Below are 223,313 nucleotides of genomic sequence, written 5' to 3'. Positions count from 1 at the left end.
CATGGCCAAGACAATAGCCGGATTAGGTGCGCTATGGCCGGTCTTCAAAAACCTATTCATGCCGCTGCCAGAGTTGCCATTCCTCCACACCTAAACAGAGAGTCAAGACAACCAAAGCCCATCTCCCTCTTTTCTCTTCAACGTTTTTTCCATTTTTCCTCTTGAAGTCTAATGATGACCCCAAAGCCCCAGCCGTCTGAGGAAGGATTGTCTCCGTGACAGAAACAACGACGTTTCTCACGCTTGGTCAGTCTGCTCCAAACTGGTTCTCTTGCAGTGTCTTATTCTGATTCTTCCCTAGGCAAAAACAGAATCCGTTACTAGTCTGAGAAGACCGCAACGCTGCCCAGCAACAGGGTGGCGCGTGCGCGTCTCCTGGGAAGTCTTCAGGGTTCATGGGCACGCGCTGTTGTGGCATCCTAAAAACACCACACGCGCCCTGAATGCTTAACGACGCGTGAACTTGAGACACAGACAAGTAAACAAACATAGCTTGAACCGTTATTATCTAATTACATAGTAGGCTATTCAAGCGGGTCTAATTCGGACTTAAGTTGGTCCGATTTTCAGGAAAACTTACTTAAAGAACAAAGTGGATGCACCTGTGCAAGCAATACATATGCCTAATTAACACGGTCATACAAACACACAAATACACACACTTGCTCCTGGACATTGTCCAAACTCCATGTTGTTTTCTATGTGTTTGTGGGCACCGCCTCATGCTTGGTCTCTGCATGTGCTGATCCATGCTGGGATGCCCATCTGCCCTGTAGCCTTAGAGAGCAATGACCTGTCCAAATGCATCCCAGTCACACCATGAGTGTGTGTTTGTGTGTGTCTGTGTGTACACCAAATTTGTTTGTACACCAACTGGTGGTGGACTGTATATTCTTATAACCGTTGGCTCCCCTGCAATGAAAGAGAGGAAGGCTGGGACCAATCACAGCATCGTCAGGTGATCTCAGGTGACCTGCTAAGAGATATGTTACCATGGTGACAGGTTGTATGCGATCAGTTCACTGACAGTCCCTCTTTGTCAAGGTTCTGTATAATGATACAGACACATAGTGCACAGCCCAATGTTCAGGCCTGCTGGATGACTCACCGGAGAAAAAAAAAGTTGTTGAGAAAGTATAGGTGAGAAATAATTGTTCTCGTCCGGGCAATAATTAACAACTATCTTAGTGTAGAAGAGGAAGTAAAGAAAAAATAAAGACAAAAGTGAAAAAAGTGGTGGAAGAAAGAATGAAGGAGCACAGAGGACTGTCTGTCTCTCCAGCCTCTCACGCTCTCCTCCTTTCACCGCTGCACCCTCTTCACATCTCACCATGGCAACAGTGGCAAGAGTGTGTGTTTGGAGTCCATGTGAATGTATGTTTCTGTGTGTGTGTGTGTTTGATTTCAAAGACTCACATGCTTTCCTCAGGTCCTCAAGACTCTAAGCACGTTCAGATTGTTTAACATTGAATCCAGTCCAGACACTGAACGCACTGCTTGACTGATTTGTCAAGCCGAATGCAGAGCTGGATTGGTAAAGCATACCAACCAAACTATGTGGACATTGGCTGACTCACATTAATTTGCTGGATGCAGTTTCATCCCACTCCTCCCTTTTGCAGCTCTGTATCTCTCTCTCTCTCTCTCTCTCTCTCTCTCTCTCTCTCTCTCTCTCTCTCGCTCTCGCTCTCTCTCTCTCTCTCTCTCTCTCTCTCTCTCTCTCTCTCTCTCTCTCTCTCTCTCTCTCTCTCTCTCGCTCTCGCTCTCGCTCTCTCTCTCTCTCTCTCTCTCTCTCTCTCTCTCTCTTGCTCTCTCTCAACTTTTCTCTTTCCAACTCTCTACCTCCATTCCTCATTGCTACCTCCCCTTGTATCTTCCTCTCGCTATCTCTAGCTCACACATAAAGTGGTCACACCCCCCTTCCCCCAATCCCCCCTGTTCCCATCCCGGTTCCCCCATGTCCCCAGATTGCAGTGAGTCCTGTGTGAGCACAGGGCTAACCTATAGCTCTCTAAATCCTAATCTAATCCCAATCCAGCCTCAGTCAGTAGAGCACATTAGTCAATCACTGTTCCTAATCCCGAGCTGCTGCTGCTGCTGTCCATAGGAGGGAGTGGATCTGTCTCACTTCTGACTTCCTGTCCCTTGTCTATCATTAGAATGTTTACTGTCCCAATCATTCATCTATCATTAGAATGTTTACTGTCCCAATCATTTGTTTGTCCTCAGTATGTTTGCCCGTACTAATGGAGAAGGCTGGGATACAAACACTGCTGACTTTGTTGCTGTTTAACTGTTGTTGTTTAGGTCCTCTATTTATGAGAGACCTGGTTAGACCTTAGAACATGTTAGATTGTGATAGATTGGTTTAGATGTGGTTAGACCTTGTTAGACAATCACTTTGGATCTTTTCTTGATGTTCTTTTTACTCATGTTTCATTCACAGGTCACTCCTCTTTGGCTTCTGCAAGAAGACAGAATCACCATTTCAACCAATCATCTGTTGCTGTAGCGCGGGAAGGGCGTGGTGACAGGACAGTTCTCAGCGATGACTCAGCGGAGAGAGACCTCCTGATTGGAGCAGGAATTGGTTTAGGGGCTGGACTTCCTCTCAGCACTGTCAATCGTCACCCTTCTCATAAACATGCCCACCTTGATTTCCCGGAGGAGGAGACAATCACGGAGGAGCTCACAGCAGGCGGCGGAAGTCCTGACCAGCCAGCACACCTCTCCTCTGATGACATCATCACAGTGGAATTCCACAGCCCAGCCCCGGACACGTCCATGGCCTCTGACCTTTATCCTGATTGGATGAAACCTCCAAAGCCCCTGCAGCAGAAGTCAGGAGACCCCACTGCCTGGACACTGTCTGACTTCTACGAATACCTGTCCCCCGACGATGACCTCTCAGCCCTGGATACGACCCCCAACCCTGAGCCCTCCCCCTCACCTCCGCCCGACATGGAAGATGAGAACCCCCTCCTGGTTGGCTCTCCCGTTGTCCCTGACAACACAGAGCCCAACAGCAATGCCCAACCCACCCAACCCCCACCAGTGGTGCTCGTGGGTCAAGGGTCAGGGATGGAGGAGCGGGAGGGTCCAGACGGGTGTAGTTTGGGGTTTGTGAGGTCGGAAATGGGGACATGCGTGTCCCAGTGTGACAGCCAACCAAACTTCTGCAACAACGGTGGGGTGTGCACAGCTGTGGCGGGGATAGGAGCATTCTGCAGGTTAGACTGACACACACAAACACACACACACATCACATCTACCTTCAGTCTTTTTTTGTTGGCTTTTGTTTGACCATAGAGCAGAGTGTGTGAGTGAGAGACTTCTGACAGATGGAGGTCAGGGACCAGTGCTGTTTCTGACAGAGTTAAGATGGCTCTCACACTGATGCACTGTACAGACATTATTTAGGACAGACTGAAACCCTGCTGAGGTCAGCATATGACACACAAACGCACACACTCACTCACACACACACACACACACACACACGTACACACGCATACACACACGCATGCCCATGCACACAGCCTGTGATGAGGGTCCGCCGAGGTCTCAGCAGGGTCCTTAAAGGATTAGCAGTGTTCCTGGGGTGTGAAGAGCGTGTGTGTGTGTTTGGGGGCGGGAAGGGGGAGGGGTTGTATGTGTGTGTTGAGGGGAGGGGTGGGGCCTCCATATGCTCATACAGTCACCTCGCTGTCTCTCTATTCGGCCCTTTGCCATAGTGACACGTTATCGTTACAGACACACACACTCCCCACTAACACCTGTCACTTGTTGTCTTCTACCATCTCCATTTTACATCAAGCCCTGTCAAGCTTCCAACACAGCCCCCCTCCCTCCCCCTATAAACCTGGTTATATCAGGTCTATAGAATTGAGGCCAACCCTGACACACAACCATGTATAAACTATGCGGTTTTGACCATCTTGCCACTAGCAAGTTATCGTCTATCACTTAGCGGCTTGCTTGTTTTAATCAGTGTTTAGATATACTCATCCATCCATTAACACTGACCAAAGTTCACTTCCCTCCACGAGGCTACCCACAGAGAGAGAGAGATAGAGAGCATCAGTATTGCACTTAACCGTAGGATCTCACACTCACGCACACACACCCACACACCCACACACACACACACACACACCCACACACGCACCTGGTTCCATCTGTCCTGGCATGAAGCCTCAAGTTTGGAAGCTCCAAGGTTGACTGCTTCTTACCTTGTCATAGGTGCTGAGTAACGACACACACACACATACACGCACAGGCACACACACACACACACACGCGTAGGGCAGGTACAAAAAGACAAGCGCACAGACAAATGCACACACAAACATACACACTCTGATCCTCTGATCCCATTACTTACCAGCCTGAGGGCTGACTCTGACTCCTTGTCAACCCCAGTGGCCATATGTACTGACTGGGATGCACCATGATGTTCATAACACTGCAACACAGTCTCTGTCGATTTTGTACTGCAGGCAACTTAACCATGCTAAGTCTTTGACTGCATTTTGACCAAAACAGTCCATCATTGACCATGACGATAGTAGCTTAGTATTTTACTAAGCTTTTATCTGTTTGACTGTGACCACAACAACATATTCATGACCTTTATCAAGACTTCTGTAGGGTAATGACATCATTACAATTCTCCCCTCTCTTTCTCCCCCCACTCTATCTCCCCCCTACCTCTCTTCACCCTTCTAGGTGTAATGTGCAGGATTATATCTGGAATAAGGGCTTGCGCTGTGATTGGGTGATCACTGAGTTCCAGGTGCTGTGTGTTGTGGTGGGCGTGGCCTCTTTGATGCTCCTCCTCCTCCTCATGATCATCGTCTTCTTTGCCAAGAGGCTCCACCTCCTCAAGAAAGAGAACAAACGGCTACGCAAACGCAGGTAAGGAATCACACACACGTATGTGTGTGCATGTATGTTTGTGTAGGTGCGCACATGCCCGTATGTGTGTTTGAGTGTGAATGTGTAAAGTGTGTGTGTGTGTTTATGTCTCATTTACACCTTCACTTCCCATCCACCCAGTACCCACAGTGCCCTATCAGATGTGAGAAGAGACAATCAACAGGACAGAGAGACTGAGATAGAGGGTTAGAGAGGGAGACAGAGAAGAAGGAGGGACTGAGAGAGGGAGATAGAGCGGGTAAGGATAACATGGGAGTGAGAGTGAAAAAGAGAGAGGATGCTGACTGAAGTGGACAAGCAGAGCCTCTATTTCATCGGCTAAAACTAGGCCAGCCTGACAGTGCATCTGTGTGTGCTTGTGCAACAGAGAAAATGTGTTGGTCAATGCATGCAAATGTGTGTGTATGACCTACATATACAGTACTGCAGCCAGAAGGGTTTACCAGAATTCAAACTGTCAGAAATAAACAGAGAGAGAGAAAGATAGAAACAGATGGATAGAGAGAAAAAAGAAGCACATTTAACTGACAAATGTACAGCTACTGTTGTGACAAACAATGGCATTTGTAATAATAAAAACTGCCTTCTGTCTCTTTTCCATCTCTCCATCTCTCTCTCTATAACCCTCCATCCCAGTAGTAAGTACCGTCCCCACAGTGAGCCACAGACGGATGGTTTCTCTGTCTCTACGGTAACGGACGGCTCCCACCCAAACGTAAGGAAACTCTGTGACTCCCCCCCGCCCCCCCCCCCAAGCCCACGCTCACAACCTGGCTTACTATGACAACATTATATGTCAGGTAATCCACCTCTTCTTTCCTCTCGTTTGCTCTCCCTTCTTTCTTTCTCTCTCTCTCTCTCTCTCTCTCTCTCTCTCTCTCTCTCTCTCTCTCATTTCAGTCTCTCTCTCATTTCAGTCTCTCTCTTTCTCTCCTTCTTTCTTTTTAATTTTCCTCCCCCCCACCTCATTTTTCCTCCTTCACCTGCCTCTCATACGGTCCATCAGCACTATTTCCTTTTCACTCCCTTTGCTTTCCTTGTTCTCTCTTTTCACCTTTTCCTCATCTCCAGTCATCCCTCTCTTCCGACACATTTCATCCCCCCTGTTGTCTCTTGCTTTTCACTGCGGGCTTCAGTCTCTCTCTCTCTCTCTCTCTCTCTCTCTCTCTCTCTCTCTCTCTCTCTCTCTCTCTCTCTCTCTCTCTCTCCCTCTCTCTTTCTGTCTCTCTTTCTCACTCTCTCTCTTATTGTCTGCTCGTTTGTCTGTCTGTCTGTCTGTCTGTCTCTGTGCCAGCTGTCTAACCAACCCATGCTAAAATAAAACATAAGCAACATGCACACACACACACCTGCTCACCCCCCTCTCCCAGCTGACCCATTATAAGTGTTTCTTTATGATGTTCAGACAGATGTTGTACCCCTCTTTGCCCCCCTCCCTTCTACACTAATCACCCCCCCCAGAAGCCGGTGGGCAGACACACATGGGAATATAAGCCCAAGTACTCTTACTATAAGGTAAGCAGAGCCACAATGGCCCCTTGGCCATGATTAGTTTCTCCAGCTGGCTATGCTTTTAGCTTTACCCCCCTGTGCAACTGAGATGCCCTCTTGGATCTGCACGCGTGATGAACCCAAACCCAAATACCCTCCTGGTTCCTGAATGGTTACTCAGTTGCTGCCTCTTAAGAGGTTGAATGACCTTGACCCATGGTTGGTTTTTGTTCATACAGCTATGCAGCATTGCAGCTTGCTAAACCCTCACCAGTTCTTCCACATGTTGTTTCCTTTGCAAAACCCCTTCATCCATCCTGCTCCGCCACCTACAACTGCACTCATCACTAACCCCCTGCGACTGCCCCCCTCAAGCCTAATACAACTCTGGAGGCCATTTTGGTTTCTTCTTTGCTGAAGTATCAATTATCCCATTTTCTTACCCACGTTTTTGCAACACTTTGTATTGATGAACTTTGTGTGTGTTTGGGCCATAAATGGGGGAATTGGATTTTCAACACAGGGGGGCTGGAGTTTAACTTAATCAGTTATTGATTTGAATTTGAGTTTACAACTAACCCAGCACCTCTGGGACAGTTACTTTACCCTTTGTGGCTGTAGTGGATTGTTGGCCCATTATTTAACCTTGATTCAAAAGGTTGATAAGTTGTGCTGTTCACATACATTTACGTGAACAGCACTGGACTCATGAACTAGGCTATTGGCTATCATCCAGTATTGTTAACTCAGATGGATGGAATCCAAAAGTCCTGTGATTGATTGATGATGCCTGACCTACATTGTGACGGCATCCAACACTGTCCTCCATGACCTTCACGAGATCAATGGATGGCACACACACACACACACACCACACACTGGAACGCCTACTATAAACACACAGACACACTGTAAACACAAACTCTTTTTATTATTGACATTTGTAGAGCCTACTTCATTGACTCTACATTAGCAGGGTTTACAGCTGGACCAGTGCAGTAGTCTGCAGCTCTGATGACATTTGCAGGGTCGGAAGTGTCACTATTCGCTGGCTGCGGGTAATGTGCTGGATCCAGGATGCTATGAAATGTCAGTGTTAGAGGCTAGAACCCCCCCGCTGGTATTTGGTTTGACCCACATTCTAGTGAATGTCAAAGGGTTGATTGGTCACTCTGAGAACTTGCTGACATTCCATTAGTCCCTCAGGTAAAGGGCTTTGCAGTCGGTCTGAATGCTCCTCAGGTTATGTAATTGTGTCTTTAGATAAACAACTTTTACTGGTCTTCTCAGTCAATTCCATCAAACACACATTATGTACACATGCATACGCACCTAAACACAACCACTGTACTGGTCATAGAAACACAGACATACATCAATCTAGGAGACAATAAAAGAGAGAAAGAAAAAATTACAGTGTGCTTTCGTTGTTTAAAAAGTTTACCCAGTTTTTTAAGTTCACTTTAACTAGGTGCGACGTGGGCAGGTTGCAGATGAGTGTGTGTGTACAGGCACGTGTGTGTTGGTGTACACGCACGTGTGTGTGTGTAACGTGTACGTTACGCATTCCACAGGATGACCCTCAGAAGCTGGAGGACCCTGTGAAGTCCCCTCCCCCCGTAGAGGAAGAAAACCTGAACATCAGGAACTCTCATTCGCCAAAACATGAGAACAACCGGCCAACTTCTGTTGTCGACCACGGCCATGTCCCCACCCCTAACAACACTGATGAAGCGCCGGAGGTAAACTCTCACCAGAACAACATGGTATAAAACCACCAGCCCCCACACTGAGACTCTAGAACAGCAACATACCATCAGCCCCCACACTGAGACTATAGAGCAACCGTATACCTCAGTGTACAGATATAAGCACTGAGCTCAAATCACACCCTATTTCAGTAGAAAGTACCTATTAGTCTATACCACTGCTGCTGAATACTGTCCAATAAGGGTCCAACAATTCTGAATAAGTTTAAATGAAACAAGCCCTGGCCAAATACTTGGACTGTTCCATATATGTATCTCACAAGTATATCTATTATATACTTTTAGACTTTTGTCAAAAGTAGCGCAGTGTATGAGGATTAGGGTGTGACTTGAGACACACAACGCTAACTTCAAAACCATCTTTTACCACCAAGTGGCGCTAATGCTTCTCCTCTCTGCCTGTCTATGTCTTGCTACATCAACCGCTGGACTACATTCTCTCTGGCTGGAAACAAAACTAATACATTCCTCTGAGCCAATCCTTCTTTGAACCTGAATCTTCAACCTATGAACTCTGACCTTGCATTGTCTCCTGTCCCTATGGCTAACCCCCCCCCCCCTCCCCTTCTCTGTCCCGCCTTACTGTCCGCATGCGTTGGTGTTTTCAATAAAACTATCATGTAAAATGATAAAGTAAAAAATAAACCAAGACGTGAACACTGTATTTCAGAGAATTTAATGTTTGACATTGCTAATACTAAGTGACTATGTCTAGATTTCATGGGTTAAAGTATTGCTCGGATTGATATTTCAATATAACACGTTGTGTCTTGGTTTTCATTGATGTGATTTATAATACTTTCATGTACTTGAGGTTTTTTGTACATTTTGGGTATAAAGAATTTTAGCGTTCAAAGTTGTCTAATTAATAAACATTTGTAACTTTAAAGTGTTGGTCCCTTTGTAGTCCTCTGCTCAACCTGATCTTTTCCCTGCTCTCTCTCTCTCTCTCTCTCTCTCTCTCTCTCTTTATTTCTTTTTATTCCTCGCTTTACTGAATCCCCTTTCATATACCCCCACTTACCCATGCATGGCTTAGCAGTAAACGCTCAACTAACCAAAATTAGGTGCTACTTTACACACACACACTTATGCACACAGTCACACACACACACACACTTCTGCACACAGTCACACGCACACACAAACACAGTCATGTGATTTCAGGACCATGGACAGCTCCCTGAGCGCGTGGGTAAAAAGCAACACAATGCTACCCAACATCCAGTGTAATTGAGTGATGCTTTGTCCAACAGGAAACAGTACAGGTAAGATCACAGAGTTATAAATGACTGTATGTTTATCTGTCTATCTGTCTATCTGTCTATCTGTCTATCTGTCTATCTGTCTTTCTGTCTTTTTGTCTTTTTGTCTTTTTGTCTTTTTGTCTTTTTGTCATTTTGTCTGTGTCTAATTTATGCTTGTACGTCAGGACGGAGTCACTATTGGCCTGCAGTTGCTCCTTCCCAAAGACGCTAAGCTCCGCCCTGAGGCCAGCCCCCCGCTGCAGTACAATGTCTTCCTCTACAAGTTGCCAGGCAATGGGGACTCCACCCAGAATGGCAACTCCGCCTCCACACGGCCCTCCCCCACCAACTCCGCTTCCACACGCCCCTCCCCCACCAACTCCACCTCCACACGCCCCTCCCCCACCACCCACAACTCCAACTCCACACGCCCCTACCACATCACCAACAACCACTCTGGCCCGCATCCACACCACGCCTCTTCCAAATCCCATCGTCGCAATTCCTCCCCCAACCGCTATCCTTCCCCCAGCCGCCCTCCTTCATGTGGTCATCACCGCTCCCTTCATTGCCATGATCCCTTCTCCTCCCCACCCTCCTCCCCTCCACTGCGGAAGCTAAGGGGTCGCTCCAGCACGCCCTTTGCCAATAATACACCCCCCTCGCAGGCCTCCCTTCATCCCTCCCCCTCCTCCCCCCACCTCACCCAGCCCCCCTCACCCTCTAATGCCAAGTACAGCCCTGTGAGTACCCATTCACTACCCCCCCTTTCCTACGCTCTGTGACCCCCCCCCCCCCCACGATCATTCTGGCACTCACATACCTTAATGTAAATACATTAACCAAACCTCAGGTTTTAACAGGTGCTTCATGCCCAGGAGTCGGCAGACACACACACACACACTCTTTCTTTCTCTCTTGGCAAGATCCATCCATGTGTGTTCACTGATGGTTTGGTCAACCAGACTGACCCCTGTGGTCACATGACACATCACCTTACCTGTTCAGTGAGGTCAAACATTGTGTGAGCGTGGGACATCAGGCTGGTTCACCTGGCTACTCGGCTACTTGTGTTCATATTCAACTAACATTTTGTAAAGGTTCATAAAATTAACGTGGATCATACATTTATTGGTGTGTTCAAAAGATATACTAACGTTTTATCAAATGTATGCTATGAATTGATTTGTGTAATACAACATGTATTTATGTCTAGACAGTAATAACTGCGTATAATGTTTAACAACTCCTTTTTAATGAATAAAAAGAATGCAACCTTGGCTTGGCAGCTCTACAACACTGTCTAAATTCCTTTCAACCATATGGAGAAAGAGAGAGAGAGAGAGAGAGAGAGAGAGAGAGAGAGAGAGAGAGAGAGAGAGAGAGAGAGAGAGTGAGAGAGAGAGAGAGAGCGTTTCAGATACCAAAGAGAATGCTACAGGGAATCGGACTAGTAATCAGAAGGTTGCAGGTTCGATTCCCTGCCGTGTCAATTGACGTTGTGTCCTTGGGCAACGCACTTCACCCTACTTGCCTCGGGGGGAATGTCCCTGTACTTACTGTAAGTTGCTCTGGATAAGAGCGTCTGCTAAATGACTGATGTACAGACATGGAGCTGGCTGGATGAGACAACACACCTTTCACCAATAACTTTCTGAGCTGCTTAGATCGATGGGCTCCTCCTGCCTCTTAGTGGTCAGGGTAGGTAGTGAGATGGAGGCAAAGTTCTACAAGCAGACTGTAGCGTGTCCGACCCTTGTGATGCCGAAATGGGATGGACATTGACTCGTACCTCTGCCGCCAAGTGATCCAGTTGGTTTTAGGACGTGGCCGGAATATAATCCGAATAAAACGCCAACATGACGCTGCGTGTCGACTGAAGAACAAGGCGGACGCGGAAGCTGAGAAGAAGAAGAGATGTTTAATGTGATGTAAGTCATGTTAAGATTCATGTGTTGGCATTTTATATGTGGGAAGAATCTTATTTTTACAAACCATTTTCTCTCTAATTACTTAAGGAGCAGCGTAAGGAGTTCGAGCCATCAAGTTACTATAAAAGCCATTTTATGTGGCTCTTCTTAGTGTGTTGTTCTCTTTATGGACACTGGGCGGCAATAGTGTTCCACATTGTAAGAAGGTAACGGGTGGAGAGGAACTCTTTTCAAGATCCGCAACAGTGGGAATTTGCATTCACACTGTAGCTGTAATGCTGGAATCGTGTGATAGGTAGTTTGTAAATCTCATCATGAACTTTGATCATCTAAGACAAGTCAAGTGTGCAAAGCCTAGTGTAGTGGAGGAGACAGGTGTTTGAACAGCAATATCTGCAGCTCTGCATAGTAATAATTGCTGCATTGTGTGTGTTTTATCGATGTGTCTGTTAGTGTGTGTTGTTGGTGTGTGCGTGTGTGAGATTTTTCAATTCATGGTTCATTACTGCCTCTGTCAGCCACCCAGCTGAAGTTTTGCTGACCCACCACCTGTGTCTGTGAGCAGATGAAGGTTTCACACTCATCCTCTCTCATGCCCACACACACACAAACACACACATTCTCTATATAAGTGGTCTCCTGAGATGCTGTAGGAAGATGCTGTAAGAACAGATGGTTTGAGGTGTGGAGGTTTATAATTAGGTTTCCCATTCAATCAAAGCTGCAGAATATTCCCCACATCACACCTCATTTTTGCCGACAGTAGGGCTACATCTTCTCCCTCCCTTTAACCTCTATCTTTCTCTCTTCCCCCCTCTCTCTCTCTCTCTCTCTCTCTCTCTCTCTCTCTCTCTCTCTCTCTCTCTCTCTCTCTCTCTCTCTCTCTCCTCTCTCTCTCTCCCTCTCTCATTCCCTCATTCTCTCTCCCCCCCTCCTCTCTCTCTCTCTCTCTCTCTCTCTCTCTCTCTCTCTCTCTCTCTCTTTCCCTCATTCTCTCTCTCCCTCTCTCTCTCCATCACACACACAGACCTGGCAGAAAGTCCTTTGTGTTGTGGCTTTTGTGTCCGTCCCTCTCAGAGTCAGGCTAAATGGCTTTCTTTTCAGGCCTGAGAAATGTCACCACATTGTCTGTGCATGTATGGGTGAGTGTGTTATCCTATGTGTGTGTGTGTGGGGGGGTGGGGGAGTGTGTGAACACCGCATGGTGCACTAAGCATATGTCACACACCAGCCCAGTCTCCCTAGGGTGTCTAGGCTGCTGGGTCAGGAACTGAGGTGCTGACTGTTCCTCTCAAAATATCTCTCTCTCTCTCTCTCTCTCTCTCTCTCTCTCTCTCTCTCTCTCTCTCTCTCTCTCTCTCTCTCTCTCTCTCTCTCTCTCTTTCTGTTTCTCACTCTTTCTCTCTCTCCCTCTGCCTCACCTCCCTTTCTTTCACTTCTTACCACATAGTTATCCTCCATTCCTATGTTCTCCTTCGTTCATCCCTCCCTCAGAACCTAAGCCCTCTGGTGGGTATTGATTGGCTGGCATCCTGTGGTTGTGTTCTTGTGGTGAGCGTTTCCACGTCATGCTGAAAACCATTGACTTTTGCCCCCCCCCCTAAAACTTTAACACCACAGACACACATACTGTTTATATCATACAAGCATCACATCACTGTGAACACTTCACACTACGTACAAAACACTTCATATAAACTCTAGTGACCCACATAGTTCAACCTTGGAGCAAAGGACCTATGTATACACTCCTCCAAACATCCTCTCCCCACACACACACTCGGATCGCACACACACTCAGATCACACACACAGTCTCCGTCTTGCTCTGCTGCTCCCTCTCTCCACTTGTCCTTCATTTTTCCAGCACACACCGTGCCTGTCTCCTCACACACACACACACACACACACACTTACGGGTTTCTGACATTTTGATTGACAGCTGTGCATCTTTCTACACAAGTTCAGTAACCATGGAAACGGCAGTTCACCAGGTTGTGTTTCTACGACGGAGAAGTGAGGAGGGGAGGGGAGAGGAGAGGAAAAGAGAGCGAGTGATGGGAGATGAGAGGAAAGGAGAGAAGGGAACAAGGAGGGGAGAGAACAGAAGGGAAATGAATATTGGAGACTGACTACTTCCTTGAGTACATGGTGGGCTCCCCCAGTAAAGTAAACATTTATCCACACGCAAATATTAACACACATACACACACAGCCTGGCATTATCCTGGCAACAAAGGACTCTGTCCTCGTAAACCCTGCTTCCTGTTTGGTCTCCCAAGGGAGCAGAGACTAAACCCATCTACATGGGTGGGGGACAGGATTTAGGATTCACACACACACAGACGCAGGTGTGCCTAGGGGGGAGGGGCACCCTGTTAGCTCTCAGCAGGACCACCGGTAGTCGAACTGCAAGAGACATGTGGAGCTGGTGTGTGTGGCTTGTGTGTGCATGTGTGCAAGTGCTTGCGTGTGGGGGTCTTGAGAGAGTGGCCAACACAAAGAAAGAAGTCTGTGAGAGAGGAAGAGGGGTGTGAGTTTTGTCTTATAAACGAATACAAATTCTAAGAAACACAATTCAAATCAGGTCCAAGGACCCAAGAAAGCCTGGAAAACAAACCATCCGTGAAGGCGTTTGTCTCTTTGTGCCGTGAGTCCTCCCATTGAATCCCAAATCAGGCCCTGTTCTCCAGCCACCCAGCTCTGCGTGCTGGAGCACATCTGAGGGATCAGTCCAGTGGCCAGCTCCAGGCCTGTCCCAGAGGAGTGGACCTCCAGCCTGATGACGCTCTGACAAGACTCGGCTTCCAGACCAACATCCCTCAGCTGTCCTGATGACTGAGGGCGTTCATGTAGTGAAGCAGTCTGCCCTCAAATAACGCACTCAATTATTCATTATCACATGGAGCTGCTGTCTATGCACACAGGTGCGCACACACACACACACACACACACTCACCCACTCACACATCTACTTAGCTTCTGTGATGAACTGTTGGTTCGTACCTGCGTTTGTATGTTGTGTACGTCCGGAGAATCAGGCCAAGCAACATGAATAAACTCTTGTGAATGTGCTGTGTTGTCCAAACGTGGAGTGTGCTGAGTGGCCAATCAGTGACACTGAATGTGCGGTTCGCTGACAAAGTAAAGTGTGTTAGTGCGTCCACAGGTTCGCCTGTGTGTGTTTGTGTAATCGAAATGCGATAGTCAAAGTGTTGAGGCAGCAGAATGAGAGCAGGAGCTCCACCAGGCTGGGGTCAGAACCTGACCTATCAAAGACGTCCGCCCGGAGACCGCCTCACCTTCCTACCGGCTACAATTGAATTGTGCAGCGCTGATGTTCTGAACTTCAATGGACACGTCAAACTGTTTCACAAAAGTTTGAAAGTCATTTGCTGGGCTGCTTGCATCCACACACATATACTGTACACACACACAACCACACTGCAAAGCAATTAAAGAGAACGTCTGGGTGGATCAAACCAGCATTCATTTCCCCTACAGGACATGGAAAACCATGTTCTCTTCCTGCCTGCTAAGTCTCTTTAACGAGTTAGACACACACACACACACACACACACACACCTCCCACTCTCATACCAACAGAACAGATGTATGATGAGCAGGGTTTGACGTTGAGCGATTTCAACCGGCATGGTTTTCATATCAATGGCTGCTGTTGTTCCTACTGTGTAGGTTAGCAGGCTAGTGTACTGTCATAACACTGCGTGACAAACGGGCCCTCCCAGGTGTCTCTGCTTGGGGATGTGTGTGTGTGTGTGTTGTCATTGATGTAGCTGAATGTGTGATTTCTGCCACTGCTGCAGGTTGTGGGTGTGTGTGCGGAGCGGGCTAGCTTTGAATATCACAGCTGGGAAATATCAGTGCTGTCAGAAACTGAAAACCCATTTTCGAGATTAGAAGTTTAGTCCAATTATGTTCCTCTGATGAGCCACAAGACAGGAGAGAGACATGGGGGAAGGGGGCAGGGGACAGGGAGAGAGAGAGGGAGGAGAAAGGGGGAAACCACAAAGAGAGAGGATGTGTCCCTAGGGGTTGGCACACTCCCAGAATTACAATGGCAACACTTTATATGAACCCTTCTATTAGAAAGACAGATTTAAACCCAACAAAATGGTTTTCAAACATTCTCCCAAGTCTTCACTCACACACTGTTAAATCGCCCAGCAGTTCCTGCTGCAACATTCATGTTCTCATTTCTCCTCTTCCACACAAATGTCAGCCTGCATCCCACCCTTTCTTCATCATTCTCTCTCTCGCTCTCTCCATCCCATTTCCTCTCTCTACACTACTTCCTTTGTTCCTCTAGCATCAGTATCCATCCACTCTTTTTCTTTACCTCTATCTGCCTCTGTCCCCTTTTAAGCTTACTACCTCCGGTAGTAAGCTCTTTCTTTCCTGTTTTTGCTGTTTCGGTCCTACCGTCTAGGGGGCCTTCCTAGTGACATCACTCCTGTTGTTACCATGGTTTCAGGGAACAGGACCACCACGGCGTAGATAATGGAGACTCAGAGCTGACTGTCATCTCTCTCTCAAACGCACACACACACGCACAGTAAACAGCCAAGGACTGAAAAGCAATTGACAGATCTCTGGAAATGACAGTTTATTTAATGATAACAATCCAGATTGAATCTGAAGGGTACGTGTGTCACAAAGGGTGCGAGAGAGTTATGACAGCGTGACGGAGGGTTCCGTGTGGATGAACATGTCGTCGGCGTACAGGTCTTCAGGAAGCTCCTCGTCTCCGTCGCAGAAGAACGTGGGGAACGGAGGGTCAAGGTTAAACTTCATCCGAGGGGGCAGGACAGTGTCTCTCACCTGGAACACACGCACATGGAGACACACACACACACACACGGGATAGAAGATTCTGAGCAAGCTGAGCTGAGGTACCCATTTGTTTTCATTAGTGTTTATCTGTAGTCCGTTTTTACTTGTCACAAACGTAAACACACGCAGAGCTGATACAGCACTGTATCAATGAGGATGGATCAGGACATCTAGCAGTGTGTGTGTGTGTGCACGCGTGTGTGTGTGTGTGAGAGAAAGAGAGTGTGTTTGCACACGTGCAAGGTCACTCATCCTGCTAAGAACACTGCAGTTTGTAGTGTTCTAGTTTGTGTGCATGTATTCCTTTGTACGTGTCTTACCTTCACCAAGCAGTTCTTGTGGCCAGGAACCGAACCATGTACGTAGAGGACATTGTGTTTGGTGTTGATTCTCCATACCTGAGGAAAGGGAGAGATAAGGGTGGTGGTGGTGGAGGGGGGGTCGAGGTTAGGGGATAGGAGACAGGGAGGGAGTAAAGAGGGAAGGTGGGATCGTAACAGAGAGAAGATTTCAAATCAGCATGAGGACATTAATATTCATTAATGGTGTTAGCAGATCGGCAATCGTTTATAAAATCCATCTTCTGTGTGAGGGGGTGTGTGTGTACCAACCTTTAAACCAGTGGCTGTGTCATAAATATTTCCCATCATGCCAGGCATCTTCTTTCCTTTGAAGACTTTGGCTGGATCCTAGAAAGGGAGAGCGCAAGAGAGAGAGAGAGAGAGAGAGAGAAAGAGAGAGGGATGGAGAAAAAAAGAGAGAGAGAGAGTGGAGAGAGAATATTAGGTCATGGTGATTGATTGATTAAGTGTGTGTATGCGTGTTTGTGTGTGTGTCTCACCCCTCCAGGTCCTGATGCCCCAGGCCTTCGGTGAGTCTTGGTTTGCCCGTGAGACGCTGGCTGACCTTTGAACCCGTAACGTTTCATAACACCTTGGAAACCCTTGCCGATCCTACGCGTGCACAGACACACACATCTTGTAAAGGCACATTCTGTGAACTAATAACAACTGAGCCAACTTGAGACTTGGAGAGGAGAGACAGAACAAAGAGAAATGGAGGAAGACGACTTACGTTTTTGCAGTGACATCAACATACTGACCAGGGCGGAAGTGTGCTGCATGGAGAGGAGTGCCTGGACAATCACACACACACACACAGATTAGAGAGAGAGTGCATGAGCAAGGGTGAGACAGAGAGTAGAAGATATGAGGATAAAGTGAGTGTGCGCACCTGGTTTGATGATGGCGTTGTCAGAAACTTTAAACGTTGTCACTTTCTGTTTGGGAGGCACTCCTGCTATCCTAAACATCTCCATGTTCTCCTCCGTCTTCTACGAAAAGAAAGAGAGGAGTGGAGAAGGAGAGGAAGAAGAAAAAAACACAGATTTGTGGCATTTAAGATGAACCCTGCATCGTGCACACATGCCTCTCTCACCCTCTGTCTCACACACACAACCAGGCACGCACAGCCAGGCACGCACAGCCCTGCAGTCAGTGGTGACATTTCCATCCTCTCAGATCATCAACACTTCATCCCCTCCAGTCGCTGAAGTCTCTCTCTCTCTCTCTCTCTCTCTCTCTCTCTCTCACTCACTCACTCACTCACTCATCTCTGCGTCTCTCCCCACGCTATCCGTCTACCTATCCATCTCTTTGCACCTCCCTCCCCACTTCATCTTTTCTGAAAGTCACCCAGGAGATGATGCTGTCCTTGCCTGTGTGTATGTAACTGACACTAGTAGACAGTACTCCCCTGACGGCAGGAGCCCAGATACTTCCTTTTTGGGGCAAAAAACGTAAAAAGGAAAACTAAAAGTCTGCTTGCACTCAGTGCCTAAAATAATTTCCAATTGAAAAGAGGAAATTGAGCTAATTTTGCCGGGCATGGCTGACATTGAGCATGCTATATGTGTGAGACAACCCGCCTTTTTGACTTACGTAAAAAGGCGATGCATTTCGGCCTCCGACCACCAGGGCTGCAGTGTGGCCGTCGTACTCCTCTTTGGTCAGGTGCTTCAGCACATGGCAATCCTGCACCTACACACAGAAAGAGGTTAGACTAACAATGTGAAGAAAATAACTTTGTTCATTCACAGAGTACCACATCAGAAACCAAATTAATAAATGTATTTTTCACATGCACCGTTACAGAACCTTAAAGGTCCCATGACATGACAATTTCACTTTAGGAGGTTATTTAACATTAATGAGTTCCCCTAGCCTGCCTTTGGTCCCCTAGTGGCTAGAAATTTAGATAGATGTAAAGCAAGCCCTGGGTATTCTTCTCCGTCTTTGAGAAAATGAAAGCTCAAACGCTAGGTTTTGAAAATCCCCTATTGTGACATCCCAATAGGGAAGGTTACCTTCCCTCTCTCTGCTTTGCCCGCCCAGAGAATCTGGCCCGCCCATAAGAAACTGAGCTACAATCGTGCAAGTGTTTTTATCCTCGAGAGACATCATGGCTTGCAAACGAACGAAGCATTACATTTTCTCAGTTTGGATGTACAAAGGAAAACAAAAGTCTTTTTACAGTTCCTTCATCCGAGCCTCTGAAGACCCAGTGTCTTAATTTTATTTTCTCCGACACACCTTCCCAAATGTCTGCGCCAAACATTTCAGCCACGACTGTTTCCTCAACTTGAGCTAATACAAAGTTGGCCTTGCTGAAATTAAATTCTGGATCAGTACTAACTCTCCTTGGTCCAGCTACAAACCTCGGACAAGTAACAACTAACGCTATATCACTTTGTTGCTTTACTGTATATGGCTTGCTACCCTTAGAATGTGGCTGTAACATTAGCTCTGCAGCTAACAGCTGAGTTACTGTTGCTAATGTAAGGGTAGATAGCATCAAGTATGTGTGTGAATACACTGCTGTAATGCGAGTGTTGTACACTTCTTTGTTATTTGGATAACTGTTCTGCTGTTGGTGTTATGGCGCGAGCGATATCCGCCTTTCCCCTCATTGAAATGACTATGAGTGTGCACCTCTGCAAACCAGGGTGATCTGATGCGAATGGGCAAATTCGAGGCATCTTACAGGAACGGGGCTACGAGCCATTGCGATACATCCATTGTAAACATTAGCGCATGGTGCCGCCTCTCTCCTCCTCATTAGCATTTAAAGCTACAGACACAGAAACAGCGCGTCTTGAGGGAAGCTCATTGTGGGACTGCTCGTAGTGGCTGTAATTATGCACCAAGGCTGAATTTCGGGAAAGAGACTTCAGATACAGTATAAGGGGACCACTAAGGCCTATATAAAAGCATCCAAAAACAGCATGTTATGTGACCTTTAACCCTTCTTCTTGAGTTAGGGCTGTGTGTTACCTGCAGCATGGTCACCACGTGTCTCTCCCCTGACTTGGTCCACACAGGAGCCATCCCCAGCTTCACTGCTACCAAACCCACCCTTCTGCTCCCTGGACAAGGAAGGGAGAGAGGAGGAGGGAGAGAGATGGGGGGAGGGGCAGTCAGAAAGAAACACACATGGTTTTCATCCAGTCATCTACTGAGATAACTCAAGGTGCTCTGGGTAAACCCCTGTCCCCCCTGTCATCCCCCCCCCACACACATACACCTAGACAACATGACTCACCGTCAGTCCACTCTTGTCTTGGCCAGGGTTCATCCTTTAGGGGGTGGAGCTTGGCAGCTGTCTGTTTGTTAAACTCCTCCCCGAGGCTTTTCCTCATATATGACTGGTTGTCCTCTGTGAGGTGCTCATCCCACCAGGTAGTGGTCTTCACGGTCCGAATACAGCCAAGTGCCAGGAAGGAACTTGGGGGATGGACAGATCGAAGATGGATGGATGGGGCATGGGTGGAGGCATGGATGGACCGACAGATGGATAGATGGGAGTGAGGTCAGATAAGTTAGTATGTACCATCAATCTCGCAGTGCCTTCCAAGCAGTGAGTCATCAGAAAATATTGTCCTTAATGTCAAATGAGACAGCAACGCGTTAGTTTTAGACTTAATTAAAAGTCTGGATCTTCACTGTACAAAGCTCATAATTCATTACCCTAACTTGGTAGCTTGTTAGCTAGCAAGCTGCACTCCACGCATAATGAACAACGAGTAGCCTATTTAGCTAACCAGTTGTACATACTCAACGATGACTTAAGTAAAATTGGTGTCGCTGTCTCCTTTTGGGCAAGTTTATAAGCCCACCGGCAGTGAGCTGTAACATAGCAGGAAGGTTAGCCAGATTGCAATAGCCTCATCCTCTAAAACTGAACATACCTGTCGCCTGCTTTGCCCGGTCGCACCGCTAATGTTACAACACTTGCTCCTCTGTGAATCAGAAACCGACAAGTCCACGCCGCCATTCCGTTATTTACACACAAGCTTGACGAATTACTTATAAAAAAATTATATATCAAAGACTGACACAGCTGTTCACACTATGAGTGCTCCCATGCCTTAGTTTATGTCCCGTTGTGAAATGTCACCCTGAGGACTTCCGGTACGATTAGAAAATAGTTCCGCCGCACACGCTCTGAAAACTGTTACTGGCTTTACAATGGTTCCGATTTGAACAACGATTCCACCTAAAGGATAAAGTCTGCATGATCTCAGACAAATGGAAAGGAGGCATTTTATCGGAAAACGTGAACTTACAAAGGATGTTTAACAACTCCTTTAGCCACTAACTGTGTATTGTTACTGTGCAGGTGTGTGTGTGTTTGTGCGGGCGTGCGTGTGTATGTGTGCGAGAATTATAAAGTGCTTTGCATTTAGAAGTGTCTGATAATTTACATCACAGTACATCCACTCATGCATAAATGTGTGTGTGTGTGTGCTCTGTGTTGTGAGGTTTTATATGGAGATGAATTAGCAAAAACCTCCCTCCAACCAAGTATACATATTCATGAGGTACAGGGAGATAGTGTGGAATTAGGAGAGTGGAGAAAACCAAATTAAACTCTTAAAGACCTGACACTTCTTCAGTTCTCTTTCTTTTTCTTCACCTGCGTCACACTTCATTCCCCTTTCCATCCCTCCTGCCCTCTCTCTCTTTCTCTCTCTTTCTCTCTCTCTCTTTCTCTCTCTCTCTCTTTCTCTCTCTCTCTTTCTCTCTCTCTCTCTCTCTCTTTGTCTTTCTTTCTCTCTGCCTCAGACACACACACATAGACCAGTGGACAAGGGCATTTGGGAAATTGAAGTATGGGGGGAGGGAGCTGTGATATTATATTTAAAACAAGTGCCTCAAGCACAGGTATCCTATACACACACAGAGACAGCAGAGGTGCACAGAGGAGGAAAACGAGTGTCTTTATTATTGTCAACATGCAGAATACAGAAACAGCCTGATTCAGCACAGCTCTGTATCAAACACACACATACGCCTACTGTATTCCCCCACAAAACACTTTGAATTTTAAGAAGATTAAGAAATTATTACAATCATTATTAATTTCTGTTATTTAGCAAAATGTCAACAAACCTGTAGAAAAGAACCAGAAACCAACTCACCTTACTGGTGGCTATTTCACTCAAATGACAAAAATACTTTATTTTGTGGATAACTTGCAAGTTGCTACAAAATGTTGAGAAGATATCTTGAGTTGTGCATGCAGTTGAGAGTATATTAGCCAGAGGTGTTACCAATCCTCTTTATACATGTCTACACTCATGGGTGCTAACTCTAGGCCATACTTTGGGGTTGCTGGTTGAGGCTAAAGATCCTTATGTCTTGCTAGTTATCTAAATAATGTAAGAGTGTCATTTCATTGGTGAACTACTGTATGGTTGAAGTCTGCATGCTGGGTCAGTTCACTGTTCTGACATCTCTAAAGTCATACTGTATCTCTGACGTCAAACGTTCTAAAAGATGGAGCCACTGAGGCACATGCAATTATCCATAGTTAGAACCACCAGAACAAGCTATCTCTCTGAGCTAGACTACAGTATAGAAGAAGTATGGAGAAGTATTATTTGTGTGCGTGCGTGTGTGTGTTTGTGTGTGTGTGGAGGGGGCTCTATAAATGGAAATGTATGTGCATATACATTTGTGTATGTGTGCGGACATGTTGTCAGGGACTGAAAGATCTGGAAGACTCATAGTCAGACATGCATTTGGGTTTAATGCCTTTAGCGTTGTAGTAATCCACCACCTGGTTTGGAACCTCGGCTAACACGCTCTTAGCCAAAGCTGCTGGGGATGCCTAGGGACACACAGAGAGATGCTGGATGTGAAATCACACACACACAGACGCAAACACACATGCTGACACACGTGCCCAGGCAGACACACACACACACACACACACACACTGTGAACGCATAAATGCATGCAAAACACACACAGTAAAGGATTTCATCTCTACACATGCTTAAGAAAATACACACACACACCCTTCGAGTAAAATAATTCTCTGACATGATTTACCATGGAAGTTCACTCGCTTTCTCGCTCTCTTTCCCTCCTCTCATCCCATCCCTCGTTTCCTCTCCTATCTACCTGTTATCCTCCTCTCTGCCTGTCACAGAGAACCTTTGTCCCTCTAATCCTCTCTGAAAAGAAACGACAGAGCAGAAAATCACCTCTCTGCCCCTGTCACACACCCCCTCCTTCTGCTTTTGTCTTTACCATGTCCCTGTCTGTCTGTCTCTCCCTCCTCTATCTCTCCCCTTCCTTCTCTTCCACCTCTCCTTCTCCCCATCTGTGTATCTCCCATTCCAACTCTCTATCCTACTTCCTACTTTTCTTTTCATTCCATTTCTCTCTCTGTCCCTCTCTCCTTCTTCCTCTCTCCTACCTTTTTGTGTATTCCATTCCTTCCACCCCCCACCGACCAGTCTTTCTCCATTCTGCTATGATGTAATTGGCTGATTTCTCCGCATGTCAGAGTCCGAACACAGCGTGACAGACTAGACTAAACGCTGCCAGAGTCATGCTGACTCCCAGGCTAAATTAAACGCCTCCAGAAACCATCAGTGAAACACACCCACATAGACAAGCACATACGAACCCACACAAAACAGCTGCCACTATTAAATGAATGAAAAACAGGATGAATGCTTTTGACCAGCGGAGCGAACTTATGTCACACACATGCACATGCACCCACACAAACACACACACACACACACACACTTACATGCTTGAAGTCCTTGAAGGGGACGAACTGGACGATATCTCTCAGCACGGGCTCTCCCTTGGGCGAGCGCAGGATCCCGTCGTCCCCGTCCAGCATCTGCATGTCTGTGAAGTCGGCGTTGCCCACGCCAACGATGATGACGGACATGGGCAGGTGGGACGCGTGCACAATGGCCTCACGCGTGTCGGCCATGTCAGTGATTACACCGTCGGTCAAAATAAGGAGGATGAAGTACTCCTGGGAAGTGAGCAGGAGGGGTTGGGAGAGAGGGGAGGGGTGATTGTCAAGGGCGAAAGGGGAAAAGAGAGAGGGGAGCAAATGAAAGAGGGGACAGGGGAGTCCTAAAAGCATAAGCTTATGTCATATTTATATCAATCACTGTCACTTCATGTTCACCCCCTCTCTCTGTTTCCCCCCCATCTCTCCCATTCCCTCTCTCTCCCTTTCTCCCCCATTTCTCTCTCTCTCACTTTTCCTCTTCCTTCCTTCTCCACCTCTCCCTCTTTATTTTCCTTTGTCCTGTCCCTCCATCCATATGTCTTTCTCTCCCTCTCTCTTTCTCTCTCTCTCCCTCCCTCCATCTCTCTCTCTCTCTCTCTCTCTCTCTCTCTGACTCTCCCTTTTCTCTCCCCTTCTCCCGCTCTCTCTCTCTCTCTCACCATTGCCTCCTTGGTGTGCATCTCCTCCGAGGCTGAGGAAGCCACTTTCTGGATGATGGGAGCGATGTTGGTAGGACCATACAGCTGGATCTTAGGAAGACAGTTCTGGTAGGCCTCTACCACGCCCTGAATACCTGGACACACAGACAAGAACACACACACGTGAACACGCATACACTTTTTATTATTGTACACTTGCTCAGATGAGGAATGACCTTAGCCACTCTCAAGGACACATGAAATATTGTCTTTGTAGGTAAACAACAACAGTCCACTTTAAATATAAACTTACAGACACAATAAAAACACACACACACACACACACCTCCATGACAGGTGTGTGAAGAGGGGAGTCATTTCACACATACAGATTAGTGTTGTTATTTCTACTCTTTTATGGGCAGAGCTAAAAATACAAGCAGAGCTCTTTCTACAGCATGAGGATCCTGCCAGCTGTGCACACAGCCAGTGGGAATGTGTATAACAGTGTGTTCAGCTATGTGTGTGTGTGTCAACAGCTCACCTGCACACTCCGGGTTGTCCTCGTCAAAGTTCACTGCAAAGTCATGCGACACCTGTGAGAGTGTGGAGGGTTACTGCAGACACCGACACACACCAAGGTTCACACACACCAGACACAAAATGCACACACACACACCCGATACAACGTCCACACAGAGCTGAAGAGCGCGGGTGTGAAGGAACATCTACCTTGAAGTCAGGAGGTATCTGAGCACCAAACCCAAAGGCTGGAAACATCTTATCACTGAGATAGAGAGAGAGACAGAGAGAGAGAGAGAGAGAGAGAGAGAGAGAGAGGGGGGGGGGGGGAGAGGGGGAGAGAGAGGGAGGAAAAAGAAAGAAGGAGTGGTAGAGGTAGAGAAGGGGCGAGAGGAAATGAGCTTGTCTGATAGCATTAGTGTTTCCATCAAAGCCCAAGCAGCCTGTTAGTTAGTTAATGCTACCGTAGCAACCGTCTAGATACCCACAGCAACCACTTCTATAACTCAATCATAAACAATAGGACGGTCCTTGCCGATCTCCGTTTGGATTTGTTATTGATTAACAAGCTCTCGGATCATTGATTACAGATTGAATAAGTTCTCACAGCCCGTTGGAGAACTCTCTTCATCTCAGGCAGATCTCCATCATTGCAACCACAACCCTCTAGGACTCTAACCTGGGGTATAACACTTGTTCACGTAATTCATTGATTAGATGATTGGTGACTATTGATGAAGCTGAGTAGTATGGTATGATACCTGTCGTAGTCTTGGCAGATCTCTCCTACAGCGACCAGAGCCTTCAGATACTCGTTGGGCTGGTAGGGGTGAATGTAATGGAGCGAACAGCTGTTCTTGGGGTCACCGTTGGATGCTGTGAAGTCTATGGCGACCTGAGGAACACACATACACACGGTCACCGTCAGTCACTTTTGACACTTCAAGACTGCGAAATGTCCCATTTGTCTTCACACACACATGCGCACGCACTCACCGTGAACTGTATCTGACAGCCTCCCATGATGTAATCCAGGAAAGAGTACATCTTGATGATCTGTAATCAGAGGAAAAACCAGGACAGCTGCTGTGAGCCCCTCCATGGACTCCTTGGGTGCTGGTCTACCTCCAACACCTACTGTTCCAACACTCAGCTACTCTAACTAGACTTTTGACCTGGACTCCATTAGGAACAACATGGAGGGTCTCCTGTCCTTAGCCCCAGATAGGAGTGTAGATGGGGTGAGGAGGTGAGGAGATGAGGAGATGAGGAGATGAGTTGAGGAGATGAAGTGAGGAGAGGAGGTGAGGAGATGAGGTGAGGAGATGGGGTGAGGAGATGGGGTGAGGAAATGAGGTGAGGAGATGAGGTGAGAAGAGGAGATGAGGAGATGAGGTGAGGAGATGAGGAGAGGAGATGAGGTGTTTCCTTACCTTGCAGTGGTTGAGGAGGACGACCCCGGAGTTTCTGTAGTTCTTCTTCTTCACCTGGTATTTGGGATTTATACACTCCCATTGCATCTACATAGACACACACAAACATGCACACAAGTCACCAGGACACGGTTGTTTATATGTGTGTGTGTGTGTGTGTGTGTGTGTGTGTGTAGTAGTAGTAGTACTGTATATATATGTGGGATATGTGTTACCTGTTTTCCCTCACAGTCCGTACGTAACTCCTTAAAGGTGGTCTGAAACTCTCCAATGAAGTCGTGCTTCCCATTAGAGTCCCAGTCCCATACTGTGCACTAGCAAACACACACACACACAAACACACTTCCGGTAAGTATCACCGCGTTACATCACACACGTGTTGCACGCACACTCAGAGACGCACACACACACACACAGGGAAATGCCATGTTGAATGATTGATAAGCAGGTGTTGGTGGGGGGTCGATAAAGCAGTGAAATATTAATCTGAAGATGCTGAGAGGGACTCATCTGTAGAGACCCTAATATGTGTGTGTGAGTGTGTAAGAGTGAGAGTACGAGTGAGAGTAGTCTTTCTCTCATGGGTACAACTATAATAATGTTATCACTGCAGGTAAAACGCCATTGAGGAAAACTAACAACTAGCAACAGTTCAGGGCTTCATTCAAACATTTTAAAACATGTCAGATGGAAAAAACTGTGTCCCAGTTAAATTGAGGTGACAACGTAAAACTGTACGTCCCAAACAGGTCTCATTCACAAATACAGTTAATACTGTACGTATGTGACTTTTGAGACGTAGGGAGTATTGTGCAGAGGGAATGTGTCTTTCAAAAAGGTTAAAGAATATAGAATACATCGCACCCTCTTGAACGCAACCCATATCCCCCATGTCGAGAGGGTCCACTGAGTTAGTTACCAGCAGACTAAAACCAACGATCACTGATTAAGGTCAAGGAGAACAAGTCTAATCCCTTCATGTCCTGTCCACACTCGGAGTGCCACATAACCTTGCCCACTAAACCTCTGTAGTGTGTGTGTATGTGAGTGTTTACTTATGTTTGTGTGCATGCGCTTTTCCTTGTCCTTGTGTACGCTTGTGTACGCCTTTGTGAGTGTGTGATGTGTGTGTACGTGTGTGTGTATGTGATGGGTGTGTATGTGTGTGTGTGTGTATGTGTGTTTGATGTGTGTGTGTGTGTGTGTGCGTGTGTATGTATGTGTGTGCAGGCCTTGCTTGGTCCCACTTGAGGGCTGAGAGCTCCATTTGATAGAGTAATGATAAAGTGAAGAGGCTCTATTCACTATAGAGACAAAGAGAGAGAGAGAGACGAGAGAGAGAGACGAGAGAGAGAGACGAGAGAGAGAGAGACAGAGAGAGAGAGACGAGAGAGAGAGAGAGAGAGAGAGAGAGAGAGAGAGAGAGAGAGAGAGAGAGAGAGAGCGAGAGAGAGACGAGACGAGATAGAGAGAAAAATACAATTTTCATTTATAGAGACCCAGGTGAGGTACTGAATATGAAGCATTGTTCTGGATGGAGATCTGCTGTGATGTCACCCATTCTAATGCTATGGATCAGATGATTTCAGCAGTTAACACTCTTTTTCTGTCTGTGGGTATGTGTCCCTCTGTGTGTGTGTGTGTGTGTGTGTGTGCGTGCGCATGCATGAGCCCTTTCCCCCGCTGACAGAAGCCACACAGTGTTAAGACGGCTTTGAATATTTAATGAGCTTATGTTTATTCATGATGTGAATATCTGTTTGGAACCACTGTAAGGTCACCAAGTTTCCCCTGAAGCGCGCACACTCACACATACACAAACCTGACATTCACATCATATAAACAACAGGCTTACGGCACCCAGCTTCCCTCAAAGCTAGAAGACAACACGCAGACAGAACATGACAAACATCTGGTGCTGTCAAAGCTGGGGACGGTGACAGGTCAGGGTTAGGTCGTGGAGAGGCCATGCAGGGTCAGGGTTAGTTCGTGGAGAGGTCATGCAGGAGTCAGTGTGATGTTTGTGGTCGAACCTTCAGCTCTCGCTCATGGTCTCCACTGCAGAGGGTATTCAGAGACACCTTAAAGGACTTCCACATCGGACTCAGGTTGTTCATGACTGTCTGCACACACGCACACACACACATTTACACACAGAATAATAAATGCATTCATTGCACAATAATAATACATAAGAAAGGTGTCAGCTACGTGTGTGAGAGAATATATGTGTGACATACCTCAGTCCTGTGAACAAGTGACCCGGTGCCATCATCATTTATTCTGAAGATCTCGAGAAAGGGATCTGATTTGCTGAAGAAATCCTACAAAGACAAGAAGGAATTTGAAATCAGAGCTCCATTCCTTCCTCCCTACCTCTCTCCCTCTCTCTGTCATCTACCTCCCTCTCTCTGTCCTCTACCTCCCTCTCTTCCTCCTCTATCTGCCTATGTCCCCTTCTCTCTTTTTTATCCTCCCCCTTCCTATGTGATGAATGTTTACAGTGGAGTCTAAATTTGTTGTGGTGTTGTGTGTGGTGTCTGGTCTATGTGTTTGTTTGTGTGTGTGCTGTCTGTTGGGTGTATGTATACTCTACTAATGAAGGCTTGGTGATTAATGTGTGTGGGTTATTAGCCTACCATTCTCAGCATGACCTCTCTGATGATAGATCATGGTTTGACCGAGTGTGTGTGTGTCTATTTACTTCAGACTGTGAGTCGGCAGCATCCTCCACTCCACCGTCAGTTTATTCAAACACATAGACACACACACACACACACACAAATACACTCACCCGCACCCTCAACTCTTCCTGTCAGTGAACATACACTAACTCTTCTCTCTCTGTCAGACCTGTCCATGCATGTTATCTCCTCTCATTTCAAAATACATGTATTAGTAATTAAACCTCTCTGACACCACCCCACAGACACACACACACACAATATGCTGGTATCACCTTGTCGTCTAGTTTGCGAGCGCTGAAGCCCAGTTCCACATAATCATCATTTCCAGATATCTCCTCTGCTGTTACCTGGAGAGACACAAATGGAATAATGTGTGTGGAGCTGTGTGTGTCTGTGTGTTTGTGTGTTTAGGTGTGCAGATGTGCATATGTGTGTTTGTGTGAGATCTCATACCGTAATGGAAGATTTGCCTGAGGTATTTCCCTGCTTGAGTAGAGCTTTGGCCAATTTCCTCTGAGACACGATCTGGTGTAAACACATTAGATACACACATTTAGCTCTAAGACATACACAAATGCGTGAGGACAGATAGTGAAAAACAAAGAACACTCCACACTTCCACAATGCACTCCCCTGTCACAACGTGCACTCTCATACTCTCCTGACGTGATGTGCACTCTCATACTCTCCTGACGTGATGTGCACTCTCATACTCTCCTGACGTGATGTGCACTCTCATACTCTCCTGACGTGATGTGCACTCTCATACTCTCCTGAAATGATGTGCACTCTCATGACCCACAACCGTCTTTCCTGTGTTCTCCTAATGTGCCCCTACTTGTGCTAACGTGCATTCTCCCTAGCCGTGCATGCACTCAACGGTTCAAACGTGCACCATACCTGTCCTAATGTGCACTCCATGGCACCCAGGAAGTCTGTGTCGCGAAGGCCATTGTGGGCGGAGCTAATGTCGTGCAGTTCAAAGCGGAGGCGCTGCACTTCCTCAAAGTAGAAGTCCACGAGGAACACCTTGGAGAACACCGGGTTGATGCTGCTCCTGATGATCTCTGTACGGTCCACCTAGACGCACACACACACACGCACATACACACACACGCACAGACCCAGTGGAAAATCAACAGTCGTGCCATCTGTTGTAACCTTCTAAACACAATGACATGAGGTCACACTGGACCAAACACCAGTGTGGTATTTGCGCCCACAGTTAAAATTTCTACATTTTGATTGTAACACAGTGGTCATTCCACACTCCTAAACCACCCACAGCGAACCGTTCATCAAAGATATGTATCGTTCAGTAGCAAACACACACACACACACTCAAACTCATACATTACACACACTTGAGTATGAGGGTTTGTTTTGAAGCTTCTAGCTGCATGCTTTAGATAAACACATCAAAGAGCAAGCAACTATATAGGACTGCCAGTAAGTACACACAAACTCTCTCTCACTGCCATACTTCAATCGATATAAACTTGATAACATCTGTCTGCCAGTGCAAAGGCGCATATAGACACCTCCCACAAAAAACTCTCTCCCACAAAAACACACGCAGACACACACACAATCGGACACATACAGTCATGCAAACATATACCAAACACACAGCTGTATTGGCTCTTGTATCAGTAAGATGCTTTTTATAGAACCTCAGGGGAGAAAATCTGCTGCACTACTTTCTTAAAACATGGATTAACCTCTGGAGAGTGTGTATGTGTGTGTGGCTGTGAGATTCAAGAAAGATTTGTGTGTGTGTGTGTGTGTGTGTGTGGAGAAATAGAGAGACAAGGACAGAGAGAAATCGTGCATAATAGACTGACCGTGTGTGTGTGCATATGTCTGTGTGTGTGTGTGTGCATACATATTCAACAGAGCAAAGGCACTTAAGTCAGCATGTCTTTCTGTTCCAGCCAAGTCAGACATGCAGCTTTCTAATGGAGCCCTAAAGATACTAGATACATCTGATGCTATAGACAGACAGACAGACAGATAGATAGACAGAGACACAGAGAGACAGATAGACAGAGAGACAGAGAGACAGATAGATAGACAGATAGATAGTCAGTGGAAGGAAGTCAACACACAGACACACACACACGCAGGTTACCTCAAACCACTGTCCATGGGACTGCATTTTGAGGACCACACAGGGGTCAGGCTTGGAGAGGGCGTCCCTGTCAGAGATGCCCCTGCACGCCACCCGCAGCTCCACCTTGGTGAGGCAGGGAGAGCTGATGAAGCCCAGGGTGGCCTCAGCTGACTCGTAGATGTTACTCATCCTGGACACACACGCTGCAGGGGAAACACACACACACACAGCACAGTCGGTGTGGATGGTGGGGCAGAAGTGAAGTGAAACACATTTGTGGATGTACTGTATCCAAACACACACACACATCTATGGTTTTCCTCACATGTGCACAACCCCTTGCACACACACACACACACACACAGAGACAAATGAAAGTTCTCTCTCACACAAACGCTCATACTGCACTCACACACGGACACACACACACACTGTTAGTAAGACGACCACAAACATTCCACTTCATCTGAACCTTATTTGTATCAACATGTCCAGATATAGCTCTCCTGAGTAAGCAGTAAGCAAGTCTCAAGGTCAGGAGACACAGGGTAGGCAGAATACTGCACACACACAGCAAAACACACACTACACTAGCATACACACACACAGGCAGACACTACACACACAGGCACACACAAGCAGAAACATACACTAAACTAAGTGTCACTAACACATACACAGTGCTCAGGCGGAACAATGCACACATGCGCAGGCAAACACACACACGCAGACGACTACATAGCAAACGTTGACCAGATGTGCACAACACATTGAAAAGAAAATGTCCTCTAATACAAATGATCGACATTTTCTAAAACCAACCTTTCACCAAAGAAATTATGAATTACTTTGCAATAATGCTCACGCTATTTACACCATAAACTCAAAGGGAACCCAACTGTCAATCAAGTATGTTAGGGCCTGAGAGTGGAGTTAGAACAATGGTAGTGAATGAAGTAGAAGGATGTGGGCATGTTAGCAGTAGCACCACAGTAGGCTATCTGAACCCTGTGGGAGCAAGCCAGGGAGGAATTGTGTCTGAGTTTGACCCCAATGCTGCTATCTCTCTCTATCTCTCTCTCTCTCCTGCTGCTTCTTTGCTTGTATATTGCTCTCACTTCTTGACTCCCTGCTCTCTCTCTCTTCCTCTCTCCTTCTCCCCCCTCTCTCTCTCTTTTCCATAATTCATGTTCCATGTGTGTGCTGAACGATGATTATTTTTAGATAAGCAGGAGAGAGCGCAAACTGCTAGAACCACATAGCAGGTGTCTAATGTAGCAGATGTTGGGTGTGTAATTGTAGGGTGTGCGTGTGCATGCACTTCTGTATGTGTGCCCGTGCCCGTTTGTGTGTGTGCACGTGTGCTTGTGTGTGTGTGAAACAGATGCTGTCTGTTACGGCTGACAGCAGATGACATCGATAGTCATGGTGGCTGTATCCGGTGTGTGTCTGGTCAGTTTGTCTGTCTGTCAGCAGAACAAACATTGGGATATAGCCCTATGTACGTATCTTTGTAACAATATTTTCGAAAGAAACAGAAAATCTGCCAATGGGTTGCCATTGATGAGATAAGAAGCTGTATCCAGAGGAGTAGATGCGTTCAATGTTGCATCATCAATGTTGCGCTTCCTGGGGAGCGGATCTGGCCTGGCTTCCTTGCTGCATGTCTTCCTTTCTCTCTCTCTCCCTGACTTCCTGTCTACATTGAACGGTCTCTCCAAAAAAGCATGAAAACGCCCAAAAAACACTCTACCTGAATGCTAGCAAAGTGGGGTTTATAATGACATTTTGAGTGTTCTGCTCCAAGATCTTCATATTGCAAGTCTGTTAGTTTATCGATCTGCTGTCTCCCTCTCTCTACACTCAGCAACACAGACAATCCTTGCTCTACTCCCTTGACCTTTGACATCAGTGTGGTTTATGTGTGTGTAAAGTATGTGTGTGTTGAGAACAACCGTATTGCCTGTGTGTGAGTGTGTAATGAGAATTTCTGTGTGTGTGTGTGTGTGCTGCGTATGTTTATGTGTTCATGGCTGTGTATGTGTGTGTGTACTTGTGTGTGTGCACATGTGTGTGTGCATGCGTTTGTGTGTGGAAAGGAGGGATGGTGGGGGGGAAAAAACATGACATAAATGATTCACAGGGCAAGAAGGTTCATGACCCACCCTGGGTAAAAGCTTTGCAGAGTATTGATAATCAGACAGCTCATACTGTACATGGATGTAACTCTGTCAGAGCACCTGCCTTCCACAACCTGTGTGACAAAGCTAATGTGAACTGAACAATCTGACTTGTAAAACAACTGTCAACTCTTATGGTTTAGCCTCAGCCTCAGTTTTCTTTAGTGCTGGGCTTGGCTGCTACTTCCCTTTGGTTTCTTAGCGCTGGTATACTGTAAAAAAAAAAAAAAAGGCTTTTTACAGAGAACCGAGATTTACTACCACTTTTGTTTACAATGCATTAGATAAATACTGTCCCAGCATTATGGGATAGCTAGACTGTTGTCGCATTACTCACGTAAAGAAGTAGCCCGTGAAAAGGATGCGCACAGAGCTAACGTGTTTGGTTTCTTTCTACAAATAGCGTAGCCACCTATCGCGTCAAACAACACATCAATGCAAGTCAACCCAAATAGTAAAAAAAAACGAAACAGTAGAGTTTGCACCATAAAGGATAGTCTAATAAAAGTATAATAGTGGGGTTCCTCTCTTCCGCCACCCGCAGTCAGAAACTCACCTCAGCGGCCGGAGGAAACGATCCAAGCAGAGCAGCTAGGGGAACTTCGCTGCGTTGTAGCCTACTAAAGAATCAGGGATGCTTCACGGTCTCTGGACCCATCTCTCTCTCTCTCTCTCTCTCTCTACCTATTTATGTCACTCTCCCCTTCTCTCTCTACGTCTCCACCGCAGTGCTGAATAGCTTGACCGTTGACGGCAACAGGACCAAGCTGTTCGCTCCAGTAACAAGCGCAGAGTGTACGGTGCAGTCCGCGCGTCTGTCTGTCCTCCCGGTAAAAGATGGAGAGGAGGGGGACGGTGCGCCTGTTAACTAGAGTTTCTAATCTGCTCCATCGGGGGCCTCGGGGAGCGCACCTAGAGACCACTAAGGTGAGGTTAATGGTATAGTACTGACACCTAGTGGACGATGCAACGACTAGCAACGGTTGAGTGAAATGGTCACATCAATGGATGCTTCCCGTTATTACCCACTAATTAAATCTAAGAGAGGATGATTATTGCCTTTGATATTTCTAAATTATTGGAGTGTAGCCTAAAAAGTATTCATTGTCGAAGATTGTCTACAATCTACAACGCCTACAATCTTCGACAATGAATACTTTTTAGGCTACACTCCAATAATTTAGAAATATCAAAGGCAATAATCATCCTCTCTTAGATTTAATTAGTTACATTAAATCAGTAACAGATAGTGGAGAATACTGAAATACAACTGCCAAATTAGGAGCCTAAAATTATATAATTCATGAGTTTGTAATGGTTTATAGTATCAACTGTTACAACATCATCTAGCCTAAAGGGCCTTGCTCATTTATTATCCAATGTTATTTCCAAAAGTTGTACCCTTATACGTAAGGTGCCCATTTTATTGCACTGACATTGTCACTGTCTAAATCGAGCGTAATGTATACCGTGTATAGGTTATTGATAGTTTGCACAACAAAGGTTACTCTTAATCTGTTAATTAGCCTAATTTATAAATGTGTTTATCTGTCTTTCCCGTGTTTATCCGTGGCATCATCCACCCGCATTGTGCAGCCCAACCACGCCCCGTCGGGCTTTGCTGTGCGCTACATCCGGGCGCTTTATTGGTTTACAAGCCTGCGAAGATGGCGACTTCAGGGAGGAGTACATTATTATCCTCCAACTCAACTGGACATAACAGCACTCTGGAAAACCAAAACCCAGAAGACGAAGATGGACAGAATTTATGGTGGGCGTAATATGGACTTTTCAATTTAGTGTGGATGGGGTTGGGGCTCCTAGCGGGTGCTGTGCTAGAGCTGAGGATGGTTTGACAGCTAGCTAGCGGCTAGCAGCACTAACAGACAGGATAGTCGCTGTATGAATGGTGACAACAAAGCGATGCTAGCGTCTATGGCTGTCTGGGAAAAGCATCTGACTCTAGAGCTAGAGCTACCTAACGACACAGTGAAATAACGGTTTGTTCTGTTCACAGGTCGTCAATCCTGAGCGAGGTTTCGACGCACTCCCGATCTAAGCTACCGTCGGGAAAGAATGTCCTGGTCATGGGTGAGTAGCTATTTTTTTTGGACCATACTTGCTTACGTTAGCTATCTTATATCACCGTTACATTTACGGCGTTAGCATGTATAGCGAGCTTTCTAAAATAAATACACCGGCCAGTGTCTTGTGTATGGATGATGATGGTGCATTATTATAAAACGTGGTCTGGCAGAGAATGAAGACCGCTGTCATGTGTATTAAATGCGCGTGCTAACGGACCATTCTTCGTGAGCGTCTCCGCACCCTCACCTTGTCTCCTCCTATTAGAATGATGAACGCCCTACTGACTTCATCCTCTGCAAGTCATCATTGGTGTGTGTGTGTGGCCTCGAGAAAGGCCTCCGACTCGGAGATCTGTTTCTCAGTCGCTGTTTGCTAACCATTAGCAAACCGATTACGGTTGTGCTTGATCTATCGTCATTACACCGTGAGACAGCGGGGTGCCTCCCTGTCTCGGTCTGTACGCGTGCTTAGCTGTCCACGCTCATTTTATATCCGCCCGGTGTTGGAACGACACCGGGGATTATCCGCTGATACAGAAACTGATCAGTGTGCTGACTGCTCGTTGGTCTCACTGCAGTTTGAGCTTATCTGTTGTCAACGGTTGTTACTGAATTTGTGAGGATTCTTTGTTGTGCTAAACAAAATGATGCAGTGATTTTTTTCACTTGAATGGTGTGATCATAATATAATATTCTGCTTTGATGTACGGGACTAAAAATAAAGAATCATAACAAATAGTAAAATAGAATATTGGTGTGGCTTCACATAGCTAGCCAGCTAGTGATTTATCATGCTGCAGTTTGCGGACCTGTAGGCTGGTCTGGCAACACTGAGGTGGATGCTGTGAGGACAACTGTCTGAGCAATACTATTAGTATGTGTGTAAAGGGTCTGTGCTTAGGGCATAGGCCAGAGCCTAGTCTGGTAAAGACCCACAATGCTGGAGTAGCTATGGGCAGTGCTACTGCCTGTACTGCTGTTGATTCTCTGCTTGTGTGTGTGTGTGTACAGGTGAGGTGGGTTCAGGGAAGACCACCCTGGTTGCTAAGCTACAGGGGGTGGAGGAGTACATGAAAGGGCGTGGCCTGGAATACCTGTACTTCAGTGTCCATGACGACGACATTGACGGTAACCAATCACAGCTCTACCATACAGCTTTTGTCTGTGATGTATTTTCCAAACACATTTTCCAACCCTACATTACATTTTGGTCATTTATCTGAAGCTTTATCCAAAAATACTTACATTAATGATGTTAGTCTAGAGTAAGTGAACCAGCTGGGCAATCCTAGTCATCGTCAGTAGAGCCTTCTAGAAGATCCAGTAAGATAAACACTCCCAGTGCTAGATCATACACATATGCAGGCATGTTGTGATTAAATGAGTTGAATATGAGCCATAACTGTGTGTGTGTGATAATCGTGTGTGTGTTCCAGACCAGACCAGGTGTAACGCCTGGGTGTTGGACGGAGACCTCTACCACAAGGGTCTCCAGGGTGTGGCGGTGCCGGTGGAGGCTGTGGGAGACTCGTTGCTGCTCATCACGCTGGACATGTCCCGGCCGTGGAACGCTCTGGACTCGCTGCAGAAGTGGGCCGCCGTCGCCAGGGAACACATCGACAAGCTGCGGGTTACCCCGGAAACGCTGAGGGAGCTGGAGCACAGATGTGAGGCACTTGGAGCAGCTTGAAACGGCAGCATGGATACACAACCACACACACACACTTTCACACACACGCACTCTCACACACACACACACACATTTCTATGATTGGAATATAGGCTAAATCCATTATTTACAGTGTGTGTGTGTGTGTGTGTGTGTATAGTGGTGAAGCAGTTCCAGGAGTACGTGGAGCCAGGCAGTGAAGAGGGTGCCCCCCAGAGGAGAAGTGAGGAGGAGGAGAGTGTTCTGCTGCCACTGGGAGAAAACACACTCACACACAACCTGGGCATTCCTATGGTTGTAGTCTGCACTAAGGTACACACACACACCTCATACACACAAACCCTGCAGCTGTTTATGGTTTTAAGCTTTGAACACACGTGAGATTTGTGGTTGAATTCAGCACCAATGTTCTCACACATACACACTTGCACAAACAACATTCCTCTGGACAGTCTGCACTTAGACACACATGCATTCCCTATGGTCTTAAGATGTTGTTATGCGTCACATGAGCGTGTGTAAAAGAGTTAAATTGGTTAAACTCACTACTCTGTATAAGTGACTCTGACGAGCGATGTGACTACACCTGTTAAGCATGTAGACACGCACACGCACACACACACACACAGTGGATGTTGTGAAACAGCGTTCCCCTGTGCCTCCACAGTGTGACGCCATCAGCACCCTGGAGAAGGAACATGACTACAGAGACGAACACCTGGACTTCATCCAATCACACATCCGACGCTTCTGTCTGCAGTGTATCCTTGTCACTGTGACCTATGACCCCCCCCCCCTCACATCCCTGTCTCTGTGAGTCAGTATAGCTGGCTGCTCTCGCTCCCTCGTTGAGTCAGTGTAGCTACAGTAGGTGATATCTGCCTCATGGAGTCAGTAGCTAGGGGGTCTCTCTGCCTCCAGTGAGGCAGCGTAGCTGGGTGGTGGTCCTTGACTCCCTGTGGCAGATGGAGCCTCTCTGCTGTACACATCGGTGAAGGAGATGAAGAACCTGGATGTGCTCTACAAATACCTGGTCCATAGACTCTACAGCTTCCCCTTCCACTGCCCCGCACAGGTGGTGGAGAGAGACGCCGTCTTCATGTAAGCCTGACATGTATGTCATTGTTCCACTAAGTGTGTGTGTGTGTGGGTATGTATTGTTAATGTATCACTGTGTGTGTGTGTGTCACCTTCCAGACCGTCAGGGTGGGACAACGAAAAGAAGATCGCCATATTGCACGAGAACTTCCAGACGCTGAAAGCAGATGACAACTTTGAAGAAGTAATAGTGAAGCCCCCGGTCAGAAAGGTAAGACCTCCCCCAACCCTGAAACTCTATCTGTCCAGACCCTCTGTTAATGTCTAACACAATATAATGACTAGAATCTACATTTACATTACATTTAGTCATTTACACACCTCAGGCACCTCAGAGAATCTAATATAATTACACATTTCTCTCTCTCTCATCTCACCAGTTTGTTCATGAAAAGGAAATTCAAGCGGAAGACGACCAGGTGTTTCTTGTGAAATTGCAGGTGAGTTGTGTGTGCGTGCGTGTGTGTGTGTGTGTTTGTGATGTACTTTCTCCCTCGTGCCAGTCTGTGACACCGGTGTATGTGTCTTGTTTTAGTCGCTGCTCGCCAAACAGCCTCCTGTGACTGCAGGACGCCCAGGGGTGAGTCTCCCGCTCTTTCTCTCCCTCTTGCTCTCTCTCTTATTACATGTGGTGAACTGGTAGTATCTGCCAGCATCTCTTTATGTGTGTGTGTGTGTATGTACACAGCAGGACCCCACCAGTAGAGCTCCCAGTGGCTCTCCAAGGACAAGTAATCGCTCTGCAGCGGCCAACGTAGCCAACGCCATGCCCCAAGCAGGTAATGGCATGTGTGTGTGCCTGCAATCGTGTAGGCTTGAGTGTGTGTGTGTGTGTGATGGAGTATAGGGAGTCAGGTGGCTGAGCGGTTAGGGAATCGGGCTAGTAATCTGAAGGTTGCCAGTTCGATTCCCGGCCATGCCAAATGACGTTGTGTCCTTGGGCAAGGCACTTCACCCTACTTGGGGGGAATGTCCCTGTACTTACTGTAAGTTGCTCTGGATAAGAGCGTCTGCTAAATGACTAAATGTAAATGGTGGTGTGTGTGACTGTAATGTGTTATGCCTGTCTCTGCAGCAGGTCAGACCAGTGAGGGGGTGCTGGCTAACTTCTTCAACAGCCTTCTGACTAAGAAGGCCGGTGCAGGTGGGCCAGGGACTCCAGCAGGGGGTAACAACACTCCAGGGACTGTACGCAAGTCAGGTGGGACACAGACACACATGCATGCTGCAGTGTCATCAGTAAAGCAATGGATGAAAGACGTCGTGTTGGAGTGTGTGCGCAAACCTCATTATCCATACCGACTGTTGAGATCCTCCTTCCATCTTGAGGATACACCCGCACTCACATGCAGACCACTTGTTGTTCCACCGTCATCACGTCTGTATCTGGTGCCCTATCTGCTGTTTGCGTGTGCGTGTGACTGTCTTCTCATACATGACTCATCATCTGTGTGTATGGTCTGTGTGTGTGCGTGCACGCGCGTGCTCTAGTCAGAGGATGCTGGCCACGTTAAGGTGTGTGCGTGAAGTTCTTTCGGCTCATGTCTTCTTAAAACCCCTATAATATTCCATCCCCCTCTCTCCCAGCCCCCACCTTGAGCCCTCCCCCTCTCTCCTAACTCCTAACCCTGCCTTTAACCCTCCCCCTTTCTCCTAACTCCTACCTTTAACCTTTCCCGTCTTCTCTTCTGATACATGCCTCCCCCCCCCACACTGTTGGCACGTTGCATTATACTTATGGATATTCCGTCCCATTGTGTGTGTGTGTGTGTGTAACCATACTGTGCCTTGATCTGCCCTGTTCCTCTGCATCAGCCCTAGTAGTGGGACATTGTGTGTGCATGCCCAGATCTTGTGTGTGTGTGTGTGTATGGTAGGTGTATATGCCATGGTGGGGGTTAACCTGTAGGTGTGATCCACAGGGTCTAAGCTGGGCCTGAGTGATGTCCAGGCGGAGCTGGACAGGATCTCCAGTCGGGAGACGGACGGGGAGCCCTCCAACGACACCCCCGCCGACGGACAGGACACATGAAGGGGGGCGGGGCCCACATACCCCCCCCACCCCCAACTCCCACCCCCCCATGCCACTTGTCACACATAGAGACGGTGGGAATTTGGGAGAAGACCGACCACGCCTCCCTGTCACTATCCTCACCCCCCTACCCCCCGAGTCCCAGAAGAAGAGAGTGGACTCCCCCTGCCTCAGGCCTGCTGCATCGTCTACACCCCCTCCAGCCAACCCCCATCTTCTCCCTTCCCTCATCCCTCGCTCCCTACCTCCTCTCCTCTCTTCTCCTCCAAATGGGCCACAGCATCCAGGGAAGCATCTGGCAGCGTTTCATACTGGACTGTTCATCTTTACGACAGAAGGCGACGAGAGGAGCTGTGAAAGAAAGAATGAAGGAACAAACTGACAGAAAGGGGAAAAGGGAGAGAGAATGTTAGTGAGTGAGGGACTTGAGGAAGTAAGGCAGAGAGGGGGGGGGTGATATCCTCTTTATACTGTAGGAGCTACTGAAATGTGTGTGTGTGTGAGAGAGAGAGAGTGTACTGTTGGCATTCTTGTGTGTGAATGTGGCGTCATGTGGGACAAGGCAGCCTTGGCCAGTAGTTCTAAAGATGTGGGGATTTGGCTATTGATAAACACAGCCTGAGAAAGAGAGAAGGAAAAAAGTCAGGAAAAGAGAGTGAGGAATTTGAAGCAAGTCTTACTAACCTTTTCAATTTTCCAGCTGAATGGGTTGATGAATACAACAGTATTATGATCCTAACAGTTACTGGCCTGCTGTGTGTGTGTGTGTGTGTGTGTGTGTGTGTGTGTGTGTGTGTGTTCGTGTGCGTGTGCTGGATTGGAAGAAGTTACAGAGTTGTACATAGAGAGACTTTGGCCTTTGTGGTTTCAATCATGAAGCTGAACAATTTTCTTCCACTACACATGATACAGTATAATGCTGTGGCCACCAGGAACACCTGGCCTACAGCCTACACTACAGATCAACACACACTAACTTGGAACCACAAACCCTAAACCATGAATACTGTTCCAATTCAAACCTGCCAGAAACCCAAGTACCATTCATAGACGTACCGACAAGGGTCTGGAATAAGGGTCTGGCCAAGCTCTCTCTAATGTGATCACACACAGCTCAAAATGTGTAGATAACAAGACAGTGTACTAAACGGGTGTGGGGTTGGGAGGGGGGGGGGGGTAGTTGAGCTTTATTTGTATAGATATACGCGCTAGCAATTCCCGTAACTCCATAGTTACTTCTGTGGGTAGGTGGGTGGGGTCGGAACAGGAACGGCGTGCGTCTCGGGAGGGCGGGGTCACGTGGGATGAATGTACAGTCATCGTATCGCTGTAATAACCTGATCAGCCCTGTTATCGCAGAAGCTCCGTGGTTGGTGGCGTTTGTATAATCAGGTCTGTCAATCCGTCAATTAAAGGTGTATTTATTCGGATTTTATGTTTCTTTTTGTCTCTGCAACTTACTTCCTCTCTGTCTGTGTTATTTCTCAAGAACATTAGAATATGAATGGTGAACAAAGAACCGCGTACTGGCATTCCAAAGTCCTTTTAGTGGTTAGGATGAACTGCAGATGGCTTGTGGCACATACTAGAAGCCCTGCTATTTAACTAATGTATGAATAATTTTAAGTTAATACATAACTCAAGACATGCATTCATATTTAACATAACTCCTTTGTACATTTCTGTTCCAGGATCCTAGTTTGTATTTGTCGGAGTGTGACAGCGTTGTTCTCACAAACCATATTTACAATTTCAGTCTCCTGTTCGGCTGTGAAAGTGTGTTCTTCCTCCTGGTGTGGTTCTCTTTCAGTCCTGCAAAATACAAATACTATGAGCACACTGTATTCTATTGATATGCAGTATTACAGTACACAAGGCAAATAGATTTCGTACCTGTTCTCCGTCCTGAAGGTTCTAATGACTGCAGCAACTGTGAAGCGGCTGAGATTTGGTTGAACCCTCTGGCCAGCCTCCCTCATGCTCAAACCATGGTTGAGCACATGGTCTACCACAGTGGCCCGAATCTCATTAGAGACGACCGTTCTCCTTCCTATTTCTCCTCCTCCTTCTTCTCCTTGTCCTTCTCCTCCTCGTTGTCCTCCTCCTTCTTCTTCTCTTCATCCCTGTCCTCTTTCTCCTACTCTTCCTCCTCTTCCTTCTCTCTGTCCTCTACCTGCTACTCCTCCTCCCCCTTGTCCCCCTCCTTCTTGTCCTCCTCCTCTCACTCTCACCCCTCTCCTTCTCTGGTTGTCGATCTCTTCAAAGTTCTCCATTGTTCACCTAACAAAACAGAGGCTCAAGGCACTTTTATGCTGCAGTCCTGATTGCAAATTGCTCAACAGACCTGAAAGTGTAGAGAATTGAATATGTGTGTGTTGTAGGTTGATGCTTTGAGATTTTACTTGAGAAGTGTGTGCAACAACTGCACATTCTGTGTAGTGTTTGACAACAAGGTGATGTGTAATTGACATCAGAATGTAAAGAAGGAAAGTCGGAGTCTAATCCAGATAAGAGACTGTGAAGTAGTGCCAAATTGAGTCGAGCGATTGGTACATGAAGTGAAGGTTGTGCAAATTGTGCCGAATTTGCGCTTTTTGTGTGTTAACAACTGAGAAGGTTTCAGGCATGTGACACTTTCCTAGTCAGGGTTAGCAGGGGGTGCATTTCATGGCAAAAAAGGAATACAACAATCCTGTTGAGAAATGCACCCCCCTCTATTGTCTGTTCTGTATATCCCAGCATCAAATGATTCTTACTGTACACTGAGGGCACTAGTATGAGTAACCACAGTAGGTTTCAGGCATGTGACACTTTCCTAGTCAGGGTTAGCAGGGGAGTAACCACAATAAGTTTCAGGCATGTCCAGCATTGTGTACATTTAATAGCATAAATGTAATACCAATATATGTGTATGTATAGGGTGGACAGGTCTGAAATCAGAATAGTCCATGGTAAGTGTGGGATTATTATGTTTTATTTTTTCATTTATTTAATTGTCTTAAACAATAAGAGTAATGTTTCCTATCTTAAAAAAAGATTAGATGGTGAAGAACAAAAGACAAGTCTTTTGATGTTGATACATAGTTGATACATCGTTTTTAGTACTTAAGTCTTTTGTAGGCTATAGGCATGTGAACCTTTGGACAGCTGATAGCCTATTCTGGATCAGAATGCTGTTGTTTTCGACCTGTCTGAGTAACCCACCCTACGCGCAGGCTAACTGCATTAAAATCGCATGCCTTTGAACCTATACATTAGTATGAAGAGCCATGTGAAATACTTTGAACCTGCTACACAAAATACATTTCCTTTGGTAATCATACTGGGGTATATTTCCTCAGAATGCGATGTCGTGGAGCAAGAATGTTGGTTCGCGTTCGTTACTATACGGTTTGAATGACGAATTTTAAGGATTTTGTGTTGAAAATAGCATCTGATATTTACACAGATAACCGACATTCTTCTCTTGAATTCCATAACAAAGAAAGTATAATGTGAGACTTCTGTCACCCCTTCGTTTGGTTGCGATATCAAGACGAAATCCTTCACTCTTTGATTCGCGCGCGCTCCCGCGAGGGGGTGCCAATTCAGAGAGTCATGCATCGGGTGATACAACACCGGAACGAGCCAGATTCCAAAACGGAAATGCAATACCACCAAGATCCATCTAGAGGCGAGAAGCGAGGGGTGGGGGCTAGATACCTACACTGTTGAGATCTGCAGTAAAGGCTGTGTTGGGGTGGTTTGCCACGAATTTATAGCCAATCCATCGAAGGAAGCCTGTGAGGAAAAAACGAGGGTGCACCTTGGACCCAGGTGATTGTGTCAGATTGAAAAGCTTCCGTTTATTGTTGTGTAATGTTGCTTATTTAGTTAACGTTTGCTAGCTGTCGAGCCGGGAGCAAAGACATCTCGAATGTGGGAAAGCTGGCTACCCGGTGCGGTGGGTCTCGGCTTGCTTATCTGCTGCATAACGGACTCTAGCGAGTCGCTTCTCGTTATAGCTAGCAACTTGCTAGATTTTCCCTGCAGTGCTGCCTTTCAAAACGAATTTTACTCACTCTCGTGCTTACAGTAGTAGTTGCAATATGCATCTAGTTGTTCCATTTATTACCTCCCCTTTATCGCCGATCCTGCTGTAAATGGTCATTATAGTTTCGTGAACCAGCTGCTAATGTTAAACATGATTACTGTATGGGTTGTGGGTTGTTTATGTTAGCTACGCTAGCTGCACCACATCTATCTAGCCGGCTTAACTGTTTGGTTCAATGAGAAAGTGAAGAATGTACGGTCAAAATTATCCTTGCCACTAATAAAAGCGAACCAGGATATTTTTTCGTCTAGTCCGTTGTTAATGTTGGCTCCCTTATATCTAGTCTGTCGTAGTCCCGCTAGCTGACGTTTTAACTTTTCATTTTCAGAGTTCTGCTATAGCCATGGTGCGGGGCGTTGGGAGTTTACTGAAGCTGAGAGGTCGTAACTTGGCGTTTTGGTGCGGTGGGGGAGGGGGTGAAATATGCCTTTGATGTTCGGTGCAGCCGAATTGCGAATTGTGTTCAGGCTGGCCTGGGAATACCCTCTGCACTGTTATTGTGAAAGCATCACCGTTTATTTTTCAATCCATTTTGTTCAGTAGTAGCGAACTAGCTGTCCATAACTTCTTTACCTTGCTAGATGTATATAAACTTGTTCTAGCCCAACCCTTCGACGGTGACTAGGCCTACTCAACATTGCGTTTCTTTCATTTGTTGTAGTATGTTTGGGCCGACATTACAGCAGGTGGTAACGTGGAAGGCTATAACTTGCTAGCTGTCAGATAGTTGCTCGATATTTTACATCAGTGCTTCTGTAGCCTAAAATTGTATTTTACCCTGCAGATTTGGAAGCTGTGCAGGCTAAGGGCGATACAGAACGATGGGCAAGTACCCTAAAAATATACGTGCATGGGTTAACTCGTAACCTTTTTAGTAGAGTTAAGTAAATAGTTTGTTACATATTTTACTATACCATATGCCCTCTTTTTGCATGTCACCCTCTCCCTTGGTCAATTCCAGCTGATTTAATGGAGTTGGATATGGCTATGGGTGACAGCAAGGCAGCTGTGGGCCAGTGGCAGCAGCAGTCCTACCTGGATTCTGGCATCCAATCTGGGGTCACCACCTCTGCCCCCTCTCTGAGCGGGAAGGCTAACCCTGATGCCGAAGAAGACCCAGGGCTGTATGACTGGGAGTTCAACCAGCCTTTCACACCTGAGCCCACAGGTAGGTACACTAGGGGGAAAAACACTGATGAAAGCAGATAGTGTGTGGTGGGGGATCTTTAGTGTATAAATACACACACGCAACCACTTTAAAACATCAGATAAGGTGTAGAAATAAACCCCATTGTTGAATTGCTGTTAACTGTCATCCCTCACCTGTCTCAGACATGGAGGGATATGCTATGACTAGGGCCCAGCGTGTGCGGGCTGCCATGTTTCCCGAGACCCTGGAGGAGGGGCTGCAGATGCTGCCCACCCAGTGTGACGCTGCCCACCCCAGTGCCGTGCAGCGGCTGGCCGAGCCGTCTCAGATGCTGAAGCACGCCGTGGTCAACCTGATCAACTACCAGGACGACGCCGAGCTGGCCACACGGGCCATCCCTGAGCTGACCAAACTACTGAACGACGAGGACCAGGTACTCCCCCACACACAACAGAAACAGTGATGCATTCAGAGCTTAATAAAGGGGGCTTATGAAGGGTAGACGCTGCACTCTCTCCACCTTGTTTTACATTCCTTCCAGCCTTCAAACCCTAACCATAGAAGGTCATTAGCCGACTGACACCCTGTAACCCCCCCCCCCCCCCCCGCAGGTAGTGGTGAACAAAGCTGCCGTCATGGTGCACCAGCTGTCAAAGAAGGAGGCGTCGCGCCACGCGCTGATGCGCTCGCCTCAGATGGTGTCAGCCGTGGTGCGCGCCATGCAGAACACCAACGACGTGGAGACTGCCCGCTGCTCCGCCGGGACGCTGCACAACCTGTCCCACCACCGCGAGGGCCTGCTCGCCATCTTCAAGTCCGGGGGCATCCCCGCCCTGGTCAAGATGCTGGGGTGAGAGAAGAGGGTGGGAGAGAGCGGGGGAGGACTGGTGTGTGATGAGGGATGATGGTAGTGGGGTAAGGGGAGGATCTATGAGGATTAGGTGTAACATCACATACATTGGGCTGTTTATTTAGTTGTAAAATGTTTCTAGTGCCTCCGGTGCTTAAGAAACCTCTCGTTTTGGTTTGTGTGTCCAGCTCCCCTGTGGACTCTGTGCTGTTCTATGCCATCACCACCCTCCACAACCTGCTGCTGCACCAGGAGGGAGCCAAGATGGCGGTGCGTCTGGCCGGAGGCCTGCAGAAGCTGGTGGCCCTGCTCGCCAACACCAACGTCAAGTTTCTGGCCATCACCACCGACTGCCTGCAGATTCTGGCTTATGGCAACCAGGAGAGCAAGGTGGGACACACATGGGCTACTTGCAGAGCACTGTGTGACAAGTGTGCACACTTAAACTCCTGAACTCACTGGCATAAAGTCCTTCACCTATCACAGCACATCATATGCCTGTGTGTGTGTTGCAGTTGATCATCCTGGCCAGTGGGGGTCCTCAAGCTCTGGTCAACATCATGAGGACCTTCACTTATGAGAAGCTGCTGTGGACCACCAGCAGAGTGCTCAAGGTCCTCTCTGTCTGCTCCAGCAACAAGCCTGCTATTGTGGAGGCCGGTGGGTGCACACACACACATATACACACATGCATGCGCACACTTTGTTGACTGATGTTTTATTAGTCACGGTTGTGACTGTAAATGACGGTGTTGTTTGTGTCCAGGAGGCATGCAGGCTATGGGGCTCCACCTGACAGACCCAAGTCAGAGGCTGGTCCAGAACTGCCTCTGGACGCTCCGCAACCTCTCTGACGCTGCCACCAAACAGGTCTGCACACACGCTCACATACCCACGCACACTCAACACAGTGCACATGTATTCCCACAGACACAAATACAAAAGGAGTATAGTTGTCACGTTTCTATAACTACGCTGTCTGTCTTCTCTTTGCTGTCTACTTATCCCAGGAGGGGATGGAGGGCCTGCTTGGGACTCTGGTCCAGCTCCTGGGCAGTGATGACATTAACGTGGTTACCTGTGCTGCCGGCATCCTCTCCAACCTGACCTGCAACAACTACAGCAACAAGCTCATGGTCTGCCAGGTGAGCGTGCGCACACTCACTGCTCAATATTAATGTGCTGGAAGTAGTTCAAAAGCCTTTGTCGTTCCTTGGCATCCTAACCCCTTGTAGTAGCACCAGTACAGGAGACTGTTTGCTGTTGACTGGTTAAGTAGAACTGTTATGTGATTTGTATTTGGGAGTCAGGTGGCTGAGCGGTTAGGGAATCTGGCTAGTAATCTTGAAGGTTGCCAGTTCGATTCCCGGCCGTGCAAAGTGACGTTGTGTCCTTGGGCAAGGCACTTCACCCTAATTGCCTTGGGGGAATGTCCCTGTACTTACTGTAAGTCGCTCTGGATAAGAGCGTCTGCTAAATTACTAAAATGTCAAATGTATTTGGTTGTCAGGTGGGTGGTATCGAGGCCCTGGTGCGTACTGTGCTGAGAGCCGGGGATAGAGAAGACATCACAGAGCCGGCCGTGTGTGCCCTCAGACACCTGACCTCCCGCCACCAGGATGCAGAGATGGCCCAGAATGCCGTGCGGCTGCACTACGGCCTGCCTGTGGTGGTCAAGCTGCTGCACCCGCCCTCCCACTGGCCACTAATTAAGGTACACACACAAACACACTCATTCTTGGCAGTATCTGTCACCCACAGTCCTCTTAAATGTCCTTCCTCCCGCACCGCTAGGCCACCGTGGGTCTGATCCGTAACCTGGCGCTGTGCCCGGCCAATCACAGTGCTTTGCGGGAACACGGAGCCATCCCCCGATTGGTTCAGCTGCTGGTAAGAGCCCACCAGGACACACAGAGACGCACCAGCATGGGAGGAAACCAGCAGCAGTTTGTGGTACGGAGACAAAAACTCACGTGCTAGTTTAAGATGAGAGAAACTCCACTTGTAACTCCCTCTGTTAGATTGTCCCTTTTCTTCTTCAATGTGCTTTAGATTGACTTTTTCTTTACACACACACATATACACACACACACACACACACACACAGGAGGGTGTGCGCATGGAGGAGATAGTGGAGGGATGCACCGGAGCTCTGCATATCCTGGCCAGGGACGTCCACAACCGCATCGTCATTAGAGGACTCAACACCATTCCACTGTTTGTACAGGTAAACCTCGAACCACCCTGACCTTTAATTACAGTACTTTTGATGAATACCTTTTGATTGATCTTACATTTACATTTATGCATTTAGCGGACGCTTTTATCTAAAGCGACTTCCAAGAGAGTGCTTTACAAAAGTGCATAGGTCACTGATCATAACGAGATAGCCCCAAACATTGCGAGTAGCCAAACATGAAGCATACATTGTGGAAACCCTGAGTCGCAAAGGGAAGAACCATAACAGCATGTAGTTACAACTAATCAACATGAACCTCAAAAGTGCAAGGGTGTACCTGTGGAAAAAGCAAGCAACAATAATAAATCTTCTATAGGGGAGGCCTTGTTTTAACTCTGGTCTCTCTCTCTCGCCCCCACGGCCCACCCAGCTGCTCTACTCCCCAGTAGAGAACATTCAGCGCGTGGCAGCCGGCGTGCTCTGTGAGCTGGCCCAGGATAAGGAGGCGGCAGAGGCCATCGAGGCAGAAGGTGCCACGGCCCCGCTCACGGAGCTGCTGCACTCGCGCAACGAGGGGGTGGCCACGTACGCCGCCGCCGTGCTGTTCCGCATGTCTGAGGACAAACCGCAGGACTACAAGAAACGCCTGTCTGTGGAGCTCACCAGCTCTCTGTTCAGGACGGAGCCCATGGCGTGGAACGAGGTACGGCCGTGCACACGCACACTCAGCACATTGGGGGTATGTACACTGCAGATTGTAGGTTGTGTGTTAATGGACGTGTGTGTGTCTCAAGACAGGGGACCTGGGTCTGGACCTGGGGACACAGGGTGACCCTCTGGGCTACAGACAGGATGGTGAGTCAAACCTCTCCCTCCTGCCTCGTTCACTTCTGTTGACCTGAATCTCTTCCGCCGGCTCTCCTTCATTCTGGCCCTCCTCCTGAATGTATGAGGTCATGTTTTCTAACCCCATTCAACATGCAGATGGAGCCTACCGTGCCTACCCTGCTGCCTATGGACAGGACTCCCTGCTGGACCCCATGATGGAGGGTGGCGATTACCATGGCGATGCCCTGCCCGACCTGGGTCACCATGGCGATGCCTTGCCTGACCTGGGCCATTCCCAGGACCTGATGGACAGCAGCCAGCTGGCCTGGTTTGACACTGACCTGTAAAATAGGTGAGCACAGTCTGTCTTGATGTTGAGGGGCATTTCCAGGTGGTTTGTGTAGAGGAAGGGGTGAGATGGTGTTTTATGTCCCCCTAACAGTCTTTCCCCCCCACCTCCCTGCAGCTGTAGTTGAGATCAAGCTGCGTCGTGATTGGCCTCTATCATCTGCAGCTGTGTTGTGATTGGCCAGTGGAGTTGCTGAAGGTTGGAGAGAGAGAGAGAGCATTGATCTTGGAAAGTGCCTGACACATGATGAATACACACAGATTTGGTTACCGTGGAAAAGTAAGCGGAAGTTGTGGGGATGAGGATGATGAGGGAGAGAACACTAGGAGGGTTATGAAGCTGAATGCTTAGACTAAAGACTGCACAGGAGGTGGATCTATAGATCACAAATGTATTATTAGCCTTGCCTATTTTCTTTATAGTGGTTCTTTTTCTACTTTATTGTTATTGTTTTTTACTCAGTCTCTGTTAAGGTACTGATTCAGCTTGCCTTGGCTCTCACAATCATTCATTTCTTTGAATCATTTTATACATTTTTATTTTAAAGTATGTTATGTAGCGTTAAGTTATAGTGGTATACCAAACGTTCCCTTTGTTTTGTCACGTGTAGAACACTAATACTCAGTTGAATCTTACTCTTAACATGTTTTTACAATATCAGAAAATGGAGAATTATGCATACATGCTTGTTAAAGCATAACTAATATCAGTGTCATTACTGTCCTAGAAAGTTGGGTGTGGGAAGGAGCGTAGAAATAGTGTTTTTATACTTTCATGGTAGGTTAACAAAACTATTTTGTATGCTATCATTGGCCGTCTAAACAGTTGTATACTGGTCCAATAAAAACATGTTTTATGTGCTATCAGTGGTAGCTAGGTGAATAAAACGGTTGTTGTCTGCTGTGCTTATTTTAGACACATGGTTATGACACAGCTGACCAATAAAGTGACATTTTATTTGAACTTCCTTGTGTCTGTTAATGGTCTGAATGTGCATGGAGGTGTGTAGCAATGTTTTTAAAATTCTAATGGTAAAACTATCTTAATTTGAAATGGGCAGCAAGCATACAAGGTTTTTTTTTTTTTACTTGATTCACTGTTTTGTCTGACATGCTTTTTATTGACATACAAAAAGAAATGTTAATGTTCAAATATTCACAACTAAATGTGAGGCAGGGCAATGTTAAGTGTTCCCTTTGTCCAGGTGTGCACATCAATTAACCTAATTGGAGAGAAGAAATTAGGTGATGATCATTGGAATGTGGGCTTCTGCTCATCTTTTTAAAAAAACTTGTTAGGCCTAGTTTTTTTTTGGTTGAGCTACTTTCCTGGGCCTCCCACATTCCAGAGATTTTCGCCTCATTAGTCCCTTCTATTGTCCTGGTAATCAGGAGAGGTCAACTGCATAATTTACATCCAGCCTGCTAAATGTGTAGAACTGTTAACTCAGAACCATGACCGTGTCCTGCACACCCAAACTACGAGTAGCCTACACTTCTATCGGAGTAGGCTACATAGTCGACGACGATTCGATGATACATTTCTCAAAACTGCCAAATATAAGAATGGGGAAAATATATTGTCTTGAATAGGATATGTTATCTAAGAATAACTGGAAATCACTAAACGAGGCTTGACCGGTTTAAAATTTAGGCTACGTGTTTAGGCCTACACATACCATACAAACAATTAAGAAAATATTAAGTCACGCCCGAAGGCCTATGCTATGTTTGTACCTTTGTACCTAGCCCAGTGGTTCTCAACCCTGGTCCTCAAGTACCCCCTCTCCTGCATGTTTGAGATATTTCCCTGTTCCAACACACCTGATTCAAATGAATGGTCGTTAACAGGCTTCTCCTGAGCCGGATAACAACCCATTCATTTGAATCAGGTGTGTTGGAAGAGGGAAACATCTAAAACATGCAGGACAGGGGGTACTTGAGGACCAGGGTTGATATAGCCTAAGCTCATTTAACATTTGAACGTGTTGGTAGACCAGCTGTTGTAGTCTATTGGGTGCTTTAAACGGGCCTTAAAATAACTGCATCCCTTGGTGATAACGGATAGCTTTAACTTCTTTAGTGACGCATATTTTCCTAAAACAATAATGATAAATGGGGTGACAACGTTTGGTATGTGAGGGGCCTCTTGGACAAAAGAATAGATTAGTTAAAATCCATGCCCCTCGATTAAGACTGAGTTTAATTTACAAATGGTTCAGGTTCATAGAAATCCGTAGGGGGGGGGGGGGGGGGACTGGACACTCAGAACGGAGCATGCAAAGGGGCCTAGCTGCAACTTGACATGTTTTCAGAGCCCCGCCCCAGACGTTTACCACCTTGTCCAGGTATGAAAGGAAATCGTTAACTTGGAATGCACACTTACTGCTAGCCTATATTGTTCCTGCAGTACATTTATAGAGGTCTGAGACTACATCATTACAGATCCACGGAGGAAGGTTGATACATCAGTGCTCAAGGTGACTATACTTAACTCTGCAACAACCGAGATTTAACATGGCTGAGAACTTTGGAACTTATCAAACTCACCAAGTTCCCCCGAGCGGCGCAGTTCATCGAAGAAGATACCAGAAGGGAACGACCTATCTGGCCCTGATCACACAAGTCCTCCAAGACTCTCCTGACAGGATGCTCACATTTACTGAGGTAAATATTTAGAAGCCTACATGACTTATCGGTAAATCTTTGTAAGTTTAAGCAGTCTACAATTCAGCCTAATGTTTTTGTTTTCTCCAGATGATGCAGAAGATTCAATTAATTGTATCGGGAGACAGAAAGGGACTTGAGAACAACATCCGAGTCTGCTTATCAACCAACAGCTGTTTTATTAAGGTATGTTGAGGCGTTTACCTTATATTGAAGTAGACCATCTATCTACCCTCGTATCTGCTCCTCCTCACGATTATGAGCAAAATTGTTAATGTTTGTGAAATTTATTTCAGGTTCCAATGCGCACAGACATGCCACTTGCCAAGAAAAACTACTGGAAAGTCGACGAAAGTCGAATTACGGAGAAGATGGTACGACGCCACTTCAAAGGCATACTTGAACTATCCCCCGTGTTGTCTTCCACAGTGAAAATTGAGAACAGACCAGTCGAACTCTGCGTTACGGACTCGCCGACCCCTGCAGCCCACCACGCTCAAAAGAAACACGAGATGAAGTTCAGCAGTTCTTTCTCCATCGAATCACTGCTGAGGAGAAACTGTCCTACCCACCTTGGCCCTAGACACGCTCCACCGTCTGTGTGCAGCGCATCCGTCAGGGCAGAGCAGCTCCCGTGGTTAGAAGAGAGAGCAGTTGGAATGAAGAGGAGGTTGAGCTGGGACTGCCCACCTGTTCAGACGCACTGTGTTCCCCGCGCTGCTGATAGTTACTGCATCTATACAACAGGAGGCGACATAGACCGTGGTTTCCATGCTTACAGTGCGAGGCCCACCACGAGGGTGTGTGTTGAGCCCAATATTAGATCTATGGCTGAGTACACTAAATCATCCCTTTCTCCACATTTCATGATTGGCACACATATCCGTTGTGCGCAATATCCTGCCTCTGAATATGATTATGATGTTCAACATTTACGTTTGTGAAGATCATCAACTTTTTATTGAGCACTGTTTTTAATGTTAGGTTTATTTTGTATTGCATTTTTATCGTGATTAAATGATTTTGGCAAACGTTAAATGTTCAGTATTTGTCATAGTCCTTATGTCGGATTCAAAGGGTATAAACGCCCCCATCCAGAACGATGACATAATTTCAGGTTTACTGACCAAGCTAAAGGTAAGCAAACAGGTAGTAGCTCGGATTTCATTTTCTAAAATTGTCTCCACACAAGGTATACGTGGTGCTCCTGCGGGGCACTCAGGCTACCTGAACTCAAGACCACATCTATCCAATGGCATCTGAACAGAAAGGACAACGATAGGGAGTCAGGTGGCTGAGCGGTTAGGGAAGCGGGCTTGTAATCAGAAGGTTGCCAGTTCGATTCCCGGCCGTGCCAGATGACGTTGTGTCCTTGGGCAAGGCACTTCACCCTACTTGCCTCGGGGAGAATGTCCCTGTACTTACTGTAAGTCGCTCTGGACAAGAGCGTCTGCTAAATGACTAAATGTAAATGTAAATAGCCTTGAACCCACTACATTTCTCCCAATTTAGAATTAGGATTTTGAGTCTGTTCCTCCGCTTTAACAAAACCTCTTATCTGTGTTTGTTTTTTTTGCTCAGCTGCAATTTATCTTTGTATTTCATTTAATCAATATATTAATTTAAATGGAATAGCCTATGTAGGCCTACACACAGATGTTCCATGTTTTGTACTTCGGGTTTGTGGTGAGATCTCGGTTAGTGGATGTTCACGATCACGTCCGAGCTAGAGGATGCAAAGGTCGAGGGCAAAGTGTATAGCAAAACAAACACCACAGGGTGCCCCCCCCCCCTCTAGAAAGTTGGAAAATAAAGTTTTTTTACATGCACATGTTTACACACAGTATACACCTGTGGGTTATAATGATCTTGACACACATTGTAAAGTAGACAAACCGTGAAGCTTGTTTCTGCCGTGTGGGGCGTGTCAGTCAATGTTGCATATGCCCCAGCCCTAGCATTCAGTTTGGGATTTATAGCTCTTTTATCTTGGATGTGAAGATTTTATAAACTGTTCAATTCATTTAATTGTGGAAAACTGTTGAAAACATTTCCCGTGATGCAGTCGATGCTTACGTCAGTGAAACACACAAATAGGCCTAGGCCATACCGATTACTTTAACTATGTAGGGCACCATGCCAGCGATTATGTCGGTGACACAGACATTTATGGAATTATTTTCGTCGAAATATTTCATGTCGAACATGCTTATCCAAACAAGGTCAATCTTTGCACCGCACTCTGTTGGATTATAAAAAGGACACATGCGAAATATGAATTTTGCAGAGTGCCCGGTTCTTGAGATAACCGTCGGAAACTCGCTGTCCTAAAATCCTATTCATACAGATACACAGGCAGATACACACACACAGATTCCTGTCATTAATCGAAAGATATAGCAGCAACACTTCGTCACCCCTGTATCACAAGACAATTGCGTCACACCATGGCTGACTGGCTGTGTGGTCAGACTGGGCAGATGAAGTGTTGACTGGGTCAGCGGGAGCCAAGCCCACGTCAATTACATGGCATTACCAATGGACAACGTATTACAACTGCGTCCTCCAACCTCTCTTCTTTCTCTCTGTCCCCTCTCCTCAATTCTCAACCGAATTCCCCCTTTTCCTCTCCTTCTCTCCGTTTTCAAATTTTGCTCCCTCTTTCACCTACCCTATGCTGATTGATCAACCAAGATAACGCACACACAGCCTTTCTGGCAATCATTACGAGAAATGAGTCATGAGTTACACGGGGAGGGAGAAAGGGCAAAGTGGGACAGAACACGATCTCCCCTCTCCATTTAGGAACCTGGTCGTTGTTATTTTCTAGTGATTGAACAGCATTCTTTAGTCTTCATTGTTTGTCCGAGGATTACTTGCAGGTTTGTGGTTCGTTTAGCTCTCTTTATGAGAGTAAATTGGCTACAAGCATTAAAAGTAGCAAGTTGACCTACTAATAGGCCAACTCAAAATTCCACACTCAAACTCATTTGGCTAGAGGCCTACTGATGCAATATCTATAGAAACAGCTTGCATGGTTAAGTTTGTTTAAAAGTGGCCATATATGTGCTGTCCTTCTACATTTACAGAATTTCAGACACTATTCTATGTTATAAATAATAATATTACAGGAGAGTGTGTTGATGCTGTTGTTGAGATAACATGCATAGGCTAATTGTAAATTATAGACCCATATAAGTATATAAAAAAAGGACAAAGATATGACCGCGTGTTGCTACATACATAACTTTGAAAGGATGACCTCCACACACCATAAATGATGGACAAGAAATTTAATTAGATTACCCAAGAAGCATTGTATTAAGATTCATGGAAAGGATAAACAACCCGCGCACTGACTGTGGCCCCGCCCAATAATATCCACCGGAGTCACGTTGCGCACGTCTTTCACGTCTCGGCACCACCTTACAAGTCATATAACTCCCACAATAGATCTCGTTGTACTGTAAATGTTTTGTTTTTTTCAGTGATCAGAATAAGCCGTATCCATTATGTCAGTGCCCATTTGCACAGAGGAACAAAGTGCGTGGCATGGATTTCAACAATGATCATAAAATAAATATTTTACATTTAATATGTGTACTATGTATGGTAGCCAAGAAACCGGAGAGATGTAGAATGTCATGGAAACAGTGTATTCCACGTGTACAATTAGGCAGCATCGTTCTTGGTACTCTATAAACAACATAAAGGCATGAATGCCCTTATAGGAATGCGATCGATGTGTCGACAACCAATTACGCTACATCTAGAAGAGCCGTCACTTTGTCATAAGAGGTACAGAGCTGCGAAGGGGAACTTTTCCAGGCGATCCTATGACTTGAAGATTTTGAAATCATTTACTGCCTACTCTCGATATTCATGCAAAGAAGTCTAACTCGTTTTCTCTAAGCCAATTATTAACACCAGTCACCATTAAGTGCAATGTTATAACCATTGAACAACATGCACTTTACCCCTAATCTAAAATAGGTTTAAATGAATGGATAAAAGTCACCTAAGTTCATGTGACTTAAGTTAAAGAATTGTATTGAGGTCATAGGGTCAGAAGGAAAACAAGGAATGCAGTGCTCCAGATAACTTATCATCCCTTCATCACACTCTCTCTCTCTTTCCTGCTCTCTCTCTCTCTCCATCTCTCTCTCTCCCTCTCTCTCTTTCTTTAACCCCCCTCCTTTTCTATGTCACCAGTCCCCCTCAATTGAACTAGTGTGGCCCCAGTATAGATGGCATGCAGTTTATCCTCCTCAACCCCCGTTAGCTCTTTTATGCAAACCTCCGGTACCCCCCCCCCCCCCACACACACACACACACCCCACTGCTGCACCAACTGTCCCACTGCAGTTACCCTAACTCCCACCCGACCCACACATGCTCGTTCTTAGTGACTCCCCCCAGGTGTTTCACATCTATCCTTGCCTTTCCCTTTCTCCTGACGTCCATCCCCCCAACCCATCCCTCCCCCCACTGTGTAGCAGAGTGCCCCAGCTGTGTCCAGTGTTTATATATACAGTTTTGTTTTCCCAAAATGCATAAACTCATCTTCCTGTTGCAGGGTACTGGCTAAAACAGCACCCCCCCCCCACCTGTGACACAGCATGGTGTGTTATTTCAGTCCATTCTCTGACGTCACAGGACCCATCCCTTTAACCCTACCCTAGTAGCTGGCTGCTACTAACTTTTTGTTGTTGTCTGTCGACAATGTCTTTCAATAACATCGGACATGCAAAAGGGAATCTCCAAAATGTATATTTCGTTTCTAATTAAGTGGCATGTTTTGCTTCTGCATCAAATCAATATAACAAATTAAGAGAAAAACTGGAGCTATTTTTTACCATTGATTTTAGGAGATCTGTTTGCTGCCATTAGGTTCAAGATTTCCAAGATTTCTGTAGATGATACGCTAGTGTCAATGTTAGGTCAATGTTAGTTTGAACTTTGACATCTGTGCCCTCCTAGACCAAACAAACATTGTCCTGAAAAGTGGACTGTTAATGATTGTGCAGTCACAAGTCTTAAGGAAAAACCTGGATGCCTGGTCATCTTGAGATTGTTCAAGACTGAAATCTTTTGAACTAACTAATTGTGTATTGGAAAAAAATATTATAATTAGGTTTGATTTTATTTAAAAAACTGTCTATTGATCAAATAAAGTCATCAAAGTTGATTTTATGTCAATAATAAACACTGACATCTCATAAATAGGCCTTGCGTACATAATCCAACATTTGATCCCTTTACACCACACTCTCCAGTTTATCCTGTCACAAACGGCAAGTAAAGTGTGTAGCAGGTTTTTAACATGCATCCTGTAGTTTAACTACAGTGTCACAAATGTCTGACTCAGAAGCTCTCGTCATTCTTTAACTGCACACTACAACTACATGCTATAGGCAGGACTCAGCCAGTCACAACAGATTTTCAGATGACACAGGGACAAGTTATGCTTGCCCTGAGGCAGGTCAGTTGTTAGGAGGGGCAGTGATCCATTCAGACATCAAAAAGCATGTCCAGTAAATCGTGCCATAATCTGCATACAAAGTATTCTACTTGTTATAAAATGCGTATCAGGCTTCCAGTCCAGAAAGACCAGCTATTTTACATCACATTGAGGCAGTAGTTATTCAGAGATTGTGGTCACAGATGTGTTTAAACTGTGTCCAATGATCCATGAGAAATGAACTTAGGGAAGAAGATGAGGATGGGAGTTTCAGTAGAATAGATCATGTGTAGGCAGAGAGGAGAAGCCTGGGGGGCCTGAAGCATACTTGGAAGCAAGCATTAGGAGAGATATTTCTAACCTCCCCTGCAAACATTGTAATCAGACAGGTGAAAGTCCACAACTCTTATCAAGTTTTGAGGCACTTGTTGAACCAGATAGCCCACTCAACTTGACCCCAATAAAACCAACTTGCGACTAGCTCTGTCTATGAAACAACTTTCCACGTTTGAATCATATCAGATGATATTTGGTGCATCCCTTTTGCCACTTCAGAGTAGTCTTATTGTTATCTTGAGACACCGCAAATCATACACTTTGTGGTTCTGTGTTGTTAGGGACTGTGTAAGATTAGCATAATGCTTATGTTTCACTCCAATGGGTCCATTGTTGGTGTGTTCCTGTTGAAGGGTTCACGTTACATGACCACAGTGGGGACATTGTATTTCCACAGCAACATTAGTTGCTTTAATACTACAATTTATTGGATTCATGACAATACTTCTTTAACAATGGCATTTGTAGTATTGAGTGTATTGCTTACTTTCTACCGTTTCTCCAGCCAAATAAACTATAACAATATTCAGACAAAAAGGGATGGGCCTCCCTTAGTACAAACTTAAAAAATTGGTGAATGTGAAGAAAGGTTGCTAGTGTGGCTACATTCCTACCTCTAGCTTCAGATTTAACTGCTGCAGCTAGGTTAGAGCTACAGTGAATTTGTCACGAAGAGGAGGTGAAAATACCACAGTGACTCCCTTTTCCCTGAGCAAGGACTGTGTGGAAACGTTAGGCACACTCCCATTCGAAATATGAGTTGCCAAAATTCCGGTACACACCCAGCCACTGTCTGTTATAAGTGGACCCCATTGTTGCAAATCACCGTTTACCTTTAACACTGAACTAAATGATCACGGATGCGAACTACTTGCCTAATATTTTGTCTTCGAGACCAAAATTCATTAAAATGTTTAAATCGAAAAGTAAAAAATTACATAGGCCTACTTCTCGGCTTCAAACACATGGTCGACCTATTCATTTGTCATTCAAAAAGTTCCAGTTACTGTGTCATCAGCTGCCTCACGCAACCGCTGGACACAATAAACTGTAGTACCAAACCTAGAGACATCCAATAGCCAGAGCTGAAGGAAAAGTGGGATGGGCTGCCCTCGGGCTTTATAAATTTCCCTGACACATCCCCATTTTGCTGCACGTAGTAAATAACCAGACCTTTGTGAGACTCTTTACCACTTAAAAAGTTTTGAAGGACTTAGTTTGACAATTCGAGGAGACAATACATCTTTACAGGCAAGTGGTTTCAGACATTCTCCTAATTCCTAGTTTTTATTTAGTTTGGTTTGACCAATGTCTTTTGATAATTATATTTGCACGTTTACCTTGTTCATTGTCAATGCAATTTATATATTTGAAGCGTGTGTGTGCGTTACATAGAGTTAACATAGAAACGGCATGCACGGATCAGTTAGCACGTGATAAACCACGACCCAAACAGGAAGATGGTTTGTTTTGAACCATCTGAAAAGCACATCTGGACTTTTGCTTAACTATGAAGACGCGTTCTCAGTAGCTGTACTTTTATGAAGCTCTCGATTGTTCACCTATGGAAATGTATATTTAGGTTGTGGACAAACTGTGGATTTCAGGATTAAAAGACCAAAATATGTCCTACAATACTGTGCACCACGTTCTGAGCATCCATGGCGTTGAGCCAACTTACTTTGGCCTGTAAACACACTTATAGTATGTGACATTTGGCCTAAACTATTTAAAGCTTGTCTACTTGTTCACCCATTTTGTATTTTTTTGCTTTGTATTGTTTCTAGCCATCATTAGATGCTTTGTTGCCAACATTTATACTTTTTGTAACCACAAAATAAATAAATAAATGAATAAATAGGGTTGGCCTCCATTTTCTAACATTTTAGCCTCCTCAAATCAATTTGAGCCATGACCTCTATAAGGCTTTCATCCCACACTGTTTCTGTGGACGCCAGCCCTGGGCTAGACCACCACACCCCAGACCACTTAGACATCCCCGGGATCAGTGTCTGCTTTTGTACCTACATTTTGATATCTTTTACAATCTCAAAATGTAGGTCTGTGTGGGCTTAGTTTGCTGGCCTGCTGCTGATATTTCAGAACTGGACAGATTTGACAGATTAAACAGAGTTTCCAAAAGATTAGGGAAGCAATCATTGTTTCTACAGATGGACGCCTCTCTTGGTTTGCTGGGTTAAACCTATATGAAGGCAAAGGGGAGGGTGGCCTTATTTCAAACCCCTTATGAAATGCAGACTGGGATGTCCCACATGTAATCTCTATGTAAGGGGTTCTCTCATAAACTAGGCGAGACAGAAAAGGAAGAAGCGGCTTTTTCATGTTGATCCCTTGGTTACACAGATCTTACAAAATTGACTTAGAAACACAACATGCATTGTTTACCGAGGAGGCGTGTGCAATGTTTTTGCAGTTTCCTGCTAAGCTGAGACGGCTAATACACATGCTAATTTTGACATGACTTCAACATGCTATTACAGCTTACCTTTTCCTATAAAGCTTAGCATGAGAACACGTTTTTTTATGATCTATGAGATACAATGATGATCTGATCACTAACGACAGTAACCGAATACAGTAACTTTGAATAAAATTAGCACCCAATATCGCTTTACCCAACATGCACATTATAAACACAATACACTGTATGTGACTGTAAAACATGAATTTGTCTAGTTGTTTCTGACCACCACCCTCATGCAATACACTGTAAAACCTGACAAATTAACTCCAAAAGTTTGATCAAATTAATTGCCTAGAGCCCATTTTAGTTGAATAACTTGTATATTTTGGTGTTGTTGACTCAATTTATCCATTTCTTCAACTCAAATGGCTTGAGGCAATTCGTTTTATCAAACTATTTTAGTAAATTTATCAAGCTTTATAGTGTACATGGATTACAGTTTCAAATAGATTCTTTATTTCCCCCCACCCTCAATATTTCCTGTTTCTGGAGTACATGATAGTTTCACTTCTGCAAGGCTTCCTTAAATAATTTTGTGTTTTGTGTGAACAGTCAGTTCTAGAAAAATGCAAGATAAAATATAAGATTAGAAGTTGATTGGTTGGTTCTACATTCAGCTTTTCTTATTGACTTCCTGTCTTATTGACATCATTGCACTTGTTTGAATGGTATCCAAGATGGACAGGACTCAATAACCTGATGTTAAATCTGTCAGATCTAGATATACATCTAGAACATCATGATAGTATCTGTATTCATGTTCATATTACACAGACTAGGCTACAGCAACTGAACTGTATTGCAATGCAGTGCTTTCACTTGGTAGGCAGTCTGTAGTATTTGAAATCCCATTCAATTCTTTAACTGAGTTGATCTTTTTGCAGTGGAGTTAATTGAGATTTTGGAGTACTGAATGTGCAAATCCTGCTTATCTGGAAACTCCAGGCAGACTGGACCTATACGACTCAGCAATATGACCTTAGTCTGGTGTACACTACTCTGCACTCTCTTGTACTATCTGTAATACTATGTGCTGGATCTATATTCTATACTGTTATTCAACTCGATGGATCTCAATAAACTTTTCACAAGCCTTAAATAAATACAGTATTACTGTTTAGCCAAGAAAAGCTGGTACAGGCAGGTTTTACAGACCTAGGACTATGTTTGACACATGGCAGACCACAGAACATTTCCTTCTGGAATTATGTTAATGATCATTGAATTAGCAAGCCTGAGAAGAACCAGATGCACTTGCCCCCCCACCCCCCTTCTTCTTCTCTGATGCTGTACACACACACTTTTCTCTTCTTCTGTGGGACTGGGGGTGACAACTGAGGTCAGGTCAAATGTCTTCAGTCATAGCATGTGCTATTCCCACTTGGATCTCCTAGGGAAGCATTACCGACATCCTGGGAAGCTTTTTACATGCTGCGCCAGGTTAAAGATTAGCAAGGTCAAAGGTCAAGTGTCATCATGTAAACAGTTGCTGACCTAGTTAGCGTAGATGCTAGTTTGCTCAGCAGACTCAAGCCAGCCAACAGGTGGCCACCTGAAAACTGGTTTGGGCTTAGAATGTCTGAACTTTTTTGTTCAGGCATTTGTCAGAACATGTTTGTCTACAAATATTAAGAACCTTTTAAATTCAGTAAAATGACCTGGATCCAAATGGTTCAAATAGTTTCAGAACTTCCCTCACAAATTCCTGGGGGGAATTTCAGTGGGGGGTTTGACCCTGACTCATCCAAAACAAAGAGTCTCCAGGGAGCCATGGTTCTGGTGCCTCAAAGAGAAAAATGAAGCATTTGTTTGGTACTCCTCCGCTTCCTCCTCCTCTTCCTCTGTGCTATTGTGAGCAGCAGAGCAGGCTCTGGCCTCTGTTCTCATCCTCGGCACACCTTCTGGAATGGGGCTCAGATGACCTGGCCTTTCTATTATATTTTCTTTGAAGCTGACCTCCCTCCACTTCTCCCTGAAGCTTGTATGCCGATCAACTAAGATGTATTTTTTATCACTCGTTAACTTCTCTGATTTAGAGACCCACACCAGCATTCTAGTAGATACAGAGAGATAAACATCTAGGAGGAGGGTGAAAATCTCTTGTTAATGGCAGTCATTTTCTGTGTGCACTGGCCACAAAGCCCCATCACAGAGGAGGAGCCTGACCCTTACCCTTTAACAACTTTGGCGGCAGACAAAGGATCTGTTGATGATGTGATTTGATTTGCATGCACAACCAAGCTCACATTTGGGTCCAAAACAGCATCATGATCCCCAGCATGTGGAGTGTTGTGATTTCATTTCTCACTGTAGAAATGCCAAGTAGATGAGATGTTCTTGTCTGTGTTTACTTGTATAAAGCCTGGTTCACAGTGTTGTATGTCCAACATGGCTCATGAACAAACTCAAAACCCCTTTGCAACCTTTTGCATTGTAAGCTTTTGTGGCCAGAAAGACAATATACACGTTTTCTGTAGAAAACACTTACAAATGCATATTTTGCTGCAGTTATGGAGGAGAGGAAGCTGATTTAAATCCAAGTTTGTGATCGCAGTGAGCAGAGAAATGTGTCTATCTACTAAAACTGACACTGTTTGCAATTGGTTGGTCGAATGGAGATATTTTCCAGCTGTCACAGTGTAATGTACAACATTAATATTTTCGTTTTAACTCTCCAGGCTTTCTCAACTAATAGAGAAATGGATGATATCCAAGTTGTTGAGTCCAAGCCCCTGCTTGTTGACAGGGAATTGCCGGTAAGTGAATTGAATTGAATGATTTATAAATAAGCATTCCTAGTTACAGACACTGTCCAATTTAGTTTCATCATTGTCATAATGTTTTATTTGTATACTTTAGTCACATTTGATTGTACTGCTTGCCTGGTTACCAGTGTGGAACACTTTGGGCTCACTGTGTTCTGCTGCACCAGTGAAACTGAATCAAGTGCACCTCAATTTTATCAAGAAAAATCATAGTGTTGGTGCCCAGCTCAGATTCCTGATGTGATACTTTATTCAGTTATCCCAAAAAGTCATGTATAGTTTATATTGTAAGTCAAATGTACACTGTATTTTATTTCAGAATGAAACCTCCGGATTTACAGTACAGTTAATCTCTATAGCCTTGGTTAACTTTCCATCCTGTTTCTCTGCCCGTCTGTTTCAGGGCTTAAGGGAGGCTATACAACAACTGGTGATGAAGGTAGGTTCTCGCATCCGATGTTCTTGTAGATACACACAGCAGTACTGTATTCGCAAGAGATGGAGCTGGCTACTGTAAAGTGTACAATGCAATTTATAGCGCCATCTTGTGGTTATTCAAACCGACCCTATTAACAATTTAAAGCAGTCAGAGCCATCACACACACAAACATGACATGCAATCAAACAGAGAGAGCCTTCATGAAATTCAATCCAACCTGTACTGCAGTATTTCCAGTGTAACGGTGTAAAAGTTGTGTAACAATGTAATAGTTGTGTCACAGTGTCTACTAACATGTCTGGAAGTCAGTTGACTGTCCTGAGGTTTCTGCCTGTAGTGTTAGAGTGGAAGTTGTCCAGATCAGCAGGGTATCTCTTGTGCAGCTTACCATCTCAGGATTAGAGTCCTCGCAGGTTTCCAGGGCAAACGTTTATGCCCTCCATGTGTCTTACTTAGAGCCTCTAGTGACGCAGTTTACAGACCAGCTCCTCACCTCAACTCCTCCAGCCATCTGGAGTGCACACACACACAGACACGTAGCACATACACACACACACACACACACACACACACACACACACACACACACACACACACACACACACACACACACACACACACACTAACACGTAGCCCTCATCAGTTATCTCTCCTAGTGAGACAGCATGTGTAAAGGTATTTGTGTATGTATACAAGGAGTAGTGCAGAAAGTCTTTGTTGTTTACTTCAGGTCTTGCAAATGGGTTTTGTGAATGAGTTTGCCGGCCGCTGCCCTCCAGCAATGGACCCTGGTGGAGGGAACAAGTTACTGCCATGACTGTATACCACACAGTATTTTATAGTGCTGCGAAGTACTACAAATAGGACTTTTACATTAGAGAGTATCTGATTGATAGGTTTCTGCTCTATCACTGGCCTTCCAAATAATTATTAACAGTACAACATTGTTACTACAGCACTGCGTAAAAATATAATTATCCTACATAGTAGTTAAAGTACCAAGCTTCTATTCTTATTCCAGTGCATTTGGCGAACTGATGGAAAACAGTATGTTTCTGCCCTGTCAATTAATTGATTGAGTTTAACATGGTGCACTTCACAGTTCAGCCTACTATTACAGATGTTGTCCCAACATACACTTTCTAGTTCAGGTATTGCTTTGTCTATCTACTTAACTCTGGGTTGTAAGAGTATCTGATTTGAATTGGTTTCTGCCAAGTCACTGTCCTCTCACAGCATACCAGATGCATCTTGCCATGTGATCCCAATACTACTTTACATTAATGTAATTCCTTCCTATCAGAAGGATTTAAGTTTTACTGTACTTTAAATCTTAAGACAATTAACAATTGTAACAATATAGTTTAAGTATTTTTAAGAACATTTCTTTAAAATGGATAGATTCATTACTTCCAAGTAACCAACTAGTGTAGCTGGTTCTTAATGCTTTTTTGAAGTAGTTTATTTTTTTCTGTACATTCTTGCCCACTATGGCTCGGCCAATCATCAAACACCTTTTTGAAAACACGTTTCCTAATGTTGTATTGGTAAGAAGGGGAATCCAAACCTCTCGCTCCAAAGTAGTGACATTCGGTGTTGGCGTGTTACTGCTTTATTGATTGTTCTCACAGCATATCAGATGCACATACCATGCGATCCAGATAATACTTCACATGAATGTATTTATTTCCTAGAAAAGGGCTTTAAGCTCAAGCATATTCATTGTTACTCTGAGTTCAGGAGGCTGTTGATGTCCATGTTTCCAAGGCTAGGGCCGCATGAGAATATGTAGGTTTGAATAATTGTTTTCAGCGCATCCGTGTGCTTCCGAATAACACATTTGTCTTCGAATACACCCTTAAAGACTTATTTTATTTAGCATTTACTGTTATTTTGTTATCTACACTTTACAGTATAATGTTAAGGAAGTGGAAAGTATATTACATGAATATTTGTGAGACAGCTTCGAAAGTCATATCATGAATGCCCCAACCACCATGACTTGCATAGAACCTCAACAAATGAAATTTACAATGCCCTGCTGGCTGACATTGGCTGATCCAATTTAAGGATCTCTTCAGCTAGAATTAGCTTGTTTTGACCAGCCTGCAAAGGCTGACGGGAGGTTCAGGGGCTTATGCACTAGTAAGCAGCATGGGTATAAAACACCACTCCCAGACCAGTGCAGGCACTGAAGTACCTTCAGAGGCTTACCACTTATTGGATCTATATCTCAGAAGTACCACTACTACTATCCCACTACTTGCGAGCCACAATCAACAACCACTAGTAAACATGGTTCTGGAAGATTCTGACATGGACATGGTCATCCCTGAGATTGAAGTCACTGTAAGTCTGGCCCTTTTGCGAAACTTTTTTACAATTTATATTTTGGATTTTTGTGGAACTTCTTACACACTTAACTTCAGATTTGATGTAGTACCTTGGGTGTACAGCTTAAGGCCCCCCAAAAAAAGATGGTTGTATTGATGCAGCTACGGTTAGGGTTTTTTCTTGGCTTGGTGTCAGACAATATTGAGTGCATCGAGACCAGCTTCAGACACAAATGGTCTTAAACTATCTGTCCTCCACCTTCCCCTGCCCACATGATCCCTCATCCAGCAGAACCTGCCACTTTACCTATATCTACACTGGTTATTGCACTGAATATTGTACAGATAATTCCAAAAATGTTACAGATATATGTTGAGAGGTGCGGGACCAAGAATTGTTACAAATGGCAAACCTGAAACTTGGAGAAGGTTTGAAATAATAATTTAAAAAAGTTGAATTGGTGTCATGGATTACAGTTCATAAATGATTCAGGAAAATACATAAAACCGTAGCAGTCATGATAGAGTAAAATTACAGGAAAAACATTGTATCACCCTTGTTTTTTGACAGCTGAATGGTGGCTTTCAGAGTTATGTTTTTTAAGGATTATTCTCTGAAACATTGCTGAGGACCAGCTAAGCAAGGTTTCGTTTTTCTAGGAGCATGATGTGGAGACTCCCCACGGAAGAATCCACTGCACCATGAAGGGGGTGCCCAAAGGGGACAGACCAGTCATCCTGACCTTCCACGACATTGGGCTGAACCGTAAGTCACACTATATATAAAGATTCAGAGTTTTTCCCTTCCTGGTTATCAGTGTTAATCTATGGGTTTCTGCAAAGCCGTTTGTGGCATCGCTTATAGAAAGGGCTGTACAAATAAAGTTTGATTTTAATTTGATCCCACCCAAGTTAGACTTTGAGAGAACACCCCAGTCTCTATATTTGATTTCCCCCATCCTAACTTTCCAGCGGACTCTCAGCCAAGTCCTGCTGAACCTACTGTACATCATGCCCCAGAGTCAAAGGGGAGTCCTCAAACTACCTCTGTTCCACATAATTTACACCCGGTCCCTTACACCCTTGTCGTTTTCCAGACAAGACCTGTTTCGACTCACTCTTCAATCATGAGGATATGCTGGAGATCATGCAGCACTTTGCTGTGTGCCATGTCAATGCCCCTGGACAACACGAGGGTGCCAGCACATTCTCCACCGGGTGAGGGCATCTTCCTGGTTAGCATGGAATGGAGGCCAAGCTGTCTGTAACCTTTGACCCTTACTGACACAAACACACACCATAGGAGAGCCTGGTTAAGTTGCAACCTACTTTAAGACATGAGTTGATAAGGCGTTCCCAGAAAGGGCAATGTGATTATCTCCAGTCCATCTGATACCTTTGATGGTTCAGTGTTCATGACCATCTACAACCTGGTGGGACACCTCCTATCGGACCTGAATTGTATAGATAACCAATGGCAATAATAGATAAGAACATTGTAAGACCATAAAAGACGAGATGGGATGTTTATGTAAGTACATGAGAAGTACATGAGAACTCAATGTACTTTTTTGTCTTTTTCAGGTATGAGTACCCATCCATGGACCAGCTGTCTGAGTCTCTGCCTTTGGTCCTCAAACATTTTGGGTAAGTGATCAACCTTAAAATCTGCCAAAAGGTCCTGTCCAGAATTGTCTTCTGTACATTTCAGGAAGGTTTCCGTTTCTAATCTGTAATTCGCTCTAAATATTCCGCTTTGTCATGTGACCACAGGCTGAAGAGTGTGATTGGCATTGGCATTGGAGCTGGAGCTTACATCCTGACCCGCTTCGCTGTGAGTTTGACATCCTCTTAGATTTTCTTTTTTTTTTCCATCATGCTTCACAATTATTAAGTTTTTCAATCAAACAAGGATTACAGAACCTCCACTTGGTGCTGATTTTGGCAGAAAAGCTTTGCTTATTGCTCTAGCATGCTGAGCTAAAGTCTTTGGAATGTTCTAGAATAGCTCAATAGCAACATGGGCCTCTGTGGGAGGGGGGCTGTCTTTGTGGGGGGTTCTCTTTGTTGATACACAGCTGATGCACACTTTCAGGATATCTTAACTCTTTGCTAAGCCTCACGGTCATTGACCCTAGACGTTTACGTAATAATTGTCTGAAGCTTCTCTCAGACATACAATTTCACCATAGACAAACGTCCGATAAAGCCTTGCCAAAGAACTTTATGGAACTTTCACGTTGGTTTAATTGGTATGTTTTTTTTGTGTTGTAGCTGGACTACCCAGCCATGGTGGAGGGGCTGCTGCTCATCAACATCAACCCATGTGCTGAGGGCTGGATGGACTGGGCAGCACAGAAGGTAATCACCAAACCACATACCTGCTGTGCACATACCTGTCCACAAATGCAAAACCAGTAAACTCAGGTCACTACAATGCCATTGGCCTCAAGTTGTAATTTACAGCACAGTCTAGCAAGTCATGTTTGTCTTCCAATGTCCTTGCAGATCACTGGCTGGGCCCACGCCATGCCTGACATGATCATCTCCCACCTGTTTGGAAAGGTAAACCTTCTGATGCTGAACCCACATCACATGACTTTCTACCGCTGTTTACTGTAATACACCGGTTGGAGAGCACGTTGCTATGACGATGAGGTCACAGAGTGTAATCCCTGTTTGTTTGTCGTTTACAGGAGGAGATCCACAACAACCTTGACCTGATCGCCACCTACCGCCACCACATCACCACCGACATGAACCAGTTCAACCTGCAACACTTTGTCAAGTCTTACACCAGGTACATACACAATCGTATTTCCCTTCTCCACACAATAGACCACATAAACTTATGTGTCTACTCTGCCCAGTTAAGCCTAATCAAGTGCTTCATTCGCACTACACATCCAAATCCATTAATAATCCTGACAAGAGTTACTTTATTTAGGTGATTTGTTTTAGCTCCCCCAACAACCCTGTGTTTACTCCTACAGCCGAAGGGACCTAGAGATTGAGAGGCCAATCCCTGGGGGCGGTTCCACCGTCAAAACTCTCAAGTACGTTTCTCACCCATCAGAAAACCCCTTATGTTTGATATTCAAATTGGCTATATTTCCCAGGTGTGAAATGAACTGCCCCTTCTGCCCCCTCAGGTGTCCTTCTCTTCTGGTGGTTGGGGACAGCTCTCCAGCGGTCGATGCTGTGGTACGTGCCAGCCCAACCCTCTTTAGTGCTTAACCCTTTTTCAAATCATTAAGATGTGTGGCTGCACAGCACAGCGTAATGGTGTGTTCGATCTTTCCATTCACCAAGGATAACGCTCGGTGTTAGATACACATCTAAAAGTTAACCTGTTTTTCCTGACTTGTTTGAGACAAAGGGTTATTTTTCTTTTTTTAATAAAACTATGTACCAAGCATCTGATATTGAGCACAGTGGTTTGAACACAGTGCCCAAGTAGGTCTATAAATGTATATTGAGTTTAGGATTAAAGCCCTACAATTGCAATACATGCTTTGATTGTTCAGTTAAATGTTTGACAGTCATTGCTCAAAGAACTGTTCTTTGCACCCATAGGTTGAGTGCAACACCAAACTGGACCCGACTAAAACCACACTGCTCAAGGTAAGTGTCCTCTACCGCTATCTCATTAATGGTTATTAATAACTGGGCTGCTGATAAGAGTCCTGTAGCTCAGTACTAGTGGGTAACTGATTAACCTGTGCTGGGTTCACTCAGACCACCAGGCTCAACCCTCAGGCCCTGGCCCCCCCCGGTCAACCCCAGTTCACACTGACCAACCTGCTTATCTGGGTCATATGTGCCCTCAGCCTAAACTAACGATGCCATTAAAGTCTTGAGACTGGCATTTTAGTGGGCGCTAACTGTCAAGAGGCTAGTGGAAGACTGCATGGAGCATTGCCTGTTGGGAACAAGGTGTAAAACAATGGCTGTTGAGTTGTAATGAGGGGTAATGGAGAGTGACCATGTTTGGCTGTTTGTGTTATCGTACTAACTTGCATAATAACACTCTCTGTTTCCCTCTTTTCCCCTGCAGATGGCTGACTGTGGAGGCATGCCCCAAATTGACCAGGTGTGTTAATGCCCTTCTTAACTCTTGTTTATGTATTCAGGCAGGATGGGACAAGATGGGAAGAGGGGGGGGGGGGGGGGGGGGGATAATGATCGGGGTGGTGGGAGGGGGCTATGCCCAGCTTCACTTAAGAGCATTAGCGCCAGCCAACAAGCCAACGAGGGTAGCAAGTATTAATACCCAGCCTAGCACCTGCTATCAGCAGCTGCTGTTTTTTGCACTCAGTATCACTAATTCTGGGAAACAGGACTGTGTCTGTCAGTGGAAATGTAAACAACCCTGGATGACAACTCTCTCTGTGTTATTGCTCTCTCTAGCCTGCCAAACTGACAGAAGCCTTCAAGTACTTCATCCAAGGCATGGGATACAGTAAGTACACACTTATCTCACTAGTATGAACCTACCAATTAACATGGAACTCTGCTTCCTTCCAAGGTTTAAATTGAGGCATGAAAGGCACACATTATGATCAGTGAGATGTGTATCATCGTACATGAAACACCCAGAAATAAACATCCTCGGATTATGTGTGAAGGGAAGCATGTCTGACACCTAGTGGTGATATTAATACCTTCACCTGCAGACTTGATCAACATTCTGGTGTCAACCTGTGTGTGCCCTCGAATCACTTGAGGCACACTGCTCTCCACATGCTCCGAATTACGACTTATTAAAGACACCTAATAACCTATAATCCAAAACCATCAAGGATACAGAAGAATGGCACTTTGATATGATCACACCACACGTGTTTAGAATTAGAATGACTAATGGAGGTATTTTCCTCCTCCTTTCCAAGTGCCCTCCGCCAGTATGACCAGACTGGTTCGTTCTCGTACCGCCTCCGGTTCCAGCATCACCTCCTTTGAAGGCAATCGCTCCAGGTCTCACACTGGTGACGGCAACCGGTCTCGCTCTCACACCAACGATGGCAACCGCTCGCGGTCCCACACTACTGATAACCAGCGTGGACGCTCCCACACAGACGCGCCCATGGACGGCTCGGGAAACCGCAGCACAGAGCCCGCGGTTCTCAAGTCCACTGAAGTGTCCTGCTAGGCTGTGACCCCCCCCCACCCCTCTACCACCACACCTTGTGACCTGGTGACCTGTCCCATGCCCTGGGGGTCCTGCTGCGGTGCCACTAACCACACACACACTCTCACATGCATATGCACATACACACACTCTCACATGCATATGCACATACACACACTCTCACATGCATATACACATACACACACGCGTCTTTGGATTTTGCTGGCAACACCGTATCAGAGAATATTGGAGAAAGCTGTGGGTGTGAGCGCAAACAAAAGCTAGTCTTTTTAATCTCCAATTTTATCTGTTAATTTTTTTTCTTCTTTTCTAGCTGTTCTGGTTGTGGTTTTTCTTTTCATTGACACAGCTTTCTCAAATATATGATCAATTCTGTCTGACTGTGACTGTTTATCATTAACTTTCTTTTCGTTGTGTAATTACTGTGTATATGAAGGAGTCTTTAGACGTGGAAGAGAGGCAGGTGAAAATGGCAGTTTTCTTTATTAAAACTAGCTGTTCTATCTTTGAAACGAAGGGACAGAATCAATAAGTATCATGTATAGAACATTCCTCTGTTTCAGTGTGATCCTTGTCATTTTCACAATTGTTTTTGTTCTATAACTATTTTTATTCAAGATCAGTTCATTTAAAATTGTTCTTGGTTCATCTGTTACTTATCCCTGTCAAACTCTCAAATCAAAATGATTGTAGAAATTCCTTAAGAACATGTGCTAGGCTTTTCGCTAATCCAAAAAAAAGCAAAAACTTGCATGAAACAGCTGTTAAGTTGTATTGCTTTATTAATCAATCACAGCATCAGGCAAAAACAAATTTTTAATACACATTTCTATGATTATTTTTATGCAATTAAGCACAACAGAACAAACATGTGCCATCAAATCCTACGCTGCAGACTTCATGCTCCTTTGAAGCAGTGGTTTGGAGAGGGTAACAGTAATGCATCCACATTTATTGAAGGATAATTAGCCATAAAGCTTTAACCACCTTGTACTTGTCTAATCCTTCTTGTACTTGCACTACATCAGCTTTGAAGACCAATACAAACGTAGCTTTGTAAAGATGCACAACTGACTAATGCTGTAGACAAAGAAGCATTAAAGAAATTGCATAACGGTTTGTATTTATTAAAAAATTTGAAAAAAATAAATAACTTGTAACTGACCCTTCTGTCTTTATTTCCCAATTCTTTTTGAGTATAGCTATGAAATCTGCTTGGTCTTAACACCTCACCATCTCTTACTAGGTAAATTCATTTCACTAGCTCTGAAACTACTACATCAGTTAGCTACAAGATTTTATAAAAGGTTTGTCAATGTCAGTAATTTAGTATTGCAGATATACATAAATAAATAAATCCCAAAATTATTCATAAACTTTACTGGTGAGCTAGTATTGTCAAAGCAACCTGCATGGTACTCTGATTTGAAGACGGCATGTTTTACAAACCTTCAGTTTGTAATTATATTTAGAATAATTTTTAATTAACAATTTTCCATTAGGAAAAAAACTGTAGAAAAATCCCATTGTACAAAAAATACTTGCAAAATATTGCACAAAATGCAATATATCACATACAACTGAAAACACAAAAAAGGCCCCTCCAAATATAAAATAGTGAGTAGAGCCCTAACGAACAGGATTGACATCCCTCAGTTCGCAACCCCGGGGTAACCGTAGTAGCTCTCCAGCCCAGCAAAGATATCATTGGGGTTTCTGCAGCTGAGGTTGCAGAAGCAGGCCTGGATCCACATGAGCGGCCATGTAAACACAGCTCCGCTGGGACACTCAAACTCCACCTGGATGGTCTTAGACTTGTAGGGGATGCAGCAACGCTGGTCTGAGGGCACACATACACCACAGTACTTGGGCTGGTAGGCCTTCCTGCTGATGCAGCCTGAGAGCGTGAAGTTGGCTGGCTCCTCCCTGTAGATGTGCAGGCACTTTTTCCCTGGCTGACAGGGGCGGGGAAGAGAAAGAGGAGAGGTTTGATTAGAAGCCCTCACCGATGCATTCAGAATTAGTTTGACATATTTGTCCTCTGTCCTTTTCCTGCCGGCTCTCCCAGCTGAGACTAGGGGTTGGCACGACAACCGCATTACCCAGACTACCCCCCGTTCAGACTATCCATGTGTTATCAACTGCAGCTGGGTTAATAGGACCAGCTGGGAGAGATCAGTGTTGGGATTAGTGAGTCGGTATGAGACTGTGCCGTTTGGTCTTCTTAACAAATAATTTACGAGGATTATGGAGAAAGAAGGGGGCTATTTAATGGAACCATGTCATACACCAAAACAACAAACATGACAGGTAGGGATGGGGGAAACTAAGCTTTCCAAAGCAACAAGCTATTTGAAACAATTGTGTCAAAAAAGTAGCGCTTTTTCGAAGCATTTGATACATCTTCTCCATAGGGACATCTGCTGGTCAGTTCATGGTATGGCGACTGTATCGAGACTTGAGTCTCACAATCGTCATCAATTTGATAAATAAAAGTTATGTGACAAATGTTTCGATGTGCAAGTGTCAAAAATATGTTATCATATATCTTGTTGTATTATAAACACCGTAACGTCTTTGCTACTTTACATTCATAAGATTTACTTTTAGGTTCTAATTTCACAATTGGAGGTAAGTGGAGTAACCCTAACCCTAACCCTTGTGGTAAGAACGCTGCCCCTTAGTCTAAGATAGTGAGATTGAAACCCTCTGACCTTGTTTTAGTGGAAGTATATGCTGAATGAATACATTATAATTTAGCTAAGGTTTTGGAACATGCTTTTGCAACCGGGAAAGGGATGGCCACATTTGAAGGCTGGCAAAACTAGAGAAAGATGTATGTGCTTGTGTACACCTACTCTCTCACATCTCGCATCTATATAGCTCTGTCTATCTATCTGTTTCTGGCTCTGTCAATGAATGTATTCTATAGCGTCCGTGAATATGTCTCCTCTCCATAACTTAGAAATATTAGTGATTTCTGATGTCTTAAGCGTTTGAATAAAAGGCAGTTTGTCTCGGACTGTAGCACGACACTGTCAGCAAGCTTCAACAGGCGATCACATGTTTTTTGCCCATTTGAAGCCACACTCGACATGTTTGTGTCGGTACCAATTGCCTCGAAAGGTCGATACCGCTTTGTGAGCACGGCTTTGAGCGTAACATCACAAATGACAGGGAAAGGGTGTGTGTGTGTGTGTGTGTGTGTTTTGTGCATTTCATGATGACAGTGCATGTACAAGATTGCTGCACCTTGATGTGCTTGGTGATGTCCACATCGCAGGGTCGTAAATTGCAGAGGCGTGATTCCTGGGTCATCTGGCAGCGCTCGTTGGCATTGGAGATCCTCAAGGACAGTCCTCGGCCACATGTCTTTGAGCAGGGGCTCCAGGAGGTAGTCTGGGTAATGCAGTTCTTATGCCAGCTCCTGGTCTCAGCTGGGAGAGCTAGCACAAAGAGGGGGAGGGACAGAATCTAAATACTTAAAACATATTCTAATACATGCATCTGTACTCTTTGTGTAAGAGTGCAGCTGCTATTTGTATCCCTCAGTTAGACAAACATCTACTTCATTCAAGTTTCCCTCTGGCTTGGTGTACTTGGACTATGAATGGCTGGAGACTTGAAACCTTCCAAAAATAATAGTATGACTGAGTCCACAGGAAAGGCTTTGGCTAATCCTAACAAACACACCCTAACTTCTAATTCATCCTGGACTTGAAACTATCTCGCACCCTCTTATCCAGAATCACACACACACACATTGATCTGAAACCGAACGTTAGCCAAAATCACCACTGTTACTTTGGATTGCGTGTATGTGCTTATGTGTCAGTGTGTTGATGTCCCATGAGCCTGTCCCCTACATCATACCTTCCACGGCGTGTCGTGGGTTGGTCTTGCGCCCCCTCCTGGCCTCGTCACAGATCCACTCCTCGCAGCAGCGCCCAGGGATCTTGACCCAGCGGGGCGTCTGACACCACACCCGCGGTGGCTGGGAGTCGTTGCAGAGCGCCACGCAACCGATGGCGCCATTTACGCAAACACACTGGTACTTGCAGTTGGGCTTGAAGCTCTGGCCGTTGCGGTAGATAACACCATCATGCTCACAGCCAGTGCCAACCATATCTGGAGAGCAGGGAAGGAGGCACTCACAAACCATAGACAGACACACACAGAGTAGCAGGACAGACTATACTTGAATAAGGAATAATCTTCTCCAATTCAAACTAAACTAAATATATCGTTAGACATTCAAAAAAGTATTTATACTAGATATTTCGTTTATTTAGTCAGTTAGCTTCATCTTTTTGGCATGTTAAACATGATACAGTATCATACAGTAATATTACAGTACGATATGAACGTGCTAGTTGTTTTAGTTGACTGCACGTCTACTCGTTGTGTTCAGGTACAGGTTAGGGTGCGTTGGTGAGTGACACTTACATGCACACACTCCTTTTTCGTACCTAGGCTTGTCAGAGCTGTAGTCACAGTACAGTCCCTTATGGTAGTCACAGGTGACTGCCTCGTTGCACTCCTCTCCAACCTGCCTGGCGCAGGTCCTACAGCACTCACAGCCGTCCATGAGGAGGCTGACCCCAGGAGGACAGGAGGGGGTGCTGTGGGGACACTGGCACGGCCAATGGCAGTACTGCGTTCTGTTGTAGAGCTCGGTAGTGGTGGGGAGCTCGGCTGGGGTCGCCACGGTGGTGGAGGTCTGGGAGTAGGCCTGGGGAGGGAACAAAGCAGGGGGGGGGGTTCATTTTATTGTGCCAACCCTAACCCTTCTAAAGGATTACGGCTCTGATTTCTCTGTCATGTGCCCTGCAACAAGTGTGTGCCCTTAAGATATTTAACCATTTATGAATATGAAGTATATCTGACAATAAGATTGAATGGCTTAGTAACTTCCTCCTTGATGCTTTTGAGCTCATTCAAAGAATACTGGAGAGGCCTGACAGTTTTGACATGTTCACTTGGTACCTTCCAAATGTCTTCAACAGCTGCAGCAACAATATGCTTTCAATATGTCAGGTTTCTCTCCCTGTGTGAATTGCCTCGACAAACTAATGTGCGCTCAAGCCAGGATCAAAAACAGAGGAGTATTACTGCACTTCTGAACAGATGTTTTTTGTGAACAAGCCATAGGGGACTGCTTAACAACATAACAAAGGTTGCCAGGTTAGTCTTGAAATAGTATGAGTCTCTTCAGAGAACAGGACAGCCTTCTGAGTCATCTGTGCATCAATAACTTGACTTGTGGCTTTGTATCTGTATTTTGAGATTTGTAGCTTATTTTCAAGAAACGGTGTATTTTTGTTTTAAACATACAAGGTGATGGGTTAGGGTTAGTCTGACCTATAGTTAGTCTGACACATTTGGCAAATAATGTAAATTAGCTCAATCTTAGTCATGCCACTGAGGTCAACTTCTGGGCATTTCTGTCTGCTGCCGTTAGGACCTGTTAATTCCACAATAACAACAGCGTCAACCACGTTTACTGCAGCTACAGTAATCTACAGCTATGTACTACAGCCAATTTGGTAGGGGTTTAACAATCGAATGATTTTAATCATTTAGTTCAGGGGGGCATTGCAATTTCGCAATATCACTACAAGTATGCCTAAGGATATTTTCCTCGTGGCTTTATTGAGAAAAGAATACGATTTGATAAGGTATTAAGTAAATCCCGGTAGACCTTTTAATATCCGAACCTTTTTACTTTGTATGTGAGGGAACAGGTTTTAGACCTTTGCACAGCACATTTAGATTAACTGACCCATTCCATCGACCCCTAAAAATAGGTCTCGTGGGCGTAGACTACCTATGTGCCTTTTAATGCGTGGCAAATCGATTACATATCTAGTGTACAGGTCCAGAGTACAATAGCCTACATAAGAAAATAGTAAATATATTTCAATGAAAAATAGAAAAGACCGTCGTCCGTCGAACTCTCAACTATGATACAAAAATGTAAGCGTCTGTCAGGAAAAGCCTCGTGAACCAGAACTAAATGATTACGTCCAATTAAAAAGTGAAACGTGGAAACTATCCCTGAATAACCACAAGGAGGCAGCTCTCTATAGCAATAAAACCACAGGGAGCCGACTGCACTGCAGAAAGTTTCACAGGAGGTGACATTATTGTCTGAAATATCGTACAAATACCAAGACACCTAACTATAGCCGTATTGTGCGACATTTTAACAGAAAATACAAATTAGTTGGCCAAGATAACTGCGCCCGGTGGACGTGCCTTTCTTTGATCAAAATGTAGTCACGTTAGTCACATGAAAACGAGACTCTTAAATATGTTTATTTCATTATTTTAAGAAAATAAGAAGAATTGGGTTTCGGTCAAGTTTATCTGAGATAATCTATTTATGGTGCAGGTCTCACCTGTTGCATCCCGGCTGCTATGAGAATCCACACCAGGAGCCAACTCATCACTGATTAGGAGTTGTAAATTCATCGAGTCCAGAATTAGTCCCTTACTAAAAACAAAATAATTTGCTCTCCATAAGTCTCCAGCATTGTAGCTGTGTGGCTGTCATCTCCATGAGCGCTGTCTCTGTCCCGTGAAGGGAGATGATATTAAAAGCTCCGTGGTGCTGACGTCAGGTCTAAGGACGAACCCCGCAGTTTTCCCCCTGGCAGTCGGTTCTGCTATTTCCCCTCCGCTCCACTCTCTCCCGCTGCTCCTCACGCGCGTGAGCCCGCCCTGAAATAAGGCAACCGCCGGTGGCCGAGGCGTGTCTGGTGAGCTGCGATATCTATCACAGCTTCGCAAAACATACATTTTCTTTGATATAACGATATACCTGTACATAGTCTGTCGTAGAGACGTTTCAAATAAAACTGGAAACGCCAAGAATGAATCCACTTTCCAAACCTTGAGGCTACTTTTTATATGGTGCCATGCAACGTTTTGAGAAGTCATATAGGCCTAAGGACGATATGGAAAAGGTTCACTTGTAGTTCGCAGTAGACCCAACTTCAAGGATGGAAATTCATTAGGTTGTCTGTCTGTCTGGCTCACAGATGTTCAATCAAAATCACACTGATGTCATGTATTTTCATGTCCATTAGGCCTATATTACTTACCAAAAATCCAGCTTTAAATGGTTTTGTAGTTAGATGACATAGTTATCTATTTTGGACCTAGAAAATGCCAGTGGTTTATAGCTGCTACTTTGGAAAATGTCTGAAGGCAAAACAATGTGATTATTTGAAAAGCAGTCATTACACACATGTTGAGCACAAGCTCCAACAAACATATTAATTTCTCAATTCAGCCACAAGTCAACACAGTGATAAAAACCCTCTTAAAATGGGACTCTGTTATATTTGTCTGATGCAATACCAGGAGTAAAACACCAGGTACAGCCACATACAATTACACTTTCCCTACAGTAACTTAACATTTTAAATGATTCTGCTTGTTACAAATGTATTGCACTGGGTTACCTTATGAGTAACAGGGTAATTACGCTGCTTGTCCATCCAATCCAATCTTTCAATTATACAACTGTAATATTGATAGATTGAAATATTTGATAGCCTAATTTATAGTAGTATTAATGAATTTATCAGCAGTTTGCTCAGTCCCTTCTAAATAAATGAAACCTGCACAGTTTCCCCCGTGTTTACATGTTTCTACTCTCATTATGAGTTGAGGTATTTCTACTGTTTCAGCCAACATGATTGTTATCAAATTACAACTAGCCTACTAGTAGTTGTAACCTCAGAACACAGGCTGCATACTGTATATGCTGATGTAAAAATGGTTGAAGGTTAAAGTTTGTAATTCTTTTCATCCTCCAACCAACATCAGTATTTAGAGAGCAAGCTCTGTAGCATGTATAGCTGTCTGAAACAGGTTGTGTATTGAGAGAGGATATGGCAATCTCAGCTCAGTCGTGTCCAGTAATTACAGTCTTTATATAGCTAGCTGTGGTCAGGGACACATGGGCAAGGAAAACATCTGGTATAGGTCCCATAGTTTAAGTCTGCAGGCCAAAAGTGGCTAGCTATACCAGAACAGACATCACATGGTGACCGTTGTTTACACAGAACGTCCTCACCTGTTGCACTGTAACTGTGAGCTTGCACAGGCTGACACCGTGACACTCATTATAGCTCAATTACCTTCATCAGTAGTTTCAGTATGGCTGCGGAGATTGTGGAGATTTTAATGATTGCGATGACGGTTAGTACAAGTTTAATTCCGTTTAATTCCATTATTTTCAAATTTTGCCAATACAATGATAATTATTCATCTTATTGGCTCTGAGCCTCAAAAGCAAAGAATACGCTTCTAATTGGCCATAGCATATGGGCACATGCAATTATGTTTCAATTTCTTGTTAAAAAATGTGTATAAAGCTTTTTTTAATAACATTATTAAAGTTCACCAGCTGGTCCTCCAATATATTCATGATTAGACGTTCTTGCTGTTCCTGCTGTTTGAATAGCCTCCATCCTACTGTTTCTTATGGTTCAAGGAGCTTGACTTGATAACATTTGTTAAAGTATACATGGGATCCGTCTGGTGCCTAATAGATGTCAGTAAGGACACTTGGAAAACAACTTCAACAGGGATACCTAGAATCCCGAAGCGAATCAGATAGTTAACAATAGTGACTGCAGTCTTTAGGAACGTTAACTTCATATAATTTGGCTGATTGTCCTTATTGGTTCAAGTGTGCATCCTTGGCATCCAATCGTGTTTGATTTCATTTTCCAAAATGTCCACAGGCTACACCCGTTTGAAGGTTCCACAATGGATTACATGTTATGCTCACTTCACACCATGCACTGACTGAGCTCCAAAATCCATCTGACTTTGACAGTGAAGCTAACCAAGACTCTTACACACAATTATGCTATAATGCTACCAGGCAGGATGCACCACTTGCTTCAAAATGCTACGCTAGTTGTCATTCCATACTTCATCTTAGTTTGGTTAGAGCTGCTTCTGTTCATCAGAAGTCCACTGTTTATACAAGAATGACTAACAACTGCTATAAAAACCAGTGGTCCAAGAGAATTACTCAAAGATCCCAGCCAGTTTTATGTCACACTGCAAACCACCCTTGTCCTCTCCATGGCCTTAAATGCCAGGCACTGGCATGTATGGAACTGCAAACTCAGTAGCTAATTACACTTAAGGGCATGTGGTAAAAAATCAGTCAAAATACCCCCCGCCCCCACTACCAGTACTATCCAATACACACACACACACGTATACGCACACAAACAAACACACATACAAAAAGTGGTCACCAGCTGAGATTCATATCTTTCTTCCTGATCTAGGCATTAAAGGGCAACAGTAACACTAATGGACTTTCTTGTCAAACCTAACACATTGTGTCTTTATAAAGCATTCCACGCTTTGTTTGTCTCCAGAGTTTTTGGCAGGCGAGCGGTGACCTACACAAAAGAAGGGATTTAGGAAGCTGCCAGGTTCTACAATAGCAAAGCTTTCCTACAGCACACTAAAGGTCTGTCACAGACTCCATACTGAACACTGGGCACTGGTGTGTGTATGAAAACCGTTGCTATCCTGGTGAGGTGCGTTACGTTACAGAAGCTTTGGCAATTAAATACAAGCTGAATGTCAGCCATACATCAACCATGGGGTATTTACGCACAAGGCTTTGAACAATATGTTTTAGACATGCCACTAACAATATCACGTAAAGACTGACAACACATACAACTCCTAGGATGTGAATCCTAAAGCAAGTCTGTGATTGAATGAGTTGTCAACATTCACCTTAAATGTACCAAGCCCAGCCAAACCAATCATTTTTCTATGATGCCTGCATTCACCCTAGATGTGACTTAGCCTGGGAACATGACTTTAGCTAAAGGAGTTTCCATTACAAGTCAGTGACTGGTGCTAATTGATGGGCTTCTAGTTTTACTGAGGCACGACATTGTCAGAGCTTTCAACAACTACTTATCACAATCTCTCTTGTCAGCCTGCAGGTATTCATCTGAGTGGCAGAGGACAGTAACCTCTAAGTGTTAGCAGCCACACATTCACCATCACTGTTGTCTCTACCCAACCTCTCCTAATCCTGCCTGCTTGAGGGAAGCTTTGGATTTCTGAAGTTGACATTTTCTTCTTTCCGCATTGCCTATTGAAGGTATTGCGCAAATTACCAGTTTCCAATGTCGTGTCATGTTTGAAATGTTTGAAAAATAGCCACAAGATGCCTGAAATTTATGTTGTTTATCTGATGGGTTTTTTGGGGGGTGGGGAGGAAACCAGAGGGATGCAGACACACAAAGTATCTGTTTCCCTGTGCGGTCCTAACTATCTCACATCTGCTCTAAGTAATGCCAGAGGTGCTTGGGGGGGTGGAGGGGAGTCTGGGATCCATCATGGCTGACTTGGATTCTTTCCCCCCAGAGCCAAAAAATAGGATTTGGCTGAACTCACGCCTGGAGCACCCGCAGTAGCCAAAATTACTTTAGTCCAAAGGCCGCCAGTCTTACGCAATCACAGGCCCACTGAGACAGTTGAGACTTGGCTGAACGTGGTTCATTACAGGGAAGTAGACATGCCTGGATTGCTGCCCATGGCAGACCAGTGCTAGCTGGTGAGGTGTATTAGCCATTTAGAACTCTAGTATGACAGTGACAGGTTGTGTTAGTAGATTAGAAGCAGGTCAATTTAGGAGGAATTTGAGGAATGCTTGAGAATGGTAGGTATTTCCATCTTACTCAAGATTTTTAATGACAGTAGTTGCATACGCAGAATACCATACCAGATATGGGCAGACTGCCGTTGACACGTATGTTTTTCTATCTTGCTTGATATAGTTCTGGACAACCAACCCCTAAAAGTCAAACATTATGGAGAACAAGTCCAAACCAAACAGAAGCTGAAGCTTCAATATGAATCTTCCTGCCTCCTGAGGTCATGCCTACTGACCTAAAGTTCATTGGTCTCACCTCTCCATGCCCTCCTTGACGTATTTTAAGTATTTTAAATCTCATCATTGTCTTGTCACGACACCTTCTAACCTGCACAGAGTTTAGACCAACGTTTAGAGGCAGTTCCCACATGGGCACGCTCAGACAAAAATGCCAAAACTCAGCTGTATGCATCATTTCCTGTCGGACCTCCACACCTGTCATATATACTCTTCTTCAGTTATCGGCTCAGAGTACATTCGGATGATGGCTATGAATGTACATATGTTCCAACATATTTTTATTTATCGGTGTTAGGTGTAGGCAGTGCCTTGGATGCAGAACTGATCTTAGACCAGTTGAAACTCAGCACGTCCAACATTCAACAGACTTCTGAAGATAGAAGATTGATTGGATTTAGATATCTTGAGATGTTGACTCCAGGATCCGTTCATCGCAGGGTCTGGAGAACTCAGACACACATCATTGACTACAAATCAAACGGTGTATAAATTCCGTGGATGTCTAAAAAAGATTAGCCTTGGATCGTTTCTCAGAAGTAATAAAACTAATAATCCTCCTGGAAAGTTAGCAGTTAGATAACTATTGAAGCTATCCTGTGGAAACAGTTCTTGGACAGATCTCCTTTTTTTCTTGTGCCTGAAGAGATACACTAGCTTCCCTTTCTAGAGCAACTACACAAGACAGCTATTGAGCCATTGCACTTTTAAAGGTTATACAAAGCAATCACCTATCGGTAAACACTTTACTGAACTTTTAAGTAGACATTCCTCAGAGAAGACAATGACAATGATAGACTATGAAAGGTGAATGGAGAGTTGCACGGTTATAGTATCCATGCAATACATTTCAGATAATCCACATATTTATAATGAACATGGCTTTGTGAAATTCAATCCTGTAGGATGGCATTTATATTAGGGATGACACAAACAGCAACATGATTACACAAGGCATTACAGATTTAGAATCTTTAAGGGAGTCATCGCAGGGAAGATGCTTTTACTTGGCTTAAAAGTGTTGTGGGGTGTGTGTGTGTGTGTGTGTGGGAGGGGATGGCATCAACTTTCACAGGTGCTCGGTCAAAACATTTTAAAAATAGCCTGTAGTGCAAGATTAACTGTGTAATATCAAATAAATGGTGTAATGACTAGGTAATGGGTGATGACACAGCAATAACACAGATTCCAATCTGGCTCCTAAGGCGGACTGACTGGATCTACTGGTGCAGCTGCTTATTATGGGCTGGGCTGGGCTGGCATCGCAACCGATAGTTACCTTCCCTGGACTTGAAGGCTGGCATTATCCCTAGGCCATTATGAGGCTGTGCTGTGTGTTGCAGAGTGTGTGTATGTGGATCCTAGGACACTGTACACAGGTGGCTCTGTTATAGAAACTGCTGTAATCACAGGGCGCAGAGCACTAATCCCACCCAGCCATTAGGACCACTTTCCCCAGCCTCAGGACCTCTGACACACACACACACACACACACACACACACACACACACACACACCACAGCGCTCCCCTGTTTCAAAGTCTTCACTAGTATTGATCTTCATCGATGGGGTTATTGCGCTCGGCATAATGCGTTCACCTCAGTGTCTTTCCAAGCGCATCTTTATTGAAATAGACTGGCTGTGTATTGTGTCGCTGACACGCGTGACGGAGAAGGATGATCTCAGAATCCTGCCACGCATTGTGTGAGCACCACCACTCACGGCAGCATCAGGTGCTGTCATGCTGCTGGAGGTTGCTCAGGGGATTCGCTGTGTACAGAGGTCAAGAGGAATTCAGCAGGATGACACAATTCCCCAGAGGTTTCATAGGCTCTCAAAAGCAATGTAGAATGGACTTTAACCATGACTTTAATGGTAAGTCAGGCCTCCTTCCACCCAACTACACTCCAGTGTTGAATTACCCCAGAAAAAAAGCCTCATACAACAGTCATATGATGTGTGTCAATGTGTGTGTGTGCTCAAGTGTGCGCCATGAAGGACTAAGACACAGACCAGGTAACTTATCAGAAAAAGTGAAACAGAAACAGAGAAAACTAGAGAGAGCACGCATGGTAAGTAAGTAAGTACATTTTATCTATAAAGCACACTCTAACACAGCAAAGCTGACCGAGGTGCCGAACAAAAGCACAAAAAAATCACCCCAAAATGGTGGTGATGACAGCCTCAGTATTACAACTTAGGCTTACCTAGATTCATTAACTAGGCTACACAGATCATGGTGAGCTCCACTGAGTGGTAAAGGGATTTCTCGGAAGATCTTCGAAACTTTCTAAAAACAGATAACAATACAGACTTACACACACACAAAACATATTCTGATTGTGTTTATTTGAGCTCTCGTCATGGCCTTGTTCCGTATTTATTGTAAAACAGCAGCCATAGCCACACTAATTACAGGTATGACTGTTGTTGGAATGTGCATCGTTTTGAGGAAAAACTGAACAATGTTGGGAGTCAGATGGCTGAGCGGTGAGGGAGTCTGGCTAGTAATCTGAAGGTTGCCAGTTCGATTCCCAGCCGTGCCAAATGATGTTGTGTCCTTGGGCAAGGCACTTCACCCTACTTGCCTCGGGGAGAATGTCCCTGTACTTACTGTAAGTCGCTCTGGATAAGAGCGTCTGCTAAATGACTAAATGTAAATGTAAAATTGAAAGGAAATCTGGACAAACAGAAAGCTCACAGACCACCAGAACGTTCCTGGGCAACCTTCTTTCTTCCAAATTAAGGAGAAAGCCTTTTAATATGGACATGTCTTGATATAGATGACTGGAAATAAAAGATGAAGGAGATTCTTTGCAATCTATAAAAAGGCATGTAATTTTAAATGGCGGATGTGGGACTCATTTCTTCTTGAAACGTTCAAAAATGCCTCCTGAGTCCAGGCTAAGAAAGGAACATCTGACTAGCGCCACCGCTAGCTATCATAGGCCAACACTAACCATAGGCAGCACCATCTGTCTATAGGGTACAGAGACAGAAAGACGGCTAGTGATGGATAAAGAGAGTAATAAAGAAACAGTCTACAAATCATTTACCACCTTCAAGGTTTAACAGACACTTGTCTGCCACATGTCTTGTAAACGGGCAACAAGACGGTCATCATGAAACCCTGTTGGACTGACTCCCAGAGGGAAAGAGATCTCCACGAGTGCCAAACAAACGTCATATTTACGACAGAACACCTGTTGGTCATGTTTGTGAGCTTTTTACGGGAATCAATAAGTCATAATTATGGTTTGAAGCCTCCTATTTAATCTCCTGTAGTCCTTTTAATCTTTTGTAGATAAGTATGCTCATAATACCATACTCGGTTTGACATGTGTGGTTAACTCCCTGAAACTGTAACTGTTCCAGGCTATTGACTGAAATGAGGGTAGACCCAACATATTGTATGAGATGACCAATATGAACAGACTGGAGGATAGAACCTTATAGTGGTCTGCCACACTAAAGGGTGTGTGGTAAAAATGCAACCAGTTTCAATACAGTGCAACCAGTTTAAATATAGTAACTATATAAAATAGAAGTAAACAAAATAGAGAAGTGTATCAGAATTAGAACGTACTTCTTCTTTGGTTCTTGTTTTTTGTTATTGTCATTGCAGGTCTTGGTTTTTGCTGTACAATGTACAAGTTCAGTCACACACATCCCTATTCATCCAAAATCAAATGTGTGTTAAATAATTCACTCATTCTGATCATTTTTTCTTGCTGCTGTTGGTAAAGTAGTTTCTCTGAAAATAATAAATAGACACTACTTTTTAAAATCTATGTATTCTTAAGAGTTAAGCCGACATTTGACCAATACATTCCAATATAGTTCAAATGAAACACAAACCATGGTTTCAATAACGTTATTCAGTAGAGACCTGGAAGTATCTCCAAGAGGCCAGAAATGTCACTTTTAAAGCCCTCTAGTTTATTTCAGTGCAAACCAAAATGAGCACATCCTCCTGGTGAACCACAACTGTTACACCCCCTCTATGTGATCATGTGACATCAGCCAACACCCAGCTCACCAGCATGGAGGAGGACTGCTGCAGGCTGCTGGGTTCAGCTCATGTCTTAGAATGAGAGTCCTGTCAAAGGGGCAGTGAGTTGTCAAAACAGTGTAATTCTATCTCCTCTCCACCAAAGGCTATGCCCTCTGAAAACATTACTGGACCACCTAGTGCATGAGCAAGACTGCTTTCCGGTTGCACTGCCAGTCATTTGGGTTTGAACTGGCAATGGACACGTTTTTCCTTTCTGTCTTTTTACCCCTCTCTACTTGCAAATTCCATACATTTTGCATGCATGTTATGAGACATAATGTCAGTGTGTGTGTTCTGAAACTTGTAATGATACCCCATTCAAGGCACTCCTTTGCATTTCCCATTGTTGCCCATTGTTCATGAGAAACATGTACATTTCCATGTAAATGTTCAACAGGTTTTCTATTTAAGTTGTTAAAGCTATTGCAGCATTAATTAACCAGTTGATTGTGGGGAGGGAGGTCCGTCCTGTTAGTCTGCTAACCACAGACCTCCTGCAGTCTGGTTACACAAAAAGGTGGCAACAGCTTGCTTATTTCCTAGAGCTCATGACAGTTAGATAAACAGGACTGTCCAATACATTCATTAATAATCATAACACACAAAATCTGTCTGAAGAATTGATAGGACAAAATGTAAAAGATGTTTACTGGTTAGAAGCTCTTTATTTTCTGTCTTTGAACCCTTACAATTCCAAATCCCAACACATAATCCAAGAGGAAGCACTGACAGTAATAAACACTACAGAGAAAAATCCTTATCAACAACTCATGATTTTGGAACATTCCTTTCTTAAATTCCTGTGTTAAATGATGTGGCTTATGGAGAGGTTTTTTGAGCGTGGCCCCAAAGTGGCCTCTCTAAAACGTTTATGAAAAAGTCCAGAACGTGTTTACACTGGCAAATGATTGTGAGAAAATATGAATGCTGTTCTAAGCTACATTATTTTGACAACTTTTGTTATGTGATTAAGGTTTTCACTCAGAAAGTCTTGTAAAAATCATTAGTCTCTTCTGTGTTGTTTTTAATACCTCAGACACTACGGCCGAGTTCTCTCTGCGCTGTTCATCTCTTCCTCATTCCAGAACAGGAAGTGAGTGTGTGGCTTGCTGCGCTGTGACTATTCATTCTGATGGCTAAGAAAGTGTTGACGTTTGTTCGTCAAAGTAAAGATCTCTTTACATACGAGAGGACACCAGACATGGCCTCAGACTTTTTGGTTTAAGAGGTGCTCTGGTGTCTCATCTGGTGGAGCTTCTTCCACCCTGCCAGGCCTGAGGCTCCCACTGTGGACATCTACATGAGTCACTGTACCAGATAGGTAAGTGTACACCTACCTGGGGACGACACCGTGGTTGCTGCTGCACAGACCTGGGTCTAACCTTAGATACAATAACATCCATCTCCTTTGGAAGTATTTGAGGCACGTTCGAATGACAAGTTTGCAGCCACAAATTGTGTTTGTTTGATGAAGCTGTGGTTAACCAATATTGTCCAGCAATGGTTATGACATATCAGGAAAGATATTTGCATGAGATCGTATACAACTGAATAGTACAACACGTGTGATTCCTGCATTAAAACTTTGTGGGAATCATATTTAGGTAGCTCCATTATAATAAAAAAAATGATAGAAAAATGTGTCTGATAACATCAAGCCTCTGTTTCCCAATTCTTGAGTGTAAGCTGGGTTGACATAGCACTCTGGTGGCTAACAGGAAGTTACAAAACAAGGGTTTGGGCATAGACACTGGTTGGAACTTTCAAAAGAGACATTGACCAGAAAGGTTCTCTCCCCATCATGTAGGGAAGTATGGTCTTAGATATGATTTGACAGCAACACTTCTCTTTCTGTTCTAAGAGCTGGGCCCTGACGAGTTCCATGATGGGGAACATATTGAAGGGAGAGGACGAACATAAATCCAATATGGACAACAATGACAGCACCCTGAGAGGTAAGACATCAATTCTTAGACTATGGCTGAGTTTCTTTATGTAAGCATTTATTTGGAGAGAAAGGACACAGTATGGGAGTCTAGTCTGCACTTACTCTATGGCTCCCCAAGGGCATCTGTCAGTGTGCTGAACACAGTATACCCAGTAGAACACAGTATACCCAGTAGTACACAATATACCCAGTAGAACATAGTATACAGTAGAACACAGTAGTACACAGTAGAACACAGTATACACAGTAGAACACAGTATACACAGTAGAACACAGTATACACAGTAGAACACAGTAGAACACAGTAGAACACAGTAGAACACAGTAGAACACAGTACTGTGCAAAAGTCTTAAGGAAAACCAAAAACAGAAGTAATTACATTAAAAGAATAAACAAAGCATGATATACATTTTGCTCCTTTATAAGGATACACTACTGCCGGATGCAAAAAAACATGTTATAGCAAAAGATGAGCTTGACATGGTACATACATTTAATTTAAAAAGGAAGTTTGGTGAGGATTTACAACTTCAATAAATGCAACATGATTTCAAAATAAATGTTTCCCATCTACACATTAGAGCAATTGTAAGATCCTGCTGCATCCACAATAGACAGTACCACTAGATCAGGTGATACAGAAACACAGACCAGTTTGGATTAGTTGAACAAAATGCACCCAGTTTAGGTGGTGTCCACGCTGTCAACAAGGAATCGGTTGCTAGCTGTATTTGTATGCATATTGCAACCTATCTGGCTCAAAGGGTGACTATCTGGGTAACATTGTGACTACTTGGTTCCACAGATTCTGAGGATGAAATCCTCATTGTGCTCCAAGACTACCCGTCTCCAGATGTCAGCGAGCCACTCTTCAGGATGGGAGAGAAGCTCAAGGCCGTTTCTCAGTATGTTCATACTGTTCACTGTCTGACCGCATGCATATAGAAAAGCAGAAGGCCTTTCAACAATGTCAGTGTAGAACCATGTTATATCTGTTTTGGACGTTGAACCTATATTTTCAGTAAGATGTCCTTAAGTGTTCTGAAAGGCGTCCCCTGTAATATTATTATTATTAAATTAAAATGTGTTTAACCAAAGTATCAACTTCTGAAAATGTGAAGGGAGACAATTAAAAGACGATCACATTTCTAGTCATTTAGTTATGAATTCCCCCTTTTCACTTGTTTTGCAACGTTCAGAGAAGTCGGTTGGTGGAGAGTCCAGTCCGGCCCACCAGGAAGCGAAAACTATATTCCTAACAACTATGTAGCAAAGGTGTATCATGGGTAAGAAGGGATTGTCAAGAAAACCATACCATATCATGTTATATAACTGTGTAATTCTACTAAGCTATCCTGCTGCCCTTTATTTTATTTCCAAGTTGGCTGTTCGAGGGAGTGATGAGAAGGAAGGCAGAAGAGCTGCTTCAGCTCCCTGGACACAGAGTGGGCTCCTTCATGGTCAGAGAGAGCATCAAAGAGAAAGGTGTGTGTGTGCTTCATGTATCACTGTGTGAACTATGAACCAATAGTTATTCGGTGTGTGATACTAAATACGTTTCAGATAACTTATAGTTTACAGACAGCCACTGTGTGAACATGACCTTTACAGAACTTATTTCAATATGTGGTGCATGAACAAATAAGGAGGAAGTCCCATACATGTATTTCCCATTTCACTATAGCTCATGTCTGATGACTTTGTTACATTGTCATTCAGTTCTAACTTGCACCATTTCCCTCTAGCGCAATAGCAGATTTGCCATGTCTGTTACACTGTATATGACACACTCCATAGTACGGATAGATAAATCCAATAGACTTGACACAATTTACCACCGGTATCGCCCAGGTCTAAAACACTACATTGCATTAATTGCTGTTATGAATGACTGATTTGCACAGGTGTGTTAGTGTTTACAGGTATGTAATCCCTGCCAGTTTGCTGATGTGTTGCGTGTTTACAGGTGTGTACTCCCTGTCAGTGAAGCACAGGTCCATAAAGCACTACAAGGTCCTGCGACTGGACAACAGCTGGTACTACATCTCACCAAGGCTCACTTTCCAGTGTCTGGAGGATATGGTTAACCATTACTCTGGTACAACTGAACTCTCACACACGCACACATGCACGCATACTCATCACACACAAAGAAAAAAAAAAAAACTAAATATAGAAATCAGCGGTGGCTGATAGTGTACTTATCTTTCCTGTCTGTGTTCCTCAGTTTCTCTCTCAGTAACACTGTGTGCTAAGTGCTGTTGAATACAACAGGATGTAAGAGGTGTTAAGGGTTTGGTGCGTCTGTGTATGGATGCGAGAGGAGAGTGTATTCTATTAACCACTGGTTTGGTATGCCCCTAACAGTTTTAAGAGTTACTGTATGTGTGTGTGTGTGTCTGTGTGACCATGAACGCAAGTGCAAGACAAGTACACAAGTGCAATGCCTACTTCATAAAGAGACTGTTGCAGTGCATGGCCATGAGTGTTTATGGGCATTATGAGGACTATTTACAATTAGTCATTTAGCAGACGCTCTTATGCAGAGCGACTTACAGTAAGTACAGGGATATTTTCCCCGAGGCAAGTAAGGTGAAGTGCCTTGCCCAAGGACACAATGTCATTCGGGAATCGAACCGGCAACCTTCTGATTAATAGCCCGACTCCCTAACCGCTCAGCCATCTGACCCCTTATGAAAAGGCACAAGTGTGTAGTGTAGGTATCATATCTGACGGTTCCCTCCTGCTGCCCCAGACTCAGCAGATGGCCTGTGCTGTGTCCTCACCACCCCATGTCTGTCTGGGAATGCCTCCACCCTGGAAGGCCCTCCACAGGCGCCCCCGGTGGTCATGAGGCGCCACTTTGACTGGAAGAAAGTAGACAGGTAAACTAGTGACCACTGTGATAGGACTGATATAGTATAGACCGCTGTGATATGACTCCATCCCATTCTGTCTGTCTATTTCAACCAATCACAGCAAAGAGCTGGTGAGCTTAGAGAACCCCGGTAGCCCGGACAACAATGACGCCATGGTGAGCTACGGCGTTCGGAACAGCATGGCCTCCTACCTGTCCCTGACGGGAGCCCTCGACCCTGCGCAGAACAAGAAGAGCCGGAAGAAAAAGAGCAAGTCTCTCTACGTTCTCCCCAACAGCACTCTGGAGAACATGGACTATGACTTCTAGACAGAATGAGCAAGGTCTGGAACAGGGAGCTTACAAACCTATCTATCCATGTGGAGTGGAGCCAGAAATACGTGTCAGAGTTGAGTTGACACATATTTGAAGATTTGAAGAGTCCCCTGAGATGATCTGAAACAATCTAAACAGTGATATGTGAATCTGTACTGAAACAACGGGTTTAGGGTTAGGTTCTTATGTAGGCCTCTTCACTTTCGAAGAAGAAAATCAGACAAGGGTATCGACAGCCCTGCTGCTGTGAAGCCCACAGAGGCTGTAGGGTGACCTGGATAGGCCTCCTCCTCCTTCCCTTCACTCCAGCCCTCCAACGTTGGTCTCGGTATGAGACCGGTGAATGGAATGGAGGATTATGAGAAGCACGATCAACCATTCTATGCTTTTAATACTGCCGGGAACTATCAGCGTGGCATCATGACAGTCATAGTCAGACTTGAATGCATCTGAAAGTGTTTGTTTATTATGTTGTATATTTTGGAGGTTTATTATATTATATAACTTGTCATAGGTATAAACTTGTTTTGAGTGTGAGCTTTCTCTGTTGGTCAGCCGGTTTCCTCACTTTCTAATCTTTAACAATGTAGATTAAGTTAATCGTATTTGTTGATAAGAATCTAAATAAAGTATGTATGACATTGCACAAGTTTTGGCAAATGACTTTTGCAATAAACAGTCAAAGTGAGTCTGTGTGACGTGGATAAACTGCCAGCACACGAACAACCTCACGTCAGAGGATATGGCAGCTAACAAACTGTGGTCAAAACTCTTGCCGTCACTCTCTCCTCTGAGCTATTCTTTCATACACTGTGACAATTCATATCAACAACATCTTAAGCCTGACCATAAGTTGAAATATTGAGCCTTGATCTTTCAAGTCAAGAGTTACAACTTCAATGGACTTTTTGTGAACATATGTTAGCATTAGCATCCCTTTCATAACAGAGTAGCAGCCACATGCAATTGTTTGGAATCCATCCTGTGAACAGGAATGTAGGCTTCCAATCTGCACCGAGTAGAATGGGAAGAACAGAGCGTTCCTCCAATTAAACAAACATCCGGACTAACAGTAGACCGAGGGCGTATTTTGTTTATCCCAGCACATTTACTTGTGATGTTGTTATGGCTGGTCATACATTTTTCCAGGTCTAGAGTGTACCAAGAATTGCCACCATATGAGATGTTGATTGTGCAATGGTGCATCAAAGGTTGTAAGCTAATGTAAGCTTTTATATACAGGGGAGCAGATGATGAGCTATAAACTTGATCAAATACAAAATATAACAATACAAAAGGTAGCAAAATAAAAAAGGTGACAAACAACTGTTAATCATGGTTTCATAAAACAGCAAAGGGCAACTTCTAGGCGACATACTAACCGACATTATCCAAATCCGAGCAAGCAATTTAAAGTTGTGTGTTGAACCTTGAGGCTATTTGTCCACTTCTGTTAAACATGAAACAAAACATGGAGGTTTTCCAGTCAGTGGCATTGTAAATCCCCAGTTTTTTTTTTACCTTGAATGACGCTAGTTAACAGTGTACTTAAAGCCCAGGGGAGAACAAAGTCAGCAACACGGTCTATATAATTCATTAAATTTCATTAAGTTTCCCAGGGCCATTGGTAGCGTCTCCCAGTGTGTCTGACTCTTTCGGGAAACAAACTCAGCACTTTGTAGCGACTGAATTGTCCACAGGTTCAAACATTTGTGTCATCTGGTTTTAATAAGCTATTAAAATCTGCAGACCAAACCAAACCTGCTGATTTTGTGTTTAGGGGTTTCAGGCAGGGGGTGAAAGATACAGAGAGAGTGTATGCGTTTGTGAGCGCTGGTGTGTACATGCGTGCTCATGAGTGTATGGGGGGGTGGGGGGGGGGGGGGCATCTGCGCTGTATGTTATTTGCGGGGCTGGCCCCTATATACAGCTGCATAGCATCTAACATAGACTCAGCTAAAGTCACATACACCAAGTAATTCTCTCGGTCATTCACCAGGACCAAGTACCGAGAATTAGACCGCTCATTATCTCCACATTCCCTCAGCTTTACACTGTGACCTCACAATACTTGAGAAAAGTACAGGATCTGTAATTTGGGCCACATCTTAATAAATGTTTTTCCCTAAATTCGGTGTTCTATTGCTTACAGGAGCACAACTGCAACAGATCTTCATCTTTAAGATCCTTGGTTAAGATTTGAACCAATAACCGGATCTCTGACCCCTGGATGACCTCTTGTGTAGTATCTAATGTAGCAAAAAACACCTTCTCCAGCTCAGCCATTTCACACGACCCAATCATAGCGTTTGTGTCAATAGCCTTTCAGAAAAAAATACAGGGTTGCCGTGCCAACGATCACATCCCTCTGTGTGTGCACAGTAAAGTTTACAACAAAAAAACACAACAAGGAGGAGAAGAGACTTTTCAACATTAACAAACCAGGACACATCTTATCAACAAACCCGGGACAAGAAGGGCTAATATTTGAGAAGGTTTCACTTGGTTCAGATTCACTTTTCCTGTGGTTTGTTTGATGTTACAGTGGATCTAAGCACCAAGGAAAACATGTAGGGATCTGTGAAGGCCACAGCTTCACCCTGAAAGGGAAGAAGAACAAAAGATAGAGAGTGGAAGTCTCAGCATCTTGCTCTATAATGGACAGGGAGCAAGTGTATGCTGTGTGTGTATGTGTGTGCGTGTGTGTGTGTGTTACTAAAAGATCCTGTATGTAATAAGGTTTCTCTAATCTCCACACATCCTCAGCAGAGGAGCAGGCCCAGCTGTCCAAACGTCTGACTTCACTGCCTCAGTGTTTGATGTGTTCTGGCGTGCCTAGAAAACAATCTGGATCAATGTTTACTTTACTCAATCAAGAGACTTTGCTGTCCCCATTACTTTTTAATTAAAACAGAGCGTAATCCTGCACTTTTCCTTTTTAACAGTCGGCCACATCGTCCCATAGAAGAGTGGTTTGGAGAGCATTGGAGAATGAGAAGCCTTGCCCAAGGCTTGACAAATAAAAGTGTGTTGCGGGCTAGCATTGTCTGACACACAGAGAAAACGTCCACCATTGAAGCCTTTCAAGACCCAGACAATTACATGAACAGAAACTATTCCGTTTTTTTATTTGCGTGTTTAAAGGTTATCTGGAATGCTAACTAGGCGTGACCAGTTATTTATCTATCCCTCATGTTTTTTGATATACCACTTTCTTAGCACTGCCTTAGACATACGAGTAGTACTGATAGTACAATATTAGTTAATGGCAATGTAACTGGCAATGTGACAATTTACAGTTAGATATGGCAGGATGGAATTAGATTCCATCTTAAGAGGTTATAGTGACTGATTGATCGCTATGGTTGTTATTGGATAATAATCAGAAAAATTGACTAGAATGGAGCATCACTATGATGACAACTGAGGACCCAATTCCTAAAAGTAAAAACTTCCAGGGCTTGTAAGATAAAGGACTTTCAGCATATTGCCTTCCAGAGCACCCCAATGGCACAATGTAGTCTAAAGTCTGAAAACTGGAAGCTTGGGCCAAAGCACACAACCTCATCCAACTCTGTCCAGAGAGCCAGAGGAAAACAAACACAAATGGAACACTCCAGAACAGTCCCAAGCTCCCCAAACCATGCCAGAGGGTCCAGGGAGCTCTGATCATGCTATCCCCTTGCATGTGTCAGTCCGTCCTCCTTTTACAAGAGAAGAAAGACAGCAAAGTGTTTTCCATCCTTTCTAAAAGCCTTGGTTTCACTCTATTACGTGGCAGTGTAGTTTTATACTTTCGCCAACGTTGTAGCTTTCAATTCACACTTTCCCAGGCAGTGGCAAAGATATTGCCAGAGGACTTAAGGCATGATCCTGTCACTGTCCTTAATGTCCAAACATTTTCAGGACACTGAAATTGCTTGCAGGTTCCACTGAATTTGTAACAAGAAAACGTTTAGAATCCCATAAAATAAATTGTAGTGGGACAAACAATGCGATAGTTTTAACTGTTTTAATGCTGTCACTTATTTTTCCATTAGTGGTATTTGTAACCATTTCTGTAAACTATGCACATCAAACAGGATAAAAACTACTTCAGAAAGAAAGAAAGAAAGGTAAAGAAATAAATCATGGCTAGGAAAAATACAGTCTGGCAATACCCATGGAAACAGAAAGTTACTCAAGTGTTCTGGAGACACCTGTTAACAGGAGAAGCATGTAAGGTTCCGATGACCTGGAACAATGTCTGCCTATGTTCTGAAGCCAGTGGACTTCAGGCCTGCATCTTCCAGACCTTACACAGACGACACGCTAGCCCCAACACTGCAACTTTCTCCTTGGAAAGCTCAGGCAACCACAGGACTAAAGGCTCCACAGGCAGCTGTCGACCACATGGGCTTACAAACGACAGGAGATAAATTAAAAGGTGTTGGAATATGTATGCACTGCCTAATTTGTTAGTTTGAGTAACGTTTTTGGTAAACCTACATAAACACTGTTGGTTGTGAACACACATCGGCCAACCTATTTGATGCACACATCATTTTGTGGTGCAGTGTAATTTTCTGATTATATATCCTACTTGGTAAAGGGTTAGGTTGAGTGAATGGGTTAGAAAAACATTACATTTAGAAAGCCTAAAGCGGGTGTGCGTTAAACCATATCTGTAGCTACTCAGTGCTCTTTCCATGGTTCTTAAATTCTAGCGTCATTTTCTTGCTTTAAAATGTAAATTACATTGTATGAACACATTTCCTATCCAAACTTCTAAATCGTATTACATCATTTTGCATATCCCAGCAGTGATGGTTGCACAAACAACTGGTCTGTAAAGCTGGTGTCATGGGACATGAAGAAGGCTCTCTTTTTCTTGCGTCAACGAAACCTTTGTAGCATCATCGATGCATGGTAAGCATGGTTCACAATTAGACCCTTTGGGTCACATTTGACTTTTGTTTCCTGTTGTTGATCACAAAAACCCCATGGTGTTTTTGCAGAGTCATGAACCAAAGAGCTCCTCTCCTCAGTGAACAGTAAGTGAAAGTTTACATTACATACATGACATTACTAGTAAAAGCTGAGACCCAGTCTTCTGTGGAACACTTGTGTTCCAGCAGTATTAAAGCAACAACTCACAGTTGCCGTTGATAATGATTGAAAACATATCTTGGACCGTCGTGGCATGTGAAATCAGGAAACAATCTTTTTCCACTCAGCAGCGTTATGCGTTAACATTCACCAGATTCTGATAAGCTGACACACGCACACGTTCACTCACACACACACACACACACACACACACACACACACACACACACACACACACACACACACACACACACGCACACACACACACACACACACACACACACACACACACACACACACACACACACACTCCCTCTCTATCTTTCTTACCCTAACTCAACCTTGTCAGCCACAGTCCTGGCAGGCATGGTGGAGTGCGCAGAGTGATGACTTCCACCCAGAAAGAGAACGACGCTCGGCCCAGAGCCAGCCAGTCTAACAAACAGATTGAGCTGCTACATCAGTAGCTGACGTGGAGCGAACACACACAGAAGCCTGTCTGCAGCTGGAGGCTCTCCTGATGCAGAGCTGGATGTGGAGCTGGAGACGGGATGTACTATTGGAAGCGTCACAATAACACACATGTTCACGCATGCACACGCCAAGACACATGCAGGCATGTGTTCAATGAATGTGTACACACAAACACGTACCCTCTGACCTCTGCTGGTGGCAGAGAGAATACCAGTCTGCAGACAGGTGTCACTGTGCTGTTCGACAGTATCCGTCCACCCTCACCCCAGCTTCTTCTATTCTGTCTACATGATGCTCATTGTATTTATGTCCACTTTTTCTTCTCTCTGTAACTATTCAGTATAGCATCAGTTACAGACTGTAACTGCTACCCAAAGAGTAGTGGAAAAAAGACTAAACCACAAAACCTTCCACTGCCTAACAGACAAGCACGTAGACATGAGATACATGGAAGATTTTTCTGATTCACGTCTAACTGTGCTGCTGGCTTGAGGTCATCACCTAAAGTGCCTTACCAAAGTACCCAACCACAGCAACAGAAAGATGCTGCCTGTGGATGGTCCACATAGTGACTAAGAGTCACGCCCAGTTATGTGTGGAATTTGACCGGTCGGCATTAGAGACTATTTCTCGAGGGAAACATTGCTCCCTGACTCTTTTCTTCCCTCTCTCACTTCCCTTTTCTGGTTGAAGGGTGTTGCATAGCCTTTGAAGGAGCTATAGGATTCTGGCTTGCCTATTTATTCAGGGTCTAAATGGCCGGATCTTCAGTAGGAAAGTAGCAAGTCTACACCTATATTAGGTTCTATAGTAGGTGCTATAGTAAGTTGCTTTGGTTGGTTATAGTGATGATAAATTGTGTTCTTCCCTGCCTCACTCCTTTCTGACTTCTTTCACCCCTTCTTCCCTCTCTTAATCCCTCTGCATGCTCCTCCCCAAATCCTTTGAACATGACGTAATGCTCCTGGATACACACATGCTCATGTGGAAAGGATGTTAATGGACGCAGCCTGCGAGAATCATTAACAGTTGAGTGTTTTTTGATATTAACTAAACTGGAAATGCACAGTATGGGACTACAGTCTATGAACATGGACACCACTGATCCTTCCTTCAACTTATCTAGACTTGGCAAAAACAATCAACGAGTTGCTCTTTTCCTACTGAAGATCCAGCATCCCTTTAAACCTGGACTCAGTAGGCAAACTGGAATCCTTCATCTCTGTTGGATGTTATGCGTCACCCTTCAACCACACTCTTTGGTGAGACACAAACAACCTCTTCTACTGAATCTATTACTGTGCTGCACTCTAGTGGTGCATGGGGGTCAGCGGTAGTAGAACGTTTATTGGCATAATCTAACGTCAGTCCAAACAATGTTTAAAAAGGCACCCTGCTCACAGTGAAACCCTTGTTCAAAACAGCTGCCAACGACATAAAAAAAGGAAGATAAACAATTACCTGTTCATAGACGCCTGCTGCGCTCATTCCTAATAATTTACTTGCATGGAGATTTGAAGTTGCTTGATAATCTGGTCCTTTTTCTCCTGAGACTGCAGATGTAGAGTTTGTAATAATGTCAGAAGTTCAGTCATATCGGTGTGCCTCTGGGGTGTGGAAGTAGGCCAAATTTTATTAGAATAATGTGGAGTATATTTGAGATTTTTCAGTACAATTCTGAAAAAATTATTACGATTATTGAGGATTTCATGGTATTTTCAGAGATGAGCAATTTTCTATCATTCAGTTTGAAACTTAATCGAAAATGTAAAGGATGTGAAAGTATACCAGACCTGTGTCTGATGGTGTCCGTTTGAGGTTTTATATTCATAACAATATTATAAAAGTCATCATTTTTCAAAATTGTATGGGTAGTTTTCACCCGGTCCCTAACGGGTCGCTGCAAAGTAGCGTCTTCAAAATGTGAGACGAATGTCGAATATTAAACTAACTTCACCTCGGTCCGGAACTTTAGACACTCCGTCTGCATAGATTTCGGGTTCTTATCGCGCACGGACCAGGCGTACCACATGTTTAATACTCCGCCAGGAGCATTCAGCAAACAGTGCTAACCTTTGAATGCCCAGCGTTACCAGGCTCATTGTGAGCTATTCGTATAATATTCCTTGTTGTAAAGTAATGTAATTTAAGTTCTCTAACCATGTCAGAAGAAAGTCCTGAACACAAAAAGTTTCCATCTGTCATTGATAGGTACTACACACGATGGTATAAAACGGGTAAGTTGATGTCAACTTGTGAAGCAAAACAGCTACTGTAGCGATAGCTTGGTAACTCGTTAACTTGGTTATTTAACACAGCTGTCTGTCCATGGCAATAACTACTGACGTTTTATTTGTTTTCAAACACGATTGACTTTTAGATTTTCTTACCTGCACCCAATGCATTTGAAAAAATCCGCTCAAACAAATGTTTACTGTTCAGCGTGTTAAGTAGCTTTATCTTGTTATTTAATACTTAGATCTCAAGGGCCAGCCTTGTGAAGACCATTGCATCCTTCAGCACTCAAATAGGTATATGCCCCAGACATTCTTTCTTCATGTGTGCAAGTATCAATTGAACATCTTGCATCGAAATCACAAAACTATGTATTCAGTAAAAGTAAACTACATATGTAGCCTGTGGGTTTTTCTCTTTTCCTACAGACTATGCGTTATCACCCTGGCAGAAACACACCCTATACTTCAAGACGGTCGGACGGTCAAGAGCATCAACTATCAAATCAGTGCTGGCTGCAGTCGTCTGGAGAACAAAGTGTCTGGGAAATCTAAGAGAGTATGTATCTATGCTGGCTTCACGTAGCAACAGCCCAAGTCAGGACACAAGTACTTTGTGTCCTGTCCTCAGATTTAGACAAATTGTGTACTATTAAAGAGTTCATGTTTTTGTCATCAGGGTGGCCAGTTCCTCACAGACTTCGCTCCTCTGTGTAGGATAACCTGCACAGACACTACAGAATACACCATCTACAGGTGCGGTCTCCATTGTTGATTTGGGCTCTGGTAGAAAATAGCCATGCTAGCTAGCGTTGATTCGTGTTACTAATGTTCCCACTTAATAAATGTAGTGATATGGTCTTCTCAGCTGTATCAGGGGCCGCCTCCTCGAGGTGAACGAGGACATACTTGAAAAGCCAAGCCTTTTACTTGAAAAGGTGAGATTGTGAAACAAACTAGGTCCGTTCTTAGCTGTTAACGCCCACGTTGTTTAAAGGATTTAGGTTTTGTCTGTTGTCTTGTCTGCATTTGCTTGAGTAGCCCTCCACGGAGGGATACATCGCCGTCATCCTACCTAAGTTTGAGGAGAGCAAGAGCATCACAGAGAGCCTCCTGACCAGAGAGCAGTACGAGAGCGTGGTCTCCAAACGAGCCAGCCAACCAGAGCCTTGCTGAAGAACAACGCAGTCCCAGGGGCTCGTCATTCTCACCCCAGCTCCAAGGTGCCGTTTCCTGGGTCGACTTTAGGAGGAGTCCTTTACCTCTTGACCCTCCCAACCAGACTTGCGTGTTACCATCCATGACTGGATGAATGGACTGCAGCCTGTAGGGATAGACAGTGCATCAAGACCCAGGGACCGCATGTCTGATCAGCCCAGACTGTTGGGGATTTGGTAGATCTTTGCGGATACATTTTGTTGGCCTTAAAAACGTGCCATATTTGAAAGTCAGTTAATGGTTAAGAAAGAGTTTTTTAAAAATATTTTAAGTTGTTTATGTTTAACATACATGGACATATACAAGGGAGCTAACATGTGAGTAATTAAATGTAAAAGAGAGCAATTATGTAGCTACATTGGACACCAAATAGGCAGAGCACCAGTCCTGCTGTCAGAATCTTTCTTTTCTTTCAGTGTACATGATTACATCAATAAATAACACAACCAACCCAATTCATAAGAAAAATAATGTTTTATTTTATTGATTTGAGTCTCCGTTTAGCAATCATTCAACTGTCAAAAGGATAGCTGGTCCAAAACTAGAGCTATTTCTTCACATATCTGTATCATCACTCCTGTATTAGCTGCTCACTCATCACATCTCTAAAGCTTTAGATACTGTGGATGGTTGTTTGTCTCCACACCCAGACATAGTACCACAACCATCATTATTACCTCTGGAAAGACATTCTTATACATCTTTTCTTCAAGTACCAGCATACAACATAATACACAGTGGTCTATCCAGCAGTCTTTACTTGATAGCCTTCATAACATGTACACTTCAGAGAGAACCACTTTTACAATCAATACCACCACGGGTTTAACACAGCAACTAGGTCATTTCAGGCTTTCATTTGGGGGGGAAAATCAAATCAAACCATACACTGATAATGATTTAAATGCTGTAGACAGTACAAAGCTGGCTAAAATAACATCCGCTTCTGGTTTAATTGGAGTATTAAGAGCTTTGCGTTTCATTTGATAAGCAAGCCAAGTGATTCATCTGTTCATTAAACTCCTATTTGGCATAAAATCGTTGGCATCGCGTTTACACTCTGTGCCTAAGCCCATGTTATGACCCTGTATCTGTTTAGCGTGTGATATGGGCTAAAACAATTTTAACCCAGTCTGACCTGACACGGTACGACAAGAAGTTTGGCAATGCATGCATTGATCTTTATATTTTAAGCATACTTTTATTTGAGGTTTTTCATAGGTGTGCATTTGGCTGAGATGTGCTACCCGGTTTACAGTACACTACTAAGCAAATGAGCTGGTCACAGAGCAGAGGCACATAGTTAAGGGGGGGGGGGGGGGGGTGTGCACTGCTGAGATCCTGAAGAAGCCTCCCATGTAGGCTCTTCCCTTCGCCCTCTTGTAAAGCTGAACTCAATTTCATCATCCGCGAGGACACCACCGAATGACCCAGGGTTGACAGGATGGAACAACTGGAGCCTGTCGGAGCAGTGAGCATGTGTCTCCATGCCACTCCCTGGTGGCCAAGGTTTGGAAATGCAGTTGTGGGTCTGTGACTGGGGGCTCTGAGGCCCATACCTAGCAACACCCTACACCCTAACAGTTACACAGGGACTACATAAACAAACCCAGGACCAGGGCCTACAGATACAACTTTAAGCCCAGGTCAAATACTATTCTCAAATACTTGAATTTGAGTGAATTTGATTTGGATCACTCCAACACAATAAAAACCAATCCAACTGTAACAAAGATGAAAACTTGATGGTATTTGATCTTGGTTTTGGAACCAGGCCTGACAGGAATAGATAATGGGGTCAGCGGTCACGATGGGGGTCACCGCTGGACTACTTGCTCTCCAGGAAAGTCAGGTTAGCCATGTGCTGCTCCAGGGACTTGACACCGAAGCCATTACTGTTCTTGACGTTGAGCGTGGCGCCGGAGGAGGCATTGCCCCTGACGGGTGAAGAGGTCTGCTTCTCCCTCCAGCCCTGAGGAGAACCCAGACTGCTCCTCTCTGACTTGTACTGTGGAGTTACAGATGAAGGGATGAAGAGGAAAGAACATTGGCCAATGGCATTTGAGTGGACTGTTGACATACCGCATCACTTTGTGCACGAAAGTAAGCAGGACAGACGGCGAGTGGGTCTCACCTTTCGGAGCAGCCTGTTGCAGTGTGGGAGGAGGAACACCACCACAGTCATCATGGCTCTAGTGGTCTGTATGGAGGAGTCCACCTGCACAGGTGCACAGAGGGATTAGCCTGCATGCACGCGTACACACAGACATACCCACAATCTTCTTTCTGACACGTGCACACACACACAACCCACAAATGGGCACATAATCTATTGTCTGATTGGCCAGGGTCTCTTGGTGAAGATGTTTTCCTGACCAGAACCCCCTGATGGTGTCTGACAGACAGATAGATAAGGCTGTCTGCTTAATAAATGACGTGGAAGTGCAGACAATGTCCAGGAAAGACATGAACATCAATCAATGGAAGAGATGTCATTTTTTTTATCAGCTCATATGCATTCTAACCTCTGACAAGGTGATCTGAGCTCATTGATGTCCAAAAGCTTTTCATTGAGGCTGATAAAGTTCTGTGCTTTTTCTTGTTTCCTGTGTGACACACACACACGCAGACAAACACACACACACCAGTTAGCGTACCTTCTGGAAGGTGGCAGACTTGCCCTGTGCTGGCGCCTTGGTGCCCAGCTGCAGCTGTTGGCACAATGCCAGCAGCTTCTCCATCTCTGACATCACTCCTGCTTTCTCCTCGTCCATCAACTGAGGGGAAGAAAACATTCAGAAACGCTTTCATCAGAGACTCTCATGAAAATTCCACTCATGTTTAACTATTGTTTGTCAATAATTGAATAACTATGATTATAATAGAACAAAAACAGAATAATATTAATAATTTAAACCGAACCGTCCACCAACCCAAACCATAACCTTAGTCTATTATAATATCAACAGACTTGCAGGTCTAATTACATGTGGCCAGGTACAGATATTGCTTTCCCAGAGAGTTTGACTAGTTAGTTTTAACACTAATGTACCTCTTAGTGACACAAAGAAACTTTAATTGGGTTAATTTGCATAAATAACTTTGTAATTTGTCTTGGGCCATGCAAGGTGGGCTACCAGCTTGTTTCATCCAGGAGTTTAGGAGAGGGGGATATATAAAAAAAAAGTCAATTTGCTACTGTTTGTTTTGATGTAATTAATCAAATGAGAGCTTTAGCTGGGCGCGTTGATTATGTATTAGCATGCGGTGCCCTCGTCTGGGCGGGGTTAGCCAGCGCCAATAACCACATTTCTACTCTCCCCGTCCCTCTGAGACGGATGGCAGTCGTTAATAGCTGTCAGAAAGGGTGGTTTAATTAAACTGTGAGACCCCGGGCTGGAAGAGAGCAAGGCGGCTGTTCTCTTGTTTCTTTGATTTCACACACAAGAGGACTGCATCTGGGTGACAGGATTCATTTCCTGCCAGCGAATGTGATTTATAAGGTGGTCCACAATGTGTGTGCGTGTGCAGGTTTTTGTGTGTGTGTGTGTGGTACCTGGGTAGAGAAAGTGTGAAGAGATGAGCACAGCTGGAGTCCTTCCTCAGACAGCACCTGCAAACGAGGACAGAACCAGAGGGAGAGAGAGGGGGGGGGAGAGAAAGAGTGTGTGAGTGTGTGGGCGGGGGGGTACCTACTTTAAATACTTATATGGAAGAGATTGGCCATTCATTTCAATCACCAGTAAGCCCAACCAGCTATTAAGAGATTCTACAACAACCAACAAATAACATTAAAATGTAAAGGTTAAATATTTGCACAGTGTAATCACCTAATAATGGATAAACAATACCAGTTAGCATGATGTGTAGAGTGAGTCTCAGTGTGTATGTAAACCATTTTGTATGTGTGTGCAACTGTGTGTCCTAAAAGCCTCAGCGCAGAACCAAGAGGGGGCCCTCTCTCTCCCCCCTCTCTCCCTTCATCCTTTCAGTGACGGCCTCAGGATCCTAGCCAGGGACTCATCCAGAAGCACAGATACAAGACTGGCCTCCAGCTCTAAATAAGGCGTCCATCCTCCAGCGCACGACTCCCTTAATGAGGCCTGGGCACATTCAATCCCAACCGATAATAAAGGATCGGTGGAAGGAGAGGAGGATGATGAAAAAGAGAGGGAAGATGGAGAGGAGGAGGGAGAGAAAGACATGGATAATGGCGGCATGTACACACCTCGGCTTGGTGGAAGAGATCCAGGGTAGTCTTCAGTAGCCCCTCCCCCCTGGACGACGCAGGAAATTGAGAGGAAAAGAGGATTAAAGTGGACTCCAAATGAATGAGAGCGCCGTGAGCCCTTCGACAGCACAAATGGGGTGTAAGTAGATGTGGTGGAGCCGGTGAGCTTGTACAGGTTGTGTGTACCTGGTGAACAGGTACATGGAGTAAGCCATGCTGGCCATGCTCTGGCTGTGTCGCACAACGTCATGGTCCTGCTCCTCCCACTTCTCCACCTCAGAGTCCACGTCTGACGACAGCAGACGCAGCTCCAGCCCCAGCTTTGCAATGGTGGTCTGCTCCTGGAGGGAGAGAGACAGAGAGAGAGAGAGAGAGAGAGAGAGACAGAGAGAGAGAGAAATGTAGACCCCAGGTTGTACCAGAACATCCTCTCTATCTGGGAAATTGCACATCCATTTCACAGTTCTGTAGAAGCGCTGGCTCGCATAAAAGTGAATCCATCAATCATTTTCTCCCGTCATCAATTCCCACAGTGCGTTTATAATTTACTTCCAGAAGTCAGCAAGTTATTGGCGCCTTGTTGGAATGAATGCACCTGTCAGGCCAGGAGAGCATGTGAGACGTGACATCGTGCTACTCTAAAGAATGAATGTTTCAGACACACGATACCTCAGCGTCCAGCTTGACAGCTTTGGCAGTCTTCAGGCTCGCCGAATGTTTCTGCAAAGCACAACAAGGGAGTGTGATGAGTGGAGCAAACCACTGAAGATGTCGTGAAGAGTAGAAAAGTTGCGGTGTAAAATGTGTGACGTATCCATGACTCACTGGGTCACACAATGTCGTACTCCCCCCTGGTCTGGGAAGAGACAGGTATGCTCTTTTATCACCTGGGACGAGAGAGAGTGACAGAATGAGAGACAGAGATAAGGAGAGAGGGAGAGAACGAGAGAGCGACAGAACGAAAGGGAGAGAGAATGAGAACGACGGAGCGAGAGTCTGATTGATTGCGTTTTTCTCTTTCTCCAGAGCACGCTTGGAGCAGTTGTGTCTGTGTGGAGCCGTATTTACAGAATGTTGTCCATGTCCATCTGTGGGACTAGAAGGGCACTTGGGGCAGAGGACTGGTAGGAGTCCAGAACAAACATGCTTCACTACAAGTCATCAAACTGTCTTGTGACAGCAAACTTGAACTTCTACCTCACCCCAACCCACACCACAACTTTGTGTGTGTGTGGTGGGGTGTGCATGTGTGTGTGGTGGGGTGTGCATGTGTGTGTGTGGTGTGCATGTGTGTGTGTGGTGGGGTGTGTGTGTGTGCGCAGGGTTTCAGAAGGGTTAGAACCGATGATATGAACCATGCTGGCATCGAGAAGAAAGGAAAGTTATTTGGAAGATAAAAAACGGTGTCTAGTCGGGGCTCCGCGTGCTGTCAGGCTAGAACAGATCCAGCCTGTTCTTCTCTGCTGATAACCCCTTCATCTGAGCAGCCTCTCGCTCTCTGTCTGACAGGCCTGGAGAATACTAACAAGACCAGTGTGGAGACGAGCTGTCTCTGAACAGAGCAAAGACAGCTGATGTGAATATGCAGTTGACTTGCACCCTGAGAGGTAACAGTAGGATGTGTTGGTACGTTATGCTAAGTAGATGTCTCGTGCTTGTGTCCCACCCCAAATGACCTCACATTCATTATATTGCAGAAAGGGCTACAAGGGAGAGAGCGAACGTGATGAGAATATAAATAATGCCAGTAAATGGTTAGCATACATTGGCTTGTATTACAGCGTACAGCTGCATAGCAGATCACTACTGGTGATTGTATGCATTTACTGCAGTAAATGCATACAATCACCAGTAGTCTTTAAACACACACACACGCACACCTCGGCGTCCCTCGAACACGTCGTTGACCTCGTGCAGCAGCAAGGCCATGTCACACAGCTGAGACTCCCAGGCCTCACAGAACACCTCCAGGTTCTCCTTGGCTATCTTACTGGATGGGTGCAGGGCCAGGGTCTGGGCCGCGGAGATGATCTGAGGTGGCGGCAGGGGGGTTGGAGAGAGAGGGTGAGAGGGGTGGCATGGGGAGGGGGGAGTCAGAGAAGGTGGGGGAGAGATAGATGAACAGAAAGAGAGGGAGGAAGGGTGAGACTTGTGGTGTTTACTTGTATAAGAAGAAGCAGCATAAGCATGGGTAGTTCAGCTATGATCTACTCTATTATTTTTGGTTTGATGCTACAGTATTCGGCTCCAAAATTGCAATGGCAGGGTTTCTACTGTATCCTGCTCTATGTAACTGATCTCTGATGCAGTCTTTTTGACTCTATTCTACTGCAGATGACATCATCTGACACCGACAACAGAAATATATTCCGACAACCACAATTCACCAGCGCTCAGACCCAGGTTGCACTCTGCAGCTCAGCATTTGATTGGCTATTAACCCTGTGGGAGGTCTTTCTACTGCTTTTGGCCAAAATAGATATCACACACATTCTCCACATCCCCCCCCCCCCCCCCCCCCCCCCGTGACCTTATTGATTGGTTGACCTTAGAACCTGGGAGCTTAGTCATTACAGAAGGGTCATACAGGATGTGACATTAACGCAGAAGAGAGATCATGGCATCCCCCCTGACAACCCTGGGCAGATAATTAAGTATGGCTGAGGCTTGGGGACAGAGAACATAATTAGGGAACGGTATCAGCCCCCCCCCCCCCCCCACCCCCCCACCCACCCCGGAGAGCATAATTATAACACAGAGTTGGGAGAGCGAGATAACAAATGCTCACACTCTTGGCTGTATCAACGCAACGCATTAGGCAACTTTAGAGATGCTTCAAAAGCTTTCTTCACGATTTTCTTCTCGTCAGACCTCCGCATCGATGTCCCAGTTATGTTACGGTGAATGAACGTGGACTGCGTGAACACAATTTCAACACTGTGCCCCCACATTGCCGTAAACACCAGCAGACTTGTTGACATGTTTGTCGACGTGATGTTCACCTGGGGGCCGATGACGAGGAAGGTCTCCTCGGCGTGGATGCAGGTGATCTCCAGAGGCTCCGTCCCGGATACGTGACACAGCAGACGACAGGTCTGGGACAGGACCGAACCAGAACCACATCACAACACCGCCAAAGGTTCACATCGACACACAGCGTTCTCCGTCCTGAAGACGGAGGTACCTATCTACGTATACGGAAGCACGTACAGTGTCTGACTACACATACACGAGTGCACACACACACACTCCTACCTCCACCAGCTGTTCCTTCTGCTCGGTCAGGGTGCGGGCGTACTGAGCCACAGCCTCCAGGTTGCCCTCGGCCCCCTCGGCCTTTAGTGCCCGCAGGGGCAGGTGATCCGAGTGAGCCTTCAGCAGCTGGGTGGCACGTCCCACTGCCACCTTGTGGAGCTGGGGGCGGGGGGGGAGGAGGAGTGGCCATTACTATTGTCAAGACGACTACATCCTAGAAGGTTCGTGACATTAAGTGCAATTTCAAACGTCCTCGCAGAGACCTCTGGCGTACACTGTGGGAGCTCACCTCTCGTCGGAGCTCGCTGACACTCTGACAGGTCTTCAGGATGGCCAGCTCCACCTCCTCGGTGGCCTCCTGGGCGTGATGCGACTGCTGCTTCGCGCCAGAGGAACCCGGACGAGGGGAAGGAAGTGGGAGAGGTGAGAGGTGAGGTGACAGAGGAGGGTTAGCCAAGGCTGCTAACAGGAAAAGACTCTGAAGAGGCGGGTCATGTCAGGCAGGCTGGAGTTCATACCATTTCAATTAAGATTTCTTGGAAATCTCAGTCAAGATTATTCTTGAATACTCAAGATGCATTTTAACGTAGACTTACTATTTCAGATAGTCACATTTTTTACAAAGAATGGACTGAATATTGGACTAACCAGACATGACAGATAACAAATCCAGTGATTCAAATCTAGCCAATAGCAGACAGTGGGAGTGTTTCACTGAAAACCAATAAAACATCCTTCAGAAGCGTAACTAGCCAATTATAGAACATGCGCAATGCTTTTGTGCTGAACAGATGGAAGTTCAATGATTCTCTTTCGAGTTTCGACAGAAAAGCAGGAAGTAGTCTTTTCAATCAGTGTATTCAGCCTTCTACAGTGAACGGAACATTCCAGTACCAAATCTGAATGCCAACCTTCAGTGGGTGGACGGTGTGTCACCAGCTTGTCACTTTTTCGGAACAAAACGGACGAGGGCTCTCATGAGAACATGGTTCTGTCTCTACCACGACAGGAGAGAACATACCGTGGCCTATCTATGTGTGTGTGTGTGTGTATATGGGTGCAAATCTACACATTTCGATAAAGATGAATGCTTCCCGGGGACCTCCGACCTACCGCCTGCACCACGGCATCCATGAGCTGCAGCGTGTCGTCGCGGGTGAGCTGGCAGAGCTGCAGGATGCCCTGCCGGTGCTCGTGGCTGGTGTAGGCCGAGTCAGTGAAGTCCTCAGTCCTCTCCACCACCTGCTCCAGCTGTCCCAGCAGGCTCTGGGGGGGCAGGGAGGTCAGGGCCTCACGGAGACCCTCCACGTTGGACTGGCACACAGAGAGACGCACGCACACACACACACACACACACACAAACACACACACAGGAAACTGTTATAAGCAAGTACAGTCCTGGCATAGCTCAGCTCCATTTGAACAGGCATTGTACTGATGGGATTACTCCTTTTAAAGTCATGTCTGTAGGGAGGAACAAATACCTTAAAGTTTTTGATGCCGTTGTTGATGCTGACTGACAGGACCTTGGCCTCGGTGCTGGACCGCGCGTCCGTCACAATGTCGATGACCTGCTCCAGGGCGCAGCGCATGCGCTGGAACACGGCGTCCTTATTGATCCTCGCTGAGTCACAGTCTGGGTGTCGGAGACACGTCTGAGGAGCAGGAGAAACACACAGACACACCGTGTGTGAGGTGTGTGTGAGGTGTGTGACCTGTGTGTGTTTAGGTGTGTGAGGTGTGTGTGAGGTGTGTGACCTGTGTGTGAGCTGTGTGTGTTGAGGTATGTGACCTGTGTGTGTTTAGGTGTGTGAGGTGTGTGTGTTGAGGTGTGTGAGGTGTCTGTGTTGAGGTGTGTGACCTGTGTGTGAGCTGTGTGTGAGGTGTGTGTTGAGGTGTGTGTGGTGTGTGTGTTCTGTGTGTGTTGAGGTGTGTGAGGTGTGTGTGTTGTGGTGTGTGTGTTGAGGTGTGTGACCTGTGTGTGTTGAGGTGTGCGTGTGAGGTATGTGTGTGTTCTGGTGTGTGTACCTTGGAGGCGGTGAGCAGCATCATGGTACACTTCTCCAGTACAGCTCTGGCTGCTGCCATCCTGGCCTTCTTCTTCTCATCCTTCAGGTCCTGCAGGACCAGGCAACGAGGTTAGAGCTGTGGCACACACACACACACTGAAACACGCACACTCATGCACATTCGTACACACCCAAAGGCACACCATTCTCTCTCTCTCTCTCTCTCTCTCTCTCTCTCTCTCTCTCTCTCTCTCTCTCTCTCTCTCTCTCTCTCTCTCTCTCTCTCTCTCTCTCTCTCACACACACATGCACACACACACACACACACACACACACACACACACGTATACAGGGGTTTGTTTAGAGGAGGGAGGGGGGAGAGTTGGAAGTATTGACTCCAGGCGCACAGCTGAGGATTACCAAGCTGATGTGATTAGATGGTCTTATGTTTATATTTCCTTGGCAGTGCTAGGGCTTTTATAGATAGATAGAGCGGAAAGAGAGGAGAGACAGAGAAAGGAAGGGAGGGAGGGTTATGGAGACAGAAAGCGATTGAAAGGGAAAGAGAGGAGAGAGAGAGAAAGAGGGAGGGAATGAGTGTGTGTCTGAATGTGTGAGAAAGACTGTATGAAACTGGTTCTGGGGAGGGCCATTACAGAACATTCGGTGATTCATCTTAAAAAAAAGGGAAATAACTAAAGAACGGTTTTGTTTGACAAATCGGCCCCATCTCAGGTGATGCATTAGAAACTTCAGGTCGAACAGGAACGACGCAGTCTGACGTAGATAGAGCTGTGAGTCATAAGTGATCGGATTGTGTGGAGTTAGTGTCAGTACATGAAATCTGAGAGATGTTGTGTGTGTGTGAGTAAGAGAGAGAAAGAATGTGAGAGAGAAACAGACTCCAGTGAGGACTGGAGGAGGTTAATAATATAATATTACTACCCGACAGAACATTCCAATACACAACAACAGTGTTGACGTAACTCAGTGACACGTTAAAGTGAGTGACTTCCTCACAGACAGTAAAGTAGAACTCACATTCTGCCTGTCTCCAGTGAGGTGGGCGAACTCCACCATTTCGTTTCCAAACTGGCTGAAGATCTGGACAAACTCCTGGAAGGTGGTCACCCTCTCCAACTGCTCCAGGGTCACAAGCACCTGCAAAACCCACAGCTGTATGACCTCAACACGAATTACATGATTAGTTACGACTCAGCTCGTGTGTGTTATTCTCTTATGTGATATAAATCATTTCAGATGGAGCGTAATCTTGAAAGCTAAGGGTTCAAGCGATTGCGGCTAGCAGAGCCAAACAGATATATGCACACACACACCATTACCATACAGAGACAGGGGGTAGAAAGAGATTGTAATTGCATTTCCTGGTAATAGGGAGCAGGGCTGTCGCATGTCTGTCCAAACAAGCCTAACAAGAGATGATTAGACGCTGCCCAGCTTCTGTGTGTGTGTGTGTCTATATGTGTGTGTGTCTGTATGCCTGTGGGTACCTGAGAGGGTCTGTAGGCTTGTGGATGTCTTAAATATGTCTGTATGCGAGTGTGCCTATATGTTCGTACATGTCTGTTTGTGTGTGCGTGTGTACCTTGTTGCGCGAGGTGATGATCTGTTTGATGACGATGCGGTCGGCGAGGACCAGCACCTTGGTGACGGAGGAGAGGAGCATGCGGGCAGCCTTCACCATGCCCGCCCGCTCACTGAACACCGCCGTGCGCCCGTCCAGCGAGGGCCCCTGAGGGGCGGCCACGTCCGTCAGCTGGGCGATGGCATCACCTGGGGGGAGGGGGGTGGGGTCAGAAGGATTGGCCAATCTCAGCCGTTGGCTAACTCAACCAGTAGGACTGAAGGGCCCGGAGCTGAGGAGTGTGTGTGCGGTCCCGCACACTGTCCAGTAACATCTCCACGACCTCCTGTTCAAACCCTCCATACTGTAGACAACACTATCGCGTTTTATGGTTGACGCGAGTGGAGAGAGGATACAGAGGGCACAGCGTGCACACACAAAGCAGCGACGGGGCAGCCCAGTACTTCTACTAACTACTTCTCAAACTCAAAACGTAGGCCCTCATATCAGCGAAGCTGCCATCTGACACAGACGTACAGCTTCTCATTTCAGACCGTGCCCGCGACGTCAGCACAGAGGCTTCTGTGCCATGCTCTTCTGCCCGGCAGCCCTCTGGGTGCATCTCGTCCTAACAGGCTGGCACACAGGCTGGCACACAGGAGGGTTATATTCAGCAGCATGGCACGGCAGCAATGCTATGCCAGCCTTGTCTAGGCCAGGATTGGCCTGGCCCCCGCCCGAGAGGCATGACTGAACAGTTTCACGGAGTGTCCTCGCGTTTCACCATGAAGAGAGAGAGACACGCAGGCACACACACAGACACACAGATATAGGAACACACACAAACACACTCACACAGATGCACACACACGAATACAGACACACACAGATTCGGGCTTACGCGCATGCATGAACTGACAACTGTGTACACACATGCACACACACACACTCACACACAATCCGTCACAGAAAATGGGCTAAAAAAAGATGAGAACCAACAAAAAAAGGAGCATCGCCAAAATTGCCTGTATTAGGAGAAAAGGAGCGAGCAAGCGGGAGTGAAACGAAAGACAGAAAAGGCTCGGAAATACAAGAGATAGGCTTCTGCTCTCCTCTTTCTATCTGGCAGTGCAGCCTGGCTCTGTGCTCGGTCTGGACGGGGCTCTCTGAGAGACCCCTCTGACCCACTGATTGTATCCGACAGCCACAGTTTCAATACCAGAATCTCGAAACCAGCTGATACACCCAACGGCTGGAAAACGCCTGCTGGCTGGAGCAGCTCAACCCTACTCTGGGCTCCGGGACAGAGGCCTGTGAGAGGGTGCCAAGTCTGCCCCCCTCCCTCTTCCTCCTCTCTCTATCTCCTCACTATCACCCACTCTGCTTAACAAGTGGGCTCTCAGCATGCAGAAACAGTAAGGAAGATATTAACTGATTTAGGGATTCCATCCAGGTCCAGTTCCGAACAAATAGACATGTACATCTAAAAATAATGATATGGTCATAGCTGAATCCTGACTTGTAGGTTCTGTATGGTGTGTACTGTACTTATTCGTGAACTTGGAAGTTTCTTCAACATTCAACATCCAACCAGAGTGCCTCCTCAATCTAGCCAAGTTTGCACACACACAAACGGATGTGATTAGTTAGTCTCACTAGCATTGAGCAGATTAAAAGGTACCATTGGGCTTGTGCTGCGCCCCAGTCCTCCTCTCCCTCCATCCCAGGAAGCCGCAGAGCTGCGAACAAAACGGATATAATCGCATCTCTCTTCAATCCCTAAAAAGGTGCTGTGCTCGCCATAGAAGGAGGAGACGAGCAAACAGAAGGAAGAGGGGAACACATGAGAAGAGGCGAGGAGAGAAGGAAGAAGGGGAGGGGAAGAAGAGAAGGATGAAAGGAGGAGGAGAGGGGGGGAGGACAGGTGAGGTTTTCCTTCAGGCGAGGTATCGACAGCCTGTCTGTCCCTCACCACACTGTCTACCTGGAGATTTACGGCTCCCTCTCCTTCCATCACAAACCTGGCTTCATCTTCCAATGAAAACGTGGGTCGAGAAAAGTTCACTCTTCTCTCTTACCGACGCACCGGGAGAGGAGGAGGATTTTGAGAAAAGACGCAAGAAAAACTGTCCAAAAGGTGGGGGAGAGGATTGACCCGTGGAATAAATTGGTCACAGCGGCCCGAGAACTGTTCAGAACTTCCTGCGCCTGGCGCCCGTTCCTGCCACGCCGGGCCCTCCGTCTTTGTTTGGGGTCCAGTATCTTTACACATCAGCACACTGGGGGATTAAACGCACGGCTAAACACGCTGGTCGCCCCCCTGGCGTAAACCTATTACCCTGGTGTTTGGGCTACATTTTGAATCCTGTGAGATATTGTTGAGGACTCAGCAGGGTAGCATTTGGTGCTTCCCACTGGTGCTGCTTCTGTCCACCTGTCAGTAAATAAGAAGTTTCAGAGCTAGCTAATAGAGTTTCAGAGCTAGCTAACACTCTCCATGGGGTGCTAGCTAACACGCTGCACCCCATGGAGAACCAGATAACAGCTACAGGACTGGACATTAACGGTAGCTCATGCTTATTCACGGGCTCACATGCACACACATTCACACAAAGAGCCACAAACAAAATCAAGCACATGAGCACACACAGGGCAACGGTGGGCTATTCTGAGAAGCATTGTATACAGACAGATGAAGGGTTCACATGCAAGCGGTATTTTTAGCTTGGTTCTTCGTGGAAAAGTGTTGAAAGAGACACAAAGGAAAACAGCTGCCTGTCTGCCACACACACACACACACACACACACACACACACACACACACACACACACACACACACACACACACACACACACACACACACACACACACACACACACACACACACACACACACACACACACACACACACACACACACACACACACACACTTCAGAATGGTCTAGAAGGCAGCTGTACCCAGAATGCCCTTCATAATGCCAGCAGCCTGGTGGCATACAAACAAACCAGCCACCAATCAGATATCATTGCTGGGCACTTTCCCATCCTAGCATAATCAGTTCTGCTTTTCTCCTCAGGCTGTACAACAGAAGCTCTTAAACTCCACTCACAAGCAGAACACATTTTCTCTGCAGATCATGCAGATACAAGGGTGTATGGGTAGTGACTAGACTTGTGGTAACATCTTAATGAAACGCCTAAAGGTATGATTCATCAAGGCATGCCTTTTCATTTAGTCAGATAATTTACGATTGCCTCCTAAGCTATTCCTAAGGATGTTATATTCAAACTATGTACTGTATCATAAGGCACAATAAAAGCTTCAAACTGTGATTCCACCAAACCATTACAAACTAACTTCTAAATGCAGGCATTGAAGTCTTACCAAACAAACCCAAAAAGGCAAAAACATGAAAGGGACCAAGGTGCACCCCTGAGGAACCCCTGGTCTCACCTGCGCGGCGGGCCTCGAAGCACGCCTGGCCCATCTCATCCTTCAGCTCCTCGTTCTCTGCCGCGATGGCCTCCCCCACGGCCACGAAGCGCCCCACAGCCACGCTCACGGCCTGGCCCACCCTGTGGATGGCCTGCAGGGTGCGCTCAGACTTCTTGAGCTTGTCTTTGTGGTTGATCAGCGTGGTGATCTGGAGTGGAGCCGAACACACACACATAAACACACACACACACAGACAGACAGAGGTCTCATCAGTGAGATGGAACGTTGACAGGGGCTTCAGTTTTAGAGTAGCTGGGTTCTGTTCACATGTGTCTTAGCAAAGGGATGGGAAACCATTCAAAGCTGAGAGCGGTGGAGAGACAGGTAGGGATAACCAGCTGTAAACCAGCAGGTGGTGGAGAAATCTCCCGCATCTCAGCATCGTACCTGTGCATAAAACGTTTTTTCCCACACACACATCAATTTCACGCTCTCTCCCACACACATACAGATACACACACACACAACTCAGGTGGGGCCTCTTAGTGCTGATCGAAGACATCAATTATGCATACGTCGAACCAATTACCATCAATTATTCATTGATTGTTTCCGTTCTGGTAGGTAAAGCCTCTCAAGCACAGTTGGAGCAGGTGCATTCTGGGGGATGATCAAAGCAGATCTAGATTTATTATTCATATTAAGACACTCAGAATGCACGAAGGTCTATGCAATAAGTCGGATGAAGCTATATGACCACCGTTGAGACGTTTGGTGGAGTTAAGCCATGGTAATTGAATGGCGATAATAACTGCTATTGCAGAAATCCTCAAGCCGAGTCCAGATCAGACAGGTCAATTATTCAAACTTCAGTGTTTAAGGGATATGAGTGTGGAACACCATTAGGTTTCAAGTAAAAGGAACATTACAGTAACATTTACATTATAGTCACAATTAAGAGCCTCTGGCTGTGCGTGCGTGTGCATAGGGGTGTGTGTGTGTGTGTGCATAGGGGTGTGTGTGTGTGTGTGCATAGGGGTGTGTGTGTGTGTGCATAGGGGTGTGTTTGTGTGTGTGCATAGGGGTGTGTGTGTGTGCATAGGGGTGTGTTTGTGTGTGTGCATAGGGGTGTGTTTGTGTGTGTGCATAGGGGTGTGTTTGTGTGTGTTCATAGAAGGTCTAAAGAGGGGGCTGGTATCGGTGACACAGACACACTCATAAGGGGGAGGGGGCGAGGCGAGGGGGAAAGCAAATGTGTGACAGACAGAGAGAGGGATCAGACAGACAGAAACAGATTGATTGATAGATAGACAGACAGATAGAGGGTAACTGTAGTGAACAGGACCAGAGGCCCTGTGTTTTAGCAGCATGCAAAGCAAACAGGGAGACCCGATGGGAGCTGCTTCTGCGGAGGATCAGCACATGAGACCCCAGGAGCCCTCCCTCAGAGAACTGTGCGTGTGTGGAAGAAGAGCGAAATAGGGAGAAGTTTGTATGTACGGAACACAAACGTGTGTGTGTGTGTGTAGAAGAGCCATAGAGGAGAGGAATGAAGCCTGTCGTTTCCTCCAGGGGGACGAGGGGACACTGGGCTGAGCAAACAGGAACCGCAGGGTGGGGAAACATAATATTGATACAGAGGCATGCAAGGAGAGGCTACTGTTTGTGTGTGTGTGTGTGTGGTCAGGGGGTGTTTCGGTATGCGTTACTGTGCGTGTTTGAGTGTCTGTCGGGGAGGAAAAGAAAGTTCACGGGGCAAAGTCGAGAGGAGAGAAAGAGCGAGAGGAGGAAAGAGCAGGGATAGACACCAGAGAGAGGGAGAGAGATGGAGAGGTTAACAACATAGAGACTAGACAAACAGCCACAGTGCTGCTTGAGCCAGAACTCAGAACAGTCACTCAATCAATGTTCTCCAGCCTCTCCAGGTCTGAACAAGGTTCAGAGGTGAGGGGAGCGCTGTACTTTGTTATTCAAGGCTACGCAAGGACACGCACTCTCAAACAAACACACTCACACACATTCTCTGTCTTCCTCTCTCTCTCTCTCTCTTCCTTTCACGTGGACATGCACACACATATGGGAATTCTATTCTAAGTGCATGTAGTCCGACTTAGACAACCCCTGCATTCCAATACAAACCTGAGAGAACAGGGAGACTGACAGAACAGAATACTTGTCAGGGATTCAGTGGACCAAAGAAAGATGTTTGACTAAGTCTAAAAGAAGAGCTAAGGTTTTATTTTCCCTCTGACTTTACCCAAACAATATCAAATCAAAGAACAGTGTATGTTTTCAGAGCTTGCAAGATAAACACATTGTTTGCAGAAAGCGTAAACTCACATACGCTCTCTCTCACACATACACACACACACACACACACACACACACACAGCCAGAGGGTGCAATTGGCAAAGCTTGTGTAAGACTTCCGATAACTATGTCCACTCAAGGACAAATCACCACACAAGGAAACGTTCATTGTTTCAGGCCTACTGTTAACTATAATTATGGCGCGCAAAAGTACACCACCACCCAGAAGTGGAAGACGTGGTGAGCAGGAAACAGCACTGAACAACACGCTGACGGACTAGAAATCAGATACACTAAAGCAGCAGACCCTAGTGACTGCCTCCCTGTGGTTACAGACTGGTAAAAGAACGCTGAACAAAAGGTAAAAGGTACAGTTTGACCTTATCAGTGTCATTCTTTTCTCTCCTGGTGTGTAAGTAGTGTGTAAGGAGTGTGTGTGTTTGTGTGTGTGTTTGTGAGAGAGCTTTTCATTGTTTAAGAAGTGTGTGTGTGGCTAAGACAGAGGGCTTGGTGGGAGTGTATTAGTATTCACAAAGAATAGGCCAGTAGTACTGCAGATATAAGAATATGTTAGACATGGTTCTCCAATGGGGAGATCAACACTAATTAGGATTCTTGGACACCTTGGCAAATGAGTGTTTTCTCCACACAAGCATCATTAAAATTCAACGATGACAGTACAGTACCACATCAATTAAGTTCTCGCTCCTCTGGCTTGTCATACAACTCGGTGCTCCCACTAGCTGAGCCCACAATGCTTTGAAACAGAAACTACAAACTCCTTCAGCCTTCCCAATGCTCCGTCCCATTATGAGACAGTTTACGGCGCTCGGGTGTAGAGAAATGTTTCAGAAAACTAGCGAGGGAGCGCTTGTCTTGTCCAATGTAACGTAATTCCGCCGGTTTCTCTTGTTTAGGGGGATTGAACCGAGGTGCCCTTGAAACAAACAGGCTCTCTGCTGGTTGATGCTGAGACAAGGCCGTTCGCAGGGGAGAGGGGAGAGAATAAAAAAGAGATGAAAGTCGCGCTGAATACGCACTTTAATGGATGAACAAATTCTTTCCAAATTGGCTGCGAGCGGATGGGGCTCAAAGCGGCCGGCTGGACGACAGCCAGATACAGAGAGAGAGAGATGGTAGCATGTGGGAAAAGGCAGGTGAGAGAGACGGGGAAGATAATTAAGATCAGAAAGTGGAACGAGGACTGTGTGTCTGACCTGCGGGAGAGGAGTACGAGGACATATTATTACAGGCCTGAGGCTGTTACTGCTACTGTCCATCGATGAATACCGACTCCTCCACCACTCCATCTCTATAACTTGGCCTACTCTTTATTTTTTCTCATGTTTCTCTGACTTTCTTTCCCTGGTGATCAGTAGCCCACCCCAAATCAGAAAAAGAATGGTTATGACAAAGTCAGGCTGAAGAGATCTCAGACCATGCCAATTCCCTATTATCCAAAACAAAAATCCAAACTTTAAGATTTGTAAACACAGACTCTTTACGCATGAATCACTCCCCCTTTCCCACCAAAACATAAACGGTGCTTGCTTCACGCCAGAGGAACAAGCAGCAACAAACACAGTTTTCGTCCTACCTGGCTTGATCTGTGAGCTAGCTCCATGGAGCCCGGCCCTGTGAGAGATGGTTTTGCCATGCATTCTTGAAGGCTTAGCATGCTAGGCTAATCCTCACACAAAACTTGCCTGGCTATGGTTTTCACTGTCCATTCTACATGGGATTGTTTATTCTGGTTAGCTACTTAGCTAGAATGACAAGCTATAGGAATAAAAAGGCTTGCACTCAGTGGAGCAAGCCGCTGCCCAAACCTTAAGGGTTTTTCAAAAACAATTGACTGTAATGGGGACAGGAAGGGGAGTCATTTAAGGATATGACTCATACACAATCTTCTATCAACCCATCTGAGTGATACATCATCATTATAAGGAGGAGGCAGGGGATTGAAGATAAGATGGGGGGAGCGAGAGGGAAAGTTGGTTAGAGTCTCTTATCAGTAAACACAGCCTTGGTCCACTCTAATGAACATGTAAAAAACAAGACCAAAAAGTGCCCAAGAGTATTGAGTAACTGATATCAGAGCAGTTATCTCTCGTTCCCTACTAATGACTAGGATTAGGATTCAAGTTTGAACTGATCCCAGACCTATGTACAGGGACATTTCAACCAGACGTGCTTGTCACTTGGTGCTGCTCTTGGCTGCCGGATCCAGACCTCTGATTGGGCGGCTGCTTATGTTGATTGGATACAGATGGCCCTCTTCATCTGGCTAGATGAATGGTTCCGGAGACAAGAAGGGGAGAGTGAACAAGCTCATAAAATGCCATCCAATAGATGTCAGGGATATAATAGCAACTGATTGGTGAGAAGGGGTGGAATGAGGATGGCATGAATGGTGAGTGGCGGAGGTGGCAGTGGGTGGGGTTCAGTCTGGAGAATCCCTGCTTAAAAAAACAACTGATGAATGTCAAATACTTCTTCCAGGCCATCGGGTTTGACGTTCGATATCGTCACATATTTGAGCCTTCTGGGAGAAAAGGGCAACGCTTTTGGCCAAGCTATCACAGCTGACATTTGAATACGCCGCACAATGTGACCTCAGGGGAACCAACGGAAACCAGAGCGGTTATCATCAACGAGGAGAAAAGAAGAAGAACGGCTTCATTGTCAGCTCTCGCTCCAGCAACAATCCAGAACTTTCTCATGTGAATCTATTATTCTGTCAGCGATCGATTTTTTTCAAGTTAGGCTAATATACAATTGCGTAGGGACAAATACATGCATATTTTCCATAGCAACAGTAACGGGTAGATTTAGATTAGTGCTGGTTCACGCAATTGGATGAGATACCCCTGATAGGACATCATACACCGAACACCGTAGATGCAACTGGACAGCATATTGATCCAGGAGGAGCCGCTTGGTCTCAGGGAGCAGGAGGTGTGTGTGTGTGTGTGTGTGTGTGTGGGCGGGCAGTAGTGAGCACAGGTTACCCCCTTATGGGAGTGCAGCTGTAGAGGCAGGCACGTGAAGGACGTGTACTCATGCTGCCTGGTCACATGCACCTTCAAGCAGCGACTTCTCTGCATACTCACGTAATCTCGCAGACTACACACACCTTACACACAACAGGAAAAAACCTTCACACGGGGTGAAAGACATGCACTCACCCACACTCGGATTCTATGGCATACAAATGTACACACACACGCACAGTGCACACACACCCACATATACACACACACATTCAGCAGCAGAGTACAATGCACTCCTTTCATTCCACCCGGCGCGTGATTTCCAGGGTGGGAGGGAGAGGGAGAGAAGGAGGGAGGGAGTGGGGGACATTCAGGAGAGACCAACGCCGCAAATGCAACGTGACTGTGGGGTGAGAATCTCGTCCCTGGCCGTTTGCTGAACTTCCGACGCCAACCTCACCTCCCTCGGAATACGGGCATCCGCAGCCCACTCGGCCCAACACGTGAGACACCGGGGACACTAACCCTCGCTGAGGAAGCATTCTGACCAAGCCTGCGGGACTCACCTTGGCATACCCCTCGTTTCTGTATGAACAGACACCTACGTGTCTCTACCATGTGGCCTCCTCTACACTGCTGGTGCACCACTTTCCTCTGCATGAGTCAGGGGGGCCTGCTCAAAGGCTGTGGACGTGTATCTGTCACTGAAGGTTGCTGGTTTGAATGCTGGCAGATTTCCGTTTGGGTGCTACAGTGCCCAACGTACTTAAGCCCAAAATCACAGGCCTCAACTGACCCCTCCTTTCAACTTATCTCTTAACAACAGTGGACAGGGAATGTCTACTGCTGGATCCAATGTGGTCTCACGTCAAACAGGCCCTGCAACGGATGCCTCTGCTGGCATGTTATACCAAACAGAGTTGGTGGGTGCCTCTGCTGGCATGTTATACCAAACAGAGTTGGTGGGTGCCTCTGCTGGCATGTTATACCAAACAGAGTTGGTGGGTGCCTCTGCTGGCATGTTATACCAAACAGAGTTGGTGGGTGCCTCTGCTGGCATGTTATACCAAACAGAGTTGGTGGGTGCTTCTCCAGGTTTCCAGCAACGAAGAAAACTGCTATGTCAGCCTCCCTGAATCACACTGTTCTTACTTGGAACCCCAAATTAATTGAAATATGCATATTTGTTTTGTGAAATCAACAGAGGGTGATACAGAGCACTTTAAATGCCCCTGCACGGAAGACGATGTCAGTATTTGAAGTACTGTAGGTGCACCCGATTTATTTGTTCAGGCAGATGTGGAACAATTAAATAGTTCCACTGGTATCAAATAGACATGCAAGTCAACATAAATCAAGCTCAACTCAGGAGGAGTATTTTTGAATGCCAAGGAGTTCACCAAGGAGATCCCTAAAGACTTGTTTAAGCATTTTGGTTCTTTAAATAATAAACCAATAAATCTGCCTCATACATCTTCCATGGATTCATTGCGTGTTGAGCCAATTACCAGTACAACTACATATCCTGACTGTCATTACAGCCTGGCATCGATCCATAGTGCTTCGCACTCAGTTCAAAAGGCTCATCTCTCCTACCTCAGAAAAGAGATTAACAAATGGTCTATTTAAAAGGAAAATCCAATACTCATCAATCCAACTCATCCCAGAGAGGGTATGCAGCCTCTTACTGCTCAGCCACTGCGTGTTGCTCTCACAAACAGGAGGGAAGGCTAACAGCAGAGATGAAGGGAGGCTGAAAGCTCCAAGAGTGAGGCTGTTGTACGGCCTTCCATCTTCTCTGTCTGAATCGAACGGGGAGCCATCAGGTATAAAGGAGACAGAGAGGCCGCTGACAGCCTCGGGGTCGACTCCATGACTGATGGCTCCATCCACAGCTCAATCAATCCTGGTGTGACGCCCTGGCTTGACACGTATCACACTGAGCAATAGCGCAGCGGACATGGTTGGGGGACTGTGCTGTCATGTTATGCGTGGCCTCGCCCGAGACTTGATCCGCTAAACCACCAAAGGTAATGGCCTTGAGCTTAAGCTTAGCAGGCTAATGTGGTCTGATGTCACTCAGCTGACCCGAGGTTGAAATCCCCCTGGTCACATGCGCACTCTGAACCTCCACTTCTCTTCGAGAGGAAGGCATGGCCCCAGTCACATTTCTTTTACTGCAGTGAAAACTCTGAGGAACACGCAACAGACGATAAGAGAGCAGAGCCAACGCCGGAACAGGAGCAGACTGGCAGGCAGCTGCGATGAGAGAGATAGACGCAGGAATGGATGTAGGTACACAGTAAGAGGCAAGTGATAACAGAGGGGAGAGGGAAAGAGAGAGGAGAGGGAATGAGGGGACAGACAAGAGGACAGTGAAGGACAAGAGGAAATAGAGATTGGAGGGACAAAGGGAAGACTGATGGGATGGATAAGAGAGAGAGAGAGAGAGAGAGAGGAGAGAGAGAGAGAGAGAGAGAGAGAGAGAGAGAGAGAGAGAGAGAGAGAGAGAGAGAGAGAGAGAGAGAGAGAGAGGGAGAGACAGTGGAGTACAGTGGGTAACGTCAGAGAGGGGAGATGAGAGGAGATAATGTGAGGCTTAGTGGAGTCTGCAGTGTCTCTAGTGAGGCTGGGGGGGGTGGAAGAGGGGGCACTGAAGGTGTGGCAGGGAATCCATGCACAACTGATTAACAATGACCACAGGAAACACTCAACGACTGATCCTTTATGGTGACTTCTTCATGACACAGACAGAAACCCCTCTGGGATTAGAAACAATGCTTCCATTGAACATCAAGCCACCACACTTCTTGTCGTTCCTTGTGGCGCCTGTAATATTAGTACGGACTAATACCGATGTCAGCCTGTTTCTTTCCATGCCGCGATTAGAGGTCTTGCATTGCTCGTGGGGGATGTTAGCAAATCTGAAAAACTTTTAGATCAGAGGAAGTCTTGCATCATCTTGTATCAAAACCATATCAACACAATGTTGTACACTCATTTAATCCCTTTTCATAAGCAATGTCACAGAGGGCTTCACAAATGCCCACAGATCAGCACCTTCAATCAACCTAAATCCTCAGACACTCAATTCAGTTTAAATACAACTTGGATTACCACCATGTTCTCACTGATTTGACTGAAATGTTAAATATTACATTCCTATGACTTAAGTCAACGTCTAAAGTGTTCCAAAATGTTTTCTTCTAGAATTTATAGAAGTCATGCTCACAGCTCTAATAGACTTTTCTATAAACACTTTTCCTATGAAATACAAGAGGGAAGCCCAACTGCAAAGCTTCTAATTTATTGATCAGTGGCTACTTATATAGCTAGCCATGCATTTATAATTCATATACCCCATAAATACTGAAGCAGGGCTAGACTCTTGTCTACAGGACCAGTGTGGGCACCTTTTTAGAATTGGAGGCATGTCACCTCAGTGCCAAAGACTCAACACCACTCTCAAACACATCTGTTCAAGTGGTAAGCAGTAAAGAAATCAGTTTTTGTTTAGTGGACGATTATGCACTTAAAAAGGGACAGTGAACAGGAAAGAAACGTCAAGTCAAAAATTTTTGCAAAACACAAGGAGGGGAAGAGTATCGCTGTCTAAACATCGACTCTAAAATAACCTTTTGGGAATTACTGCCTGTGCCTGTTTGTTCAGTTAAGGGAGATAATGGCTCTGGCCTAATAAGACACTTTACACGTCCTGATTATCCCCAATGTAGACAGACAAAGCAGGACGTTTCACTCGTAGCAGCAGCCCTTTTGGGAGGCTAGACAAGACAGCTTAGCAGTGGGATTTTTGGGAATATAATATAACTGAGGAAAATAATACGTCTGCGGCTGTGGTTGGTTCAAAAAGTCACTCTTTTTGATCCTGTAGTGAGATAGCTGCAGTAAAACACTGCAGAAGAACAGTCTGACCGGACAGATTACATCAAGGTGAGGTCTCTTCTGTGACACGGGCCTTTGCTTCATTTAACAGGACGACTTTCTCCCTCTACAGAGACTGTGTTTGAGTACCTTCCATTTTCAGTTGAACAGTACTCACTGATTTGACAAGACCTGGATGGCTACAGCTATGCAATTATAGAGCGGAACACTTCCATTACCCAGTCCCATTGATTTAAATGAGCAATTACTTCAAGGAGGAGAGGAAGGATGCTTTTGAATGTGTTTGTATGAGGCCATTTCTATCCCACTCTTCCCCCAAAGGAAATGATCCAAGACGTATGATTGGGCCATCCTCTAATTACATAAACCAATTATTTAAAAGGTCATAGACTGTTATTGAATAAGAGAGCAAATAAGTTGTGCAGGACAGAGTTGGCTACTTGTTTATACTGCCGTTTAAGACAGCTACTAAACAAGCCAGGTGTGGTTAATGGTTCCAGGGCGGCTTCCTTAGAATCCACTCTGAGTGTGTTCGAGATTTGAATTAACGTGACCAGGGTGAAGCAAACAAATTAAAGCCGACACTGAGAAAACTCACCGTCCTCATTGATTAAAAAAATAACCACCGTCGTAAAAAAACAAAAAAATTATTATAAACAAATGATGATCCATAACTGACTTATTCAGTTGAGTTCATCCCCCTCACCTGATCTCCTAACTTAATCACCTTGAACATCTCACAACAACAACGTATCCCATGGAGAAACTGACCCTTAATCTAAATACTTGTCACTTGGTTCATTGTCTGCCGTCCGGGGTAATTATAAAAGCCTCACCACGCAGTAATCCCCCACGCCTTGCCAAGTCAACCGCAAAAACATCCCATCAGTCTTCATGACTTGTAATTATAAGTAATGGACAAACACCAGAGCAAAGCGGGCAGAGTGTGAAAGTGGCTTAAGACGGCTTCCCAGAGCATGAGCACACTCTTGTTGAATCATTGAAGAGGCTGGGAGATGGCCGTCGTCTTCCTACCTGACCTAACATGCAGTGAGAAAGCCACATTCATTCCTGCACTGAGCTAAAAAAAAAAAAAAAAAAAAAAAAAAAAAAAGGGGATGTGTTTGAGGGAGATAGGTGAGGCGGGGAGGGAGAGAAGGCTTTTGTCACTAAGCGATTGAGATTGAAATCTAATGCAAGCCGGAGTGTCACGCGAGAAGCTCTTTTGAGGCTGTGTTTTCTCCTGAGGGGAACCTGACAGTGAGCTGAATTATGTTGATGAGACACCCTGGGTTTTCTCCCTTTCCCTGTCACTCTGCTCTCCGTTTCTTCAGAGATCAAAAGCCAGATGGAAGATAAGATGTCAGGTGTGGGAAAAAGTGAACATGGCTACATATTATCCCCGGGGCATTAAAGAAGAAGAAGAAACATACTTCTGAGAGGTTCTGTGACGTCGTTAACGTCGTATAACTTTAAAAGTGAATGATTACATCAATATATCACTCTGAAATGGGTACTGTGCCAAAGATCAAAACCTAGAAGCTTTACAGGAAGAAGAGAAGCCTGACAGATGATTCATAGATGTCGTAGAGACAGGTGAAGTTCGAGTCCTGGGGGAAATGGCAGTAACTCGTACATAGCTGGCAGCCTGGTGAGTTTCCAGCTCCCACACTTAGAAACGTTGCCCTTTGAACCTGGCGGAGACGACCCTATGGGATAGTCGGTAACATACAATACGCACACACCAGAGACAGGGAAACAGGAGCCCGGCAGAGGAATGTGGGCCTCCCTCCCCTTTTGTGTCCGGAATGTGTCTTGTCACAGACACTCTCTTTCACTGACACACACACACGCACACACTCGGGGGAAAGGGAAGCCACTTTCCCAACATGAGACATACCCATGCTTTCCAGCGTTTTAAGAACCCTTGTATCCTCCAGGCCTTATCTGATCCCTGTAACTCAATCCCTGAGGGGGAGCCCCCATATAAACATACAACACTTCAACCCAAACGTTTTCATGAGGTGAGACATACGTTACTGTATTGAATATCCGCTGTATATCATGCGATCCTGTCTACGGTAAAAGCTCAGATTGAGATAGCTAGGCACAATTACGTTCAGATAGGTTTCTTATTTAGACAACAAGTTGTGTCCTTTTTACCTCCACAACAGCTTGGAACTTGAGTGGGGGAAGGTGAGAGAGTGACTTTAACTTGAACTTATTAATAGGCGTCTTGGTCTGCATATAAAACTAGTGGGGCCGGGCTGTGTCACTTTCGCTCTAAGCCAGCTGTCAGTCCACAGCTCCAGCCACCCAGAAGGGGCTAGTGACAGGCTGTAAACACAGTGTCCTTGTGGACCCCAGCTCCCACGCTGAACCCCCCCCCCCGTCCGCGCCCCTCTCTCCAGACACTGTCATCAGCTACTGCTTAAAGACCAGAGGAATGCGCAGCTTCGGTAGAAAAAAATATAAGAAGGAAACCTGATTGACGAAAGCAGGCAGGGAGGCAAGGCAGAGGAAGCTGGTGGGTTACACTAACCTGGATCCTCCGGCTAGGCTTTCCACAAGGCTGTATATAATTAATGAGGTGAGGCCAAGACACCTGGTTCTCAAAGGGTTTGGGGAAAGAGAGAGCCAAGCAACCAAGACATTTTCACAACCTAAATGATGACTTTATCACACATTCGTATACTATGTACACTTTTTATACCATCCTCCCACACCAAAGAGCCTTAGGCTTACCTGCACAAGCTACGGGCCTACAGAGTAGCCCATGCTAGTCCAAGTACAAAGAAAAGCCCCAGGCACTTTACTTCACTAAAGACTATAAAATACTGATATGCTTTATGCTGAGGGGGGGCCCTAAATTAGACAGTACTGAAGACAGATTTCAGTAAGTAGAGATGCAAACCAATATGGCTAGCTGAAAATGTGAAGATGGAGCAGAAAGATGTGGAGGATAGAGGGGTATATGACTAAGAGGAGAAACCAAGCTCATCTGTCCTTCTTCTCCTTCCAACTCTTTGTTCCATCATGTCAGACTTAAGGTCTTTATAGAAATCATTATCAAGAGGAGGGAAGTCACAGACAGCTCTGAGAAAGCAATTAGCACACACAAGTAAAGAGTCCGCGGAATCAAGTCACGTGGGTATAGAGGATAAGATCAGACTTGTTCAAGTTTGGAAAGCTGGCTACTGAGAAAGAGTGAGAAGGAAGATGGAGCAGGAAGGGAGAGAAGTGGGGAGGGAGGGAGGGGACAGAATGGGGGTGATCCCTCAAAGTCACAGAGAGAGGTGTTACCACTAGAGTAAAATACATCAAACGAAAAGTCTGGTGTATCAGGAGAATATTTCAACTTTGGTCATACCTTGTTCCCATACAGTTGGACACTGCTTTCGATATATGGTGCAATTGTAAAGGCTTAAAACCAACATGGAACCCAAGGTACTTAAGGTATTCGATCTTTGATACACTAATGGCTGGAAAATTGAGGGATAACAACCATACGTGACTGCCAACAGAAACCCATGTCTGAGGACAGATATCCTAACAAGAGGACATTAATGCATGAATCGCACAGTCACTCTAACCCTGAGGGGCGAAGACCTGAGGCTCTGTTAGTTGAAGGGTTGGGACTCACTTATTTCTCCAGAGAGTTTCAGCTTGGGAAGGAGTGAGAGGAGGCTCAGGGTAGTGAATGAGAAACTGTGAATATGGGGAAAGGTTATTACATTTAAATGATCAGCTTGCAAACAAAAATTAATAGCATCTCTCATCAGTTGAACAGGTTGCTTCAGACTCCAGGCTGGCTTTCTACTGGTTTTCACTGCCAGCCAACAGGCATGGTTTACCAAGTAGAAGGCCATTACACACACACACACACACACACACAGACATACACACTACTTATTTATTATTTTCTACTTTCTAGGTGAGAGGAAGTACCCGGACACACACACTCCTGGGATTGTGCGGCATATTAACCAATGAGAGGTCACCAGATCGACAGGAGAGAGATCCTTTTATCCCCACTTTAGAAGACTCTGGTTGGTAATGACTCCCTGGACAGTACGAGTGGGACGAGAGCTGGGAGAGGACAGAGGGGAACCAGTGGTCAAGGGGAGGGGGAAGTGAGTGGCTGTTTGTGTGGGTGTAAAATCCACAAAGCAAGCTAACTAAAATGTTCTTTCATGACTAGGACCTCTGTATTAAAAACACATTAACTAAGATGTTTACGGAGTGGTCAAGTGGTATCAGCAACAATTGAAGTACGCTGGTATTAATACCTACTATCCTTCTCTCTCTTCTGCACTGTACGAAATACACCAGCAACTCTTAATAAGACTTTCTCCACTCTACTGTAATACTATATGTTGGATGGGTATAGCTCAGGGGTATAGCATTTCACTGCAGATCAAAATTTTGCTGGTTAAAGTCCTCCTCTGTAAATCGCCTTGAATTTATTTTGAAGAGTCTGCTGAGTGAATACCTGACATTTTGTTGACTGGCCTTCTGTAGCTTTGAGAGTGCAGTTTACCGCCTGCCTGCGTCACCCAGTCACAAGTAAGCTCATTCACACAGCAGGGTGACTCAGTCTCACTGTGATTCAGATGTTTTCAAGTCTGACCTGATGGCATTGTCACACCGTGTGGGGACAGTGAATACATGCAAGCGCCCAACAAGCCAGAAGGGTCTGAAGCCAAGCAAGGAGCCCTTCAGATGAGAACGGAGGCTTCAGATAGCTGGTCGGACATCAGCTGTGAAGGATTTTATCAGATTTGGTACAGGTCCACATCTACATGCTTCTGTTAGCAAAGCAAACCTCACCACAAGGGAATGCAACCACAGACCAGCATGCTAGACCACACACAGCAAAACAGTGCCTAAAAGCACAAGTACAAACACAGAGCCCTGTATTGTACCTGTCCCTGGAGGTGTTTGGTGGTATTCTTTCAGTGGTTCTCCAATAAAGCCAGAGTCATTCATCTTTATTAGCATCACTGCTGTAAGAAGCAGACATGCTAGGCTAATGTACCTCATCCCTCTGAATAAAGAACCCCTTCACCACCTGGTTGTTTATCATGTCCCTCCACCACTGGCCACAGGACATTACAGGGATTACCTCTTAATGCTTCCCTAAAACTTTCCATTTCAGATTATTTTTTATCCAGGGATAAAAGTGGCCCTAAGCCTATTTCCTTGTCGAGAAACTGTGCACATGTAAAATGTTGACAATGAGGCCTTTTGTGTATGCTGAAGTTTAAGTCAAGTGGTTATCTAACCAAATGAGAGTTCTAAGCAAAAATAATTCTGAACAACCACTCACTCAGACCTGACCGGAAGGTTTGAGTTGTCACAAATCTTCTATTCCATTCCAAATTGTGAGCAAAAAACATTCTCTTTTATTCTCCTTTAGTAGCAGTTTGGGAAAAAACTGCAGAGTGGCAGCGAACTTGTGCAAGCATGACAACTCAACTTAACAAACCAGGACAGAACGGATTTTCCCAGACCCAATTATAGCCGAAAATCTTTTAAGAAAGCTTGCTTAGTCCAGCAAAAAAATGAAGAAAAAAAAATAAATCATAACGAGGCCTAGAGTGTCACAAGTATTCAAGTTCTCCTCGATCAGATCAAAGAACCAGGTATAATTTCTGAACTTTTCCGTGCCACGAGACTCCTAACCAGTGAACAAAAACCCCCATATAGCCATTCACCCATAGACCACCATGCATGTTCGAGACAGGGCTTAGGTATGTTTTACCAACACACCTCAATTACCAAACCCAAAACCAAAGCTGTTATTTGACTGATCAGGACTTCAAACAGAAATAACACAACAGTAATCAGGATCAGAGAGTTAGAGAGGCTAGATCATTGCTAATGACTCCACCGATTTAAAATGTTTGAATCAGTAAAGGAAAAGGCCGCAGTAAACAGTCATTGAATGCTTTTTATTTTAAACTTTTTTTCTGTGTGGTGCCTTGAGGAAAAGGCTTTAAAACCAGCCACCTTCAGAGATAATCACTGCCATTCATTTGCATTCAAATTCAGGCTCACAGCTGCTCCGGTAGTAGTAGATTCCTATGAAACAAGATCAAGTCGTGATTAACTTACTTGTAAATAAAAAGGGAAATTATGCAGAAAAAAGGTGACCATCTTTGATGGGGTTCTATAAAAGTCCCAAATGATTGTAGGACTTTTAAGAGTATACAGAGTCTGAGACTACATTTACATTTAGTCATTTAGCAGACGCTCTTATCCAGAGCGACTTACAGTAAGTACAGGGACATTCCCCCGAGGCAAGTAGGGTGAAGTGCCTTGCCCAAGGACACAACGTCATTTGGCACGGCTGGGAATCGAACTGGCAACCTTCAGATTACTAGCCCGACTCCCTCACCGCTCAGCTATCTGAGCTGTGAGGCAGACAGAAAGTCAACAAGTCAGACAGACAGGGTACACACTGGTTGGAAGGGTGGGACTGGTGGCCTGATTGTGGGTGTGTGTGTGTCCGGGAATCTCCCAAGCCTATAATTATACCGTGGTGGGAGTGAAGCTGATAACAGAGCTAAGCAGAACGAGGGGTTGAGGTGGGGGGGTGGGGGGGATAGGACACTGTCAGAGATCAGCGCAACCTTCCCACACAGGACTTTTACCAGTGACACTGCCCATTCATTTCCTGTCAGACCATCACTCACTAGGAAACACACACGCACACAAAGATCAAGATAGTCCTTTAATATGACACACACAGAGATCACAGATAGACATTTCATTTGACACACGCACGCACACACACACACATACACACACACACACACAGAGATCTCCCACAGCAGGGCCAGTGAGTAGCCCCAATGATATCCCGCCCTCTGCATTAACAACAACATCAGCAGATTCAATATGGCATTCAAGAAGTTACTTGAGATTCTCTGGATGTCGAACCAGTGTTGCTATGGGGATGGCATGACACATGCTAATAACTATTCGACAGAACGTTATTTTGTCCTTGGCACTGTAGTTGAGAAACAACAGTAAGATGTTCTTTCCACATCGTCTCCACCCAGGGACAGAGAGAATGCTGCCCTACCTTGACCTCACAGGTACACCACCAATGTATATCAATAATAAATAAAGACTCTATAAGATTATAATACAGTATGATTAAGCTGATGGAGGAAATTGTACATGTGATCCGATGGGTGTGAGTATGGATCTACAGACAGTCTATCATTAATACAACTCTGAGCAAGTGATATAAATGTATAAAACGTAACATCATTCATGGATCCTGAATCCTACAGAAAGCAGATCTCAAGTGTTGTAACGACAATGCTGTAAATGCCGGGAGTCATTCTGTAAGTGACGCCAAAGGAACGAGCACCACATGAATGCACTGAGGCCATGAAAGGACACGAAGCACCCCTATTCTTGGGAAGTGGGGGTGCCCATCCCATAGGAATTATCTTATTATCCTAATGGAAAGACCCAAGTGAAAGAGGGGACCAAACTGCCGTGGCTGTTAGGGGGATGGTCAGGGACAGGGACTGGTATTGTTTGGAGTTTGTTGGCCCTCAGCAAGGTCCCCCTCTTCTTCAGTTGCAGCTCTTCAACATGATGACATTAGCATGAGAGTTCCCTTCCTCCTCTGTCCAGATCTAACCAACCAATCAGTTCTGAACATGTGAGTGGATGGAAGTAATCTGAAACAGCATGTGTATTTGCCACTGATGTCTCTTAATGACAAAGATAACTATTTTTCTATGTAATGTGGAAAAGTAGGCTATATTTGTCTTGTTTGAAGCACGAGCTAAAATAATAACAATTCAGTTTAATTGATCAACACGACTTTCACTTTTAGCCTTGAACCATGGCCAGTGTTACAGTGTGTCAATGGGAACGAGAAACTTGTTGAATAGGTGAGGAGGCCAACACGTCTTTCGTCATGTTTATTGAAAAACAAAACACGTGCGTCAAAGTAATGGAGGGGGTGGGGTCGGCATACTTCCGTTTCTTAGTCTTGGGTCAATGTGTTTGGAGAAAAAGTACTTTTACCACAAGCAAGGACAAACAATGTAATAGAGACAGTGTAATAATGTAACTGTAGCCCCGTGATCGTGCCATAACACATAGCAGCTCAAACAATGCAACAGCGACTAAGGCTCAATGAAGGCTGATAACAATACTAAGTAATTAGGCCATTTCGTTGCTTCTCGCAGTTTGAGGATCAACATTTTCGAGCCTCGAACATGCGGTGATCCCGACGTAAACAAACACAAGCAGAGCCTATTACAAATCGGGTGAAACTTGATATTCTACTTGACCGCGCAAAGAGGACAAACAGACATGCAATAACCTACACTCCAACTAGTCTCTACATAAAAAAAAAAATGCATATAGCAGTTTAGGAATTAGACAGAGAAACGTGACTACAGCCGTTGATCAGAATTAAACAAAGTTGAAATACTCTCTAATCACACAACTTACCTGCGAGACCAAAGGAATAAGTGTTTGCTCCACCGATCGAGTTTTGATTTCCAGACCGGAATCGAAGTTCCCACTGCCGCAAGGAGATGAAGCCATTCCCGCCGATCTCTATGACACAATGCTCTACTGAGTTACCGCTACCTGGCAGTTTGTTCCAGCAAAGTATCTTGACTAAGCTAGGAGTTACAGCTATGGTGGGTTTTTGATTGGTTGATTTTATTATCGATCTTTGATGAATGCGCCAGTGAACAACACGTTTTAATCCACTCGTTTGCGGTTGTATAGCGTTCGGTGCGTCTGCTAATGTCCATGTAGTTTACTCAACTACGAAGAGGAGAGGACTGCTGCAGCAACTAGGGAGAGTGGGTTGGCTAACCAGGAGACCAGGACACACGCACACACGCACGCACGCTGTATCCTACACCTAATCAATAATCGACTAAACATCATCAGCAGACAATTTATTAAAAAGCATAAACTGTAACGTAGGCTAGTAAGTCAAGACAATTGAATTCATTTTGTAGAACATGTTTGTGCTGCTTTTTAGCTTTTCTGGAACAATTTTTTTTTCACTTTCAAAGGATAAGCAATTGGTTCTATAGGCTATGTTAGATATACAAAAAAAAGAAAATTCAAAATCAGAGGCAGCATAACAAGATCATTGAACCATGTCAAAAGGCATCCCTCGCGCCTTCTCAACCCTGACGTTTCACAGCTGAAGCGAGACAATCAATGGCAGCCTGGGAGAGTAGGGCTGGCCTAGAAGTCTGTCTGCTCCAACATGGCAAAGAGGGATATGGAGCTTGCCTTTGTCAGCCGTTCACATCAACTATCCCATTGATTTGTCTCTAACCAAAGACCGGCTATCTCCACAAGCTGATCTATAGAACTAGGTGTTGCTCATTGTCTAATGTCCCAGATACAGGAACGGCCTAACCCTAGTTTATGGTGAATACAATGTCTGAATGGAGATAGTGATCCATGCATGTATAAATCTTGCTTTCTAGGAAAACATAGGCTTCAAACCAGCCATCTGTGACCTGTCGTCACATATTTGTTCATACAGAACAAATGATACAACACTGATCAGGAAACAAGTCATGATCATGTGAACTGTGATTGTAGATAACCCTGTCCCAGTGAGAGCACTGGATGACAAGTGACCCCACCCCCAGTCTGTCTGCCTGCCCACCCATCACTCACAAACGTTGTGTTTATTTAAAATCCCAGAGCTGGGCTTTACTTAAAACCACCTTGTTTATACAGCGTGCACATGAACACAGGCACACATACAACAGAAGCACACAGACAGAACCAGCAGCACTGGGCTGCATCATTACGATGGAATTCCAGAATAATCAGTAGTTCTATAACAGTGTGGTGTGTGTTCCACTGTGAGGATTGAGGTATCTACTTTTTGGGGTTGGTAGTGTATACAAAGAAGATTGGCTGCTTTAACCATATAGCACCCCCGCCCTAATTGACATTGAATTGCAGTGTAACATTCTTTTGCCTTAGTGTGTAGAGACAGAGTAAAGATTGTGTATTAACTGTTACAAAAGGGTATTATCCTGTTTGTAAGAAGTGACTGTTACACACATAAGACATTCACAGAGAAGCAGAGCACCTGTTATGCAGAACAATTTGTATTTTTCTTTTTTTTCCTTTCTCCTATTTTAAAAAGTTGGCAAGCTACTTTGCGTTCTTACTGAGCTTTGACGAGTTGTCTGAGTAGAAGCAGAGAGCTCTCTGTGAGCTTGTGAATAGTCGTATACCAACTGTATTAGTTATTGAATAATAAATGTTTGTGCTTTGTGTGATTGTCTTACTAACACCTTTAGGACTTTAGGACTACCGACTTATACTCTCTCTCTTTCTCTCTATCTCTCTTTTCCCCTGCCCCCCTGACTCTCTCTCCCTGTCACTGTCTCTTTTGCTCTCTCTCTCCTTCACTGCCCCTTCCCCCTTTTTCTTTCTCTCTCTCCATCTCTCTCTTGCTCTCTCTCTCGCTCTGTCCATGTGCCGCCCTGCTCTCTCTTTCACTCTCCCTTCTGCATGGCCCAGGGGACAGGATCTGCTGAGCTGAAAGTACAGATTGTGAAGCGAGGGTGATTTTCTGTGCCTCCAGACATGAAATAAGCGTGCTCGCTCTTATTCTCTCCTCTGAGGTGTCAAAGGAACGAAGGATGGTGCCGCCATAGCGCTCTCTCAAGGCTTTCCGCGGGCGTTTCGGGGGCAGGCGTAGGAGGTTGTGTTTGAGACGTGGTGTTGCGGTGACGCTGAGACACCACAGCACATTGTGGAAGTCTTAGAACTCGATCTAACATTGTCAGAGGCTTTATGGCCATTATTCGTCACTCACAGGAGCGGTAGTGCAGTTCTAATATCCAATCCGTACAACACAGGAGATGGGAGAAGCTGGCTTCATCCCTGGGTTCACAGCCATGATCCCAGGTCCGAACCTAGTTCATGACCTCTGTGGTTGAAACTGGAAGGGTGTTTGGACAGATGGGGTGGTCATAGAACGGGGGGGAAAAGTATTTTGGGAACACATCAGGATGATATATTCATGAGGTGAGCAGAGCCATTCAGAGTACCACTCCAACAGCAAGCGTACCTGGGATGCAACCAAAATATGAATTATCTGTGTCTGTCTGTGTGTCTGTCTGGACCGTGTGTGTTCTCTGCCATGGATGCCTAGTTGGCAGGGAGAAGACCTTGGAGGCCCAGACGTTGTTAATTGTGTGTAAACACAAACCGTCAGCAGCAGAAAGCAGACGCAGCTGCCAGTAATCTTGGCTTGTTTTGTTTTTGCACTTCCGCTGTTACATAACGGCAGACACTTCGCAGCCCCCCCCCTGCCCCATACACACACACCTACAAGCTCATTAGTGCTCTCGCCATCCAGCGCTCTGGAGTCTGGAGTTTAGCATCTTATTTTTTTAATCTCTTCTTGCTGTTGTTGTGTGCAGGTAGGGTAGCACATAGACACATGCCCTCTTTCACTCTCGCTCATACATGCACACACACACACACTCTCTTTCTCACACACGCAGGAGTTCCTCTGAGGGAATGACATGGGTTTGACGTTTACTGGAAACAGCGATTATCCTGGACCAACTCCTCAATCTGTCCAGGGCTCTAGCAGATAATGAGGCCATCATTTCAGCTGCTGTAAGTGTGTGTCTACTGGCTACTGGTGGGGTCAGACACACAGAGCAGTAAGGTGTGGCTTATGAGGCTGGGGGGGAGGGGGAGGGGGCACACTGTGGCTGAACCACAGGTTCTCCTGCTGTAATGGCCTGCTAAACAATGTGCTAGTCAGGGCATGCACTCGTCACACACTAGCACAGAGCCTTGCATCCCCAAACACTATTGTTTAGCTAACCATACAGCATAGCCCCTGATTCCACTACACTAACAGCTACACTGGAGTAAAAACAACAAATCAGTGAGCCCAGAGGCATATCTCTCTCTCAAACTCTTGAATTGAAGAAGACAGGAGGATATCCTGGTCTGAGTAGAGCAGGAGTACTCACACAACAGTCGGCACAGCCAGGCAAGGGGAACATAAAAGTGTATTTGACAGACAGGACTTTTGTAGTGTTCACATCAGTTCTCTTCCAGAGAAGAGCTATGAGGGTATTCTCCATGGAGAGGTCGCCCTGCTCTGACGAGTCACTCTTGAGTGTCTTGCCGGCTGATGTCGTCTGAGGGGGTGATGTGACAATGGAGGAAGAGTGGAATCTATTTTCTCCTGAAGTGTTGATAATGATGCGTCCAAATACCAAACCCCAAGGGCTGTTTTCATCTCTCGCTCTGTCTCTCTCTGCCTCTTGCTCACTGACACGCGCATACAAACACACACACACACACTTTTGTTCTCTCGCGATTCAAGACCATCCCTCTTCCTCCTTTTTGTATTGTCATTAATCATCTCATCTCAAGGGTTCACATACAACAACAGATTCTTTCTTGTGATGTTGTCAAGCGGGGAGCAAGAAACCACTTCTGACAAAACTGTCGCCCTAACCTTTGAAAGCAAGCATGTCTGGAGGAGCTGTTCTAACCAGGGCACTCTGACAGCACAGCTGAGGTCAATCATTTCCGACTACAGGGGAAATCTGTTAAATGTAGCCCTATGTCTCAGACCAAGGACTGGGTCAATACAACGTCAACACCAATTAGGAGGTGAAATGAGAAATTCCACTCTTGAAACTCCATTTGAAAAACCTTTGAGGCGCTGTTGATCTAGTTTGAATACATTACAAAAAGATTTTCCAGGGCTATTGCTTTAGCCCTTTGTATATTGCTAATATTGTAACTCTAATAGTTTGTTAAGACGTCACTTCAGACGAACGTCACGATATGACGTGTGATTAGTGGTAAATGTAGGCCTATAGGCCTAGTTAATTATTATTATTTTTTTATCAACTGTTTGAATGGATGATTGTATAGCGCCATCTACTGGTATGTATTCAATAATACAGGTGAAGAAATTATCAACAGAATTGAAAGTTACAATTGCTGATTTGCATACTATAAATTATCTCTAAATAACTTTAGCTGCGCACAGATCGACTGTGTGGACAATTGTGGAACATAATTATCAAGTAGTGCACTCCATGAAGGGAACGTTTCATCACGCGGTTATTTACAGTAACACACCGCTCGCAGTAGTCAGAAGAAAGATGGCGGCGCCCGTGATGCAAACATGCCATGTTGCATGTTGTGCAAATCGAACCCCAAATGTGCTTTCGTGGGGTCGTGGGGGTCTCATAGCATACGGAACATGTCATTCGGTCGCTGTTTATGACCCAAAGGTAAACGGTTGCTTTCAAAATACATACGTAATTACCCTAAACCAGACAGCTACACGACAGCTAGCTAGTTCATCTTTCTTGAATTTCCTTTACTAGCTAAACAATACATAGCTCAGCGAAGTTGAACTATTTAATGTAAATTATTTTATTAACCTCGCAACGACTGTTTTTTGTCTCCAGGAAAAAATTGTTGTCGCTGTCCTGAACGGACACACCGGCAGGGTGAATACCGTTGAGTGGGTACACAGACAAGATTGTGGTGAGTAGCCCAGCTGTCAAAATGTTGGCATCATTGTTAACTGGCAAAACACCTTACCCTATGCATAGAGCAGGCATCCCAATACCACACATCTGTTACTGTTCATGGACGACTCTGACCAATATTGTTATTGTGATTCTGTTGACGGTCACAGATGCTGAAACCCACCTTGTGTCAGGAGGGTCAGATAACTGTGTTATACTCTGGGAGGCTCAAGATGGCAAGGTAGGGTTTAGGCACACACACACACGCACACGCACACACGCATCCAATATGATATCAGGGTCACACACCTCACACCTGTGTTGTCTTGTGTTCCCAGTTTGCCAAGGCTGTGGAGTGCACAGGCCACACAGGGCCTGTGTGTTCAGTTGACGCTGTCCAACTGAACCAGACCCAGATCCTCATCGCCTCCACTGCATCTGACTCCTCAGTCAGACTCTGGCTCAGCAACAGGACTGAAGGTGGGAGAGGCCAGGTGGCTCTGATTATATTACCCCAAAGCCCGGCTAAACCTAGCCCGGCTAAACCTAGCCCGGCTAAACCTAGCCCGGCTAAACCTAGCCCGGCTAAACCTAGCCCGGCTAAACCTAGCCCGGCTAAACTTAGCCCAGCTCAGTCCAACCCAGCTCAGTCCAGCTTAGCTCAGTCCAGCCTAGCCCATAGTATTATGATTGTGTGTGTAGATTGAAAAAGGACGTATTCAAATTATCATTACAATTTAATCTGTTCAAAATAATATGAATTAAAAACAGGTTTGATGGCTTGTCTTAGTGTTATCTTCCGTCTCACAGTGATTAGCACAGCGATGAGCATGGTCTAATACGAGGCAGTGTGTGTGGGTGGTCTGCTGTCTCACTTGGCACCACTCTCTAGCTTACACAACTCCCGAAGACACGGCATGCATCGCTATCAAACTGCCAACTCTCCCCATTTTTATATCTTTAATGTCTCTAATTAGATGTGATTAATCGTGTACTTCTTAGCCTGGGTCAGAGACAAAGCTATGTTTGTGTAGTTAAATGTGAGTGGTGGGTTGAGCTGCTCCCTGGAGACTTGTTTTGTCCAATGTTAAAGTCTTTTTTTTGGGGGGGGGGGAGGGGGGGGTTGCGTCGCTATTAGGCAGGGAAAGGCGAACACTGATGATATATGACAGTTATGGAGTGTGTGTGTGTGTGTGGGCACGCTGAATCATATCCTGGGGGCGAATGATCTGATCTGCCAGGTCTGAACTCTGCCAGCCAGCTTGTGTCAGTTTGTCCCTTGTGCTCGTAAAAGACCCTCGGGATGCTGATTAAAAACATGTCACCTTCTGACAAATGTGTTCCACCACTATTGTCAAATTAGCTGTTTCACTGCCTCCCGCTCTCCGAGATGTTAATAAAATCATTGTAAGGGTTGTTGAGTTAGTGACGCTTCTTGATGGATGGGGCCCAGCGATTTTTTTAAAACATAATTTCATATTCATTTTGTGGAAGATTACTCATCGAGTATTAGAAAGGCTAATTCTCTCTCCCTTTCCCCTCTCCGCTCAGCTGAATGCATCCATACCATATCATTCGGTAGCGGGTTCATGATGGATGTCTCACTGGCACTGTTGCCAGGCAGCAGAGGTAAGCCCTTTCGAGATGTCCTACCCCATCCATGCATCGTCCCCTTATCCTGAACCCAAACCACCCACCCATATAGTATAATGTGTACTTGAATGTCATATTCAAAACCCAATCTGCACTTCAAGTGTCTTATGTGTCACATTATTGCAACTTTTTCCTTGTCTGTCCTCTGTTTAACGCTTTTCCTGACCCTGTCCCTCTGTACCTCGACTCTCCCTCCCCCGCTTCCTAGCCCACCCCACCCCTCCCTCCCTTCCTCCCTCCTGTCTACTCTCTCGCAGTCAGAATTGCAGTCTGCTTCACTGAGCCAGCATGACTGGGTACTACTAACCCATCTCACACTTCTTGCAGTTCCCATACTGGCCTGCGGGGGTGACGACTGCAAGGTCTATTTGTATGTGCAATCGAATGGACAGGTAAGCTCACTGACACGCACGTTGACTTTGGACAGAATAGGCCTGAACAGAATGGAACCGATGTTGAAAAATAGTTGGTTTAAATGGATCTTCTTTGACCTGTAGTATCCTGCCTGGTTCTTTCTCAGTTTCAGATGGCTCTGTCGTTGCCAGGACATGATGACTGGATAAGAGGCCTGGAGTGGTCTTCTCCCCTAGGTGAGCACTACAGCTGTCGAAGTTTATGGAAGGGGACATAGAAACCTTGCCTGGGAACCAGATTTGTCTAAGAACTTGTGATTTATTTGCTCTGGCAGATGGGTCTGGCCACCCTCCCGTTCAAACTAATTTTCATCCAACCAGAATCAGTTTGGCCCAATTACAACCATTAATCTAATTAGGGTGCGGGTTTGATTTCGACGACTGTGCAGAGGAGTGCAGTTGACGCATATTCGTAAATAAACAAGATGACTTTTTGTGGATAACAGCATTGCAGCACTGCAGTAACAGCATTTGGTCTAGCAGGGGAGCACTTGCAAGTAGGGCATATGCATTTGTTAGCTGGTAATGGGTATGAATCCCATCTCCCATCATCAGTCCAAATATTTGAATCCCATTGTTAGAAAATATTCACATTTCACTCTTTAGTCTCCTATTCTTAGCAATTTGTTAGTCTCCTATTCTTAGCAATTTGTTACATGAGGAGTTTCAGTTTGAACTAATGTTCCTCTCCCATCCAGAGGGGGAGCTGTTGCTAGCCAGCTGTTCTCAGGACAGTCTGATCAGGGTGTGGAAGCTGTGTGTCAAGTCTGGCTCCGAGAGAGACGTGCAAGGTGATCCCACCATCATCAAGATGAAACAGGATGTTTTCACAGTGACGAGGAGAGGTGAGGAGGGGTTTCTGGAACTGGGCGATGAAAAAACTGAAATGTGTTAATTCAATTCGAGCAACCGGTTAAGGGGTTAAGGCGTCTTCTTTTTTTTTTTTACTCAGTAGCATTAAAGCAATGTCATGGAAAATGGATGTACCATGTGAGGGCTGGTGGAGTGTGGACAAGCACTTGAGAGGGTGCCTCTGGAGACTGTTGAGATGCACCCGTAGGCACTTGGCAGGAGTTCTAAGTGTGTCATTTCCTTGTCTCCTTGCTACAGATGTCTCCTCAGCCTATGCTGTGTCTCTGGAGACAGTCCTAGCTGGCCATGAGAACTGGGTCTATGGAGTCCACTGGCAGCCTCCTGTCACCAAAGGTAGGCTGAGTTATATAAAGATATGGCGGTCACACAGGTATTAATATTATTTGCAAGTTCAAGTTTCGATTTTACCAAGCTATTTAGGGCTCGTCTCTTTGAGGTTCAAAATCTCTTTAACAGAGAACTGTAAGACTGCCGTGCATCTGTCTGGCTATTTGTTTGTGTGGTTGTTTATCAAGTTGGACTGTGACATTATCTTGTTTTATTCCCCTACAGGTGGTGCGCTGCGCCAACCTCTGAGTCTGCTGTCAGCCTCCATGGACAAGACCATGATCCTCTGGGCTCCGGAAGAGGAGGGGGTGTGGGTGGAGCAGGTCAGTGTGGCTCCTCCAAAACTATTGTCTTGGACGGACAGTCCCAGGTTCCTGAAACTGCTGAGTTGTTGATGACATGTTATTACTAAGAGGTGAAGACACTGTCATTTCTGTAAATCCGAACCCTTTGACGGCGCTTGACCCAAGACGGAAAGTAAAACTTTATTCGAATCAAACCTTTCTTTCTGAGAATGTAAAAGAGTGCACTTCACAAAAAGGAAGATAAAAAAAACACCTCCTTACCTAGTTCGCCTTTGTACTCTCCACTTCCCCACTGTGAGACTGACTGGATAGAAATAGCAGTGATGGACGGCGGCCTGGTGAGACTGGGCTGCTGGAGGTTGTCCTTCCCATCTCCCTGCCATCACTCACAGACTCTTTTTAGAGTCTGCTCCCTGGGACGAATCGACAGGGTATGAAGAGTCTAACTGAAGACCTGCCCGAACCTTACGCTTCTCTTTTTTTTTGGGGGGGGGGGGGGGAACTCAAATTTTTGTTCCGTTTCTCTCACTTTTTTGTCTTTTCTCAATCCCCCTCCATCTTTTTCTCTCATCTTTTTTCCCTCTCTCTCCGAGCTGAAGAACATATGCCAGGTTAACTTTAACAGAAGTGTGGAAGTTGGACCTTACCATCTGGCCAAGAGGGGCAGGTGAATTCTGGGGGAGATTGGATGCCTTAGATAACCTTTCTCCTCAAACTTGATATACACACACACAACACATATTCTATGCGCAGCTGCTTAAGTAATCAAGAAAGCCTGACCCTTGCCACTCACTCCAAACAGGCTTTCTGAGGGGCGCCTCAGCCGAAGATGACAGGAAGGGTGCCTAATCAGTGGCACAGGGTGACTTTGATCTCTGCCTTCGTGTCTACAGAGTCTGGAAACCAAGACAAGGCCTCTGTAGTTGACGGAAACATTTCGTGCTCCTGTGCGTCTCCGTTTTTTCTTTTTTTCCATCTGGATCTTGATTAGGATCATGTGTAACAGCTTCTAGCTTTATTAGACTGTCAAATCTAAATGGAATAGCATTGTACACCTAAAACCGAAATCGTTTGTGAAAAAAAAAAAAAAAAAACAGGTACAAATATCCAGGTTGCCAGGTCTTTGGACAGACTGTACATAGAACCCCCCCCCCCCCCCCCCCCACCGAGTAACCTCTTTGTTGTTCAGAGTGTGAAAGTGCATATTATATGATGGTATGCTCTGAACCTTTTTTTGTTGTCACCTTGCTTTTTTTTCAAACGGAGAGCAAAACCCTTTGAACTGACAGGTTCCCTGTCTACAAAGGAAGTGTCTGTTATCGCGCACCTCAATGCTTTGCAGAACTTAATCGCTGATTTCTACTAGCTGGCATACCAGTGGACAGCTTAAGATGTGAAATGTGTAATTCACGTTGGGCTAGCATTTGACAATAGCCCTTTATTAATCCAAAACCACTTGAAGAGAACCCTGCAAGGCGCCACTTAAAAGGAGTCTGGAGCGACTATGAAAAGACCAACCACTCCTTGAGCGGGTTTTGTCATGCAGGTTACAAATTATACCGTGGCATCAAGAAACGAGGTATTGACATTTAAGCCTTTTCATTTGAGCCTCTAACAAGTCGTGGTTCCTGAGCTAACCACGTCCGGATGTCATTTTGTAAACCGCTCTTGCGGCAGAGCGTGAAGGTGGTCGGACAATTTTACAGTCAGTCAATTAGTCAACACCAATGCATTATGGAAAAATAACTACTGCCACTGTGCTGGTTTCCTCTGCTTCCCTTTCTCCAACCTCATTCACCTCCTCTTTTTTTGTCATCCTACTTCCCACTCTCCCACTTCTCAAGTGAACTTGACACACTTGACGTCCATATTGCTGCCCCCCTCGTAAACAAGACTGATGACGGCTTTCTGCCTCCACCAACTTTTTTGGCATGATGTACAGTTGGCCATTGTGCGTGGAATTTTAAAATCAATCTGCTTAATGTCGCTCAGTGATTGGCACAGAGTATCAGTGCCATTAGTCCTGGCGTATCACTGATTTAGGGGTGTGGCATCAAAGGTCCTTGATGACCAAGCGTACTCCTTAAGGCAGGAAGAGGAAACAGAGGATAGGTTGATAGGAATTAAGACCAGACCATATCAAACAGGCTCATCTGGTTCTTTTCGCCTCAGATTTATAATAGTACTGTATTCATTTGCTTTTATCCAGAGCAAGGTATAGTACATGGGGGAATTTGAATCTTCGACCCCTTGATCTGCAGTCTAATGCTCTAACCCCAGAGCTATACCCTCCTCCTTTAGTAGTTGTGGGTGCTGAACCAGTGAGCTAAGTTTGACCTTGTTGTATGGAAAAGCTGTGGATTTGTTTGGTACTGTGAAGAATCTAACTACAGATATAAGTATGTTTGGGTATTAATAATCATCAACAAAACTAAAGTTTTGCACCCAAAGGACAGTCCAGATGGATTAAATTGCTCCTCTTATTTGCAAACACTCTAGACAAGGTAATTCGGTCCTATTACATTCCAGTAGGTAATAGATAGATAGATTTATGTTCCATAAATCATCTTGAATCATGAGCTAATTGAAAAACTAACAGATATTGGATAGCAGGAACTGGCCACAGGCCACTGTGCTGACTCAGCCCGACAATGCTCTCCAGAGGGAACAGTTACTGCCATCGATCTGAATAGATCTTGCACTTCTGCCAGATTTACCTTGAAATACCATGGAGTCCTGTTGTGTTTCATTGAGAATGTTTACGAGTTGGCAGGGCCAGCCTTGCCCTGGCCTTCCTAGTCACTCTGGTACATCTTCATTTTTACTTAGTTAAGTGACATTCACTGAACAGCGATGCTTGAGTAGTTTCAAACTGTTGGAGGACCAATAAAATCATATTTATTGGATCATTTCCTTTTTGAAGATTGCTCAGCTGAAGATGAAAACAATGTAGGCAATCTCAAATCAACAAAATGTTCACTGCAGCAGTGTTTTCTAGAAAACATTTGCTATTTCTAGGTTCTATTTTGAAATATTTCTGTGGGGCTTTTGTGTTGGAGATGTTATTTCTGTGTAGCTCCACAATCTTACAGTAAATACAGCTGGATACACAACCTTCTGCAGATGGAGCTGCTAATGTAGTCTTTTCTTCTCTTTTGGTTTCTCATTTTCATTGGGAATTAATGTCAGAAAACGGGACGAATTCATGTGTAAAGTTGACGCCCTCTTTGCATATTTTTTTTAAATATGTCTTAATGTTATCACTCAATTATAATCCTCTTTTCCCTAGAATCCTCTCTACTAGGAATGTAGGCCTTCTTGTTTACCAAGTAAATAATCATCTTCATTTGGTTATGCATAATTGGCAAACCACTTTGTCTGGAAATTGTCCAAATCTGACAGACTTAGCTTAAATGAGTCGGGATACAAGATTCAGTAAAATAGCATTTTCACAACAGTGTTGTTTTGTTTTTTAAGTATGCAATAGGGTGATTAATTAGCTAAATTAACCATACTTCAGATGGTCAAATCCATACTTTGTACCTACGGCATAGTGTTGTTTGATAATTTAGAGATTTAATTGAACAGAAGGGTTTTGGAGCTAATTAGTTTGGGTTATGTCAGATAGGGCTGCTCAGTCATCTAGGAATGCACAGTTTCAACATATAATCCAAACATACAACTCTGCTGTCATTACACACAGGTCAGAGAGGCTGTCTCAATCCAATTATTCAAATCACACTCCTCTGTTCCTTAGCTTTGCTGGGTGTTTTCTGGCTGTTTGTTAAATACGATACAGTGAGCCGGAGCAGCTCTCATTATCGCATTAGACAAATGTAGTTCCAAAAACCGGAAGAAAATGGGACAAACACTATTTATTCCCCGGACTATGCTAATATGTCCCACTTTGCATCATTTCTGGCTTCTCTTGCCTGATTGGAAATGTTTGTATGCTTCCGTTGTTTGAAAAGAGGAGATTGGAACACTCACAGGAAGCAGATTTAAACATGAAGTTGAGCAGCTTTTTAAAGTCTTCAGTTTTAAGAACCATGTTGCTTGAAGTTGACTAACAGTCCACAGGTGTAGACAAAGACTAGATGCAACCACACACCACAGAAAGGTTCAGTGGGTTGTGTAAGATCCCTCGTATTAAAGTCGGGCCTAGATGTTCATAAACAAACCGTGTTCAGCTAAATGAAATACTCAGAGGTGCTTTCAGAAAAACAAAAATGTGTCTCCCATGTCTGTCGCACCTGATCTCATGATCATGTCGTTCTGGAGCCAATGTTTCTGACCCGGAAGGCGAACTATCCCTGCCAGCTGAGGCCAGTGAGTATGTCCTCTAGCTGGACCTGATGGAGCCCAGGCACAACTAGGGAGCCCATGAACACTATGACTACTGTTCCTATCTTCCCCTTCTGCCTTCCCCTCTGTCTCACTTCCTCCTCCCATATCCCCTTCATGTTCTCCTCCTCTTCTTCCCCCTCGCTGCAGGTGCGTGTTGGGGAGGTCGGAGGCAACACACTGGGGTTCTACGGTTGTCAGATGAGCCCGGATGGGTCCATGATCGTGGCCCATGCCTTCCATGGGGCCCTGCATCTCTGGTACCAGGACCAGAACCAGCACCAAAAGGTAGGTTCCGGCGACTGGTAGGGAACTGGGGTTGTTTGGACACAGGGACCTCCAACTCCTCTTTGTGTGTGTTCTCCGATCTCCAGGGAGAGTGGAGGCCGGGGGTGGTGATCTCAGGACACTTCAGTGGGGTTCAGGACCTAAGCTGGGACCCCGAGGGAGAATTCCTCCTTAGCGTGGGTCTGGACCAGACCACCAGACTGCTTACCCCCTGGAGGAGGGGGGGGCGTACAAAGGTAGGCCACAGGGAATGCAGCGAGGGCCTGGGTTAGTAACCTGCGCTCCTCAGTGTCTCAAGTTTAGGTTAGTCAGTGCTTTTCTGACAGCAGATACCTGCCTCCGTAGCCACTTAACATAATATAACACTTCATGAAGTGTTATATTATGTTATTCTAACACTATTGGAAGATTTTGAATGAAGACAAAAGTCTTATGTTTAGATTCATGGTAGTACGACACATTAGGTGGCACATTTTGTTGCAGTCAAATGACTACATTTAGTAATGTGTGTGTGTGTGTTTAAGGCAAATCTAAGCAGATACATGTGTTTTTCTGCCTCATGTAAACACGTATAGATTCTTCATACATTTTAAAAAGGCTGTCTATTCTCCAGGGGAAATTTGTTGACGAGCTGTTCTGAGATTGCAATCACTTTGCATAATGCCTATTGTGTAAAAGAACAAGACCTGTTGACATAAATAAGACATTTCAGTGACAGCCACTCAAGTCCTACACGTCTTTAATAAACATTCCTGCCATTTTAAGGAGAATTTGCTGACTCTTAATTGGTAGAGGCCACCCTGTAGTAGAGATGATCATTAAGAACTGACAATAAACTAATATTGAAGGACATTCCGATAACTTGAACCCATGATTATATATATTTTCTCTTATCTCTCTCTTTTTCTTTCTCCATCCCTTCAACGCTTAGACCACCTGGCATGAGATCTCACGACCCCAGATCCATGGTTACGACATGCAGTGCCTGGCCATGGTCGGGAGGTTCCAGTTCGTCTCCGGGGCGGACGAGAAGGTCCTCCGAGTTTTTCGTGCCCCACGCAACTTTGTGGAGAACTTCGCCAACATATCTGGCAACCCGCTGGAGAAGCTGCTAGCCTCTAGTGTGAGCATCACTTGTGTTTTTAATGTCTTATCATTATTCATAGGACTCCATTGAGTATTGTTTGTGTGTGTGTTCCCAGGACACTGCAGAGCTTCCAGAAGGTGCTAGCACACCAGCACTAGGCCTGTCCAACAAAGCTGTGTTTCAAGGTGCTCCCTTTAAAATCCACTCTCTGGAGCTTTTGAAATTGTCCAATGATGGATCCGATGTAATTTCTCATTGGTCATTGCACTGTGATTGACAGATGATCTCACGTCAAAGACCTATCAGGAAGGTGAGCCGGGGTTCAGCAGTGTCTCTGACCAATACCAGGAGTCCTATTTCCACCCTCTCACCCTCAATGGTAATTGTAAACTCTTCTTTTCTCCCTGTGATTGGCTAAAAGACTTAGTTTCTCCCCCCCCCCCCCCCTTCTTCCTGACGGAAGTAATTCCGGTAAGAGACAATGATATCCAGTCTTCATGACAAGTAGTTATTAGACACTGTTCTGCCTTACCCCCTGCACAGACAGAGAGCGTAGAGACAGGGAGAGACACAGAAAGGTGTTGAGGGGACGTACATCTTAGTCATTAGGTAGAAAGAGAGGGTTTGAAGAGATGGATAGAGCTATGGACAGCAAAAAGGAGGAAGCGTAATCCATCGGGTATAGAGGGACCATTAGAACTAGCAGTGGGCTGGAGAGCTGTGATCAGGATTGAAGCAGCTCCTCATTCTGCCATTGTAATTAGAACCATGTCTGATCTGGGATTGCAAAGTTTGTATCGATGACCCGGGGCAACGCAGAGAGCGAGCAGCACATGGTCCCGTTATCGGAATAACGGCAATTCACTGATTAGCTTCAGAAGCGGGAGGGGGGGTTATAATTAGAAGAAATATGTAGCTGAGGGTAAATAGTAAAGGAAAAGGGAAGAAAAAATGGAATGAGGGCCTTTCAATTACATGGTAAACCGACGAATCTCCGAGAGGGAAAGAGATTGCGTAAGAGTCTGTGACTAGGAGGAGGACAAGATTGACATGGGAGGGGGGAGATAGACAGATAGAGACGGGGCGGGGGTCCATGGGGCCTGAAGCTAAGGGGGGGGGGCGTTAAGAATTGAACGATAAAGGGGCCGTTGTTCAAAATAGCTTTTGGAGAAAATTACTGGTTGGAGGGGCTAAACGCAGGGATGCCACGTGTGATGCTAAGGAACATTGTCTCGAGGCGTCCATCTTGTTCTGGAACTCATGTCTCTCGCTCTGTCTAACTCTCTTCCTCTCATCCACTTTTACCCCTTTCTAATTTCTTTCTCCTTTCTGCTCTTGCTCTCCCTCTTTCTTTTCTTCTCTCTTTTTTCAGTGTTTCTAATTCTCTCTCCCTCCCCCTCTTCTTGTTTAACATGAGAGGATTTAAAACAGTGAAATGATAATGGCCTCTTGGATGTAATCCTCATGTTGTAAATTAGAAACCGCTTGGATTTTAATTGTAAAACTGTTGGAATTTCGAGTGTTCCATCCTGCAATTATGTGTAAAAAAAAAGCCTGTTTGCACGTACGTCTGTTTCTCCAGAACCCCCACCTGAAGACCACCTCCTTCAGAACACACTATGGCCCGAAGTCCAGAAACTGTGAGTACTTTATTGTCCGTGAGTACACACGCGCACACACACAAACAACCTACCTAGTCCTTTTGTAAATGATGTTGAATCCACCTCCTCATCAGCCCCTAGAGAATCATCAGCTTTGGCATTTCTCCGGAAGAGTCTGTCAGTGTATTTGGTCTGATGTATTTTTACCCTCAAATCCCTTTTGGCAAAACATGTTGAATAATTGAACAAATAATAATATAATGAGTAAGTGGAGTTTTTATTTTGCAGTATAATTAATTCTCAGTATAATGAATTATTTTCTCACCATCCTCCATACAAAAGATCTTCCCGTGCTACAAGGCGTTGTTGTCTGTTGTCTTAAATGTCACCAAACACCAACAGACAATGTGATTGTCAGCGAGCTGAAAGCAGTTAGGGTTTTGTGAGTGATTAGCTTAGCGTCATCACTCCCCGCTTGTCAGCGAATGCATTCACCATGTTGATGGCTGTCTCTCTCCACTCGGCCTACTTATTCACCAGTAAAGCACAGATGCCTCGGCGTTCAGGCATCACTGAATCTCTGAGCAATGTGTGTGTGTGTGTGTGTGTGCATGCGTGTGCCATTACCTGTTCAGTTGCTAGCAGCTGGGCCACCAGAAGCCAGATTTCCTCAAGTGAGGCACATTCTCAATTTAGTTTTCTGCTTCAGACATTTTTCACACAAGCTCCCCTTTTGACTAAGCCTCCTCCTCCACCCCTCCTCTTTTGCCTCTTCCGGTCTTTCCTCCTTCAGGTATGGACATGGCTTTGAGATGTTCTGTGTAGCCTCTGACAGCTTGAAGACGGTGGTGGCCTCCGCGTGTAAGGTAATGACACACATGGCTCGAGTACCGTCCTCCACACGTATTCCTAAGCATTGCTTTCGCTTGTCACCCTCCTCTGCCTGTCGCCCTTCTCTACATCATGGCCTGTGTTGAAACTGAGCTGAAGCTCATGTCAGCTCCATAGTCTGAAATGGTGTGACTGCTGAGTTTCGGAGACCTCTGGCCCTGACACTGTGTGTGTGCACGTGTGTGTGTGTGTGTGTGATGACTCAGTGAAGGCTGGTGTGTGGCCTAGTGGTGCTGTCTGTCAGTACCGACAGAGAGACTGTGAAGGGAGACACACTCTGCATGTCGCCTGGGAGCATACCACTCACACACACACACACACACACACACAGGTATGCATATACAGCACACACGCACATCCTGTACTAGTCCAGGGTTAGACTCTGAGCTGTCAGTCGTAGCCAACTCCAGCTAGTGTCAAGTTGTGCACAGCTGGGAGAGCTCCATCATTGACCTTGGCCACACACAGGAACGCAATTTGCTGCATGCATGCGTAAAAATGCATCTCTTGCCCCCACAGGCATCAAAGGCGGAGCATGCGGCCGTGCTGCTCTGGAGCGCCTCCTCCTGGAGACAGCTGCAGGCACTGCCCTGCCACACCCTCACCATCACCCAGATGGCCTTCTCCCCCGACGCACACTTCCTGCTGGCCGTGTCCCGCGACAGGACCTGGTCGCTGTGGCAACGGGACCAGCCCCCACCCGGAGAAGACGCAGGTATGAGCCAAGAACGACTAGAGCTGTGATTGGTTGGTGTTGTGCCTCAAGGGCAATGGCAATGGGGGATGTTTAGCCAATAGTTGAGCTTCATATCCAATGACAGTTTCCTCATCCTTTAATAATACATCAGTCCAATACCCAATATCAGTCCAGCTGATTGTGTATTGCAACAACACCCCCACCACCACACTCGCACCCATTTGACTGTCTCCTCAGGCCTAAATGGACAGTGACAGCTGCTAACTGGTGGAGCCACTACTGTCCTCCTCCCATTTGCCTGTGTGTGTGTGTGTGCGTGTGTGTGCGTGTGCTGCGATGCAGTCTGTTCTAGTTGAGAGCTGAATCACTCAGTGTGTGTGTTTAACTTCCACACCACTAGACCAGACCAAGGGAGTCTGGATGTGTCAGAGCTGATCCAACGTCCTACACCCCCCCCCCCCCCCTCCCTCCCACCATTCTTCCCTATACCTCCCTCTATCCTAGCCCCCCCCCCCCCACACACACACACACACACACACACACCCCTCCTATCACTGTCTGCCCTGTCAGCCACCCAGAAATCTCTATCAAATGGGTGCAGACATGCTCTCTACCTCATTGTCTGTCTATTGCTCTCCTCCTCCCTCCCTCTCCGCCTCCTCCCTCCCTCTCCGCCTCCTCCCTCCCTCTCTGTCACTGTGGTTAACCAGGCCTGACTGGCCGGGCGGGGTGCTGGACAGCGGTGCTCGCCAAGCCTGAGATGGAGGAGACACGACCTGTGTGTGTGTCTGTGTGTACAGTTATTATCTAAGGCTTTGCAGTGGGGTCTGTGTGCTTGTTTGTCTAGTGGGCAGATAGACACCGAATCAACAGAATACAAATAACCTTGAGGAGAAAGTTCTAGACAGACTGCCAGGGAACATGCTGCCGTTTGATGACCACAACTTGCTTGGAGGGAAGACTCACATTTATTGGTTATTAATTAGATTGATCTGTTATGTATTGAAATGTTCTGATGTAATAACGCAATTTCTGTTTGTGTGTGCGCGTAGAACCCCATTTCTCCCTGTACACACACACGGGGAAGGACACAGCGGTACACACACGCATTATCTGGTCATGTGACTGGAGTGCGGACAGCAAGTACTTTGTGACGTCCAGTCGCGACAAGAAGGTAGGCTCTGGACCTGGGAATAATGACAATATGTAATTATTGTTTTAATATTTAATGTTGTGTACAAAAACTGTGCTGCACTAATTCCAGCTGTTGCACATTCTATAAGACTTTAATCCGTGTGTGTAATAATGTAATGTGTTCATTAAGCAGACGCTTTCATCCAAAGCAACATATGGGAGGGGGGTTTGAACCGCAACCTCTTGATCTCCAGTCAAATTGTCTACCACTAAGCTATACGTGTGTGTGTGTGTGTGGCCGTCCAGGTCATGGTGTGGGGTGAGTGCAGTCCAGAGGCCAGTGCCAGTCCCCCTGCCATCCGGCCCTGTTCCTCCATCTTGGACGTTGGGGATGCAGCCACTGCTGTGTCTTTCTGCCCCATTCCCTGCTCCGACCACAGGTAGCTCCGCCCATCCACCTACCAGCCAACCACAACATCTTTAGAGTTGGCCACATGCTGAACTCAAAACCAAACATGCCTCATGTAGATAGAGATTAGGTTCAGTGTGTGTGTGTGTTTGTCCTCCTAGCTACCTGTTGGCTGTGGGTCTGGAGTGTGGCAGGATCCTGCTGTATCGCTGGACACCCCCTGAGGACCCTGCTGAGAACAGAGGGGCAGACTGGAACCGACATGGGGAGACAAACGCCTTGTATCCTTCTTGTGTGTGTGCGTGCACACACACACACAAAGCTGCAGGTTACAACTTAGACACACTTATTTCATGACCAACCAGACAGTAGAAAATCCACATTCAGGGCTGAAGAGCTTTCCTGAGTCTGGCTGGTGTGGTCTCTATTGAACCATGCAGCTGTGAAGGGAACTTGTATTCAACAGGTTCTTTGTGAGTAGACTCTCTTTTGACCTCCTTTGATGGCTTTAATTTAGATGTTTTATTCCAGAGCAGCTAGGTTAGGGTGGGGGTTGGTGTGTTTGGGGGTGGAGGAAAGGAGTCTCTGGAGAGCACTAGAAGGCCATTTTCCAGGAAATATCCTGTGGCGTTTAATATCAAATAGTCTAGACTCCAGGGAATCTATTGTGAGTGTGCAGACTTAGCACTTTTATAAATGAGTTTGAGAAAGTGAATGCCTCATCAGCTTTTTACAAATGCATGTATGGTTGTGTGTGTGTGTGTGTGTGTGTGTGTGTGTTTGGTGTTTCCATGGTATCTGTAATGACTGAGCCATTCTGACAAGCCTGTTAGACTGTGCCTGTGTCTCTAAAACTCACCCCTCCAAGTTTCCTTGACCACACGCCCCGACCAGTCAAAGTCACACCTTGGCAGTGAAGAGGCTTCGCTGGAGGCCGAGGGGGGGGCTGGCTGGGGTGGTCGGGGGCACAGCCACTGGAGAGGAGAGCCCCTGGGTCCAGCTAGCCAGTGCTGGAAATGACCACACTGTCAAAATCTTCAACGTCAACAGACTGGTTCTATAGGACACAGGATACTGACAGTGTACACACACACACACACACACACACACACACACGTCTCTCCACACAGGACACTTCAATTAGTCAAGCAGTTATGTTCCACAAATGTATGTATATATCTAAATAAAGAATTTTGTATGGATGATACGGGTGGGAATCTTTTGGTACCTCACGATTTGATTCGATTGTTGGGGTCACGATTGCAGCATGACATGCTGTATTGGACAGTTAATTGAAGTGTGACAGGAAAAGAATGGAGCGGGAGGAAGACATACAGAAAAGGGTGAAGGCTGGATTTGAACCCAGGCTGTTGTGGTACTTACCCAGCTTTCAGAGCATGCACACTAACCCAGTGAGCTAACAGGGGAGCCCTGCTTTCTTCTGGTTTTCTGACACCCCAACTCTGCAGGTTGTTACAGCTAGATAGTTCAATGTCAAATGTAAATGTCGAGTGGAGATTATGATCACTGATAGCTCAGTGGTTAAGGATGTGGGCTATTGTGTGAGGGGTTGTGTGTTCAAATCTGGCTGAAGGAACTTATTACTCTTTGACTTATAAATAAAACTTGACTTATAAATAAAACTGATAAAAGGTAAATGTATTTTTAGACTCTTGGTTGAGCCTTTCCTGGTGGGACAGTTGGGAGGGGGGGTCTGGACAGTCGGGGAGTGTGCTGCGGTTACAAGGATCTGGGCCCATGAATGTGTTTTGCACTACGCTCTGTGCTGGATTTGAACCCAGGTCGTTGTGGTTTAGGCCCTCGATCTCAACCCACTACACCACCAAATTTCGATTCAATATATGCATACATAAAAATAAACATAAATTGTGAATCAATGTGAATCGCAATTCATATGTGAATCGATTTTTTCCCCATCCCTAATGGATGACTGTGTGAGTATATGTTCCAGGGTAGAACCAGATGGAGGCAGTGACACTGCTAATTCCTTTTCTGCCTCTAGAACTTATTAGTCAGTAAGTTACTGTGGAATGGATAGAATCAATAAATACATATAGGATGTGTACAGTGGCTTCTGAAAGTATTCAGGCCCTTTAACTTTTATCACACTATTGTAAATGGGTGTAAACAGCCATTTTTGCCCATTAATCTACTTAATTATCTATAATGAAAGTGAAAACATGTTTTCTATAAATCTTTGCAAATGTCTTACCTCAGTACAGAAGCTCCTTTGGCAGAAAAGACAGCAGCGAGTCTTCTAGGACAGTGGTTCCCAACCCTGGACCTCAGGACACCCCTGTCCTGCATGTTTGAGATGTTTCCCTGCTCCAACACACCTGATTCAAATGAATGCGTCGTTATCCAGCTCTGCAGAAGCCTGCTTATGACCATTCATTTGAATCAGGTGTGTTGGAGCAGGGAAACATCTAAAACATGCAGGACAGGGGTGTCCTGAGGACCAGGGTTGGAAACCACTGTTCTAGGGTACGTCTCTACAAGCTTTGCACACCTGGATCTGGGTCGTTTATCCCCTTCCTGCCAGATCTTCTCAAGCTCTGTCAGTTGGGTGTGTGAACTGCTATCTTCAGATGGGGTTTAAGTCTGGGCTTTGGCTGGGCCACTCAAAGATAGTCAGAGACTTGTCCCAAAGCCACTCCAGCATTATCTTGCTTGTATGCTTTGGGTCATTGTACTAAAAGGTGAACTCTCGCCCCAGTGTGAGGTCCTCTGTATCCGGATGCATTCATCCTTCCCTCAAGGTTTACAAGTCTCGCTGTCCCAGCTGCTGAAAAGCGCCCTCATAGAATAATGCTGGCACCACCATGCTTCACCGTAGGGGTGGTGTTTGTCAGACACAGACCAAATCCTCTTTTCTTCATGCTCCGAGTTCATTAAATGCCATATATCAAACTTCAAGTGGGCTGTCAAACGCCTTTTATTCAGGCGTGGCCACTGTACCATAAAAACGATTGAAATAGTCGTCAATCTAGCAGGTTCCCCATCTCTGCCGTGGACTTGTGAAGGCCCTTCTTTCCCGGTTGCTCAGTTTGTGGAACGGCCACATCTAAGATGAGTCCTGGTGGTTCCAAACTTCTTCCATTTCACAAATTGAGGCCACTGTGCTCCTGGAACACAAAAATAGAAAATGTTTTATACTCTTATCCTGATCTGTGCCTCACTACAATTTCATGGCAAAGGTCTTCAGAGTTCCTTGGACTTGATTCTTTTCCTGACATACAGTGTAAATTGCGGGGCCTTATATGCACACAGTTGTATGCCTTTGTAAACTATGTCCAATAAATTCAGTTTGAAATAGGTAGACTCCAAACAAGCTCTAGACACGTCAAGGATAAGTAAAGTAAACAGGCTGCACCTGACCACAATTCAGACTTCCACACCTCTTAAGACTCTGAATGCTACGAAATGGAGATAACCACAAACTCCCAATGTACCACCAATACTTAAAATGATAAACATTATTAGCTATACCACTGGCAACCAGAGGCCTAAAGTAAAGGAGGTCAACATACATTAACACCACACTAACACCGCACAGCAGCAAGGTCAGAAGAAGTCCATGCTGAGGATGTACAGTTCAGCAGAGCAGCGTGCCATGAGGGCATGCTGGACATCAATCTGAGATGGGAGAGTGGAAGTACTGGCCATAACTCTCTCTCTAATCACACGGCTTGTGCATGATGACATAACTCACTCCTGGTCTGCTCCCTTTTGCTGGACAGGGCTGTTTTTCAAACAGGAATCAAATTTTCCCCATACATCAGATGTTGTACATGGCTTGTATGTAATCATTTGGGCGTTGCAGTTTAAGACATGATAAAATGGCTGAATGGTAAACAACTTCAGAGGCTCTGCGTGGTTCCTTGTGAAAAACGTCACGCATCGATCATGTTTTGGTGAGGCAACTCCGATGCCTGGTTTCAAGCAATAAGATGTCAGCGAGGAAGAGCACTTCAAACGGGGCTTCTGTGCGTGTTTCTCCACCCAGGTGTGGGTGGGGGAGACCGAGTCATTTAATCATCCCCGTCTACGTCATCCACTGTCTGACCAACTAGACAACTCTACCCTCATCACGACTATCATGGCTATCCATATCATCAGTGGGATAGGTCGAGTTGAGTCTACCCGATATGTCTCAGTCTTATCTCTTGTCCCTCGCTATGTTTTCTCCTCCACCATGTGGGATTGGACTGGGCTTTTGGGCCCCTCTGTCTAGCGCCGACATGCTAAATATTTAAGAAGGCCATGGAAAGGGCTGGTAATCTCTGACACACGGACACAGTCTTTCAACACACAAGCATTCTTTCCTCACTTTCTCTCCAACCCTCTTCTGTCCTGCCTCTTTCTCTCCCTCCCTCGACCACACATTTTGCCGCTAGGCTCCTAACAGTTCTATTATTTATCAGCCTCAACATACAGGGCTTGGCTTTTCATTACACATTTATTTTGTTTCTTGCTGCCTCTCTGTAGACTGTGTGTGTGCCAGTGTGTGTGTGTGTGTAAGACAGAGGCTCATATACTCTGTATTTTCCTCTGTCAATAAAGTGCCATAAAGTACTCTTGGCAGTGTACATTATACAGTCAGCACAGCACTTGGTGTATGTATACTTATATATGCACACTTTTCTTCCACTAAGATTTTTCCTCAGTTACCACTGTTGAAGCAGAATTAGTATATGGAATGCAACAAAGGGGGCTCTGCCTTTATCCACAGATCATGACTGTAGACATGTATTACATTTGACAAGAACGTTTTTAAAATTCTGTCCTACCTGAAAAGACATTGAGTGTTTGAGTACAGCTCTGTAGCAGCTCCCCTCTGAACAGTACACATGCTTGTAGAATGGTCCCACCTGGACCAATTTGGTGCTGATTAACCATGTGACTGACAAAGGGATTTCAATTGGTTGATTGATCAGATTGAATCTGCAAGACCAGAGTTCAAGACCAAAACACCATAGCCACCTCACCTACATTGGATACTTTTTATGTATACTCTGTTTGAAACCAACTGTGGATTGAAGATTTTAAGTTATTTGTTTAGAGAGCAAAACCAAAATACAGGCTTATTTTCATTGTCTCACTTTATTTAACGATGATGTGAGAAGTAAAGGCTGTCCAGAACATTCAGACAATTAAAGAAGAACGTTGGTTAAAAATCCCTATTACAACCAATGGCTCCAAAATGATCTCGTGTTCAGCGTGATATTGTATTTTACACAGTTTTTCATATCTATCTCGTCTGTACATAACATAGTTACAGATACTGTAAATGAAAAAAATGACTTCCAAGTATCATCGTGGATGTTGTGTCAATGTTTCCTTTGAAACATCAACTGTAGAAGGTAATTTTTTTTCTTCTATAATTTTTACAGATATAGTTCTCTATGTCTTTCTGGTATAAGAAGTTATTGCCCCTCTCATAACTGTTGTTGCATTCAAACATTTTTACCCTAAATTGAACGGAAATTCTACAATGTTTGCATGGAGTAATACCACAGATGAATAGGACAAAAAACTATAACAGTATGAAACTTAATCATTCTCCCCACTTTATATATTTCTCACATTTCTTATATTTTTTACATACTGTATGTTTCATGATCTGCAGAAATCTTCATGACGATACATACAAATATATTATAATATATAGAAGTGTGTTTGAACATTGAACTGAACCAAAATCTTCCATGGAACCCAGGCTAAGCATATAACACTAGCCTGCTGAGCATCATGAGAATTTATTACAGGAGATGATGAGCCCTTGGTCTACCACCGTTGCATTTGAACTATATTGTAGCTGTTAAAGGAAAATTGTAAATTAATCATAAACAAAACAAGGGCACATTAAAAAGTACAAAACCTGATGAACAGCATTTGGCATTTGGTACAAAAACAACAACAACAAAAAAGTTATCTAAAATGCCAACAATGTTATGTTTTTTGAATGACAGACTAGTAACCCTTCTGAGGTTCATTCAGGTGATTAGCAAACAAGCTTGTTGTTTGTGTGTTTTATTGTCTTTTGCCATCTAGAGCCAGTCGCATCTGTGAAGTACCTTAACGTACATTTTCCACTGGACGTTAATAGTTTCTCATTGAGAATCTTGGCTTCAACATTGACTGCTTGATGTAGTGGTGCCTGGGCAACAACATAACTAAAAGAAAAGTTTGATAGAAAGAGGAACTATTGTCTCAGTGTGAGAGGATAAAACAACAGAGTGGAGTTTGTCACGACAGTCGCAAAAACAGAGGTAACTATGTGAATCATACATTTTTATTTCATGCCGTCTTGAGAAAGCCAAATACCAAATATCCCATACATTGACACCATCAGGGTATCAGCAAATTGTACACAATCACATATAATGTACTATATAAAAATGTGGACGTTGTCATTTATTTTCTCCATTGGAAGGAACAACCAACCATTGTGTCTCACTCCCTACCTTCCAGAAGTGAATGTGGTTCTCTGGTTGGCTGAGGTGGTGACGCTGTGGCTTCATTGGAGGTCTGTGCTCTACTTCTGCTCTGGGAGGGGTTAGCTCCGCCCCTGGAGCTGGGCAGGGGCCAACGTTATTAAAGCTCTGACAGGAAGTCACACCAAATCTGTCCAATGGCAGTCCAGTGTACCTCACATGAAGCTCCTCTCCCTGCCCCCTAACCGGTCACGCGTTGGAGGACATCATAGGCGTCTAGAAACATCAGACGGGGGATCCAGTCAGCCAGCTTGGGGTGATGTCCATGGGACGCGTCCCACATGGGCCCACGCACTGAGGCATGATTAAAAAGAAACAATGTGTTGTAGGACATACCCTTGCGATGTGGATGTTGTTGTTAGCCTAGCTTTCAGTGCTCAGCGCCAACCTTCTACCATGTGCTGTGGGTTACAGTACGAAGACAACAGGCACAGCGCTCAACAGACATCTTAAAAACGAAAAACCAAGACACCGATGGTGAAATATATGCTGAAACAAACTCTCTGTGATACATAGCTTATTCAAGGAGTTCACCCCCCCCACACACCTCAAATTTATAGCATGTTTTTGTTCTTGTGAGAAGTTTTACAAAGAAAATGACGACAGCTATGTCTACGGCTGTCCCACCACCACCCAATTCATCCCTGTGTGACCTAAGGGCCATCTGAATTGCACAGAAATACATTTCCATTGCAACCATTAGGTACGTTAACCATTGCTAAGTGCCAGGTGTATTTTTTTCCACAACATTTCTGAATGTAGAAGTGTAGAAGGTCTCCGTCTGTTCTCTTCTCTGTTTGAAGACGCTGTGTTCCTGTGACTGGACAGTGTTGTGGTCTCCTTCCTGGTGCTGCTGGCTCCAGCCTCTTCTGTAGCCAGGCCCTCTCAGATGAACACAGGTCTTAGACAGGGTTTCTAGCCGTGGTAACAAAAAAACAAAATGGCGGAGCCATTGTTGTTGGGCTGGGTAATAAAGCGAGGGAAATCATGTTCTACTCCACGTCAGCCTCTGCTGCTGAACACCTGGACGTGGCACATCCTCAAGGTGTATTCCACAGCTCTTCTGTGAGCCAGTCAAGAGTCCAAATGACCTACGACCTCTAGACACCTACTTCTTTTGATACTTTTGTCAACTTGTTTACAAGAATAAATCTGAATGCTTTTTTTTGCCTATAAACACAAATATCCAGTCTTGATATTTATCTTACTGTGCATCCATGTCAGGTCTATTTTCTCCTACCTTCTGCCTTTAAACCCTCTCAAGGTGTAAATATCAATACATCATGCTTGTTTAGAAACAGATGAATCGAGCAGAAATTTCTAACAAATGAAAAGCCTGCGTGGAGATTATCCTTGCTGAGAAAAACAAATGGTGCAAATTTAGCAAAGTGGAAAGTAAGATATTACTTCTAAGTTTAAGAAATTGGCCCCTGGTATTGTTTGACATTACGCTGGTCACGGATTTAGAAATCTAAAATGACAATAATCATACTTCTTGCCCACCAGCCAGTGCATGTAATATCCTTAATAATAACACACTTACAATGGAGCGCTCCTACGACACAAATCCATTCCGTCTCACGTTTTTGCTTTGTAATATGCCAGCTTTCGATGGTTTCCTTGGAGAATTTCACTACCTGCGAATCCCTGGTTACAGGCTAACGCCTCCCCCATAGTCCAATCACAGCATACTCAAAGCTTACAATACACCAAAGTTAGAAGGTATATACAAGTCTCTTCATGGGAGGTGGAGGTGTCTAATGAATCCCTTTTTAGGGTTAGACGTTGCCACACTTCTGTCCAGTCACTGAAGTCGTGAAATACTCAGGTTTGACGTGTGTGTATGACGAAAAAAAAGGCTGATTCCCTCTTGAAGCAAGCAAGGCTCCAGGTCACGTCTGCTCCGCTGCTGCTGGGGTGACTGTGTGTTTGTGTGTGTTTCTGTGTGTTTCTGTGTGTTTCTGTGTGTTTCTGTGTGTTTGTGTGTGTTTGTGTGTGTTTGTGTGTGTTTGTGTGTGTTTGTGTGTGTTTCTGTGTGTTTCTGTGTGTTAGTGTGTGTCTGCATGTATTTGCATGGACAGGTAGGTGACCAAGGGGAGGTGGTTGTAGATCGTGGATTGGGGGGAGGGGCTTGTAAAGGCCCTCCTGTACCTCCCCCCCCCCCCTTTTCCCTTCCCCTTCCACCCCCCCTGCTGGACCCGAGCCTAGGAGTTCAGCTCTGGAGGAGGATGTGGGCTAAGGGAGGCAGGGGAGGGATCATCTAGAACTGACTCTATCCAACACACTTCCTCCAGTAGCACTGACAACCTCAGCCTTAAACCTGTATTTGTTCGATTTACATAAAAAAAAGAAAGAAAACAACCATGTGTGTTCCGTTGCCCTCCTCTTCTCGGAGGAGTCGGGGGTGTGGGGAGGGTGGCGGCGGGTGCAGACGGGCGGGGAGGGCCGCTGGGCGCTCACAGGCCGGAGACCATGACCCGATAGGAGGGGGGCATGTGTCTGTGGCGCGGGCTGGAGCCGGGGCTGGCACTGGGGCTGGTACAGCTGGCGTCCACTCCCCCTATGGAGGGCAGGTAGGCGTGGTGTAGGATGGGCAGCTGCAAGGAGAGGCGGCGCTGTATGCTGTGGGTACAGAGAGAGAGAGGAGGTGAAGAGACGTCCAGGACTCTGATGCTCGTCGAGGTTCACACACGCGCAGGCTGGTGCTCGCACCGACTCAGGTGGACACACACAGGCACACGGACACAGTCACACGTGGGGGACACACACATCCACCCCAGTGCCTCTACACGGATCCTCCGACAGAGAAAATAAAGATGGCGTCTGTCACCGCCGTGGCATGGAGAACAGTCTGGCCGCTCGCCCAGCCAATTACATAACCAAATACCAGTTATGTAATAAACAGACGAGAGTGCCCCTCAGAGTTCTGGGGGGTAGTAGTTGGGGGTTAAGTCTTGCGATGGATTTCAGTTGCTCCGTCTGCTGGCTCTCTCTCTTTTCTCAGGCTTCTTTTGCTGCACTTTTTTCCTCTTTCAAATCTCTCGCTCTCCCTCTTTCTCCGAACACACTTTCTAATTTTTGGGGCTCACCTCCTCCACTCCCCCTCCTCTGCACCCTCCTCCACTGCCTCCTCCACTGCCTCCTCCACTGCCTCCTCCACTCCCCCCTCCTCTTCCCCCTCCTCTGCCCCCTCCTCCACTGCTTCCTCCACTGCCTCCTCCACTGCCTCCTCCACTGCCTCCTCCTCTGCCTCCTCTTCTGCCTCCTCCTCTGCCTCCTCCTCTGCCTCTTCCTCTGCCTCCTCCTCTGCCTCCATGTGATTAAACATTCATGGGAGTAGCTCAGAGTGGTTCTCTCCTTCTGTTCTCTCCTCTCTCTTTCAGAGCTGCTTCCTAAGGAGGTGGTAAATCACTGGTTACATAAGCCTTGCCATTCTCTCTCTCTCTCTCTCTCTCTCTCTCTCTCTCTCTCTCTCTCTCTCTCTCTCTCTCTCTCTCTCTCTCTCTATCTCTCTCTCTCTCTCTCTCTCTCTCTCTCTCTCTCTCTCTCGCTGTTTCTTCCCTATTCAGTGCATACACTCTCACTGTCTCGTGTTACTCGCTCCATGTCTCCTTTACTCCTTCTCTCCATCTTCTCTCTTAGTAGTCTTTGCTAAATGAATGTGGGAGGAAGAAGGGATGTCAATGATGCATGAAACACACACACACTCTCTCACTCCCCCTCTATCTCTCTCTCCCGCTCCATTTCTAGTGAAGTTCCACTGCTTGTCTATGAATAATACAAGGCTGATCTTTTTTGTCACCTAATTGTTGTGTATGCTCTTCACTGATGTGTTTTTAAGAGTTGGGACAACATGCAATCAGTCATGCAGGACCTGTGAGTGTGTGTTTGTGTGTGAATATATTTATTCATATGTGTGCGTATCTTAGATAAAAGACATAAATGCAGTATAAAAATATAACATGTAAAATGTAAATATATGTGTGTGCAAGTAAGTGAGCGTGTTTGTGTGCGTGTGTGTGTGTGGGAGACCAAAGAGAGGGTCTCTCATATCAGGCCCAGTCCTTTATACAGGGGCTGGTTGCCTGAGCAACCACCAGGGCTGTTGGTGCTTACCATCCATGTGACGTGTAATCTGCAGAAACACACCAAGCAGACAGGGGAGGAAGGGAGTACAGGAGGAGAGGAGAAAGAGGGAGAAGAGCGGGAAAACAAAAATAACTCACTGTTCTGGGGAGTTGATATCCTCCAAGGGGCCCCTGTTTATTCTAGAAGGATCCACAGAGCCCCACTGAGCCTGGGGCTTTTGTTCCAGGTGGTTCTTCAGAACGGACTTCTCCCCCTCTGCACACACACACACACACACACACACACACACACACACACACACACACACACACACACACAAGTGAGTGGTCACAGGATTCTGATGAAGAGGCTGCTGTGTCGCACCTTTACATTCTTCCAAATCCATCTAAACACCAAACAGCATTTTAAAACCTCTGCCATTGGGTATGGCTCTTTGTCTTGGTCTATGTGTGTGATGAAGCTTGGAGTCGCACAGTTGTTTTATGTCTCCTCATGTCTTCTCCACGGTGGGTCTATGTAATAGTGTAAAACGGATAAATGAATGAAGCGGGGGTTTTAATTGTCCCAGTGTGGATTTACAGCAGGGTGTGAGCAGTGATGGCTTCGCATCCTTATCGCACACATCACAGGAAGAACACTCTGCTCTGCTCCATCAATCAAAGATGGAGAACAGAGAGAAGGAGGCAGAGGGAGGAACAGAAAGAGATACAGAAGAAGAGATAGATAGATGAGAGAGGGAGAGAGAGGGAGAGAGAGAGAAAGAGAGGGAGAGGGAGGGAGGGAGGGAGGGAGGGAGAGAGAGAGAGAGAGAGAGAGAGAGAGAGAGAGAGAGAGAGAGAGAGAGAGAGAGAGAGAGAGAGAGGGAGAGAGAGAGAGAGAGAGAGAGGGAGGGAGGGAGGGAGAGAGAGAGAGAGAGAGAGAGAGAGAGAGAGAGAGAGAGAGAGAGAGAGAGAAAGGAAGGAAGGAAAAGACAGAAAGAGATATTAGCATCCTGCTTGCGACACAGTACGAGGCCTGTACTGTATGTTGTTTGTGCAGGGGGCAGGGTGGGTGTTGGTGTGTATGTGCATATGAGGATTTGTCTCTATAGGAGGGTATTGCCAATCCAACTCCTTGATCAGTTTAGCAAAGCAGCATCTCCCAAACTACTTTGATTGAATTTTGATTGTCCCAGATTCTCACTTCTCTCTCTGCTGACCTGATTTCAGGCCACACTGTCACTGAAGTGTCCTGGTGGTAGAACGGGGACCCTAAGAAGCTGCTTTACTTCACAGAAAAGATGCTGGCTGACTTATCCTAACCTTGTGTTCTGCCAGTAGAGCAATTCAACATATAGCTATAGCAATGGGTGTTTATAATAAGCACAGTGGATTCATATGTGGATTTGGAGAGCAGGGAAATTATCTGCTTGGATGGAACCTAGATTCATACACTATAGATAATCCTGTTTTGGAGATTAACGTGGAGCGGGGAAAAGGTGTAAGCCTACTCTCGGAAAAGACTTGGGTGTTGAAAGTTCAAGTTCAGAGTTCAATCTTCAGTTTGGGGAGGCAGCGCTTCTTATAATGAGGTTCAGACCCGAATCCTAAAAATAATATTTATTGTACAGTAAGGCTTTGTGTATGGTGTGTGTGTGTTTGTCTGTCTGTCTGTCTGTCTGTTTGCCTGCTGTGTTTGTGTATTTACAACCACTACAATTACCACAGTCAGCACACTAGCTCAGCCTGGTCATTAGCCAATAAGAAAGCACTTGAGCAACAACAAGCCTCTCCCCTCCCCAACCAAGAGCCCATCTGTTTAACCTCTGCCCTTCAGCACACACACATCAGCCAGTGTCACTCCAGAGGACTGCATCCCCTTCTCTCTTGATGCCTCACACACACAAGTACGCACACACACACACACACAGCTAGTCTGTGACTAATGTGAGGTGCTAGTGTGTTGTTGCGTAACAGCAGTGCAAGTGGCAGTGATGATGATGGCGGTGGCTGTCTGTCACCTTTGCCATCGGTGAAGTTGCGTATGCTGAGGATGTTGTTGGCGTCCTGATAGTGGTTCTGCTTGATGTAGGGGGTCTTCTCCGGTGTGTCCTGCAGCTGCATGGTCACCTCCTCCAACTCCTTGTCCAGCTGCACACATTCACAGGAAGTAGGTGAATTGGTTGATCCACGCATTGATTTTTACGCAGCCAGTTTTTTTTACAGTTAACTACCTGACTAGGAGAAGACAATGCTTAAAGAACCACTGTTAGAAAGGGTTCAGACTATACACTGGAGCAGAGTAACAGGGAGAGATACTATACACTGGAGCAGAGTAACAGGGAGAGATACTATACACTGGAGCAGAGTAACAGGGAGAGAGAGGTACTGTCTTACCTCAGTGATCTTCATACGTAGGCGGTGGTTGTCAGTCTGCAGGCCGTCGAGGCGAGAGGTGTTGGCCTGGTTCACGCTGGTCACAGATGTGGATGTCTTGGAGTCCTCCTTCTTCTGGTTTTGGGTGAACTTCAACCTTCGGTTCTGAGTGGCTGCATCCGGATTGGTCCTCATGGTGATGAACTGTAATTGGCCCATCGCCCCCAAAAGCAGAGCTCATTGGTTAGGAAATCTGGGATATGGAGTCAGGTTTCCCTCCTGGGGCTTCCTGATATGCTGAATGTATACTGGGTCAATGCAAGATCAGTAACATGAGCTTGACCGCAGGGACAGAGAAATGTCTTTACAGACAGACAAACAGACAGACAGACAAATCATCCATTCATCTAAGCATTTATTATTTGTCCCTCCCTCCCTCCCTCCCTCCCTCCCTCCCTCCCCCCCCCCCCACCTTGGGCACGAAGACCAGACAGAGGGTGATGGTGGAGCAGAAGATGATGACGAGGGCCACGATGCAGAACTGGACGTTGGGCTGGTCTCGCGTCAGGAAGGACACGGCAGCGCCAATGATGCACATGATGCCCACGTTGTAGACGCTCATCCCGATGTACTTGCTGTCGTTGAGTGCAGGGATGCTCACGTTCCTCGTCTCCCAGGCCAGGAAGCAGCCAAACAGCTAGCGAAGAGGAGGAGGGACGAGGGAGGGAGGGAGGCCGGAGGAAGGAAGGAAAAGTGGAAGAGACGTTTGGCAACGCTATTTGAAATACGGTATTTGCTCTTTTTAACAATAATATTTCAACTCTGGTGACATGCAACGGCTGGTGAGAAGTATGGTTGTAAATTTGTAAGTTATTATTTTGGTTGACACTCTCTGTATAATTTGGGGTACTCTAAAGAACGTTTTAATACACTTTTGCTGTACCGCATGAGAAGAAGGAGAACTTCCTTTAACTCAATTTGAGCAATGAAATAGGCACAGAAAGACAAAAACACATTGTCGCAGTTATCTGGTTCAACACATTAATTCATCATTGGTACAACTTCCTGGAAAGGAGTAGGAGGGTTATGGTTATAAATGCTAATTGTTTTATAAAATGTGTCTGAATTTCCACTACAACTCCCTTAGCATTCCCATTGTGACATGCACACATGATACATTATTCAATTATGTTCTGAAGTATGTGCTGTTTTTCTTAATGAGCAGAATGACAACCACAGAGATTACAAAAGCAGTCATCTCAGATTAGCATACTATGGGGGTAAGGTGTGTCTGTGTGGTCTTGTGCGTGTGTGTTTTGAAAAGAAAGAGTGAAAAAAGAAAACGTGTGTGCGTACGCGTCACGGGACGGGAGGATGACTCAACCCTGTCCCAGTTGATCCCAGACACAGACGTCTAGTCTGGCGCGTGTCTGTCAATGTTCTCCCCTCTTCCTCTTCTCCCCCTCCCCTTCGTCTCTCTCCCTCTCAGTCTCCTTTCTCTGCTCTCATCTCTTCTTTTGTCTGTCCTTCTCCACGCTCTCTTCACTTACCTTCTACTGTCTTTTTCATTATTCACGCCGATCGGTGTCATCCTACTTTCGTTCCATCTTTCTCTTTCCTCTCTTTCCTCACCCTTTCTTTCTACCCCTCTTTTCCTCCTGCCATTCCACCTCTTCTCAGTCTCCTCTCCTCCAAATCCTCACATGCATTCCTTAGGCCCTCCTCCAGTCCATCCTTTCCCTCATGACTTTCTTTCTCTTTTTCCTTCTCCCCCTTGCCTTGCTCCTTCTCTCGCATGGCTATAAGTGGACTCAAATGTCTGAATTATTTACAGTTGGAGCTGGTTGACGTGAGGGTTAGAGTTAAGGTATTCAAATGGCCCAGCGAGGCTGAGGAGGAAAGTTTTCAAGGATGTCACATTCCATTTGGAATGCTCTGGCTTCAGAGAGAAAGAGAGAGAGAGAGACAGAGAGAGAGAAAGAGAGAGAGAGAGCGAGAGAGGGAGAGAGAAAGAGAGAGAGAGGGAGAGAGGGAGAGAGGAAGAGAGATAAAGAGAGAGAGAGAGAGAGAGAGGGAGAGAGGGAGAGAGGAAGAGAGATAAAGAGAGAGAGAGAGAGAGAGAGAGAGTGGGAGAGAGAGAGAGAGAGAGAGAGAGAGAGAGAGAGAGAGAGAGAGAGAGAGAGAGAGAGAGGGAGGGAGAGGGAGAGGGAGAGGGAGAGGGAGAGAGAGAGAGAGAGAGAGAGAGAAAAGAGACAGGGGGAGGGAGACAAGACGAGAGCACTTCACTGAGGCTGAAAAACACAGGGACTGAGAGTTCAAATGAACCATCCTGTGACCCCCTCTGTCCCCCCCCCCCCCCAGGGTACTCACCATAAGCAGGCCTTTGTATGCGTAGACGATGCCCAGCCAGATGGTCATGTGTGTGTTCTCACAGTGCTCCAGGAAGGGCCGGATGGCGATGTCCCGACCCTGGGGGTCTGCCTGTGGACACAGAGAGGGGTGCAGCTAGGGTGACTGGCACATCCTCAGGACCACCTCACACAAAGACACCAACAAACAAACAAAGGGGACAGTCCGGGAACAAGCCGGTCAGTCAGTTAACAAGCCGGCCAGGCATCGTGTCAGCCAGGGACCCAGTGTCACCCACTAACCACCCAGTCAGCCAGCTGACTCACCAGTCAGCCAGCTAACAAGCCAGCCATTCAGCCAGGCAGCTTGGTCTCCTCCCTGAGGTAACATTCATCCAGACTTGGGCTGCTAATGACCAGGACTAATGAGCCCTATTCATTACGTTGATTTACATCCTGCCCCCCCCCCCCCTCACTCCTACTTTAACGCTCTCTTCCTCCAAGTTGTTCTCCACTCAGTCATTCTCCGTTTCGCCTCACTCTCTCCCTCCCTGTAATGCTTCTTTGCTTCCTTCTTGCGTCTCTCAGTCATTCACTCTCCATCTCTTTATCCCTCGCTCTTTTTTCAGGATAACAGTTTACTTAGTACCTTGGGTGGTGAGCAGCCACATCCCTCGGGTTCTGGGAGGGACAGATTAGCAAGGGTGACAATGAAGACATTTAATAAAAACACAATTAGACTTGGTCTGGAGCTGACCTGGGGCTAATAAATAACCTGTTTGCATGGGGGAGGCTAACTCTACTGACTGCTTGAATGGGGGAGGCTAACTCTACTGACTGTTTGAATGGGGGAGGCTAACTCTACTGACTGCTTGAATGGGGGAGGCTAACTCTACTGACTGCTTGAATGGGGGAGGCTAACTCTACTGACTGCTTGAATGGGGGAGGCTAACTCTACTGACTGCTTGAATGGGGGAGGCTAACTCTACTGACTGCTTGAATGGGGGAGGCTAACTCTACTGACTGCTTGAATGGGGGAGGCTAACTCTACTGACTGTTTGAATGGGGGAGGCTAACTCTACTGACTGCTTGAATGGGGGAGGCTAACTCTACTGACTGTTTGAACGGGGGGGGCTAACTCTACTGACTGTATCTATGGAGCAGAGTAACGCTAACCAAGAGGAGGAAAAGAGAGCATCTGGCTCATAGCAAAACTCGACAGTTAGTTCCTGTCCTCTAGAAACAGCAGCTGTAGCCTAGTTTGGTGTGCCCTACTTAACAACACCTTTCAGCCAGTCTGACAACGTTTTCAGGACACACACACATACCTTTTCATATATTCACAAACACCCACACACATTCACCTATGTCCAATTACACCACAATGAATGTAAGAAAACACCTGAGACGACATTTCATTCAGCTCTCAGTCTGTGACCTAGTCCTGAATCCTTGTCTAAGATTACTTCTACATTAAAAGGCAACCATACTCACAGAATAAGGTCTTTCCGCTTTACCCATAGTATCTCATATCCAAAGGATAGGCCTAGTTGTTACAACATATCCTATAAAGGATAGGCCTAGTTGTTACATCATATCCTATAAAGGATAGGCCTATTTGGTCCCATCACATCCTGTATAGAAGTCATACTCAAAGGGTTGATTGGGGTCAGTGTCCGGACCCAGCAAAGGGTCAACACGGACCAAACAAGTCAGCGCTGCCTCTCTCTGTCTCAAAAGTGTGAGTGAGTGAGTTTCAAAAGACCTTTGAATGGCTGCGGCGAACATAAAAACTGCAGAAGGCGACGCCACTGTGTACTGAGATAGCACTAAGAGCACTTCCGTGTGACACAAGCTCTGCCGTCAACTCTCGACGCATACACCGAACAAACATATGCATGCGTAGCAATGACGTGGAGGAGACTATTCTCTGATGATCATAGAGGATGTCCATTGGCTTTGGGAATGCGTGGGGTGGGCGGGGGATCAAGGCTCCTACGCATGCTGCCTGAAAAGAAGTTGAGGAGGAACTGAGAAGTAGGTCAGGGAACGAAAGGAGGAACTATTTACGGGGCACACCCTCCCTGTGTCTGGATGAGAGGAGAGGACAAGAGGAGAGGAGAAGAGAGACATGGTTGGATGTTAAATCACACAAGCAGGTCACTTCCCAACTGAGCTTTACATCTATCTATGCATGAGTTCCAAGTCTCCTAGGCCCCAGTTCTGCAACTTCAGCTGAACTACAATGATAATACAATTAGCAAAATGGCCGACTATCACACCAGACCAGCCCAACAGACCGTCTGGGGGGTTGCCAGGCAACAGCCGGTGGGCTGAGTGGCCCGGAGCAGCAGCTGTGATATCGGGTGGCTATGGTGATGATGATGATGCTGGTGTTGGCATGGTGACAGTGTTTTACTGTCATTTATCAGCACGTTAGGCCTTTAATGTGCCTGTCGACAAGAAGGATACTGACAGGACTGGGGTCTTTGAAGAGAGGGAGGGAGGGAAAGGGGAGGGAGGAGGAATGGAGTTAGAGAGAGGTAGGTACAGAGAGAGGGGGAGGGGGGATAGAGAGTTCTCTCATTCTCGTGTACAGTACAGCTTCTACAGACTTCTGATGACAGTGTACATTGGGTATGTGTGTGTGTATGTGTGTATTGTGTGTATAGATGAGCCATCAGCTTTTTGACAGAAACACTCCATCACTTGCACTTGTGGCAAGGATTTATGTCACTTTGTCAGTGGTATTTCCAGAAGGAGAAGAAACAGACAAAGATGAACAGTGATATAGAATGTGGAGAGCAAGAGAGAGAGAGAGGGGGACAGACATGAAGAGAGGGGGAGAGAGGGGGAGAGAGATCAATGCAGACGAGTCTAGCCAGTGAATCAGTGTCTGTACAACAGGAGAGCTGTTTAAGGAACCAATGTACCAGTGCCAGTGCCATCTACACAATTGCATGCACACGTACACACACACAATGCTCTTTAGATGCCTGGTGAATAAACAGTTACATGATGGGAGTTGTCATCTCATAGAGAGTGATAAGAGGACACAGTGAGAGAAGGAGAAGGAAGGGTAAAGTTGACAGTACTGGAGGGAGGAGGCTGGGAGTGACAAAGAGAATCAGAAGGATAGAGAGATATGCATGGATGGATGGATGGATGGATGGATGGATGGATAGCTGGAGGAAGTAAGTAAGTAAGTAAGTAAGTAAGTAAGTAAGTAAGTAAGTAAGACTTTATTCATATAGCACTTTTCATACAAGAATTGCAGCTCAAAGTGCTTTGAGAAGAAGAAGAAGAGGGAAGGAGGAAGACATGGAGGAAGAGATGGAGGGCAGGAGGAAGAGAGGACTGCCCCTGGCCTGTGCTGACCTACATGCAGGCAGGCCAAGCAGGTCAGGCTGGAGAAGGCTCCTGGCTCTCCTGGACAAATCAATCTACCCAGTGGAACTACTGTAGGGTTTCTAAGTGGAGATAATCACCCAGAAGATGGAAAAAAGCACATTTTGTCTCTTTCCTTTCAATTTCTTATTCTCTGCCCAGCAGAACATTATAGATGACCTCAAACAACAGGACTTCAAAGAGGCTTGGTAGAGCAGAACCGTGTGTGATGTGTGTGTGTTGGCAGAACACACACACACACATGCACACACACAAACTCCAGCAGGAAGCTGCCTTAACTGATTTATTAAGCACTAAACGCGTCATTAGCGCAAACGGCTAACCCTGAACATTGAGCATATTTAAATATGCAAATCGAGCAGTATTGCTTCACACCCATTCGTTATGGAAGACACAATGGTTTCACTGGAATATTTCCTTCATCTAATGTCCCTTCATAATCCAGTTGAATCTAGTCTTCTGCCTCGCAGAGACGGCACTGAAGCAGATGCTATCTGGCTGCCAGCACACTGGCAATGGTTTATCAGGGACTGGTTTAAGTGCCGAGGATAACACAGTCACAAACCTCCCACATATGAACATACACTTAGTATCAATATGCACACATAGCACATACAGCCTGCACAGAAACATCCCCATGCCCCACACCAGACAGGGGGAGGCCAGCTATCACGTTAACGAACACAGGAGAGAGAGAATGAGTTCAGATATAAGGTGAACTAACAAGAGGATTTGTGACTGTCTGGGCCTCCATACATCCTGGCTGAGTCAAGGACACGTGCTCTGAATGAGCATCAGCCAGCAGACTTGACAAGTCATTAGAGCAGCCTCACCCCCTCTCCTTCCAACAAGACACACACACACACATACACACACACACACACACACACACACACTAAACAGAGAAAGATGGTGTCCGAGTAACCTTCCATCACACTCTGAACCAACACCTCCTAAGATTGCTGTCTGCTTACACCACACCCAGGAATATGGCAGTGACAGCACATTTATATTGTCTACTACACATACACACATATCTCTAGTGTGTGTGTGTGTGTGTGTGAGTGTGAGTGGGTTGCACTGTGGGACACATTGACCTCCATCTCAAATAAAGATAACTGTTTCAAGGGAAAATTACTCCAATCTATTGGCTCCCTTTAAACCTGGGTTTAAGTGTAACATTCATGCAAACCTTTCACCTTTCTATGTGACAAATTAGGGACATGTGGGTGCCAAGAGCTGCTTACTCTATGCTTACTCTAAACCAGCATCATCATATTTATAATTACTCTCTCTTATTGGTTGACCTAGTGCACTACATTACCCAACATCCTTTCTCAAACAACAGTTCCAGGAAATAATTTAATAGCCAGGAAGTATCCCTATCATCTGCTTCATTCAATGTTTACCAAAGCTTTATTGATTTGCAAACCATTATACCAAATTGCATCTTATGGAGGAAATGATCTACCATGTTAACAATAATTGAACATGGGGGGTATTTCCAGAGTGAGTGCTACGTGTTTCTAGTTTAATTGCTCTCGGGATCCTGATAACATGAAATGCAACAGGGATTGGACACAAGGAAAGAGCCCTACAGAACATGGTCTCTTTTTATGGTTTATAACAGGCAGGGATAGAGTATAGAACAGCAGAATTCCTCAATAAGAACAGACGCAAATGTATTAATAACAGTGCTCCCAGAAAAATACTCTTTATGCTGCCGATGTGATTGATTTGGAAAGCAGAAAAAAAGAAACCTTCCTACATCCAGTAGAGGGACAACTAACACAATATTCTCTTTCTATGAATCCCTCTTTCCCTGGTCTCTGCCTGCCCCCTCTCTCCTATTCCCCTTGTCACTGTGAGGGGAGCGAGGGTGTCATAATTGTGTCCTCTGAGGCCTTGTTGCCATGAGTTCTATGTTGTGCTTCTTTAATTGGCTCTGTTATCCACAGGAAAGCCTCAGCAGAGACATAGATTACTAGCAAAGGTTCTGTATGTTGATGTGCTCCTGGGTTAGTAGTGCTTCGTGTATTTGTGTGTGTTGACTCTAGGAGCCACACATATTTATCTGTAGTCTGTCATATTTGTTGACTGTAGAGGATTTTCAATATTGCTCCCTCCTCTCGTCTCTCCCTCTCTATCCACTTTCCACCAACAGTTGTTTTTGTCTTCTTCTCTGCAGACTGTTTTCATTCAGCTTCCTCCTCACTCCTCTCACTTTCTACACGACCGCTCTAAGTCTACCTTTCTCCATCTGCTTCCCTCCTCTGTGTCCCTCTCTCTGTCCCTGTACGTGTCATCTTCATCTCCCCATCAGTGACCCCCCCCCCTCTCCCAGGTGTGTGGCGGTGTGTGGAGCGAGGACAGCTAACGAGGGCAGACGGCGTGAAGCGGCCCTGACATTCCCCTCGGCCCGGGACACATGACCACGGCTCGTCCTCAGGTGTGAGGGAGAGATGAGAGACAGACCATTGCATGACCCCTGACTCTCTCTCTCTCTCTTTCTCTCTCTTCTCTCTCTCCATGTCATTTTCCTTTTCACTTGTCCTGCTGCTCGCTTTCTCTCACTCTCTATTTCTCCACAACTTTTTCCTTGATTCTCTGTCTCCATTTTTCCCCTAACCGCCCTCACCCCTCTGTTTCTCCTACACCTCTCCATCATTCTCTCCCTTCTCTAGGTGCCCACAACTACCCTCAGGGCCCCGGCCCTGTCTCTACCTCGGTTCCAGGGATCTGATGATGCAGAAATGTAGCAGGACTCTCCCGGAGCTCTCTGACATGCTGTAAAGGACAGACCCACTGCTTGCTAGCACGTACACACACACACACACATACACACACACACAGCCGCACACACATACGTACACGGACACGATACACACATGCAAACACATGAAAACACACGCACACACACTGGGAATGACATGTTCAGCAGCACCCTGCTAGCTGGAGAATGGGCAGGAGACATGATGGAAACATCGATACGAAGCCTCTGGGAGCTGACACCATGAGTGGAACACACTGAGTGTGTGTGTTAGCCTTGTAAACACCTCGCTGTGGCCGCAGATACATGAACACACACACACACACACACACACACATACACGCCAAAGTGAGGGTGAGTCAGAGGTACCCAGAGGGACTCCTTGCCTTGGTTTGGCCCTGATAAAGACAACACCTTATGGCTGCGTTCTGTTGCCCGGAGACAATCCAACACAGTGCAACACAGAACCACACACACCTTTTGAATATAGGACACCATTTATAGACATACTTCATAGGCCTACACAGATGCTTCAGATCACACAATTTCATACTTTAGAGAGGACAAAAAAAACTATAATAAAAGTAAAATGAAGAGCTTTCTGGGCCCAGTAGTCTACTTGCTGTACGACAAAGCTTGCTAACAGCCTCCATATATGACTTTACAAAGCCTCCTCTTATCCATACAAGGTAATTGACTTTCAAAAACATTAAAACAGGCATGGTGTATACTTTTCCAATACATAAACAGTAATAGAATATCAAATACACAGGAGGCCAGGAAATGAATTGACATCGATTACTGAACCACTGCATACAGCTCTGTGACAGTATCATGTACAACATGACCTACACAAGGCTTTTCAAAATGGCAGACTCTTTGTTGGTTCTGAAGTGTGAGCGGGCAGTGCCATGCCAGGCTGCTACTTTGTGTCTGTGGGGACCTTAAAGAGCTACCGTGAGGTCCTATCAGGATCAGCCCTCTGCTACATCACCTCAGAGCAGGAAATCCATAAAAGGACCCACAGTCAATTACCCCAGCTGTCAGGAAGCTGCCTCCCCAAGGACAGCAACCAATCATTACGCGGAGGACGGTGCTCGACCAATCACGCAAAGTAGAATACCTGAGTCAAAAGACAACAAGACAAACATGCACATTCCTGGAGACTATGGATTCTGTGGTTCATGGAAGAAGGGTTTGAAGGGGATTAGTGTTTGTGTGGAAATGTTTGTTTAGGGAACATAGTTAGTGGTATGGAAGGAATCCTTTCTTTTTAACTAACTAACTTTCACACTTTAATAGGGGGGGGAGGGTAATGGGGGGGTTGTCCCAGAGGTAACCAGTAGAAGCCACAAGCTGGGGATAATAACTACATGCTTTCTTGCTTGCGTGCCCTGGCACAGTCCCCACACTGGGCAGGCCTGTACTGGCACCCTCTCATAGGGCTGAAGAAGACAGAGAGAGGGGAGTGTTGTGTTTGCAGGCCACCCAAGTGAATGAATTTGGTGTGGTGAATCAAGCCAATTGTGTTAGCCGGCTAGCTGTCTGAGTGCATTTGTTTGAGTGCATTATGCTAGGCTAGCAGTGCTATGCTAGTGTGGTTGGCAGGCTGGCCACACAAGGCTAGCTGTATTGGCAGCAAGGCAGGATGTCAGATGGTCAGAGAGGTGGTGGTGATTGAGGCTCAGCTGGTCCAGGCTGGCAGATGTCGGGAATCACCAGAAGGGACTGGGCAGGTGCTTAGACACCCTCCCCTGGGCACACTGCCCAGCAGTGAAGGGCATCGTAGGGCTGGCAGTGCCCACCTGGGGGCATGGTGGTCGAGGGGAGAAGGAGATAATGGAAAGATGAAAAGGCAAAAGAGAGACCCTGGTACATTAAACTAGAGAGACAATTATGGGTGAAAGGAGGGGAGGAAATTCTGTCAAAAGTCTAAAAGCTAAAGTCTAAAAACTGCCAAGGCTCCACCAACCTTCGTGGTGGCATACATAACACATCTAGAGTTCTGCTGCAGAGGGGAGATGATATCCATAGTATGTACTCTGCAAACCCACAATAGGCACACTTGACTCATCTTCAGTAGAGCCACTGGTAAGAATAGCGTTACTATTCTGACTGAAGCAGATTAATTGAGATTGAACCGTTGTGGTTAATTATACGTGCCCAGCCATCTCACACATCTCACACACACACTCTCTCTAACTCTAACTCTTTCCCTGTCTGATTCTGTCTCTCATTCCCCATCCCCTCTCTCTCTCTCTCTCTCTCTCTCTCTCTCTCTCTCTCTCTCTCTCTCTCTCTCTCTCTCTCTCTCTCTCTCTCTCTCTCTCTCTCTCTCTCTCTCTCTCTCTCTCTCTCTCTCTCTCTCTCTCTCTCTCTCTCTCTCTCTCTCTCTCTCTCTCTCTCTCTCTCTCTCTCTCTCTCTCTCTCTCTCTCTCTCTACCTCTTCATTGCCAGTGTATCGATCTCCTCCATCCAATCATGCCATCGCTGATACAGAGCTGGTCCTCTAGGGAGCTACACCTGGATTTCATTAGAGGGACGAGAGGATCAATAGGAATATATTTGTGAGGGGACAGAATTCATGCATCTATGTATATCTTCATGAATCAGATGTGAAATATGAATGATAACTAACTGATGATAGATGCGTCAAATGTTAAACCTCCGTCTTTGTGTGTGTGTGTGGTGTTTACTCATCCGATGTAGAAATGCACCTCATCAACCCAACCAGCAGGGGGCTCAAGTCGGGATCTTACTGCATTCTAAAATACTGCAAAGTGTTCTTGGGCAGTTGCAGCAATGCGCTACTACTAACAGAACACCACGACTATAAATTGCAAACACACTGACACAAACGGACACACACATTTACACAAGATGACTCACTTGATCGGTATGCATGTCAAACCTCTGTTCCCTCTCTTACTACACACTTGTCTTGTGCTCCCCTCACCACACAGAGATCTGTCCAGCGAAGAGCTTTCTCATAATGACTTCATCATAACGAATTAGAAGAAGACAGGGACAAGAGAGAAAGAGATCAAAGAAGTACACCTACGTTTCTTAGCTGTAGAGCATTCCCACTCTACAACAAAACACACACACACTCTTCTGCATGGCAGTAGTTGCGTCTCTCATACATACGCACTCTCCCACTTACACCTCCCTCGGCAAGAAGCTGGCCGACAGAAGTCGTGCGATTTGTCGAGGCGATCTTGGTGGCTGGTGAGCATGCCTGGCGTGTCAGTCAGGTTAATTACTGTACAGATGGCTGATGGGATGGGGGGTGAGGGGGTGAGGGGGGTAAGGTGGCGTGCCTGAGAGATAACAACACTGCTCTGTCATCTGGGGAGACACACACACACATTTGCAGATGCTGTACAGTGCACACATGCATGTGCGCACACACACACACACTAGACCCTTGAAGCAGCAAACATGCACATCCTTCCATCTCTCCATCATCTCTCAGTCACTCTCTTGCTCCCACTGCAATTTCTCCCTCTCTTGTTCTCCCCCTCGCTCTCTCCCTCTCATCTCAAGAACTACCCCATATCATGCTCTTCATTCCATCAGTTTCTCCCCTCTCTTTCATCACCCCCTCCCTCCCTCCCTCCCCTCCCTCCCTCCCTCCCTCCCTCCCTCCCTCCCTCCCTCCCTCCCTCCCTCCCTCCCTCCCTCCCTCCCTCCCTCCCTCCCTCCCTCCCTCCCTCCCTCCCTCCCTCCCTCCCTCCCTCCCTCCCTCTCACTCACTCTTTTCTCTTCACACTTCTCACCGACCCCTGCTCTCACTCACCAAAATGTGTCTCTCCTCTCCTCTCACACTGTGCTAGGCTGCTATGCGACAGTTGGTTATGAGAAACAGGCCAAAGAACATGAAACAATCTACATAGCAGCGGAATTAACTGTCTATTAACATTTCGGCTGTACAATGTCCCAATAGTCATTACAATAACTAGCACTGGTGAACGTAACAGCATGCTAACACTACACAATGTAAGAGGTGAGGTTACTGGAGCCCAATAATAACATGACAGGATTTTTGAGGACATGGTACTGACAAAAGAAAGGGCTGTTCAAGGACTCAAAAGGGAGGAGGAGAGTGGAATACAACCTAGTTCAAGTGAGGGTCGCACAGCTAAGTGGCTAGAGTTGGGTTTTAATAGCCTGGTATGGCTACAATCAGCCACCCCCCCCCCTCCCTCCCATCATGCAATTCCTGATCCACTGAGGTATATTGATCCTGGACGTTCATCATCTTGCCTTGAGGCAACGCATGTCAGCAGCAACCAATGAATTGGGGCTGGTGCACAGATGTGTACACAGATACGCACTCACACACACACATACACACACATACACACACACAGACACACACACACACACACACATAGATGAAATTGCAGAGAAAGAGTCCAAGGAAAACGTGCTGCATGTTAGCAGTTTCCTGGCCAGTGTCAGTATGATGACATTATTCATTCATTATTGATAGCCCATGAACAGGTGGCAGCAGCGTGAATGGTGTCAGTAGACATAATTGGAGTCCCAATTCCATCAGTGCATGTTCACCTGTCAGAACATCCATTATAAACTCAACTCACACACACCATGATGTACAGATACATTTCTAATGAAATCTGGCTGCTTACTGTTATACACCATGACAGAGGTGAAATGCAATATTTGATCTCTAACGATCAGAGATCCACTTTAATGGAGTGAATGTGGCGTCATGTGTGGGTGTTCCACATACACAAGCACTAATCTGACAAGACAAACTATTGGTTAAAGAGTTTTCCAACACACTGGCTACAGTGCATCCAAAATTAAATCAAACTCAAATCAAAAGAGCTGTATATGCTCTATGAATGTGTAAGGCTTTAAACCAACAGTATCCTTCCAAAAACAGGTTACGTTCTATGAAAGTCTGGGAAAGGGTCAAATGTGTCAAATGTCACAGCACAGTAACTGAAGTATTACAGCACAGTACCTGAACTCTTACAGCACAGGGAGTCAGGTGGCTGAGCGGTTAGGGAAGCGGGCTAGTAATCCGAAGGTTGCCAGTTCGAATCCCGGTCATGCCAACTGACGTTGTGTCCTTGGGCAAGGCACTTCACCCTACTTGCCTCGGGGAGAATGTCCCTGTACTTACTGTAAGTCGCTCTGGATAAGAGCGTCTGCCAAATGACTAAATGTAAATGTAAATGTAAGCACAGTACCAGCACTGATACAGCAGAGCAACAGCACAGTTAAAGCACAGGGACATCCCATAAACCATACTCTTACAGCACGGTAGCATCACAGCAACCGCACAGTGACCGCAAAGTAACAGAAGTGTTACAGCAGAGTTACAGGAATCCACACATGAGCTACGCATGAGAACGCACCCCTATCTCTGCCCGACGCCCCGGTGTCACCATGCCCGTCGGTGCCCGAGCAGGGGCAGGTATGTTGGCGACGTGCCAGCTCGTCTCCACGGAGACGGGGTTTAATTGCCTGACCTTCTCATTGCCGGGTGCGCCGCCCCGCAGACGACAGACGCTAATCAATGTCACCCGCGGCGGGCAGACGTTAACCAGCCGTGACATCTCTGCCATCCCCTCTCGTCTCTCTTTCACCATCTCTCATCCCCTCCCGTCTCTCTTTCACCATCTCTCATCCCCTCCCGTCTCTCTTTCACCATCTCTCATCCCCTCTCGTCTCTCTTTCACCATCTCTCATCCCCTCTCGTCTCTCTTTCACCATCTCTCATCCCCTCCCGTCTCTCTTTCACCATCTCTCATCCCCTCTCGTCTCTCTTTCACCATCTCTCATCCCCTCTCGTCTCTCTTTCACCATCTCTCATCCCTCCCTCCTCCTTGGTCGGCACTATGCTGAGGGGCAGACATCTCTCTTATCTCCCCGTCTCTTCATCTCCTCATCTCGAAGGTGAGAAGACCTGCCAGCAGGGTCGGACTGGCCGTCGGGAGAGTCGAGAGATTTCCCGAACGGCCGGTCAAACGTCCACAGCATAATGCAAAAAATATACATGTATATATATATATATATATATATAATAATAATACACGGTCATGGTCCGGTCTGCGTTTCAAAGTCCCGGGACGTTTTTCAGTCCGAGTCCAGACCTGCCTGCCGGCATATCTGTCTCTCTTCCTTTATTGTCTGCCACGCTGTCCTCCCCGCTGCCCTCTCACGGTGTATATTCTACACACAATATATCTAGTACAGGGCATAGGCAGGTGTCTGCTCAAGGTCCTGAGTGTGTGTGTGTGTTCTGTGTGTGTGTGTGTGGGGGGGGGGGGGAGCTCTGTGCCAGCTAGAGTTATTTGTATGCCTTGTCTCACTGAGCTGACGCAGCACTAACCGTTGGTACAAGTGGTTGCAAAAAGTTCACATCTCCTCCATTTGGGTCTGACCGTGCCCCCCAAGTGAGTGTGTGTGGAGTGTGATGTGAAAATACCAGTGTGTGTGCATTGTTAATGTGTAAGAGCATGTTGAATGTGAAAGTAAAGTGTAAGTGTGTGTGTGAGGGTGCCAAAGCCAGAGGTGTGGGAGATCAGTAATTAACCTCTCTATAATTGCCCTCCTCCCCGCCCACACACTGTGTCAGTCAGAGGCCATGCTATCTCAATGGCATCTCCTTGTCCTTGAGCTTGGAAAAAACACCTCCGCAGACATTGAGCCTGAGTGTGTGCTTGTGTGTGTGTCTGTACACACACGTGTGTTTTTGAGTGCATGTGTGTAGGTGTGTGTGTGTGTGACTGAAACATAAGCCTGAGAATCCCTCTGAAAGGGAAGCAGGTTCAATTCAATGACCACACAATCTTCTAAAGGATCGATGCATAGAAGCCAAAATGCTAGAACTGTGAACGCAACATGCTATTTTGGTCACATAACGCTCTAGCATTTGAACATAACCACAGTCGACTGAAAAACAGAACAGGTTGACCCAACTTGCACCAAAGTGGAGTTTGCTAAGTTTTTCTGTTGTAGCCACTCATCTCTATCACTCAAGACCACTGGAACAACATCATATCCCCAACTTCTCCCTGAGATATCACAGCACGGGGGAAGACCCCGCCCTGTGGTCTCTTTCTCACTGCAGTGTGTGTGGGATTCAAATGGGCCAAGTCATTTTAATGAAAACTTTGAAATCTTATTTTATAGATTATAGATCATTAACTAGACACTCATTTAACAGGAAATACACTACACACACCAATGAGGTCTGGATCCAGCAGAAACGTTGATTGGATAAAAAGTCTTGATTGGCAGCTTTGAGTCGGTTCATCATCATCCTTTTTAAGTGAAATTGAACGGTAGATGTCAATAACATCGAGTTCACCAGCACCACCAGCTTATTATCATTGTTGCCAATATCCCCAGCATCATCCTTACTGTTCTCATCATCATCATCATCCCGGCTGCTATCTGCAGGATGGCAAAAGGAGTGTGTTTTGGGTCAGGCAGACAGAGCACGGGTCCCCAGCTGTGTGCCAGGGGTCGTCTAGGAGAGCCTAATAGAATGTTCCCTGTGCTGACGACCTGCGGGAAGAGTCTGATGGATGTGTCTGCATGGTGATGGAGTGTGGCCCTGTTCCCAACACAGGGAACGAGAAAGGGTGGTGCAGGGAGAGAAAGAGAGAAGGGGAGGGGTGGCAAAGAGAGGCTGGCGGTCGAAAAAAAGAAGGAAGGGATTGAGAGATGGAAAAAGAGCTTAAAAGAGAGAGAGACAGATTGCGGGTGGGGTGGGTGCAGGGTACATATAATCTTTCATCTACACCCTGGATACCCTGACTGAACTACACTTGATGACACAATACTTACCTGCTAGCATCATGCTGAAGGCTCACTCTGCATTATTCTTCTACACATTCTAGGGTGTCCTTTGATCCTAGCTAATGACGTTCCAAAAATATGGACCAAAAAGTGGATTACCAGACAAATGCATCTTTATAAGATACGGCCCCTGTATGTGTGTTTGTGTGTGGCACTTTATATATTGGCTCAAACTGGACAGACCTCTGCAGGTTACCGTGGGAACTCTTGACACCACTTTTCATTTGGAACGCTTCTAATTGGTCAATTGCATCACCCTCATACTCAATCAGTTGTTGCCTAGCAACTGCAGACCGGAGGAGGAGAGGTGGGAGAAGAGGTTTGGGAGGCGGTGAGAGAGAGAGAGGGAAGGGAAAGGGAGGGAGGATGAGAGAAAAGAAAAAAAAACAGCATGCGTGAGAAAGGAAGAGAGTAACACCAAGGAAGTACATTTTATCCCCCCCCCCCAACTCCCTCCGCCGCCTCTGTTGTTCCTCTTCGACAGATTCCCTTGAACAAGCTCAGCCATGCATAAACCGACTCATCTAATACAGGAATCTGGGGTATGTTAGGACAAATGGTGAGACCCTACCTTGGTGAGCCCCTACCTCCTGCTACAGCTGCTACTGCTGCCGTGCTACACAGAGAGCTCTGTTTGTCTGGATGGGTTGTGGTCCTAGTCTACAGGTCCTGGGTCCTCGGTACAGCTATAGAACTTGATTCCACAGGGTCTGTGTTTAGCTAGGTAACAGGGTCTGTGTTTAGCTAGGTTACAGGGTCTGTGTTTAGCTAGGTAACAGGGTCTGTGTTTAGCTAGGTTACAGGGTCTGTGTTTAGCTAGGTTACAGGGTCTGTGTTTAGCTAGGTAACAGGGTCTGTGTTTAGCTAGGTAACAGGGTCTGTGTTTAGCTAGGTAACAGGGTCTGTGTTTAGCTAGGTTACAGGGTCTGTGTTTAGCTAGGTTACAGGGTCTGTGTTTAGCTAGGTAACAGGGTCTGTGATTAGCTAGGTAACAGGGTCTGTGTTTAGCTAGGTTACAGGGTCTGTGTTTAGCTAGGTTACAGGGTCTGTGTTTAGCTAGGTAACAGGGTCTGTGATTAGCTAGGTAACAGGGTCTGTGTTTAGCTAGGTTACAGGGTCTGTGTTTAGCTAGGTTACAGGGTCTGTGTTTAGCTAGGTTACAGATACTAGATTTGAGTGTGGCGGGTGGTGGGTAAGCTACTAGCCAGGCCAGGCTGGCCTAGAAACAGCAGTGTCCCTGGTGCGCATTGTGACACACTTCGAGAGGCTTCTGAGGCTAGCTCCTGTTGTTTCCTGCATGGATAAAATCACGCTCAGACACGCTAGCGAAAGCCTTTCCCTAACAGGCCGGGGTGATGAGCCAAGGCGATGAGCTATGACCAGAAGATGTCCACTGTATCGCCGAAAGCAACCCCGTTTCGTTACGAGTCAGACATTCTTACAGTGGCCATTCTGAAAACGGATGGTCTATTTCTGTTTTTATTTTAGGCAGTGCTATGTAATTCTCTCTATGACAAGCATGTAGAACCTACATCGAAATACACTATCACCGTCATTGTCTCATGGGACTCTCTGTTAACCAGGTCTCCGATTGTTCTTTTCTTCAGCCCTCTATCACTCCCTCCATCTCCGTTTCGACATGCAAGATCAATCTATAGATATACATTCTATTGTCTCTTTCCTCTGCTCTGCTCTTCCTTCCCTCTCTCTAGATGGGACGAGTACAGACCTACAGATAAAGACCTTATTTCATTCTCCTTTCTCCTCTCCTCTTCTCCCTCGCTCCCCTTCATTTAAGTCGATGAAAGGATCTAGGTGGGTGGTGGTTATCCTTTAACGACACAACGTCTGGAAGCTGCTATTGGTTCATGGAGAGAGAGAGCGAGAGACAGCGAGAGAGGGAGAGGGAGAAAGAGAGAGGGAGGGAGCGAGAGGGAGAGAGAGAGGGTAGTGACAGGGAGCGAGAAGGGATGGAGAGAGATAGATCTGGGGAGAGAGATTAGAGAGAGAGAGGGATTTAAAAGAGAAAGAGAGAGATCTGCAACCATCTGTGGTCACAGAAGATCTTTCCCAATAATGTCTGGTATGATGCCTGTATGGTGTTGACTCGGGTATCACCACTGACCTCATACAGACAGTCACAGAGGGTACAGCTGGCGGCCGATTCAGACCGTAAACTCAGATTCAAATTCGGATTCAGACCGTATAGCAAGCGACATTTGTTCGCCGACCGAAACTTTCCGTTCGGCTGATGTAGTGTGAAGTCATATCAAACGGAACATTTCAAAAGGTTCGTCTGCTCTTCAGCCCTGAGCAGCAGGGAGAGAGGAGTCAGATGTGAGTCGTCAGGCTGTCCACAGCCTCGGCTGCTCTGTGCACACGCTGGAGTCTCCATGTCCTTCACATGGCATTGACAGCTGCATACAACAGCCCGCCTCTGCAGAGAAGAGCTGGGAGAATATTGAATGGGAGTGAGGATCTTTGCAGGTGTGTGTGTGCGCGTGCATCTGTGTGTGTGCCGGTGGGGGGGGACGGCACGTGTGCGGGTCCACGTGATTGTGTGTGTTTGTTCAGATGTGTGTCACTGTGTCTGTGTGTATGCACAAGCATATGCCTGCCTGTACTTGCTGTTGTGTGTGGTGCCACCCCTGGCTATCCCTGACATGTCTCACATCAGCAGTGGGCACGTAGTCCAGCCACCAATGTCATTTGTCAGTGACAGCTGGTCCTCTTCTCCCCCCTGAACACACAGACACACACACACGCACAGGCATACCTCCCCCCTCTACCCATTCTGTGGGTAGTGCACCTATCTACACGTCCCCCACATCCCTCGGTTGGAGAGCGAGCGAGGGAGAAGAGAAACAGAGCAAGGGCAGGAAGAAGAGAGGGAGAGCAGAGATGGAGGAACACAAATCAGGGGGGAAGAGAGAGAGAGAGGGGGGGGGGGGAAGGAGAGAGAGAGAGAGGGGTAAAGGAGAGAGAGGGGGGGGAAAGGAGAGAGAGAGTGGGGGAAAGGAGAAAGAGAGAGAGAGAGAGGGGGGGGGGAAGGAGAGAGGGAGTAGACAAGAACATTTTGAGAGGGATGAAAAAATAGAGAATAAAATAGGAGTGCTCCCAAGCGCGCGTCAGGGAGTTCCTATTATGTCTGGAAAAGTGTGTTTCTATACTGTCTGGAAGAGTATGTTTCTATGCTGTCTGGAAGAGTGTGTGTCTATACTGCCTGGAAAAGTATGTTTCTATTTTGTATGGAAGAGTGTGTTTCTACATTGTCTGGAAGGGTGTGTTTCTATACTTTATGGAAAGGTTTTGCTGAGATAACCAGGTTGCACATGTGCAAGACCCAATTTCTCCTCACATTGTGTTGGACCCAGTCTCAGAAAGAGCATTTGCACATCAAAAGATTCACATTTACATTTAGTCATTTAGCAGACGCTCTTATCCAGAGCGACTTACAGTAAGTACAGGGACATTCCCCCGAGGCAAGTAGGGTGAAGTGCCTTACCCAAGGACACAACGTCAGTTGGCATGACCGGGAAGCGAACTGGCAACCTTCGGATTACTAGCCCGATTCCCTCACCGCTCAGCCACCTGACTCCCTAGATTTGAATGACTCATAGCCTGTCTGCCTTCCTTGTGTGCATGTCTTACTGTCTGCCTTCCTGTCTGCCTTCCTGCCTGCCTGCCTGCCTGCCAGGTTCCTTGAAGTTTAGAGAGAATGCCTGTACTGTCAAAGCAGCCATGACAACCCCTCATTCCGGTACTCCCCCCCACCCTATCTCTCTCTCTCTCACAGGTGGGGGTTGGCAGGGTGCAGACAGCGAAAGATAGGATTTGCGTGTGTTTACAATTTCCATGTTCAACTGCGTGTCTGAATTTGCGTGTCTATTTGAGAGCATGTATGTGTGTGTGTTCACACGTTATGTGGTGTGTTGAATGTGTGTGTCATTGCATGTATCATGGGTGTTGGCACTGGGAGCCAAAGCCCCATTTTCTCTATTTTGGTCTCCTGGATCAACGTTCCCGCTCTCTGCTCGTTATGGGGTGTCAGGAACCATGGCCGTTGCCATGGCGATGCCACACTGCAATATTCTTTTGCAGCCCGCCCGCCTGCTGTCGGTTGCTTGCAGCAGCAGCAGCATTAGAACGAAAGGGGGGGAGAAAGAGAGAGAGACAGAGAAAGAGACAGAGAGAGAGAGAGAGATAGGGGAGGGAGAGAGGAGAGGAGACTGTGGAGAAAAGAGATGAGGAGGAGGGAGGGGAGCAGAGGAGAAAGGAAAAGAGGTGAGGCAAGGGAGGAGAGGTGAGCAAATGAGAGAAAAGCAGAGAAAATAGAGAGGGTATGCAGCAGGACCCACCAGAATGCTAATCAGCCTCTTGACAGTTTGTCCTTCATCACACCAGAGACAATGGCCAGGCCATAGGAAAAGGCTTCAGCACACACATATGCACAGTGCATAGGCACACACACACACATACAAACACACCCACCCACACAGACTGTAGACAAACACACAGCCAGTCAACCAGCTAGCCAGCCAACCAGCCATCCCAACCTTTAAGAATCATTCAATAATTCAACAGAACCCAGCTCTTTCACCGTTGCCCCAACGCTGTCCCCCATTAGTCTCAGGATGTACAGTACAGGACTGTCAGGGGCATTTATATTAGCCAGCCAGGGGCTTGTCCAGGGTCTTGGCCCTAGTCCAGAGAGAGAGAGAACTGACGTGGATCAGTAGAACAGTCCTTTGCTCCGAGTAGCCAGACACTGAGGTCAGGACGTTTTCCAATTAGAATCTGCATGTGGGGCAAGTGTGTTTTTCCTCTGTGATGCGTGCTCTTATTGAATTTAGTCTACAAGGGCAAGTTTCAAGTGGGGTCTGAAGTGTGAGAAGGCTTGATGTAAAGGGGCGGGGGGTTAGGAGATAGTGTCAAGGTCACAGTCATAACCGGAGTGTGTGTCCTTCATCTGCATATCCTAATTAAAAACCAGCACCTTGAAGACGAGCCATGAAATGGCACTCGGAGGCCACCCTCTGCTCCTTTAAAGAACCAGCTTTGAAACTATCTCTCCCTCTAATCTCCAGCCCTTCCCCTCACTCACTAAAGGGGCGCTAAGATGTGGCTAAATCGGCCTGTTTTATGTTCTGCTGGTTACCACAGACTAACTCATAACTTTATCCTCCCTCTCCTGCTTTAAGGCAGCTAAAGGCCGGGTGTGGTGGTGGTGGTGGGGGGGGGGGGGGGGGTAAGGGGTAATAGGAAGTCCTCTTTAGTTGCCTTGGCTCGCTGGGCTTGGAGCAACAGTTGTACTGTGGTGGGTACTGACTTAGCGCCTGCCCCTGTGGGTTACATCTCATCAGCGCTGTTCATGTCAACAAACATACGCTCATGGTCAGGAACGCCCCAAACATGAACATAAGCGTCATGTCATCCATCTCCTGCATGTAAAAATGTCCCTTCTGACTCTGAAAGTCAACAGCCAACACCCCTTGGGTGACGATCAAAGCAACAAACCCTCTATCACGCCAGGCTCAACACACTAGTGACAGTTCAATATGGCCATGTTGTCATACTGTATGCCCTTGGGTACACCTGGTGGACTGAGCTCTGCGCCACTCCAAGGTCAATGCTTCCTGATTATCCCTTGTTAGGCAAGGAGAGTAATAGAGGGAAGAGACAGAGAGAGAAAGAGAGAGACAGAGACAGAGAGAGGGAAAGAGGGAGAGAGAGAGAGACAGGGATGATGGAGAGACAGGAGTCGAGAGGAGAGGGGAAGGACAGATATTCGAGAGAGCAAGTTGAGAGAGAGAGAGAAAGAGAGAGATAGAGAGAGAGGCACATGGGAGGAAGGAAGGGGTGGGGCCAGGGGAAAAAAGCACGGAGAGTTAATGGTCCTTCTCCTCTCCACCAATCAATCATGTCTAATCTCTCCATGCGCCAGCGTGGCCCTCCAGAGGAAGGTCTGCAGTGATCCCATCTCTCCCTCGCCACCGCTACTACCTGACGCTGTCGCCACGCCAACCAGCCAGCTGAGACGCTCTTCCGTCCCACAGCTCTCCGTCTCTGTCTCTTTCTTTTCCGACATCTTTCTCTCTCTCCCCTCTCTCTAACACACTGTCGTTTTCCCCCCTCACTCCCTCTCTCTACATTCCCGTTGAGGCTTTTCATGTCTTTCTAATTCAGTATATCTCAACAATCTATCTCAAACTTCTCTATGTAAATGCTACACTCTGTATGCATCTCTGCATCTGTCCTCCTCCCTCCCATCCCTCCCTCCTCTTGTCTCTTTCTATCCCACCCTCCATCTCTCTCTTAGGCTATCTCTAGCTTTTTTCTCCACTCGCAGTGGCTGCTATTAGCACACAAACACACATGCCCAAAGACCCAGAGGCCGACAGCAGCCTCGGGCTCTGGTTCCCCAAGGCTGGCTCCCCTCCAGTCCAATACCCAGGAGAGGCTGTTGGTGCTGGGCATGAGAGCCGGGACTGCCTTGGGCCTCCTGGGGTTTCCTGTGGATCCTCCAGCCCCAGCCCAGACATGTAGGCTCCTACTCTTGAATAAGCTAATACGTTCACGCTCCCTCAGCTTGAAGGCTTAAGAGTGTGAGAGGACTCCATGGACCAGCTGTGCTCGCCGACAACATTCACAAAATGCATATGTTAGCGAGTTTTCACAACACCCGCAAGACATTGAGGCAGTTATCTTCCTCATGAATAGAAGCTTTGTTTTAAACAGTGCAAATTGAGAGCGTACACCCTCGTCCTATCCTGCGACGACCAGCCATCAATGTTGTAAAGAACTCTTTAAGGATTGATTGCAAAGAAAATGTCCTTTTCCTGATGGAAAGAAAGAGATAGACTCGCTGCCGTAGAGCATTCCCTGCTTCGCCGTTCCGGTTAAGCACTACTTATCATTTCAGAGGCATCCCCTCTAATTGGAGTCACAGAGAAGTCAAAACTGGGAAAGAATGTCAGCCATCCCTCCTCCGTGCCTGGCGTCGTTCTTCCCCCGCAGGAGCAAACAAGCAAGCAAACAAACGGCAAAAAAAAAAGGGCAACTTCACAGGGGTCAAAAGCATCAAAGCACCCGCTGAAGAAAACGAACAGTCAGGGACCAGGCTTTCATCAAAGCTACCCCGGTAACCTCCCGGTAGCCTCTAGTGATTGGACGGAGCCACTGGGGTACTCGTCCAATTGCGTTGGCGTTTAGGGGTGTTGGCCTATCAAAAACCTGGGCGAGTGGTGTTGAGGGTTCGATGGCCTACATCAGGGTGTCTGGAGGAATTGAAAGGAAGTCTCATTAGGAGGAAATATACACTTAGCAGAGCACCCCGATTAGTTTGATGGCTTTGTAGCTTGCCTTCAAAGGAGATCAGTTGAAAATCAGGTTTATAGCATTAATTGGATTTTCTGAGACAGTTGTAGTAGTTAGTATGTTTAGGCAGTGTACCTTGTGGGTGAGTGTGTACTGTCAGATGAATTCCTGAATATGAACCCTAACCCAAGCTTATTTGGTTATTTTGTACATACTGTGGAGTGGGTTGTATTTATAACCATACATACTCTAAAAAGTCATTGTTAAGGACACATAAACAGACTATTAGTCACCAGCTCTAGATGTTGATATGCCAAAATGAGAAAAAGGTGGAAGGATGTGTTGACAAGCAACCTCTATCAGAGCCCGCACTATTACAATCACCATCTCGAATTCCTCACCATTCCTGACAGTCACTATAAAGACCCCAGGAAATAATCCCACCAAGGCTTAGTCTACCTATGATAATCCTACCAGTCTGTCTTTAAACCCATCCTGCTGGCTGGCCAATCCTGGCAAGGCAAATACTGTTCGCCACTAATACTGGCAAAGCTAGATGGTCCTCAACCAATCCTGACAAGATCAGATCATTCACCCTGGCCAATCATGCTCAGGCTCAGGTCATTACCGCTTTAGACACCTCCTCCTTACCCAGCAGAATGGGCAGACTGAGCCAAGTGCTTCTCTTTCCAACAGACCTTGCCAATGCCCCAGCTGGCAAGAAGGGGGGCACAGAAGGTGGCAGTGGCTCATATCCTGACCCAAAAATAACAACCACAGCAAAGACTCTGGTGCCACAGCCCCCGGCAGACATGTTGTCTTGTGGCCACAGTCATTTGTAGAAAAAGGGTGTGAAAGGGACTGGAATAGAAACCCTCTTGACCCTATAAACAACCTTAAATCGGTCCTGAATATTTCATGGAACGATCAGGCCAGAAAAAACTCTGGTCTTCCGGTTGCTTTAAAGGAGGGTAAGGACTAGACCCGGGTCCTTACCTCAAGGCTGTACTCCTCCACTGTTCGCTTGAGGGGGTCAACTATTTGCCAGCAGATAAGTATGCACAAGTCAATGAGCAACATGCCTCCAACGATGATCAGCAGCTTCTGATCCTTGATGATCTGCAGGAACAAAGAGAGAGAGGTTAGAAAGTGGTGAGGAAGGTGAACGAATTCCGTTAGGGGAATGGATAAGGGAGATGGTAGACATTGGGAGACAAAGGATGGAACGTCTAAGTATGCAGGGTGGAATGTGGGTTTGAGACCCAATATGCCCGGAACCAATGATCTCTATTAGCGTCCTAAAAGACAGCGTTCTGTTGCGGTAGAGACGCTGATCACAAAGGCAACTGGCCACCTAATTGCATACACACCAAACACAAATAAACCACAACTGCATTGCTGAGAAGCACCTTCTGTCCCAGCTATCGAGCACCTGACTGTAAAACTGGCGAACCGTTAGGGTTCCAATAAATTTGGACCCGTATCCCGGCTCAGCCCCCACAATCGGCCGTGGTGGGTCAAACCTCGGAACGCGCAGCGAGCAGCTCTCAAGCCAGACCCTCTTTTGTGGTGGGCTGAACTTCAGAGGAGATGAAAGGTGTGTCCTTCCGTCTGATCTTTATTTAAAGCAGCGTTTGACCTGTCCGGTGTCGGCATCAAAGGAAAGGTCAGTGGCACCCGCATGGAGGCTGATGCGATGTTCGGGGTAACGGTGTTAAATGAAACACAGTGGTCGTCTCTCTGTCACTGGATCTCCCCCAGGTTTGCCTCTTGGGTGGGGGGAGGGGGGGGGACTGGACTGGACGGGGGGGGGGTCTTGAGTTTTTGATCTGTGGTCTTTTAGAGGGCTTTGATTGGAGCCCATTCTGGGAGAAAGGAAGCACCGCAGTGGGGAGACTGTACTGTGAGAACAGATGAGACGGAGAATGGAAGACCTCCTGTTCTATATGGGGTTAAAGCATCTACTAACACCAGGTACTCTTCCTCAACCCTGGACATGCTCGGACGTTCCTTATGAAACGGAGGAGGTCGGGTGGGAGGTGGATTTGTTTCAGCGTTCTCTGCTGTGCAGTAGATGAAACGCATCAAATGCTTTGCCAACGTCAACGATGATGAGAGCTAGGATTATAATGAGGACGTGGGGCCGTTGTCATGTCTCCTCTGAGGGAGACATTTACATTTACATTTAGTCATTTAGCAGACGCTCTTATCCAGAGCGACTTACAGTAAGTACAGGGACATTCCCCCCGAGGCAAGTAGGGTGAAGTGCCTTGCCCAAGGACACAACGTCATTTGACACGGCCGGGATTCGAACCAGCGACCTTCTGATTACTAACCCGATTCTCTAACCGCTCAGCCACATGACCCCCATCATGAGACATGATGGGGGTCATGTGTGCTTAGTGTGGGACATGACCACACTAAGCATTCCCGGTCATTCAGACAATCACATCTCGATCTACTGCTCTAAACAGTACATCCCATATCTAGACATGCCATCTACAATTCCATGTGTGTATGGAGCGTCATGTCCGGCAGAGTGCCTCCTGTGCCTCAGGGCTGGTCATCTCTCTGCTGTCATGATTGGATTTTAAATGCTTCGGCCTAGCCTAGCGGCAGGATGAGTGCATGCTAGAGCTGATCCATGGTTAGAACCAACCATGCACTCTGTCCTGGGTGGACTGACATCCGTGTGCTGCGTGAAATATATAGCAGAGGGAAGACACGGTATAGGATTGGACTCAATACAGGCTAGTTTTGGTGGAGTTCTGCTTTGGTGTGTGTACTACTGTGTGTGGTGTGTGTTTTAACTTAACGATGAATTTCGTTTTTTTTTATATGTTAGCATGTTTTTTTCTTTGGGTGTTTTGGATCTCTGTGCGTGTGTGTGCGTGTGCTCTCTGTGTTCCTGTCCAGAGTCATATCTCACTCGAATCCAACCTGAGTTGTCTCTGGAGTATATCTCAGGAACAGACAAGTTGTGTGTGTGTGGAGAAGCAGGTGACAGACAGGCCCAAGTGCTTGGCCAGCGCTGAGCCCTGCTCTTTCGGAGTGAAGGACTGCTGGGCTCACCTCTCTGAGCGGAACCCTTATTGAGCGTGTCCTCTGATTTACAGCCTGCTGTCTGTTGTTTGTGTGTGTGTCAGTGTGTGCGTCGGTGTGTGTCTGTTTGTCTGCGTGTGTGGGTGGGTGAGGGGGGATGATTACATGAAATTGTGTGTGCGTGTGTTTGTGTATGTTTGAGGGTGTGTGTTTGTGTGTGTTCTAGGACCTCTACTTGATGAAGAGATTGCAAACAATGCCCCCCCCCCTCTTCTCCCCTGCTCTCCCCTGGTACAGACCACAAGACTGACAGCAGCTATCTCTTTGAGCCAGCCCAAGCACCTGCACTCAATCAGTGTGGAGGAGGTTACATGAGATGGAGAGGGAGAGGGAGAGGTAGAGAGAGAGAGAGAGAGAGAGAGAGAGAGAGAGAGAGGGAGAGAGAGAGAGAGTCCAGCTGAGAATCCATCTTGAGGATTTAAGATGTGGGCTTAGTCTTGCTCCTGAGGAAACATTTGTTTTGACCTGCTTCCATGGATTGGAGATTGAAGGTGAATGTGTGTGTATGTGTGTATCATGAGGAGCTTATTAGTATTCGTTATTAAAATAAAATAAGGTTCAACCAAATACCCTAGAAAAATTACACTTGTTAATGGTTTCAGCTATAGCCAGAATAGATACTACCTACAACTGAACTACTGTCAGTGGAAGACGACCCTGTCTGTTCTTCTAGCATACGCTGCATGTCAGTCTCCCTCCTTCCTCCCTCCTCCCTCTCGTCCTCCCTTTCTCCCTCCCTCTTTTGGACAGCTATCCTACACCTCTTTACTACTAGCCCACCTCTCCCTCTCCGTCCTTTACACGTCCACATTCTCTTTCTTAATCCCCCCTCACCTCCCTCCCACCAATCATCCCCGTCACCTCTCTTCCCTCCCTGCCTCCCTCCTTCTCTCTAAGACAATAGCTCTCCCAAGCATCCTCCTGTAGCCGTCACACTACACATTCCGACAGGTAGAGAGTCTATAAATATGATAGGGCCAACTTCAAACATACACACACACACACACACACAAACAAGTCACTAAGCATAATGTCTATGAGTGTGTGTACGTGTCTGAGTGTATACACGCGCACGCACGCACACACACACACACACACACAGACGCTGACGCACAAAAAACATCCCAACAGAGTATCACCAAAAATGGTGGTTGTGAGTGAATGTACAGTACACAATCACACACACACAACAAACAAACCCTTTCTAACACATTTGTTTATAGCAGAGGGAGTTGTTTAGACAACATGCTAACCATGTGCTACATCAAGTCACGCCTGTGTATGTCCTCACTTAAAGCGGTGTCACTTTTGCAGTCAGCGCATATATTGTTTCACTATCACCAGTTGAATGTGACACACTTCACCTTGACGCCAAGTGATAATGACAGTGTGACAAAAGTGACCGTCACACTGTCATTATCCGTGTGCGTCGGTGTGTGTGAGTGTGAGTATGAATGGGTGAATGAGAAGCAAAATTGTAAAGCGCTTTGGGTGCCGCTAAGGTATAAAAACACGCTAAATAAATGCAGCCCGTTTACCATTTTTATTTACCAAAAGAACTTTCCGCTTCTGATTTGCACAATGCAACCAGATGCAAGTTTAGCTGGTCCTTAAGACATCTCAGTTTCACATGAACTGGATTTGAGAACCATGATCATCCATCAATCCAGCCCTTGATTGGGTCCGCAAGAGGGTTCAAAGGTCAGACACACAGTACACACAGACCCCCCCGACTCCTATCTCCCCCTCTTCTTTTCTCTCTGGTTGGCTGTGGAGTGAGATGTGGGCTAACTCAATGAAATAAGGGCCTCCATCTCTGCTGTTTAAAACCAGCCAGGATTACACTCCCATATGAGCTCCATAATGGCCAATTATGACGCTAGCTCATTGTGTTCCGCTCTACTGCTGCCCCGGCCTCTGCAGACCACACTGGATATCTGGCTGTTACCACACACTAACACACTCCTGTACACACACCGACACACACAAACACACCCTGTACACACACCAACATGTACTAACTGGGGTGCTTGTTCACGCAACAACACTCACTAACACAGCCTTGTACATGAAACACACGCTAACACACCCACACACCCTAACACACCCTTGTGCACATGACAACACGCATTAACACACCCCTGAACACTCCAACACACACAAAACCTGGCTATTGTGTTTCAAGCAGCTGCTGACCAATGTGCTGATCTTTGGAGGGTGTGTGTTTGTATGTGTGTGTGTGTGTGTGTTTGTATGTGTGTGTGTGTGTGCGCCGGGTGTCTTGCAAAACACTTACTTTCTTCTTCATCTTAACGTTCTTGAAGATGGCGTGCACCCTCCAGGTCTTGGCAAACATGGCGCCGAAAGCAGTGGTGTAGCCCACAATAAGGATCCATGTCCGCACCTGGCAGATGAAAACATTTGTTCTTTTTATCCGTTTAATTCCCCCAAGTGTTTTTCTAGCTGCACAGGTGAGACAATTACCAGCGGCTACCCAAGTTTTTGAATCATACTATTTGCATTTTCCATTTTCTTGGCAGAGTAGTTTATCGACTATTATTTTTGACGCTCTAGAAATAGCCTTAATTATGTAGAGTTAATTGTGCTGCATAGAACAAAGCTACCTGGATTTCCTTGAAAGGAGAAAGAAAACTTTATGACAATGCATTGGAAGAAAAGTGGATGCAGGGTTTGTCTCAGATTCAATAGGGGAGGGGGTGGGTGGGGCTGATCTAATGACAGGGAGTTAGAAATAGAGGGTGTGTAGTTTAGACTTCATATTAAGTTTTTTTATATAATTTCAGGATCGTCTTTGCTAAGTGGAGGAACTTGCCCTGGTGGAGCAGTGTTTGGGCCACAGGTGGTGCTCTGGGTAATCCAGTGTTTACTCTAGAATCTTGAGAGGGGGGTGGAGGGAGGTATAGGGGGGAAGGGGGGGGGAGCCTGTTGAAAACTTCAAGCCTCCACTCTCGCTTTACCTGCTTCCGGCGATCGCACCTCATCATTCATTTTTAGCAGGGTAATTGTCAGATTCTGATGTGCGTGTGTGTGCGTCATCAGAAACAATACCTCGACACCAAGCCACAGAGCGGCAGACAGAAATGACAAAACAGGAGACGGCCAAAAAACTATTGCAGCTGCCTTACGAAAAGAAAAGAACAAAAAAAGCGCATATTGATCGGTAGTGGTGGCTGACACACACACACAAAAAACACACACACACAAACACACACACATGATGCTTCAACACCTGGGCTCTTGGATGTGGCAGACGCCATTTTGGCTCTGGTGTCTGAGCAGTGTCGTGTGGTGCCTAACGTTATTTAGGGATCTCCCTGCGGAGGACGGTTATCGCTGTAATCAAAGCTCTTTAATTAAAGCGGGGGCTTAGATAGTCACGTTCAAACGCTCACTGCTTGAAGGAGGTGGGTGGGGGGGGGGGCACTGGGAGGGGATGAGGGGAGGGAGGGAGGGAGAGAGAGAGAGAGAGAGAGAGAGAGAGAGAGAGAGAGAGAGAGAGAGAGAGAGAGAGAGAGAGAGAAAGAGGGAGAGAAAAAGCTTAACATAATGGTGACGAGGACGAAATATACTCTACAATAGTTTCTTAGCCCTTCTTTCCGTGTTTCTCCCTGTTCTGTCAGAAAGTTGTACAGATGAACTACGTATGTGTTGTTTCTGGCGGCGGCCATCTTGTTCCTACTGTACTCACAGTGCAGAGTGTCTCAAACTCCTTGTCGGAGACGAAGGAGCCGTCCAGGCCGAATAGGAAGATGGAGGCGTAGGAGAGCAGTCCCCCTAGGATGATCAGGTTGTTCATATAGGGGCTGGACATCTTGATCAGTCTGGGGGGGGGAAGAGGGGGGAAGCATAGTCAGACAATTGATTTAGCCAAGCAATTCCCGCATCACCCTCCCCCAACCCGCCAACCCTCACCTAAACAGACCTGTAGGTGCCTCCACACACACACACACACACACACAGACCTGTGGTTGCGGTTCTTGATGTTGAAGAAGAGGAAGGTTCCGGCCATCAGCATGCCCAGGATGGTGATGGTGGACAGGATGCTGTAGAGCAGCACATTGATGTGACGCCGCTGCAGGCGCACGAACGTCCGGTCCTTAGGGGGTTCCACACCTGAGAACAAAGAGGAAGGGGAAGGGGTAGGGGGGGAGGTAGAGGAGGAGGGGGGAGCAGGAGGGACAGGAAGAGGAGGAGGAGGGGAGGAGGAAGAGGTAGAGGGGGAGGAGGTAGAGGGTGGGGGGAGGAGGAGGGACAGGAAGAGGAGGAGGAGGGGAGGAGGAAGAGGTAGAGGGGGAGGAGGTAGAGGGTGGGAGGAGGAGGAGGTACACAGGGTGTTGGTCAGATAGCATGCACTCCTGAGGTGCCCTGTGTGCCCCCCATCCTCTGCCGGTGAGAACATCGATTTCCATGGTTCACTTTACACACTTCACCTCACCGGACACAGAAACCAGGGTTCCTGCTGAAAAATGTCCAACAGTGTGAGTGTGTATGTATGTGTGTGTGTCTTTCCAGGCAGGAGGGGGGAGAGAGTCAGAGTGAAACGAGGTGAACACCGCCCACATACACTGACAGACTAGTATACACACATTTTGCTCACGTTGCGTGTGAGCTTGAGTGACGTAAGACTAAACACCATCTTCTCTCTCGCACATACGTACCTTGGAACTTGATAGTATTGTTGATGAGATCCAGTACATCTGCAATGGCATTGTATTCTCCGACCTTAACCTCCTGGCCCTCTGTAGGACACAGACACACACACACACATAAAAGTTAGTTACAGTGACAGTTTATGGGTACCTTTGTGTGTACCATGTGTACAACTAAGTGTAAAGGATGTTTACTGGCTATGACCCAAAATGGCGGGCAGTGGCTTCTAGGTAACCCCACTCTACCTAGGAAACTGGGTCCTCACCACGGAACCGTGACAGGGAAAGGGGGACGTGATAAATAAATCCACTTGCACCATGGCATTTATAACGCAATACACATCGACTTTAACATTTTCACAGGAACAGGAAATGAGTTTAAATGGCAATATATCCTGGGCTCATAACCCAAATGTGTGTCTCAGGAGGGCCATTCTAACAGAGCTGATTTCCTATCGGAGGTGTCTTAAAGGCAGCTTCTGGTCCCGCATGTGTAATACTGCAATAGTATTGACCCAGACATCCAGCCTTCTCCCATCACTCTGTCCCTCATAAAGACACTCGTTCACTCTCTGCTCTCACTGGGGACTGGGATGGGGAGAGGTGGAGAGGGGGGGGGGGTGCGGAGGGGGAGTTCTCCATCTTTAAATTTTTTTCTCTCTCCCTCTCCCTCTCCCTCTCCCTCTCCCTCTCCCTCTCCCTCTCCCTCTCCCTCTCCCTCTCCCTCTCTCTCTCTCTCTCTCTCTCTCTCTCTCTCTCTCTCTCTCTCTCTCTCTCTCTCTCTCTCTCTCCCTCTCCCTCTCCCTCTCCCTCTCCCTCTCCCTCTCCCTCTCCCTCTCCCCCTCCCTCTCCCTCTCTCTCTCTCTCTCCTTCGAAACACGCACATTCACACAAACAAACAGGAGCATCAACAAACTAACTCTTTATATCAGTTATGGCTTTTACACAAGTCAACCCCAGTGAACTCCTGAGTAGCATTAGTCTTGACGTTGGAAGTTAGTGATAAAACCTGTTTTCGAAAAACACCAGGCTGGCTCTGTGTTCATTTGTAGTTTTTCTGACTTGAACAATTAAGACTACAACTCCCTTGGGGCTGTGGAGGCACCACGAGGACGTTAACATGACCCTCAGCCCGGCTTAGGAGAGAACACTTCATGGCTGTTTGTTCAATTAGCATTCTAATTACTGTGAACTGGATCCAGACTTCATAATCACCTCCTGTCCGTTCTGAACAAGACGTTATGTTGTTGTTTCCGAGGACCAGAGGTTTGAGAATGCTCAGTTAGATTAGAAAGACGTGTCCTGGAGGTCACAGACAGGAGACCAGGTGGATGTGTCTATGCAGGTGGTGCTACATTGACAAGGACACGATTGACGGCATTAAAAAGAATTCAACTCAAGCCTTATGAGCAGCCCGGAAGAGGAGTTACCGCTGTAACAGATGGGGAGGAGGAAGCACCTTGGTGTTATAGCATTCCCAGCTGGCCCGCTCTGCCTACCTCGTGCCAAACTATTTTTAGGGATTTGACAGAATTATTATGAAAATGATTTGTTACAAAACTAGATGTAAATGCATCCTCGTTGTGTCATTAAGGTTTGCTTCCCGTCTGGATTTCTATAAAGACATCCCACAGGTTTAAACCCCGTGTGGAAACACATGGGGAGGTGAGCGGTGGGCTGTGGACATCCAGCCAGGAGGAGCGGGACCTTCTGACAGGGCGCTGGAGTTCTGATCGCCCGCAGCGAGACAGAGAGAGGGGGATGGATAAAGAGGGGGAGAGAGGGGGAGAGATAGAAAGAGAGAAGGGAGTGAGAGAGTGAGGGAGGGAGAGAGAGTGAGAGAGAGAGAGTGAGGGAGAGGGAGGGAGAGGGAGGGAGAGTGAGAGAGTGAGAGAGGGAGGGAGAGATCGGAACTTCAGCAGGATTCAGCCAGACAGAGGGAGAGTGTTCTCGGCGTGTTTGGAGGAGAGAAGGGGGAGGTCATAAGATCACAAGATGGTTAGAGATGAAAGGATGAAAAGACAGAGGGGTGAGCGTGCGTGAGAAGAGGAGGAGAGATTTATAGGATAAACACAAAGTGAGATATTTTGAGAGAGAGAAAGACAGACAGAGAAGGGAGGAGGTTGGGAGACAGAGAGTGGCGAGAGAGAGACAGAAAAAGAGAGAGAGAAAGGGTGGATAAAAGAGAGACTAACAAGTAAAAAGGGAGAAGTGGGGGGGGGGGGGTGAATATGCCTGGGGCTAACAGGGACTCCATATGACTCCTGTCCCGGTACAGCAGCAATGGCCCCCTCTCCACAGGTGACCTGATATAACAGGCCCTTCTCTGCTTAGCCATGCCTCCCTTCAAAGAGACAGACAACGTCACCTCCCAGTCAAACAGGTCTTCCTGTCCTTAGGGTTCAAACGCACAAGCAAACACAGACAGGCGCTTACCTCTCAAACACACAGAGAAACACACAGACACCTTTCAGAAACACAGACACACGGTGATGTAAGCAGCTAGGGGCAGTGTGTGCAGTGGGGTAGATAAGACAGGAGGGGGAGAGAGGGGACTAATAGAAACAGTTTAGTACGGAGGGAAGGGGGCATGGGGGGTGGGGGTCCCTGGGGAATCCTATCCCCTGAATCAAGATACCATCTCTGGTGTGCCCCCAACCTCCCCCCGCCCCCCACCCACACTCACTCTGCTGAACCTGCTGTAAACAAACACTGGTTGGCTGACGCTACAGAGCACATGATCTTAAAACTACAATACCCATCACACCCTTGTGTGCAATCCCAATGCAAACAATACCGTGGCAGTCGGGCAATTCAGCAGTAGCTCATATAAAGTGTCATGGCCGTACCTTGGAACTGCGTGAACTTGATGGTGCCCATCCTCTCGCCGTTCCGGAACATGACCTGACCCTGGAGGGACGGAAGACAAAGACAAAGACGAGAAAAACAACGTCAAAGCACATTTCACACTAATACAATCAAAAGCGAGTCCCAAAAGTGCAATGTCCTTTAACACCCAAAGTCAACTTTCACAACTGACCGGGACAAAACAAGTTAGCATTTCATATGTTGAGAGGCAAATGTCCTAAAAAACATCCATCAAATCTGATTGAGTTTTAACCAAGAGAGTAAAAGAGGGTGTGGTTGGACAGTAGTGCTGAACAGGGGCTTGATGTCAGAGTGGCTCTCTTCAGGTTGTGTGTTAGTCTTGGCCTGACAGAGACTGTTGGCAGACATCCGTCTACGTGAGCAGCATTGTGGCGTTCTTCTGGCACCTGCCTGCCCGCTTATCACATCAGTTAGAAGGCAAGAATCGATCAGTTTACCGGGGAGAGACAACATTAACGTCCGGCAGACCCATCCGTTAATATCTTTCACATGGGGGTGTGTGTGTGTGTGGTTGAGGGGGTGTTCTGCTGCGTCGGTACACTTATCGCAAACCCCCTCACCGCCGCCCCCCCCCCCCTCCACGCCCCACCCCTACAGGCAATTTCTTTAAGTGGGAGTGGCAACTTTGGCAAATGGAGGTGGAGTGCGTTGGTGTGTGTGTGTGGTGGGGGGGCTTCAGTGTCTTTGATGTCATCTCCAGAGGTGATCAGTCCTCATTGAGGAAGCTCCTCGCCACAGTCCAGCCACCGCCACCCCCAGCCTCTAGCATTCATGATATTCATACCCTTTCAAGAGGAAATGAGTCTTGTCAACACACCGCCTTTCTTCCTTTCTATCTTTCACTCGCTCTTTTCCCCTCGCTCCCCCCCTTCCCTTCTCTCTCTCTCTCTTCATTTGGTGAGTCTGTTTAATTAATTCAGCCCGCCATCTGCTTGTCTCCTCTCTCTGATTAAATATTAAGTGGGTTTAGGGATGCCATGGCCAGGTAAGGGTGAGCCTGGTATTAGCATGGCGCTGATTAAACCCACGCCGAGGGTGGTGGGGGACAGCAGGGAGACTCAAGAGACCGTTTCGGCCCTGTCCCCCCCCCCCCTTTCACACACACACACACACACACACTCACACACAAAGAGGCTTTGAAGTATCCCCCTGTCTCAATTCACACTCATGTATATCCACACAGACACCAGGAGAAAGGATTCCGGGGCCCTTCGGCAAAGACTTGTCCCGGACTAGCAGTCCCGTCGAGGGGTCTTAGACCCAGCTCACCTCCCTGATGATGGAGATATGCTGGAACATCACCTTGTGTGAGCTGCCACATTACTTTGTGTCTGGAGGTGACAGGGTTGGCAGAGAAGGTAGGCCTACGTAGGTAGTATGTGTGTTTGAATGTGTGTGTGTGTGTGTGTGTGTGCATGTTTGTGTGTGTGTGGGGGCTCCAGGTGTGAATAGCGCACCAGAGGGATCAGCAGGAGCAGCCATATGTGGTGAATGTTCCTCTCCCACACACAAACAACTCAAACTGCACACAAGCACAACATTGCAGGAACATTCCTTTGCAAGCACATATGGACACCTGTGGACACACTTACCTCACACCTCTGTCCTGCAAGGTTTCTACCCTGAGGCAATGATCCAAGCTGTCAGACTCTCCACAATGATACCAATGCACTGGTAACAGTCGAGACACAGCCCACACTGCAGACACACGCACACCCTCCGTGCTTTCGTTTGTCTAAGTTTCTATGCTGTCTACAGATGCTGTGTAGCTAGAAGAACAGTCAACAAATACTAAATCATTAAACAAACTTGCCAAAATGTAATAAATCATTTTAAGTATGGATTAAACTTCCTATAAAAACAGTGTTTAATTGGGGATCATGTTGAATCTTAAAACCTGTTCCTTCTCTCTACTCCCTTGACACATGTTGGTAGAACTGTGTTTACATTTTTCATGAAACAAGCTTTTTCAAGACAGCAGGGGAACAATGCAAATGCTTTCTGTCTTTGAGATTCAGCAGAAACAACAAAACCCACAAGATTACCAGTGTGCATTTACCATCCAGTAGAAGGTGAATCAAGCTATTGTAGACAGCTATTATAGAGACAGTACAGTAGGTCATCCTCAGTCTTCCTAGCATGATAAAGACAACTAACCAATCAACCGGCTTGTTTAATCCTATAAGTGGTCCATGGTTGTTTCACTACAATACATACTTACTGTACACACACACACACACACACAGACACACACACACACACACACACACACACACACCAGCCTAGTTTCTGAGAGATGCTGCATGAGATGCATTAAGCAGCATAATTAACACTTTTTTAGCACAAGTGTATCTGTGCATGACCTGAGGTGAAGAACTGTGTGTGTATTCATGTGCATGTGTGTGTCATTGAGTCAGGATGTCATAACAGTGAGAGTGTGGACGGCACCAGCTGCTGTTAAAGGTCTGCCAATTTGACGCCAGGATCCTGGGTAGAGACCCGCCTCGTAACAGGCCTGACCTCAAACAGGCTTAACGCTCCTGGAGGCCCATTGCTGCATCACAGGCTCTCCATGTAGGACTTGGGACTTTTCGGGTGTGCTGAAGGCTGTTTGTGTGTGTGTGCGTTGGTCGTCTAATAAGGACAAACCATTTTTCCCAGTCAGAGACGGGAAGCCATTGGAGGGTTCACTGGCATCATGATCGAGACGCGTGGAGTTCACGGGACCCCAAATCCTTTTTCTCAGGAGCTAGTCGAGTGAACCGCCAAACTCACCGTCACACCGAAGAAGTTGGTCTCGTTCATGACGTCCAGCACCATCTTGCCCACCTCGTGGTCGTCCACGGTGAAGTTGTGGTGGAGGTCGTGGTGCTGCTTGTGCCTGAGCAGCTGCATGACCCGGGTCAGAGTCTTGGCGATCACCCAGATCCCGTCGTAGGCGAAGCCGTGGAACTTGCTGGCCTCCACCCCCTTCTGACGCAGCTCCCCCTCGTACTCGCTGGCGTACTCCTTTGGGGTCTGGGAACGAGGTGGGAGGGGCGGGGAGGCAAAAAGCTCGGATTACTGGATGGAACTGTGTCTGTGTGCGCCAGGGTTTAGCATGTGAGTGTGTGTATGCCTCTGTGTGCTCAAGTGAGTGTGTAAGTGCAGTGTGTGTGTGTGTGTGTGTGTGTGTGTGTGTGTGCGGGACACTCACCCTCCCAGAGATGCCCTTGACCTGCCTGGCGCTGAGTGGTTCAAAGTCCACGCTGATGTAGCCCTCCATGGCAGTCAGCAGCTTGCGGGTGGTGCAGTTGGTGGAATTAGCCTGCTCCCACCAGTTGCCCTGGTACCAGCCTGGGATGATCCACTGGTACTTACTACCATACATGTTCAGGTTGTAGGCCTGGGGAGAACGGGGGATTACTGTGTCAGAGGCTACATGAAACTATGTAGTCTGGACTGTTACGTGTAAGCTGTTGTGGGTGTGTGTGTGTGTGTGTGTAAACATACACCCTTTTTATACTGGGTGGTAATGTAGATGGCATAATACACCCACTCTAATCTCATTCTTTTTCACTCCCGGGCACGCACACGCACACACAAACACACAAGCACATCCACATCAAAGCAGCCCATAAGCTGTTCCTAGTCAAACACAAGTCATCATCGACGCTTTGTAAGACCCATAACTGACCCGCTCAGTGGTAATCATTAGCGGTGGCCATGTCAGCGCGCCACAGTGTCCATAAGGACACCTCAGAGGCACTCAGGCTCTGGTCAATAACGTCAATAGGAATCGGCTCTCTGCTGCAGCAGACCCTGCATCACTGGCTGCAGACACAGTCAGTCTAACAAGACATAACCCTGGTTGGGGTGCGCTTCAAAGGAGGTGGGTGGGGGGGTCGGGGGGGGAAATCCACTCACACAGCAGAAGACCTTGGAGGCCAGGTTCTCGTCAAACTGGCCGATGATGATCCTCACGTCATTGTCCTGAGGAGAGGGAGGAACAAGAGGAGGGACAGAGTGTTACGACATGAGTGTGTGTGTGTATAGTCACATGTCACAGCAAGCTGGAAAACATTTGGGGGATAGCCGCCGCAAAGCAGGGAGCGCTCTGTGTGTGCGCGCGTTCATTCTCATGTTGTGTGTGTGTGTGTGTGCACGCTGTACACCTTAAACAGTGTTTGATGGATGGCGCTCTGATGTTTCTCATGGGTGACACTCGGGTCCAGCCCCCTGATGTAAAAAAGCTCCACCAGCAGACTGCCAGAGGCAGACGAGACCGGGATCAGGGAGACTCAAAGGTCACGTCTCACTCTTGACTGCTTTTCTAAAGCTCGGGCAACGCTTTGAATGAGCGGACTAACCCTTTACCTTCGACGGGTCGTTACGGACGTTTGAACCAAGCTGTGGATGTGGGGCTTGACGCCAGCACACAATGAGGTGCACACGCTCATTACTGGTAAATAAAACGTCAATTCATCTGAAACATCAAGCGGGTACTGTTGTTTTTTGAGGACAGTCTTGTTTTGGTGTTTCACATCAGATTGTGTTTGGATTCAAGGTACTGATCGAGTGATCGTACAGAAAAGCTTGTGTGTTTAATAGATCCCATACAGTCACCTTGTGTGACTTAAATTCGGAGCCTTAATGTACCAAATCAGAGGTAAATATTGTCAGGTTGCACTGAGTAAAGAAGAAGATTAATCATCAAAACTACGAAGGAAGTATTCTAAAGTAGAATTGAAAGAAGATTGATCTCATATCAATCAATTTATGAACATATGTCAACATTTTATCTGCATGATACATTTAGTCATTTAGAAGTCTGACCTGCTTCTACAGCAGTGGTAGCTGTCATTGCCACAGCATGCCCTATGCAAATCAAAGGCTGATTTGATGGCTAGATGGCTTAAGGTCAATCAAGCATTACAGCCTGGCCAATCCCGGATTTTGTACGTGTCACATGTCATGTTGATCAGGACACAACTGCCAACCATGGTCACCCAATCATCCAAATACCCAGAGGTGATTGGACGGATTTATCCAAGAAAGGATTACGGTTCCGCTCATGACAGTTTCACATCTTCCCTGAAACGATTTGATGACGGAAAAAAAAACGACTCAATTGTTTCAGGGTTTGGATGCGGACTCCAGTTGTAAAACAACTCACACATAGACACTTCCTCAACAAGCAAACATTTTTCTGAAACCAGAGGAAACAGGATAAATACAGCATACTGCCTTTCAGCACAAAGACCCTGTGCCCCACTCCACGCCGGCATGGTGTGTGGTCCCCCACCTGCGTCTCCTTCCATCACCACAAAAACCCCAATCAAAACATCCATTCCATCCCAGAATTCTTTGGCGGGTGGCGGGCTCCTTGTGAGAGCCAGACAGCATGCTGGGGCATTTAAGGGGGCCTTTTGTGTGTGTAGTGGTTGTCAACAGTGCCCTGTTCCCCCAGGAGCACCAGCTCTTGCCCCCAGGCCCTCTAGCAGGGCCATGGGACATAAGAACCCCCAATCCCTGCTGGCCCTTCAAGGGTCTTTGTGTGTGTGTGTGTGTGTGTGTGTGGTGTGTGATGGGGCTGTGTGGGTGGTTTAGGGTGGTGGTGGGGGGGAGGGGGTTGTATAGGGTGTGTGTGTGTGTGTGTGTGTGTGTGTGTGTGTGTGTGTGTGGTGTGTGATGGGGCTGTGTGGGTGGTTTAGGGTGGTGGTGGGGGGGAGGGGGTTGTATAGGGTGTGCGTGTGTGTGTGTGTGTGTGTGTGTGTGTGTGTGTGGTGTGTGATGGGGCTGTGTGGGTGGTTTAGGGTGGTGGGGGGTTGTATAGGGTGTGTGTGTGGTTTGAGGAGGGGGAGTGTGTGTGGTGTGTATAGTCCAGGCCTCATGTATCCACTGGGTAGAGCACCCCTGCTTCCTACAGACAGTACTGCTGGGGATGTCCTCTGTTGATTTAGATGGAAGGGTAATGCCTGCCCACTTAATACGCCATGAGGTGTCTCGTTACCAGAATGGGGTTGATTAGAGCTCCTCACACACTGATACACACACACAAACACAGACAAGGACACACATACACACAAACACAGATCACATTCACACACATACAGTACACAATACCACAGACAAGGACACATACACACACAAGGACACACACATACGTGCAAAGACACACACAAAAACACACGCACACACACACACAAAGGAGAGCAGTTTATAAGCGTGTAAGAGTGATTTATTGACTGGTCAGTGTGTGTTGTCCTATCCACTAAGCTAGTCCCATCTGGTTGTAATGATTACTATGTGGCTAATACACACTTTACTGCTCTGTCTAATGGCCAGGCTGTCCAGCCTGTCGAATGGAAACTAGGTAGACATTATAGTTGTAATAGTCCCTCTCATAAACTTATCTACAGCAGCAGGCTGAGGGGTTAAAGAAGCAGTTCACTCAACACCTCTCTAACAGGATTTTCATTTCTTTAAATTTGTATTGTGTTGTTATATGTGTTTAATGACGACACACCATGTGTGTATGGGATTTGCCCATCCATTTAAGATATATGTGTGTGTGTGTGTGTCTATGTTTGCCGTGTCTGTACCCATGTTTGCTGTGTGTGTTTCTGTGTGTCTCTATGAGTGGCATGTGTGTGTGGGTCAATGTGTAGGCGTGGGTGTGTTTCTCGGTGTGGTGTGTGTGTGTGCGCGCACGCACGAGGTTTTGCAGTGCAGAGCCCATGTTGAGGCTTTACGCTATTATGGGATTTGGGGGAGCAGAGGTGCTCCATCAGAAGGAAAAGCCGGCCAGGAAAACGCAGCACAGCGCAGCAGAGCTGTGGCAACCGGAGGATCAATAACCACGCAATGAAGAGGGCACTGCTGGGATGGGGACGGGAGCTGCGACTGTGTAGTACATCATATTCAGACGTACAGAATGGGGCTGCGTGTGTGTGGATTGGTGTGGGCCACACTGTGTTAAATATCCAGTGAGAGAGACAGGCAAAGAGAGAGAGAGAGAGAGAGAGAGAGAGAGAGAGAGAGAGAGAGAGAGAGAGAGAGAGAGAGAGAGAGAGGACAGAAATGTGATAGTAGAGATGACTGTGTGCTGAAGCTCTCCAGCAGTAGGGCTGGGTCAGCACCATGGACAGCGCTTGACTGTAGTGCGCTACTACTAGAAAAAGTAACAGAGCATCTCAGGCCAGCAAAGAATGCCGCAGGATACGGCGAGACACTACAAAACACAACGGAAACTAACAGAACAGGACATCAGACACAACAACAACACGACAAACAGCACAGGTGTGTTCGATTTGCGATTCAGGCATCAGGTGGTCCAAAAACGCTTCCCGTCCCAGACGAACTGTCAAAACAAGACTGCACACACACACACGCATGCGCACACACACACACACTTTCATCCTTTCTGATGGCGTTACAGGGGGAATGGCCAACGGAAAGAGAGAGATGAGAGGAAAACAAACCCAGTGTTTTAGAGAGAGAAGGCAGCTCTGCTGAGACATGAAACGCGGAAACCATTTGCATATTCAACTCTGATCAAGGAAAAAGATGTCAGCTTAAAATGTCAGCTTCACACACTCAGATGGATGTATATTTTGGAAGGGAAAGCTTTATCTTTCTTTCTTTTCTTCCCTTTTTGCTGTCTCCCTCTCTCACACGCACACACACACACACACACACACACACACTGATCTCTTTCTGCCTGCTTCCTTACTCGCTTCTCTCTCCTTGTCTCTGTGTCTTTAATTGAGATGAACACACACAATTGAGAAGAACACACACTCTGGGACCATGAGATGCACGGCTCCCGACACACACCCACGTTTTACACTCACCTTCAGCTTTTTGACGTTGATACAGGGGTCATTCGAAAAGCTCTCTGTGTCAGCGATCTGGATGTCCGCTTTCTCTAGCTCGTTGGTCAGGTCATTCCTTACCTGAGAGAGAGGAAAAGAGAGCACGAGGGAGAGAGAAAGAGAAGGAAAGAGAGACAGAGAAAGAGAGAGAGAGAGAAATAAAGAGACAAAGGGGAAGAGAGAGAGAGCGAAAGAGAGAGGGAGGGAGAACAAATAAATACCTGAAAATAACTCTTCCCTTTTTCCTTTAGAATGCCTTCTCCCGCATGTCAGTTAGCAGCCAATAGCAGCAGCCCACCATGTGGGATGCTTCCCTGGTGAGACTTGGCTGTACTTCAGATACTTCTGCCTTAATCTGGCCCAAACCCACCCAGCAGTAAACCATGCCCAATTGTCAATTAATACTTCAGAAAATAAAGAGAGGAAAATTGCCTCTCGGTAACTGATGACTCCCAAACCTCTCCATATTTAAGGCGATGATTCAGTGTGGCCGACATAGCAAAACATTGTGGGAATAGACACGGGCCCAGTTCAACTACTGCTTAGATGCTCCAAAAAAAAGTAAGCTGACCCTATAAACAGCAAGCACGGCAGGGAGACTAGTGACACAGAACAAAGAAAAAGAGAGAGAGAGAGAGAGAGATTGACAGGTAATCTGACTGACATGTCTCCAGGTTTCCATCACAGATTGACATGTGTCAGTGGGAGAGGATTCTCTCCTGGCTCTCTGACACAAGACTCCACAGCAGCCTGGCAAGCTGTTCCGTGAAGGGCAACTGCACTGAACAGCGACTCACTGTTAATGTGGAAATCTACTATATGAACACACTGGACGAGTGAGGGAGGATGTGTACAACTTTAGGTTGAAGATAAAAGAATACACCGACACACGCACACACACGCACAAACACAATTATCCTTTTGTATTTTTCCGCCCTCCATCCCAGCAGCCTTCCATGCTGTGTCGTGTGCCCTCAGGCAGACGCCCCCAGGGGAGGGGTGGCAGGGGGGCGTGTCATGAAATCAGATGGCACATGCCAGGTGGAGTGAGCCCACGTTCCATGATGGAAAAGATGAGGGATGACAGCCAGCACAGTGCACTTGTGGGTGAACCTGGAAACTCTATACACACGCACACACACACACACACACACGCAGAGAAAGCTTCCCCTGACTTCCGCATGAGAAGCTTGTGGGCTCATCTCTCAAGAGGGTTTCAGTTCTCTCCGATTTTGGGGGAAGGAGAGCCTTCGGAAAGGGGGAGGAGGGAGGGAAAGGAGGGGCGGGACGGTGTTGAGAAGGAGGGGAGGAAGGAAGGAAAGACCAACATGAGGAGGAAGACAATTTGGAAAGAGACAGAACAAGATAGGGATGGAAAGAGACAGCGGGAGGGAGGGAGGACGGTGAGGGAGAGGAAGGAGGGAGGGAGGACGGTGAGGGAGAGGAAGGAGGGAGGGAGGACGGTGAGGGAGAGGAAGGAGGGAGGGAGGACTGTGAGGGAGAGGAAGGAGAGAGGGAGGACGGTGTGGGAGAGGAAGGAGGGAGGGAGGACGGTGAGGGAGAGGAAGGAGGGAGGGAGGACGGTGAGGGAGAGGAAGGAGGGAGGGAGGACGGTGAGGGAGAGGAAGGAGGGAGGGAAACACACAAATGGAGGGAGAGATTAGGGGGAGGGGAGGGAAAGATTGCTGAGTAACAAGAACCCCCCCCCCCCATTGTCTGCAGCACTCTGGGAATCAAAGACACGCCACTGCAGTGAATACTGACGAAGGGAAACACACACATTCACACACATCCACACACACACACCAGGGGACGGTGTCAAATGTATGAGGAAAAAGTGTTTCATGCATCAGTGCTAGAAGGAGACATTAACAACACAATATGATTATATTTATTGTACAGACAAACAAAAACTCTGGTGCACATAAACCCATCAATAAAACCACACACACACAGTTGCTGGGTGTGTGTGTGTTTGTTTGTGTAAGAGTGAGTAAACACTGTGAGTGGGACACACTCTTTTCCACTACTACGTCACCATGGAAACCCAGAGTGATTAACACCATTTCATAGTGTCCTGGCTGTAATACTTAATTGCTGTGTGTGTATGTGTGTGTGTTTGCATGTGCAGCAGACATTATGGTGCCTCTGTGTCATTGCATACATGTGGTGTGAGCGATATTGTGTGCGTGCGTGTGGAAAGCAGATGTTTTGGGGTTTGTGTGCATGGGTCAATGAGTAACAATGAGTTATGTGCATGTGTGCGTGTGTGGGTGTGTGTGTGTGTGTGTGAGAGAGAGAGACAGAGAGAGAGAGAGAGAGAGAGAGAGAGAGAGAGAGAGAGAGAGAGAGAGAGAGAGAGAGAGAAAGAGAGAGAGAGAGGGAGGGAGGGTGCCCTGCCACATCTGTTTCCCAGCCTGTGCGTCATATTGCCATGCTAATCCCTGGGTTTATTCTGTGACGGCAGTCATCCGCTCATGCTAACTATGACGGCTAACACGCTGGTGGGCTGCCATCCCTGCTGATGACAAGCCAGTAAGCAGGTGTGTGTGGTATGTGTGTGGGTGTGTACCTTAGTGAGTGTTTGTGTACTAATTTCAGTAATGTAGATTGGTGACAAAAATGTAAGGTGTGTGTGTGTGTGTATAGGCAGTGTGTCTGCGATTTGTATCCTAGTCCAGCCTAGCTGTTGTCCTTGCCCTCCTCTAAACACCTGACTTTCATAGCAGATGATTATAATCCCTTACTGTAACCACACCTGGCTGGCCAGGTCTATTAATAGACCTGTGTGTGTGTGTGTATGTGTGTGTGTGTGTCCAGGTCATCGTCCCACTCGGAACGTGCTTGGCAGGAATCCTGAACAGGGATTATGTAATGTGGCGTAACGGGCCTAAAGGGGAAGTCTCCTTGGGAAGCTGCGGAGCGGAGCGAGGACTGATATATGCACACACACACACTCATACACACACACACACATGGGGATGGTATACTTGAATGAACTTGAATGTCAACACAAACACACAAACACTGACACATTCAAAGAAGTGGCCTTGATGAATGATTTAAATTCATCACCAGGACCCTAGTAATGTACTGGCTGTTGTTCGTGTTTGATGGACATGAAGCACAGGCACACACACATACAGTGTTTGTACCAGTCATGTATCACATGACTGTGTCTAGCCAAGCACCATCTGATTGAAAACATCGCAGAACAGAACAGAACAGAATAGAAGCCTGGTCTACACAGTGTAGAATAGATCATAGCTACAGTACACACTAACTATTCTGCATGGACTTGCTGGACACAATGAGCTCCAAATGGCATCCTGTTTATCCATCACACCAACCATCTTCTGCCTCTGCACTCCATCAGTGTGACGGTGTGACTCTACCCAACGAGCCCCGAAAAACAAGCACAAGCAAGAGTGCCACTTGCATTTTTGTAAATCAGGATTAAGGAGCAATCTCGTGGCAGGTTGATTGAATCAGGCCGCCTGTCTTTCTCCCTCTAAGCCCCCGGGCGGCTTAAGGAAGAAGGAGATAAAGGGATTTTCTTCCCAGAGACCCGCAGAGAGGAGGAGAGAGCAAGAAAGAGAGGGAGGGAGAAAAAGAAAGAGAGACTCCTTATTTACGGTGTGCAGTTTTTCCTTCTTCTTTTTTTGAGCCCCAAAACGCAAAAAACACTCCAGTCACAAGTGATACGTTCTCCGATTCACACGTTAGATATGTCTGATACAAGCCGGCGCTCTGTGGCGTCGCAGTGATGTTCTGCTGCCAAACGTTTAGTGCCTACCCAGAGACGTGAGCACACAGGGAAATAAGATGTGCTATTCATTCTCAATGTGCTACAAGAGACAATACATTGAAGAGACAATACAGTATGTTGAAATTATTTCGGTAAAAATGGCTGCTTGTAATGTATGAAGCAAACTAAATTACCATTCTATAACAATGGCCTGGTTTGTAGACGGGTTGGGGTAAGTCCTTCAATGTAGCTATGCTACTGTTGTGGAAGACATGGTCATAGCACAATTAACTACGACAGAGGTTCATGGTGGTCAGGATACTGTATCATGTCATTTGCATAATAGTAATAGTCAAAGCCACTTCTCAAATGTATTATCTTTTTAAAGATAAGACGACCCCTCTTAAAATCAAACACCAGATGAACTTTAGAAAATAAAGAAATAGTTTAAATCTCCCAAAACATTACTAATACCTAGCTTTACAAAGGCGTTCTCTGCTTTTCTACTGCATCTGTTCAAACGTCAGACAGATGACGCAACACTTCCACAGCAGTGCTATCTTTTTCTACGTACATCTAAAAATAAACACAGGAACTGATTTGCATGCTTGTATTGCCTCTTTGAACCCTTTTGAGAATGCCGCTTCAACGTTGACCCACAAGGGTCTCTTACGGGCGGAGCCAGGGGCTGGTGTGCAGCTGCCCGGTCCAGACTGACCTCTGAGAAGCGCTGCACGTCCTGGGTCAGGGTCCCCACGCGGCTCCAGTTGTAGAAGTTTAGGAACTTCACCACGGCTGGGTTCACGGCGTTGTCTGACGGAACTGTCCGGAAGAAGTTGGGGTATTTCTTCTTGTCGGCCAGAACTGGAGTCGTCGCCGCGAACGACAGCTGGAGAGACAGAGGAGGACATTTAGACGTTACATACAGTACTCTCAAACTGCTATTGGTTGATATCTTAATGACTTGGCCGTTTGGATGATGGATTGTGTAATGTGTATGTTTAACATTAATCTAATGCACTGCTAAGTTAAAGGAATGAGAAATGGAAACAAGCCATCTCACACACACACACACACACTGTCCAGTCTCAGGGTGTGAACAAATCAACACCCCAAACCAGTGAACCTTACATGTCCACAGAGAGATAACAGTACACTGACTGACCAGACTGACCACAGTACACTGACTGACCAGACTGACCACAGTACCCTGACTGACCTGACTGACCACAGTACCCTGACTGACCAGACTGACCACAGTACCCTGACTGACCAGACTGACCACAGTACCCTGACTGACCAGACTCACCTCAGTACCTTGACTGACCAGACTGACCACAGTACCCTGACTGACCAGACTCACCTCAGTACCTTGACTGACCAAAGGTACTGGAGCTACACATGCCTGGTGAGTGACAGCCCAAAGAATCCAAGACCTTAACAAATCTTCACAGAGTGAGTGTGCGCCCAGAATACTTTGATGCACCGGGATGGTATGCATGTGTATACACTGTGTGTACAGAGATACGGAGAGAGAGAGATAATTACATTTTCAGAGAGGAGTTAAAAGCATTACCCTCCGTCGTTCACAGTGCTACTTAGTTTGGATTAGGTTCTGCCTTTGCTCATTTCCTTCTTCCCCCCAAAAAATACGGAATAAAAATGTGCTGAACCGCACCATTAATGTGAGGACCATTTCAGAAACATTTCACATCTTCTGTTCAAACACTGCAACCTAAGCACATTTAAATCTATTCAAGTTTGTGAGGGAAAATGTATTTGAACATTCCGAACTTCATAATTTCTTAATTCAGTTTCAAACTGCTGGAAAAGTTGAGTGCCCTGGAAAAAAACATGAAAGATATCTAGATGTTTCTTCTTCACTTGATGCCTAAGGTGTCAAAATATTTGGATGTTACTGGTCTCCTTGGGCACCAATCACGGTATTTACAATCAATCTCAATATCAGTACAGCTCCAGTACTGCATGTGTCAAGCTAAATCCTATTTCGACATCAGCGGCTGTTATTGAACCAGGACACTGACCCATTGTCAGTGTTCGTGTGTCCAGTTACTGGTGTCCTCCCGTGGGTGTCTAACGGCGTGGAAGCCCTGCCGCTTCACCGGCCCCAGTCCTCTGACAGTACACACATCGAAACACACCTCCCCACAGCACCTTGACAGAAGAGCAGGCTCCTGGATGGAGTGAGTGGTGGGTATGTCAGCCTCGGATGAAGCACAGTCTGAATGGTGTGATGTCATAGGAGGCCCTCTGTTGATCTAATCTTGTCACACTGCCATTGACTGCAGTGGCACACTGGCCCAGGGACATCAGATCAGACATCAGTGTGCGCACACAGACACACCACAGACACACAAGCATGCACACGCACGCAGTAGACAGAATCATCTCTCAGCATAGCCCAATGATTGGGTTAGCGGTCACTGACTCACAGCTTTCTAAGAACAAGACACTGCATTGTCTTGAATGATGTGCTGCAGTGTGCAAATGCACAATATAGAGTAAATCCTTTCACCACTTAATACCAGTGGATCATGTTGAAATGACTCCCTCCTCCAAACACCATAACAAACACCCAAATAACAGCTTACATTTATGTACTCACATGTGTTACTGTATTTATACACACACACACACACACACACACACACACACACACACACACACACACACACACACACATACATACACGCGTGCAAACACACACACTTCTTTCATTTTCATACTAATCAACTGTCCCACTCTCTCCGACATATCCCCCAGTAGGCTGTCAGTTTCTCCAGGGGAGAAAAAGCAGTAATTTGTTTGGGCGTCCATGACGTGCAGGTGTGCACACACCGCGTCAGTCAGCTACAGTGTTCATGAGACTGAAGAGGCCACAGAGGCACCAGGGAGAGAGCATCGTTAGCCACAGTCAACCAACGAGGCTGATCCATTCAGACAAACTGAAGAATCTGTCAAACAGACTTCATTACAGTCTGATCAGTTTGGACAAGAATATTTAGGTTAGAGGATTCCAGATGTTTGGCCTCACCAGTGAGGCTAATTGTGGCTAAGCCGGGCTAGCTTCTGTTAGCACTTTTAGCTGTAAGTCAAAGCACTCCATTTTCAGTATGTCCTATCTGTTATAAAGTTAATGAGTGATATGAATCAAGGCTAGGTTAATTACAGAGTAGAGGGAGATTAAACAGACACTGTGATCAAAAGCAGGATATTATAATTCGGATTAAGGCTATGAGTGTGAGTATAGACTTCCTGGAAGCATGATCGAGGCTCAAGGAGCACCAGCTCCTATGAGGCAGGGCCAAGTGCCACACTTCAATATCCAGATACAAAAAAAAATCTAGTAGATGTCAAAACAAATTCATGAAAAAGGAATCTGAAATGGGGTCATTGGTGGAGTCATTTTGAACATTTTGACAAACCAGCCAGGAGGGCCTGGAAACAGCACAAGGATTAAAGCCATCAGAGAAGAAGAAACCCTTTATCTATGGACTGCTGCTTGATCCAGAATCACCCAGCAGTCTTGGAGCTTTACAGGGACTGTTGTTTTAATCTCCGTTTAGCTCAGTCTGTTTCCTAAACCCACACTGGGAGAAGTTTGTGCTCCTCCAATGAGATCCCAGGATTTTCCCTCCAAACGCATCGACTGGCTCAATAGAAGACAAGGGGGGAGGGGGGGGGGGTGGTGGGGGGTGTAGTATCCACCCAATCTGGGTCAAAGTAGTGTTCTCTCTTTTCAATACTATTGGTTTACTTGATTGGATTCACAAAGAGCAGGAAGGGAAGGGATCGGCAAGGCCAAGTTTATCTTTGCAGTTCATGTCTCTGTGCAGGTGGTCTTGGGGGTCTGAGGAAATGCATCGTTTTATTTGACCAAATGAATCAGTGTGGCTTCTATCTCCAGATCCAGTCCACGTGAGATACTGCTGCCCCATCTGGAAAGAACACATGGACGAGAGGAGGAGGAAGAAGAAGGACTTCTCATCTAGTTTGCTGACAGATCCAGTCCCTATTTTAAACTGGAGAGCGTTATTCAAAAGGGAAGACTGAAAATAGCTCTGATATCACACATCTCAGAGCACTGTCTTATGTAAGAAGGACTTAGAATGGGCTATTCAAATGAAATGGCCTTTTATGGACCACTATGCACTGGCACAATCTCCATCTTTGTCTTGTTCTCATAGACACACACACGCGCGCGCGCGCAAACAAACGCACACACACCCACAGGTAATTAGAACTGCAGAGATGGGCTGGCTCTCTCCCAGCTTACTGCAAGGTCACAGGAGCGCTGGTAATAGAACTGGGTCTGTTCAGCTCCACAGTGCCATGGAGCCTTAGCCAATATCCAGGTGAATCACTAAGATGACTTTCCCTACACAGGGCTTATCAGCCTCCATTTTGACCGTGCACAAAGCCAGACTCCTTCCCCCTCTTCACCTCGCTTATCCAAACAGACACCAGACATGTTTATGCAGAAAAGAGAGGGAATGAGGCCAACAGACGGAAAAAAAAGGAGAAAGGGAGAGCGTGAAAAAGATGTTTTGTGAGACAGATGACAAGGTGGCTCCTGAAGATTAGCAGGAGCACTGCATGCTGTGGCTAGCTGACGTCTGCTCTATCAGATCCTCTGACACCGAGTCGAGCTCTTGCAGGTGTGAGAGCCTATAGAGAGGAGTTTCATTGTCATTAGAAAGTTGTCGAGTCAATTCCACTTTGCTGAGGCAACGTATCGATGAGTCAGCTTAGAATCTTCTGAGGCAGAGACACCATGGACTAACAATGAGCCAACCTATTCCTTGTGTACAGTATCGTTGGATGAGATGACACAGTCATCCTTTCAAACTGCCATTATTGTCTTAGTGAAACAATTTTCTCTGATTGCACTGTTTTGATAAGTACTGCCAATTCTACAATCTCCTTCATTGCTAAGATAAATACTTAAGAATGAAAAAAGTTTGGAAAATTGGAAACCTTGAAAAACAGCCTGCCTGTTGCTCGTTTTTTGGATCGGGAATTGTGGACTCAGAAGTATGTGGATTTGGGGAGTTGTATGTACAATACACTGCAAAATGAGCACCAACTCAAATTCTTTGTTGTTACCTCAGGTAGGTAGTGTGGATTTTAGAGCACCTTTATTTACAATTTATTCAATACCAGAGTGCTTGGAAACCAGTTACCCACACTGCACAAGACCCACCATCAAATATTGATTAATCCATAAATTAGATGGACACACAGCATATTCGATACTGCACATACACCAACAATCCATAACTACTTAAAATGCATGTGAATGCATGTTGGATATGGCACCAGTGTATTGTTACCATATTTACCCAAGATGATACATACAAAGTAGTCCCAAAAAATGAATATTGAAATTGATTTTGTATAATAAATAAAAGAAAATAAACAAAAAAGCATTCTCATGTGACGCCGCAAGGTTTGATGGGATATCATGATCAGGTGACCCCTGAGGTCAAAGACAGTGACAAATCACCGAATGTCACTTTCAGAATGTCACTACACAGTAACTTATTTATCACACCAACTGAAATACTATCAAGGAAATACATACATAGCCAACATTTAAGATTTAATTAACTTTTCTCCCTTTCTTTCCTATTGTCAGCACTCTGGAACAACTACCAAGTTATTTCTGGCTTTGGATTGGTCAGGTGCTGGGCAGGGGGAGACATTCCTGTACCTGTCATTTCCTTTTAAACTGAATGCAAAATAAATGTCTCTGGAGGAGAGGATCCCTCACTGAATTGCTCCTCCCAAGCTATCTTAACTTTTTCCTGGGAGTTTTGTCTTGTCATCCTTGAGGGTTTTACATTGGTTTAGGTGCAGTTCTATGGGAATCTGTGAAGCCATCTGTGTCATCGCTTATAAAGAGGGCGATTCATGAGGAGTGAACATGCATTTGTTGAGTCAAGTGCACACTGGGTAAACAATTTCCAGGCTCACTGTGCTGCAGGGTAAATCAAGATGTTAAAGTTGAATCATGAATGAGTTTCATCATTACATCCAAACACACCCTTACCCAATCTGTTTAGACTCAGGTGCTAACACACCAGCCAGTCCATAGAAATCATCCTTCCTGATGAATCAATAATGGATGTCTTCCTCCTCCCAGGCTGACTCCTCGAGCCCCTTGCAGAGTGAACTAATGGCAGGCCTGTTGATCAGGAAGCTGAGAGGTGGTCTAGCCTCATTCAATATTCACCAGCGGCATTTGGCGCCCAGCAAGGGAGCCCGATGAGGGAGCCAGAGGCAGGGACGGCTGGGAGAGAAGAGGTGGGGGGCGGGGTGGGGAGATGGAGGACGTGGAGCGGACCACATGCTGTGCTCATTAGCACAGCAAAAGGTGGAAAGGTAGCCTGTTCAGCACTTCACAGATGTAATCTTGTGGAGGGGAGGTGGAGATCTGGTGCCGTCGAAATTTCAGTTGGTAAGATTTTCATAAACCCGAGGCCAAGTTATAAGACGGAACATGGAATATGACGTCATAGAGCATCGAAGACTGTTTGCCCCTGACTGCCGTAAGCCTAAAAAAAGGTGAAAGTCCTAACTTCAAAGCATGAAATAGAACGAATTCACATGTGCGTGAGGCTCGGTATGTGTCTGCACCTGCAGGAGGAGAGGAAGAGACATATGGTGGGGGGCGGGGCTGGGTGGAAGGAGGAGGGGCCAAGGTCTTGCAGCCAGTGACTGATATCCTGAGACTCTACTAATGGATGACAGGCTGCCGTGTCCTTTCTCCATCGTGCCAATCAAAGTTCCCCCACGTGCTCAGCACACGGCCGAAAGAGCCCCGCGCCACACGCCACGTGCATACAAGCAACCACGGCGACGGACTGATGGATGTTTTCGAACGGTGCCCTTGCACATTGCCACCTCTCCTTCACTCAGGACTGTGTCGCTCGCCACGGCAACCACGTCAAACTCTCCCCTCGCGTCCTCGCCCCTTCTTCACACCCTGTCACTCAGAGAGAGCTCCTCTCATCTACCTCCGACATCCATCTCCCTACTGCCTCCCCCCCCCCCTCATGACCAGGAAGTGTGAGGTGTAGTATAGGGGAGAGGGAGACGAGGGGGAGGGAGGAGAGGTGAAAAGAAAGTGTGAGAATGTATGTGTGTGTGTTTGTGTGTCAGGGGGAGAGGCAGAAAGAACTGAACCGGACCAGTCAGTATCCAGTTAAATGACACGGCAAGCCACAAGACTATAAAAACACCCATCACTGAAGTAGTTTGTTATCAAAATAATTGCCAGTATGCAGGCACACGTGTCTGTGTGTTTGTGTGTGTGTATGTGTGTGTGTGCGCGTGTGTCAAATCAAAAGAGCTCCAACCTTTTCCAGAGTCTGCCTAAGGCTAAAGACGTCAATGTACAGATATAACGGCAGCCATCAGAGAAGCAATCCGACATCTATGAAATGTCGGCGGTCCAAACGGCCCGTCGCCTCCTCTCTTCCTCTCTTCCTCTCTTCCTCTCTTCCTCGGAGGCATGTGAGCGGTGGATTACGGGCCACTAAGGCTCGCCGGGCGCCAGCCTCTGTGATCCTGATGGGATGAGGGCAGAGCACACCCCCCCCCGTTCTCCAGACCAGGCTGGACCTGCGTGCTCTCACAGAGGAACAGGGCCACATAGCTGGCTGTGCCGACCAGGGGTGATGGACTTGTTATTATGCCTGCTCTGAAATGTAAGGGGCTGGATGGGCTGATGGTTGCTCTCTCTATGTACATGCATGACATGCACTGACATGACTACAACAAAGCTGATCCTCCCTTTGTGTCACAGGCTCATTGACTGTTTTTCTTTTTGTTGTTGTTGTTGCCTTTTTGCACGTATGTGCGCTGCATGCGACACGTCACGTGACACGGATCAATAAACCGTGTCAGCCGTCTCCACGGCAACTCAGACGGATAAAAAGGGGTGACCCTGTGAAAGGACTTCTGAGTATTGGGAGTCAGGTGTCAGGAGTCAGGTGGCTGAGCGGTGAGGGAATCGGGCTAGTAATCCGAAGGTTGCCAGTTCGATTCCCGGTCATGCCAACTGACGCTGTGTCCTTGGGCAAGGCACTTCACCCTACTTGCCTCGGGGGAATGTCCCTGTACTTACTGTAAGTCGCTCTGGATAAGAGCGTCTGCTAAATGACTAAATGTAAATGTATTGATCATGTGACTCCTCCCGTCCTTGGAGGAGGCGCGAGGCGAGGTGGTCGTATCTCCGAGGGGATCGTCGAGGACGCTTCATTTCATTATAATATTGATCGGAGTGGCGGCGATGGCGGCTGTAGCCATCAAAGCGTGACAGCGCAGCACTTTGCATGCGGTGAGCGCATGGTTTACATGCTAAGTGGTGCCAGACACTGCAGTACGAGGACACAGGGAGGCCTGTGTTATACGGGTTGTACCAAAACGTTGGACTGGTGTTGTCATGTGGTGAAATGATGTTGTCTACTTGGTACTGTATGAGAGAGAGATAATGACTGTCCTGAGATGGCTCACCATTAGTATCACACACACACATTCAGGGAATACCCAGCTTGGCGTGATTGACATGTAACACTGTTCAGATCCCCAGACCTGCAATACCATCTGCATTGAACCAGGATTCCTCCAGCATTCTCATCCAGGTAAGGACACCACAACAGCAGACAGAACCTCCTCCATCTCTTGGATGGAGAGAGAGAGTGAAAGAGAGAGGTTTGAAGAGAAGAGGGCCGATTGGAGGAGAAGGGTCTTACTCAGAGTGTAATTACATCCCATGCAGAATAGTGTGTGTGTGTGCGCGCACTAGTGTGCATGCGTACATGTGTCTGTGAGTATGTTTGTGTGAGAAAGCTTTTTCTTCTTCCGCTGTGTATCAAATTCGATCATTTAGATCATACCTGTATGTTTAAGGCCTCTCTCCAAGCACTCACCCAGGACCAATGGATGGAGTAATGACAGAGAGGGAGAGAGTGCAGATAGAGAGATAGAGTGTAGATAGAGAAAGAAAGATGGTTGCCCCATAACTTTATTCTATTTATGAATTAAAATGCAACCGTTTTTCTACTCCTAACCCCCACCTAGCATCCTCCTGGCCCCCTCCTGACCCCCCTGCTAACCCCCACCTAGCCGAAGCCTGCTGCATGAATGATTAATGATCAGATGCCAAACTGCATACTCTATTCTTCCTCTTTGTTTATTCCTCTCTCTCTCTCTTTCTCAGATACTCTCTCATACCTTGAGGGAGGTTAAGGATTACATTGCATGAGCTGGTATTTCTCTGCTTACTTGGCCAAAACAGCATGTGGGCTCCTCTCCTCCTCCCCCCCATCCCTTTCTCCCGCTACTCCCTCCATCCTTGCCTCTTCCCTCTTTCATTCCCTCCCTCCCTCCTGTCTTCCTCCTCCCTCCCGCCCTCAACTTCCCTCTCCCAGCTATCTCTCTGTCCTCTCAACCATGCAACACATACTTACTCTCACGTACACACAGCACACACACACACACACACAGAGCTAGAAACTTTACAGTACTTTCACATTTTGGTGGTCCAACTGTAGAAAAATATAAATCAATTTTCTGTCAACGGAGACAGCCACAGAAGCTTGTTGAGGTGAGCAGAGAATATAGCGGGCCTCCTCAGTGGGCCCATACACACTGTTATTACACCACACAACTATTACATTATCCAGCTGAGATTGAAATAGGCCGTGATAGTGGTCCTGAACAGGCTCTCCACCCAGGCTAGCCTTACAGCACACATTCTTGGTCTCCAGAGGACAAGACCATCCTCAGATTCACAGGCATTTGTTTGTTTTCGCTCTCTCTCTCTCGCTCTCTCTCTCTCTCCCTTTATTCTCTTCCTCTTCCTCTATTTGCTTAAAGAAAAAAAACATTTATGAGCCATACTTAAGGGACTGTTGCTTCTCTCTGCCATTTAGTCCAGTTTGCTCAGATGGCATCTCTTCCCTTCACTTTCAATTAAATTGTTGATGAGCGCGCAATGAATTAGCAATGAGACGCACAGGAGCGACACAAGCCAAGCACAGAGAGGCAGAAAAACATGTCTGCCGTGATGCCAGCAGAGAAAGGGAATGTGGGAACACCCAGATGGCCCGCGACGGCACACAGTTCTTGCAGGAAGGACGCTGTATGCATTTTCAATACACAGTGGAACAAAAAAAACAGAACCAGGAAAGAAAAAAAAGGGATAGAGAGAGAGAGAGACAGAGAGAGAGAGAGAGAGAGAGAGAGAGAGAGAGAGAGAGAGAGAGAGAGAGAGAGAGAGAGAGAGAGAGAGAGAGAGAGAGCTGGAGGGAGAGAGATGCACTGGAGCTAAGAACGAATACTTTGAAAAAAGGGAGAAACTGCTTCTTTTCCATCCCATTGAACCTGAAGTACTCACTGTGTCTTTCTAACACACAGAATTTGCTTTCAGAGAGGGAAAAGAAGACAGGCCTGGTCCAGGAGGCTTCTGGTTACTGATGCAAGGTATTCCATTACTGAGGTCAGGCCATATGTAATGTAATACCAGGGCTAGGCTAGCAAGGCTAGCAGGACATGAGGAGCAGTGACTTGCTCAAACTCCTCTCGGAGGTTGTGGGCCGTAATTGGTTATAGGCCCATGAAAGTGCTCCCTCGAAATCAATATTACCGCTATATCCATTTCCTCCCTCTATATCTGTCCTACCCCCCCCCCCCCCTCTTTCTCTCGCTGTTTCTCTCCCTCTGTCTTCATTCACAAAACAACACATCTCCCCATTTACAATTCCTTGGAGATTGGGATGGCTGTCTCACAGGGGCTGGCTTTGGTTGGATCCTGAGTGGACAGTAAGAGTTCCTGTTACATTATTTAGTCGCTGCTGTACGGCAGCACGGCACACTCACACCCATTTAGGCCCCAGGTTATCTAACAGCTTAATTGCAGTCTCTCCATTGCCGCATCCAACTCGGCCCAGACGACTGCATTTATCAAACCAAAGAGGAAGAAGACAATCCCCCCCTGTTGCATTGCATCGTGGGAAGATATCGCTCCTATGATCCGCCATGAGGTTTCCGCCGGGCGCCACAGGGGAATGCATTATCTGGCTACTCAGACGGCAGAACACACACGGACGAATTGAGATGCAAGGGGCTGATTGCATTTCATCACACTCTTCCTGATAGATGAATCTGCACAGCAATCCTACTGTGCCCCAATCTGGATACTGTCACTGTCTGTCTGCAAAGCGGGGGGTGGTCGGGTGTGTGTGTGTGTGTGTGTAGGGGGAAGGGGGGAGTACGGATATGGGTAAGGTGGGAGGAGTCACCGCTGTGGGGTCTACAAGAGTGAGAGGTGAGTGAGAGACAGAGAGGAGAGAGAGAGAGAGAGAGGGTGGGACTGTGGAGTGAAGGCTTGGTTTTGCAGATTTGCGAGGCGGAATAAAGGCGCAACATTACTATCTTGAACGGGTAAAAGGAGCTGAAGAGAGAAGGGTCAGAAAGTGCATGTGTAAGGAAGACAGAGAGAGAGAGAGAGAGAGAGAGAGAGAGAGAGAGAGAGAGAGAGAGAGAGAGAGAGAGAGTGATAGACAGAAATAGAAATGCATTTTTAGAAAGGAGTTGGTAGACCAAGAGAGTAATCAAGAGAGAGGGAGAGAGGATTTTTTTCTCTGCAACAGTATCTGACTGAGAAGAATGTGGAGTGCAGAGAGTTCCCATCCGCGGCATCTTTGAAGTGATAAAATAGATTCACTCAGGGAATACACATTTGATAGGGTCGCTGCAGATACTACCAGACACATCGCCTCATAAATGGGAATCCTCATTCATTATGCAGTGACACACGGGCACGTGCGCACACACACACACACACACACACGCAGAAAAACATCAGCAACCCCACATAAACATATGCCCACACGCATGCCGTCAATGCATGCGCATGCAATCACACACACACAAGAACACACACACTCAGACACTCACAGGCTTCGCATTCAGTCAGTACAGTCACAACTCTTGTTGTGGGAATCCATATTTGAGTTTCTCGTTCTGCCCGTGAGCAGAGCTGCCCGCCTGGTGCACACGTAACTACTCCAAAACGGAGCCTGTGCGACTGTTGAGAGAATTGACAAAACAGGATTTTAATCTCCAGTGGGCAGGCATCCCCAACCAAGATGAGGTTGGTGTGAGAGTGGAGCGTGATGGAGCGTGTTCCTGCCTCCAAACCAGGCATCACAGTCAGATCCCACACAACTGGAGCTCTCCCTCAGATGTTGACTTGACGACGTGTCAAGTCCGTGGCTTCTCTCAGCCAGGGATCAGTTCACTTTCCCTGGGGGGGGGGGGGGGGGGGACAGAGAGAGAGAGAGAGAGAGAGAGAGAGAGAGAGAGAGAGAGAGAGGGTGGGACTGTGGAGTGAAGGCTTGGTTTCGACAATCTGGATAGCATGGGCTGGAGTGTACAATCATATCGCTGGCTGAAAGAGGCGTGCAGTGTTTTGGGTTCCGTGCCAGCGTTTTTAGATTGAAGCCCTCAAGGAAGGGGCCTGTGGAAAAGGCCCACACATGCACACGTACTTCGCATGCACTGTGTACCACTCCAAAATACACAGCTCCTGTTTCTGGTCCTAAAAATAATACAGTTATCTCATGAAGCATTCATGCCAGTGCCTTCAGAGAGAAGAAATCTAACGATCATGTGGTTCATCTCCTCCAGAGTTAGCGTTAGCGCGGCCGCTACCTGGAGACTCCAACTCTGACTGCAAATTTAGCAGTGATGCAACATTGTCGTCCGTAAGAACGGCGGCGGCTAGCTCTGTGTGATAGGCCGGTGTGATTACATAAGACTATTCTGCGTGCGCCCTCTGGATAAGGATGATAAATACCTCTGATCTGGACCGTCAGACACACTCTAAAAGGTTACCCAATATCTGTTTCCGTTTTTTTAATTTAGAGTACTAGACTTTGGTGGAAAGCAAATAGGGTCAAAACTATGAACACAGTGCCACAAGTAAACCTCAACCATCAAAACACATGAACTAATTGATTGAGGTAAAG

General features: G+C 46.1%; 11 protein-coding genes and 1 long non-coding RNA gene across 15 annotated transcripts in view; 7 read left to right on the top strand and 5 right to left on the bottom strand.

Moving 5' to 3' along the window:
• Nucleotides 1–15,977: 15,977 nt before the first annotated feature.
• On the bottom strand, nucleotides 15,978–20,647 carry mrpl3 (mitochondrial ribosomal protein L3). Its single transcript, XM_067255864.1, has 10 exons — nucleotides 20,476–20,647; nucleotides 19,830–20,011; nucleotides 19,562–19,653; nucleotides 18,170–18,268; nucleotides 17,463–17,562; nucleotides 17,304–17,364; nucleotides 17,071–17,182; nucleotides 16,841–16,918; nucleotides 16,550–16,627; nucleotides 15,978–16,217 (listed from the first exon to the last, which is right to left on the bottom strand). Exons 1-10 carry the CDS (start codon nucleotides 20,559–20,561, stop codon nucleotides 16,068–16,070), a joined length of 1,038 nt encoding a protein of 345 aa, XP_067111965.1. The 5' UTR covers nucleotides 20,562–20,647; the 3' UTR covers nucleotides 15,978–16,067.
• A 1,621-nt stretch (nucleotides 20,648–22,268) lies between these two features.
• LOC136961808 (copine-4-like) lies at nucleotides 22,269–29,552 on the bottom strand. Its single transcript, XM_067255256.1, has 14 exons — nucleotides 29,517–29,552; nucleotides 29,070–29,141; nucleotides 28,889–28,963; nucleotides 28,170–28,253; nucleotides 27,963–28,052; nucleotides 26,145–26,243; nucleotides 25,930–26,016; nucleotides 25,493–25,552; nucleotides 25,258–25,391; nucleotides 24,707–24,761; nucleotides 24,519–24,570; nucleotides 23,996–24,129; nucleotides 23,337–23,573; nucleotides 22,269–22,400 (listed from the first exon to the last, which is right to left on the bottom strand). Exons 1-14 carry the CDS (start codon nucleotides 29,535–29,537, stop codon nucleotides 22,269–22,271), a joined length of 1,332 nt encoding a protein of 443 aa, XP_067111357.1. The 5' UTR covers nucleotides 29,538–29,552.
• Nucleotides 29,553–34,557: 5,005 nt separating this feature from the next.
• Nucleotides 34,558–41,225, top strand: dync1li1 (dynein, cytoplasmic 1, light intermediate chain 1). Of its 4 annotated transcripts, none has more exons than XM_067256406.1 (13): nucleotides 34,558–34,680; nucleotides 34,927–35,000; nucleotides 36,008–36,124; nucleotides 36,433–36,663; nucleotides 36,826–36,977; nucleotides 37,333–37,426; nucleotides 37,631–37,766; nucleotides 37,863–37,974; nucleotides 38,144–38,203; nucleotides 38,299–38,343; nucleotides 38,455–38,542; nucleotides 38,842–38,964; nucleotides 39,686–41,225. In XM_067256406.1, exons 1-13 carry the CDS (start codon nucleotides 34,577–34,579, stop codon nucleotides 39,793–39,795), a joined length of 1,446 nt encoding a protein of 481 aa, XP_067112507.1. In that variant the 5' UTR covers nucleotides 34,558–34,576; the 3' UTR covers nucleotides 39,796–41,225. The 4 variants fall into 4 exon arrangements, with proteins under 4 accessions (XP_067112507.1, XP_067112505.1, XP_067112506.1 ...); XM_067256404.1 differs by having other exon boundaries at nucleotides 38,839–38,964; XM_067256405.1 differs by having other exon boundaries at nucleotides 38,452–38,542.
• Nucleotides 41,226–43,479: 2,254 nt separating this feature from the next.
• On the top strand, nucleotides 43,480–50,207 carry LOC136961950 (catenin beta-1-like). Its single transcript, XM_067255464.1, has 16 exons — nucleotides 43,480–43,611; nucleotides 44,673–44,713; nucleotides 44,850–45,056; nucleotides 45,221–45,471; nucleotides 45,650–45,888; nucleotides 46,077–46,278; nucleotides 46,404–46,548; nucleotides 46,655–46,758; nucleotides 46,899–47,033; nucleotides 47,399–47,602; nucleotides 47,683–47,841; nucleotides 47,996–48,115; nucleotides 48,498–48,770; nucleotides 48,862–48,922; nucleotides 49,052–49,247; nucleotides 49,362–50,207. The coding sequence occupies exons 2-15, from the start codon at nucleotides 44,710–44,712 to the stop codon at nucleotides 49,240–49,242; spliced, it is 2,295 nt and encodes a 764-aa protein (XP_067111565.1). The 5' UTR covers nucleotides 43,480–43,611; nucleotides 44,673–44,709; the 3' UTR covers nucleotides 49,243–49,247; nucleotides 49,362–50,207.
• A 1,316-nt stretch (nucleotides 50,208–51,523) lies between these two features.
• LOC136962422 (uncharacterized) lies at nucleotides 51,524–51,857 on the top strand. Its single transcript, XR_010878905.1, has 3 exons — nucleotides 51,524–51,591; nucleotides 51,689–51,723; nucleotides 51,798–51,857. It is a non-coding gene; the product is annotated as an uncharacterized lncRNA (long non-coding RNA).
• Nucleotides 51,858–58,865: 7,008 nt separating this feature from the next.
• ndrg1a (N-myc downstream regulated 1a) lies at nucleotides 58,866–71,872 on the top strand. Its single transcript, XM_067255350.1, has 16 exons — nucleotides 58,866–58,958; nucleotides 62,871–62,948; nucleotides 63,361–63,396; nucleotides 66,390–66,495; nucleotides 66,827–66,947; nucleotides 67,314–67,376; nucleotides 67,503–67,563; nucleotides 68,004–68,090; nucleotides 68,238–68,294; nucleotides 68,426–68,529; nucleotides 68,723–68,785; nucleotides 68,882–68,933; nucleotides 69,306–69,353; nucleotides 69,787–69,822; nucleotides 70,140–70,191; nucleotides 70,622–71,872. Exons 2-16 carry the CDS (start codon nucleotides 62,892–62,894, stop codon nucleotides 70,879–70,881), a joined length of 1,203 nt encoding a protein of 400 aa, XP_067111451.1. The 5' UTR covers nucleotides 58,866–58,958; nucleotides 62,871–62,891; the 3' UTR covers nucleotides 70,882–71,872.
• Nucleotides 71,873–72,037: 165 nt separating this feature from the next.
• On the bottom strand, nucleotides 72,038–77,468 carry ccn4a (cellular communication network factor 4a). Its single transcript, XM_067255351.1, has 5 exons — nucleotides 77,283–77,468; nucleotides 75,328–75,613; nucleotides 74,755–75,009; nucleotides 74,134–74,327; nucleotides 72,038–72,836 (listed from the first exon to the last, which is right to left on the bottom strand). The coding sequence occupies exons 1-5, from the start codon at nucleotides 77,328–77,330 to the stop codon at nucleotides 72,534–72,536; spliced, it is 1,086 nt and encodes a 361-aa protein (XP_067111452.1). The 5' UTR covers nucleotides 77,331–77,468; the 3' UTR covers nucleotides 72,038–72,533.
• Nucleotides 77,469–86,991: 9,523 nt separating this feature from the next.
• sla1a (Src like adaptor 1a) lies at nucleotides 86,992–91,677 on the top strand. The gene is made up of 8 exons (XM_067255635.1): nucleotides 86,992–87,207; nucleotides 87,748–87,841; nucleotides 88,641–88,740; nucleotides 89,035–89,121; nucleotides 89,217–89,320; nucleotides 89,802–89,933; nucleotides 90,591–90,720; nucleotides 90,815–91,677. Exons 2-8 carry the CDS (start codon nucleotides 87,769–87,771, stop codon nucleotides 91,020–91,022), a joined length of 834 nt encoding a protein of 277 aa, XP_067111736.1. The 5' UTR covers nucleotides 86,992–87,207; nucleotides 87,748–87,768; the 3' UTR covers nucleotides 91,023–91,677.
• Nucleotides 91,678–98,547: 6,870 nt separating this feature from the next.
• On the top strand, nucleotides 98,548–100,497 carry abitram (actin binding transcription modulator). Its single transcript, XM_067256127.1, has 6 exons — nucleotides 98,548–98,827; nucleotides 99,070–99,121; nucleotides 99,254–99,383; nucleotides 99,504–99,580; nucleotides 99,693–99,762; nucleotides 99,866–100,497. The coding sequence occupies exons 1-6, from the start codon at nucleotides 98,752–98,754 to the stop codon at nucleotides 99,998–100,000; spliced, it is 540 nt and encodes a 179-aa protein (XP_067112228.1). The 5' UTR covers nucleotides 98,548–98,751; the 3' UTR covers nucleotides 100,001–100,497.
• A 6-nt stretch (nucleotides 100,498–100,503) lies between these two features.
• Nucleotides 100,504–132,536, bottom strand: ctnnal1 (catenin (cadherin-associated protein), alpha-like 1). Its single transcript, XM_067256126.1, has 19 exons — nucleotides 132,254–132,536; nucleotides 114,579–114,768; nucleotides 111,144–111,331; nucleotides 110,579–110,698; nucleotides 109,557–109,646; nucleotides 109,013–109,183; nucleotides 108,642–108,842; nucleotides 107,818–107,904; nucleotides 107,529–107,687; nucleotides 107,276–107,368; nucleotides 106,154–106,304; nucleotides 105,099–105,160; nucleotides 104,943–104,993; nucleotides 104,460–104,614; nucleotides 104,271–104,319; nucleotides 103,599–103,655; nucleotides 102,700–102,819; nucleotides 102,177–102,260; nucleotides 100,504–102,050 (listed from the first exon to the last, which is right to left on the bottom strand). Exons 1-19 carry the CDS (start codon nucleotides 132,347–132,349, stop codon nucleotides 101,871–101,873), a joined length of 2,304 nt encoding a protein of 767 aa, XP_067112227.1. The 5' UTR covers nucleotides 132,350–132,536; the 3' UTR covers nucleotides 100,504–101,870.
• Nucleotides 132,537–136,944: 4,408 nt separating this feature from the next.
• Nucleotides 136,945–152,966, top strand: elp2 (elongator acetyltransferase complex subunit 2). Its single transcript, XM_067255554.1, has 22 exons — nucleotides 136,945–137,076; nucleotides 137,257–137,335; nucleotides 137,490–137,560; nucleotides 137,658–137,799; nucleotides 138,871–138,948; nucleotides 139,300–139,364; nucleotides 139,493–139,562; nucleotides 140,084–140,230; nucleotides 140,496–140,591; nucleotides 140,811–140,908; nucleotides 145,385–145,522; nucleotides 145,609–145,758; nucleotides 146,454–146,645; nucleotides 146,725–146,794; nucleotides 146,890–146,988; nucleotides 148,192–148,249; nucleotides 149,004–149,076; nucleotides 149,621–149,816; nucleotides 150,851–150,972; nucleotides 151,239–151,372; nucleotides 151,503–151,622; nucleotides 152,236–152,966. The coding sequence occupies exons 1-22, from the start codon at nucleotides 136,945–136,947 to the stop codon at nucleotides 152,402–152,404; spliced, it is 2,499 nt and encodes an 832-aa protein (XP_067111655.1). The 3' UTR covers nucleotides 152,405–152,966.
• A 7,349-nt stretch (nucleotides 152,967–160,315) lies between these two features.
• gabbr2 (gamma-aminobutyric acid (GABA) B receptor, 2) overlaps nucleotides 160,316–223,313 on the bottom strand; it is a 111,849-nt gene continuing 48,851 nt past the window's right edge. The window contains exons 3-19 of the mRNA XM_067256202.1: nucleotides 210,971–211,141; nucleotides 206,484–206,585; nucleotides 202,555–202,620; nucleotides 201,845–202,033; nucleotides 201,424–201,666; nucleotides 198,609–198,669; nucleotides 195,769–195,849; nucleotides 195,073–195,223; nucleotides 194,799–194,931; nucleotides 193,386–193,493; nucleotides 188,984–189,106; nucleotides 166,673–166,783; nucleotides 164,775–164,999; nucleotides 164,324–164,506; nucleotides 163,948–164,077; nucleotides 162,086–162,203; nucleotides 160,316–160,481 (exon numbers count right to left, since the gene is read on the bottom strand). Of these exons, the coding sequence (XP_067112303.1) occupies nucleotides 160,316–160,481; nucleotides 162,086–162,203; nucleotides 163,948–164,077; nucleotides 164,324–164,506; nucleotides 164,775–164,999; nucleotides 166,673–166,783; nucleotides 188,984–189,106; nucleotides 193,386–193,493; nucleotides 194,799–194,931; nucleotides 195,073–195,223; nucleotides 195,769–195,849; nucleotides 198,609–198,669; nucleotides 201,424–201,666; nucleotides 201,845–202,033; nucleotides 202,555–202,620; nucleotides 206,484–206,585; nucleotides 210,971–211,141 (2,361 nt within the window). The remainder of the gene's footprint in view (nucleotides 160,482–162,085; nucleotides 162,204–163,947; nucleotides 164,078–164,323; nucleotides 164,507–164,774; nucleotides 165,000–166,672; nucleotides 166,784–188,983; nucleotides 189,107–193,385; nucleotides 193,494–194,798; nucleotides 194,932–195,072; nucleotides 195,224–195,768; nucleotides 195,850–198,608; nucleotides 198,670–201,423; nucleotides 201,667–201,844; nucleotides 202,034–202,554; nucleotides 202,621–206,483; nucleotides 206,586–210,970; nucleotides 211,142–223,313) is intronic.

Source organism: Osmerus mordax, chromosome 18 (genome assembly GCF_038355195.1).
Source record: "Osmerus mordax isolate fOsmMor3 chromosome 18, fOsmMor3.pri, whole genome shotgun sequence".
In the NCBI taxonomy this organism is placed as follows: domain Eukaryota; kingdom Metazoa; phylum Chordata; class Actinopteri; order Osmeriformes; family Osmeridae; genus Osmerus; species Osmerus mordax.
The sequence above is the reverse complement of the archived record's forward strand: the minus strand, read 5'-3'. Positions and strand labels throughout refer to the sequence as shown.

Bases quoted from the DNA above. Each gene is read 5' to 3' on its own strand.
- LOC136961950 (XM_067255464.1), top strand. The intron at 45,057-45,220 runs GTAGGTACACTA...CACCTGTCTCAG, and splicing joins TTTCACACCTGAGCCCACAG to ACATGGAGGGATATGCTATG. The intron at 47,842-47,995 runs GTACGGAGACAA...ACACACACACAG, and splicing joins GAAACCAGCAGCAGTTTGTG to GAGGGTGTGCGCATGGAGGA.
- elp2 (XM_067255554.1), top strand. From the start codon at position 136,945: ATGGCGGCGCCCGTGATGCAAACATGCCATGTTGCATGTTGTGCAAAT. The intron at 140,909-145,384 runs GTCAGTGTGGCT...CCCTCGCTGCAG, and splicing joins AGGGGGTGTGGGTGGAGCAG to GTGCGTGTTGGGGAGGTCGG. The intron at 148,250-149,003 runs GTGAGTACTTTA...TTCCTCCTTCAG, and splicing joins TGGCCCGAAGTCCAGAAACT to GTATGGACATGGCTTTGAGA.
- sla1a (XM_067255635.1), top strand. From the start codon at position 87,769: ATGATGGGGAACATATTGAAGGGAGAGGACGAACATAAATCCAATATG. The intron at 88,741-89,034 runs GTATGTTCATAC...TGCAACGTTCAG, and splicing joins AAGCTCAAGGCCGTTTCTCA to AGAAGTCGGTTGGTGGAGAG. The intron at 89,321-89,801 runs GTGTGTGTGTGC...GCGTGTTTACAG, and splicing joins AGAGAGCATCAAAGAGAAAG to GTGTGTACTCCCTGTCAGTG.
- LOC136961808 (XM_067255256.1), bottom strand. From the start codon at position 29,537: ATGGAGTGCACATTAGGACAG. The intron at 28,254-28,888 runs GTGATACCAGCA...TTGTCTTTGTAG, and splicing joins CTCGCAAACTAGACGACAAG to GATTTCTTCAGCAAATCAGA. The intron at 23,574-23,995 runs GTGAGAGAGAGA...CTCACTTCCCAG, and splicing joins TGCACACCAAGGAGGCAATG to GAGTACTTCATCCTCCTTAT.
- abitram (XM_067256127.1), top strand. From the start codon at position 98,752: ATGTCAGAAGAAAGTCCTGAACACAAAAAGTTTCCATCTGTCATTGAT. The intron at 99,384-99,503 runs GTATGTATCTAT...TTTTGTCATCAG, and splicing joins TGTCTGGGAAATCTAAGAGA to GGTGGCCAGTTCCTCACAGA. The intron at 99,763-99,865 runs GTGAGATTGTGA...TTGCTTGAGTAG, and splicing joins CAAGCCTTTTACTTGAAAAG to CCCTCCACGGAGGGATACAT.
- dync1li1 (XM_067256402.1), top strand. From the start codon at position 34,577: ATGGCGACTTCAGGGAGGAGTACATTATTATCCTCCAACTCAACTGGA. The intron at 37,427-37,630 runs GTATCCTTGTCA...TCCCTGTGGCAG, and splicing joins CCGACGCTTCTGTCTGCAGT to ATGGAGCCTCTCTGCTGTAC. The intron at 38,204-38,298 runs GTGAGTTGTGTG...GTCTTGTTTTAG, and splicing joins TGTTTCTTGTGAAATTGCAG to TCGCTGCTCGCCAAACAGCC.
- ccn4a (XM_067255351.1), bottom strand. From the start codon at position 77,330: ATGAGTTGGCTCCTGGTGTGGATTCTCATAGCAGCCGGGATGCAACAG. The intron at 75,614-77,282 runs GTGAGACCTGCA...TTCCCTCCCCAG, and splicing joins TAGCAGCCGGGATGCAACAG to GCCTACTCCCAGACCTCCAC. The intron at 74,328-74,754 runs GTATGATGTAGG...TCTTTGTGCTAG, and splicing joins CCCACGACACGCCGTGGAAG to CTCTCCCAGCTGAGACCAGG.
- ndrg1a (XM_067255350.1), top strand. From the start codon at position 62,892: ATGGATGATATCCAAGTTGTTGAGTCCAAGCCCCTGCTTGTTGACAGG. The intron at 68,091-68,237 runs GTAATCACCAAA...ATGTCCTTGCAG, and splicing joins TGGACTGGGCAGCACAGAAG to ATCACTGGCTGGGCCCACGC. The intron at 68,530-68,722 runs GTACATACACAA...TTACTCCTACAG, and splicing joins TTTGTCAAGTCTTACACCAG to CCGAAGGGACCTAGAGATTG.
- mrpl3 (XM_067255864.1), bottom strand. From the start codon at position 20,561: ATGGCGGCGTGGACTTGTCGGTTTCTGATTCACAGAGGAGCAAGTGTT. The intron at 18,269-19,561 runs GTAACACACAGC...TTCTGTGTGTAG, and splicing joins ACGTGGTGACCATGCTGCAG to GTGCAGGATTGCCATGTGCT. The intron at 17,183-17,303 runs GTAAGTCGTCTT...GTGCACGCGTAG, and splicing joins GTTGATGTCACTGCAAAAAC to GATCGGCAAGGGTTTCCAAG.
- ctnnal1 (XM_067256126.1), bottom strand. From the start codon at position 132,349: ATGGCTTCATCTCCTTGCGGCAGTGGGAACTTCGATTCCGGTCTGGAA. The intron at 114,769-132,253 runs GTAAGTTGTGTG...GCTCCACTCCAG, and splicing joins TTATTCCTTTGGTCTCGCAG to ATCACCACGCTGATCAACCA. The intron at 104,320-104,459 runs GTACACACAACC...TGCGTCGTCCAG, and splicing joins TCCATGTACCTGTTCACCAG to GGGGGAGGGGCTACTGAAGA.